General features: G+C 32.5%; 5 protein-coding genes and 2 long non-coding RNA genes across 11 annotated transcripts in view; 5 read left to right on the top strand and 2 right to left on the bottom strand.

Annotated features, from left to right (window-relative positions):
- The first annotated feature begins 54,998 nt into the window (after nucleotides 1–54,998).
- Nucleotides 54,999–63,921, top strand: LOC134699416 (uncharacterized). Its single transcript, XR_010103578.1, has 4 exons — nucleotides 54,999–55,106; nucleotides 58,334–58,500; nucleotides 63,241–63,264; nucleotides 63,828–63,921. It is a non-coding gene; the product is annotated as an uncharacterized LOC134699416 (long non-coding RNA).
- A 4,343-nt stretch (nucleotides 63,922–68,264) lies between these two features.
- Nucleotides 68,265–74,833, bottom strand: LOC134699529 (uncharacterized). Its single transcript, XM_063561125.1, has 8 exons — nucleotides 74,676–74,833; nucleotides 73,864–73,993; nucleotides 72,971–73,102; nucleotides 72,329–72,396; nucleotides 71,250–71,418; nucleotides 70,323–70,520; nucleotides 69,570–69,731; nucleotides 68,265–69,098 (listed from the first exon to the last, which is right to left on the bottom strand). The coding sequence occupies exons 1-8, from the start codon at nucleotides 74,831–74,833 to the stop codon at nucleotides 68,592–68,594; spliced, it is 1,524 nt and encodes a 507-aa protein (XP_063417195.1). The 3' UTR covers nucleotides 68,265–68,591.
- A 94-nt stretch (nucleotides 74,834–74,927) lies between these two features.
- On the top strand, nucleotides 74,928–79,429 carry LOC134699530 (uncharacterized). Its single transcript, XM_063561126.1, has 5 exons — nucleotides 74,928–74,942; nucleotides 75,560–75,619; nucleotides 76,624–77,558; nucleotides 78,253–78,331; nucleotides 79,141–79,429. The coding sequence occupies exons 1-5, from the start codon at nucleotides 74,928–74,930 to the stop codon at nucleotides 79,309–79,311; spliced, it is 1,260 nt and encodes a 419-aa protein (XP_063417196.1). The 3' UTR covers nucleotides 79,312–79,429.
- Nucleotides 79,430–101,629: 22,200 nt separating this feature from the next.
- Nucleotides 101,630–175,580, top strand: LOC134699532 (uncharacterized). Its single transcript, XM_063561127.1, has 16 exons — nucleotides 101,630–101,663; nucleotides 102,435–102,517; nucleotides 103,172–103,276; nucleotides 103,910–104,011; nucleotides 104,801–104,899; nucleotides 105,631–105,732; nucleotides 118,795–118,884; nucleotides 120,667–120,742; nucleotides 140,701–140,958; nucleotides 143,042–143,482; nucleotides 169,417–169,574; nucleotides 169,977–171,203; nucleotides 172,072–172,149; nucleotides 172,791–172,871; nucleotides 173,897–174,377; nucleotides 174,919–175,580. Exons 1-16 carry the CDS (start codon nucleotides 101,630–101,632, stop codon nucleotides 174,948–174,950), a joined length of 3,447 nt encoding a protein of 1,148 aa, XP_063417197.1. The 3' UTR covers nucleotides 174,951–175,580.
- A 23,383-nt stretch (nucleotides 175,581–198,963) lies between these two features.
- On the top strand, nucleotides 198,964–200,230 carry LOC134699461 (uncharacterized). Its single transcript, XR_010103602.1, has 3 exons — nucleotides 198,964–199,225; nucleotides 199,633–199,738; nucleotides 199,996–200,230. It is a non-coding gene; the product is annotated as an uncharacterized LOC134699461 (long non-coding RNA).
- Nucleotides 200,231–211,407: 11,177 nt separating this feature from the next.
- LOC134699471 (RUN domain-containing protein 1-like) lies at nucleotides 211,408–260,597 on the top strand. Of its 5 annotated transcripts, none has more exons than XM_063561063.1 (18): nucleotides 211,408–211,549; nucleotides 220,595–220,698; nucleotides 220,799–220,841; nucleotides 222,331–222,475; nucleotides 223,337–223,432; nucleotides 224,148–224,255; nucleotides 224,715–224,827; nucleotides 230,649–230,691; nucleotides 231,227–231,317; nucleotides 235,139–235,197; nucleotides 235,720–235,800; nucleotides 237,515–237,651; nucleotides 239,304–239,421; nucleotides 241,388–241,480; nucleotides 242,565–242,675; nucleotides 252,650–252,840; nucleotides 255,549–255,643; nucleotides 256,251–258,503. In XM_063561063.1, the coding sequence occupies exons 2-18, from the start codon at nucleotides 220,596–220,598 to the stop codon at nucleotides 256,355–256,357; spliced, it is 1,734 nt and encodes a 577-aa protein (XP_063417133.1). In that variant the 5' UTR covers nucleotides 211,408–211,549; nucleotide 220,595; the 3' UTR covers nucleotides 256,358–258,503. The 5 variants fall into 5 exon arrangements, 4 of the variants coding, with proteins under 4 accessions (XP_063417133.1, XP_063417132.1, XP_063417131.1 ...); XM_063561061.1 differs by having other exon boundaries at nucleotides 211,409–211,553; XR_010103605.1 differs by lacking the exon at nucleotides 220,799–220,841 and adding an exon at nucleotides 258,545–260,597 and having other exon boundaries at nucleotides 211,410–211,553; nucleotides 220,595–220,741; nucleotides 256,251–258,386.
- A 24,941-nt stretch (nucleotides 260,598–285,538) lies between these two features.
- LOC134699436 (uncharacterized) overlaps nucleotides 285,539–288,358 on the bottom strand; it is a 26,043-nt gene continuing 23,223 nt past the window's right edge. The window contains exons 9-10 of the mRNA XM_063561034.1: nucleotides 286,642–286,845; nucleotides 285,539–286,080 (exon numbers count right to left, since the gene is read on the bottom strand). Of these exons, the coding sequence (XP_063417104.1) occupies nucleotides 286,049–286,080; nucleotides 286,642–286,845 (236 nt within the window). The 3' untranslated portion in view covers nucleotides 285,539–286,048. The remainder of the gene's footprint in view (nucleotides 286,081–286,641; nucleotides 286,846–288,358) is intronic.

Below are 288,358 nucleotides of genomic sequence, written 5' to 3' on the forward strand. Positions count from 1 at the left end.
TGAAAATCCTACTTGTCGATCTCGCAACGGAGGCGTGGCTTGTTTTCCTTATTTGGAAAACCGATTCAACAGGAAGCTTGAAATCCACATGTTTTGAACGGACGGATTTTTTTTGTTGCAAGAGGCGAATAATGGCCCATATACCCAAGGATTTCAGCTTACAAGCCGAATTGTACGCCATAACTTGACTATGAGTAAGTATTCTGTCGTCTTTTTGCTGTTTTCTGTAGCCGACTATCTTCATTTTGACAAAAATCTACCCTTGAAGTTGAAATTCTCCCCCTTTTTTCCATCTGTTTTAGAAATTATCCCTGAACCAAGGAATTGCATAGTAAACTATGTATGTAGATATAGGAAGATGTGGTGTGAGTGCCAATGAGACAACTCTCCATCCAAACATGAACTGTCTTAATTGCAAGTCATTTTATGGTCCACAGTGTTTATGTGCAATTTAGGTGAAGTTTTAAAATACCCATGAGCTGTCCAGGAAATTTGTTATGCTATAGTTTCACTTGTTGGTGTAAAAAAAACATAAGCCCCCCCTTAAATCCGCCTCTGTTTGTCCTGTACCCAAGTGTAAATCTTATATATACAATATATACCCTTATTTTATTCTGTATGCTTCTTTGTACATATATACATGTTTTAGTTCTTTAATATGTATATGAATAAAAGGAGATGTAGGGTGTACATTCATTTGACTTTGTACATTTTTTGTGTACATAATCATATATTAAGAGACAGCTACAAAAGTTCTTTATGTTCAACATTTTGTACTACCAGAATAAGGTTTATTGTGTTGCTATACTTGTCAGTCTTTATGAAATAAGTAACATGTGTATAGGCCACACCAATTTTATTCCTTGTTTGACCAACCAACCCGCCCCCAACTATTTGTTTCATAACAGGAAATTTGTTATTTATTTTTTTATCACCCTTACTGCATTTGTACTGCATTTGGAAATGCAATCATGTCCATTTCCCACATCATTTTATGTAAATATTATAAAAAGATATTAACATAAAAATAAAATTGAGAATGGAAATGGGGAATGTGTCAAAGAGACAACAACCCGACCAAAATAAAAAAACACATCAGCAGAAGGTCACCAACAGGTCTTCAATGTAGCGAGAAATTCCCGCACCCGGAGGCGTCCTTCAGCTGGCCCCTAAACAAATATATACTAGTTCAGGGATTATGAACGCCATAAAAAGATATTAACACTTGTTTTCAAATCACTGTCTTACCTGTATTTATTGTTTAAAAACTATAAGCACCCGACCACACTGTATAAATATATTGTGCAATTTTTTTATTAATAATTAAACCTATACATGCTATATATCCCAAGTGAGAGTACTACGATATAAATATATAACAGAAAAAAATGCCTGAACATTTGTTTCCTTCCCCTTACTTACAAAATATGTTCGTTGTCAGAATTGCAAATATATTGTATGCCAGCAGAACAAAACAACCCATACTGATTACTCGCTGCATGTGTATGTACCTGTGAGGATTGATTTGGGGGCTTGTCGTTCAGTAGTTTGTTGATTTGGTTCATAGCCTGTAATTTCTCAGTTTGTATATATATATATTAGATTGTTTGTTTTCTTGTTTGAATTGTGTACACTAGTTATGTTGGGGTCCCTTATGCCCTTATAGCATGCTTTTAAGTCTGGGTAAATTAATAGCCCTAGCCTGTGTAAAAGGCCAATAAATGAATTTGTAATTATCAGGTTGGGAAGAACCCTTCCTCAAGTAAGAGGTTATTTTACTGTTATAGAAAAGAAAAATAGAATAAAGCAAGGGTTTGTATGGTGCTACTATAAAAATCCTTGGAAAAGCTTAGAATGTTTTACTTAAAACAAGGAAAACTACATCATATTTGAAACAACTTTTCTAAAAGAGGCGTCCACACTTTCTGAATAATATAAAAGTAAATGATATTTTTTAGTTAATTAAACATGTTAAGTCCAGAAGTATAACAAAACATATGGACAAGTTTTGACCATTTAATACCAGATAGCTATATAGAGGGAGGGTAGGAGGGGTCCTGATCCCGAAATCCCGGGCTTAAACAAACTCGCAATCCCGAGGTCCTGAATTTAAAATAAATGAAATCCCCAAATTCATAAAAAAGAATTCCCGGATCCTGAAAGGGTCAATCCCAAAATCCCGAGCTTAAAAACACTGATCCCGGAGTCCTGATAAAAGACCTGTCCCCCTCTATATAGTTCTTTCAGAAAATATAAGGCGTATTGTACTAAAAAGTGGGGTTTTTTTTACAAAAAAATATATAATAACTATATATAATATTCTATAACATTGTGGGGTGGTTCCCAACTGGATTATGACTTTGATGGTGATTTGTCTCTTTGGCGCACATATACAACATCTATTATTCAATTATTTTTTGGTGTACAGGGAAAACACGTCATAAATTAAAGAAATGTCAGGGTACAAACTTGTTATAAATCAAGCTTTAATATCATGAATATTGTCAAAATCTAATATTTTATGCTTCACCTAAAACAATTGCAACACTGGGTTGCTACATGTGTATATATGTTGTTTAATGCTTATTTGTTATAGGCTTGGAAATTAGAACATTCACTGTTCTGAAATGTAATTGTATAATAATTTAAAAAAATAAGACGTAAAATAGATTTGTTGTTTCGAACTCTTATATGCATTCTGGCTAATATTTTCAAAAGTGTTCACCAAAAAGTTGTGATTGGCTTCACACGTACGAAATATTTGAATTCCATCCAATGATGTGGCATTATTTTCATTTTGGTGTACGAACAATGAGATTACCATTTACCCATATAGTCCTATATATAGATTCGGGAAAAGGCGAATTACCTACCTGAACCTTTATGTTTCAAATCGGAGACTGGAAACATGCATACATAAATTTAAATTCATTTTGCTTTGACTTAAATTAAATTATCTAATATGAAAAAGAAGATGTGGTATGAATGCAAAAATGACAACTCTCCAGAAGAGAACAAAATGACACACAAATTAACAACTTTAAGTCACGGTAGGGGCCTTGAACAATGAGCAAAGACCATACCGCATAGTCAGCTATAAAATACACCGAAACTACAATGTGAAACAATTCAACATGTTCAAATGAGACAGGCACATATATTTACATACACACATAATGTAGCGGAGTTATTTTTATTTTGCAAAAACTTGTTATTTTGATATATATATAGTTGGTGAGTATTTTACAAAATGTTAGGTGGATATTGTTAAGTTTTTAACACATCTCTTTTCACAGAAGTTTTGCATGTAAGTTTGGATTACAATATAATCATTGATAATTAGTCCTTCATATTTATATATGAAAAATATTTTTATCAGTAATACTGTTATACATGTACTGCATGCTTACTGGATTTTGTTTTGTGTACACAATTGTCAATTGTTACTTTTTGTATTACAGGTTCAAGATGACAATGATGAGAACAAAAATGGAAAGGATACTTGCCTTACATTTACATTGCAATACATGACTGCAGGATATATGAACAGAAAACATGGACAACAATGTGTAATTCACAGCAACATAACTTTTTGAAATTGAGTAAAGATAACTTTCCAACCAGAAGTTCCACAGTGTGATCATGGTGATGTCAAACAGCATGTTAAAAATGATTAAAAACAATATAGTAAGACTCAGCTTGAAGGTGAAAGGAGGACCCAGTTTTTGACACCCACTTTTTCTTGCCTGTTTTTTTCTGGACAGAAAGAAAACCCTCCATTTAAATAGAATGCAGAAAGTGACTGTTAAATTGTAAAATTAACGGAACCTACAGAATGACAGATGGAAACATGTGTAGAGAAAAAACCTCATGTAATCTATAAAGTAATTCAACATCTTGTAGCAGCCTCGTAGAGATCGTTCCACAGCAGTAAAGGATGGTCAAAGGTGACCAGTTCTTATTTCAACATGAACACAGACATGTCAGACAGAGATTAATCTCAACAATTACAATTTGATTAAAAAGAATGTGTGCACATACATTTTATACATGTACTTTGTACAATGTTGTACCTGTATAGTGGAAAAATTACATGTGTAATTTATTACGGACAGAAGACCAACAAAACAGGGCTAAATGTTATAGATAACTGTAAATTTACATTATGTTCATAAGAACAGCAGTATCAACATTTGAACAGTAACATATCCATAAATTTTTGTCAAGCATGTATATCAAAACATTAATTTGATTAAATATTTCTATTCATGCAATGTTCTTACATGACAATTTCATGAGCAATTAGGCCAGTTTGATTTCAGATTTTTATGAAAGTTCTTGGATGTTTCATCATGTTCATCACAACTATTTATAGGTTACTGTACAGCTTTCAACAATGAGTAAAACCCTTTATCATTTGCATTTATACATACAATTACATTTGTACATGAGTTATGCTACCGTGAATACTCAAATTAACAAATAATGACAGACAGCAACTTAAAAAGGACAACATAAGCTTTAGCTCAAGCATGTTGAGAGACTGGCACATAAAATGTGACATAGTAAATATAAAAAGAAGATGTGGTATGATTGCCAATGCGACAATAGTCATGTGATAGTAAACCTGTTTTTGAGAGTTTTTCTGTGAAATTAACATATATCATGTATATCAGATGAAGAAAGGGCATATGATCTACATGTATGGGTACATACAAAATTAACATGGTTTCATTGCTAATGAGACAACTCTCCCTAACATGGGCAAGCAACTAAATGATGTAAAAATAAAAAAAATAAAGGTCAGTGTTAGGCCTACAACTACAAGCAAATTTTATACAACATAGTCAGTTAGCTGAAATGCTCGGCCTTGAAAATTGTACTGCCTTTAACAATTGAGGGTGTTGCAGTACAACATTCAATAAAAAGAAACCAGAAAAAAAATCAACCTTGAGAAATCCTTAGAAAATTATGTAAATAATGACAAATATAACATGCAATGGTGAATACAGGTTCAAAGTTTGAGATGCAGGTTGTTCAATAGAAGGTGGTACCATGTACTTTTAAGTCTAATGTTACGGTAAGTTTCATGTACATTCACCAGCTAAATTTAGGATTTTTATATTCTTGTAATATACATTGTATTTAAAAGAATCTACTATATGGTAAAGGGTGTCGGTCAACATGAATGACATGTAGATATCAATGAATACCAGCAATTGACAAAGTTCAAACTCAGTCATGTATGTAGACAATGCAGAAAAAAGAAAAAAAATATATATATTAATAGCTCAATCAAACTTGATTGGTGTAAAACACACAAAACATGCACAAGGACTCATAAAGAAATATTTAAAGAAGTTAAACATATATAAAGCAACAATCTGGTACATGTACTAAACATGAATCCCAGTAAAAGTTGAACTTGAAGTATGTTCCATTAGACTGTATTTGGGCAGAAAACATACTTTCAGTCGTGGTAAATATACAGATACATTGTACATGTAATCATAAAATATTGCCATTTCCATTATCACAATAAGACACAGATGAGACTTCTATCATTGTCTTTGCTTATTTATTTTTCTTCCGTAAAGTTCCATACCACATATTGCCTATTGTAAACCACTCAAACACTACATGTACAGTACTGAAAATTCAGAAATAATTGAATGTGAATAATGTGGCTAGGTAAATATTGCAATAATAAGAACTTGCATTCTTAAACATTTGTAACTGAAACATGCACATTTATGAGGAATTATTAGAAATCTCAATAAATAAATATTTTTTAGTGAAATTGAGAATGGAATTAGGGGAATATGCATGTCAATACGACAACCCAACCAAAGAGCAAATAACAGCTAAGACATCCATTCTTGAATAATTGCAATAATAAATGATTATATACTGGAAATAGTGTATTAGATGAATGCAAAACTTTCAGTACTAGTATTTACAGTTTTAAAAAAAATTGCTGGGTATCCTGATTTTACATGTTTTATAAACATGATAAACTGATTTTATTTTAAGTTTATCCGCATTTTTTAAAGAGGGGCCGAGTCAACAAGAAACATGTTACAGTGGCGGATCCAGAAATTTTCATAAGTAGGGGCCCACTGACTGACCTAAGAGGGGGCCAGCACCAGTCACGCTTCAGTGATTCCATATATAAGCAACCAAATTTCCCCCCTAGATCCGCCTATGTGTAAGCAATACATGGTCACACAAAAGACTTTAATGCAATTTGTCTTGTATATCAAATAAGGAGATGTAGTATAATTGCAATTGAGACAACTATCCACCAATCGCATGTTTCTAATGAAATAGCTATATAATTAAGTAATTACACTATAGGAAAATACCTCCTTTGACAATGAAAAAAATCATACTGAATAGTGTCACTAATGGACTAAATATGGATTGGACAAAAAAAAATTAATTGAGAAACTTGACAGTCTAATGTATAAAAAACAGATACATGTATGTCAACAGACATGAACCAAATTAAAGCAAGCCACTGTCCCTTTAAAACTGTAAAACACCAACACAAAATATTTGTTTTGGTCACAAAATGAAATGTGATGTTTGATATATGTACACAAAATACATGATGGATGAAATGTAATTGCATGCCAGTACTGACTGGGACATCAATTTTGGAAATGAATATCCTTGTCTAGTAAGTTGGAACCCAGTCCCCTTTACTCTGGGTTGGGACCCCCCTTTCTTTTTTAAATGGCTGGATCCGCCCCTGACATATATATATATAGAACTCAGACAACCAACATATACACCATAAGACTACTTTCTTAAGTTTAAGCGATTAAATTTGCTTAGAAATTGGTAATACAAATTATTTATGAAGGTGGAACTGCACTTTTGTCAGTCTCTTTTTCCAGGAAAATTCGACATTCTACATACAGTTGAAACCTGAAGAAGTGCGTCAAACACGCACAACTTGTTTTACTATCGTCGGTTACTAAAAAGGTCAAATGATTTCAACGGATATTGTCAATAAGATCAATTTATGTTGAGGTTTAATAATGTAAATACTCCAGCATCGTCAACTGTAACAACAGAGTTGCGGTTCTTCGATGATTTTGTTCGAGTCGTCAGTGCGCTTGAATGACATAGACAATTTATCGAAACCATAGAAACGAAATCTAAATTCACAAAAAGCGGGTTGCCAGAGACGATATTTCTCAAAACAGTCAACTGAAATAGAAAGCTATAGTTATAACCTAATAGAAAAGTGCTGCGCGCTTAATGAATATGAACCTGTAATCAAATTAAGAACGAAACTGTGTACAAATTTAACGTTATATGCTGCCGGGCAAACTAAAAATACTATTCTAATTTAATATGTTCACTTTTGGAAAATCGCGCAGCACTTTTAAGCAACGGGAAAGCACAGGGATTCGTTTAAAAAAAAGTTTGTTGATTTTTATTCAGTGTAGTAACCCGCTTTTTGCCAATTTGATTAAGGCATTTTACCCCTGTGGAAGTCACGTGACCTAGGCGATCATGACCAAAATTTCGGTTTACTGAATCCTTACTACATGAATATATAAATTCAACAACTAAGATTTATGAATTGTTGATAAAACAATTTTATTCTTGAAATATCATATTTTGCCCCTTTTTACGTTTAAAAGTGCCTTAACCTACCTGCGAGACTATTTGGTCAATAGAGCCAGATGATCTAAAAAATAAATCAATATATTTTTGGAGAAAAAAATGATAGCATTGCATTTGCATTTTCATAGCACTCAGTATATGTTATAAATAATGTACATGATTTGAAATTTGAGCTTTGAAATATTTCTTACAAACTATTAAACACTAAACTCAAAATTTATAAATATGCACGATAACATTTAACATTTCTACCTACATTGACAATATGCGCAATCAAAACAGACAAAAAGCAACGGACAAAAAGAAAAATTATAGGAAAAAAAGCAAAATAGACAAAAAACAAAAGTGTCGGACAGAAAGCAAAATCATTATGAGGAAATACATTAAAAAGGCGACGAAATTATCTTACACAAGCAATATGTAAAAGTTAAAGCAATATAAGGTCAGTGAGCTTGTTTTGTTGTATTTATATGATTTTTTTGGCCCACTTATTTTACGACATAGATGATTGTTAGAAGAGCCTCATATTAATGTAATCCCGCCGTTTGGCTTATTTTTATACATTTGACGATATTTTTAAGAGGAATTGAAAGATGCAAATAACATTATCATAGGAAAGGTGAAAACAAAGGTTGATAAAAAAGTGTAATATTATATCAGTCTTAGTCTGGACCTTTCGAAGATACAACTATGTACTGAATAAAAGAAAAACCGCACACACACGTTTTACTGGTCTTTCATTCTAAAAACGTTAATACTAAATTTACTTTGCAATAACATTTGGAAGACAGTTTCGAAATACTAGTTCGCTAATTATGTAATATTTGATAATCAGTAAAAATGGTTCGTTACATGTAGCTGAATCCATTTAATTGATTTTGTCAGTGTTCACTGACTTTCCCTTTTGACAATTGACCTGTTTGTTTGTTGTAAAAATGTTATCAACTGACTGATCAATAAATAGGAGGCTTATAATTTTCCTGTTAAGTAACATTTTCAAATAAAACAAGTCAAGATGGTTGTGTATCAACATAATGCAATAGGATTCATATCATACACCAACGACAATTAAAAAGGGGGGCAATAAGGGGGTCCGTTAACATGTTAAGCAACACGACGGGTGCCGCATGTAGAGCAGGATCTGCTTACCCTTCCGGAGCACCTGAATTCACCCCTAGTTTTTGGTGGGATTCGTGTTGTTTATTCTTTAGTTTTCTATGTTGTGTCATGTGTACTATTGTGTTTCTGTTTGTCTTTTTCATTTTTAGCCATGACGTTGTCAGTTTGTTTTAGATTTACGAGTTTGACTGTCCCTTTGGTGTCTTTCGTCCCTCTTTTAACAACATATCGATTGTGCCAAAAACAGTTAACAAAAATGCAAAAATGCTGAAAACAGTTGACAATTTGGGTTGAAAACAGTTAACAGCTTTAATTTGTCTCAGATAACAGTTAAAACACCTTGAAAGGGCCAAAACAGGTGAAAATAAGAAGGTATTGCCCCACTCTTATTAAATAATATTCATAAACCTAGACCAATAAACCTACAATACAAATTCCAAACCTAGAGCCAGAATTATTTACTCTTGCATGAATGAATACACGTCTTTATGGTTTTATTGTTCTAAGTTTAGTTCCAAAGGGTAATTTATTATTAAGGTTTCAAGGTTTACCATTTTACATTGTTTGATACCTAAAACGAAACAACATGTAATGAAATCAACATATTGACTTTGATGTCTGTCTCAATGACGTCAGACAACAAAAAAGATTCCTCCAATTGAATAGGTTTTCTCTCCCAATGACACAACCCAACCTATACAAATCCTGAGATTGTTTATACAGTCTGTCTCAATGACGTCAGCCAGCATATAAAATAGCCCCTCCGGTTTATTATGCTGTATGTATTACTGACACGAGGCAACACATACCACAATTCTCTGATTGATTATACAGTCTGTCTGAATGACGTCAGCCAACATATTAAATAGTCCGCAGGTTTAGTATGCTGTGTGTATTACTGACACAAGAACATATATAAAATAATCCTCCACGTTATTATGCTGTTTGTCTGAAAGACATCAGACAATATGTTATATAATCCCCCGATTGATTCACAAGACTTATCAATTACACCAGACAAAATGTAATATAATCCCCCGATTGCTTTACATGTCTGTCACAATGACAGCATACACTATGCAATATAATCCACCGATTGATTATGCTGTATGTCAAAATGACACCAGACAACGTATGATACAATCCCCTGATTGATTAGTCTGCCCGTTTCAATGACACCAGGTAACATATAATGTATTTCACCATTTGATTATGCGTGTGTCTCAATGACACCAGACAACATATAATAAAAAAAACGATTTATCATTATGTCCGTCTCAATGACACCAGGTAGCATACAATGTATTTCACCAGTTGATTATACTGTCTGTCTCAATGGCACCAGGCAATGTGTTATAGATACATCGATTGATTAGCATTTTTGTCTTCATGAAGTCAGACACCATATAATAGAGCAATGTTTTTGAAAACAACAGAGAGAGGGTATCACTACTGTTGTACATTTTAATAAAACACCGTTATACAGAACCAAGAAAAAGCAAAAAACATACCTGTATTAATACTGTTTAAAGTTAAGAATTAAAATTCATGCAAACAAATGGAGTTAAAATTCATTGAACGCACAAAATTACTGGATTCCACACCCTTGTTTTATGCGCTTTGGAAACAAAGTGTGTTTACACATTTAACATCTTGTATTAACTGTTATTGTATTTTCTTATAAACTCTTAATATTCTAAATACTACCGCTTAATATAAAAATTATTAACCCATTAATTTACTAAATTTTACCCCTTAATATATAAAAAATTATCCCATAATACCCAAAATATTTACTACACTCATATAAACATGCATTAAAAAGTACATGATATAAAGCTAAAATCAGAAAATGTAGACAATTGAACATGTCTACTTAAAACCTACGGATGATGTCAAGTGTAAATTTCTATATTTACAACCTATGTCTTCCTGTTATGATGAGTAAACATTCAACTTATAATGTTATCACGTAGTAAATGTATTGTTTATATTTAAAACCTTGTTTCAAGGTCGAAATAAATGTAAAATGACAGAATATATAACGGTCCGAAATAACTTATGGTTAATTTTACACTGGCCGAGAGTCATCCTCTATATTTCCTTAGTTATTTTTCTTTTAAAGATAATTTAAAAGTTATCGTTCATATCATGCATATTGTACGAGTGGTCGTATTGTTTATTGGCCAAGTTTTACCAAATCAAGTGGTCATTCCATAGATTTATCAATAGTTATCTTATGTTACTGGAGTAGTATTGCTTATATATTTTCCCGAGTGTTATCTGATTTGTTTCCCTAGGGGTTATTTTGTATATTGATCGAGTGTAATTCATTATATTATTCAACTGGTCGTTTTGTAAGATATACCATTGCTTATCTAATCATTACATAAGTGGTCCTTGCGTAGAGAATTGGCCGTCTGTCATTTTTTTTTCTAGATTTGCATTTTGGCAGTTGTCTTATATATTACCTTGTACGTAGTCGTTTTACACATGACAACATGTTACCGTCATTTTGGTAATTGGCCAATGGTTATTTATAATATATCTCAGTGGTTGTATTGTCGATTGGCCGTTTGTGGACGTTTATCATGTTTATAAAGCATGATTGCTCATTTTGTTGATTAGTCAAATGAGAACTTAAACGCGTGGAAATTTAGTTTGATGATTGAGCGTTATCTAATTTGTTACCCGTAAATATGATTGTGTTGTTGATGCAGATTAACCGAGTGCCACCTTACTTAGGGGACGACCATTTGATATTCTGGGGGGGTGGCAGGAGGATTTTGAAAATAAATAACTCAGCCTTGATAATCACAAAAATAAATGGTTTGTTCTGTGGTAGTTTGAAAATAAATAACCTGACTTGCAATGTATTGAAAATAAATAACTTAGCTTCTTGGGCCTTCAGCAGTTCCAAAACCCTTCAATTTTGTTTTCGCTCCGCTCGGCAAAATATGTTTGACACTACTTTTCAAAGAGGCTAGGTAAACTAAATTAACTTTAATACTATATATGTATGCAATACATGTTTATTGCCATGATTGCTTTGGAATATATATAAATGATTCATTTAGTGTAGAAAATTATAAAATACTTAATCTAATTATACTAAAAGTACCAATTGTCTTTTTTTATAGTATACTTATTACTATGTGTGTTTCATATGTCCTGTATCGCTATGTATTATCTTAAAATGTTTGATATTATATTGTCCTCTTGTACACAAGTATGTGTCTGAGGTTATGAATGAAATCTTGAATCTTAAAATTTCTGCAGGGAATTATGATCTTTTCTGATTAAATGGTACACAATGAATTGACTATACATGTATCATTCATAATATTAACAAATATTTAAAAAAAAATTGTATGTTTCCGAATATCATAAATACATTGAAATATAGTTGTGAAAATGAATAATCAGTCCCTTGCTTTAATGAAAATGAAAAATCTTGCTTCAATAGTGCAGGAAATGAATAATCTGTCCTCTCAGTTTACAAAAATAAATAACCGATCAAAAACAAATCCTCCTGCCCCCCCCCCCCCAGAATATCAAATGGTCGTCCCCTTATAACCGAGTCTTACTTAGTTGTTTGGCAAAGTTTTGTTTTTATTTATAAACCATTTTTTTTAGTTTAAACTAGGGTAGACGCAGCTAGGTTATAATGTTTACTGTTATTGAGGGCTTATTGTCCAGTTCAGAAAGAACCAATCAAGTTTGAAAGCGGTCTTTTTATATCCACAGGCATACGTTCCATACACTGTGTTGGTCTATGTTTTCAATAACCGTGACGTATTAAAAAAAGTATTTTGACACAAGAAGTGAACAGATAAACGGCAGGAATATAAAAATCGTCTTTCAATATTATACATTCCCCAGTCAACAGATAACGACTGTTTTAAAATATGAAAAAAAAACCTTAGGTTGAATAATGTGGAAATAAAAAAAAACAATTCTTTGTTTAAATATGTATAAATTATCATTAAAACGTTGTTTTGTGACTATTGCTTTTGTGTAAGTTGGTTTATCAGTGCTTCGAACCAATTGATCAAGTTAACTTATTAGTACAGTGCATTTTTTTTCCATGTTAATGAAGAATTGAGCGGTAACAGTCATAGTTCAATCCACCATTTCCTTTATGTGCCTGTACCACTACATATGCCTGTTATCAGTGGTTCATGTCTGTATATTTGCTTTTTATAATCTACTTTTCTATATAAATGTGGCTGTTAGTTTTTTAGTCTAAATTGTGTCACACTTTCAACTATACAGGATAGGTATTTCTCATTGTTGAAGGCCGTCAGTTGGCATTCAATTTTGTGTGTCTTCTTTCTTTTAAAAACTGTATACCTGTCTCAAAGCCTCGTTTAATTCATTATATACTTATTGCAAATTCACAATAATATGTATCTGTTTTGGAGACCGTTTCAATGTGTTGCATGTTCTTCACAAGTTACTTTGTTAATGATGTTTGTGGAAACGAATAGCGCGTAAGCTGCACGAAATGTTAACACTGGTAGAAAAACAATTGTACATATACCATTTACACGTGCATGTTCACTTGTGTACAATAAAATGCGTCATGCCAATTCTTATGGTATAGGTAAATGCGCCGAGTCCTACCTTACACATATGAATTAGAAGGTAAAAAAAGTACTGCCTACAAATCATAAAAAAAAATGGATGTAACCTTTGAACCTTATCAATGTTTCGGAATGAACTATAGGCTTCAGTGTTGACTTACACAGAATATTATACGTATAGTATTGACCATGAAATTGAAGTTTAAAATCTGATCAATGTCATTTCAAATACCCGTTACTCCTCCTATATACATTACAACACTCACTGGGCATGCGTATCATAATACTTTCATCGAATAAATCAATACTTCTCTCCCCTTTTCAATTGTTTTTGCATACAGCAAAAAAATTCTGCTTGACTGTTGATGGATAGTTGTTTACATAGCAATCATACAGCATCTATTCTGTTTGTATTGGTTATCTTAAGACACATTCATATGTTGTTGTAATGTGAGATGTTTTCAAATTCAAACAGTTAATCAAATTTCTGGTTTCTTGTTTCAAAATCGGTTAGCATCATGTCTATATAATATCGAGAACAGCCATATTTTGAATTTGAAACTTTCGCTGTCGGCACTATAACAGTTAATCTGGATAACAGCAATACGTTATTTTTGTAAATTGTTTCATAATTTTTAATTAATTGTTTTCAATACCTAGGTTATTTTATGTTTTTCAATTATAAATACCTACAATGTTCAAGATGCGTGCACACAAAGAAACAACATTGCCTTTGAAAGATTACTCGTAAGCTTAGGTTATGTTTCTGTCGATACCAGTAAAACCTGATTGTCCTACAAATTACGCTACCTATACACCATTTTCTACAGTAGAAAATTCCTGTAAAAAAAGTGAGGATTATGACAGTTGTTTTCAATTTGCATGTTGTGCTTGAGATTTTGATTTTGATATAAAGTATTTTTCTTTTGGAATATCTGTTGGTGTTCGATGCTTTTATTAATTTGATTTTTTCAAACTTTAATAGAAAAAAAAACTCAGAAATGATCAATGAGTATATCCGAATAATTCATAAGATAATTACTTGTACACCTAGTGAAAGGGCAGGGGTATAGCTTGATGTTCGTTGTGAGCCAAGGCTCAGTGTTGAAGACCGTAACTTGACCTAAAATGGTGGGCTTGTATAGATTGTGGATGGAGAGTTGCTTCATTTGCACTCATACCACATCTTCTTTTGATTTTGATATAAGACATAAAAATAGCCTTTTATACACTTTCCGAATATCAAGTAACTAAAACCCTTCTTACAAAAAAAGGAATCAACCATCATTAGCAAGATCCAAAACATGATTTATTTATAAAAAGTATATGCAATCCTTGCCTTTTTCAATGTTTCTAAACATGATGTGTGTATCATTGAGTGATTACTGTTATAACTTTAGATAAAAATTGAAAAAAACGTTTACAAATTATTAGCTTCTCCCACCTATAATATAGTTACTAAATATTACGTCCAAAATTTAAACAATTGATACTGTGAAGAATATAATGTATACACTTGTAACCTACGGAAACCGTCTTATATTTATACTCTTCATCTTCCTGTTATGATGCGTAATTATTTAACTTATAACTTTGTCACGTAGTACTTTATATATTGTATATACATGTTTTCAAGGTCGAACAAACTGTACAACAATAACGACAATGTTATAGTCTGATTTATCAAGAATATTATCCGAGTTTTGGGGCAATGGTCGTTGTTATTTGCTTAATCATTTATTGTATTCGTCTGTGATTCAAATTCGTAGTGGTTTTTTTTCCCTGATAAGACATTTCAGATTGCTGGTGGCTGATGCTGTCCGTTGAGCGCTTTAATGTGCAATTGAGTTAACTAACTAATTCGCTATTATTTCATAATTATGATAATTACAATCACTAAATTCATTTAAAGAACCACCCCTTCCCCATGATCGTAATTGTGATGCTGTTTGAAAATGTGAAACTTTTAACTGATGTGTGTGAAAAAGACCACTTGACTTCTATTTATAGGTTAAATTTGGAATATTGTTTACTATTGAAATTGCATCTACATTTTTTATTAGAAAGGTCATAATGAAGGCTATTTACACAGATGAACGGGACACATAATAGCCGATTCACTATACATAAAGCATAATATTTCTCTTTTTTTCTTAAACTGGACTATTCGTGGGAAAGCGTTTACAGTTAAACCACAAAGGGGTTGATGTACTCATTTTCTGAACTTGAACGTTATTATATGACACGGACAAATACATAGACTATCACAATTGACTGATAAAGTTATCATATGACATGGACAGATACATAGACTATCACAACTGACTGATTAAAGAAATTTATGAAAACATATTTTTGCTATCTTCGAAACTTAAATTAAGACAAAAGTGGTACCGACCTCTAGACATTCATAATTTTGTATAAATCATGTTTTTAAAAAAAAAAGAAAATGCGCGATATCATTTTCATTTAGTATAATTCAAATGATTTGCATTACAACTTGTTTTAATTATCAATCTTGAAACAATAAACAATTTGATATATAAAAATAAAGATTTGTAGATTCTACAACATTTTAGAAGTAGGTTGAAATGACAGTAAGCTTCAAAAGTAACTTTCAGGGATTTCGTCATGTTATATTTGATTGACATAAGCGTTATGAACTTTTATCAGCAAATTGTAATCTATTTGTCTAAATTTTAACAAAATAATAAATATTTCCTTCTTAACAGGATGTTTTTCTCGTCATTTATGAATTCTCACAAATTGTTACATCTATCCCCAATGAAAATAAGGTTAAGTGTTTTTCTTGGAAGTTTTATTATATACACAACTTATGATACTAAAATAGGACAAGTTGCTAATATGTGATAACGTGTTATGGACTAAGATATTTATAACATGCATTTCAATTACACAATTATGTTCCTTTGAGTATGATTCCAATATTTTTCATTACCGCAATAACTTACTCATGTTACTTTTAATGAATTTTTTGAAACAATAACCAATTGAGACATAACAATGAACAATTGTAAATTCTGTCACCTTTTAGAAATATGCTGAAATGGTAGTAAGCTTTATGATAAACTTGCACTGTTGCTGTCATGCTATTTGATGAAAGTAATCGTTATAAACCTGGGATGAGTAAATTGTAATATAGTTGTCTCAATGTTAACAAAAATTAATAAATTTCATCAGTACAGACGTTTCAACTTCTTCATCACAGGATATTTTTTCTCATCAATATCAAATGTTTGATCAATTGCTTTATCAATCCCCGATGAAAAAAAAAGGTTAAGTGTATTTCTTGGAAGTTTTATTATGACTACAACTTATGAATGCTCATGCAATTATAAGGACAAGTAGCGAGTATCTGATATCGTGTTACCTTAGTCGTATTTTGCACAACTTTTTGGAATTTTGGATCCTCAAAGCTCTTCAATTTTGTACTTGTTTGGCTTTATAAATATATTGATATGAGCAACACTGATGAGTCTTATGTAAACGAAACACGCGTCTGGCGTACTGGTTTATAATCCTGATACCTTTGATAACTAGTTAATGACTAACATATGTGTAACATGGGTTTCAATAACTAAGTTATGATCCTTGCTATGAAGACACATAGTCACGGAATGCTTATTAGTTGTCCTTATTATGAAATCGAAAAACAAAACAACATTTTTCATGACAGATTATTGATGGATTGGAGATATAAAATACTTAAAGAATTTATCCTAAAGTAATAAATATATATGACTGTGAATTGTTGTAGAATGGTTTTGATAGTAAGATTCTTATATCAGTGTGTCAATCTTGTATCTGAGCGACATTTTAATTAAGACATAACTAAAATAGCTATATAAGTGTTCTCTTAACTGAGTTGATGCTCTTACTGCTTAAAACGATTTATCTTGTACCCGAAGCTTGAAATTCCTTCACCGTATCTAATTTAAAATGCAAAACAACGAGATATTTGAAGTTCTCTACAATAATGTTATATTTAGATAATTGTCATATTGTGAAGCTAAACTTCAGAAACGTATATGTATCTGCATCATTTGTTCATCTTATTCCATACATTAAAATCACAATTTCCTTGCATCACGTGGCAAATTGCATTGTTGTAAATTATGACGAAGGACATTGTGACAGTGATCACGGAGATGACATACTTGGAATAAATGTCGTTATAATATTATTTATTTTTTCCTCTATTTTTCCTAGTTTTAATTGTGTCCGATGGTGTTTAGTTACTTACTTAATTGTTCTGTTACAGCTATCAATTTTGTATTATTACCAAGAAAACATTATTTAATATGGCCATCAAACAACTTAAAATTCTTACCCGTCCTCCAATTATGTACCTTATTTTAGAATTGACATCGCCGTTGTGTTATATATTTTATAAGTACTAAACAATGCCAAAGTCAAACAAGTTACAACTTCCATCTATCATTTAAATACATTGTAAATTGGGATTGAAAAAAATAGTACAATAATAAAAAAAAAATACCGAATTTAACGGAAAATGAATAGGTCAGGGTATAAAGACGTTATCTCTGAGTGAAATATGCAAAGAATTGTCACAAAAGGTCATTCTAGATATATACAATGTACGTATAAAATCATTAATTAGGTAAATTACTTATATCGAATCTTGCGCATAAAGGGACAAATATATATAGTCGGGTTCGTGTTGTATCCCTAGTGTTAAGTAGGGTTAGTGTTGTATCCTTAGTGTTAAGTTGGTTTAGTGGTGTATCCCTAGTGTTGGGTAGGGTTCGTGTTGTTTGTGTTTTGTGTTTTGTGAACTGTTTGTCTCTTTGTAATTTTCTTTTTTTTAACCATTGTCAGTTTATTTTCGACGTGTGCGTTCGACTGTCTCTTTGGTATCATTTGCCCTTTTTTAATGTCTGTTTAGTTTTTTAAATCTGTCTCAAATGTTGTCTTTTGAAACTAAAAACAGCATGAAAGTGCTTGCATATCTTGTTTTTTATAGTGTTCAGCTTGGACATCTTTTCTTGGGGGTAACATTGATGCGCTCTTATATATCGGTTTCAGTGTGTCTGGCTCAAAAACCTCCTCCAGCTGTTTACAGTCTTTCACAATTTAGATATATGATGTCACATTGTATGGTTTTGTCTGAATGAATTTTAATTCTTTGTTGACATTTTCCCTCTTTAGTATACATATCTCCGTTGTTGGATCTTTGACGTCTACCTATACTTTGTCATATTGTTTTTTCATATTAATTCATTTATTGTAATAATATTTGTTTTCAGTACCAATATAAGTAACTTTTCATTAATGACATGAATGAGTTAGCAATTTTGTAAAACGAAAAAAATATGTGTTTTTCATCCGTTATAATTTTGTCGAAATGATAGTTAGTTTCATGACTTAGTCTCACGGATGTTGAGATTTTCTGTTCGTCCGTATTTAATATAATGAGAGTTTAGCCTTTTTTTGATAAGTCATTTCTCATCTTTTTTTTGGGGATATGAACAACCTAACAGAGATTTTATTTGTACAGGATGGTTTTCAGTTCACTTTAACTTATTTAAATTATAACACCCATCCCCGATGAGAAATAGGTTGAGCTTTTTTTTTGGAAGTAATTTTGTAAGACAAAATTTTAACATATTTATGAATATCGTCAGTCGAAATAGTTTGCATTGTTAAAATTCATTAATTAATAAATAGAAAGCTAAAAAAACTGATGACGTGTTATTAGCATAGAATTTTGTGTCATACGTTTCAATTACAAATTCCTAATCCGTGGTCTAAAAATGAAGGAATGTTGACAATCTATGGCAATAATTAAGAAAGAAAAGATGCGCAAATTTATCGTGAAAGGTTATCAATATGTCAGAGATACATAGACATTTAGAATTTATCTTAATGATAAATATTTAGAATTATAAATTGTATTAGAATTGTTGTATATGTAAGACAATTATTATCTATAATACCATTTAGTATCGACTTTGCCGAACTACATTTATATCTATCGTTCAGTGTTTTCATGATAATAAGCAACAATTTTAAACATTGCGTTGCTGATCGTTTTTGTTGTTCAAAGTTTCGATCTATCTATAATAGTTTCAAGATTTAAGGTAAAAGTCTTGAAACTATTATAAATAGATCGAAATTTTGCGTTGTTCAAAGTTTTCCTCTATCTAGTATAATAGTTGCAGATTTAAGGTAAAAACAGTAAAAATTTGTAAAAAAAAAATCTTATAAGGAGTCCATCAACCATTGGTACTCTTTTTTTCTTTCTTTTTTGCTAATTTGTTGATCATAAAATTGAGAATGGAAATGGGGAATGTGTCAAAGAGGCAACTACCCGACCAAATAAATAAACAACAGCGGAAGGTCGCCAACAGGTCTTCAATGTAGCGAGAAATTCCCGCACCCGGAGGCGTCCTTCAGCTGGCCCCTAAACAAATATATACTAGTTCAGTGATTATGAACGCCATACTAATTTCCAAATTGTACACAAGAAACTTAAATTAAAATAATACAAGACTAACAAAGGCCAGAGGCTCCTGACTTGGGACAGGCGCAAAAAAGCGGCGGGGTTAAACATGTTTGTGAGATCTCAACGCCCCCCTATACCTCTAACCAATGTAGAAAAGTAAACGCATAACAATACGCACATTAAAATGCATTCCAAGAGAAGTCCGAGTCTGATGTCAGAAGATGTAACGTCTTATTTGCTAAGCATTATCTCTTTTTTGTTTCTATCTATTTTGTATAGTTTCCGTTAAACTCAAATTTATCATCATTTAAGGGCAACCACTCCTTCCAAGAGTCGTCTGTGCTGACTTGTTTGTAAATCTTATTTTAGTTGATCATTTTTGCTCCGTAGAGCTTCTTTCTATATATTATTGTTTAAAGATAAATGTCCAAGAACATAGACAAAATCGTAAATCAAGGACAATGATTTTCATCAGGGGTAGTATGTTAGGCTCCAAAAACACCGGGTGCCTCGGTGGCCGAGTGGTCCAAGTAGATCAACTAGCGTATCACTAGTCTGTCATCACTGAAGTTTTGAGTTCGAACCTCGCACTTGACAGGTGCATTCGCCTTAAATCTTAATAAACTAGCGTATCACTAGTCTGTCATCACTAAAGTTTTGAGTTCGAACCTCGCACTTGACAGGTGCATTTGCCTTAAATCTTCATTAACTAGCGTATCACTAGTCTGTCATCACTAAAGTTTTGAGTTCGAACCTCGCACTTGACAGGTGCATTTGCCTTCAATCTTAATAAACTAGCGTATCATTAGTCTGTCATCACTGAAGTTTTGAGTTCGAACCTCACACTTGACAGGTGCATTTGCCTTCAATCTTAATAAACTAGCGTATCACTAGTCTGTCATCACTGACATTTTGAGTTCGAACCTCGCACTTGACAGGTGCATTCGCCTTACATCTTAATAAACTAGCGTATCACTAGTCTGTCATCACTAAAGTTTTGAGTTCGAACCTCGCACTTGGTAGGTGCATTCGCCTCAAATCTTAATTTTCTTGGATTGTTAGTTTTCCTGCTGAAGGTATGTGGTTCTCTTTGGGCACTCCAGCTGCCTCCGCCATTAAAATCTGACGGCAAAAGATTGTATAAACACCTGTTTTTTGTTGAAGACTTTTCGTTGTCCTCTTTGATCATTTGTCGCTTGGTTGCTGTCTAGGCTGACGTCTACCCTCGTCTCTTTTATTTAATAAGATTTTAATTCATTTATCATTCAGTCAAACAATCAATGACCATTCCATTATGATTACATGCTATAAAATGTGTAAGGAAAATTGTGGAGAACAATGTATTATCAACACATCTGTTCATGGTTGTGTTGACCAGAGATGGAATAACGTGCTAGTGTTTGATGACATATCTTTTTGCGAACTGTTTCATGAGACGGTTCGCTAAAACGAGGTTTGGAGTTTCAACTCCGAAACGTTAAATATAATAATTACATTGTCCTGAATATGCATGTTAGATACATACGAAGGACATATTTCATCCGTCATCATAAATCTTTTCCACACTTTCTAAAGTTGAAAAATCTACCAACCTTAATGGTGCATACTATTCCATTCCTTTATCATCCAATCTAATATTATTGGTCTGGTAATTGCTTTGTTCACTTTCTTTAACTTTAACCAGGTGCTGATTTTGTTTGAGAAGATTCCACCATCATTATTAATATGATGTAGTTAAATAAGAAATTTGCCATTTTCATTAGAAAAATATATTTTTTAAACTGTTTTGACTTTTTTTATCAATTTGATAGTAAAGTTTATCGATTGGGTTTTCTTATCATAGTTGAAAATAAGAAACATTTTTGTAAAAATATAGTCTTATAGTTTTATAAGCCAGCTGATCTAAATCACGTCCACATCATATAAAGTTCAACTATAATTTAAACGAAAACGATACGTGCAGACACTGTTTATTGTTGATAACTATACATCAAGTTTCCTGTCACAAACAATTTCTCAAAATAATTTGCACTGCTCAATTCCCTCTTTTGTTTAAGGTAGGTCAACTAGTTTTGGCGAACATATCTGTCAAGGTAATATATAACCCAAACATGTTCTACCTAAAGCTGGGGTAACACATTTACGATTTGTATTGCCGTCCTTGACAGGACCATTCCTGATTAAAATTTATCAAAAGTCTCACCAAGATCTTATGAATCGTGGATGGAAATTCAAACTTTTATTAAATTGTGTAATGCGGGGTTCACACATTGCCGATCATTACTCCCGCGTGAGATCAGACAGCGATACAGCAGAATATGTCACGACATAGGCACGATTGTAATCCGACTAGACAAAATCGGCTGAGTTTCCCGAATGTAACGGGACGCACATAACTGTCGGGTTGCTTTGCCAAACTATTTAAAGGTCTGTTTAAGCAGACACAACAGAATCCTATTAGAGAACATTCGTCTTTAATGATTAAAGAATATCTTATAGGATTAATTAATCCTTTGGGATTAAAGTGTTTCCAATAAGAGAAACACACATCTAAACAGATTTTTTTCTTCAAGAAAACTTTCATATCGGAGATAACTTATTAAATGTTAACTTATGTTCTATAGGACAAAAAGTAATCAGACGAGAGAAAATGTATCATATCAAATAACAAGTCCATTTCAATAGTGAGCGATTGAAAAGTATTCACTGCATATTCATGTACATATTTACCATGAGGTGACTATATAAATATAAACTTACAGATCTGTCTTCGGCTCGGTCTCACGTTTAAGTGAAATTTCTTCATGTTATTACGAGTTCGACCTTGCATGGAATCTTACGTCATTATCCTTCATATCGTGATTGCAGAAATATGAATGTTGCAACAAGACTGTATTCGTATATTTATTAGTGCATTTCGAAATACATCATGTTTAGACGTTCACCGGTTTTTTTTTAATACGTTTTTGTTCTGTTTTTCTGCTTAATGTATTCAGAATTAGAGATTATTATTAGATCTGGGCTTAAAAAAAACTGAAACGCATTAGCAGCTGTCCCTAAAAAGGTCCACTTCTTATTTTCTTCTTAGATTCACACAGTCATTCATTGAATTGAATGTTTCTTAAAGTAAATGCATTGTGTTGTTAAAGCGTTGTTCGAAGTTCATTTCAAAAATGTGCGCGTGGTCGACTCTTATATAACCCTAAACAATTACTTAAAGAAGCATTCCATACTTATAATTACATTTTTTGCTAGGATCATGGAAACACGATTTCTATCAAGTGTTTTTCTTTTATTTACCTGTGCACTTTTTTGTGGAAGCTCTTGTCATCATGAAATTTACATTTCATTTTGCAATGAAGGTTATTTCAGAGTGACGCGAGATTTCTGTTAGCCAATCAAAACAACGCATTATAATGCAACATGCATGTCATGTATTTATTATTAATTACAAAATCGCCAAGATCTTGTGTGCTGATTGATTGTAGACATTGAGAAATCATACTTCGAATATTTCCAGAAATTTAATTAAGAGGATACATTAAAAATCTTTTATGTACACTACTTTTGTATTCATAAATCACACCGTTGTAATTCTTTTTAAATTTGTTTCTAAGAGTAAACGAATACAGAGAAAAACGGTCCAACCTCTTCAATGTACGTAATACGTCGATAACAAAAGACAACAAATACTCATAATATAATTGTGAGAAAGAAAAGTTACTTCTGTGTTAGCTTCAATAATACCACTGATACAAGTTTATTTTCAAATATGATATCCATTGGATTATTGAAATTGCAGAGTACAAAATGTATATACACGTTACTATTTATCGAAAATATGAAGAAAAAAATCAGTATATGTGTTTGAATATTGGAATTTGAAATGCGATACAATGTTGTACAGTTATGAAGTTTTTGGCGTTTTCCTATATATGATATATACAACCTTCAAAAATAATAAATAGCACTGGTACGTTAGCACCTTTCCAACTGATTTTGACAGTTAGTTCTCTCTCCGGTTCGGTGAGAGTTTGACGCTCGTAAACATGTCCAGCTCCGCCACATTCTGTATGTGCCTGTCCCAAGTCAAGAACTTGCAATTTAGGGATATCTGTTAACCAGGCTGAAGCTATCGAACAATAACTAGCGAACAATAAGCCAGCGAACAGTAAGGTGATATATCGAGAAACCGAAAAACAGAATTAGACAACAACGGCCGTTAAATCAAAAACTATTCAAAAAGGCAGAAAATCCGTCCAAATATAGCAATTTTAACTCAATGGTTTTTACCCCATCTATTGTTAAAACCAGTCACATATCTTTTTATGCTAATATTCATTACCAAAGTAACTCTGCATCTATCAACGGATTATTTGTAGACCATTAATGCACCATCTTTTAGAACGTATGAAAAAGTAGTCCTACCCTGTAAAATATAAGACCTTTGATGACTTAACCCTCTTCGCTCCTTGTGGAACATTGGGCTGCTACAGTCGAATTCCATCTTACTCTATTTTGGGCTATCCTTTTTGCTTCTGTCCAGGTATATCCAATTTCCTCCAGTTCTTTGTGCCTTGATCTTCTCCAGCTGTGAAATGGTCTTCCCGGTCTCCGATCTCCTTGGGGATTCCATTATAATGCCTGTCTATTGATGGTACCTACAGGTTTCATCAAAGTATGCCCAATCCATTGCCCAGTTCTCCTCTTTAGTTGTTTAGTTGCTGGTTCCTGGTTGGTTCTTTCCCATAAGCATTTGTTACTAATGGTTTCTGGCCACCAAAATTTACAAATTTGGCGCAGGCATTTGTTGATGAAAACCTTGATTTGGTGTTGTACACCTGCTGTAAGTCTCCAGGTCTCTGCACCATAAAAAAGGACTGATTTAACATTAGTGTTAAAAATTCGAATTTTGGTGTTTTCTGTAAATACTGTTGATTTCCAAACTGGCTTCAGCATAGCAAATGCTTGTCGAGCTTTACTTATTCTTGTCCTGATGTCTGCATCTGTCCCACCAGTTCTATCCATGATGCTTCCTAAATAAGTAAACTGATCTACTTCTTCAATATCTCCCCCTTCAATTGACACTGTTCCTCCTTTTCTGGTCTTTACTTTCATAATTTTTGTCTTCTTGGTGTTGATTTTTAGCCCAAGTTTTTTTCCTGTTTCATGGAGTTCAGTGGTTTTGTCTCTCTTGTCTTTCAAACAAGGAGATAACAGAGCCAGATCATCTGCAAAATATAGGTCTTCCAGCCTTCGTGCGAAGTTCCACTGTATACCTCTTGGTGTAGTGTCTAGTGCTTGCTTTGTTACCCAGTCTATAGCTATCAATAATAGTGTAGGGGAGAGAAGGCAGCCTTGTTTCACACCAGTATTTACATGGAAAGGATTGGTGAATGATGATTTATGTATCACCTGTACTGTGAAATCCTCATACAATGCCTTGATCATGTTAACAATTTTTGTTGGTATGCCATAATGCCTTAACAGTTGCCACAGCCCTTCTCTGTTGACACTATCGAATGCCCTTTCAAAATCGACAAAGTTGATGTAGAGGGATGATTGCCATTCTACCGATTGTTCAATGATGGTACGTAGTTTTGCTATTTGGTCAGTGCAGCTTCTGTTTGATCTGAAACCTGCTTGTTCGTCTCTCAGTACCTGATCAATTGCATCTTTAATTCTGCTGAGTATAATTCTGCACAGTATCTTACTAGCTACTGATAGAAGTGTTATGCCTCTCCAATTCTCACATAGCCCTAAATCACCTTTCTTTGGCAGCTTCACTAACAACCCCTTTAACCATTCTGTTGGTATCTTTTCTTCCTGCCAGATCTTATTCAGGAGTTTGTACATGTATTCGATTATGTCAATACCTTTGATGCCATTGTTAAATTAAACTAATAAACACATATGCAAAAACGGGAATAGCCTATACCAGAGCTTCTAGAGAAAAATAATGAGGGTTTTCACGAGGTTCGACTATATAGGTCTTGTAGAAGAGAAACAGACGCTTCTTTTGTGCTCGGTATCAAAGGGCGCTATGTTCAGAAATCTGAAACTAGAGCTCAAAATTTAAAAAAATGGCAAAAAAAAGGGGGGTCGGCCTAATCAAGGGCTGTTAGAGAAAAATATAATGAGGGGTTTCACGGGGTATGACTATAAAGGTCATGTAGAGAAGGAACAGGCGCTTCTTTTGCGCAAGGTATCGAAGGGCGCTATGTTTGAAAATCTGAACTAGAGCTCAAAATTTGAAAAAACAAATGGCAAAAAAACAAGTGGGTCGACCTATTCAAGGGCTTCTTGAGAAAAATAATGAGGGATATTAAGGGGTATAACTATATAGGTCTTGTAGAATATAAACAGGCGCTTCTTTTGCGCTAGGTATCGAAAGGCGCTTTGTTCAAAAATCTGAAACTAGAGCTCAAAATTTGAAAAAAAAAATAGCAAAAAAACAGGAGGGTCGGCCTACTCAAGGGCTTCTAGAGAAAAATAATGAGGAGTGTCACGGGGTATGACTATATAGGTCTTGTAGAGGAGAAACATGCGCTTCTTTTGCGCAAGGTATTGAAGGGTGCTATGTTAAAAAATCTGAAACTAGAGCTCAAAATTAAAAAAACATGGCAAAAAAACAGGGGGGGGCGGCCTATTTAAGGGCTTCTAGAGAAAAATAATGAGGAGTGTCACGTGTTATGACTATATATGTCTTGTAGAAGAGAAACAGGCGCTTCTTTTGCGCTAGAATTGAAGGGCGCTATGTTTGAAAATCTGAAACTAGAGCTCAAAATTTGAAAAATTGCAAAAAAAACCGGGGGGTCGGCCTTTTCAAGGGCTTCTAGAGAAAAATAATGAGGGCTGTTACGGGATATACCTGTATAGGTCTTTAAGAGGAGAAACAGGCGCTTCGTTTGCTCAATGTATCGAAGGGCGTTATGTTAAAAAATCTGAAACAAGAGCTCAAAATTTGAAAAAAAAAAATTAAAAAAAATAGGGGGTCGGCCTATTCTAGGGTTTCTAGAGAAAAATAATGAAGTTACTTATTTCTACATAGATGGTGTTTAGTTATAAATTAGAAAAGCTCTCAATTCTACGTTGACAACAACTGGTTAAAAGACTCGTTTAGATCACTACTCAATCTTGTTTGTCAAGTAGTTATTTTATCTTGGAACTTCATGTAAAGCGCTTCATACTGCTTGGAAAAGGCAATAACTAGTATTATTCCACAGCATGTTGATTTTGATAGTGAAATCAACATTTGATTGGTTGAACCTATCACACTTGACGTCGAACAAATCTTCATATTCCCCTCTGAGTATCACATTCCCCTCTGAACATCATATTCCCCTCTGTAGAACGGGACACCGTAGTAGAACGTTAGGCGCGGTTAATGTATAACGTTTTGAAGGTTGTTTTTGGTAGAGTTATTAATGTCATTACCGTGTTTAAATGTATTCCTGCGTTAAAATAAACAGACTTTTCATTTTCTTTAGATCCGTATTGTTTATCAATGGTTATGCAGTGTTTAGTTATGTGTCCAAGTAGATAAGAAAACAGACGTATGTAAATTAATATCTTATATTCAGAAACTAAACACAGCAGATGCAATGAAATAAAACATTCATATTTCCTCTTTTCCAGTCCTTGACTAGTTTCTTTGCTTCACCCAATGTTTTCCCAATTTTCTGAAGATCAGATGTTAAATCTCTGCGCCAGGTGGATTTTGGTCGCCCTCTTTTACGATGGCCCTTAAGATTCCAATCTAGCACCTGTCTTGTTACATTTGTGTTGCTTTTACGTAAAGTGTGTCCAATCCATTTCCATCTTCATGTTGTTAACGTTCTTTCTATTGGTTCTTGTCTTGTCCTTTTTCACAATTTTCTGTTGCTGATTGTGTTTGGCCACTTGATTCCAATGATGTTTTTTATGCACCTGTTCATGAAAACGTGTAATGTTTTTGAAGATGCAGCTGTCAGTCTCCAAGTTTCAGGCCCATACAGAAGAATAGATTATACATTTGAATCGAAGATTCTGATTTTGGTGTTTGTTCTGAGCGCTTTGCTCCTCCAGACTGATTTTAGAATAGCAAAGGCTTGTAGAGCTTTTCTTTTTCTTGATTGGATATCTTCATCTGTCCACCTGATGCACTGATGACACTTCCAAGATATGTAAACTCATGGACATCTTCAAATTCAGAATCTCTAACTTTGGTTTTGTTAAGTTGGTTTGTGTTTACCCTCATAGATGATGTCTTTTTTGCATTTATGTATAGTTCTATTTGTTTTGCAGTTGTTTTAAGGTTGGTTGGGTGCTTTTGTCAGTCTTCATTGCGATGGAAAAGCTGGCAGATATCGTCTGCAAAGTCCAGGTCTTCAAGGCATGACTGTAATGTCCATTTAATACCCAATAGAGCATTGTATGATTTCTGACTCACCCAATCTTTCACTATCAGAAAGTGGAGAGGGGAAAGTAAACATGCTTGTCTGACACCGATTGATACAGGAAATGGATCTGTCAGAGTCCCTGCATGACTCATGATATGTAAAACCGTCATAGAGTTGCTGGATGACTGATATGATTTTTTCTGGTATTCCATAATTTCTAAGGATGTTCCATAGTACTTGATGGTCTATACTATCAAAGGCCTTTTCAAAATCTACAAATGTTAAGTATAGGAATGTCTGCCATTCAATGGTTTTCTCGATTATGATTCTTAATGTGACAATTTGGTCAATACATGATTTCTCTTGTCTGAAGCCGGTCTGTTCGTCTTTTAGTAACTTATCAACTTCTTTCTTTAACCTCTGTAGGATGATGTGACAGAGGACTTTGCTAGGAATGAAAAGCAAAATAATTCCTCTGCAGTTGCTACAGATTGATTTGTTGCCTTTCTTTGGTAGTTTAATTAGGATTCCTTCACGCCAGTCATTAGATATATGTTCGTCATTCCATAGTTTGTTAAGTAGTTGGTGAAGTTTATCAATACAGATGTTATCCATTGCCTTTATAGCTTCAAGGGGTATGTTGTCGATCACTTCTGCTTTTCCATTCTTTAGTTGTTTTATTGCAAATTTATCTCTGTTTTAGTTATATCTCCTGTCTTGATATTCAGGACCTGTCTCCCTTCTTGGGTCTGTTGGAGGGGGTCGGTTTAGCAATTCTTCTAAATGATATTTCCATCGTTTTATTTGCCCTTCACTTTTTGTTATCACATTGCCGTTATTATCTTTAACTGTAGTACTTGAGTTGGATCTTCTGTCGCTTAGTTGTTTCGTTGTGCTGTAGAGAGATTTTATGTCTCCTTTGCTACAAGCAATTTCTGCTTCTTGTGCTAGTTGTTCAACATGGTCTCTTTTATCCTGTTTACAGTTCTTCTTCACTTCTTTGTCTCTCTCTCTATAAAGGTCTTATGTTTGTCTTTTTTGTTGTCTTGTGATGGCATTTAAGACTTTTTCTTTGGCTTTTCTTCTTTCTTCAACCTTAATCCATGTATTATCTTACATCCAGGTTTTGCCTTTATACTGCATGTACCCTAATGTTTCCTCGAATGTTTCTAGAATTACATTTTTTGTCTGCTTCCAGGTGTTGTTAATTCTCCTAAATACCCAGGTCACTTATTGCTGAGAATCTATTTTGAAGAGATAATTGAAATTCTCCTCTTATGTTCGGTATTTTCAGCTTCCCAACGTTAAACTTTCTTCTTTTCATAACTGATTTGTTTGGGGCTAAAACAATTATTTTTTTATATACCCTATAACTAAATGATAGTCTGATGTTGCATCTGCTCCACTTTTGATCCTTACATCTTGCAGTGAAGACCTCCATTTCTGAGAAATAGTTAATATGCGGTCTATTTGATTTTCTGCATTTCCTGCTGGTGACACCTAGGTTACCTTATTGCATTTCTTGTCTTCAAATACAAGATCATGTATGTCTTACTTACCAAATACGACTTTGTGCCGCCCAAGAGCGAGAAGTTGTGACTATCAAGGCTGCTTTTTATACCATATTCAAGTCAAGCATTTTCATAAAACTATGGACGGAAAGGGTTACATAATTCAACAACAAAGAAGTCAAAGAACTATGCCGAAAACACGACGTTGATGTCTACTCTATCGATCCCGCACAAATGGAGGAAACCCGAATTTTTCTAGACCACTGAGACCATACCATGATTGGGAAGATGATCAAATACTGTAAAGCCAAATCTGTGAGCACAGAGTGATTGGTACTTTAGATGATCTCGTTAACTAACGAAAACACCACCAAACAGAGATCAACTTAAGACCTGTTGCCGCAAGTCATAGGAAATATGAAAGAAAATAAGGTGTACTGTAACTTGTATGCAGACATGTCTACTATACAGCAAGGTCAGTTCTGCGTGATTACCAATTCCCAAGATTTCAACAATGAGAATATGCAGGGTTCCCGTATTTCTGAATACCTCGTATCGCAACGATAATCGTATAATCGGGGTGATGTAAATGATATCTTTGAGGAATGGAAAGGTAGTCTCAGTCATTTATTTCTTGGATCAAACAATTAGATATAGAGTCACAGCCTACATTTTCAAACACAAAGGTTCGTGGTTCCATCTCAGTTTCTTGGAGACAATTTCAGGTACCAAATTTTTGGCTCTTCCTTGACACCATTTGCTAGTATTGTCTTCAGGAACGACGATAGCCTGTCGGAAGGAAAAACGGCTGACCAATAGAGCCATATCCCTTGCACGTAAAAGACAACCTGGTAGGTTCCGAAAAAGAGTAGACTAATACCGCTACAAGGCAGCACTCGTACAATAAAAGTAGAGAGGAGCATGATTAATTTAAGTTATAATAACCTGTTTCCAAATCCACTAAAATAGCTATGTTGTAACTAACCTCTCTAGAAGATCTATATTTTTAATGATTCTCCAAGACTGTAAAGGTTATGAGAATGTAAAGGTTACTACTAGTAACCAATGGTTTTAAGCGTTTTTCTCTGATAAAGCAGTAACTAGTATGAATCTATGCTGCATTCTATTGAACAAGAGATGTCGACGGGAATCAATTGGTGTGCTAGTGCGATTGAGAGGAGTCGCAGTGATGGATCCAGCCATTTTAAAAGGAGGGGGTCCTAACCCAAAGTAAGGAGGGGTTCCAACTATATACTCCAATTCAAATATATTGATCGTCCAAGAAAAAGGGGGGTTCCAACCACCAGACCTCCCCCTTGGATCATCCAATGAGTCACTTGCGGGTACACTATTGTCTGTAGGTGAAATAATAATATGTATTTGTGTATTAGAGGGAGTAACATGGCTAGCTTGAAAAACGGTAGTAATGACGGGTCAATCATGATAAGTTGATTGTGAGGATTGAATAAATTTTTTTGACGGATTTTTTTAATTTTAACGAACATATACCATGTATACTGATCTGTTTGTTGAATCTCTTCCACGACCTTTTCACCCGAGCAACCTTCTACAATTTTGTCATTAAGACCTTTCTGAATATCACTTTTCTGTGAAACAGAATCTCAAATACCTGTGACTTCCTCAATTTCCATATCGAAACTGTCCAGTTATGTATCCACAATTCTTCCATAGTCTTGTAAGTGCTCGTTAATTTCCGGAACAAATGGCTTTTAGCTGTCAGTTTTATCAATTTTCCTTTCTTCAGATGGAAATAAAAGACTTCTTGACTATTTGATAATTGTATTAATCAATGAGATGAATAATGCGGATGTGCCTGTCTTGACGTAACTTCGTTTCATGTGACATCCTTTGATTATTTTTCTCTAGAAGCCCTTGAATAGGCCGACCCCTGTTTTTTTTTGCCATTTTTTTCAAATTTTGAGCTCTAGTTTCAGATATTTTAACAAAGCGCCCTTTGATACCTAACGCAAAAGAAGCGCCTGTTCCCCTTCTACAAGACCTATATAGTCATAACCCGTGACAACCCTCATTATTTTTCTCTAGAAGACCTGGAATAAGCAGACACCCCTGTTTTTTGCCATTCTGTTCAAATGTTGAGCTCTAGATCATATATTATTTAACATAGCGCCCTTCGATACCTCACGCAAATGAAGCGCCTGTTTCTCCTCTACAAGAACTATAAAGTCATACCCCGTTACACCCTTCATTATTTTCTCTAGAATCCCTGGAATAGGCCGACCCCCTGTTTTTATGCAATTTTTTTTCAAATATTGAGCTCTAGTTTCAGATTTTTGAACATAGCGCCCTTTGATACCTAGCGCAAAAGAAGCGCCCGTTTCTCCTCAACAAGACCTTTATAGTCATACCGCGTGACACCCCTCATTATTTTTCTCTACAAGTCCTTGAATAGGCCTACCCCCCTGTTTTTTGTCTTTCTTTTTCAAATTTGAGATCTAGTTTCAAATTTTGAACATAGCACCCTTCGATACCTAGCGCAAAAGAAACGTATGTTTCTCCTCTACAAGATCTTTATAGTCATACCCCGTGACACCCCTCAATATTTTTCTCTAGACGCCCTTGAATAGGCCAATCCCCCTGTTTTTTTGCCATTTTGTTTTCAAATTTTGAGCTCTAGTTTCAGATTTTTTAACATAGCACCCTTCGATACCTTGTGCAAAAGAAGCGCCTGTTTCTCCTCTACAACACCTTTATAGTCATACCCCGTGACAACCCTCATTATTTTTCTCTAGAAGCCCTGGAATAGGCCGCCCCCCCCCCCCCCCCCCCGTTTTTTTTGCCATTTTTTTTAAATTTTTGAGCTCTTGTTTCAGATTTATACATAGCGCCCTTCCGTACCTTGCGCAAAAGACGCATCTATTTTTCCTCTACAAAACCTATAGGTATATAGTCATTCCCCGTGACAACCCTCATTATGTTTCTCTACAATCCCTTAAATAGGCCAACCCTCTTGTATTTTTGCCTTTTTTTCAAATTTTGAGCTCTAGTTTCAGATTTTTGAACATAGCGCCTTTCGATACCTAGCGTAAATGAAGCTCCTGTTTCTCCTCTAGAAGACCTGTATAGTCATACCCCGTGACAATTCTCATTACTTTTCTGTAGAAGCTATGGAATAGGCCAACCCAATTTTTGCATACGTGTATATTAGTTTAATTAAACAATGACATCAAAGGTACTATATTTTACAGGGTAGGACTATTTTCTAAATTGAATTTGGTGCATTGGTGGTCTTACATCTACAAAAAATCCTTTGATAGATGCAGAGTTACTATGGTACTGAATATTAGCATAAAAAAAGATGTGACTTGTTTAATCAATGGATGGGATAAAAAGCATTTCAAAATTGAGTTAAATTAATATATTTGGACGGATTTTCTGCATTTCAAATAGTTTTTGATTTAACCGCCGTTGTTGTCTTATTCTGTTTTTTGGTTTCTCGATATATCGCCTTATTGTTCGCTGGCTTATTGTTCGCTAGCTATTGTTCGCTAGCTTCAGCCTGGTTATTTGTTATTTGATGTCTATTGTATTTTTTTTTTGTTCGTTTATTGTTTTATCATAAATCGGACCGTTTGTTTTCCCGCTGGAATTGTTTCACATTTTTTCGTATCTTTAATAACTTACCATACGGTATAGGTTTTGCTCATTGTTAAATGTCGTAAGGTGACTTACGATATCTTACATCTGATTGGTAATTATTTAATCAGCAATCATGTAATTTCATCCTCTTCATTTGAACTGTGATGGATAGTTGTCTCATTGTCAATCATACACGATCTCCTTATTTTTATATGCCACATCTCGAAATTCTTACATATATGGTTAAGTCTATACAAAGAGGGTTTATTATCATATCAATCACTTTAACATGTTCTAGTCGTAGGTATGCGTGTAATATTTGCCACTGAAAATTCATTCATCTTATAACATAAGAAGGAGTGATAAGTTGATTTACTGAAAATAATTATAACAGTTTACTGATTATAAACTAAAACGAACACTGGTATGCAGAATCACTTTACTAATATTTATTACCGTTTGGACCGACCTAGTGTAAATTCATATCATTAACCAAAATGAAAAATCCATTGTAAATGTATGTTTTTAACATTACTAAGAGAATATGACTTAAAATGATCTAACAAATGCTAATTTAAGAAGTTTAATCGTAATGTTAATACACAAATTAACTTGTGGTAAAGGGTACCGGAATCTGTCATCCCAATTTTCGATTCCTGAATTCAAAATAAGACCACATTATCCGACCTCAGATTAACAATAAATATGTAGAGGAGGCCTTTTCTGTTGGTTCTAGTTGGGTCATCTTGCATGCAAACTTCTGCTAGCTGAAAATAATACAAAAACAAACAGATGCAACCTCTAGATCAGCAAAAAAATCTCTTTCTCGTTTTTGGATTCTTGAACGTACTGCAATATTTGATAATTTTATTAATTATGATTCCCTAGAATATCCGGTTAAATTCAAACGAAGACTTTACCAGCGTATGTAATACCACCAGAGATTATTATTCGTTAGAATGATCTACAATATACATGCTGAAGACATATGTGCTAATAAACATTTTTAGTTTCTGAACGATTTTAAGCTTGTCTTAGAGATATCTGTCTATTTGTGAAGACCTGTAGCGGTCTTTTGGTTATGTGTTTCGTTGTATGAAAATTGAAATATACTTTTCATATACTTTTACCATATAGTATCTGTGTCGCTTGGTTACTCTATATTTGTTGACCTATACTTCACATCTACTTTGATTGTATGTTTTTATGTGTCGTAGGGTTGTTGTGTACACGTTGACCTATACTTCACATCTACTTTGATTGTATGTTTTTTGTGTCGTAGGGTTGTTGTTTACACGTTGACGTATACTCAACATCTACTTTAACTATATCTCATGTGTGTCGTTTGGTTACTATACTGTATAAACACTGACGTATAAATGTGCACTCTACATCTACGATTAATATATATTAGTTGTTCCGCTTGGTTACTGTATTCGCCTTAGGATATACCCCCAATCTACTTTTACTACCTGTTTTGTGTGTTGTTGGGTTGCTGTATACACGTTGACGTATACTCCACATCTACTTTTACTAACTGTTTAGTGTGTTGTTGGGTTGCTGTATACACGTTGACGTATACTCCACATCTGCTTTTACCATCTGTGTTGTGTGTTGTTGGGTTGCTGTATACAATTGACGTATACTCCACATCTACTTTTACTATCTGTTGTGTGTGTTGTTGGTTGCTGTATACACGTTGACGTATACGTACTCCACATTTACTTTGCTATCTGTTTTGTGTGTTGTTGGGTTGCTGTATACACGTTGACGTATACTCAACATCTACTTTTACTATATCTCATGTGTGTCGTTTGGTTACTATACTGTATAAACACTGACGTATAAATGTGCACTCTACATCTACTATTAATATATATTAGTTGTTCCGCTTGGTTACTGTATTCGCCTTAGGATATACCCCCAATCTACTTTTACTACCTGTTTTGTGTGTTGTTGGGTTGCTGTATACACGTTGACGTATACTCCACATCTATTTTTACTAACTGTTTAGTGTGTTGTTGGGTTGCTGTATACACGTTGACGTAAACTCCACATCTGCTTTTACTATCTGTTTTGTGTGTTGTTGGTTGCTGTATACATGTTGACGTATACGTACTCCACATCTACTTTGACTATCTGTTTTGTGTGTTTTTGTGTTGCTGTATACATATTGATGTATACGCCACATCTACTTTAACTATCTGTTTTGTGTATTATTGTGTTACTGTATACACTATGACGTATACTCCACATCTACTTTGACGATCTGTTATATGTGTTGCTGGGTTGCTGTATACACGTTGACGTATACTCCACATCTACTTTGACTATCTGTTTTGTGTGTTTTTGTGTTGCTGTATACATATTGATGTATATTCAACATCTACTTTAACTTTATGTTATTCTTGTCATTGGGTTGCTGTATAGACGTTGACGTATGTATACACCGCAACTCCACGTGTACTCTTTCTATATGTTATTTTTGTCGTTGGGTTGCTATATAGAGGTTGACGTAAACTCCACATCTACTCTTTTTATATGTTATTTTTGTCTTTGGGTTGATATATAGAGGTTGACGTAAACTCCAAATCTACTCTTTCTATATGTTATTTTTGTCTTTGGGTTGATATATAGAGGTTGACGTAAACTCCAAATCTACTCTTTCTATATGTTATTTTTGTCTTTGGTGGTTGACGTATTCTATAGGATTTAGTGAAGTTCTAATGGATGTTAAAATATCCTTTATTATACATGTATCTGCAGTTACAGAAGGGTGCAGACCAAGCATTACATAAAGTAAACGCAAGTTAACGCCGCGTGCACATATTTCGTTAGTTAACTTCAAATTTCCCGTTTACTAGTAAACGCCCGTTTACTATAATTACGTTAACGCGGTCGAAATGGAAATTTCTAATGTCTACCCGAGTAAACGGGCGTTTACTTTGTGTCCGTTTAGTCAGTAGTAAACGGGCGTTTACTTCAGAATTTGTTACATTTATTTTTACGTGCACTTAAAAGTAAACGGGATTTTACTACACATTTTAAAAGTGTATTTTTACGTGCACTGAAAGTAAACGCGCGTTTACTTTTCGCGTTAACTGATTGGCTAGATTTAGAAATAAACTTCAAGTTCATTTGTTCATTTATTTTATAAAAACGACCTTTAGTCTTTGTATTTTACGTATATGTGTTTTAAACCAGAACAATTAAAAACACTTTTAATTCGAATACATGTATTAATTTTATTCAATCACACACAATCAGTTCCATTAAGTCTATTATTTTTACTTATTAGCAGATTTTCATGTATTTTCTTTTCAAAAGTTACATGTTCAAATATCGATACGGAAAAAAAGGTTATCCGCGACATCGGAAACATATTTTTATATGATGGGATATAAACATCATGGTTTACGTTGTTTCTTTCCCTATTTTTAAATGTCTCTTCGAATTCCTAACTATAACTCGGTGCATTTAAAACATTAATTTTTGATCGAAATTCCCCTCGTTTGTCTTGGATTAACATGATTAAAGCTTCAGTTTTTACAAATTATCAAACGTGAATTGTACGGGGATATTTATAAAGTGTAACATAAGTATGTACATCATTTGTACCATTCCGTCAATTTAAATGTTCAAATATTGCGATCCTTTGCATGGATTTATAACCTGATAACTGATTTACTACTCAGCTTTATAGAGTGCTAATATGTTGGTTGTTCCCGACAAATAATTTTATAATACGAGTCAGTCGTATGAAAACTACTGAAATTTTTTTCAATTCAATATTTTGAATCAAAAAAGGACATGGTAGAACTCTAAATTGTCATGATTGATGCCAACAATTTTTTTAGTCATAGCTAATCAAAAATTGCTACCTTTCAGTTTTATATAATCCAATCATTAAATTAAAATATAACTCATTTACTATACAGCTATATAGATTTACATATTAAAAAAAAGTGCTAATATGGTCAGTTATGGTTGTTGGGGACAAATAATTTTATTATATGATTCAGTCTGAGGTATGAAAACTACTGAATGTCAATATTTTGAATAAAAAAAATACATTGTGGCACTCTAAATTGATGCGAACCAATTTTTTATTCATACTGTTCCAATATTGCTACCGTTTAATTTATACAATCAATCTTTACATGAAAATACAACTCTTTTACTATGCCACTATATAGATTTACATAATAAAGTGCTCATATGGTCAGTTTTGGTTGATGCGGACAACTAATTTTATAATAAAAACTACTTAAATTGGTTTACGATTCAATAATTTGTATAAAAAAGTACATGCTGGCATTCTAAATTGATGCGAACCATTTTTTTTTAATTAGTATTCAAATATTGCTACCTTTTATATAATACAATCAATCCTTACATGAAAATATAACTCATTTACTATGTAACTTTATAGATTTACATAATAAAATGCTAATACGGTCAGTTTTGGTTGTTGCAAAACAAATAGATTTATAATACGAGTCAGTATGAGGTATGAAAACTACTTAAATTGGTTTACGATTCAATGATTTGTATAAAAAAATACATGCTGGCACTCTTAATTCATGGGAACTAATTTTTTGTAGTCATAATATTCAAATATTGCTACCTTTTATATAATACAATCAATCCTTACATGAAAATATAACTCTTTTACCATATGGCTATATAGACATATATAATAAAGTGCCTATATGGTAAATTTTGGTTGTTGCCGACAAATAATTTTATTATATGAGTCTGTCTGAGGTATGAAAACTACTGAATTTTGTTTACAATTCAATATTTTGAATAAAAAAAGGACATGCTGGAACTCTAAATTGATGAGAACAAAACTTTTAAGTCATAATATTCAAATATTGCTATCTTTTGTATTATACAATCAATTCTTACATGAAAACATAACTCAATAACTATGTGACTATATAGATTTACAAAATAAAATGCTAATATGGTCAATTTTGATTGTTGCGAAACAAATGATTTTATAATGCGAGTCAGTCTGAGGTATGAAAACTACTAAAATTGGTTTATGATTCAATAATTTGTATAAAAAAGTACATGCTGGCACTCTAAATTGATGGGAAACAAATTTTTTTTAGTCATAATATTCAAATTTTACTTCCTTTTATATAATACAATCAATCCTTACATGAAAATATAACTCATTTTCTATGTGACTGTATGGATTTACATAATAAAATGCAAATATGGTCAGTTTTGGTTGTTGCGAAACAAATAATTTTATATTACAAGTCAGTCTGAGGTATGAAAACTACTTAAATTGGTTTATGATTCAATAATTTGTATAAAAAAGTACATGCTGGCACTCTAAATTGATTCAAACCAATTTGTTTTAGTCATAATATTCACATATTGCTAGTTTTTATATAATACAATTAATTGTTACATGAAAATATAACTCATTTACCATATGACTATATAGGCTTTTATAATAAAGTGTGTACCGGTATATGGAAAATTTTGGTTGTTGCGGACAAATATTTTTTTTTAATGAGTCTGTCTGAGGTATAAAAACTACTTAAATTGGTTTATGATTCAATAATTTGTATAAAAAAGTACATGCTGGCACTCTAAATTGATTCAAACCAATTTTTTTTAGTCATAATATTCACATATTGCTAGTTTTTATATAATACAATTAATTGTTACATGAAAATATAACTCATTTATTATGTGACTATATAGATTTACATGTTAAAATGCTAATATGGTCAGTTTTGGTTGTTGTGAAACAAATAGATTTATAATATGAGTCAGTCTGAGGTATGAAAACTACTTAAATTGGTTTACGATTCAATAATTTGTATAAAAAAGTACATGCTGGCACCCTTAATTGATGCGAACCAATTTTTTGTAGTCATAATATTCAAATATTGCTACCTTTTATATAATACAATCAATCCTTACATGAAAATATCAAAATATAACTCATTTGCTATGCCGCTATATAGATTTACATAATATAATGCTTATATGGTCAGTTTTGGTTGTTGCGGACAAATAATTTTATTATATGAGCCAGTCTGAGATATAAAACCTATTGAATTTTGTTTACGATTCAATATTTTGAATACAAAAAGGACATGCTGGCACTCTAAATTGATGCAAACAAAATTTTTTAGTGATAATATTCAAATATGAGTACCTTTCTTATTATACAATAAATCCTTACTTGAAAATATAACTCATTTACTATGCGGTTATATAGATTTACATAATAAAATGCTTAAATGGTCAGTTTTGGTTGTTGCAGACAAATAATTTTATTATATGAGTCAGTCTGAGATATAAAAACTATTGAATTTTGTTTACGATTCAATATTTTGAATACAAAAAGGACATGCTGGCACTCTAAATTGATGCAAACAAAATTTTTTAGTCATAATATTCAAATATTAGTACCTTTCTTATTATACAATAAATACTTACTTGAAAATATAACTCATTTACTATGCAGCTATATTCACTGATATAGATTTACATAATAAAATGCTTATATGGTCAGGTCTTTTGTTGCGGACAAATGATTTTATTATATGAGTCAGTCTGAGATATGAAAACTATTGAATTTTGTTTACGATTCAATATTTTGAATAAAAAAAGGACATGCTGGCACTCTGAATTGATGCGAACAAAATTTTTTAGTCATAATATTCAAATATTGCTACATATTTTATTATACAATCAATCCTTACATGAAAATAAAACTCATTTACTATGAGGCTATATAGATTTACATAATAAAATGCTTTTATGGTCAGTTTTTGTTGTTGTGGACTAATAATTTTATTATATGAGTCAGTCTGAGATATGTAAACTATTGAATTTTGATTACGATTCAATATTTTGAATATAAAAAGGACATGCTGGCACTCTGAATTGATGCGAACAAAATTTTTTAGTCATAATATTCAAATATTGCTACCTATTTTATTATACAATCAATCCTTACATGAAAATAAAACTCATTTACTATGAGGCTATATAGATTTACATAATAAAATGCTTATATGGTCAGTTTTGGTTGTTTCGGACAAATGATTTTATTATATGAGTCAGTCTGAGATATGAAAACTATTGAATTTTGTTTACAATTCAATATTTTGAATACAAAAAGGACATGCTGGCACTCTAAATTGATGCAAACAAATTTTTTTAGTCATTATATCAAATATTAATACCTTTCTTATTATACAATCAATCCTTACATGAAAATGTAACTCATTTACTATGCGGCTATATAGATTTACATAATAAAATGCTTATATGGTCAGTTTTGGTTGTTGCGGACAAATAATTTTATTATATGAGTCAGTCTGAGATATGAAAACTATTGAATTTTGTTTACGATTCAATATTTTGAATACAAAAAGGACATGCTGGCACTCAAAATTGATGCAAACATTTTTTTTATGTCATAATATTCAAATATTGCTTCCTTTTTTATTATACAATCAATCTTTATATCAAAATATAACTCATTTACTATGCAGACTATATAGATTTACATAACAAATTGCTTATATGGTCAGTTTTGGTTGTTGCGAACAAATAAATATGTATAACAAGTTAGTCTGATGTATGAAAACGACTTCATTTTGTTAACTATTCAATATTTTAAATGAAAAGAGGTCATGGCCGTCAGGCTGGTACAAAAATTTCTGTCAATTGAATTATATGGTCAATTATTGCATAAAAATATAACTGAATTACTTCTATATAGAATAAGATAACTTGTCAAAGGGTAAATATTGTCAGTTTTTTGATAATGATATCAAATAATTTTGTTTTACGAGTCAGTCTGTCTAAGATGAGAAAACTGTTTGATTTTGGTGAGGATTTAATTACTTGTATTTGAATAAATCGTACTTAAACTCTTATTTGCGAAGAACAAGAAATTTACTATAATTATTGTTCAATTGAATACAAATGTGTGACATTTTTAAATAACCGTAATCGTCAATGTGTCAAGCGGAAATGACTAGTTGGTCAATTAATTTTGATGTTCCTTATCGTTTCATATTTAAGGTCAGTGTATCCAGGTTACGATGACAATCTGCGTTAACGGGCGTATACTACAAATAGTAAACGCGCGTTTACTTATTACGAAAATAGAAGACGCGCATTTTTCCACGTTAACGCGGAAGTAAACGTGAAAGTAAACGCCCGTTTACTCTTTAAAAAATTAGAAGACGCGCCGTTTTTGCGTTAACGCGGAGGTGAACGCGAAAGTAAACGCCCGTTTACTTTTAATGTCTACTGCAATTTCTGAGTTAACGCACAGTTAACGCGGCGTTTACGTGAATTGCACGCGAGTAAACGCCGCGTTAACTTTTTCGGCCCGTCTACATGTAATGTTTGGTCTGCACCCAACTTCTAATTATACACTCTTTCAACAAATAAAATATCATACACCATAGTCTAATATTATCTGAAAAGTCTTACCAGCTTAGAAAGACACGAACAGAATGACTGGCGAGTAACTGTTGTATTCCTTTAACTTTAGTTTTCCAGAAAATGTGTAATTTACCACTGAGAGGAGTCAATTTCTTAATATTTTAAAAGTGGTATAGAAGACATGTTCTGCTTTAAAAGGTATCCTACTGTTTATCATCATGAAATATAAGGTATAAAAACTAAGATATGCAAGATTTCTCTGTGGCATCAATGTTATTGGCCTGCCTATAAAACAAAATTATTTGCGAGAATATCCCATATTATGGTGGCATGCTCTTCAACTTCGTACTTGTTTGGTTTAATAAATATTTTGATATGAGCGTCACTGATGAGTCTTATGTAGACGAAACGCGCGTCTGGCGTACTAAATTATAATCCTGGTACCTTTGATAACTATATATCTGCCCCCACTTGTCACTTAGTTAAGTCGTCATAATTAGCTAAATAAGTCGACTTGTCAGTTAATGCAGTCTACTTGTCACTTAGTTAAGATAATAAGATGAAACTCAGGGAGACGGATTTATAAATAATTTCCAAACTTGTTTCCGAATCCCATATTTGAACTTTATGTAACATTGTTATAATTATCTTGTAATTTTTCATTAATAAATACTGTTTATCATATATTTAGTAGTAAATACAGTAGTTTTGCATATTTGATAAATAGCCTGCTGTTTAATCCATATCGCGCAACTTTGATGCGCACCCTTTATCGCATACCCTTTATGACACCCCTACCCTTTATCGCATACCCTTTATCACACCCCTACTCTTTTTTTTTTTTTTTTTACGTAAAGTCATTTTTTTATTTTTTTTTTCCTTAAGAAAAATTTTCCTCAAAATAGGTATTTTTTTGAATAACGTCATTGTTTGGTATGTGACGTCACGAACGTCAAGTCTTCATGTTGTATGTGACGTCACAAACGTCAAGTTTTCATATTTTTTAGCACACCAAATGCAACTATAAAAAATAAAAAAACACACAATTAAATACAATAATAAACAAATTATTTTTAAAACAACAGCACGCAAATTGTAAGGTAACCCAGGTGCTTCGGATAAGTAGTTGAGCAGTTCTTTTAAGGTGGTACAATGTATGGGAGTCTAAAATAAAAATGATAGAATTTGTTCATACTTTGCTAAAACGTAGTATCTATTGATATATGTTGAAAAATATAATAAAAATGATAGGTCACTGCGCATTTTCTCAAGCTACATGACGTGACAAAATGACACATTTTGTATGGATGATACAGGGAAAAACACCATTTTGTGATTAGAAACTAAACAAAATGATAGAATTGTTAAATACTTATGGAAAAGATAGCTTTCAGACAATGCTTTGAGAATATCAAAAGAAAAGATAGGGTCACCGTACGTTTTTTCCGGCTAAAATACAAAATAGGAAAATTCCATGTAGAATCTTTCAGAAAATGCACTGTTATAGAGTTATCTCCCCTTGAAATACCATTTTTTTTTTTTTTTAAACAACCAAAAATAATCAACATTTGCAAAAGTTTTAATATTTATAAGTTAAATTCTTATAAATTGGTTCTTTTAAATGAAAATTTACATTATATATGTGCATTCCTGCAACAAATTTTGCTAATTTGATAGAAAATCTGGACCTTTAGTTCTCTGTTTTTTACAATCCAAGATGGAGGAAGACACCCATACCACCTTAAGGCTCTTTTAAACAAGACAAAAGTAGAACTGAAGGTAACCCAGTGCTATGGATCAGAAAACAGTTCATATCATATAATACTCTTCTGTTAAAATATATGATAAAGCGTATAATACATGGCAAAATCCGTATCACATGCCGTATCATCCTCGATCGACTATGGGCTGATATTAATGTCTCGGGATGATACGACATATGATACGGATTTTGCTATGTATTATTCTCTATTTTTAAACTAAACTTTTTTGTAAAAAAATAAAACATCTTTTAGCGTTTTTGCCCATTTCATGACATGTAAAAACAGACTTATATATCTGACAAGTGCACTTAATTAAGTGACAAGTAGAACTAATCTAATAAAGTGACAAGTAGACTAAATTAAGTGACAAGTAGACTTGGCAGATACATAAGTCGACTTGGCAGATACATAAGTCGACTTGTCAAACTACATCAGTCGACTTATCAGATACACAAGTCTACTTGTCACTTAAGGTGGCTCGGCCCTTTAACAATGCGCATATTTTAACGCATGTTTCTTACGACGAGTGCCTTGGAAACGGTCGCTTTCAGGGGTCTTCTAAAAAATAGCGTTGACGACCTTGGAACGCGGGCGTGTATGAAAGCACCCTTGACGATGTAAACAAGTGATGCAAAACGTTCTTCAAAACAGGAAATACGAACGGTCAGAAATTCAGAGTGCTTTCTTCATTTTTCGCATAAAAGACTAAAAGGAGAGAAATATACGTGATTTAAGCGTATTAACATTAAAAAAAAAGAATATATAAATACTGACAGTCACATGTATGACTGCGTCGACGGTGCCGCTTCGCTCCAAAAACGCACTATCACCTTACACGGTCCATTTCGTACCATATTTTGAATTAAATATCGGTTGAATATTAAATGATGTCTTGGAGATTTATTTTTGAAAATGTTTTGCCCATGACGCAATGATAAACTTTGAACAAATAATAGCGATGTAAACACTTGCATGTCATCGTACAGCTTTCCCCGTATAGAGTATGCTTTAAAGGCATCGGGGCAGGTACTTATCAATATATCCGTTTGGCGTTTTATAACAGTTTGTTTTCTGTCATAAATCTCTTTAATATCTTTATTTCCAGTTATTTTATGGGTTTAATTATTCCCGATAATGCGATATATTTTTACACTGCAAAATTTTGTTAATTATAGTTAAATGTTTTTATTTTCCCAAAAACAAATTTGAACATTTTCATTTAAAGATTTGTTTACCTTATCAATAAATGAGCACGAACATCATCTGATAAACTTTCTCGTATCACAATTCCATAATTTCCTGAACACTAGACTAAGTCCTATAATGTAAGACCTCGGGGCCAATGTTTTCTATTTTATGATTTTTGTCTATTACTTAATTTGCTTATTGTTATTTTGATGATTTGCAATATTCTGTTGTATCTATCAATATGTCAATCGAGTTCAAATTAAATAAAAAGAAACATCATGAAGTGAATCAGAGCAAGTGTTATTATTATAAAAGACTAATGGATCCAGCAACTTATTTCACAAAAATGATTATTGGTTTTCCTGCAGAAATAAAAGGACACTTCAATAATTGGCTGTTTTCCGCCTTTTCATGAATATGAAAATTGATTAATCGGGGCGGATTCAGCCATTTTAAAAGGGGGTTCCCAGTCCAGGACAAAAAGGGGGGTGTTCCAACTATATTTTCCCATTCAAAAGCATTGATCGTCCAAAAATGGGGGGGGGGGCACCCCCCGGAACCCTCCCCTGGACCCACCGCTGTCAAAAGTAACCGGGACTGGCCTGGTATTCCGACCTATGATATAATTCCTCAATACTGCATGCTTTGGTTACTATGTCGGGATTTTTCTAGGAACATCCACAGCGTGTCGGGCAGTCACAAACACTACTTAAGACTTTATATATATATATAAATCTATACTACTACTAAGTTCAGGAAAAGTTTGGATGGTAATTTTTAAACTCCGCCCAGTACACAGGAACGCTATATTAGCCGGGCAAATGTTAACTTCTATCTATTTTTGACATGCTTTTTTAAAAGGTAAGATAATAAGGGAAATTCTTGATGATGAAAATAATTAAAGTGGGGTAATGGCATTGCGGCAAAAAAATGTGAATGACAATTTTGTTTCTGAACACGGATTTAATGGTCTTTGATCTTACCGTGGCATAGAAATGTATAACTAATCTATGCGCGATGATAAAAGTAGATGATGTTTTTTTATTTACTTTATTGAAATTCGAATTTGAACTTTGGTGGATAGTTGTTTCATTGCCAATCATACTACATCTGCTTATTTTCAAATCTTATGTTTAACATAGAAATATGACTAATCTGACAGATGATCCCTTGATTATACAGGGTGCTCAAACAGCTGGATGTATACATACGAAGCCTCGTAAGGTCAAAAGGATGAATTTTGCCTATACATGGACCAAGCATAATTGTTCACTCATTCTTACCAGCACAACAACAACACTATGGCAGTCCATATATTTAGCTCATTTTACTTTGCATAACTTACATAATTGATAATTTTCTATATGCTCTCATCCGTTTTATTTTTGAAATATTTGCCAGTGACGATTCTGTATGAACAAATTAAATATTCATTATGTGCAATAAATACAAAAAAGTAATTTCTTGGACTTTTAATTGTTTGACTATGTGGTATATGGTTTTATTGGTAATTGTACGAGGACATAATTGTTATCTTCTAAGTAATCTTCCTATTTTTATACCCAACAAAACGGAGTTGCAAAGGGTATAATGTTTTTGACCCGTCTGTCTGTCCGTCAGTCAGTCTTGTTTCTTGTCATCACAACTCCTCTCAAACAGAATTTCATGAAACATTTTAAGATAATAAGGACGTACTATGTAGATGTGCATGTCAACAGGAAATTAAGATTCATTTATTTTTTCTAGGAGTTATGCCCCTTTGAACTTATTTACTGCAATATAGCACTGTAACAGTTTCTCATCATCTCTCTCTCTCTCAAAACGCACATAAGAATTTTTTAAACCTTTTTAGATAATAAGGGCATACTATGTAGATGTGCATATCGACAGGAAATTATGATACATTTTTTTTCTTATACCATTTGTTTTCTTATTTTATTCCTCCAGTGACAATGTGGGAACTGACTGCCAAAGCGGGACCGGCTACAGTTATTCGCAATGTTATCAACCAATGAGCCTGCACCCTATGTCAGACTCTCTAACAATCATCCCATCAACCAAATATTTTGAAACATATTTAGAATTAAGAAATAGACAAATCCATGAAATTAGGTTAAGTTCAGATAAACCCTGCAAGACAGACATTTTTGTTTTTTATTCATTATTTTGTACACAAATCACCCAATAGTTTTCTCATTTGAATCATTTTAAATTGTTCATTTGTCATTTAAAGGCCTTTAAAACCAACATAGGTTTAATGTATAGTTAATTATGTGTTGTTTGGTCTCTTGTGTCTCATTTACAATCATATCACATCCTCTTATTTGATATTTTAATTTGTTATAATACATTTAATACACCAAATATTCATGATTGATTGATTGTTGGTTGCTTAACATCCACCAAATATACATGAAGATGACCTATTGATTACACAATTTAGCATATGAAAACAGAGGACTTACTGTTGATCAATGAACCATACAAATGATTATGTGGTCCATGATACATTGTAATTGACAGAATTGTAAACTTCATGTATTGCACACAAATAGTTTATCTACTACATGTACCTTTTAGTATTTATTAAATGAGTATATGCCGACCATGTTGACGACTGACAATCATTGGTATACATGTACCATATTACCTCCTGAAAACAGGCGTAAAAAAAGGCCCAACTAAATCAATTTTTTTAAACGTTATTGATTTTATTCATCAAATGTCTCTGAGATCAAATTTATAAAACATGTAGACAGTTATTTGAATAAAATTATGAATACTGTTGATATTCGAATATCTCATTTAGAAAACAATTCTGAAATTAATAATAGGAACCATGATATACCCATTTCTAGAATAAAAAACAAACTCAAGGTACTCGCAGAGCGGTTTGTGTTCGTACCGGCAGACAAGGCAGCAAATAATGTAGTGGTGGTGTGACGCATATACTACACGAAAGTTCTTCTAAACGAAATTATCAATTCCTCTACATTCAGGTCAGTGCGCACCACAGAGAGTCAAATCGTTAACAAGCATACCACTGCCCAGCTTAAAGCATCTTCCGAACATTTGAAAGTCCCTACCATGTACTGGTTACCGAAATTACACAAAAAAACATTTAAATTCCGTTTCATCTCCGCTTCGAGTAAGTGTTCTACTACTAATCTATCAGTGCTTCTAACCACCTCCCTTACTACTATCAAAGAACTGGTTATTAACTTTTGTAATAAAGCTTATGAAAATAATGGTATTAATTATTTTTGGAGTGTTAAAAATTCTTTAGAGGTTTTAGATAAAATACATGCTCTCAATGGTCCTTACAATTCTGGTGACAGTTATGATTTTTCTACTCCGTACACTACACTTCCACACAATCTAATAAAGAAAAATTTTTTGTATTTGATAAAATGGTCTTTTGAAAAATCTCATTGTAATTTTATTTGCTGTAACTCGTTTAAGGCCTTTTTCTGTAACGAAAAAGGAAAGTATGCTAGATACACTTACTGGAAATGTGAGGATATGATTGAAGCTTTAAACTTTCTGCTTGATAACATTTATGTACGTTTCGGCGATAAAGTGTATCGTCAAGTAGTAGGTATTCCTATGGGCACCAACTGTGCCCCTTTAATAGCAGATTTATTTCTATATTGCTATGAATCTCAGTTTATGACCAAACTCAGTAAAGACCCATCATTGTTACATTTGGTTGATACATTCAAAAATACCTACCGTTATCTGGATGATATTTTTTCGTTGAATAATCCAGAGTTCTCTAAATATACTTCAGAAATTTACCCAACGAACTTACTTTAACTAAATCTAACATAAACAGCAGCAGTTGTCCTTTTCTAGATTTAGACATTTCAATTTCAAACGGGAAACTTCACACTCAAATTTACGACAAAAGAGACAATTTTTCATTTCCTATTGTTAATTTTCCTTTTTTAGACGGCGATGTGCCTTTGGCTCCATCATACGGTGTTTATATATCGCAACTCGTTCGGTTTGCCCGTGTGTGTTCTGATGTCATAGATTTTAACGAACGTAATCAATGCATCACTGGTAAATTGTTGTGTCAGGGATTTCGATACCATAAATTACTTAAAACTTTTACTAAATTCTTTCATAGATACAAAGATTTGATTAGTAAATTTGGCTATACATGTAGAAAGCTTATTAAAAATGGTATTTCTCATCCTAAATTTTATGGTAATATTGTACTTAAAGCGAGGAAATCCCTATGTGATCCTTGTAAACTCATCGAACCTTTAAACAAACTTATAAGTAAGGGTTATCGTACCAATATTGTAATTAGATCTCTGAATATAGTTCACATTGGCACTAATATTGATTTTGTCATTAGCAAATTAAAACATAACTAAATTTCATTATCTTTTGAGGCGAGATGTATAGGGGACACAGCCACGTTTACTTTTATTTCTATAGAAGTCGCTCTTCACTATACTACTACCTGTCGATACATTTATTTTTGGCATTGCGCAAGTCATGTCTTCTTTGACTATTAATGACGTTAAAATACTAAATCCCTGTGATGTGTTTTAGTCGATTTTAGTCTCTGATGCATGATTTTTTACTATTAATTGGTTTTGGCTTTTAACTAGCTGTCAGTAACTGCGAGTACTCTCAAATCGTATTTTCTTGTTAATTCGACCTGTTGATACTGTTTATAATGCTTTTTTGTCATTTTTTATTTATATGGATCTTTGCTGTATACCAGCTTTGAGTATTTGTAATATCTTCAATTTTTCACTTATTCTTACAACATTTGTATAAACTTCAAGATTATAAAAAAAACGTTTTTTTTCTAAAGTGAACATTGATTGGTTAAATATTTCTCAGTGTGTTTGAATTTGTTTGTTAGCCTTTTGGTCATGAATGTTTGTCTCTAATATTTAATTAACTGTGCATTTGTATTCAGATATCGCAGATCAAATTTATTCGTTCATTGTGTAATCATACGTTTTTTGATTGAGTTAAGTCTGCCAATTGATATTTTATCGTATGTTTTTATATGTTGTGATGTTATGCTATTGTTTCAGAAAAAGGGAGAAGGTTTGGGCCCATTAAAACGTTTAATCCCGCTGCAAATGTTTGCACCTGTCCTAAGTCAGGAATCTGATGTACAGTAGTTGTCGTTTGTTTATGTAATATATACGTGTTTCTCGTTTCTCGTTTTGTTTATATAGATTAGACCGTTGGTTTTCCCGTTTGAATGGTTTTACACTAGTTATTTTGGGGCCCTTTATAGCTTGTTGTTCGGTGTGAGCCAAGGCTCCGTGTTGAAGGCCGTACTTTAACCTATAATGGTTTAATTTTTGAATTGTTGTTTGGATGGAGAGTTGTTTCATTGGCACTCACACCACATCTTCCTATATCTAATTACAAATGTAATATTGTTAATTCAAATGTTCTAGTATACATGTAAGCATTGTTGCCATTTATACGACATGTACATGTACAATCATTAGCTGATCAGCTCTATATCTTCATAATATTTATTCTCCTTCACTGTTTTTTTTATAAGACTCAATATATATATATATATATGATCTTTATTCATCATTGGGACAGGTAGGTGAAGCAGGTACTTTTGATTGCATTTTTTAAGGATTTTGACAGCACTAAGGCATATACATGTAGTTCCAATTTATAGTTGACCTCTGCTCCTCAATTGGATTGTGGCAACAGCCGCAACACATATTTGCATATACATGTAGAATGTTGTTCTTAAGTTTCAGCACTTTACACATAGTTTCCGGTTGCAAGACTAGATGATACTGGTTTCTCATAAAATTCTGTCAGTACTGTGCCAATAGTTTCCAAGTAAAGTTGAACATTCCAAGATCACTCCTTCCATTTGCATGTACATGTACAAATGTACTTGCAGTCGAAATTAAATATCAGAGTAATTCTGTCAGAAAATCAACAATTATTGACATTCAAAAGCATATAGATGTAGACTTGTTCATAATGGGGAATGTGTCCATAGGACACAGATGAGCAGCCGCTTGCATGTAAAGAATGAAAAGAGTGACACCACCCAAATTTTTACTTAATCTGAGTTGTGTTGTAGTAAGCATTGCATATAAGTATCACAATATTTGGATAAAGCAAACTTGTGTTAAAGAAAGGAACAAAAATTTAGCTATTTTAAAATTTATAAAGGGGCATAACTCTAGAAAAGTAAAAGCAACCCCACCAAAAATTCAAACTTTATGTGTGTTTGTTGGTAACAAGAATAATATATATATGCATTAATTGTGAATTTTATTTAGTTTAATAACATTTGTAGAGGCAAACTGAAGTAAGAGAACAGAAAACAAATTTCGGACGTACATGCAAGTTTGATAAGACTGACAATGCAAGGAAAATCTAACTTAATGCCCCTGCCACTATGGTGTAAAAATAATGAAGAATTTGTTGTGATCAATAACTAGCAAACAAAATATAATTACATGCACAACAAGTGTAAATAGTGATTTTGTTTCTATCTTGCTGTTCAGCTGCCTTAATTTTGAAAATGCAGCTCATGCAGTCCTCATGAATAAATTATGCTGAGGCTTTTTGTACCCTATATCTATATATATATAGGATACCCAAATTTTGTATTTATTAACAATTACTATTCACAAAGCAACAATTATTTTCAACTCAAAATACAGTACCTGGCCAAAAGTAGTTGTCACCTGCATTGTTTTGCTACATGTATATCATGTAAATATTTTATATAAAAACACATTACTTCAAAAAAATATTTTGAGGGCATTTAAAAATGTATGGTTGGATTTAATTTATATCTACGAGAGCTTAAAAGAAGTAGAATGGTCTATATTAATATGTGTTTATTTGATAATAGGTTCGTTTTAAGTGTTTTTGTTTTTTTCTTGAGAATGCATAAACTATTTTTCAATAATTATTTTATTTATATATAGCAAATGCCAAATTTCTTAACAGAAAATAATGAAAATGAGACTAAAAAAGAATAATACCACAATATACAAACATGTGACAATATTGCTTCTATGATCTTCTATTGGTACCAGGTTGCTTAAAATCAATCCAAAATGACCCCAAAATATTTTTTTTTAATGTTGTTTTAAATACAATATATATATGTTTAAAAGATGTACAGATGTATTGCCTCCTACTGTAAGGGTTATCATTTACAAATTAGGCCAATTATGTAATATTCTAAAAAAAAAAAACAAGTCAATCAAACCCCTTGAGAACCTTCATTGATTATTATTTGAGGGGGTGAACAGGGGTAATGAGACAGGGGAATGAGGGATCAGAGAAAAGGGTTATCTTGGAAATACATGTTGTCATTTTTATTTTGTCTTGGAACAAGGAGATGGAAGTATTGAAGTAAGAGGAGAAAGTTTTAGGGTAAAAGGGAAGGGAAATATAGTTGGGACAAGGGAGTAGAAACTGTGCATGCCCTAGGGAAGTTATGGGGTACCCCACATACATATGACCCTAAATCTATGTAACTTGGCTACGAAATTAGATTTACCAAATGATGATTAAAAAGACTAATTCATTGACACTAACAGTAGCGTAAAAATGACAGTTGTGGTGGTTCATAGTAGCTAGATGTCATCCCTCCTCTTCGTCCGTTTGCACACGGATATCTCTCAAAACGGGCCAGACATGTTTACAACTTGCCAGTAAAGGGTGAAAATACTAAGATAAACACATAAATAAGATACCAGCTATAACGATTAAACATGGAACAGAAATTGAGCTCGTACAAGGTCTCAGTCGCAGTGCTTTTCAACAGTCGCGAGTATTTTGAGACAGCCCCCAAGTTTGTATTTTTCGTGATACTGGTAACATTTGGCTGCCTAAAATATCGAAATATATGTTTTCTTATGTAATAACTCTACCTTCATCGTTGTATATTCACCACACTGTCTGTTATGTATGTAAATGGTCGTATTCATCAATGTAGTATGCTGATCGACAATGGCGACCTTGAAATTCCTCTGGTCCGATAATGGCGCCAAATTAGAGGGAAGCAACTCGCGCCAGACAAAATTACCGTATTTCACCTAAATAATCAAAGTTTCGCTTCTTGATAACAAACAGTCATACGATAACCACATTTATATTCAGCCATCGTTTATTAATATAATTTCAAACATTATTTTATTTAAGTAAATAATGGACTGCATTGAAATCAGACCTTATGGGGTAGAGGGGTTAAACAAAAGCTCGTTACTTTTTAAAAAGCCTGGTGACCCCCATTTTAATTTACCTTAAAATGCTCGAAAAGTTCATAGCTTTGACATATCTGTTTTTTTTTAAATCTACCGGGAAAATTTTACGAAAAATCGATTCAATCAATATTTTTTGCCTTAAACTGAAACTAGAAAATGCAAAATTTAGACATAAATCTGAAAATAAAAGGATTTTTAAGTCAAAAACAACAACGGGAAAGGTTTACATTTCAAATTCGAATGTTTTTTCATATAAAAATTATACTGACTTGGTTTTAAAACTCTTTAAATTTGATGTAACCGTTATTGTTGTAAGGGTGGGCACGTTTGGAAAAAGGGTCAAAATCGCACATTTCGCTTCAATTTGAGGGGAAAACGAGCCTGGTGACCCCCTTTTTTCTTTGCATTTTTGGATTCAGCATAAAAAAATCTACAGAATAAGTGAAAATTAAAAAAATCTACCGGGGGTCACTATTGGGGTGAGCCACCTTAAGTAAGTGACATGGAAAGTTTCCTAGTTTTGTGACATTGTTTTTTACTGTTTTTATAGAGACCTTATAATGTACTTGCCCGTGCTGAGACCTGGTCAAGTAACTGTGAAGTTTTTGATATGTTTATCTGTGTCATTATATGTTGGTAAACGGTTGATTGGGGTACCGGTTCATTTCTGTATTCTTTATTTTTTTTTCGCTCGTTATTCTTTATCTTTAACAATAATGGCTATTCTGTAATAGCTTGATAACTGTATTCTGACGGAACATTGTTCTTTTCTGTAATCAGTATATTCTACCCAATTCTTGAAATTTTGCAGTTATTCATTATATTTTAGCACCCCATTATTCTCTATTCTCTTTTTTGCCCATTTTACTCTATTCTTTATTTTTTGCCCATTATTCTGTATACCCCATCCACACCCTCTTATATACCGTCTGTCCAAAGGTTGGGTGAACGTGAGGTCGGACGATCTAGTAAACAGAAAATAACTGAAAATTGTCGGCTGTTAACGAAACTTTTAACAGGAGATACATTCTTAGCAAACAGAGGATTTGACATATCAGAAAGTGTAGACTTTTGTGTGCGGAAGTGAAAATTTCTGCATTTACCAAGGGAACACGTAAATTATTTTGTTCTTGAAATAAAGCCAACAAGGAAATTAAGTGCACGTACATGACTGTTTTCACATACAAGTTGAACTTGTACAAAACAAATATACTATTCTACAAAAAACATTGCCAATTTACTTTCTGAATTTATATGTGTCACTGAGTTGAATCAGTTTTTCTACGACACCCTCCTCCCCCCATTCCAGACACTCACTGAGATGAATCAGTTGTTCTACGACACCCTCCTCCCCATTCCAGACCCTCACTGAGATGAATCAGTTGTTATTCGGCATCCGTCTTTCCCCCATTCCAGACCCTCACTGAGTTAAATCAGTTGTTCTACCACACCTCCTCCCCACCATTCCAGACCCTCACTGAGATGACAAAGAAAATGTTGTATGAGTGCCAATGAGCAATGAGCATACATCTACGGAAGCCGTAAGGGGACACACAAAACATTAGAAAATATTTTTTTTAATTCGAGATCACGATAAAACATTACCGTTTTACCGAGATCTCGATAAAAAAATCTCGAATTAAAAAAAAATATTTTCTAATATTTTGTGTGTCCCCTTACGGCTTCCGTATACATCAAACCAATGAAATTTTGTCAAATAGTTTTAAATAAAAATGTATTTAAAAAAAAAATTGTATATAGCGTGAACAATTATTTATTATTTTTGGCGATCAAACGGGGGGAGCCGGGTCTTACGTCCTTTATCCCCTTTTTTTCCTTGAATCAACCGTTTTAAATGGACCCAATAAGTGGTTCACATTGGGCATAGTTGTCTTTGAAAATATTTGGAATCGTCCTTAAATGGGTCCAATCATTGTTTCAAACTGGTCCGATTTGTCTTTCGATCTAATCCGAGTTTCTTTAAAAGTGGTCCGAGTTTTCTTGGTCCGACTTGTCCCAATCCCGATATTTAGTGTCTCGTTTTGACAAAACTTCCGCGTTGCTGCTATCGACAAACTGCCAATACATTCTTTTAAACCAAGAAGACGTCATTTCGAAGGCTTTTTAAGGGTAAGTTTTAAATATTTCTGTTATATCTGACTCATGTGAAGATTTGACATACTCATTTTAGCTCATTTTAAAAATATTTTTTACATTTTTGACACATCAACAGGTCGACGGACATATTTCCGGGTTTCCATATCTCTTCTTCTTCGCATTAAGACGAAATGTTCTGAACAAGTAAAGAAGAAATGTTAAATTAATCATTAAACTAAGTGATTTTATGTTTTTCAAGGTAAAATTGTTTATGGAAACAAATTTGTAAGTTAAAAAGTGCATTTGAAAAGTGTAAGAGTTTTTAGACACCAGGCGGCGCTGAAGTTTGTCATGTGTTAACAAGTATTGTTTTTTAAAAAGCTTGTATGACCTTCATTTACACTCACTGTCCTCAAATTTAGTATATTACTGGCTTCAATTTTTATTAAAAAACTGCTGCAAAATTGTCCTTTTATACATGTCATTTCATTGGTTGGTTTGCTGTTAGGTTTCTGTCCAATTGATGTTAACCCTATCCTACTTTCCTTATTTTTTACACATATAAACAAATGGATTTCATTTGTTTGTGATGCACAACAGTGCAAAGTAAAAATCATATATTAGCTACATAAAACAAGAAATACTTCAATATTTATTGGGATCATCAGGGCAAGTAAATTTTTTTCCGGACAAGTAAAATTTTAGGTTTCACTTGCCCGGGGACAAGTGCTCACAAACAAATATTTCCACACCCCTGTACAGAGTCGGATTTTAGGGGGGGGGGGCAGGGGACCCGACCCCCCCCCTTTTTGGGAAAACATTTGGTTGCTTACATAGGGAATCACTGAAGCGTGACTAGAGCGGTCCCCACTTATGACAATTTCTGGATCCGCCACTGATTTATAATGCGTATAGAATCAAAAGTGTGCATACAATATAAAATCTTTGTATTTGAAAATTAAAAAAAAGTTAAGAACTGATTATTAACATCAAGTTAGGTTCTTTATCCACAGGTATGAGACAATACACCTTATCGCTAATCCTGAATCTGTCCCGCTCGAACTATGAACGTCATACAACAATCACTTTATCCATTGTGGCGTCAGATATTTTGTATTATGACGTCAAAATTTTACGAGAACCTGTGTGATGCCCAGTAATGGCCTGCAGACAAATAGCGATAGGGTGTATATTAAAGATTTTACATTATTATTTACCACCAAAGGTATACATATAATTTAAACAAGTTATTTCAGAAAATAACAGGTATACTAGAACTGTTATTGGGGGAATTCTTATAGATTTATATCTCCTCCTGTCATGAATTGTGTTGAAATAACCGGTTATTTTACAAAGAAACAATGTATGTATGTCATGTATGTAATAACGCCTTTCAGTCATCACAGTGGGTCTCATTGGGGTCTTAGCGTGACACAGGATTGGCTGATTGTTGGTATTTGGACACATGAAAGTCAAATTATTGTGCCTGAAAACAGGAAACAAAGTTGAGCGGGACACGTAAAATAACTAAAAAAATAGAATCATAATTGTAATAAGCGTGAAATCAAAATTTGTTGTCAAAAGTAGTGATGACTTGTTTGTATGTACGGTTTACAATCATCGACATTCCGTTAATGGTTTTTGCATTTCAAAAACTGTAGTCCTAAATGACTTCAGTACATAAATACCTTCATGACCTTATTATAATAAAAAGAACAACAAGATCCAGTCAAAGAGACCAAAGATCAAGAGGTGCATTGCAGGATTCTTCTGTTGAGAAATCTGATTTTTCATTCTGAAAGTAATAAAGATCGGGTCGGGTGGATCCATAAAACAATTCATTTTGAAAATGTAGCATGATTTAATCTTGGTTTCAGTAAAAAAATATACATGTACTTCCATTTAATTCAATACTTTTATAGGCAAAATACACACTGCCACAATAGCAGATAAAAGGCATATACATGTGCAATACAATATACACAACCAAATATATAATCATATTACAACATTTTCATTGACACATATATTGGCAATATCTTCCAAGTACCCTTCTGTGAAAAACTAATCATTTTTTCTAATTGCTGTACCAGGAAGTATTTAAGAAATTCAAAAACAAAATATATGTTTTGCCAACTTGGCATGGACAATGAGTACATAATTCAGGGGTGGATTCAAGAGGTAAGGCGGTCATTTTTTTCTGGAATTTATTTTTGTTCATTTAGGGGCATTTTTGTCATGTTTTGCCTCCCACGCTTTGGCCAAAAATGTAGCTGTTTTTTTTTATTGACAGCTTTTCTCTGAAAAACGAAAGATTGTCTTATTCATGCAAAAGTTTTAACTCGTATTAAGAGTTCAGGCCCTTGCGAGTGGGAGAGTCGATCAAGGGGAGGGACTGAATTATTCGGGTTATTGGGAAACAAAAATCTTGGGGCCCTATAGTAACACGTCAGCCATGAGAAAATACAAGGATTTGTATAGTGAGACAAATCCTTGAAAATGTAGTATTCTAGTAGTTGTGCCGGTTTACAAATTGAAAAGTTGCTGAATTTTTCGTTTCCGTTCTCTAACTTAATTTAGCCTCAACCAAATTTTGATAGTGATTTTTACCGTTCTTCAGTTATGTCCCTTTATAACTTTATATGATATGCGAGCGGGGGCAACTTCTGTGTCCCATGAACACAGTCCCAATTTATTTGTATATGGAATCATTATAAGGTGTACATGTCCAACTGGCAGCTGTCACCCAAGGTTGACCTCATTTTCATGGTTCAGTCAGTCAATGATATAACTCTATAGAGTTATTACAGAAAATTAACATACATTTGTTATTGTGGACTAAAAAATCAAAGAACTGTGATAACATATGTATGTTACATGTTTCAAAGGAACAATATACATCATTAGTTTTGTTAAAATGTATACAAGTTCTATTGATATTACTATTGTCTTTATGTACATGTATACTCAACTATAGAAAGATATTTAATAGTTCATAGTTTGCCAATCATGCATAGTACACCTATGTTATTACAGAAAAAGTACATGTATGTCTGTAATAACTAAAGGGTGGGGGGGGGGGGGGGCAGATGAAGTGTGCCTCTGGGTGTGGAATTTTCTGGCTGTGTTGACCCATTGTTGGCCTTTTGCTGTTTTCTGCTCTCTGGTTTTGGTTATTGTCTCTTTGACACATTCCTTGTTTCCATTCTCTATTCTGTTTAATCTGTTTACATGTTTTAAATTTTAAATTTTTTTTTCAGATTTTGATTGTTTGGTGGCAGAAGGGGTATGTTATATAAAGTGGCATTAAGGCCTTGCAGACAGACTTAACAATAACATGCTGAAGTTTCAATAACAGTTTGATGAAGGCCCACATGTAATCCCATATTGACGGTTGAAGAACTTGTACCAACAGATTTCACTTTGGGTATTTAATTGTATTGATACTAATTAGTAATGGACTTTATTTTAACACGTTTCTTTAAAAATCATCCTTAACCATTTTTCATTTTTTTTTTTAACAAGTTATGTTGAATTTGAGGATCTTTTAACAGATGTTTTGGAACTCTTACATTGTAATTTGTAATCAAAATTTTGAAGCGTGTATGGAAATTACAAGGAAAATAAAAATATCATACTAACTGTCTCATTAAATATATTATTCAACGTACAATCAGTGCAATAAGGAAAGATATGAGATGAACATTATATACATATATCAATATATGTGTAAAGGTAGAGACAGGGGTGTCCTGCTTTCCATTGTATAAAGCACCCTATATTTTTAGATTTTAATCGTGTACAGTGAATCTTAAAATATATATTTGATAAGGCCCAGATATTTTTACCTTTTAATTGTGTATGGTGTATCTACAAATTTATTTTATAAATCCCCAAATATTTTTAGCTCACCTGGCCCAAAGGGCCAAGTAAGCTTTTCTCATCACTTAGCGTCCGTCGTCTGTCGTCCATCATCGTCGTCCGTTAACTTTTACAAAAATCTTCTCTAAAACTACTGGGCAAAAATTTAACCAAACTTGGCCACAATCATCACTAGGGTATCTAGTTTAAAAAATGTGTCCGATGACCCGGCCTGCCAACCAAAATTGCGGACATGACTAACAATAAAACATAGGGGTAAAATGCAGTTTTTGGCTTATATCTCTGAAACTAAAGCATTAAGAGCAAATCTGAAATGGGGTTAAAATGTACAACAGATTTAAATCTATCTGCCCTGAAATTTTCAGACGAATCAGACAACCCATTGTTAGGTTGCTGCCCCTGAATTGGTAATTTTAAGGAAATTTTGCAAGTTTTGGTTATCTTAAATATTATTATAGATCTGTAGATAGAGATAAACTGTTAACAGAAATTTTATGTTCAGCAAAGTACAATCTACAAAATAAGTCAACATGACCAAAATTTTCAATTGACCCTTCAGGAGTTATTGCCCTTTATAGTCAATTTTTAACAATATTTTTCATAAATTTTTGCAATCTTTTACAAAAATCTTCTTCACTTAATATACTGGGCCAAATAGAATTAAACTCTGTGAGTGAGCTACAATTTTCAATAGGGTATCTTGATTGAAAAATATATCCGATGACCCTGCCATCCAACCAACATGGCTGACATGGCTAAAAATAGAACATAGGGATTTACTATACAAGTCTAAGGGAAAATTGTAAAAAAAACCAATTTCAAATGGTCACAAGCCAGTAGCCTGTAATTCAGTGGTAATGTCTTTAGTTGCTGTACATGTATATATCATATTGGTTTTTCGTTTCTTGATTTGTACAAAAATCTGGCCTTAAGTTGGTCAGAGGATACATTTATCGTCCTTTGATTTTCATTGTCTACAAATATAGTCCCTAGTGTGAACAGTGTATAACTTAAGTAATTTTTTGATACACTTTCCAAATTTCTTTCTTTATAAGTTTATGTTATGCATGAAATATAAAGTATGAGGATGAAATAAGTTAATAACATGTGAAAAAAAGATTTGGGTGATGAATTGTAATGTAAAGTAATGATTTTGTCCAGTTGAAGAAGGTCACGAATTAGTCTGAAGCTGTCAAACTGAATTATAGACCCCTTATAACATAGAATTGTCCATATTTTAAGTTAGAGTTGGTAGACTTTTCTATAATTTTGATATTAATTGTCCCAAAAGTAGTACACTTAACACTTTACAAATCTTTTTGAGATGCAGCAGATGCGATTTTTTTAATTTGAATTTATTGTCTAAAAGAAATGCACTACGAAATAAGTGTGTTCTCAGTCCTTTCTCGTTTGAAGTGCTTTTAAAAGCTTTACATTTGTGCATTTTGGAGCCTTACTTATAGATTGCTGTTTAGTATAGCTTTTGCTCATTCATGTCATTATTGAAAGCTCTCTGGTGAAGAGTTGTCCCATTAGCAATCATACCACATCTTCTTACTTTTAAGGTGTAACACCACTAATTAAGGCCCGGCCAGAAAGCACATACCAGAAAGTAGTACATATTTAACACAAAATAGTTCCTTCGCACCAGTGTAACTTTCAAAATATGTAGAATATTTAGGTATTTTTGGTATCAAATGAAAGCTGCAGGACTGATGATCATTGTAGAACACTTTTGGAATTTTAGTTTTGAGTATTAAAAAACTGCACCAAATTTTAAGAAGAGGGTACATTTTGTCTGTTTGTCAGATCTGAAGTACCTGTTTTGGTACATCTGAAGTTCCGGGAACCAGTTCTTTCTTATATGCCATGCAAGGTATGTTGATTTTTTCAGTACAATACACCATAAAGTGTTGCTTTGATATGCAATGATTGCCACTTTATTTGAACTTAAAATAAAAGAGGTGTGCCTGCTTGAAACGGAGGAATTTAACATAGAAAGCAATGGGACCATGAATTAGTGGTGTACTTCCTATTACAGAGAATCACCAGAAATCCAATTTTTAGAAGTTGTACCTATTCCAATGAAAATAAGTCAAATATGATGTTAGTAATCATGTTTAATCATTTTTTTTTGGTCAACCAACCTGCTTATGGGAAATTTAAGCTCTTAAATTGGCATACTCAAGTATGTTAACCTTTTATGGTCATACAACATGCATACAGTTAGGACTTGACTCCTAGTTCTTATTTTTGCATTTTTTCTGATTGAAATCCATAAAACATGTATTTTATGACTTGTATATGGAACGGAATAGCTCTTGGTCAAAATAATTTTCAGATTTTTCAAGATTTTTTGTTTTTCTTATGGTAGCCTTTTACAATCTAAGCAAATGGTATATACTGATATAAGAATTCTAAAATCTTACTGTGCATGCAATTTTGGACCAGTTTAGCAAGTTATCTAGCTGAGGGATATATAAATTGCTCTTATTAATCTATGTTTTACCACAGAATGTATGATTCATACAAAAAAAAAGCCTTTTTTGAATTTCAAGAAAAAAGGGGGGATAATTTCTCATTATGTCTTAAGTTTGGACTAATATATTTTTATTTAATGAAGAACCTCTGATAAAAATATGACTATTAGTAAGCGCATAGCTTTCCTAATAGAAATTAATAAATAAAACAATGATATTGAGAATAAAAAAAGTATATTGGCCACTGGTAATATACATATGCAGTTTTCTTTGAATAACCCATATGTTACTACCAGTCCAATTTGAGCTTTGAAGTAATAAAATAGTCTTTGGACTAAAGCTTTATATGTTTTTTATTGCTTGAAATAGATCATAGAATGGAAAAAAGTAATGCTCAAGTCAATATAGCAAGTTTGGTTCTGTTATAGGTGTAACACCACTAATTAAGGCCCGGCCAGAAAGCACATACCAGAAAGTAGTACATATTTAACACAAAATAGTTCCTTCGCACCAGTGTAACTTTCAAAATATGTAGAATATTTAGGTATTTTTGGTATCAAATGAAAGCTGCAGGACTGGTGATCATTGTAGAACACTTTTGGACTTTTAGTTTTGAGTATTAAAAAACTGCACCAAATTTTAAAAAGAGGGTACATTTTGTCTGTTTGTCAGATCTGAAGTACCTGTTTTGGTACATCTGAAGTTCCGGGAACCAGTTCTTTCTTATATGCCATGCAAGGTATGTTGATTTTTTCAGTACAAGACACCATAAAGTGTTGCTTTGATATGCAATGATTGCCACTTTATTTGAACTTAAAATAAAAGAGGTGTGCCTGCTTGAAACGGAGGAATTTAACATAGAAAGCAATGGGACCATGAATTAGTGGTGTACTTCCTTAACAGTATTTTTACAAAAACAAGAAAAACACATTTCTGACTGACAAACCCAATTTCGACAAATGGTTGCTACCAGCACTTTTACATTTTCATATGATAGATTAAATGCTATGGTCCTTGTGATTGATTGAAAAATCACTGTTTATGACATTTCTTTGTAATAACTGGCGAAACATTTAACCAAACCTTTTAAAGTCTTAATATTTGTTGTTTCTCATGTCAAAATGGAGTTCAAGTGTGATAGTGCAAATTTTCTTTAATGCTGTTCAGGAGTTATGGCCCTTGATTGTTTCAACAATGACATTAAAATGTAAGCAAAATTTGGGCATCATTTTTACAGCATCTATTTAAAAAAGAGTAATTTTGTTTTAAAGTTTATCTTATTTACTTGTATATATGGTGGTATGTAATAAAAGGACAAGGTTAGAGGATAATCATAATTTGGAGAATATACAGATTTTATCAACTTCAATATTTAAAGGTATTCATGTATTGGGGCAATCTAAATATGACATCATGATTACAACAATAATTAAAATTTTCCTCGTAAAATTACAACTCCTGTATACAAACATGTTTAATCCCTCCTCATTCTTTATGTGCCTGTCCCAAGTCAGGAGCTTGTAGTTCAATGGCTATCACTGGTCTTGTCTGTCATATTTGTCTTTCGTAAATTGGTTTGTTATAAATTAGGCTGTAAGTTTTCTCAAATGAATTGTTTCATATTTTTCATGTTGGGGCCTTTATAGCTGACTATATGGTATGGGTTTTTCTCATTGTTGAAGGCCTTACCGTTGCCTATAATTGCTTACACTTCATTTGAACATAAGTGGATAGTTGTCGCATTGGTAATCCTACCATATCTCCTTATTTTTATAAAAATACAATGATTTCTCTTTCTTTTACAGGATATGATGGCAAGTTGGGATGAGGTAAGTTTTTCTTATTAAAAGTCAGTGGTCATGTGACCTATGTCATGTGACCTATGTTGTTTATTAAATGTACAGAAAGGTACAGGCGACTGGCATGTAGTATTCTTAGGGGGAGAACAGGAGAAATCAAAATGAATACAGTGAATAGAATTTCAATATACTAGTACAAAATTCCAGGACACAAACAAAGAGACATAAGATATCAAAGGACATTCACAACTCTTTAAGTTGAAGAGAAACTGACGACGCCATGGCAAACAATGAAAAACAATCAAAATACAAACAACATTCTTTAAAACATTACATAGAAAATTAAAGACCCTACAATACTAACCTCAACAAAAACTGAGGCTCATCTCAAAACTGATGCATTATACAATTGTCTAAAGATTTTTCTAAAAAAAACTCTGAAATTAAAGACAATTTCATTCTCTCTTCATAGTCATTGCATTTAATATAAGCTATTGAAACTGTAAACATGTAGCTTATTAAATTCAATTATAACATTTATAATACATTTGTATATTTTAGAGGAAATTGTAAAAAATTTGTTTTGCTTACAGAAACTTCTTACAGCTGCAGAGAAGGGGAATATAAAAGAAGTAGAATCATGTGTAAAGAACGGAGCTAACTTGGAATGTAGAACTAAAGATTGGGTAAGTGAAGTAAAATGTATTTATTATATACATGATATATAGTACACACAATACATGCAATATGAATCAGTTAAAAATTGCTCTTTTCAATTTTTCAGTGATTGGTCAGTGATTCAATTTTAATTTCTGGTTATTGAAAATAGTCTTCAAAATATTAAGAAACATGATTACACATCATATAACATTCATTAACCACTCCTGTACTGAACATGACATGTCACTGGTAGACCTATTTGGAAAATCACCGCGATTTTTGGACACGATTCTGTGAATTTGGCCAATCTGCGCAAAACGGAGAATTATTAGAGATTCATCGTAAATTTGCTGGTTCACAGAAAATTATGCAAGTCATGCGGAGATTTTCCGTGTCGCCGGGAATTAGCCAGTTGTCCAGTAAAACTGGTGTGTATTGAGTGACTCATTGATAGAACCAGTGATGCGTGAGCGACGGTTATAAATAGATCGCAATGTTGTACACGCTTGTCAAATATGGCGGTTATCGATAGACGGAAATAATTATCTATTTAAAATCTCTGCAACTATTTAAGTCGTACTGTCATACATATGTTAGTACTGTTCTTCATTTTTATTTTTTTAAGATTTTATAACATGAATTCACTATCATTTAATTAGTTATAATTAAAATGACAAAAGGGTAAGTAGATGCCGATTTAAAAGTATGTTTAATTGTATTGTATATATATGACATTCACTAATTGGTATAGAAAATTAATGTCGTATTACTGAGAAAATAAACAGTTTAGTTATATCCCTTGTTAAATGTTGTTATTAGCAGTAAAGTACAAAGAATAAATTAAATAATTTGTGAGCTAAAAAATATCGAAAATTTATAAAGATAAGTTCCGTATTTAAAGGAAAGTAATATTTATTTTCTGTACTAATTGCAATCAACAATTTATATACTTAAAAGAAACTTATCAGGATATTTGTTTATTTAAATATGCAATTTGTATATTATTAATTACCTTTATAAAAGTATATTCTGTTTTCAACAACAATCGAACAAGTACAACATTGAGCAGTTGAACAAATAAAATCATCCGTTTTTTTTTGTTTTTTTTTACAGGTTTATATGTTTTTACAGGTATGCTTAAAATCGGGGAAAGTGCGATAATTATTTGAATTGCGCGTCAGTATTGTACATTCATTATCATCTATTTCATTCTAAATGAAGAAACAAATCAATATAATACTTCGTACTTCAAAGTCGGACTTATCACACTTTCCTCGTCCCACCTGTTATGTTTTATTTCAGTTTGTTGAAACTATTTGTTTATTTAAGATACAACATTAACAATTATTGCAATAAAAGTTTTATTAACCTTATTGAAATATTGTACTAATAAACATTCCATGCATTTAGGTCTTCCCATAAATCATACCGAGGAGGATGGGCTGTGGAGGATAAATAAGCAGTCACTTCTGATATGATACGGAATACTAAAACGCAATTCAATTCAATTCAATATTTTATTGATGTATGTAATGTTCGGAATATTTAACCAGCATGTGTAGATAGTTAATTAAGATTCCTGTTTTAATGGGGGTGGGGGTGGTGGTCATTACGAGTCATTGTTATCAAACATGTTTTTTTTGTGTGCTCCATTGCAGGTTTTCTCAAGTGTTAGAGCTAATTTCCTAATGCATGTAGACTACATCTTTGATAAGTTTCCTTGCTCTGTTTGTATAAAAGTTTACTCAAGTTTATAAATAAGATTGACATCTTCAAATAATTCAAATAGGCATATTAAACCCTGTATATATTATATATTTTAGTTTGACTGGAAGTTATCACAATTACAATAGTATAATATACTAACAAAGCATGCAAGCTAACTAAAGTCTTGCTCTACATGTATAAAGAAATAAGCAGTAATGAGGATGCAAATAAGAGTAATAGCATTTTAATTTAAAGGGCCAGGACAGGAGTTGAGTAAAAAAAGTACCGAGGGAACACTTAACAATAAATAAATAAATAAATAAATAAAACGGGATGAAGGTTTAGGTTGAAAAAGGGTCAGGATAATATAATGAAAAAAATGCAGAACAGAATAGTCAGTCAGTAAGACATATTGATTTATCGTTGGTTACTGTACGTTCAGTTGCATATATTTCATGCATGTTCAGGACAAAAACAAGTTTGGAACAATTACAATAGCTGCGTGTAGTTTGTTGTTATTTGTGTATTATTGTCATCTTGTTTATTTCCTTTTGTTTCATATTCTGACATCGAATTCAAGACTTCCCTTAAACAAAGTTTTACTGTTGCGCATATGTTTTTTCTACATTGGCTAGAGGTATAGAGGGAGGGTTTAGATCTTAAAAAACATGTTTAACCCGCCGCAATTATGCGCCTGTCCCAAGTCAGGAGCCTCTGGCATTTGTTTAGTCTGTATGATTTTTAATTTTAGTTTCTGTGTATAATTCGGAGTTTAGTATGACGTCCATTAGCACTGAACTAGTATACATATTTGTTTAGGGAACATGTACAGCTGAAGGACACCTCCGAGTGCGAGTTTCGCGCTACATTGATCATGAAGACCCGGTATTTTAACCGTTGGATATTAACTTTTAAAATATATACACCATATATTTTTATATGTATATAGTACTTTTACTTGGAGATAATCCTTGGTGTTCCTTATAAAGGAAGCTTATACGGAGAGACGACTGAGACCCATTGGTGGCCTTCGGCTGTTCTGCTCTATGGTCGAGTCACAGATTTGTACAAATCCTTGGTCGAGTTGTTGTCTCTTGACAAGTTGACACATTCCCCATTTCCCCTCTCAATTTTAATAGATTGGTATTGTAGAGGAACCCGGGATCCTGGAGGGGGAAATTTGGACTAAAACTGGAAAATGAGGATATATTGGTACAGAAATTTAGCCTTGCACATACGAACTCCTCAAAGAGTTATTGCAAGGGTTCTTAACGTGCTATGGCGTGGGACTTTGTCTATTACACGAAGCATCAGATTTAACGTCCCCATTATGACCGGAAGTGGCTGCAAACTTGAATTGATACATCCCGAATAGCCAAACAGACGCCCCACATTGGCATGTTAAAATAGAGGACACAATTTTTCAGACTAGCACCCCCTCTCAAAATTAAATGGTAGCTCTCTTATTGGTTAACTTATAAAAAATACTCTTGTTGCAACGAATGAGGGGGGGGGGGGGGGGGTCAGAGGGGTCCTGATTCAGAAATCCTTGGCTTAAAAACATGAAATCTTGAAGTCCCGAATTTTAAGTAATTTAAATCCGGATACCCCGAAAAAATAAAAAAATAAATGAATTCCAGGATCCCAATTCCGAAAACACAAGCTTAAAAACAACCGATCGCAATGTCCAGAAATAGGTCCTGCCATGAATGGGGGATTTAAACAAAACCTAAATAGAGCAAAGAATAAAATTTGGAGCAATCATTTTAAACTCTGTTTCTCTCTTTCCTTTTGTGTTTCATTTAAGAATGATTGCAAATGCATTCCTGTTAGAATGTTCTTCAATTGGGTCTTAATTTATTTCACCACCAGACATGGTTACCCTTGACATGGTTCTCTGTTCATTTCTAAGAAAAACTCATGTACCCAGGTGGTATTTGAATAGAAAAGATTTTTAAAGACAATAAACAGAGAATCCGGCAAAGAATAATTGTTTGCAAAAAAGGATTATTATATCCTGTGGTTATGATTCACAGTGAAAAGTTGGTATTTTCTTGAAATTCAGCTGAAAAGCCACAAATTAAATAGTATAAAATGGATTAAAGGTGTTTAACCCAATTTAAGGCTTTACCAGGTAGATCACATTTTTGTGTGCATGAAACCAGAGAGCTTAGGAAAAAATAGAAGTCAATCAACCGGTTTTGATTTCAACAGGGCCTGAATTCACAGACAAGGAAATAAGAACTGCTGATATTAACTTACTGTGACTTCCACAATAGGATCAATAAACTAAGATGTATAACTCAAAAACGTGTAAATTTTTACAACATGCTTCATTTATTATTTACATGTATACATATAGCATAATACAAATTCTTATATAATTAATTAGTCCCGCCTTTTTGGACAAATTTTAATAACAAAAAAGTACTATTTTCTAAGCATGAATGGAACCAAAATGACAAAAAATAATATTTTATATTTATATTTTATTTATGTCTAAATTTAATAATAAGTTAAATATCAAAAGATCAAATTGCAAATTTTCGGGCGGTCTACAAAGAAGTTAATTTAACTGTATAAGATATATAACTTTGAAACAATTCAGTTTATATTAAAATATTTACAAATACAGTTCATTTATTACATAATTACACCTTATGTAAGAATTCTGGGTTTAAAAAATACTTTATCCGACTGGACGCTTGTAACGTCATGATCATCAATGCGTTTTTGAACATTAACATTCGGTGTAATTAAAAAGATATAGCATGTTCTTGAGGAATATTTACAAAAAATACCAGTCTTGAGAATGAATTTCCTTCGCCTTACGGCTCACGAAATTAAACAATCTCTCGACTTGTATTTTTTAAAAATACCCCTTCTTAACATGATATATCTGTTAAATATTCACAAAAGAAATGATAAACAAAAACAACATATTAGAATTAATAACTGACGAATGTCAACCCACAAGGCATACATGTCATTTACAAGTCTGGAAGTTTGGGTATCCAAATGACCCCATTTTCCTCAGCATACAACAGTGGGGCTGAAACATCTTTAACAGGTACAACACAATTTGGAAAGTTCATGCTAGCTTTAACAAAATAACACCTAGAACCAATATCATAATCTAGATAACCTAGCCAGCTTATGAAGGCAAGATCTTCACCACTACAACTGAAGAACATTGAAATGGATCCAATACAGTTACTAAACATCACCATAGACCCTCTTTCCTTTTGTGTGTCACTCTCGATGGATGTATCCCGGTAACTACCTTTTGGTGTTTTTGCATGGTGGAAGGTAGTTATGAGTGAGGAAACAGATCTTTCCTTGAAGTAGGCATGTATGCCTACTAATTCCTCTGGAGAGGCATGACGTGTCACTGGATTGTGTCTTCCAGGATATAGACTGCTCTCTATAAACTTTGCTGCCTTCTTCAGTGGTTCCAAAAAACCACTGTGCTCCAACATGGAGAGTAACCATTGTACCTAAAAATTTAAAAAAAATTATGAAACTTGAAGACAGGTAGAACTATAGTATTTCAATGCGAAAATATTTTTAACACTTTCCAAATTTGATATGACACTTTGGTCAAAAAACATTTGTTAAATAGATACGAAAATGATGGACTCTAGCAAAACAAAACCACCGACCTAACACCAAATCAGGTACAAATTTCTAGTTCCTCTTTGACTTAAAAATCATTTTGTACTTTTAGTCCTTTTTGATGAGGTTGCTATATCATTTGAAATTAATTGTTTTTATTCTAAATTTGAATGCCGTTTAGCAAAAATTATAACTCATCACTTATTTAAATGTGTTTTGTTCTACTATGTATCAGTGTATTGCTCTATTACTAGTCCTGTTTTACGATTCTGCTGTACTTCTTTAAACTATATGACGCTGGCTACACACTTCACATTCAATTAAAAAGAAATTGGGTTACAACCCGAACATACCTCAATTTTTTTCACAGCACTGACTTCTGGGTGTTGGTTGTTAGAGATTGCTTCTGTCAACGTATGATTGAACCTCTCATACGGGAACATCCAAAAGTTCTTTGGTGGACCATACATCCTTATATACTGGGGCAAGTGGTGCAAAAGATGGAAGTAGAAAGTCTGAAATATAAATGTAAATGTTTAAATTGCAAGTATTATCATGTAAAAGCAGTTATACACATAATTAATGTCCTTAATTTTAGACTGATAAACAAACATTCATTTTTAATAATTTTTCACTTTTTTTGCTGTTTGGTGTGGGCTAAGCTCCATGTCGAAGGCTGTACCTTGACCCATGATGGTTTACTTTTTGCTTTTTACTTGGAGAGTTGTCTCATTGGCACTCATACCACATCTTCCTTTATCTATTTCCTTGGTATAACATACATAAATATTATTTTTTTTTCAAATTGATGTTTAAAAAGCTTAGAGCACACATTCCTAAGATACATCGACTTAAATCTTGCTAATTATATCTTCCTTTAATGTTTATAAGGTATGCAAAATTGAAAGGATTATATAATAATTTACATATCAATAATTCCAAAAGTGTTGTTTGAGAGAAATATTGACTTTGAATTTAATTCTAATATTGATTGTTTTTGCAAAAAAAACAAATACTTGATAAAACAAGCATAATCTTACAAGGTATTTTTTTTCCTAACAATTGTTACTTAAATGATTTAAATATTTTAAATGAATAAAACAAACCTGGAGAGAAACTGGAAAATCTCTTTCCAGCATGCATAAACCCTGATGCCACCGCTTCTCAAAATCGTCAAATTTGTCCATATCTACAGTGGAACCATATGCCTCTTCCAATAAACATAAAAAGTTTACCAATGCTGCTCTTTGTGGCTCACCAAGCATATCCCTTATACAGAATCTCACCATACCAGTGGTGAATAGCTGTAAAAAAGAAAATTTATCTATATATTGCAACTAAAAGAGAGTTCCAATTAATATTTCCTTGGGTCATAACTCATTCCAAAAATATTGGATAGAACTTATTGCCCATATAAACCTATAATAGGAATTTCAGAAAAGTCTGTCAAGAATTGTGTACATAAGAGTGTTCATATATTTATTATTTCCAAGAGGCATAACTCTTTTAAAAAATATTTATCAGCACTGATTTCCAAATCAACGAATACATTGCTGATATAGACCTATGAACCAGTGTTAAAAAAATTCTGGCAAAATTTGTACACATGAAAGCAACAACAATGCAATTCTCCATATAGTTAATGTTTACAAGGGGCATTACTCTTAAAAAATAATAAATTGCCACTGATTTACAAACTTGACAAAGACTCAATTTCCATTTATTTATATTTATTTAGAATATTCCTTTTCACTGAAAAGAATAATTGGAGCAAAGACACTTGCATTGGCGGATCCAGGGGGGTTCCGGGGTTGGAACCCCCATGTTTTTGGCCGATCAATGTATTTGAATGGGGTCATATGGTTGGACCCCACCCACCCTTTTTGTCCTTGGTTGGGAACTCCCCCTTTATAAAATTTATTTAATTGTAATTTCTCCTTTAAAAATAACTTAATGATATAAACACTAAAAAAAGTTTGCTATAGAATTTTTGATGTTTTGTCCCATTAAATAAATAAGTAAAATGTATTTACCTGTAACCATGTATGGCTCTTTGTTCCTCCAACAATTTTCGTAAAAAGAGTTGTAGGAACAACACCAAAATTTAGGGGCACTCTCAACTGGTTAAGTCTTTGGTCTGCTTGGTGCTTCTCTGTTGGTGTCAACACATAGGGAGCTTGAGGCAGTTGGTTCTTTGGAAATCTTAAAAAATAAAAAAACTTGATATAAAATATTTATTAAAAGGAAGTTTTTTAAACTCTCCAGCAAAAATATTACATGTACTGCAAATTCATAAATTTTTGGGTGCATTTATTACTGCAATATTGGTAGATGGACATGTAGACTAAGGTTTGCAAGTTTGGGAAAATCTGCATACAGACTTTTTTATAATTTTAAGACATCAGAATTTAGCGATACTCGACTAATTACATTATTCGCATTAATGAATAGTTTCCGAATTTACAGTTTACTGCCATAGTTCTATTAATTATCCCATCACATTTTGAAAAACAATTTGTTTTATCATTTTTAATTGTCCTATATGCACAAATGTTGAGTTAAGCATAACCATACCAAAAGAGGTTTAAATGCCCATCCACAATATTAAATAAGTAGTTAAACTTGTCCCCTGTTATTTCATTACACCAAGATCCCCCCTTTCCACCCAAAGTGTGTGGGGTCAAAACTCTGTGTAATGTAAGATGGGTTTTTCTTGTTATCTTTTCCAGTAAGTTTGTTTATATTTAAACTGATTGCACGATGACATAATTTTTTTCTCTCTCAGGCTACTTAAGGTGCTACCTAACACTACAGGGAGATAACTCTGTAAAGTCAGCTAAACGTTTTAATTACATTGTGTTGTAAAGGGAATATTAAGCTTCTCAATGATCAAAGTTGGGGTTAGTCAAACTGCTATATAACCAGTGTAATTTTGCTGTCAAAATGGTTGGTTCAAAATTTTTAAATTTTTTTATATTTTTGTTAAACGGTCAAAGAAAATACATTGTCCAAATTTTATGAAAATTAAATGAGCAAAATTAATTTTAGTGAAAGTGTTGGGTACCACCGTAATTTTAATTTCAAAAGAATTTGAAGCCAAATTTAAACTTACTTAGTCTCAACTACATCTTCAGAAGAGGTTTGCTCTTTTCGTGACCTTTTCTGACCAATGGTCTTCTTCTGAAACACAAATAAAGGAACAATTAAAAACTTTTATACATGTATTATAAATGAACTTAAAAAAGAAACATTTCAGGATTGGAACACTAATGATTTAATCTTACGATATAGTATTTTCTTATCTAATGCTCAAAATATGTAAATTATTCCAAGTATACCGACAATTTACTCGGTTGATGGCAGCTGACTCAGGTTTGCTTTACACATTATTTTTTTATAAATATAACAAGATTATACAGGCATCCTTACACAAAAAAAGCTTTCTATACATTTGAAAATAATCAACCTGTACTGATTGGACAATTTTTCATAATGTTTTAACAAAATTTCGCAAGTCTATAACATGCCTGTGCTCAACTAAAATTGAAAGAGAAAACTTTGTCATTGACAACATCACAAAATGCAACATCAAACCTAGTATTTACAGAAAAAAAAAATCTATGTAAAAAGTTAAGGCTCTGCATTGATGACTTTAATTTACCTATAATTGCTTTCATTTGGTCTTTTGTGGAGAGTTGTCCCATTAGCAATCATACCATATATTCCTATTTTTGTAAAAAAAATTATACATTACCTCCTGTGCATATATTCTGTATACAGCATCTGGACACAACTCGGTACTTCTACCACAAGATCTTTCAGCTGCTCTCACTTTAACGTTGTCCTCATCGCCATTGATAAGCTTGATGATGTGTTCTGCTACTACCTGAAATAAATGTAAATTATTCAAAACCATTCTTAAAAAGTGGATAACTAACTATTGCATACATAGTACCAAAGTTTATACTGATTTAAATTTATATATATGGTACCAGTGCATTGATAAAAATAACACATTCATTTGTATTAGGTTATGTTTTAGATAGTTATTACAATTTGATATTTGCAACTTGTCCCTTGTATCACTGACCTGCTGATGATTTTTTAAAGTTTTTAAAATCTTTTAAGTAAAGAAATGCCTTACTTTACAATTGCGACTATTATTAAAACATACAATCACAAATCACACTACTCCCTTACTTCCAATTCATATAAAACAAAAATAAATGAATTGCCTCAGGCAATCATATGGTTTTGGATACAGACATTTAGGGATGATTTCAAAACCATCTCCATTCAAATATGAAGCCTTGTGAAAACACCACTCATACAGATATTTCATGGCAAGATTCAAACCTGTTCATATTTCTTAGTTTTCACTTTCCATTCTTATTTGCATTACAAACGATAAAAAACAGAATTTAAACAAAAATTAAATAAAAATTTGAAGCCATTTAATGACCCATTGACAGTATACTTTGGTGAAATTGCAACAAATTGGTATATGGACTATTATAAAAGAGCACTATTCTGGTGGCACCAGTGTATAATTCCAACTCCCTTGATTTACATATTATTTGTGTTCAACACAGAAGTGGCACTTAGACTAGATGCTGATTTAAGTTTAAGTTTTTAGTGATTTCTTACCTTAATTGCATGCATTGGCTCTACAGGAGCATTCTTCTGCTGAAGGTCCAATCCAAGTCTGAACCAGTGGTTGCTACCATAACGTCCAGTGTGTTGAGTGATGGCTGTTGACAAAGTCTGTGTCTTTTTCCTGTAACAGTAATTATTTACAGTTTTACTTTTCAATATTTGAATTTTTGAATTTTAAATCATGACAAATATATAACGGTATCAGTATTATTGACAACTACAGAAAAATTACTTGATTTTAGATTTGTCATGATTGTTGCGTCTTCAAAAAGAATGGATAAAAAAATGATCAGTTTATCATTAGAATACAGAAACATAATGCTAGAAGATATATAAAAGTCGTATTCAACCGTTATAATTGTTTTTTAAAAACAATTAAAATTAAAATCATTGCAATGATAATGGTGATAATGGTATTAATGTGTTTTACAGTCAGTAGCAAGTATTACATTTAAAAATATAATTAGGATTATCTTTACATAAACAAGTCTGAATTGAAAACTACATTCATGACCAATAAATAAAACTGGAATTTCTATGTGCATGTAAAGCTTTTTTTTGGTTGAAGGGTCTGAATACAGCACAAACAACAGTTTCTAATTACCGACCAAAAAAGTTAAAAGTATAGTTTATAAAAACACGTTTGATTAACAGGTGAAACAATTGATGTTCTTAAACCCTGCCGACTGACATAAACCATTGCCAAATAAATTGATCACAAGATGAAACATGGATCTTAATTAAGAGCTGTTAATTCTGTTGTATCTGAAATTTTCACAATAAAACATTTCACATGAACTTACCCTTCATTCTGTCCTTCATGTTTTAACAAGTCAAGGTATCTGGCATCACTAATCTCAACATTGGAACTTCGAAGAGTAACAGTTTCTTCTTCTACTAAACCAGATGGAAAAGTTGTATCTTGACGAAGTGCATCATCTGGGTGTAGAAAAATATACATAACAGTTGTACCTATATAGCTACCGGTTTTAAACTGATATAGTTATGATGTAACAATGTAAAAGCCTTATTTACCACCAAGTTTTCAATTGAATATGCCTCAAGGACAAGTGCACTGACCCTTAATTTTACACCTGCATTTTTAGTTTATATACTACTTAATATATAAGCATTGTTTTTTGTTTATTAAAGCCTTTTGTTTTGAAACAGAATGAAGTGGTTGGCTACTTTTCACATTTTGTACAATTGTCAAACCGTAGGCGTAGTATATGCAATTAATTGTACAAAATGTGAAAAAAAAAGTTATATATGTAGGACAAACGGGTGATTCACTATATCAACAGATGCTATTGAACTTTTCAAAAATATGCAAAGAAAACAGAAGATCCAGTAGCCAACCACTTCATTCAGCACAATCAAAAGTTTAAAGTAAAATAGAGTATTTGGAACCGAAATTTACAGATAACTAAAGAAGCCATTTGGATAAAAAAATGAGAACCTGAAGGACTCAACACAATGTAGAAACGTTAATAAAAAAATTTCTATTAAAAAAGAGAAAACTTAGCAAATGTATGTTTAGTATATATATATTATAACCAATGTATCCAAGGGATGTAATTGTTGCTTCAATGTTGTAATTTATTCCAATGAAAAAGTCAGTAAAGTATATAATAAAGAATACACAATATTAAACATGAATTTCTTATATGTTTTGTATATATTATAGAAAGGATGCAGAACAGGATGGAGAGTAGAAGATTTGGTGCCAGTTGAAAGATACGATGAGGTAAGTCAGTGCTCTTTTAAACACAGTGGAAATGTTTATTTGTCTATGAAAGGTCAGGTAAACTACCCTCCTTTAAGAGTAGACAACTTCGACATATAACCAACCTTTCTGTGTGAAGGAAGGTGGGTAGTATACCTTACCTAACAATGACTTCATAGTTCAGCTAGCAAGCAAGCTAATCAAAGATATTCAGTAAACTTTGCCTACACACTTAATGCAATCAGCTGCAAGTGTTCCTGATAAATTTAGATCCAGGAAAGTACTTTATCGACATGAAATGTGTTGTTTGTTCAAATTTATAGCAAAACATAAGTGTGATTTCAAATAAAATGTCAGATGGATCTGTCATTAGAATAGACAATTCTCTGATTGTTACATGATACACACATGCTCAATATCCATGCTTTTTTGTTGATTAATTACTTTAAGGTGACAATTGGTAAACTACAGCTTCAAAACACGAAAATTAGGAAGCTGCCATTTTTGGCACAAGACAGGAAAACATTTGACAATTATAAGATGAAATTTGATAAAAAAAATGATAAAATTGTGCACAGAAGACAACGTTTATGATATACATGCATTGGTTAAAATTAGATAAACATTTATTTTCACCAGTCACTCATTTCATATGACTTCAAGCAGGTTAATATATAGAAAAAATGTAAAAACCAAAAAATTCAAAATGGTGGATATTGTAATATAAAAAAAGGGTATGTTCAGTAGGGAATCCAGAAATTTTCATAAGTGGGCTTTAACTGCCTAAGAGGAGGCCACTCAAGTCATGCTTCATTGATTACCTACATAATCAACCAATGCTTTCCAAGAAAGGCGGAGGAACCCTCTAAATTCGCCTATGTTATTATCATATCTGAATAAGAAAAAATCTTTAAAAAAAGTACTTTTATGTCATTGAACATCCAAGAAATAAAGTTTTTATAAACATTCAATGGTTTTTTTGGAAGAAAGAAGAGACAAATTTTACAAACCATTTTTCTTTTCAGTTTATTAAAGAATCTGCTAAGAATAAGAGAGATTTAGAGAGAGCAAGAAAAAGGCAGCGCAAAGATACACCAGAAGTAGACCCAGAACCAGTAGTACCAGAACCAGTAGTAGCAGAACCACCAGTAGTAGAACCAGAAGTACCAGAACCACCAGTAGTAGAAGCAGAAGTACCAGAACCACCAGTAGTAGAACAAGAACCACCAGTAGTAGAAGCAGAAGTACCAGAACCACCAGTAGTAGAAGCAGAAGTACCAGAACCACCAGTAGTAGAAGCAGAAGTACCAGAACCACCAGTAGTAGAAGCAGAAGTACCAGAACCACCAGTAGTAGAACCAGAAGTACCAGAACCACCAGTAGTAGAAGCAGAAGTACCAGAACCACCAGTAGTAGAACAAGAACCACCAGTAGTAGAAGCAGAAGTACCAGAACCACCAGTAGTAGAAGCAGAAGTACCAGAACCACCAGTAGTAGAACAAGAACCACCAGTAGTAGAAGCAGAAGTACCAGAACCACCAGTAGTAGAAGCAGAAGTACCAGAACCACCAGTAGTAGAAGCAGAAGTACCAGAACCACCAGTAGTAGAAGCAGAAGTACCAGAACCACCAGTAGTAGAACCAGAAGTACCAGAACCACCAGTAGTAGAAGCAGAAGTACCAGAACCACCAGTAGTAGAACAAGAACCACCAGTAGTAGAAGCAGAAGTACCAGAACCACCAGTAGTAGAAGCAGAAGTACCAGAACCACCAGTAGTAGAACCAGAAGTACCAGAACCACCAGTAGTAGAACCAGAAGTACCAGAACCAGAACCAGAATTACCAGAACCACCAGTAGTAGAACCAGAAGTACCAGAACCAGAACCAGAAGTAGTAGAACCAGAACCAGCAGTAGTAGAACCAGAAATAGAAGCCGACCAAGATGTATCAAAAACTATAAGGTATAGTTCTTTTATTTGAGTTTTGCCAATTTCATAACTTTATTAAAAATATCAGACATTTAATAGAAAAGAAATATTAAGTGAGCTTGTTTATAATAAATACTACCCATAAACCAAAACTAGAAAATCTCACATTTTTTTTATATTAAAGTCACAATACTCCAAAATGTAAAATCAGAAATTCAAAATGCATAGAAGGGAACTTCAGTCAGTAGACACTTAAAAAATCGTATAGTCCATCCGGTTAAAAACGGACATAAATATACATTAAATCACCATATAGACAGACTATTTATTGAATTTTGATTGTTATTTATATTGTTACAGTCAAATTATACTAGATACTAAGGACATACAATGCTGACGAATTCAGAGGCAGATTTAGAGGGTTTTTCAGAGGGCCCAGGCCCCCTTTTCTGTAAAATAAATGGTTGATTATATAGGGAATCACTGAAGCATGACTGAAGCAGGTCCATCCGAGGCAGTCACCCCCAACTTATGAAAGTTTCTTGATCCACCACTAGAATTGTTTACAAAGGGAGAATTATAAAAGTAAAAATAATCATCATTTGAGTTTTATTTAATCGCATACAATCTTGTATATTTAACAGACTATAGTCAATGAATTTTCCATTGCTAGATTACGTATTGTATTTGGGAAATTGAATTAAAACTTATTTTTTTGTAATTTCAGATATGAACTGCATGACTATGTTGAAGTTATTCTTCACTCAGAGAAAAAGAATGGAACCAGTAAAAAATTCTATGCAATGGTAAGTTTTATAATTGTAAAAATAAAATCACAAAAATACTGAACTCGGAAGAAAATCAAACCAGATAGTCCCTTATCACATGGCAAAATCAAATGACAAAACGCATAAAAAACGAATGGACAACAACTGTCATATTCATGACTTGGAACATGCATTTGTATGTGTAGAAAATGGTGGAATAAACCTGGTTTTATAGCGCTAAACCTCTCACTTTGTACGACAGTTTCATAAAATTCTGTTATTTTTACAACGATGCATGAACTACACAAACAGTCAAAATATGGGTACAGCAGTCATCATCATGTTACAATCTTAAAAGAAACAATTTAATAGAACACAAAAGAATTTATCAAATTAAAAACACATTCATTGCTTTGCATGCCTGATGTCAGAAAATTTATACATCACATAGGAAGAAATTTTGTTATTTATACAAAAATATTCAATACATACACCAAAAGAGGTATATACTGATATAAGTATGAATCATGTTCCTCACTGAAATATTTGATTTCTCTGGAGAACATTTTACTAGATTAAAGGAGATTAAGTTTTGTGCTAGGTAAGATATCAAAAGTATCGATTTTGAATGCAACACGCACATCTTTAATTCAGAGACACTTGAATCAATATGGAAAAGAGCAATAAGATTTAATATAAAATTATCATGAAAGAAATACCAGGCAGACATTTCAAATACAAATCTTTAACTTGCATAAACAGAAATATTTGATATTGATGATGAAATTGACCGTCATACTTGTATTGAACAAACTGTAAAAATATATCTATTATTCTGTTCTTTAAAGGTTATTGACATACAGCCTTTGGAGGTTAAATTTTTAAAAGACACCAGCTTAAAATGTGTAAAGATATGGCCAAGAATTCAGGACACAAGTGTGATAGACCATTGCAATGTTATCCGTCTTTTGTCAACACCACATCTGGACCAAAGGGAAAGACTTCATTTTAGTGACTAATCATACTTCAAACATGTTTAACTTCACTCATGTTGGACTTTATATCTTGTATAATCTTATACAGGATATTCAACTTGTTATTGTTATTATTGTTATTTTTGTTATTGTTATTGTTATTTTTGTTATTGTTGATCAATAGTTATAGTGATAACTAAAATAAAATACATTCCAAGTACTTTTTGTAGCTAGTTCTTAGTATTGAAAAGGAGCTATATTGCTCATACTTCATACTGGCCGGCAGACAGAGGACAAAAGTCATGTTTCTATTGAATATACTATAATTTAGTCACTTTACCTTATTCCTCCATGTCATTGCCTTAATTTGATTTAATAAAGAACCTAATTATATTGTTTTTGCAACAGGACAATGAATGAACAAAAATTCAAGTCAATATTTGAGATTTGCAATGTGGATTGGATCTAGATAAATCAGATCCTTCATTGTTTACACTTTCGTGAGAAATAGTACCAATTTCATTGATCTATAAAAAAAGAAGATGTGGTATGATTGCAAATAAGACCGCTCTCCACCAGAGACCAAAATGACACAGAAATTAATAATTATAGCTGTAACGAGTATGTTACACATAAACCAACGACAAACACTGAATTACATGTTTCTGACTTGGGACATGCACATCATGGCATAAATAATGTGGCGGGGTTAACATGTCAGCAGGATCCCAACCCTCCCCCTTACCTGGGACAGTGGTATAACAGTTCAACATAAGAAATGAGTATCTTTCGGTCATAACTGTCATGATTTCCATAACTTTTCTTGCAAGAAAGAGGAATCACACATAATGTGTTTGAGTTAAACATATTAGAGGGATCCTAACTCTCCCCGTAACCTGAGACAATGGTATGACAGTACAACATAAGAACCAAAACACTGTTAGTATCACTCATTTTAATAAGGGTAAGAAAGATGGCCATTCATTTCTGTTGTCTGTATTTTTCATATGCTTTTTTAAAAAGGACTTTAGGTTTGCACTGTTTTCTGTCTCTGTATTCGGCATATCAGTCTTCCCACTTTTTTTTTGTGTTTCCAGATAATGATTTGGTATCGTGAAAAGTAACAGATCAATTTTTTCTGGTCTGATGATTTTGAGCAGAGTTATGGTCCTTGAACTTACCAAATTCACTGAATTATACGGTTTTCTACATTTTTTGCATTGTGCTTGAAGATTATGTGTATATAGTTTAATTATGACAAATTACACATGTTTATTTTGGTCTGATTATTTTGTGCTCTTTTAGACTTTGAAAATTCACTCCTATAAATAGTTTTCCACACTGTTTTTGGTTGTCGCTAGAAGATATTCCCATGAAATTTTCTATACAGTTACACTGTCAAAAACCAGTGAGCATTTTGTTCCAGAGTACAAATGTATTAACTTTTAACCGGTAGTGAACTTTGTCCCTGCCATGCAATATTCAAATTGTTTGTAATTTTAACTACGATTAGTCTATTTTTATAAATTCTTAATATTTTAGATACTTTTTTTTCTATTCTTTATTTTGTTGTCCACTTTATTCTGGTTTATAAACATAAAGATATATATCTTTTAGTCCCGTCTATTTTTTTATTCTTAAAAACTGTCCTCTATATTTCCCTTATCTTCATATTTAAGCCCTTTTATTCTCTAATATACATTTTTTGTAATCCCTTCAATTTCTATTCTCTATATTTTCACCTATAATTTGATAGTATTAATATTTTATACCTTTAATCGGCTATTATTTTTCTTATTTAGAACTCAATTAATATGATCATTTTTATATACATTGGTATTTTCAATCTGTTCATTATCTATTCTTTTATTATCCCCTATATTTCTCTTCTTATTTTAGCCTGTATGATTCTATAAAAAAAAAATTGTTCTATGTATTCTCTTTTCTATTATTTAAGCCCTTTCGTTTTATTTATTTTAGACCACTATTTTCTATTTGTTATATTTTTTATTCTTTTTATCCTCTATTCTTTCTTTTTAGTCCCTTTAATTTCTCTTCTTTATATTTTTTCTTCACCAATTATTCTTTATAACCTCAATTCTATACATATTTTCTATTCTTTTTAAAGTCTAAATTAGTAAATATTATTTTAAGTATTTTTTGGTGTTAATGGTTATTTTTTTGGAATATTGTCGAAATAAATACGGATTGTATATTGATCTCACTTACCCTGGTTGGTGTACTCTTTAATGGGATAAACTGTTGTAACCATCTGTAGTCTGTTGGTTGAAAACCCTGAGCAAACATGCGGTTTGCGTGTTCCCAAGTAGTCTTTACTGTGAGTCTTTTACCACCGAACGGAGCACACAAAACACAGAAACATGTTGTAGTTGAAGTATCCATTTGAAATAATAATAAAGGTATGAGAACACTGGTACTAAATGCTCTAATTATATAGTGAGTTTGTTTACCTGATTAGCAATCACTGACATGTGTAATGTCAACAAACTGAACACCTGTAACTTTCAAAAGGGGGGGGGGGCGTTGATTAGTTGATTAGTTAATTGGGGTTAACAACATAACAATACACCATGGCCAGTTACACAACTGCCAAATGTGGTTTCTTGGCAGTTGCAGTGAAAAAATAAATATATTAAAAAATACAGATAAAATAATTTGCAGCATTAAAAATATAAAAAAACCAAAACAAGGTGTATTCAATTGTTTTATATTCAATCCAATTGTATCAGAAGAATAAGAAAGAAATTTTAATTAGAGCATTTTCTTGATGTTTTTAATAATACAATTCGGTTTGATAAATGTAAACATAAACATTGATTGTTTCGATTCATCATTTGAATTAACTTAATAAATTAAAGATAACCTTGAAACCATAAAATTAACGAGACTACGCACAAGTACAAGCGCAAAGAACGATGTAAAAATTAAATTTCATGTTAGTGATTTTTTTAATTACGAGGTCAAAGTGTGAAACACCAACTGAAATAAATGTTAGTACGTTAGTGAAATAAATAAAAAAAATATAAACACAATAGATCGACGAAACTAACTATCTATCGAACGAAAAGAAGGAGAAAAGGAAGTACGTTGATTGTCCTTAAACAATAACTTTTTGCTGTAAAAAAAAACCCCAAAATAAATTAATTAAATTTTAAATGAATGTTTCGATTAGGACAATTTACGTTTCCTGTAAAATAAAATCAATTGTAAGCTTTTGTACCAAACAAATATATGGGAAAATAAGAAAAGAATGTTCTTCAATACGTTTCTCACAAATACATTTTAAGTATAAAGATTTGCGCAACGTTCCACTTCTTCGTATATCACCGTATTCTTCTTAAATTGGTATACCGTTGCGCAAATCATTAAACTAATATAATATTTTCATAATCTTGCAGTATTTTATATTCTGAAGGATTCATTACAAGTTAAACTCGCTTTTTGGTCCTATTGATAGATTTTTATTAAGATCACTCCGCACGCATTAATTTTAAATGCTTGAAATTAAATGCTGCTTACAAAATTTGCACGTTAGAAATTTATAATTAAAAATCAATTTGTTTAAATTTGTTTTAAACTTCTAAACTTCTAAATTGAAAATTTCTGATAGTTCAATCAAATAACTTTCCTTTGATACGGAACTTTTCTTAATTGCCTATATTTTTTAGCTCACAGATTATATAATATATTCTTTGTACTTTACTGCCAATAACAACATTTTACTAGGGATATGACTAAACTGTTTATTTTATTTACTCAGTTTATACGAAATTAGTTTCCTATACCAATTAGTGAATGTCATATACAATACAATTAAACATACTTTCAACAATTGAAGTGAACCAATTAAGAACAAATCGGTATCTACTTACCCTTTCTTCATTTTAATTATAACTAATTAAATGATAGTGAATTCATGTTATAAAATCTTAAAAAAATAAAAATGAAGAACAGTACTAACATATGTATGACAGTACGACTTAAATGGTTGCAGAGATTTTAAATAGATAATTATTTCCGTCTATCGATAACCGCCATATTTGACAAGCGTGTACAACACAGCGATCTATTTATAACCGTCGCTCACGCATCACTGGTTCTATCAATGAGTCACTCAATACACACCAGTTTTACTGGACAACTGGCTAATTCCCGGCGACACGGAAAATCTCCGCATGACTTGCATAATTTTCTGTGAACCAGCAAATTTACGATGAATCTCTAATAATTATCCGTTTTGCGCAGATTGGCCAAATTCACAGAATCGTGTCCAAAAATCGCGGTGATTTTCCAAATAGGTCTACCAGTGTGTGACACCTGATCATACAACATTCATCCACCAGTCCTCTACTGAACATGACATGTGACACCACATCATACAACATTCATTCACCACTCCTGTACTGAACATGACATGTGACACCTGATCTCACAACATTCATTTACCACTCCTGTACTGAACATGACATGCGACACCTGATCATATAACATTCATTAACCACTCTGGTACTGAACACGACATGTGACACCTGATCATACAACATTCATCCACTAGTCCTCTACTGAACATGACATGTGACACCTGATTATACAACATTCATTTACCACTCCTGTACTGAACGTGACATGTGACACCTGATCATACAACATTCATTTACCACTCCTGTACTGAACATGACATGTGATACCTGATCATACAACATTCATTTACTATTATACTGAACATGACATGTGACACCTGATTATACAACATTCATTTACCACTCCTGTACTGAACGTGACATGTGACACCTGATCATACAACATTCATTTACCACTCCTGTACTGAACATGACATGTGACACCTGATCATACAACATTCATTTACCACTTCTGTACTGAACATGACATATGACACCTGATCATATAACATTCATTAACCACTCTGGTACTGAGTACGACATGTGACACCTGATCATACAACATTCATCCACCAGTCCTCTACTGAACATGACATGTGACACCACATCATACAACATTCATTTACCACTCCTGTACTGAACATGACATGTGACACCTGATCATACAACATTCATTCACCACTCTTGTACTGAAGTTGACATGTGACACCTGATTATACAACATTCATTTACTAATCTTATACTGAACATGACATGTGACACCTGATCATACAACATTCATTTAACAGTCCTGTACTGAACATGACATGTGACACCTGATCATACAACATTCATTCACCACTCTTGTACTGAACATGACATGTGACACCTGATCATACAACATTCATTTACCACTCCTGTACTGAACAACATACATTAACCACTCCTATACTAAACTTGAAATGGGTAACCTGGTAACATGTGACATAGCAATAACACTCTTATACCTAACTCCAACATGTGACATAGCAATGACACTATTATACTCAACACCAACATGTGACAAAACCATGACATGCTTATCCTCATCACCAACAGCTGCTTAGCACTGACACTGTTTTACTAAACACCATCATTTGACATATCACTGACACTCTTATACTCAACACCAACATGTGACATATCACTGACACTCTAAACTCAACACCAATATGTGACAAAGCAATGACACTCTTATACTCAACACCAATATGTCACATAGCAATGATACTTATACTCAACACAATCATATACCATACAATTGACACTCTTACACTCAACACCATCATGTCACATAGCAATGACACTCTTATACTGCTCACAAACATGCATGACATGTTATCATACCACTCTTATATTTAACAGAAACATGTGACATAGCAAATTGTAGCAATGACACACTTATACTCAGCTCCAACATGTGACAAAGCAATAACACTCTTATACTCAGCTCCAACATATGACATAGCAATAACACTCTTATACTCAACACCAACATGTGACATAGCAATGACACTCTTATACTGCTCACAAACATGTTACCATACCACTCTTATATTTAACAGAAACATGTGACATAGCAAATTGTAGCAATGACACTCTTATACTCAACACAAATATGTGACATACCAATGAAACTTATACTCAACCCCAATATGTGACATATCACAGACACTCTTATACTCAGCATCAACATGTGACATATCACTGACACTCATACTCAGCATCAACATGTGACATATCACTGACACTCTTATACTCAACACCAACAAGTGACATAGCAATGACACTCTTATACTCAACATCAACAAGTGACATAGCAATGAAACTTATACTCAACCCCAATATGTGACACATCACTGACACTCATACTCAGCATCAACATGTGACATATCACTGACACTCTTATACTCAACACCAACAAGTGACATAGCAATGACACTCTTATATTGCTCACAAACATGTGACATATCACATTTATAGGCAATGCAAACAAAAAGTAAAAACATGGCTTATTGAAGTTCTTCACTTATACTCAACACAAACATACACCATTGCTATATTACCATAATAAGCAACAGCACATATAATTTGAAGCAACTGTTATACACCACTATTTTAAGCTTTGATCAATATTCTGTATTAACACAAAATACTGTTAATCAGACAGGTTAAATGGACAACAAATATTTGATAGAATTATATAAAGTGGGTTCTCCTTTTTCCTGTCTCATTAATCTGAATCGGAAAATATAATTTGTTTTTATTTTTCTTGAAATTATTTTTTTTTTAACTTTGATCATCATTGTTAATCAGACAGATTTAAAAAGAATCAAAAAAATCAGAAACTTGACAGAATTATATAAATCGGAGTCTCATTTTATTCGTAACTTAGAGCTGAATCAGATAACAAAGGTTTTATTTTGTTTCCTGACAAAAATTATTTTGTTAACATCTGATTTTAATGAGAAGTTGATGAGAACAAGTTGTGTTAACATCTTTAGTCAGATAATGTTAATTCTACAGATCTAATGTAAAACATCTTTTAAAAATAACAAATACTTGACAGAATTATATAAAGTGGGGTCTTATTTTTCTTGTCTTTTCGTACTGAATCAGAAAATATAACTCGTTTAAATGTTTCTTGATAAAAGTTTTTTTTTTTAACCTGACAGTTCTGATGGAAGTTCTGACATCTCACAATAAAACATGTTGTTTATTTGTTGTTTATGTAGAATATAAATACAAGTGTGACTGGTCATTTTATTTCGTTTTGACCACTGATTCATGTGATATATATTTAGTTTATATTTATTACACAACATTGTCCAGTTTATGACACAAGTTTTGATGTCTGTTATATGTTGATATTACAGAGAGGAATGACACCATTAATGTTGGCGGCTGAGGGAGGACACCTGGAGGTAGTGACGTACCTCATCAGTCACGGCAGTCAATTAGGGGCCAAAACAAGGGTAATGTTAGATATAATCACCTTACTCTGACCAAATACCACTTTATACAGAATCTACACAAAATCATGTTGTTAATCAGACAGGTTTAATGGACAACAAATATTTGTTAGAATTATATAAAGTGGGGCCTCATTTTATTCGTAACACAGAACTGAATCAGATAGTAAAGGTTTTATTTTGTTTCTTGATGAAAAATTATTTTGTAAAAAATCTGATTTTAATGAGAAGTTGATGAGAACAAGTTGTGTTAACATCTTTAGTCAGATAATGTTAATTCTACAGATCTAATGTAAAACATCTTTTAAAAATAACAAATACTTGACAGAATTATATAAAGTGGGGTCTTATTTTTCTTGTCTCTTCGTACTGAATCAGAAAATATAACTTGTTTTAATGTTCCTTGAAAAAAGTTGTTTTTTTCACTTTGATCATTCTACTGAATCATTGTTAATCAGACAGATTTAATGGACAACAAATATTTGTTAGAATTATATAAAGTGAGGTCTCATTTTAATTGTCTTGTCCAGCTGAGTCCATTGATATAAATATTGTTTACGTTTCTTGAAAAAAGTTTTTTTTTAACCTGACAGTTCTGATGGAAGTTCTGACATCTCACAATAAAACATGTTGTTTATTTGTTGTTTATGTAGAATATAAATACAAGTGTGACTGGTCATTTTATTCAGTTTTGACCACTGATTCAAGTGATATATATTTTGTTTATATTTATTACACAACATTCACTGGTAGACCTATTTGGCAAATGACCGCGATTTTTGGCAAATCTCCGCGGAACGGATAACAAATAGAGGTTTATCGTAAATTTTCCGTTTTATAGAATATTTTGCGGTTCTCCGGAGATTTTCCGTGTCTCAGGGAATTATCCGTTTGTCCGATTAAACTGGTGTGTATTGAGTCAGTGATAGAACCAGTGATGCGTGAGCGACGGTTATTAATAGATCGTTGTATAATCCGTTATCTGTGAGCAGCGGTTATTAATAGATCGTTGTGATTATATACACTGTTTACAGTCAGATAAAAATAACCGTCTTATTACCCTTTTCAGTCGAGAAATAAAAATCGGTGGTTTTGATATTAAAGTTACTTGCAATTTAAATATCGAATTTAGTTCAATAAAGAATAATCTATTTAAATGTGACCAATGAACAGGAAAATGCACGTGGTAACTTTGCAGTACTACAAATATGTTCACCTTACAAAATTCTTCTTTATTGTCATGTTAAGATAAATCAGTTCCTGTAAAAACAGTAAAAACAGGGTCTTAATTACTGCAGATGCCGTAATCCGACATAATGTCATACTGATTTGACACTTGTCTACTGTGAGTAACACCTGCTGTGATATTTTTGCAATACAACATGGACAAGCGGAAGGCCGTAAATCAATCTGTTGATCCGAATTTAACTTTACCTGTGCAGATATTTATTTATGGAGGATATCATAGATACATGTAATAAATTGTATTGTATTCAACAGAGATAATTTAAATACACAATTTAATTTATTAAGACATATTTGCAGGTATACATTGAACATGTTTATTCCAACCAAGAAGGTTTGATATTGAATGTTTTTTTTTGTTTTTTTTTTATCAAACTTCGATCTGATCAGTCTCGTAGATTATAAACGAGTAATACGTATATAGTTACACATTGTTACTCTTCTAACTCTTCTGACGTCTTTTTCTTTGTGCTATTAAAAAAAACTCACAATTTTCCACATCAGATCGACATTTATATATATATGAATACTGGAAATCTTTTTTCCGTCCGACACCACGCTCCCCACAAGAGCCCCAAGATATAATCATACCTGTCAATCACTAGCCGCAAGTTGAACATTTTGGTCAGCCTTCCTCGTGCTTTCAATTATGACATCGTTGAGAATTTTTTTTTTTTAAATTGACATGTGAAAAGAATAAAGTGATGGGAAGTTTATTTTACGACCTATCAGAACTTCTTGTGATTCTAAAAAGATTTTTCTTAGGCCGCATTTCTTTCTAACAAGAATTTTGTAAACGTCGCGTGTGTTACTGTTTTCTAAACGCTACACGAGTAGAAACAAATACATCTTTTGATAAATCGTTAATGACCCTGTTTGAATTTTCAGTAATGCATGCAAATGTTGTTGGTAACCAGACTTTTTTACAAACGTAGAAACAAATACTTCGTTTAATCAGGTTGAAGTTAAAAACAAATGCAGCGTTTGTACTAACAAACGACAAACTGAAGACGTATTTTTAGCGTTTGCATAGTTTGTCAAAGTTTCTGAAAAATTTGCAAACGTATGTTTAAAAGAAATGATCAAAACATGTGCGAGCTTAGCCGTTTGCATCGTTTGTGTTAGAAAGAAATGCATCCTTAATGAGTCTGAATCCTTAACCGTCAAAATAGCATGCTTTACAAAAAGATCAGCCAATTCAAACGTTTTTTTACACAAAGATGCATTACGTGTAAATTAAACATTTATTTAAGTATTTTTTTTTCCATATCTATCTTTTTCGTATCTATCAATTTGGTTACAGAGTTTATGCAAGTAAGTTGTACCGTGTGGTGCGTTTTCAGATTCATTTCTCAACAACTTCCTGTGAACCGAAATATTTCGGCGGGGGTATCAACGGCGGCAAGCTTACAGTTTAACTTGCTTGAATTTTATTTAAGTCAGTTTATTGAAATAAAATTGAAAATGGAAATGGGGAATGTGTCAAAGAGATAGCAACCCGACCATAGAAAAATTGCAGCAGAAGGTCACCAACAGGTCTTCAATGTAGCGAGAAACTCCCGCACCCGAAGGCGTCCTTCAGCTGGCCCCTAAACAAATATATACTAGTTCAGTGATAATGAACGCCATACTAATTTCCAAATTGTACACAAGAGACTAAAATTAAAATAATACAAGACTAACAAAGACCAGAGGCTCCTGACTTGGGACAGGTGCAAAAATGCGGCGGGGTTAAACATGTTTATGAGATCTCAACCCTCCCCCTATACCTCTAGCCAATGTAGAAAAGTAAACGCACAACAATACGCACATTTAAAATTCAGTTCTAAAGAAGTCCGAGTCTGATGTCAGAAGATTTAACCAGATAAAATAAACAAAATGACATTGTTTTTGCAGAAGATTAATTCAGACATTAACGTACTTTGGCTTCCCATTTGTTCCACTGTGTAGGATAACTTATTTACGCATTACATCATTAATAATTACCAATATTAAAATGCTGAAATGCAAGTTGTATACTTATTATTTTACTAATTTTCGTTTTGGTTCCGTTCAAATTTGCTGTTATAGCATGTATAGATTCCTTGAATTTCATAACTTAGACTTTAACTTATCTAGTTTCAGTTGTTAAATACTAGTCAGTAAAGAGCTAAATATTTTGCCTTCCAGCAGAGCCCCAACAATTAAGCATCAGACGTATACGTGATACATTAATCTTATATATATGTAATATCAGCAATGGACTCCTAGACTTTTTCTCCTTTTATAGCCGACTATGCAGTATGGGCTGTGCTCATTGTTGAAGGCCGTACGGTGACCTACATGTATAGTTGTTAATTTCTGTGTCATATGGTCTCTTATCGAGAGTTTTCTCATTGGCAATCAAACCACATCTTTTTTTTAAACGGACTCGTTTAGCATTTGTTATATTCTCAACGGTTGAGAAAAACTCCATGGATGACAAGTCAACTGGGGTTTTGAGTTGAACATTTTGATTGTGTATGTTTATTTGGGTTTGAATAGGATTTATATAGAAGAAGAGAGAATATATATGGACAAAAAGTGCACAACAAAGGGCCAAAAAAGTAAATAAAATAGACACCAAGAAAACAAAGAATATAGAATAATGGGGAAAAATATGAAGACTACAGAGAAATTACTTACAACTATAAGACAATATTCAAGACCCTCGTATGTGTTCAAATACAATCTGTATACACTATAGTATATATCTTGCTATAAAGTTCCGTTCTCAATGTTATTTGCTCGAGCATGACTGTCTGATTCTATTTAATTTTTAAATTGATGTCCAGTGGCAAACATTTCTAGAGTCGTGTCATTCAGGAAGTAAATATAAGAAAAAATGAATCTGTTCATGAGCGGGTTGGTAAAAATAGAGCTCCCTACATGTATATATCTTGTTTAAAAAAATATTTATTTTACTCAGCTATCTTCAAGGCACTATCAAAATAATAAATTGAACACGGGTTTGACAGTCAGTAAACTGTCACACAAGAAATAGATTGAATGTTGCATGTACACTAGTCCAATTTGTAATGTTGTCTTTACGTCCTTCCACATTCTTTTTTTTTCAAAATCCGGGATCCGCTTTCGAATATATTATGGTAGTCTGTCAATGGAGCCAGAGATACATTTAACGACCTTGACTGGCTACACAACCCTTGCACGGTAGATAAATACACCATACACAGATACACTGGCTGGTTAAAGGGACAATAAACCAGAAGTGTAAATTGCCCCAGGTATTTTAAGTATATTGTGTGTAATGTGTCAACAGCCACGTGTTAGTAAATTCAAAGATAATCAAAATGATCTAATTCACGTAGTAATCTACCATGCAGCTACGCATCATCGCAAACAACTAGCTTTGCATTGTAAGATATTTAATTATACCCCCGCTTTGAAAAAAGGGGGGTATACTGTTTAACCTCTGTCTGTCCTTCCGTCAGTCCAACTTGGAATGTCTTATATCATCAATAACTTTAATTATGTTAAAAGTAATTTAAATTCTATTAAACAAAGAATTAATGACCAATGTTTGCAAGTTCAAAATGCAAATATATTTGAATCCAAAAAGTTAGACTTTTTCAAAAGTGTCTACATAATGGGCAGAAGGGTCCGTGTAACACTTATCAATTCAAAGTTTTAAAAAGTTTTGAAATTTTAGATTTTTGGAATTTTGATCAAAGTTTTAAAATATCAAAATTTCAAATTGTGTTAAAGTTTTGAAATTTTGAAATTTTAACCAAATTATTAAAATATCAAAATTCTAAATATCGTTTATAAATTTGATAGTTTAGAAACTTGATCAAACTTTTAAAATACTAAACATAACGTGCAATTTTGATTATTTCACTTTTTGAAAGTTTGATTTTTTAAATGTTTGCTTAAAATATCAAAAATATAAAGGGGCGACAAGAGGGGTACCTGTAAACACTGATGTAAACACGGCTCTGATAAGAACTATTCTTAGTTATAAATAAATAGCATGAAATATATCAAATCATTCATAATAACAAAAAAAATAATGAAAAGAAGAAGTCGTTTTTTTTATGAAACATATTAGACATCACATGGGACAACAGTATCCTGAAATTTTAAGGTTGTGCATCTATAAAAAAAAATATAATTAAACCTATTTAATCCGGAATCAACTACGTTGATTTAAATCTCTTATACATGTATAAGGTTAGTGTTTGAGATAAATAATTCAAAGCTATCTTGTGTTCCCAGTGCCCAACATTTAGAAGTACCAGTGAAAAATGACCAACTCGCATGCAGTTAACCAAATAGCATTATTCGCCTTTTTGACGTTCCTGATGAAGGTAGATCCAGAAAAAGCGCTTCGGTCGCATATACAACTTAAAACGTTTTCCTTCATGTTTATCGATTGCCTGATGAACATATATTGCCTTTTAAGATTTATTTCAGTTCCCAGAAATGATACGGAAGGAATACTTAATATATAGCGTCGCAATGAAAGTTGTGCTATGCGTGTTTCAGCTGGCCCCTAGACAAAAAGTGTACTGGTTCAGTGATTATAGACGTAATATTAAACTCCGAAATATAACAATGAACTAAAATCAAAATCATACAAGACTAAGAAGGACAGAGGCTCCTGGATTGGGACAGGCGCACAAATGCAGCGGGGTTTAATATGTTTCGTGAGATCACAACCCTCCCCCTATACCTCTAGCCAATAAAGAATGAAAAACACACAGTAATACGAACAGTAAAACGCACTTTAATAGGAAATACAAGTCATATGTCAGAATAGGAAACAAAAGAAACTAATCAATATGACAATGATAATAAACTAACAAAGGACTTCTATATATAAGTCTAGCAGTTACTGTCATACGCCAGCTCGATACCTCAATTAAACTACTAGTAGATATGTTTTAACTTCACTTTGGTCAGAAACCTCTTTAATTGTTTCGTTCTTGTTTTTCTTGAATTTCAAATTTCAGTTTCAGCGTTCCGTAGGTGAATTCTTTACTTAAAATTCAGCGTTTTACATTGGACTGGTTTTTCGAGAGCAACATTGGTGTACGGCCAAACATGGAAAAAAAATCTTCATGCAGCTGACAGTGTGGCTTCTCAGCTTTGCACACTCCATTTTGACTGGGTGTACATGTGAACTTTTAGTTTGCTCAAAGTCGATTGTCGTACGATAACTTAAAAATACCCAAATAACAAAATTCAAATACGGGACAACAATATCCTTTAATACAAAAAAATATATTGCTTTTGTTTACTATTATAAAACAGTGGTTGATTTAGAACCTATAATGGAGCTACGTGTGTGATAACCAGTCCAAACGTTGTCTTTAAGAGAGCAACCATTTAAATTTAAAAGTGGGGTGAGGTTGTTTTGTCGAAGCGCTAACTTTTTTTAAAGTTTTTCATCGCTATTAATCAACTTATCTGGTTCATATCTAACATTAAAAGGCATGGAGAATTTTTCTTTTGTCCTCTGCTGGCACAGAATATTATATCATCAAATTGAGGATCATAATAATTTTAATGTACCATTATCGAAGCCCCTAGTGGTAGTATCAAGTAAAAAAATAGTGACTATCTAAATATTGGTCTCCCAGAAGATTACTATTTATCGCTGATATAAACTTTTGAAAACAATTTTCAACTTTCAAAATGCCAACACCTACAACTGGATAGATGGGTGCTTAATGTAGTACAGCGGCAAATATTACATAAACATGAATGAAAGTTGGGTGCTAAATGTAGTACAGCGGTAACTATTACATAAATATAAATGCTCGTGAAAATAATGTTTATGGTATACATTTATATATGATATGAAAGGTTTCAACTTTTACAAAACCAGAGCTATACGTTGGATTTAAAAGTTTACTTTATTTGGCCTTTTCAATTTCATTTGACTTTATTTGCCTTTTTAACTTAATTTGGTTCGAGTGTCAATGATAAGTCTTTTGTAGACGAAACACGCGTCTGGCGCAAAAAGCGGCAAAATTTATAACCTGGTATCAATCTATGATGAGTTGTTGTAGATACCTTGTAACAATATCTTGGCTCCAATTTTGTGATATTGGATCTTAGTACCGTCTTAATTTCAGCGTAAATAAGATTATATTAAAAACCTCCCACGTTGTGGACTAGCACAACCTTAATTAGGACACCATGCATTCAGTATCATGAAGCGCTTTTCTTGACCAACCTTCTTACGGAACGCTTAAAGCTGAATATTTAGGGCAAACAACTTACAAAGAATAGATAAAAACGTTTAAGATGATCGTTCATTCTGTACATGAAATGACATATTCTTTAGCCAACATGATTGCAGAAAGTAAGAAGTCGTAAAGCAAAACAGAAATCAAAATGAAATCAAAAGAAGTAATACATCGTGTATTTGGCTTTTTTATTGCTTAAGAGTTTAGTAGAAAATGTATATATACATGCTCAACATAACCATACTATATGAACTACTGCGAGTTGTTCAGTTTTTACTGTTACTCCTGTTTCTCCAAAAATATGGGTGCTAGAAAAACCAGCAGGTAAAATGGTCAATATCAGAGCCGTACGACTGGTTTTTAAATAAATTATCTTCTTTGAAGAAATATTAATTTTGTCATTATTTGTTCACCGCTTACAACTGTCCGTTTTATTTCATACATAAATTTTTAAGTATCAGTATGTTTTTAATTCATATTGTTTCTTTTCGTTCCGCTTTTATTTCCTTTCGCTTTTTACAGGTATCCCTCTTATTGCCCCTTTTCTATTTTGATATTTTAAGCAAACATTTGAAAAATCAAACTTTCAAAAAGTGAAATAATTAAAATTGCGCGTTAGACTTAGTATTTTAGAAGTTTGATCAAATTTCTAAACTATTAAATTTATAAACGATATTAAGAATTTTGATATTTTAATAATTTGGTTAAAATTTCAAAATTTCAAAACTTTAACACAATTTGAAATTTTGATATTTTAAATCTTTGATCAAAATTCCAAAAATCTAAAATTTCAAAACTTTTTAAAACTTTGAATTGATAAGTGTTACACGGACCCAGAAGACCACCATATGTTGATATATTAAAAAACAGAAGTGACAGAGCTGCAATATGTAAGATCCGTATAAGCGCTCATACACTGATGATTGAAAGAGGGAGACAGCTAAATATTCCCAGAAATGAGAGATACTGCTCTGTATGTAATTCTGGTCAAATTGAAAACGAAAAACATTTTCTTTTACATTGTGAAAAATACTCAACTAAGAGGGACATATTTTACCATAAAGTTTCAAATATAATTGTTGATTCTACAAAATTTCAAAAACATGAAAATAATATAATCTTTTTATTAAATAATAATTCATACACAATCCTAAAATTAACTTCCTCTTTCATCTCAGACAGTTTGAACCTGCGTAAAGCAGAACAAACTCTATAAAATTGCTAATAATCATTGTTCATAATAAATAATATTACATATTAATATTGTCGTTATTTTCAATACTTATTTTGTTTGACCAACTATGTAATTGATATATCTTTTTTTAATCATTTACTGTTGATGATATTGATATCGTTCGATGATATTGTTCGAAATATGCCTATTGATATTCTATGCATTATTACTATTTGTATAACAGTTGTATGGGCCATTGCCAATTATTGTAATTGTGTTTGTGCCAATAAAATATTTGTATTTGTATCAGTCCGTCAGTCTGTCAGTCAGTCAGTCCGTCCGTCCCATGAATATTTTTCGTCACATTTTTGTCAGAAACTACACTACCAGGATTTCTGAAATTTGGTTTCAGGCTTGATATAAGTCAGCTATACCGTGTGACGCGTTTTCAGATTCATCACTCAACAACTTCCTGTTTACCGAACACTTGTTTGATTTTACACATGATAGCCAAGTTGAAAATTTTTCGTCACATTTTTTTCAGGAACTACAATACCAGGATTTCTGAAATTTGGTTTCAGGCTTGATATAAGTCAGCTATACCGTGTGATGCGTTTTCAGATTTATCACTCGAAAACTTCCTGTTTACCGAACACGTGCATATTTTTACACAATTAATATTATCCACTTGCGGCGGGGGTATCATCAGTGAGCAGTAGCTCGCAGTTTCACTTGTTTTATATAAACCAACATCAAATGCAAAAGAAATATTAGAGATGGACATTTCTGATTAACTGGTGAATTAAAAATTCCATAGAAATCTCATTTATCTGGGTTTATTTTTCCAAGTTAGTCAGTATAATAGCTTAGTCGAAGTGTTTGGTCCGAGGTTTTGTCTTAAAATGATTAGCCGTGTAATTTTTTTTCAAAAAACGAACGGCAAATTGTAATTGAAACAAAAATAAAATAAAAAAAATAAAAGTTATTACCGGACCATAGGTGATCATAGGTTGATGACTAATCATTTAATTTGTAAAATGAAATATATTTATGACCATTTAGGCACACATGAATATTCAATTTATTAAACGATCGAGGGATACCAGCTATTTCTCCGCGCGTGGCCCTGATGAAGCTCAGAGCATTTCACACAGACGGGCTAAGAATGTAAAGTAGTGAAAATATATAATTTATTAGCTAGCACACAAGTGGCGGATCCAGAAAATTTCATATGCACTAAATGCATAAGAGGGGGCGGGGCGGCCGCTTCAGTTATTCCCTCTATAATCAACCAATTTTCTTTTCCAGCAAAGGAGGATCTGTGTCCTGCATTCTGTATAAAAATGCTAAAAATCATAGGTATTAAAGTTTTATTCTGCTGGACAAGAGATCACCATCGATTTTAAATTTAGAGTATCAATTCTCTGCGTGTCGCCATGTCTATGAACCACAAAGGACCAAAACCATAGTAGCCTTATGTAGTCGTAATCGCGTGTCGATATCGTGTCAATCGTACGGTTGTTTTGTCCGACTAACTAACTTGATACGGAAAATGGTGTTGTTTTTTTTAAAAGTAACCAAGGTCTGTCGTTTTTAACTGTTTATATGGGAATTGGTAAAAAAGTCATAGTTCAAAGTCATAAATGAGCGTAAATAAGTGTTCCGTGAAAATTGTTTTCGAAAATCTAATTTGTTCATAATTCTTTTATGTAATAAACTTATTTTAATAAATTCGTACCTTCCCTTGTCTGATCACCAGCATGGCTAAAGGTATTACTCCCAAATGTATTGTGAGGTGACACGTTCAGGTATTCAAGCGATTTCCTGTCGGACTTGCAAGTTCATGCATCGCTTCACTTCTAAGGGTATTGATCAGTGTATACGACCGATAACTTGAAACTTTCCATTTTGAACTATCAGGTGTATAGTACATGTAGTATAAATCTCTGTCTTGCGTGTCTGATATACTAGTCATTACTAAACGCATAAGCTTGTTTATAAATTACATTCATTTCTGGTGTAAAGAATATTGTTTATAAAAATCTAAATAATTCCCCCCAAAAAAAAGATTTGATAAAATAAAAATCTGTTTTCACATTTTTTAGGATAAATTTGGGGAAATGAAAGTACTCGTTCTCAAAAGTGAAGGACAGTTTGAAACATACAAGAAATGTTGATTTAACAAAAATATACGCACTAATCGACCATTCTTTTATACGCCTTGATAGAAAGTTAAGGAACTATAGATAGTTGCAATTCAAAATAATATACATTTTTACATTGAACATAAGAAAGAAACATACATTTTGTTTATTTGGGTTAAAAGTTTTGTAAATAAACTAGTCCTCGTATGACAACAGTATGTTATCATGGGATGTCGATGGACGAAGAAGAAGAAGAGAACTTATTTGAATTAAATACAGGTCGATATTAAACTTGCTTTGGGTTCATCGAAGTTATGGACATAGTAAAATCACAGATTTCTATTTCAACAAGATTGTTCTCGAACAAAGGAAGGAGTTCGTCATCACAATTGTTGGCTATAATGTATAATGATGTGAGCATGGTTCTGAAAGTACATTATGCCAAATTTCCTGTTCCGACATGCATGTTATATATGCCACTGGACAAACACTAATTATCCCCAAGGGATGTGAATATTTTGCTGGAAAACTATTGAGTATCAAAGTTTCAAATTAATTTCGGGATTTTTTTTCCTTCTTGGTATTCAATATTCAATAACAGAAAAAAGAATAAACAGTTTGTCCGCTAAATAGGGGTATTCTTGTTATAGTTATATTAAAAAATAGGGATATATGACATTAAATTGGTTCTTTCTTTTTTTTATACATTGTTAAAAAGATGTGTGTTTAAGGTGAACGACACAAGAACCCTGCAATACTAGTACGAGAGTATAGCATGTAAACATTCCTTCTCAATAATATGGTTGTATTGGAAATCTTTTCATACAGATTGACAACTCATGGTCCGATATGCATGTAATATTTGCCACATGACGCCCATAGTTCTTTCTACCATCATCATCTTATTCTTTGATATTGCTGTAAACATCGATGGTTCACACCAAAACAAAATGGGAGTAATGTACCTTCTGATAGCTTGTCCGTGTTATACACTTGTGAAACTTAATATATAGACGAAATTTCGGTATTGAAATGAATCTACATCTCACAAACAGGATTTTTAAATAACGATTTTGAGCAATCGTTGTAGGTTCATGAATATTCATATGGTGCTTTTCTTTAGCGCCTATTGGAAAAAAACGTATCTTTAAATAAAGTTTGCATTATTAAACATATTCCTCAGAAATCAGTTATCATAAAACCATAGAAGTTATGATAAACCTTGATAAAACACAGTTCTGTTATCATAAAACATAAAAGAATGCACTATGTAAACTGGAGTAAAATTATGAGACAATTCTAAGCACTGTACATGTACTATAGTAAAGTTGTAAGTCTGTTCTGTCACAAAACTTGTAAGCGATGGTCCATGCAGTTATATTCATGTCTGGAAATGTCCCTGGCTGTTTATCCAAAAGATATAGTCTGTTTTTTTTTCTGTTTCCCATCGTTTTTTGAGAAATGCATTTAAGAGTGAATCGTTAACTGGGTAAAGACCAGTGGCAAATATCTCTGTGTACGTTCTGTCGATTTGGGAAGATATTTTCTAATTCATTTGAAAATATCTATATGTGTTTGCAATGTTCAATGCTTGGACTTTGAAAAGGCGCAAATAAAGCTAACTAAATATTATTTTGTTAAAAGAGGTAATACAACAAATTTAATTTTTGAAACAATTAAATAATTTTGTAAACATCGCGTGTGAGGGTTTACACGGAGTTAAAAGAAAAGACAACAGGGCAAATCTGATAAAAAAAAAATCCCGAAAATTCGTAGTAACAGGAAATTAAACTTAAGAACCGTAATTGAAACCCCCTCCTCAAACAAATGTACCTCATGACCTGTATTATGCTGAGGTACAATTTTTTTGGTGAAAAAAATATAGAATGCTGAAAGTGTTTCGATGTGCTATTGGAAAATCCTTTGAAAAAAATGGGTAGGGTTCACCTGGCCACGGCTTAGGTAGCACTTCACAGAAAATATAGTTGCAATTGAGCCACATAATGTTGAATGACCTTCCAACCCTGGCCTTCTAATACGTTAGGCCAACTGTTAGTGTCATACATGCAAAACTACAGACCTATATACGGAGTGCTACCATACTCACATGCTACCGATACTAGTATGCTGAAGAAGTAATGAAATTAATAGAACCAGAGCCGGATTTAGTGGGGAATGGCGTTGATGGGAGTTTTTAATAGTCTTGATTTGATTGATTGATATACATGGAAGTTTTACACTGACACAATGACTGGCTATACAACACATAGAAGTTTTTGACGACATTGACTGCCTAAACAGCCCTTTGAGTTTCTCAGTCGGCTATAAAGGGGGAATGACACGGTGTCCGCCCCTTTTGTTGAAAAATAAATATTGATTATGTAGGGAATCACTTGAGAATGATTGGAGCGGGTCATTTCATGACATTATCAGTTAGTCTTCCCTCTCCTTATATATAAAAAAATCTGGATCTGCCACTGAGAACAAGTTTTATAAATTAAAAAAAAGAATGTGTCACTAGTATACACGGATGCCCAATCCGCACTATCATTTTCTATGTTTAACAGACCAGGGACTAGAAAGTCCCTGAGTGGACTGACGGAATGAGGTAATTCTAATTTGGCATTAAATTTAGAAAGATCATATCATTGTGAACATGTGTACTAAGTTTAAAATTGATTGAATATCAACTTCATCAAACACTACCTCGACCAAAAACTTCAACCTGACGCGGGACAGACGGACGAACGAACAAACGAACAGACAGACAAGAAACAATGCTGAGAATGGAACATCCTAAGTATATATTTTTAATCTTTATTGCAAAATTACACCCATAAGGGTCAAGCAATATAAACAAACATTTGTAAATACAATGTAATATAAGGTTATCGTATACACTCCCAGTTCTGAAACACAAACAAAATTAAAAGTCATCTGATTGCAATCTTATAACTGTTAATACTGATGAAGTCGCTTTATCATTGATTTATAAGATACAAGTTGTGACCTTCGAAATTGTTTTATATTATTTTATTTATATATTTTCCTATAGACTTTTAAGGTACCTCCGTTGTCTTTAAAAAAATCCCTTCCATAATATCCAAAACTTCATCGTTGATTTGAAAAAAAAATGATTTTAGATTTTCGATTATCAATTGAAATGAACCTACCATGCCTACTAGAGCCTCAACTTTCAAGCGCACGATAATGTCAATCATTACACATCACTTTAACCCTGAATTGACATTCCACAATCGGTCAGTATATAACATCACCTGTGTTTATAGTTACAGGGTATTTCCCGCCGTTGGAAAATCCCGTGCAGTCGACACAATTGATTTTTAACATTCTCTATCATGAGCGAAGTTAAGTTTTAGATCAAGTTAATTACATATATTTTTAACGTCAATTATTTAATTATTAAAAAAAAACAACGTATCATCATTTCTTTTCTTTTCTTTTTTTTTTTTGCTAGTATAGTAAATAAATCTCAGTCCCGGAATGTAGATACACTTAAAATTAAACCCGGAAGTGCCTTCTTATAAATGGAGAAACTGTCTTTCACATTAAAATTTAAAAGAATATTACCGCTCAGGCATATTTTAAATTTTGTAATAAGATGATTGATTGTTGGTTGTTTAACTTCCAGTGGCAAATATTCCATAAATGTCTTAAGATCGAACTCTCAAAAAATAATCGAAAAACAGTAATGATGACAGAAGAACTTTAATACGTGTGAAATAACCATCCAATCTTTTAAATATAACTTATTTATATTTCAAAAAGTAACAGATTAGTTTACAAGACGTGCATTGACGTACTTTCATATCTTTAAAATGGAACTTCTTTGTCTAAAAGACAACCCACGAGTTGTCGAAATCCAGTTGCATGCATACTGTATACTTACATATGCATATTATGCATCGACGATCGTTGTATTACGTTACATACTGCTATAGTACCAATTGACCCCTGATATCAACTAAGGTTAGAACTTCCTATAGGCCGTTCATTTTATTTTTGTTCCAATAAACCGTTCTTGAATCAATTATAATTTCTGAAGTATTTACGATGAAAGCATTATTCTCAAATCGTCTTACACAATGATTAAATTGTATTTATACCACAATTGAAAAGTAATTTAATAAAACAAATGACAGATGAACTGATTAATTATAAAGATGAATGTATGTCCATATGCTCATATATATACACATTCGGACTAAAATTCGCAACTTGTCATTATCTCATCGTAGCATATTGTTAATGTTGCTAATATATGCCTTCAACCCCAAGAGGTATAAATGTGCATTTCATACTGAAAGATTAATGGATCAGCATATGATCAAGATCGTTTTAAAAATTCCTATTTGCCAATGAAGTTTAAATGATCTTCGGCCTCAGACATACACATGTATTTTTCAATCATAAAAGTAAACCTTTAACCCCGAGAAATATATAATCTGTTTCTCTCTAAATTTACAGAAACATTATGTGATAAATTTTTGAAAATTCCGTATATCTCAATCGATTAATGATAGTTCTGTAAACTTCTACATATATTACAATCTGTACCTCAATACAACCGTCCCTCACACTTAACGGATAATACAACGATCAATTAATGATTGAACGTCGCTCACGCATAACGGATTATACAACCGACCTTTTAATAACCGTCGCTCACGCATCACTGGTTCTATCAATGACTCAATACACACCCGTTTTATCGGACAAACGGATAATTCCCTGAGACACGGAAAATCTCCGGAGAACCGCAAAATATTCTGTAAAACGGAAAATCTACGATGAACCTCTATTTTTTATCCGTTCCGCGGAGATTGGCCAAAAAACACCGAATATTTTACAAAAATCGCGGTGATTTTCCAAATGGGTCTGCCAGTGATTGTCCAGTTTATGACACAAGTTTTGATGTCTGTTATATGTTGATATTACAGTATGGAGGAATGACACCATTAGTGTGGGCGGCTGGGAGAGGACACCTGGAGGTGGTGAGGTACCTCGTCAGTCACGGCAGTCAGTTAGAGTCCACAGACAGGGGGGTAATGATAGATATAATCACCTTACTCTGACCAAACTCCACTTTATACAGAATCTACATAAAATCATGTTGTTAATCAGACAGGTTTAATGGACAACAAATATTTGTTAGAATTATATAAAGTGGGGTCTTATTTTATTTGTAACACAGAACTGAATCAGATAGTAAAGGTTTTATTTTGTTTCTTGAGGAAAAAAATATTTTGTAAATATCTGATTTTAATGAGAAGTTGATGAGAACAAGTTGTGTTAACATCTTTAGTCAGATAATGTTAATTCTACAGATCTAATGTAAAACATCTTTTAAAAATAACAAATACTTGACAGAATTATATAAAGTGGGGCCTCATTTTTCTTGACTCTTTGTACTGAATCAGAAAATATAACTCGTTTTAATGTTTCTTGAAAAAATTTTTTTTTTATAACCTGACAGTTCTGATGGAAGTTCTGACATCTCACAATAAAACATGTTGTTTATTTGTTGTTTATGTAGAATATAAATACAAGTGTGACTGGTCATTTTATTCAGTTTTGACCACTGATTGATGTGATATATATTTTGTTTATATTTATTACACAACATTGTCCAGTTTATGACACAAGTTTTGATGTCTGTTATATGTTGATATTACAGGTTGGAAGGACACCATTAATGAGGGCCGCTGAGGGAGGACACCTGGAGGTAGTGACGTACCTCGTCACTCACGGCAGTCAGTTAGACGCTATAGACACCACCAGGGTAATGATAGATATAATCACCTTACTCTGACAAAACACAACTTTATACAGAATCTACACAAAATCATGTTGTTAATCAGACAGGTTTAATGGACAACACATATTTGTTAGAATTATATAAAGTGGGGTCTCATTTTATTCGTAACACAGAACTGAATCAGATAGTAAAGGTTTTATTTTGTTTCCTGACGAAAAATTATTTTGTAAACATCTGATTTTAATGAGAAGTTAAAGAGAACAAGTTGTGTTAACATCTTTAGTCAGATAATGTTAATTCTACAGATCTAATGTAAAATATCTTTTAAAAATAACAAATACTTGACAGAATTATATAAAGTGGGATCTTATTTTTCTTGTCTTTTCGTACTGAGTCAGAAAATATAACTATTTTTAATGTTTCTTGAAAAAAGTTTTTTTTTTTAACCTGACAGTTCTGATGGAAGTTCTGACATCTCACAATAAAACATGCTGTTTATTTGTTGTTTATGTAGAATATAAATACAAGTGTGACTGGTCATTTTATTCAGTTTTGACCACTGATTCATGTGATATATATATTTTGTTTATATTTATTACACAACATTGTCCAGTTTATGACACAAGTTTTGATGTCTGTTATATGTTGATATTACAGGATGGATGGACACCATTAATGTGGGCGGCAGGGAGAGGACACCTGGAGGTGGTGACGTACCTCGTCTCTCAGGGCAGTCAGTTAGAGGTCACAGACACCTTGGTAATGATAGATATAATCACCTTACTCTGACCAAACACCACTTTATACAGAATCTACACAAAATCATGTTGTTAATCAGACAGGTTTAATGGACAACAAATATTTGTTAGAATTATATAAAGTGAGGTCTCATTTTATTCGTAACACAGAACAGAATCAGATAGTAAAGGTTTTATTTTGTTTTCTGATGAAAAATTATTTTGTTAACATCTGATTTTAATAAGTAGTTGAAGAGAACAAGTTGTGTTAACATCTTTAGTCAGATAATAATAATTCTACAAATCTAATGTAAAACATCTTTTAAAAATAACTAATACTTGACAGAATTATATAAAGTGGGGTCTTATTTTTCTTGTTTCTTCGTACTGAATCAGAAAATATAACTCGTTTTAATGTTTCGTGAAATTTTTTTTTTTTCACTTTGATCATTCTACTGAATCATTGTTAATCAGACAGATTTAATGGACAACAAATATTTGATAGAATTATATAAAGTGGGGTCTCATTTTAATTGTCTTGTCCAGCTGAGTCCATTGATATAAATATTGTTTATGTTCCTTGATAAAAGTTTAATTTTTAACCTGACAGTTCTGATGGAAGTTCTGACATCTCACAATAAAACATGTTGTTTATTTGTTGTTTATGTAGAATATAAATACAAGTGTGACTGGTCATTTTATTCAGTTTTGACCACTGATTCATGTGATATATATTTTGTTTATATTTATTACACAACATTGTCCAGTTTATGACACAAGTTTTGATGTCTGTTATATGTTGATATTACAGATTGGAATGACACCATTAATGAGGGCCGCTATGGGAGGACACCTGGAGGTGGTGAGGTATCTGGTCACTCAGGGCAGTCGGTTAGACGCTACATCCTCGGTAATGATAGATATAATCACCTTACTCTGACAAAACACAACTTTATACAGAATCTACACAAAATCATGTTATTAATCAGACAGGTTTAATGGACAACAAATGTTTGTTAGAATTATATAAAGTGGGATCTCATTTTATTCGTAACACAGAACTGAATCAGATAGTAAAGGTTTTATTTTGTTTCCTGACGAAAAATTATTTTGTTAACATTTGATTTTAATGAGAAGTTGATGAGAACAAGTTGTGTTAACATCTTTAGTCAGATAATGTTAATTCTACAGATCTAATGTAAAACATCTTTTAAAAATAACAAATACTTGACAGAATTATATAAAGTGGGGTCTTATTTTTCTTGTCTCTTCGTACATAATCAGAAAATATAACTCGTTTCAATGTTTCTTGATTTTTTTTTTTTTTTTTCAACTTTGATTGTTCTACTGAATCAAAATAAAATCATGTTGTTAATCAAACATGTTAAATGGACAACAAATACTTGTTAGACTTATATTAAATGGGGTTTGCTATTATTTTTTCCTGTTTTGTAGAACTGAATCAGAAAATATATATTTAGTTTATATATCTTTATCTACCATTTATCAGTTTATACATAAGTATAATTGGATATTTTCTTCTCCGATGTTATATTTCTTACATTTTGATAAATTGTTTGACTCCTCTCTTGATTTATTATCACACACCATTAACATGTTTATATTTTTATATTGTTATAGAATGGATACACAGCTTTACATCATGCTGCTGGGAATGGACATATTGATGTTACAAAATTGTTATTAGATCAAGGATGCAGTCCTTGGGTGAAAACAGAAATGGTAATATTCAGTTTTATATACCTATATGGAGTTATTTTCTTTCAGAACGTCAGGTCATTCTTTTTCAGAATCAACCCGGACGATATCAAGTTTCAATGATATATGTTCCAAGGCATACAATAATTACCTGTGTAAGGTCATTATTTTCCTTGATAAACATACAGTCTATGATTTACTTCACAACTTTATTCGTCTTATAGTTTTTTTATGCCGATTTAGAAATTTGTGTTTTTAAAGATCAATCGATAATAGGTGTAAAAGAAACTTTCATTGTAGTCCTGCAGTTTAATTGTAGAAACAAATAACGTGAAGTTTAGTGGATTTATCGCTACAATAAACATGATAAAGAAACATTTTCATATACATGTGATAGATTTAACATATTCGTGTGTAAGATTTTGAAAATCTAATTGAGTCAAATTGAATAGGTTGATAGTTTTTTGGTTGCTTGCCTAACGTCCAGTGGCAAATAGTTCATGCATGTTCAGAGCGATACACACTGAATAGGAAATCATACTGTGACCTACATGTATTTATATTCGTCTTCGTGTCAGTTCTTAACTTTTTTAAATTTATGTATACCTTTTACTCTATCAAATGAGCAAATAATAAGATAATCTTACATTCTATTGAATAACATTAACGTAACTCACACGAGAGTCGGTTGCGGAGGGTATATAATTATATCCTGTTTATCTTTTATCTTTTTTCCTGGACGGGGGAAGGCATTAGGGGAAAGGGGAGGGGGAGTAAAACAAATTGTTGATTTCCCTTGAAAATAAGAGGGGAATGAAATATGACATTCCGTTTAAAAAACATATCTTCTAAGTTATCAAAAAATAAACAGTTTAATTTGTTGCTGAATAAATTCACAAAAACAAAGTTTTGGAAAAAAACGTACATTTACAGGAAATGTTTGTACCTATTCTTCAAATACACAGATCAGAAGTTTCACCTGGTAATCGATCTTAATCGGTATTGTATTATAAACCAATACAAATTTGTACTATTCCAATCAACATGTAAATGTATTTTACATAAAAGGTTTTTCATAAAGACATTACACACAGGTGTCAATATTTACACACCCACCGATAAGTTGTCATAAATCACGCATGGGGACGCTGATATTAATTAAAGGCCACTTTAAGAAGTCTAATCAAGCTGTGACAATTTCCGCACTAGATAAGAAGTTTCAGTAACAATAAAATTATGTTAGAAAAAAAAATTGTTGACCTGAACTGGGGGGGGGGGGGGGGGGCACGTGCCCCCTGTGCCCCCCCCGGTAAATCCGCCACTGTTAGAAGTTACTATTCTTAAAATTTTTAATAAAGGTTATCTAATTATAGCCATGATTTTGGATGTGAAGGAATTTTATTTTTAGATATTACTATTTAATGTTGCGGATGGAGGCTTTTTAATTTTAGGCATGATCATGATGTCATTTTCTATTTTAAAAAATAATTTATGTTAGCCATGATTATTATGATTATGTATGTGAAGGAAATTTATTTTTAGATATTACTATTTAATGTTGCTCATGGAGGCTTTTTAATTTTAGGCATGATCATGATGTCATTTTCTATTTTAATACTGTTAATACTGATGTATTTAAAAGGGTTTTTGTGGTTGCAAAGTCCTAGCTGTCAATTTATTTTTAGAAGTTTCTTTTAAATGCTGATGAAAGAAATTTATTTTTTGATATTACTATTAATTGTTGCTGATGAAGTTTTTTGTCGAACCTGCAACTGTTGTTGCAGAAAGTTTGACTTAGTGATAGTGATGTGGCGGCGGCTACGGCGGATTTAGCTAACTTCTTAAAAGCTTTATGTTTTAGAAGGTAGAAGACCTGGATGCTTCATACTCTGTATTTATGGTTTCATGGTTCAGTGGTAATAGTTAAGTTTTTGTGTTGTGGACTGTTTTTCTTATACTGTATGCAATAGATCTACTATATTTGGTGTATGGAATAATTGTAAGGTGTACATGTCTAGCTGGCAGGTGTCATCTGACCTTGACTTCATTTTCATGGTTCAGTGGTCAAAGTTAAGTTTTTGAATTTTGGACTTTTTTTTCTAATACTATATGCAATAGGTCAACTATATTAGGTGTATGGAATTATTTTATGATCTATATGTCAGTCGTACAGGTTTTATTTGACCTTGACCTCATTTTCACGGTTCATTGCTCAGTGTTATTTTTTTGTGTTTTGGTCTGTTTATCTTCAACTATAAGCAATAGGTCAACTTTATGTGTTGTATAGAAGAATTGTTGGCTGTACATGTCTGTCTGGCATGGTTATTCAAACCTTGACCTCATTTGCATGGTTCATCTGTCAATGTTTAGTTTTCTTGGTTAATGTGAAGTTTATGTGACAGTTGTATTAAAGCTTAACATTTAGGACTATCAACATTATATCAATGATTAGTAAAGAAGGCGAGACATTTCAGTGTATTCACTCTTGTTAATTGTAGCCATAACTATGATGTCATTTTCTATTTTAATACTTTTATCATGTTTATGATGTACAAATGTATTTAAATGGGCTTTTATAGTTAAAAAAAAAAAGCATTTTTCTAATTTCCAGACAGTAACTTGTGATTAAGTGTATGGATCTTTCTAAAATTGTACTAAAACCTTCCATACTTCAAATCAAAGGCTGCAATTAAGTTTGATGGTTAATGCTAAAAGGGGGATTCAAAAAGTTTGGGGGGAAGTGGGGTTTCCAATTTTTTTTTAAAAGGGTTCATATTTTTTTTTTCAAAATTTTCAAAATTTCAAATCTTTGAAAAGTTTCAAGAAGAAATCTTCAATTGCACAGTATTGTGCATTAGATTTGTAAAATCTTTAACCACATTTATTTTGTGTCAGAAACCTATATTATGTCAAAAATTTGATCACAATCCAAATTCAGATAGTATCAAGCTTGAATATTGTGTCCAAATTTGCCCCAACTGTTGAGGGTTCGACCACTGTGGTCGTATAAGGCTGCGCTCAGCGAGGCATTTTATTCTCATTGTTGAAGGTCGTACGATTGCCTATAATTGCTTACATTTAAATCATATGAACTTTGGTGAATAGTTGTCTGATTGGCAATCATACCACATCTCCTTATTGTTGAGCCTGCGACTTTTGTTGCAAAAAGCTCGATATAGGGATAGTAATCCGGCGGCGGTGTTAGCTAACTTCTTAAAAGCTTTATATTTTAGACGATGGAAGACCTTGATGCTTCATACTTTGTATATATATGCCTTATGTTACCAAGTTTCCGTCTGTGACATGTCCATTGTCCTTGACCTCATTTTCATGGTTCAGTGACTACTTGAAAAAAAATAGAGATTTTTTGTAATGTTAATTTCTCTCTTATTATGAGTAATACAATAACTAAATTTGGTATGTGCGTACCTTGCAAGGTCCTCATGCCCGTCAGACAGTTTTCCTTTGACCTCGACCTCATTTCAGGGATCAGTAAACAAGGTTAAGTTTTAGTGGTCAAGATCATATCTCAGATACTATAAGCAATAGGTCTAGTATATTTGGTGTATAGAAGGATTGTATCATGTCCAACGATATTCCCGTGCTTGCATTTCCTATCATGATTTTCTTGATAGAGGGTTACTGCTCACAAGGAAGCTATTAAACCAAGGGTTCCAAATGGTAAAGTTGAAATCATCCCTTCGTAAATTTTACGGACGCCATCACGAGTTGATTGACCGTTATGGAATAACCGTTTCACAAATGATATCAGATATGTTCCTTACGTTGTAACTACAATCCCCTTCCCTTTCATGAATTTGACCTACTGAGTTAGACTATTTACCGGATTTGTAATCACATAAGCAACACGACGGGTGCCGCATGTGGAGCAGGATCTGCTTACCCTTCCGGAGCACCTGAGATCACCCCTAGTTTTTGGTGGGGTTCGTGTTGTTTATTCTTTAGTTTTCTATGTTGTGTCATGTGTACTATTGTTTTCTGTTTGTCTTTTTCATTTTTAGCCATGGCGTTCTCAGTTGTTTTAGATTTACGAGTTTGACTGTCCCTTCGGTATCTTTTGTCCCTCTTTTGTCTTCTGACCTTGGCCTCATTTTCATAGTTCAGTGGTTATAGTTAAGTTTTTGTGTTTTGGTCCGTTTTATTTATACTTTATGCAATATGTCTACTATATTTGGTGTATGGAATGATTGTAAGGTGTACATGTCCAACTGGCAGGTGTCATCTAACTTTGACCTCATTTTCATGGTTCAGTGGTCTAAGTTAAGTTTTTGAGTTTTGGTCTTTTTTCTAATACTATATGCAGTAAGTCAACTATATTTGGTGTATGGACATATTTTATGATGTACATGTCAATCTCACAGGTTTTATTTGACCTTGACCTCATTTTCACGGTTCATTGCTCAGTGTTAAGTTTATGTGTTTCGGTCTGTTTTTCTAAAATTATAAGCAATAGATCAACTTTATTTGTTGTATGGATGACCTTGACCTCATTTTCACGATTCATTGGTCAATGTTTAGTTTTCGTGGTTAAGTCTGTTTCTTAGTAACTATAAGCAATAGGTCAACTATATTTAGTGTATTGAATGATTGTAAGGTGTTCATGTATTTCTTGTTTGGTTTATATGACCTTGACTTCATTTTCTTGGATCATGTTAAGTTTATGTAATAGTTGTAGTAAAGCTTTCATTTCGGACTATCAACATAATATCAATGGTTAGTAAAGAAGGCGAGACATTTCAGCATGTGCACTCTTGTTTTTATGCTACTATCTGATTCACGCATACCTGCTATTTATGGTTATTATTTTGTATTTAGGGGTGCATCCAGTTGCATCATTTTATCAAAAAGATATTTACCCGACATAACTTAAAGAGAGTCTTTACTTCTTGTATACAAATTATGAAACATCCTTTCCAATTTTTACTAAGAGTAATTAATCTTCAAATTTAGCAAAATATGGTCTTGAATCTTAACTGTATTATAAATATGAAATAAGCCACAATTTGTTTATTAAAATGCTTCTTAGTCAAACACCCAAATAGTAGGTAAAATCAGTCTCCAGATATAGACTCGATCTAAGGCAGCACATTTTAAAGATTCTACATTCTGCTTTTGCATTGTTTGGGCATAAAACACAAGTAAATCTAAAAACACATATAAAAATAAGGAGATGTGGTATGATCTCTCGTCAAGAGACCAAATGACACAGAAATTAACAACTAAGCATTCGTGTTGTCAGATTAAAATATCTTTAACACCCCAGTCCAGAGATACATTATACAGAGTTTACCATATCCGTACTTATTGCGTAATAAGACATGTGTCCAGGTAAACAGGCTAACAACAAGTACTTGGTATTTCAAGTAGAAATACATTCCTAATGAAAAAAATGGACCGATTTGAGATTTGAGTTGGGATAATACTAATTAGTTTGAATTTTAGATTTGGATTCCTCCTGGGTTCCTGCTATTTTTAAGCGGAATCCTCCTAATATTCTCATACGGGAAGTCTGCTACCAATAGTTATGCACACGTTTTAGAATTTCGTTTTTGTACCTTTTTGCATGGACTGGCTCATATATATATGTCTATTTTTTTGCATGAAATTATTTAAAAAATTTTAATTTGCATCGCTCGACTGTATATTGTCACTTTTAGGGAATTACGTCCCCTTCAAAAATCCTGGATCATCCCTGTGTTGTTCTGCTTTTGGGGCATATTATCAAAATTATAGAATATTGTATTAACCTTAACTCAGGACATGGACCGTGGCAACTTTGGATTTTGTTTGATATCGTCGAATTCAGAAATACTAATTGTTTACCTTTTCTTCTGGACCAAATCACTTCTTTACTTTAAAATTTACCCCAATATATTTACAAAGTAATTTCATCCCCTTTCTAGCTTTTTGAGTCTAAAACATGTAGTTAACGTACGGTTTTAATTTTTTCTAAGGGGGAATGGGGGGATGGAATAAGTCTTTATTGTCATATATACATGTAAGTATACATTGAAAATCAACCATATAATTGTGACAAATACAACAGGCTTTTTATCTCGCCTTGACGGAGGCAAAAAGCGAGACATAGGTATGCTGTTTCCGGCGGCGGCGGCGGTGCGAAGGCGGCGTCAACAATGTATTAGTTTGTGATTAGGTCTAGTTCATGGTGAACCACTAGTGGTAGGTCTATGATATTTGGTATACAGTTGTATTAGCATTGGCACATCTCATAAACATATAGATTATTTGGCCCCGCCCCCTCAGTCAAGGTCTATTGACTTTGAAACTTTTCATAGTTTACATGTATTAGTTTGTGATTAAGTCAATTTATGGGGAACCACTAGTGGTAGGTGAATGATATTTGGTATGCAGTTGTGTAAGCATTGGCATATCTCATTTCCATGGAGATTATCTGTCTCCGCCCCCTTAGTCCTGGTCCATAGACTTTGCAAATTTTGCTAAGTTAACGTGTTCAGTTGTATAAGCATTAGCACATCTCATTTCCATGGAGAATATTTGGCCCCGCCCCCTCAGTCATGGTCTATTGACTTTGAAACTTTTGTTTAGTTTACATGTATTTGTTTGTGATTAGATCAGTTTAAGATGAACTGCTAATGTTAAGTCAATGATATTTGGTATGCAAATGTATTGGCATTTGAAAGTATCGTTTCCATGGAGATTATATAGCCCCACCCCTGATCATGGTTCATTGACTTTGAAACTTTTACATATAGTTTACAAGTTAATGTTTGTGTTTAGGTTTGTTTAAAGGGAACGACTTATATTAAGTCAATGGTATTTGGTATGCAATTGTATTAGCATTGGCACATCTCATTCCATGGAGATTGTTTAGCCATGTACCTTCAGTCATGGTTCATCGACTTTGAATATTTGCATAACTTACATGTTAGATTATTGCTATTTTAATTTCAACATTTGCATTATGAAAATTACAAAAAGGCGATACATATCTCTGTGATAACAGTTTATTTATGCTTGTATTTTATTATAATATAGTCATGGACGGACCCAGAACCTTGATGTCTGGGGGTGGGGGGGTCACCACGAAACCAAAATTAAATATATATTTAGAGATGTATGTATGCGAGTGTAATGGTGGTGGGGGAAGAGGTGTCAATTTCTATAGTATCTATGATTTTTTTGCCATTTCACTCTATTCTTTATTCTTCTGCCAATTGGTCTCTATTATATTCGTCCTTAACATGCATGACATATTTGCCACTTGACGTGAAGCAACCAACAATCAATCAATCTATTTTTTTATATTTCATCACCTCTTTATTCTGCTATTTATTTTTTATCCCATTATTTTCTTTTCAGTAAACCCATTCATATCCTCATAAATGGTGGCGCAATCATAGCCTCATACATGTTCATGTACATGGTAATTGAAACAGGAAAAATATACCATCATATATTATTGTATGCTTGGACTAATGGATAAGTGTTTTAGTCCCAGATTATGTTCTCAAATTGTATGTCTTATAAAAATAAAATGGCATTTCATTGATGATTATATATTAGACAATGCCAACCCAATCCACTTTTTGTGGAAAAGGGGGAAGGGGAGGGTTTTTTTTAACATAGCATTTGTTAGTTTCCTTTGAAAATTGGAGGGAAAAGAAAATACGACATTCAGTCTTAAAACAAATCTTGCATGAACAAAATTTTTATTTTTGAATAAAGTCAAAAGAAGACAATTTTGAAAATAAAAAATCACAAGAAATGGTAATGTTAGAATTTTGTTAAGAAGACATATGCCATATATCGATACTAACATTCTTGGCACTAAACAATGTATTTGTAAAGTTCGTATAAAACACGTGCCCCCCTGTGCCCCCGGTAAATCCGCCACTGATATTAGTATTGTTCAACAGTAGAAAGCAATTATGCTTTTCGAAAAAGACAGTTTTGTTGTGTGGGAAGAATCAGAAAAGTGTTATTTTTCTAAATTCTTTTTGTTAATGTGGACTTCGTAGAGAAACTCGGTTTGAATTTTACAATATTGAGTATCCTATTGAAACATGAACGCGGACTTCAATGAGAACACCTTGATTGAAAGTTTGCAAACGTTTCGACCAATGAAATTCATTTGAATATGCAACACGGACTCCAACACCTTGATGAAATATTTTATTTAGATCAGCCAATCAAATAAGTTTTTAGTGATTACCGCTAAAATATAGTTCATTAAAATTACAGCAACTTTGCAGAAATGTTTAATTTCTATTCTTGTTTTAAAATGTTTGTCAACTTTTGGTCTGTATAATTATATCAAATGTCACAAACGTAAAAGTAAGTTATTTAAGTGCATCAAAAAGCGTAAGCCAGGACCGACCGTGTGAGGGCTAAATAGCCAGTCAAGGTCGTTAAACCCACCATCATTATCACAGACTGAAATTTATCTTATATTTTCCATAATCTATGTTCATTTATTGCAAGAATTCTTGTACGTGCAGACAGCACGATAATTCCGTAACACAATGGTAACTACGCTTCAATTTTCGTTTGATATTCACTGCTTTTCCACAATTAACGCACGTTTTGCACCATTGACCGGTATTACAATTTACACAGTTTGAAAAGTTCATTGAGCTGTTACTTTATTTACAACTTTTAGCAAGACTAAACTGTTTACTCAATGAATTCAACAAATGTCAACATTATCTATATCAATTTTTATACGATCGCAAAATTTTGCGGTCATATATTGGTATGATGTTGGCGTCGTCGTCGTTGTCGTCCGAAGACATATTGGTTTTCGCACTCTGACTTTAGTTAAAGTGAATGGATCTCTATGAAATTTCACCATAAGGTTCAATATCACAAAGGAAGGTTGGGATTGATTTTGGGGGTTATGGTACCAACAGTTAAGGAATTAGAGGCTAAAAAGGGGCCAAGCATAAGCATTTTTGTAACTTCCAGACATAACTTGTGTGTTAGTGTATGGATCTCTCTGACATTGTACCACAAGGTTCCATATCACAAAGGAAATGCTGGGATTGATTTTGGGTGTTATTGCCTCCAAATTTTAGGAATTAGGGGCAAAAAAAGGGGCAAAAAACAAGCATTTTTCTAATTTCATGACAATAACATGTGTGTAAGTGTATGGATCTTTCTGAAATTGTACTACAAGGTTCCATATCACAAAAGAAAAGCTGGAATTGAGTTTGGGGGTAATTGCCCAAAATGTTTAGGAAAAAGGGGCCACAAATAAGCATTTTTCTAGTTTCCAGACAATAACTTGTGTTCAAGTGTATGGATCTCTCTGAAATTGTACTGCAAGGTACCACACCACAAAGGGAAGGCTGGGATTGATTTTGGGGCTAATTGCCTCAAAACGTTAGGAATTTGGGGCAAAAAAGGGGCAAAAAAACAAGCATTTTTAGCTCACCTGACCTGAAAGGTCGAGTGAGGTTTTCTCATCACTTGGCGTCCGTCGTCCGTCATCCGGCGTCCGGTGTCCGGCGTCCGTAAACTTTTACAATAATCTTCTCCTCTGAAACTACTGGGCCAAATTTAACTAAACTTGGCCACAATCATCCTTGGGGTATCTAGTTTAAAAAATGTGTCCGATGACCTGGCCATCCAACCAAGATGGCCGCCATGGCTAAAAATAGAACACAGGGGTAAAATGTATATTTTGGCTTATATCTTTGAAACAAAAGCATTCAGAGCAAATCTGACATGGGGGTAAAATTGTTGATCAGGTCAAGATCTATCTGCCCTGAAATTTTTAGACGAATCGGACAACCTGTTGTTGGGTTGCTGCCCCTGAATTGGTTATTTTAAGGAAATTTTGTAGGTTTTTGGTTATTATCTTGAATACTGTTATACATAGAGATAAACTGTAAAAAGCAATAATATTCAGGAAAGTAAGACCTACAAATAAGTCAAATGACCAAAATTGTCAGTCAACCCCTTAAGGAGTTATTGCCCTTTATAGTCAATTTTTAACAACTTTTCGTAATTTTTTGTAACTTGTACAAAAATCTTCTTCTCTGTAACTACTTGGCCAAATTTAACCAAACTTGGCCACAATTATCATTGTGGTATATAGTTTAAACAATCTGTCCGATGACCCTGCTTACCAAACAAAATGGCCGACATGGCTGAAATTAGAACATAGTGGTGAAATGCAGTTTTTGCTTTATATCTTTGAAACTAAGACATTTAGGGCAGATCTTTCAAGATTTAAACATGTTAAATGTCCATCAGAATAAGATCTATCCCCTCACAAATTTTCAGATGAATCCGACAACCTGTTGTTGGGTTGCTGCCCTAAAATTGGTAATTTTAAGGAAATTATGCAGTTTTTGGTAATTATCTTGAATACTATTATAGATAGAGATAAACTGTAAACAGAAATAATGTTCACCAAAGTAAGATCTACAAATAAGTTAACATTATCAAAATTGTTAGAGGACCCCATAAGGAGTTATTGCCCTTTATAGTCAATATTGAACAACTTTTCGTCATGTTTGTAACTTGTACAAAAATCTTCTTTTCTAAAACTATGGGCCAAATTTAATCAAACTTGGCCACAATCATAACTAGGGTATCAAAAAAAAAGTGTCTAATGACCCCGCCTACCACCCAAAATGGCCGACATCAGTAAATACAGTAACAGGTGATTGACACAGGCTCTTGAGAGCCTCTAGTTCTTGTTTCACGACAATAACTTGTGTGTAAGTGCATGGATCTTTATGAAATTGTACTGCAAGGTTCCATATCACAAAGGGAAAGCTGGGTTTGAGTTTGGAGGTAATTGCTCTAAAGGTTAAGGAATTTGGGGCCAAAAAGGGGCCAAAAAACAAGCATTTTTCTAGTATCCAGAAAATAACTTGTGTTCAAGTGTACGGATCGCTCTGAAATTGTACTGCAAGGTACCATACCTCAAAGGGAAGGTTGGGATTGAGTTTGGGGGTGATGAATCATAAGGGGGTTAAAAGAATTTGAGGGGGGATTTATTTTTCAATTTTTTTCTTTAAAATTTTCCATTTTTAATTGGTCATTTCTGATTTATATATTAAAAGCAAATAATAATGATATGGTTTGAATAGGTAAATTTTTTTTTTTAAGTTCTTAGACCCCATTCATTCTGTGTCAAATATTTAATCACAATCCAAATTCAGTGCTGTATCAAGCTTGAATTTTTTGTCCATACTTGCCCCAACTGTTCAGGGTCGGACCTCTGCGGTCGTATAAAGCTGCGCCCAGCGGAGCATTTTATATTATTTAACAAAAAAATCTTTTTAAATACAGACTCTTTTAAATGTCGGTATAATTGTAAATGTTTTTTTTTACCGAAAATATAAGATGCATCGATTTAAATTATATAATAACAATGAATAATTTCTGTTCCGTTTACGATATTTTCAAAATCTAAATAACGAGTACAATATAGGAAAACAGAAAAAGATAATGTAAATATACAGGAATACATTAATTCTACACATATAATAAGAATTGGTGGACGCCCTATAGTGATCAGTCTGTCCGTTCGTCTGTCCGTCTGTCTTTCCGTTCGTCCGTCCGTAACAAATTGTGTCTACTCTATATCTATGAACCGTTATCTTTTTAAAGTTTATACTTGACATGTATATTAACCAACACCAGAGGGTGTGTCATCCAGACTTGGGGTCAATTACATTGGAATGTAATTAATTAAATTACACATTACATTGCAAAAATGATCAATTACATCAATTACACATTACACGGTTTTTGAAATGTAATTAATTAAATTACAATTACTTTACTAAAGTATTTAATTAAATTACACATTACATTTCGTCATGGTATTTTTTAACAATATTATACATGTATAAATAATGCATGTGTAAAATATTCATGTAAGCATAGTTTAAGCGTTACATTTGATAATCATTAGCTATTTTAATGTTTTGTAATTTAGTCTGAATCTCTCTGGTCTGAACACTTTGACATCAATTCTAAATAGCTTTTTGACAGGAGCTAATGCGGCAGATATTGCTTGATCAGAACATGGAAGTTCTATGATCAGAAGATCATCATATTGAAAGGAGGGGGGGATTGGTTCCTATTAACTTGCCAATACATCAAGGGGTATTTTGACATCTCAGAAATGAAGTCATTTAAATTAAACATAATATAAACATATAAATAAAGATATTATACATAAATCATAAATAATTTTTTTTTACATTAAAAATATTAAAAAGTGTGCTTGTCACAATATTGAAAATTGTTTTATTAGTACAAATAATGTACGTATAATGTCTAAATATTAGCAATATTTTGCTAATTAGATAAAAATACATGTAACAGTGGCATTGCCCCTGGACATTTTAATCTGATTAAATGCTGTTTGTTTTTACAGCTGTTAATTTTCATTTCTATAATCCTTTTGTGTATACTAATTTGACAAAATGATTGTTTGCAGTGATTTTAAATTCTACATGTAATTAAAAAAATGCTCAATTACACATTACATTCAATTACATGGAAAATTGTAATGCATTACACTTAATTACCATTACATTTTCAATTACCCCATCCCTGGTGTCATAATGTATGTACAAATTCCTAGGTCAAAGTTCAAGGTCAAAAACTTTAGTTTCAGTTGACAAACCCATGTCCTATGGTAAAGATCGTGTCCACTCTATATCTTGAGAACCGTTATGATTTCAAAGTTTATACTTGACATGTATATTAACCAACACCAGAGGGTGTGTCAAAAGTCAAAATTAAAAACTTTGGTTTCAGTTGACAACTCCATGTCCTATGGTAAAGATACAATTTTTTTACCATACATTATTTCAGCGGGGCCCACAGAGATGGCTCTCATCTCAATGATGTCTAGATTATTCATGCTCTTAAACAGTAAAATCTCAAATATTGTTCATGTATCTTTTTATTATGTCACTTCATATTTGTTGTTGGTTTAGGTTGACTGGATTTATGTCAAGTATTGTATAGGTAAAATTAGTACAACAATTGCCTATTATTTAAAGAAGATGTATATTTGTATGATTGATAAAAGAGTTTTTGATTGTATTTCAGGGTGAGACTCCTTATGATATGGTAACAATGGAAAGCTATGATTCTGAAGAGATAAAAAGGAAGAAGAAAGAAGTGATGGACTTCCTAAAGGTAAATATTATGTCTTAATTAATAAGAGATATTTACAAATATGTTGACAGATTGTTAGAGACACAACAGACTTGGTACATTGAAGTTACAATAAAACGGTTGCCTGTTGTTTTCAATGTCATTGTAGTATTTGTTGTCAGTTAACAATGTACCCGGTAAGTTGACAATTCCAAGCTTGTTCCCTAATATAGATGTTGGCATATGCGAAAGACAAATGTTTGAAATCAGTGTCTCATCTGTTGGATGTCTCTTATTTTTTGTGTCATCAGCTGGCTATCTCCTAGGTATATACATCACATCATCTCCTTTTATGTATACATAATGTGTATCTCTGTGCGGAAAAGTTGATTTACATGTTTATGCAAATATGTAATAATCATATACTAAAACAAAAAGCACATCTTAACAAAATGTTTAGTATGCTGTCAACCTGTGTATAGATTTTTAAGCGTTCAGTATGTAGCGGGTAGACAAAGCCACCTACATAGATAAAACCTCTATGAAATGAGTAAACTCAGTAACGTTAACTCTCCTGCACATATTTTTTAAATTACATACAAAAACAAATAAATCACATCATCATTAAATAGGCAGTGTGCAGTAAATTTTACTCACGTGTGATATGGCTTAGAAGGAAAAACAATTACTGTGGCGATTACACATGTGGTAAAGATGTTAGACCACCAATTCATTCACTCCAATTTAGAATGTAAAGTTATATACTAAAGTAGTCCTTCCCTAAAAAAATATAGTGCTTTTGATGTCATTGTTTACTTAAACTAAACCAACAAATTTGCAGAAATGAAATTTTTTTGTGAAACAGAAATATATTTAAACCATTTTTAGACATAATTTACTTGCCAATGAGTTTGCATTAAAAATTGAGGATTAATGCACTCCATACTATATTTATTTAAGATTTCCAGAAAAACCAGGGGCTATGTTTAGTAGTTACCTTCGGTTATTGGTATTTTACTACAAGACATTAAACATGAATTATAATTGGCAGGTAGAAAGATTATACATGTACGATTCAGTATACTAAGAGTAACACCTGCTTTCTATGAAGTTAAAAATATTATAAAGCTGTAAATGTTGAAAAAATTGTTGGAATAGACAGGCTCTGACAGGGATTTCGAATTAGTGATCTGACACCTTTAAAGAAATAAACATGGTATCACAAAAATCAGAAAACAGCCTAACACCAGAATTTGTCCTTTCTTTTGCAATTAAACAATGGGAGAAATAAAAACAAATATAGTAACACATACTTTAAGAAATTATATATTTTCTCCATTATGATTATGGTTGATAAAACTACTGTTTTTAGCTTGGCAATAGCTGCTTCTGAAAGAAATCAAAATAAATAAATAAACATAAACATAAATTATTTGAAAAAGAAAGAATATTACAAAATTTAAGTAAAATTTTATTTGTTGTCCCTTATTTTAGTTATTTAGATTGATGATCCCAATCGCCGTAACACAACCATGTCTGTGGTCTTTTATTCCCGCTTTCTCCATAAAGACTGGTTGTCAGAATAATTTGTCTGACGTGTGTATTTCTTGATCTTGTGCATTTCCAAACATTATGTGCAAATTATGGGCAAGTTTGAAATTGTTCTTACAATCTTTATTGTCAGTGGCAAAAATAGGACTTTAGGATAGATATAAGATGTGGTATCGATTGGCAATGAGACAACTCTTCACAAGAGACCAAATGACCCAGAAATTAACAATGCAAGGTCACTCTACTAGTTTATTACATGTTTTTCTTTTTTAGACTGCCATGTCAAAGACATCCCCAGAATTGACTCATGACAACCAATCACAGGAAGCTGCAGCACCAGTAGTTGGAGGTAATCATCTAATATTATTTATTCAGATACTGGCTAAAATAATAATTACTTGTTTTTAATTACGGAGACCTTGATGTCTGCTAACAATGGCGGTACTATCATTCCTACTGGTTCACACAAGGCAATTGTCTAGGTTAATTATAATATATACTGGCTAGAATGACATGAATGATGTATTGTTACTTATTTCTAATATATGGAAACCTTGATATCTGCATATAACCTGTATAATGTTAAAAAAAAAAAATAACATTAATAGGAAAAGTAAAGTAGGCTATTGGTGAAGATTGATTGATTACCAGATTAAAGATCATATTAACCTTAACATAAACTTCTCTCATTCTCATCCAATTTAGGGACTGTGGAATATTTATATGAGGGTGCGGCCGGTTCTTTCCTCAACCTGTTGATTACAGATCACAATAACCTTAAATTCATTCTCACCCGATTTATATAACATTCTCAACTTGTTCAGTTGACAACCAAATCCAGCCATCGGCTCAACTGGATTTTACAGAATAAGTAGTTTTTTGGCAAATTAATACATTGACACATAAACGGATAGACACATTGACCAGTTGACCTATTAACAAATGGAAATATTAATCAATTGACACATTGGCAGATCAGCATATCAAAATTGAGGTATCAAATTCAAACATTGACACATAAACATATCGACACAATGACCAGTTGACACATTAACAAACTGACATATTGATACATTGACAATTCTAAAGCTTTTTACACATTGACACATTGAGAGATCTACACAAAAGCATACTCGTACATTGATACATTAATTGCCATGTTGACACACTGACAGATCATATAAAAAACAAAATGTGGTATGATTGCCAATAAAACAACTCTTCATAAGAGACCAAATGAAACAGAAATTAACAACTATAGATCACTGTACAACCTTCAACAATAAGCAAAGCCCATCCCTCATAGTCAGCTATAAAAGGCCCTGAAGTGACAAATGTAATTCAATTCAAACGAGAAAACTAACAGCCTAAATTATGTACAAAAAAAATGAACGAAAAACAAATATGTAACACATCAACAAACGACAACCACTGAATTACAGGATCCTGACTTTGGACAGGCACATACATACAGCATATGGCGGGGTTAAACATGTAAGCAGGGTCCCAAACCTCCCCTAACCTTGGACAGTTGTGTTACGGTACAACATAAAAACAAACTATAAAATTCAGTTGTAAAAGGCAACACATTACCAGATTTATACATCAACACATTGACATATCGACACACTGACAGATCGACACATAAACAGGCTCATACATCAACACAATAACAGATGGATTCATCAACACATAAACATATCGTCAAATTGACATTTCAACACATTAACAGATTCATATATCAACACATTGACATATTTTAACACTGACAGATTAACACATTAATAGACTGAAACATCATATCACTGACAGATCAACACATTAACAGACTTCTACATCATAACGCTGACAGATCAACACATTAACAGACTTCTACATCATCACACTGACAGATCAACACATTAACAGACTTCTACATCATCACACTGACAGATCAACACATTAACAGACTTCTACATCATCACACTGACAGATCAACACATTAACAGACTTCTACATCATCACACTGACAGATCAACACATTAACAGACTTCTACATCATCACACTGACAGATCAACACATTAACAGACTTTTACATCATCACACTGAGAGATCAACACATTAACAGACTTCTACATCATCACACTGACATATCAACACATTAACAGATTTATACATCATCACACTGACAGATCAACACATTAACAGACTTCTACATCATCACACTGACAGATGAACACATAGACAAGTAGACACTCAAACAGATTTAACACATTGTCATATCGAAACACTGACAGTTTATACATAAAACATAGCTGAGAGGGTGATAGAGCAGATTGGTACCCCAAGAAAACATTGTCAACCGCTGCAAAGCCAAGGTTGACAATACTTTTTCGATGGGTACCAATCTATCACCCTCACAGCTATGTGTTATTTCATTTACTATACTGAATGTCCTATCATAATTGTCTTTTACAGACGCATTTTATTCAAAAGTATTTTCCATGATGTCACGTTCATAACAACGTAACGGATATTAGAAAAATCAACAGAACTTCAGCAAGATGTTTTTTGTTGTTTTTTTACAGTTAAATAATAGAATCTAAGCCAAAAAATAGAACTTAAGCATTGTCTTTAATAACTTGATGTACATTCAATTCATTGTCTTTTAAATAATTGATTTTTGATTGGTCTGGACGAGAGGGTGGCATTCAAAACAATTGTCCCCCACTCAGTCATGTGATAAAGTAAATTAACACCCTGGTATTAGCCAATCACAATATGGCATTTTAACGTGAAGTATAATAAATAAACATATAAACTGACTCCCACATTAACACATTAACATATTGATACATTGACAATTCTAAAGCTTTTTACACATTGACACATTGAGAGATCTACACAAAAGCATACTCATACATTGATACATTGCCATGTTGACACACTGACAGATCATATAAAAAACAAGATGTGGTATGATTGCCAATAAAACAACTCTTCATAAGAGACCAAATGAAACAGAAATTAACAACTATAGATCACTGTACAACCTTCAACAATAAGCAAAGCTCATCCCTCATAGTCAGCTATAAAAGGCCCTGAAGTGACAAATGTAATTCAATTCAAACGAGAAAACTAACAGCCTAAATTATGTACAAAAAAAATGAACGAAAAACAAATATGTAACACATCAACAAACGACAACCACTGAATTACAGGATCCTAACATTGGACAGGCACATACATACAGCATATGGCGGGGTTAAACATGTAAGCAGGGTCCCAAACCTCCCCTAACCTAGGACAGTTGTGTTACGGTACAACATAAAAACAAACTATAAAATTCAGTTGTAAAAGGCAACACATTACCAGATTTATACATCAACACATTGACATATCGACACACTGACAGATCGACACATAAACAGGCTCATACATCAACACAATAACAGATGGATTCATCAACACATAAACATATCGTCAAATTGACATTTCAACACATTAACAGATTCATATATCAACACATTGACATATTTTAACACTGACAGATTAACACATTAATAGACTGAAACATCATATCACTGACAGATCAACACATTAACAGACTTCTACATCATAACACTGACAGATCAACACATTAACAGACTTCTACATCATCACACTGACAGATCAACACATTAACAGACTTCTACATCATCACACTGACAGATCAACACATTAACAGACTTCTACATCATCACACTGACAGATCAACACATTAACAGACTTCTACATCATCACACTGACAGATCAACACATTAACAGACTTCTACATCATCACACTGACAGATCAACACATTAACAGACTTCTACATCATCACACTGACAGATCAACACATTAACAGACTTTTACATCATCACACTGAGAGATCAACACATTAACAGACTTCTACATCATCACACTGACATATCAACACATTAACAGATTTATACATCATCACACTGACAGATCAACACATTAACAGACTTCTACATCATCACACTGACAGATGAACACATAGACAAGTAGACACTCAAACAGATTTAACACATTGTCATATCGAAACACTGACAGTTTATACATAAAACATAGCTGAGAGGGTGATAGAGCAGATTGGTACCCCAAGAAAACATTGTCAACCGCTGCAAAGCCAAGGTTGACAATACTTTTTCGATGGGTACCAATCTATCACCCTCACAGCTATGTGTTATTTCATTTACTATACTGAATGTCCTATCATAATTGTCTTTTACAGACGCATTTTATTCAAAAGTATTTTCCATGATGTCACGTTCATAACAACGTAACGGATATTAGAAAAATCAACAGAACTTCAGCAAGATGTTTTTTGTTGTTTTTTGACAGTTAAATAATAGAATCTAAGCCAAAAAATAGAACTTAAGCATTGTCTTTAATAACTTGATGTAAATTCAATTCATTGTCTTTTAAATAATTGATTTTTGATTGGTCTGGACGAGAGGGTGGCATTCAAAACAATTGTCCCCCACTCAGTCATGTGATAAAGTAAATTAACACCCTGGTATTAGCCAATCACAATATGGCATTTTAACGTGAAGTATAATAAATAAACATATAAACTGACTCCCACATTAACACATTAACATATTGATACATTGACAATTCTAAAGCTTTTTACACATTGACACATTGAGAGATCTACACAAAAGCATACTCATACATTGATACATTGCCATGTTGACACACTGACAGATCATATAAAAAACAAGATGTGGTATGATTGCCAATAAAACAACTCTTCATAAGAGACCAAATGAAACAGAAATTAACAACTATAGATCACTGTAGAACCTTCAACAATAAGCAAAGCCCATCCCTCATAGTCAGCTATAAAAGGCCCTGAAGTGACAAATGTAATTCAATTCAAACGAGAAAACTAACAGCCTAAATTATGTACAAAAAAAAATGAACGAAAAACAAATATGTAACACATCAACAAACGACAACCACTGAATTACAGGATCCTGACTTTGGACAGGCACATACATACAGCATATGGCGGGGTTAAACATGTAAGCAGGGTCCCAAACCTCCCCTAACCTTGGACAGTTGTGTTACGGTACAACATAAAAACAAACTATAAAATTCAGTTGTAAAAGGCAACACATTACCAGATTTATACATCAACACATTGACATATCGACACACTGACAGATCGACACATAAACAGGCTCATACATCAACACAATAACAGATGGATTCATCAACACATAAACATATTGTCAAATTGACATTTCAACACATTAACAGATTCATATATCAACACGTTGACATATTTTAACACTGACAGATTAACACATTAATAGACTGAAACATCATCACACTGACAGATCAACACATTAACAGACTTATACATCATCACACTGACAGATCAACACATTAACAGACTTCTACATCATCACACTGACAGATCAACACATTAACAGACTTCTACATCATTTCACTGACAGATCAACACATTAACAGACTTCTACATCATTTCACTGACAGATCAACACATTAACAGACTTATACATCATCACACTGACAGATCAACACATTAACAGACTTATACATCATCACACTGACAGATCAACACATTAACAGACTTCTACATCATCACACTGACAGATCAACACATTAACAGACTTCTACATCATCACACTGACAGATCAACACATTAACAGACTGAAACATCATCACACTGACAGATCAACACATTAACAGACTTATACATCATCACACTGACAGATCAACACATTAACAGACTTATACATCATTACACTGACAGATCAACACATTAACAGACTTCTACATCATTTCACTGACAGATCAACACATTAACAGACTTCTACATCATTTCACTGACAGATCAACACATTAACAGACTTATACATCATCACACTGACAGATCAACACATTAACAGACTTATACATCATCACACTGACAGATCAACACATTAACAGACTTCTACATCATCACACTGACAGATCAACACATTAACAGACTTCTACATCATCACACTGACAGATCAACACATTAACAGACTGAAACATCATCACACTGACAGATCAACACATTAACAGACTTATACATCATCACACTGACAGATCAACACATTAACAGACTTATACATCATTACACTGACAGATCAACACATTAACAGACTTCTACATCATCACACTGACTGATCAACACATTAACAGACTTCTACATCATCACACTGACAGATCAACACATTAACAGACTTCTACATCATCACACTGACAGATCAACACATTAACAGACTTCTACATCATCACACTGACAGATCAACACATTAACAGACTTCTACATCATCACACTGACAGATCAACACATTAACAGACTTCTACATCATCACACTGACAGATCAACACATTAACAGACTTCTACATCATCACACTGACAGATGAACACATAGACAAGTAGACACTCAAACAGATTTAACACATTGTCATATCCAAACACTGACAGTTTATACATAAAACATAGCTGAGAGGGTGATAGAGAAGATTGGTACCCCAAGAAAACATTGTCAACCGCTGCAAAGCCAAGGTTGACAATACTTTTTCGATGGGTACCAATCTATCACCCTCACAGCTATGTGTTATTTCATTTACTATACTGAATGTCCTATCATAATTGTCTTTTACAGACGCATTTTATTCAAAAGTATTTTCCATGATGTCACGTTCATAACAACGTAACGGATATTAGAAAAATCAACAGAACTTCAGCAAGATGTTTTTTTTTTTTTTTTGACAGTTAAATAATAGAATCTAAGCCAAAAAATAGAACTTAAGCATTGTCTTTAATAACTTGATGTAAATTCAATTCATTGTCTAAATAATTGATTTTTGATTGGTCTGGACGAGAGGGTGGCATTCAAAACAATTGTCCCCCACTCAGTCATGTGATAAAGTAAATTAACACCCTGGTATTAGCCAATCACAATATGGCATTTTAACGTGAAGTATAATAAATAAACATATTAACCGACTCCTACATTAACACATTAACATATTGACACACTGACATGTCAACACATTAACAGACTCAAACAGATGCATTCATTAACACAGACATATCGACAAACTGACATTTCAACACATTAACAGATACATATATCAACACATTGCCATATTGACACACTTACAAATTAGCACATTGACAGACTCAAACAGCAACACATTGACGTATCAACTCATAAACAGATCAACACATTAACATACTCAAACATGAACAAGTTGACATTTCAACATATCAACACTCTGACAGATTAAAACATTAACATACTAATTTATTGTTTTGATGACAGAGAGATCGCTGGCAGCAAGCTTCTAATTATGGCTATAAGCCCACTGTGGCTTGATAGGAAATATGTCATAAGGCATTCCTGTATATCACACATCTCCTTTATCATAAGAATAAGACCACAGTGACTTTATAAGAAATATGTCACAAGGCATTGCTTTATCATGTTTATATCACACATCTCCTGTATCATAAGAATAAAACCAGTGTGACTTAATAGGAAATATGCCAAAAGGTCTTGCTGTATATCACACATCTCTTGTATCATAAGAATAAGACCATGGTGACTATATAGGTAATATGTCACAAGGCATTGCTGTATAGCACACATCTCCTGTATCATAAGAATAAGACCACGGTGTCTTTATAGGAAATATGTCACGAGGCATTGCTGTATAACACACATCTCCTGTATCATAAGAATAAGACCACGGTGTCTTAATAGGAAATATGTCACGAGGCATTGCTGTATAACACACATCTCCTGTATCATAAGAATAAGACCACGGTGTCTTTATAGGAAATATGTCACGAGGCATTGCTGTATAACACACATCTCCTGTATTATAAGAATAAGACCACGGTGTCTTTATAGGAAATATGTCACGAGGCATTGCTGTATAACACACATCTCCGGTATCATAAGAATAAGACCACGGTGTCTATTCTTATGATACAGGAGATATGTGTTATACAGCAATGCCTCGTGACATATTTCCTATAAAGACACCGTGGTCTTATTCTTATGATACAGGAGATGTGTGTTATACAGCATTGCCTTGTGACATATTACCTATAATGTTTATGTATTATAAGAATAAGACCACGGTGTCTTTATAGGAAATATGTCACGAGGCATTGCTGTATAACACATATCTCCTGTATCATAAGAATAAGACCACGGTGTCTTTATAGGAAATATGTCACAAGTCATTGCTGTATATCACACGTCTCCTGTATCATAAAAATAAGACCACTGTGACTTTATAGGAAATATGTCACAAGGCATTACTGTATATCACACATCTCCTTTATCATAATAATAAGACCATTTTGACTTTATAGGAAATATGTCACAAGGCATTGCTGTATATCAAATGTATATCACACATCTCCTTTATCAGAAGAATAAGACCACAGTGACTTTATAGGAAATATGTCACAAGGCATTGCTGTATATCACACATCTCTTTTATCATAATAATAAGACCATTTTGACTTTATAGGAAATATGTCACAAGGCATTGCTGTATATCACACATCTCCTTTATCAGAAGAATAAGACCACAGTGACTTTAAAGGAAATATGTCACAAGGCATTGCTGTATATCACACATTTCCTGTATCATAAGAATAAGACCACTATGACTTTATAGGAAATATGTCACAAGTCATTGCTGTAAAACACACATCTCCTGTATCATAAGAATAAGACCACAGTGACTTTATAGGAAATATGACACATGTTTTTTGAGATCTCAACCCTCCCCTATAAATCTACCCAATGTAGAAAAAACAAACGCACAATAATACGCACAATAAAACTCAGTTTAAGAGAAGTCCGAGTCCGATGTTAGAAGATGTAACAAAAGAAAATAAACAAAATGGCAATAATACAAAAATAACAAAAGACTACTAGCAGTTACTGACATGCCAGCTCCAGACCTCAATTAAACTTAGTGAAAGATTATGTCTTCATCATTTGAATATCAAGCACATTCCCTCCCGTTAGGGGTTTAGTATTATACCATCATAAAATATATGAGAAGAACATAACCCGTGTCATGCCAACAACTGGTTTTATAATAAATGTGTTTAATTCTGATGCAAAGACCCTATAAGTGAATCAATATTAAGCTTCCCGTTATTGATATAGATATCAAGATCGAGGAAAGGGCAGTGGTCATTGTTATTTTTAGCTTTATTCAAAGTAAGTTCAACAGGATAAATTTCTTTAGTATACATACTGAAGTCGGCATTATTGACATGATTGAGGGCCAATATATCATCCAAATATCTAAAAGTATTGTTAAATTTTTGCATCAGATGGGTATTTGCTCATTTTAGTCATAAATTGTAACTCATAACAGTACAAAAACAGGTCCGCAACAAGTGGTGCACCGTAAGTCCCCATTGGAATTCCAATAACTTGACGATATACAGAATCTCCAAAGCAAACAAATGGACCCATTGGTGGGCATAGTCAAAATATGTCCACCAAATTCCAATGCTCACTGTGAGCACGTCGAAATGTCCACCACAACTGTAGTGTATGCTGTGTCAAATGTGTAATCACAATTTGAATTAAGAGCCCTACCAAAATTGAATGATGTTTATATACTTGCCCCAATTTCAGAGTTAGACCTATGCAGTCCTGTGGAGCATTTATTTAATTTGGAAAACATCAAACATTACCAATTCAGTTAGCATTATTTCCCAGTTGAATGATATTTTAACCGATAGTGTTCTATGCATTGACATTCAGTTTTCTCAGAATGCTTGTTTTCTTTTTTATTTATTTGTCCTACGTAGTCGAGATGTGTTATGATACATCCTTGTACGTCTTTCTGTTCACTTTTATGCCTCTCTGTCTGTTTAGAGAATGACAATGCATTACTTAAATGCAACAAAACATTTATGCAATATTCAAATTGATTGAACAAATCTTCACTTTGGTTTTCAAAATTGTGTGTGCCTGTATTTCATGTATTTGCATAGTTACTGTACGTCAGATGAATGTCAGTTTTTTATTCTCATATCGTGCTTTTACTTTTAAGTACTCTTGGTTTGATTAAGGACGTATGCTACTCAGTTTCAAAATAACACGCTTTTCATAACACAAGTATAAATTATACATTGTAGGTATATTGATCCAATGTCCACCCGTTTATAGTATGTATCACATTTCCGACCTTGCATTGATTACGTGCTACGAGTACAATGTTTCGATTTTTTTCGGAATTATATTCCAGGTAACTCTCTCAGAGGTCGTCCGTTTTGTTTTTATCCTCAATGTTTATTTGTTTATTATTTTGTATATTTTATTTATTCATGTTATTATTGTACCTTTTATTTATCATGTTTATTATTGTTCGTTTTATCATGGTATGGATCACTGGTTTTGGTTATTAGATTAAGTTTAAGATACGTTTCAATATGCATTTGTCATTGTCAGCGCACCTTCCTTTGGTTTTAGTGTAACTGTCAAATTAATTTCTATTGGGAGACATTGATTTATTTCAAGTGTTCTTAACGATTTCCCCAATGTTCCTGTTTCTTTTGAATGCTATTGAAGGTTTTTTTTTATCGAATAGATTTTTGAACTGTGTGTTGTCTTGAATTAAATGCCAATGTTTTCTTATAATGGTTTTTAAATTTTCCGCATTAGCGTGGTATTGTGTTATGAAATATATATTCTTCTACAATTACTACACCCATAGACTACCCAACTCTAAGCACATAATACTAATAAAAAACCAAAACTAAAGTTCAAATTGAATACCCACACGACAGTGCCATGTGCTGATTTTAATTGCACATTATGATACATAATATCATGTCGACAAAATATAGTCAAGTAATACATAATTACTACTGAAATCAAAACATTTCATATAACATCAAATAAATTCACATAAGCAAGATAAAAAATTTCAACTGAGAAACACTTCTATTCGAGTCGGCCCTGTCGTGCTGAATGGCTATATCTCATGAAGCGCGGGAAAACAACTAACGGTCTATGGGAGACAACTAGAAGAAATTAATTTCAATCTAATTCAGTTCCTTCAAACGGTTGAAATTACATTTCTTCTACAATTACTACACCCATAGACTACCCAACTCTAAGCACATAATACTAATAAAAAACCAAAACTAAAGTTCAAATTGAATACCCACACGACAGTGCCATGTGCTGAAACTACAAAGAACGGGAAATAATTTTTTTATCTTGCTTATAGAACTTAATTCACTTTGAAAATAAAAAGTCAATACCAGGTTATAAACCTAAATTTTCAGAAACAATTAATCTGTCTTTTAAAGAATCTTTAATATAACCATCCTTGGCCGTCTCTGAACGCCATCTGCCATGTCTTTTGAACAATCGATCGGAAATACCTAAATTAGCGCAAGTTGTAGCTCCGCCAGAACGTAAACTGTGCAATCCATATTTCTTAATATCTGACACAAATGGTTGAAAAGCTTCAATAAATAATTCTCTCATACGTGTGTAAGACAATGATTTATTTTCCTTTCGAAGCACATATCTATCCTTGAATTTTGTTAGATTTCTAAAAATAAATTCTTCTGATTCCGGCGAAATATCAGCCCACAACAAATATAACTTTAAATTCTTAACTGGACACATATCGGAATCCATACAGGCTATTACTACAGAATTGCCATCACGATATATATCAGTTTTACTTTTCGGAATAAATATAGATATATAACCTAATTCAAAAATGATATCACATCTCCGTATATTTAATAGCTCGGACACTCTCAAAAAACCTGAATAAGCGAGTAAACACGCACATATAATACGCTGTGACATAACATTATATTCCTTAAATGACGAACTATACATTTTAGATAGAAGCTCAGGAGTAACTGGTTCCTTTTTCTCAATTCGAGTAGCTAATCGTCGTTTTGCACCTTCTAGAACATTTTTCACAACTAGATTAACAGTAGGAGACGTTTGACCACTCATATGATGTGCCCATTGTATACTATAAAATGCTGAAATAACCGGACTAGCAGTACGACTGTTCTGAACTAATGAAGATAAATAAAGTGCAACGTGCAAAGATTTTGCCGGTAAAATATCACAACGACTTATGCCGTTATGAACAGCCCACTTTTTCCAACGGATAAATCCTGCATGATAAGTTTTAACGGTACTGTCAGCTTTAGATTCGCAAAGTAAATCCATAAGAACATCAACATTGGTATGCAGAGCTGGTGGCAAAAAATTAATCTCAGATTCAAAGGCCTGCAAAAATACATGTATAAACAATAATTAAACAATAACAGAATCTTAAATGTAAGAAACTATCAACAGAAAAAGACTTGTTAGTAGATCTCACAAGACTATGTACAATAGTCTTAATGCTGACATAAGCATTTGTATTTATTAGTATATTAGTTCTCAACAAGGCTATTTAAAGCCTTAATGCCAAAATCTGAAACCAATTCAGATATGCATTGTAACGTTAGTACACAATCAAGGCACTACTACAGCCTTTCACATATCATCTGTAAAAACCAGATAAGCATACACAGCTTCATAAACAAAAAAGGTTTACAACCTACATACATATCAGTATTTTATTCTGAAATCTAGCCTCAAAGCTAACATCTTAAATGTAAGATCAGTATTACCAAAAATGGCCTTCTTGCTTTTACCAGGAATATAAAACTCCTTACCGCTTGGTAATTCTACATATCCAATAACTTGATCTGTGAAATCGCACCCATTTGGACATAACATAGGCCAATAACTTGCGGATGGCCAGCAAGGAACAATCAATGTTCCTACAGCGTTGCATTGTCTCATGTAATTAATTACACGTGGTATAAGAAATACAGGTGGTACAAAAAGACCGTCAACCCCATACCAATCTACTGTAAACGCATCAATACCAGAAGAATTTTCATTCCAAAATCTTGAATAAAATACTAGTAACTTGAAATTGTGATCAGAAGCAAACCAATCTACTTCATGCGGGCCCCATAAAGATTCTATCAATTGAAAAATGTAATATGATATTCCCCAATCGTCATGATCAACGATACGACTTAGAAAATCAGCTTTCTCGTTTAGTGTTCTAGGTATCCAAACTATATCAATGTTGACATTGTACTTCAAACATGCGCTAAATATGTCCAACGCTAAATTCTGTAAAATAGTTTTTGTACTTCCTTTGCTAACAATGCTCACAACATTTTGGTTATCTGTGAACCATTTAACCCTTTTTCCGGATATAATGTTAATTAAGGACAGCAAAACTTTCTTTACCGCTGAAAGTTCCTTCCAAGTAGAACTATTACTACGTTCTGATTCAACCCACATGCCATGTGCAATGTTTTGTGGTGCTTCTACAATATAACCACCAAAACCTGTATCACTAGCGTCACTGTAGATAATACTATGACATGATTCATCAACACTGAAATGTTTTACATTAACTTCACTTATATACAGTTTCCAGAATTGTAACTGTTCAATACTAGATTCTGAAAGTTTAATATAAGAATACCAAGACGCAGATGTGTTCACGTCTATAGTTAAATGTTTAGTCATTAAATAAACTAAATTTCCAATAACTAAGTATGTAGATATAATCTGACCTACAACAGATGCAACTTTTTTCACAAAAACGCTTTTACGCCCAGTCAAACAAGATATAATGTCATCAATAGAATGCATCATCTTATTTATTCTGTTATCTGGTATTTTGTAAAAACCATTTTCTGTATCAATAAATGTACCTAACCAAACCAAACGTTTAGTAGGTTCCCACAATGACTTTTCAGCCTTGGGTACAAAGCCACTTCTAACTAAATCTAGCTTAACTTGCTCTGACACAATCTTACACATTTCTTGATCTTGTTCTATACCCAAACCATCATCAAGATACATTATAACTTGCTTACCTTCAGATCGCCATTTCTTTACAAGTGGCCTAGTCAGTTTAGTAAAAATAAAACAAGCTGTACTCAAACCAAATGGTAAAACAAGAAATTTGAAAAATGTAGGAGAGCCATTTATGATCCATGAAAAACCTAAATACTCTGTGTGTGGTTCAAAAATGTCAATATGGTGATAAGCTGAGTGAACATCGTACTTAAACATGGAATAATTTTATTTAATATGCTGTTGAGCAGTCCTCATGTCCTCAAATTTAACGCTCTGTTTCCATAAATGTTTATTTACCGCCCTCAAATCAAGAATCAATCTTTTCTTTAAATTAGACTGAACCGCTACAGTAAGAGGATTAACAACAAAAGGTCGTTGGTCACACTGAACTATTAACCCTCTATGTAATAAATCTTGAATAGCTGTATGTACAAAATCGGAATTTTTCAAAGCTGATAAATTGTTGAATAACTACGTAGACGGAGGAGTAGAATAAAATGGTATTTTATAGCCATCTCTTATAGTGTCAATTATATAGTCATATGCACCAATATCTATCCAAAATTGTATATTTTCCTTTAGCCTACCCTTAACAATAATATCAGTACCATCTTGCTCATACTCGTAATAATCATGTGTAAAATTTTGAGTATACTCATTATCTAAAGAACTAATGTCAAAATTATACTCATCTTTTACAAAGCTAGTTTCTGTTGTGTGATGCTGTTGTCTTGTTGTTTTGGAAGGGGCAGTTAACTCTCCAATGTTTGTACGACCCACAGTTGAAGCAAGGTCCCCGTTGAGATTTTCCAGCGTACTGGTCCTGGGCATACGGGAAACCTCCATACCAAGACGGCTGGCCCCCTCGAAAGGGCTGTTGAGAGGAGAAGCTAGAGCTAGCGGTGGCAGGAATCTGCTGCTGTTTAGCTGCTGGTTTGCTCTTAGCCTTTTTCTTCCTAATGGCCCTGTTTTCAGCCCTTATAATCTTGGACTCATCTTCAGAATCGCTAGCAATAGGGTTTGCTTCGTACTGGCGAGCTGTATCCCACCCTCCATCAGAAGTATCCGCGATCTTTATTAGCTTATTTCTATGTTTAAGCCTATTTGTACAGGATGCAACAATGTCTCTAGCATAATCAGCTTTGCCATTGTCAATAGCCCAAATAGCTTGGGTTAAATCTTCAAGGTTTTCTGTATTATGACTGAACTGAATTTTGTTACCTTCAGAACGCCATTTGTACTGGGAATCAGACTTCAGCTTCTTAACTTGAGACTTCATGCTCTGGTTTGTGCCATGAATTTCGTCGCGCAAACTATTTATCTTCTCACTTATCTTTGTGTCAACAAGAACTTCAATATCCTGCTTTTGACGATTAACTGCGTCTAAAACTGTCCGCAAAGATATTTCTTCTTGAGGTGTATCGGAACCCATATTTAGTACAACTGAGAAACACGTCTATTCGAGTCGGCCCTGTCGTGCTGAATATTAAACTGTGTTTCAAGTGTTCTTAACGATTTCCCCAATGTTCCTGTTTCTTTTGAATGCTATTGAAGGGTTTTTTTATCGAAGAGATTTTTGAACTGTGTGTTGTCTTGAATTAAATGCCAATGTTTTCTTATAATGGTTTTTAAATTTTCCGCATTAGCGTGGTATTGTGTTATGAAATATATATTATAGTTATCTGTGTTTTTGTTTATGCTTGTTTCTTTGTTTGTTAATTTATTTAATCTTTCTGTATGGGAAATATTTCTTAATATTTTATTTACAAAAGCGATTTTGTAACGTCTTGTATAAATTTTTCTGTAAATATGTCTATTCTTTCATTAAAATTGTCAATTTCATTAGTAAATTGCATTAGGATGTTGTTTGTGTTTGCTATTTCGAAAAGAAGTTTAACTTTTTCCGTAGTAACTTGAAATAAAATATATCCATCACCTTGCATACGGTTATGAAATAGTATTTTGTTTTTGTGTGGAAAGATATTTAGAATTTTATTTATTTGTTGGTATCATGGCTATATCTGAGATTTGAGGACTTGCTACATGTCCTTGGCTAGCTCCTATAATTTGCCTGTAACATTTTTTGTTGAAGGTAAATTCATTATTAAGGAGAATTAAGTTTGTTATTTGTAGTAAATAGTCATATGTTATATTCTAGGTTTTCATATATCCCTGTGACACTGTTTAAAGCGTCAATAATTTCGCTAAATTTTAGATTTGTGTATAGGGATGTGATATCATAAACCACCAGTAAAGTATCGGTTTCTATCTTTGATTTTTCGAGTAGACGTATGAAGCTACCTGTATCAGATATGTACGTAGTTTATGTTTTAACTATTGGTAATAGGAAGAAATCCAAATACTGCCCGATTCTTTCTAATGGACCGTTGCATTGTGAAATGATTGGCCTTGCTGGTACTTGTTTTTTAATTTCAGTTTGTTGTTTATAAATATCTTTCAGTATTTCGTTATTCAGTTTATGGATTTTATGCAGAAAGTAGGCAAAGGGTGTTGTTATATATTGGTTTTTCGTATTTGATGGAGTTAAATGTTATTTCGTCTAAGTAATTGTCTATGTTCATGTTGTACACAATCTCATTAATTTTATTCATGGTATTTTTTATGTTGATTTCTGATATTTTAATATAGTGTATTCCGTCGTTTAATTGACGTTTACCCTAATCGGCGTATTCGTTTTTATTTTGAACTACTGTTATGTCATGTATGTTGTTTTTATCTGCTTAATGCATAGTAAGTGTTTCAATGTGTCGTAAAGTACGTAGACAATGCGTTTTTTCTTTCGTCATGTTTTTGGTTTTATTTGGTTTATAATTTGAAAGTGTAATTTTTGTGTGGAATATGTACTTTTCTATAGGATTGTCGCCTATAATAGGAACACTAAATTTAAACTTTTCTTTAAATGAATGATTTGTTTTCGGAATAGTTTTGTATTTCTGAAAGAAATGCTTTAATCTTAGTTTTCTTTCGAATTTTTTGAAATCTTTGAGGATATTTGTCCTAGAGATTTTGTCCGTAGGTACAAAATTTAAGCCTTTTCCCAACGTCATAATTTCTGTATTTGTTAATTTTCTATTTGAGAGGTTCAAAACAAATTGTTTAGCAGTTTTTAGGTTGTTATTTTGTTTGGCAATATTTAATTGCTGTTTTTTTGCAATCCGGTGTCCTGCACCACTGACCGCCATAAAATAACACAATAGTGTCACGGAGCTCTTCTAAGGCACTGGCTTTAAAAATTCAGGTTCATACATACATATTTCATGTATTTATTATGTACAAGTTCACATATATGCACTCTCATTACATTACATTGTTAATGTAAAGACAAGTCCATTCTCTATCACTAACTATCTTCAATTCTGTCGAATCTCAACATTCACTAAGGTTTTTTATTGCCAAGGCACTGGCTACTTTCATGACTTTCTCACACATTAAATCGTCATTTATCTCCAGATCACACAAGTATAAGGACAGAATATAAACAAACAGAGACATATATTATACGGCTTCTAATTAGAAACGATTACAGTTAAAACACAGCTGCATCATACAATAAATTCAACGGCCAATCAGACAGTCTCCTAAAGTTCATGAAAACAATAAATCTACAAATACTCAACACGCTTGAGCATAGAAAATTAATGTGGGCAATTTAATACTGATCTTAGATAAGAAATAAATTTGCAAGTTTCACCCTATGACAATAGTGTTGAAATTGGCGTTAAACGCCAATCAACCAATGAATTAATCACCGAATATTTAAGATTGATATTATCACTAGTTATAAAGCAAAATCTCTTTAACACATGTCGATGATGCTTCGTTAGTGTATTTTTGGCGTAATACCACCAATTCATAGTACATCACATCCGGTTGCATACGGATTTTACAGTTGTAGATAATTTATACTACATGTCATTGCATTAAAAGAATTCTGGGTCATACACATATATCTTGGGTGTTTCAAAGCACCATTGTTTTTATTTGGTGTTTCTATAAATATTTTAGAAACTTGAAGTAACACAATTGGTTACTAAAGCTTGTACATGTTGTACACGGGTAAAAAAGAGGTGAACATTTTATTGGTTAATTTCCAGTGATGGTTATTGTCTTATATGCAATGAAATGTTATTTGAAATTTCGTCTATAGTACTGGAGAGGATGAAACTTTACACATGCCAAATATTTCTGTTTCATGTTTATTTGAAACAAAGATAAATTTTGCATATTTGTTTTTTAAAAGTGCAAATTTAACAAAGACTAATTGGGTAAAATAAAAAGTGGTATTTCACCTTAACATGCTTAAGATTATAAATTGTGAAGAAAATTTGGGAATGCAGTTTTTATAAGACCACAAACATTGAAATTTTGTTGGTCGTATATTGGTATCACGTTGGCGTCGTCGTCTGCGTCGTCGTCTGCGTCGTCGTCGTTGTTGTCGTCGTCGTCGTTGTCGTCTTGGTCGTCCGAATACTTTTAGTTTTCGCACTCTAACTTTAGTAAAAGTGAAAAGAAATCTATGAAATTTAAACACATGGTTTATGACCACAAAAGGAAGGTTGGGATTGACTTTGGGAGTTTTGGTCCCAACATTTTAGGAATTAGGGGCCAAAAAGGCCCAAATAAGCATTTTCCTGGTTTTTGCACTATAACTTTAGTTAAAGTAATTAGAAATCTATGACATTTTGACCCAAGGTTACTGACCACAAAAGGAAGGTTGGTATTGATTTTGGAAGTTGAGGTCCGAACAGTTTAGGAAAAAGGGGCCAAAAAGGGGCCCAAATAAGCATTTTTCTTGGTTTTCGCACCATAACTTTGATATAAGTATATAGAAATCTATGAAATTTTAACACATGTTTATGACCATAAAAGGAAGGTTGGGATTGATTTTGGGAGTTTAGGAATAAGGGGCCCAAAGGGTCCAAAATTAAACTTTGTTTGATTTTATCAAAAAATGAATAATTGGGGTTCTTTGATATGCCGAATCTAACTGTGTATGTAGATTCTTAATTTTTGGTCCCGTTTTCAAATTGGTCTACATTAAGGTCCAAAGGGTCCAAAATTAAACTTAGTTTGATTTTAACAAAAATTGAATGCTTGGGCTTCTTTGATATGTTAAATCTAAACATGTACTTAGATTTTTGATAATAGGCCCAGTTTTCAAGTTGTTCCAAATCAGAATCCAAAATTATTATATTAAGTATTGTGCAATAGCAAGAAATTTTCAATTGCACAGTACTCAGCAATAGCAAAAAATTTTCAATTGCACAGTATTGTGCAATAGCAAGAAATTCTCAATTGCACAGTATTGCGCAATAGTAAAAAATCTTCAATTGCACAGTATTGTGCAATAGCAAGTATTTTCAATTGCACAGTATTGCGCAATAGCAAGAAATATATAATTGCACAATATTGTGCAATAGCAACAAATTTCAATTGGAGTTATCTTTCTTTGTCCAGAATAGTAGTTGAATCAACTTAAATCATTGTATTATACAATATACAATGTATTATACAATATACAATGTATTATACAATATACAATGTATATTCACTTTTACCACCAACTGATAAATTAAAACAATCTTTACCATTCAGTGATAACAAGCACTTTTTTTACATTTTAATATTTTATGATGTATTTATTGTTGCAAACTCCATTAGAAATTTGAATTGAGATTGGTTTTGGAATAAAGAAGAGGGGGATGTCAAAAAAATGGGGGGGGGGGGGCGATTTTTCTTATTTCAGATTTCATAAATAAAAAGAAAATTTCTTCAAACATTTTTTTGAGAGGATTAATATTCAACAGCATAGTTAGTGCATTGCTCAAAGGCAAAACAAAAATTTTAAGTTCATTAGACCATATTCATTCTGTGTCAGAAACCTATGCTGTGTCAACTTTTAATCACAATCCAAATTTAGAGCTGCCAACTTGAATATTGTGTCCATACTTGCCCCAACCGTTCAGGGTTCAACCTCTGCAGTCGTATAAAGCTGCGCCCTGCGGAGCATCTGGTTTATATATTGTTATGAATTGCTTGAATTTTTCAATGTGAAATAAAAAACAGTTTTAAAATTTTGGCATTTAAGAGGCACATACAGATACAAAAAATGATCACCTGTTTCAAACATCACTTAACTATTGATTTAACCATCTTAATTTGAAAACATCTAAATATTTTATATTTGCAAACAATGACAGATATGCTTACTATAACACTTAAATCATAATACAATTGGGAAAGATAATGTTCTTTTTCACCAAAAAAACTTCATATCTTTGACTTTGTAGATGAAGTTCCAACTGAAATAAAATCAATGACAGACAAAAGATCTGTTGAATTGTACCTTAAATTACTTGAGTCAGGATCTGAGAAAAAGAGAGACATACGTTTAGTAATTGTTGGGAAAAAGGGTGCTGGAAAGACTTCATTGATTAAAAGATTGTTTGGTGAAGATAATACAGATGTTACCAGTACAAATGGAATAGAAATCCGCACAATAAAATGCAAGGCAATGTCGGATGATGGCGTGTGGAATAAATTAGATGGTATGATGTGTATGCTTAACATATTTTGTTTCCTGTTCATAGGAAAATGTTTATAACAAATCTTTTTATACGACCCCAAAAAAATTTTGAGATTGTATAATTTGTATGATGTCGTCGTCTTTTTTAAAAGTGAATAGATCTTCATGATTTTTTTTCAAAAGGAAGGTTGCGATTGATTTTGGGAATGATGGCCCCAACTGATTAGGAATTAGGGCACAAAAGGGGTCCTTAACAAGCATTTTTCTAGTTTCATGATAATAACTTATGAATTATTTCAATTGCTCTGAAATCATACTGCAATGTTTAAGACCACAAGTAGAAGGTTTGGATCCATTTTAGGGGAAATGGGGCCAATGTTAAGGAATTAATGGCAAAAAAAGGCGTCAAAACAAGCATTTTTCTAGTTTTAAGACAATAACTTATGTGAAATTGTATGGATCTCTCTAAAATTGTACCACAATGTACCAGTTAACAAAGGGAAGGCTGAAATTAAGTTTTGGATTAATTGCCCAAAACATGTTGGAATTAGGGGCCAAAAAAGGTCCAAAAAGAAGCATGTTTCTAGTTCCCAAACAATCATGACAATAACTTGTGTTTATGTGTATGGACTCTCTGAAATTGTACTACAAGGTTCAATCCTGCAATGAAAAGCATGGGATTGAATTTAAGGGTTATTGCTCCAAGGGGGGTTTTAAAAAGTGGGTGGGGATTTTTTGTTTACCATCTTTTGGAAGGCTTTCTTTTTTTCAATTTTTTTCAAATTTGGAACTTTTGAAAAGTTTCAAGAAGAAAGGTTCAATTGCAATAGATTTGATATATATTTGACCACATTAAATTTGTGACAAAAACCTATATTATGTCAAAAATTGATCACAATCCAAATTCAGACAGAATAAAGCTTGAATATTGTGACCAAATTTGCCCTAACTGTTCAGGGTTCTACCACTGGGATCGTATAAAGCTGCGCCCTGCACCTGATTTTAGTTTAAATCACTTATTTTTCAGCAATATTATTTGGAAGTCTCACAGGTAAAGATCCAATTAAGGGCTACATTTCAATGAATATGATGAATCCAGGTCAATAATTTTCTTAAATAGTTAATCAGATGAAGAGACATTTATGGTAGGAATGCATATCTCGTACAGTAAAATTCTACCATTAATGTTGTTAGCTTTTACACAGTATTAGAAAGTGAGAACACAAGAAACATGTGCCTTTGTTACAATTATTATACAGACAATAGGTCCACCTCATTTTGATCCATATGCATGAAACGCACAATGTTCATGATATGTACGTCTAAAAAATAAAAACGTGAGAAATCATCATATATTCAATTAAAACCAATTTGTACTAAATAAATAAATGCAATACATGATGGAAAAATTACATACATACTTCCCATACACTCGGCATCCTCAAATATCCAGTATTTCAGTTAAAAAAAACATTTTTGATATCTACATTTATCTCTGTATATATATGAATTTAAAAAAAATCCTATATATTATTGTCAATATTTTGCTAAATAAAGTTTCAAACTACTATTGATGATAATATTTAATTGATATTTCACAAAATTGATAAGATGCCTCTGTTAAGAATGATAATATTGCATTAAAAATTTAAACTTGAATCATAATGAGACGGTGTGGTTTTTATATAATTTTAAAGGCAAACAAAGAGTTGTAATTGTTTACAACGTCGTCTTTTGGTGTATAGCCTGGCAATCATATCACTTTTTTCATATCAATATCTTCATATGTGAGACTAGGATAAGCTACTTAATCCACGTCAACTGTATTAACTTGGAACTCCCAGAATCTATATATGAGGTTTATGCATCAAGTTTTGTGGGTTTTCATTGAACCCATAAAACTGCTAATTCAATATTCCAACCAACCAAAGAAAACCCCATTTTTACATTTTGATAACTCTCCATGTGTATACTTTAGAATTAATGATTGGATTAAAATTGAAGGACAAAGTTTAATGTTGTATTTTTATTGCTGATTTTATAATATGATCTTACTCATCATTTATCTACATTTCTTCGGTATGATTGTAATTTTCTAATGATAGGAACCAATGAAGAAGCTGAAATTCACGCACGACTATTGAAACAATACAAAGGAACAATTGAAAAGTCAGTAGAAGACGAAACACATGAAGCTGTGACGAACAACACCCTCATAGAATCAAAGGTATCAGAGACAGTATCTGAAATACCTCCAGTATACAGTGAATCTACAGTTAAACCTCAAGTATCCACTGAATCTACAATTAAACCTCCAGTAACCAATCAGCAGCCAAATCAATCAATAGAAGAAGCTAAAAAGGATATTGAAACCATGCTTAAATCTAATGTTGATTTACATGACAAAGAAGAGTATGCCACATTGTTGTTGTGGGATTTTGCTGGAGATGAAGAATTTTACCACACACATCAAACATTTTTGTCACCAGATGCAATTTATCTTGTTGTTACAAAGCTCAGTGAAGCCGACGACAAAAAAGCAAAAGGTAACATTTTATTTTTACTAAGCTTAAGATGCAAGTTGTTGTCAAGAACTATATATACCCATTATTCCTTCAAGTACCATGAGTACAGAGAAAAATATGTGAGGCAATTATTCAATAAATAAATTAATTGTACCATTGCAATTCCAGATACGCATTTCTTCAACAACGAATGTCTCTTCAGTGATAGTTGATGCCAAAATTTTGAAATCCAAAACCTAATACAAACGGATTTTGTTTTTTTCTGAAATTGTTTAACATTTCATAACTGTTACTTTAATTATTCATCCATTTTTTTTTTTATTTTGTAGTTGCATTGTATCATAGATCAAATTTATTCGTCCAGTGTATGTTCACTTGTGTTAATATTTCTTTTGATTGAGTTACTTCATTCTATTGATATTTTATAGTGTGTTTTTCTATGTTGTGATGATACACTATTGTTTCAAATCAGACCAGAGTGAAGTTTTGGTACAATTAGAACGTGTAAAACCGCTGCGCTTGTTTGCACTTGTCCTTTTTCAGGTATTTGATGTTCAGTAGTTGTCGTTTGTTCATGTGGTTCATAAGTCTTTCTTGTTTCTCGTTTTTTACATAGATTAGAAAGTTGGTTTGACACTTGTTATATTTGGGGCCCTTTATCAGCTTGCTGTGCCCTGTAAGCCAAGGCTCCGTGTTGAAGACCGTACTTTGATCTATAATGGTTTCCTTTTATCAAATGTGACTTGGATGGAGAGTTGTCTCATTAGCAGTCAAACCATGTTTATGCCCCGTCTACGATAGTAGTAGGGGCATTATATTTTCTGGTCTGTGCGTCCGTTCGTCTGTCCGTCTGTCTGTTCGTCTGTCCGTCTGTCCCATGTCAGGTTAAAGTTTTTGGTCGAGGTAGTTTTTGATTAAGTTGAAGTCCAATCAACTTCAAACTTAGTAAACATGTTCCCTATGATATGATCTTTCTAATTTAATTGCCAAATTAGACTTTTGACCCCAATTTCACGGTCCACTGAACATAGAAAATGATAGTGCAAGTTTCAGGTTAAAGTTTTTGGTCAAGGTAGTTTTTGATGAAGTTGAAGTCCAATCAACTTCAAACTTAGCACACATGTTCCCTATGATATGATCTTTCTAATTTAATTGCCAAATGAGACTTTTGACCCCAATTTCACGGTCCACTGAACATAGAAAATGATAGTGCAAGTTTCAGGTTAAAGTTTTTGGTCAAGGTAGTTTTTGATGAAGTTGAAGTCCAATCAACTTCAAACTTAGTACACATTTTCCCTATGATATGATCTTTCTAATTTAATTGCCAAATGAGACTTTTGACCCCAATTTCACGGTCCACTGAACATAGAAAATGATAGTGCAAGTTTCAGGTTAAAGTTTTTGGTCAAGGTAGTTTTTGATGAAGTTGAAGTCCAATCAACTTCAAACTTAGCACACATGTTCCCTATGATATGATCTTTCTAACTTAATTGCCAAATTAGACTTTTGACCCCAATTTCACGGTCCACTGAACATAGAAAATGATAGTGCAAGTTTCAGGTTAAAGTTTTTGGTCAAGGTAGTTTTTGATGGTCCACTGAACATAGAAAATGATTATGCGAGAGGGGCATCCGTGTACTATGGACACATTCTTGTTTATATCTAAAATCTGAATAAAGCTTTTGTTAAAAGGACAAACTTATCAGTGAAACATCTGTCATATGTGTATGCTATTGGTCAGCGGTTCTATATCTTCCATAAGGTAGAAAAACTAGAAAATCTAAATTTTCTACACAAATAACTTATGGTTTTAAGTTTTTGTCTTATTGACTACACTCATGACAACATACCTCTTTTATCGGGCTAAGCTGAATTAGGTTTAGTGTTTATTGTCCCCAATGCAACGCTTTCCGTCCGTCCATCTGGTCATGTTAGTGCGCTAACATGTACAATTCTTGCCAGATTTTTTGAAAATTATATTAGCAATGTTTTGGACAAGTTCGAATATCAGTGCCAATCAATTATTTTTTTGCCCCATTTATGGGCATTATGTTTTCTGGTGAGTGCGTCCGTCTGTTCTTTCGTCTGTTCGTCCGTCTGTCCTGTTTTAGGTTAAAGTTTTGGTTAGAGTTTTTGGTCGAGGTAGTTTTTAATGAAGTTGAAGACGGATCAACTTGAAACTTCGTAAACAGTTTCTCTATGATATGATCTTTTTAATTTCAATGCCAAATTTAATTTTTTTTATCCCATTTTCAAGGTCAATTGAACATAGAAAATAACAGTGCAGATGAGGCATCCGTGTACTTGGAACACATTCTTGTTAAAAGAGTTATGCCGGTGACAACATTAATTTTATGGAAAATTGCATCGTTAGCGCTCTCATTTGTACAATTATTGCCAGCTTTTTATGAAATTTATTTAAGTTTATATCAGCAATGTTTTGAAGAAGTTCAAAAATCAGTGCAGATCAATTATTTTAAAAGAGTTTTTCCCCTTGGAAATATAAATCATATAGAAAATTGCCAAGTGACCACTTTAATGTGTACAATTTTTGCCAGATTAATATGAAATTTATATTATAGGTTTATATATCAATGTCTTTGACGAACTTGTAAGTCGTTGTCAATTAATTTTTTTTTTAAAGTAATGCCCTTGAAAATATTGATTATATGGAAAATTGCATAGTTAACGCTCTCATATGTATAATTCTTGCCTGATGTTTATGGTTTATATCATGAATGTATCAGATCAATTTGAAAATCAGTGATGAACATTTTTTTTAAAAAGAGATATGCCTCTTAGAAATAGAATCATATTCAAAACAGTGTGGTCCTGGCCATTGATTGACGACCTAAATTATCCCATTGACTGGGACAGATTAGGTGAACGTTTGTCGGTAACAATCACTGCTCACTATATACTTGTTAAAGACACTGAATCTGTGGGGTCACCAAAGGTTCTCAACACCTAAATAAAGCAATTCGAAAAACTAATCCGGAATAATACGATGTGTTGATTTATATCAATAATATAAATCAAAACATAAAGGTTTTTCCTGAAAAAAAAATCGAATTATTTTATTCTTAAAGGCGTTAAGAACCTTTGGTGACCCCACAGTTTAAATTCTATAATAAGTAAGAAGTGAGCAATGGTCGTTACCGACAAACGTTCACCTAATCTGTCCCAGTCAATGGGATAATTTAGGTCGTCAATCAATGGCCAGGACCACACTGTTTTGAATATGATTCTATATGTTTTATGGGAAATTCTACTGTAAGCGCTCTTGTATGCATAATTCTTTGAAATATTTATTGTAATGAAAATCGCATCGCAATTGCTCTGAAGCCTTAGTTTCTCTAAGATATCTATAAAATGTTAAAGATAACAAAATACGAGTGATTTATTTAAGTAATTGCCCTTGTACCGTAGATAGACAATATATGTGAAATTGAAACTCTTTTCTTTTATTTATTGTGTATCGACCCAAAGAATACAACAAATAAAGTTATTTTGAAATAAAAGGGTTTGAGATCTTTTTTTTTAATTTTGCCATTTTTAAAGACGTTACATGATAACGTCCAGATTGTCAAATACAGCTATCTTTTCGGCAATCGCCAAAGGCAGTCAGCAGGGTTTAAGAGCATTTGCTGTTCGACCAGCTAGTCGAATGTGGTTTGTTAAAATAAACTTTTTCACCTTTTTGGTCTTTTGGAAAATGTTGTTTGTGCTGTATTTAGACCCCTCTACTAAGAAATTTGTTTTGCATGAAAATTGCGGTTTTTATCCAACGCAATCATAGGTTTCAACATTGTTTTCAATTTAAACTTGATTATATTTTTTTGTTTGGAGTTGTATTACTTATATTTGCCTTTGGTTTTAAATGATCCGTTCATCCTATTTCAAATCTTCAAAATTAAAGAGTCTATCCTTAATTGAGGTAAATTATTTGGCCTCCAATATACCGTTTCGATTCCTAACATCACTGAAGAGACATTAATTATCGAAATCTGGATATGGTGTACACACAATTTCTGCACCTGGTGTTTGCCGTTTACCATCTTTTCTGCAAGTTTATTGTTTTCCGTTTGGTAATAAATTATTATAAAGATCCATTTGTTACATCTTGTGATCCGTTTATTTGGCAATTGCCAATGGTAGTCAGCAGGGTTTAAACACATTTGTTGTTGGACATATGTTAGTCAATGAGTTTTGTAAAAATATACGTTTTCACCTTTTTTAGTCTTTTGGAAAATGTTGTTTATTCTGTATTTGAACCCCTCTACCAATAAACTTGTTTTGCATGCATACGTATAGAAATTGCGGTTTTTATCCAACGCAATCATTGATTTGAACGTTGTTTCAATTTAGACTTGTTTTTATATATGTATATATATATATGAAACTAAGAGGTAGACAAATAAACTAGTTATGGTCATCGTAAGAAATACGCATGGCATAAGGTAAGTTAAAAAATGAAAATTTTATTTAATAAAATATCGAACTTAAGAAAGTTCGTATGATATATGCCTCGAGTTCATTTTCGACTGAAGAATTTTAGCAAGATGCCACTTTATAGTCGGTACTCAGTTTTTAAAAGCTTAATTGCCAAATTAAACAAAACTTACCTAAGTTGTAGTTTGATGTTAATTTGGTAAGGTCCAATCTACTAGAATCACATGAGTGAACAGATGATCACATGATGCAAATCAGACTTCAGAGTGGAGAAAGTCAGGAACTGAAACTTCCATAATGAGGGTGGGCGCAAATCACAACTGGGGTTGGCATGTGATTCTGGTAACACTGCACTGAACACACTGAAAGGAGGGAATATATAAGCATAAAATGTATTCCAAGTTAAAGAGAATGCATTAACAGCCAAAACATTCACATCCGAGCCAGAGGATACATATTGTTCTAATCTATTGTTATGCTTTGATGCAAATAAATCAATGTCACATGGACCAAGTTTATTCATTATACATTCAAAACTACTATCAATAATCATCTATTCCATATCTGAATTAACGCATCTGCTTTTAAATTTAACTTCCCTTGGATATGAAAAACACTTAGCCAAATTTGTCTATGTATACACCACAACCATATCTCTTTAGCTAAATTATTTAACTCCTCTTTTCTGACTCCCATTTTATTCAAATACTTAATACTTAATACATGTATTATCAAGAAATAATTGTACATATTCAGGGTTTCCCCTGGGTCAATTATTTTTTTCGCCACCTCTTTCGCCAAAACAATATATTTTTCGCCACTTTATTATTTTTTTCGCCAAGTAACACAAATATTTTTTTTCCTTCAAATTTTCCTTTTTTTCCAGCCCCCCCCCCCTTCCTCCCTACATAGGAAGTGTATTTTTTTACAGCAAAACGAAGCTCGTGTAAGGTGTAGTCATTACATTGAAGGGTTACTCTCATGCCAACCTTTTGAATAGATTTATTCATAACGACAGTTTTCTTTTATAGACCATCGTAAATAAGTAAAACAATATGCTTGAAACACGTGTGTAACTGAAACGACTTTGAAGTTCCCATTCAAATCAATGACCTATATATATGTAAGTTAAATGATAAAGTTTTAAATCAGAGACCTTTCTTGCTTATGAACATTTTTCGTCATAACAACAATTTGTTTTGCACTATCATTAAAAGAAGGAGAGGAAGTGTAAACATTTTGCTTCAAACACGTGCGTCGCAAAGTGGTTAATAATAAATCCCTTTTCGTGACATGTGACAGAAGCCATTTAACAATATCATTTTGTCATATCATACAATCAACACCTTTATTAATTAGTCCTTTGATGTCGATAGCTATGAATGCAATCAGCTGATTATTGATTTTCTGTCAAAATCTTAACGAGTTCAAGGTGAATTCCGAGTATTGTCTGATCGGTAAAGTCAGAAAAACCCGAAAAAAGTAAATAAACAAAATGGCTGAAAATAAATCGTAATATATTTCTTTCGCCAAATTCTTTCGCCAATGACGAATTTTAATCGCCACAATTATAATTTTTTCGCAAATTGCCAGCGGAAACCCTGTACATATTCATTACGAGTTCTGCCACAAAAAGGCTTTTAATGCAAGAAAAGCTGCTTTCAGTTTCAATTTTTTTTTTATGTTTATTATGTTCACTCAAACTCCAAACACCTGATAATGTAAGATTATTTGTTACAACAAGTGCTCCATATCCTAACATACTGCTGTCAGATTCAAATTTTCTATTTGGTGGTTTAAAAACAATCTTATAACTCTCATGAAGTTTTCAATCCAGCAGTTTAAACATTGTTTACTCTCATTTGATAATATAATCCTAGCATCAAAATTTCCATTATTCAATTTTAATTCAACATCTAAAGTTTTTATAAAAATCTGGTTCACTAGCAACCAACTTTCCAATTAACTTTGCAAATGTACGTATAGTAACAAAACACTTCCTTAACAAAGTTTTGCATAATTCCACAATATTTGCAACTTTCTTTGGTGCTAGTTTCACTACCATGCTCACAGAGTCTATAATGAATCCTAAAATTTCAATGTTTTGAGCAGGCACAACAACTGATTGATAAAGGAAATCTCTCATGTCAGTCACATTATTGGGTGATAAACAACTGGATTAATTTTCACATGAGCATGATGGTATACAATATATACAAGTTTGTCGGGGAAATGTGGATTGCAGATAAAGAGGTTGGATATCAAACTTGAAAAAACACCTGAGGTGAATTCCACACGGAAATGTATTTTCTCTTCAACAATATCCTAATTATCTTTATTTTCATTTAAACTGGGCTAATACATTTTCTGGCATATACAATAAAAATAAACATACGATAAAATTGAGAATGGAAACAGGGAATGTGTGGAAAGAGACAACAAAACAACCAAAGAGCAGACAACAGCCAAATGATTGGTGTCAATCCAAGTGGGGAGGCGACGAACAGCAAACAATGGAACCAATTTTAAAATTTGGATAATATCAACTATATCACAAGACCACAAGATACTCTTTTCATATATTTACATACTAAATCTATTCTATGGAATTTATTTCTGCACACAAACGAATTCAGAAAATTAACTATATTGTTAAATTCATATTTTAATTCAAAATTTAATCGATTGATTGTTGATTGCATAACGTCCAGTGGCAAAATTTCATGCATATTTAGGACGAAATATCATTTAAAAAAAAATATGGGAGGGTTGGGATACCGCTAACATGTTTAACCCCGCCACCGATTATTTATGGATGTGCCTGTCCCAAGTCAAGAGCCTGTAATTTAGTGGTTGTCGTTTGTTTATGTGTTACATATTTGTTTTTCGTTCATTTTTTTTATACAAATAAGACCGTGAGTTTTCTCATTTGAATTGTTGTACATTGTCATATTGGGACATTTTATAGCTGACTAACCAGTATGGGCTTTGCTCGTTGTTGAAGGCCGTACAGTGATCTACAGTTGTAAATGCTTGTATCATTTTGGTCTCTTGTGGACAGTTGTCTCATTGGCAATCATACCACATGTTCTTTTTTATATATTGAGTAATACTTATGACACGTTTAAATGTATTGTATCATTTGGTAAAATATGGAAACTCAACTTTGCTTATTTAGATAGAATGAAAACGTAAAAAAAATAAAGTTTCAGCTGAAACGATTTAATGCAAGAAAACGATTGTGAACTGTTTAAGACAGAGTGGACTCCATAGTAGCCGAGAGCTTTATATCTTGTTCCTTTGCAAGACTTGTCATTCATATTCTGCAGTTTAGGACAATATTATTTCTACGGTAACAGTCAACAAGTCTACTTTATACCGGCAGACACGCAATAGTATTTTCAAATTTCTTTAATTTAATACCAAGATAAATAAAAACCACCTATATTAATTTGATACCCAATGTTTCCTTGAATATAAACATATTTTCATTCGGTCAATAAAATATGAAATCAGTAATATACATGCTGATTTGTAATACCCGGAAAAGTCAAGGTATAACACTCAGTACTTATATAGGCTATCCCGATGATACAGAATGCATCATATATGTCAAAGAAATTCGTAAAGCATGACCATTTGAATGTTGGAAAAAAGTCACGGAAAAAAAATCACAGGATAAAAGGTCTCAGGAAAAAAGTCACAGGAAAAAAAGTTACAATATATATGTTTTGTATGAAATAGTCATATGGCTGCACATATATATGAATATAATGAGAAACATTCCCAATAAATTTTAGTACATAGTGACTTTTCACGAGCATTCCAATATACTTTTGACAAATAATTTAACTTAAACATTTTGTGACTTTCTTTTCTGTTTACCGACTATTCATGATTTAAGTGGGGTCCTTTCATGTGCTACAGTATTTACAAGCAGTATTTTTAATACACATAATCGCTATTTATTCCACTCCGGATAAGTTCTAAAATTACACAACTTTTTCATCCAGTTGAAGCTATCTTGGACCCTGTTTAAACAATTCACCATGCATAATACTTTTTAATGAGACCTGTTTAAACTACCGTAAATACTTCAAACAAAATATTTCTTTATTTCAATTTTAATTTCGAAAAAAGTGGATCATACTTTCTTAAAGTTTCTTGATGATCTCTGTCTAAAGTTTTTCCTCCCTCAGCTCACTGCTGACGACCTCCATTTTCGAGCCGCGTGACCTTAACAGGAAGTTGCATAAATGACTGTTTTTCCAGGAATGGACTAAATAGCGATAAGGTGTATTGTGTTATAAGTAATAAAAACACAATCATTTTGATAGCCAATATATAGGGGGCACAATGAAATGATTTTTTTTAGAGATGTATATATAGTTTGAATGTGTTGGGTTTTTTTTTGGAGGGGGATTGGGAGAGGGAGGGGTGTCAGAGCGTCGTTTCTATATTCCTATATCTATATATTTTGCTTTTATTTACTTTACTATTTAACTTTAATGTCAATTGATCATTATTTTAAACGTCCTAAACATGCATCAAATTAACATTTGCCACTAGACGTTAAACATTTTTTCTTGGACCTGGGGAATAAAACAGGTTGTTGATTTCCCTTGAAAGTAAGAGGGGAAAGACATTTTATTTAAAAACCAAATCTTGTATGGTGTTAAAAAATGAATAGTTTAATTTGTTGCTGAATAATTTTACAAAACGACAGTTTTGAAGGAAAACAAACATACATTCACAAGAAATGTTATTGCAGTCTCTAAAAACACCGCAAAGGACCTCCTTTGTGCACAAAGGAGCACAAAAGACCGCAAAGGAGTTTGATAGGTGCACAAAGGACCTGAAATTGTTTATAGAACGGGGGAAAAGTGATTTTTCACAAAAAACGATATTGATTTTTATTAAACATGTTAAAGGGAAACTCCGCAAAAAAAACAAAAATTGATATCATGTCCATTCTGTATAAAAATGCTCATATTCATAGATATTAAAGTTGTATTCTGCTAGAAAAGAGATCACCATCGATTTTAAATTTAGAGTATCAATAATTCCCTGTGTGCCGCCATTTTGACCCTCTTTGCCGTTTGAAGCCACGATATGTCTATGAATCACAAAAGACCAAAACGACCGAAACCTAATGTAGTCATAATTGCGAATATCTTGTCAATCGTACGGTTGTATTATCTGACTTACTTATTTGATACGGATTTTTTTTTTAAGTAACCAAGGTTTGTATGTCGTTTTCAACTATTTATATGGGAATTTCGTTAAAAAGTCATAGTTCAAAGTCATAAATGATCATAAATAAGTGTTCTGTGAAAATTGTTTTCGAAAAGATTAAGTTACTAACTAATGGATTTTGAAACAATACGATACTACCAAAGGCTATCCACAGCCTCTACAGAAAGGCAGATCACGGCTTAATATGTAGTACAAGCAAAGTTTTCTGCGTAATTAATTTACAAATACATGTATATGTATTTGATCTGTATTGTTTATATGACCATGATCACGGAAGTCTTAATTTTATATATTAGTTTGCAAAATTGTGATCAAAATTCGTTTTTTAAAACAAATAAATAATTTTGTAGTAGTTGAAATTTAATTGCATAAATATGTTCCGAATGTCAATGGTGGTAGTTTAACCTGGTGACGGAGAAAGCTTTTTTAGATTTTAATAGTAGTTTTAGTGGAAACGAAGTGAAAATCCTATTGGTGGTGGTGCTACATCGTCTTCTTCTATTTGGTGACCTGTCAAACAAACTGTGCATAGTGCTACTTAAATATAAACAATCGAATTAGTTCACTGCCCTATCTACATATAAAGGAAAATGGCCGACTTTTAGATCTGGTTTTAACTTTTACGAAACTCATATTTTAAATCACAAGTTCCGTCAAACTTTTACTACGTTTTATCAAGAACCGTTTTAGTGTTTTAAAGAGTATAACATTTTTAGCTGCATTTTATCTTAATTTATTCTTAGCCGTATCAAAGGAAAATATATCAGACAAAACATACTTTTAAATATTGACAATATAGTTTTAACGTGATAAAATATATTACATCTACCAGAGAAGCAGGAAGTGCATAGTATTTAAAAACTGAACAAACAACAACAAACAGTGCATGAGATAGAGATAGTGAAAGACAATTGATCCACATATAATATCCTCTATAACACATATAGCACCTTATATTCATCAGGGCATTGGCAAATTGTTAACACCATACATATATTATATATATAAAGCCTGCTTACGCTTACTCACTGAAATAGAATCAACCTAGTATTAGTTCAATATAGTCATAGTAGCTTATGCATTAGGACCCCTCTGCTAATTTCATCACTCATCATTAAAATTCACAAAGGTATCTTAAAGAACTAGTGAAGCATAGTAGTCAATACATCACAGTGTGAACACCTCAAAATATCTGAAAAACTGAACAATTAGAATAAAATACACCAACTTATTATAGTGTATAATCAGTGACATTGAACTGTAAAGAATATTAAAATAACAAGATGGATACAAACATGCAGATAGATCGAACACGACGTAGTCTACGAATTGCAGACAGAAATGAGCCGAATACAACTCAGACTCGCATTGAAACAAAACGATACGAACTGAACCTGAGAAGGGCAATTATAAAACAGCTAGACCTATGTAACATTACGTCTAATATAATGCACATAAATAAACTGGGAAATCATATTTATACCATGAATACAAGTACATACAAACTATATTCAGCCAAAATTATAAAGTACTTTGAAGAGCTACAAAATGAGCCAAATCACCAATATAGAGCTACAGTAACAAACAGGACTGATAAAAAAGGGGTTACCATGTAACATAAGATCCAAATCCACACTAAAACTGCAACCCAAAGAAAAGGTACACTCAGATACTGTATTATGCTTTACCACACAACAGCAAAATTCATGGTAAATGGGCAACACCCTCATCTGTTCTTGGAAGACCATAACAGAATAACTCAAGAAATACAGAATGATCCAACATACCGATCACTTGCAAATAGAACAAAACAACAGCTTGAAGCAGAACTCAGCAACATAACAGAAAATATGCAATCAAGAAATGAAACAAATAATGGTACAACTGATACTGATGAACAAAGACAGCAATGTCAGCCAATTTTAAACCAAAACCTGAATCAGTCAAACAACCCAGGGTGGATACAAGATAACCTGCTAAATAGCTCAATAGAATTAGAACAAACCATTGATCGCCTGGATAACATTTTAACCTTCGCAAAAGAGACATACAATCAAGATGTACCAACAATACAACAAATCGGCACAAAAGATGATGAAGTATGGACTTGCCCAATCTGCACTATGGAGGCAAACAGGAACACCATTGAATGCATATCATGCCTTAATTGGATTCATTTTGCATGTGAGAAACTTAAAGAAAATGAAATAAAGCAATTTACAGAGAATGACCAACTGGAATTTATTTGCAGCAGCTGCAAACAACTGAATGATAACATGATAGATGAATTTATCCTGCCAAGATCTGAGGAATGTACAGATTTGGAAGAACATACAAGAGACATGGACACAAATGTAACACCTAGGGAATGTCATGAACTAAACTCAACGAATGAAGACTCAGATGCAAATCCAACTAGTAAATCAAACAATGAGAGACCCATCAGCCCAACGACAAAGGAACAGCATAAGGAATGTAACCGAAGAACACAACACAGAAGCTCAGAGTCAAACATAGATGAAAATACTGAAATAGACGAAGATGTTACAATTCTTAAAGCTGTTGCAAATCTACAAACAACAGCAAAACAAAAAACAGCCAATATCTTTGACAAAAGTCCGCAACTGGAGAGTACAGAGTCTAAAATAGATGAAAACAGGGTAATAAATGAAGATGAAACAACTCTTAAAGTGGTTGCTAATAAACAAACAGTAATGAAAAAGAAGGTGAAGACAACAATTAACATACAAGATACTACGCAAATCAACATTCTAGATGGAACCAACACAACTGGAATTCAAGAAGAAAACAGAGCGAATAGTAGTTTTAATCAATGAAATCCAGCTGTGGATAACCAAGCTATCTCTCAACAAACACAGAAACCAAAGAAGCAGAAAAAACCCTTCAAGCTCAATGACACAGAACAGCAATTAGCAGCATGTCGAGCTGAAATAGCTAGATTAGAAGATCTGAACAACGAAAAGGATAAAACCCTTGCAACAATGCGAATACGACTTATGGCTGCAGACGATATACCACAACAGAAATCCAATCAACAGAGCCCCGAGTTAAACAACTTGATCTTGCAAAACCAACTCAAGATTGAACGAGTACTTCTCGCAGTGGAACACCTAAGACTTGACTTTAGAAACATGGAAGAGAAACAAAACAAAATATTTGTTGATCCCACAGACATAAAAAGCTGTTACGAATGCCAAAAAAATGCTAGAAACTCTAACACCCACATAGAAAATCAAATCAACGTTTTAAAAACAGCCTTAGACAGACCGGACCAGGATCTAGCACAAAACAAACGAGATGAAGATGTATGTAAAATTAATGACACTCATAACGAGGAACCAGAGACACAACCTGAAGTAATCATAAGAACCAAAGTAGGGGTAAAAACAAGAAAGAGAAATACTCCAAATAAGGAAATTAAGTCGAAGGAGAAACAAAAACCCTCACAGCCAACCATCAACAAAATCCAGCCAATGTGTAATGTATCTGGGAACAACACATCAGAAACAGTATACAACGAGGATATAGATCAAATTAAAAACCAACAAGACCCCTATGAACATATGATGGCTGCATCCATACAGAAAAAGGCCACACATCAACAAGCAAACAATGAGCAAAATAGCCAACAGCAAATAGACTCAAAAGCAAACAAGGAAGCAGAAGGTAGAATAACTCCGGTCTCTTTTTTAGGACATGGCCGAGCCAAAACCACCTTGGGGATACTGGCAGACCTACTGACAGGAACACCACTGATAATGAACCATTAGAACCGAGTAATAAAGATCCAGCAGAGGTACAATTATGTATACCAACACCAAACGAAAAAGAAATAATAGAAATTGGCAGTTTGAATACACAGAATGTAAGAGGAAATGCTATATACATACAGAACACACTGAAAAGGGTGAAGATCCTCTTTATTCAAGAACACTGGCTATTTAAATTCGAAAAGGAGGAATTTAAAACACTTTTCCCAAATCACGACACATATGCAAGATTTTCAGACGAAGAAGACGAAATATCTCATGCATCAAGAATAAGAGGTTTCGGCGGTGTTGCTATCCTATGGGACACCAGCATAAGCACATTCATAAAGCGCCTACCAGATGGTAACCAAAGAATAGTAGCGATTCAAATCGAAGCCAAACCTAAGCCAATTTGCCTAATAAATGTATACCTACCAAGCAGTGGAAAAGATCAAGCCAAAACAAAATACATGGAGGTACTAGATAGTCTACGAGAAATGATCATAAAATATAGAGACACCCACCTTCTGATAATCGGTGGTGATATGAACGGCTCTCTCTTTCGGAAACATGAAAACGATCACGACAAAGCACTAAAATCCTTCATGGCTGAACAGGATCAGACCATTCCAAAGCAATATCCAGAAACAGCAACTTTCTTTCACCACGACGGCAAGGCCTCCGCAACAATTGATTACTTCATTACACCAAGAAATCAAACAGCAGAGGCAATTGGAGATATACAAAATATGGGACTACAACCTCTTAACACATCTGACCACAGCCTAATCATGGGTAAAATCAAAGTAGAGAAGCTGGCAAATACACCCAAAACCATACCCAGCCAAATAACATTCAAAAAGCCAAAATGGTAAAAATGTAACAAGCAAGTATGCAACCAAACAATTGAAGAGCTGCTTGAAACGAACAAGGCACCTGTACATTGTAAATTTGACATCGCACTTGATGTAATGCACTTGACAAATGTTCTACATGAAGCAGGAACTGCATCTATTCCAAAATACAATGCTCAAAAACATAATGTCACAAGAACAAAAGGAAGAGGGGCATGTAACCACGAAATAGAGGAAGTTTCAAAGGCGGCAAAAATTGCATACCACAAGTGGAAAACAACTGGTTCACAAAGAAACCCCAACAACCAACTATATCAAGATATGAAAAGCAAGAAAAAGAAATTTAGACAACTCCAGCGACAAGCACAATCCAGAATTAGAGAAACCAAATACATTGTACAATAACATTATGGAATCTCAAGAATTCAACCAAAGACTTTTTTACAAACTCATCAAAGAACAAAGAACAAAAAGACATGGAGAAACAGACGTAATCATTGTAGATGACGAAATACTAGATGATGATGACAAAATTCTAAATGGCTGGAAAAAAACACTTTGAAACTTTGGCAACACCCATGGACAACGGTGAATATGACAAAGATGTACAACATTTCATAAATATTGATTGCCTACTCATTGAGGAACTTATCAAAGGCCAAACATCCAAACAACTTATCCTAAAAGTAAATGAAAATGTGATCAGAAAAGCTGTATGTAAGCTCCAGACCACCTTGGCTTAACTGCAGAACATCTTAAGTTTGGGGGTGAAACTGCAATCACATTTATAACATCTATCATCCTGAACATTATCACATACTGCTATATCCCAGAAAACCTACAGACAGGCTTGTTAACTCCAGTATTAAAGAAGGACAAAGACTCTAAACTGCCTGGTAACTACAGAGGTATTGCAGTTACTCCAGTACTGAGTAAGATACTTGAAACTGTTCTCCAAGATGACACAAATGATGAACTCAAAGCCACACAAAGTAGATTACAGCGGGGGTTTACAGAAGAGACATCACCCGTTAATGCTGGACTTGTAGTAACAGAAGGGATTAATGAAGCTTGTGACCAAAACATCTCTGTTGGAGTGGTAACCCTGGACGCAGAAAAGGCATTCGATAAACTCGACCACCAAATACTCCTCAGAAAAGTATTCCACTCTGGAATTAAGGATACAAGATGGCTACTCATTAAGCTGCTACAAACAGAAGCTAATACTAAGGTCAAATGGAAAGGCAACCTGAGCAAAATATTCCAGTCCAGACAAGGCATTAGACAGGGAGCAAAACTTTCACCGTCCCTGTACAAAAGATACAACAACCAACTACTACAAACATTACAATTACATGATGCTGGTGCAAAAATTGGAACAACATTTATTGGGGCACCCACAGTAGCCGATGACATTGCTCTGATTTCTTTCAATCCTATAGACCTACAATGTGCACTAAATATAGTGAACGACTCAACCAAAATAGACAAAGTCACAATAAACTCCTCCAAAAGTGATGCAGTGATCTTTAACACCAAAAGAGGAAAAGAGCCACAGGAATGGAAAATTGGAAACGAAACAATAACAGAAGTCCAGGAAACAACTCATATTGGGATAGTGAGAAATGTCAACAAGAAAAATGATAAATATGATAAAAATGAAAGCAGAATAGAAAAAGGGCGACGTACAATGTATGCCTTACTAGGAGCTGGTTTACACGGGAAAAATGGTATCAATCCTGTAGTAACGAATAAAATATTTACAACATTCAGCAGGCCTAGAATAACATATGGACTTGAAGTAGTAAAATTACAGCAGAAAGAACTTAACGCTTTGGAAATCTACGAGCGAAAACTACTGAAACAGATCCAAGGGCTCCCTGACAGATGCGCTAACGTTTCAGTCTATGCTTTACTAGGGACAACTCCAATTACAGTCCATATAGAGCGAAACTCCTTGACCACCTTTTTCAACATTGCTTCACATCCAGAGTTTATAGAACATGATATTGCCAGACGTCAGTTAGCAATGAAGGATGAAACAAGTAATAGCTGGTTTACACATATAAGGATCATCCTACAGAAATATAGCCTTCCAACAGCATTCTAAATTATGAACAATCCACCAAGTAAAACCCTATGGAAGAAGCAAATCGACTCAGCAATCAACAACTACTGGGAAGAGTACTGGAGAGATGAGATTGAACAGAAAAAATCATTAAAATATCTAAACCTACAAGAACTGGCTACCAAACATCCACACAACATATGGAAAACAACTCAGAACAACATCAGGGACATCTCAAAAGCCACAATCATAGCTCGACTTCTAACATGTACCTATACTCTCCAAGCTGATCGAAAAAGATTCAATCAACATGCAGTGTCTGAAACATGCCTTCTCTGTAAAACACACACTGAGGACAGATGCCATTTTATCCTTAAATGCAAAGTTCTAGAGTCACCACGTTCAAAGCATTTAGCTCTACTAAAGCAGCTCTTGGCTAGAAAAATCAGCACCGACACAGCAGAAGAAATATTTAACGACGAAGAGCTTCTCATGCACTGTATTCTGGACTGCTCAATGTTAACCAGAATGGGATATACAGAAATACAAAGTGACATTATCAGAGACATTGAAGAAATCAGCAGAAATTTGATTTATGAATTGCACAATCTTAGGGCAGTGAACCTTAATAAAGTATAATAACAATCTATGAACTTAATATTGTGTGAGACAATAGTTTAGACAACTTTTTAATGATATATTTGAATTTTTTTTCCGAAAACCACCACCAATCTTTTCGATTGGTAACCATATACCTGTTTGCGACAGGGTGCTCCGAAGTCAACGGAGGAATATACCAGCACAACAACAACAACAACAAATATGGGTAATTTCGGATCGTGTAGATATACATGTAATGGGGAATGATGTATGGTGTAAGGTGTAATGTGTATGGTGCAAAGGTGTAACGTGTATGGTGTAATGGTACAAGGTGTATGGTGTAATAGTGTATGGTGTATGGTGTATGGTGTTAGTGGGAAGTTTACACCATCCAAGGACTGTATAACCACTAAAGAAAGTTTGGAATTGATTTATGGCTCTGGTTTTAACTTTTTAGGAATACGAGGCCTAAATGGGTCCAGATAAACATTTTTGTAGTTTCCCGTCCTTGAGTTTATACATCTGTCTGAAATTATACCACAATTTTCCATGCCACGAAAGGAAGGTTATGATTTGCTTAGAAAGTAGGGTGGAGGGGATGTGTTTGGGCTCAAAACGTTTAGGAATAAGAGGCAAGAAGAGGGGGAAACAAGGGTTTCTTGGTTAAAGTCCAATTAGACAATATGAAACCAGTGTAAGGAAGGTAATCCAAATATTTTGAGGTAATCCAAATATATTGAGGTAATCCAAACATGTTTGATTACCTCTCTAACACTGCTTTCAAATTATGTGTAAAGAAAAAATTTTCTCATACCAGATTTCAGAAATTAAAAAGAAAATTTCTTCAGATATTTTTTTTTGGCAAAAAATGAGGTCAATATGCAACAGCATAGTGCATTGCACAAAATCAAAAAAATAAAAGGGGGGTATTTTAAATTTTTGTTGGGGGATGGGTCAATTCGCAATGTTCAGCGAAGTGCAAAACCAAAAAACAATAAGTATATATTCAAATTTTATAATCAGTTTTAAGTTTTTCGACTACAGTTATTCTGTGTCAGAAACCTATTATGTGTCAAACATTTAATTAAATTCCAAATTCAGATCTGTATCAAGCGTGAATAGTGTGTCCAATTTTGTCCGATTGTTTAAAGGGTTGGACCTCTGCGGTCGTATTCAGCTGCGTTCGTCGAAGCAATTTACCAAACACTTAAAGTATATACATGTAACGTTTGGAATATGATGAAAAGGATAATCAAAATAAGTTTAAATTGCACTGGTGTGGAATAAATTTGTATTAAATTGATCATACTTCTGAATTTCCTTATTTCAATCAGTTTTAAATATTGTGTACTGCCTTAATGATAACATGACTTTCATAACTGTTTACATTTGTTTGCTAGGCACTATCAATTATGACTATTCGGTAATTTCCGCAAAAAAAAACCCCGAAGTTTACGGAATCATCTCATCATGCATCAAACATCATCATCACCAATCATCACCTTCATCAACAACAAACGTATGATGTTGTGAGCACTTCATATAATGCTGTGTGCACTTCATATAATGTCGTGAACTTCATATAATGTTGTGATCACTGCATATAATGTTTGGACCAATGCGTATAATGTTGCGAGCACTTCATATAATGTTGTGAATACTTCATATAATATTGTGAGCACTTCATATAATTTTGTGAGCACTGCATATAATGTTGTGAGCACAGTATATAGTGTTGTGAGCACTGCATATAATGCTGATTATTAATATAAGGCAGTCATGGCGTTCCATATGTTAAAGTATTGCTATTTTAATTTCAACATTTGCATTATTAAAATAACAAATAAGTGAGACATAACTCTGTGATTATATTTTATTTTTATAAATTTATGATATGACATTGAGGTTCTTGAGTTATAGAACTTTATTTGTTCAAAAAGCGACGGGCATATCATTTGCTCACTGAGCAGCTCTTTATTAATATATATAATGCATTGTAAAAGTTAGATATCACCAGACGTAGGGTTAAATTCTCATTAAAGAAAACTACAGCAATTCACTGTATTAATCTTTCTTTTCTGCAAGCAGTCTATAGTATGTGCCAATTGTGTCACAATGATATTCATAAAGTTGTGGTTAAGTCAATGATAACAAAGCAATAATCTCCATTTGCCTTTTCTGTTATCATTGATGGTTCTGCCAAATGCTTATTTATTTATTTTGGAATGATCAACAACCCAGGTTAACATTATCCAACGCAGTTTATTTTAATTGATTAATTCACAATCAAATTTGTTAATATTTCAACATTAACTAAATATTAAATGTATTCTGATATGAGTTCTTGTTTGTCAAAGGTCAAGGTCACAACAGTTATTTTTAGACAGAAATTAAGCTAAATTCTGGTTTTCGGATGTTATCTTTTGAATCAAGGCTACCTGTTACTAAACTCTATGATGAATTTTGGATGAATACATTTAAAGTCAAGATGGTCAAAGTCCACAGCAGATTGATAGTCTAAAGTTTTGACAAAATTTATCTTTCCAGATGGTATCTGTTGAATATTATGTATAACTTTAACCAAACTTGGTTTAATATGGCAGATGTGATTGGAAAACAGTTAATTTTTTTTCGGGTCAGTAAGTTAAAGGTCAAGGGCATAGCAACTATTTATAGACTGATTTGTTTGGAAAAGTTTTGTTACTTTTTGAATTGTATGCCAAACAAAAGTGAAAGATACTGAAGATAAAAAAAAACGATCAAAAAGTAAACAACAGTATTCAAAATACAACATTATTAAGAAAACTCAAGAAAAAACAGTATCTGATGTGTATCTCAAACATAAAACAGTTAGAGCAAATCTGATAAAAAGTCGAAGTCTTCCTTCTCTGAAAAATTCCAGGAAAATGGACAATCTGTTTCGAAGTCATTGCTCCTGAAATGTTCATTTTTAGCAATTATTTTTTGTATTGTCTGTTTAATATCTTGAAATAAAAAAGAAAATGTCATAAATAAAGTAATGGAAAAGTTTTGTTCTTAATGACGATTTGACCTAATCTTGCATTTGTTTTGTGTATTGTTTGTTAAATTGTTTTCTAACCTTTAAAACACAGGGAGGAATTAAGTTAAGGCAGCAAGATAATATCAACAAACAGATCAACTTGATGGAAATCGTCACATTACTCCTTGTTGGAATAATAACTGTGAATTTATTTTTAGATATTTTCCTAAAAACTCTAATAGTTTAGAAAAATTAGAAAATGATCAGCTGGATGAGATTGTGACATTAAGGTAGAGCACCAGTATATATTTTTTTTATGAAGATTTTACTATGCTCTTTTCAAAAATTTAATAAAAAGAATGGGTCACCGTGCTATTTTTCAAGCTATGAGGCGTTGAAAATTGCCAAAATTTGGTTAGTTTGTTCATGAAAAAACACATAAGTGTGTATTAAAAAAAATCTATGAGATAGAATTTTGAAATAAATTGTGAGAAGGAAGGTTTCATAATATGTTTTAAGAAAATAAAAAGAAAACATGGTGTCACCGAACTTGTTTTCTTGCTATCAGTAAAAGTAAAAAGAAAACTATTAGCCCAGTATGAATTTTGTAGTAAAAGAGTCATCTCCCCTTAAATGGCTCATTTGAAAAAAATGATTTTAAAACCAAAAAAAATTATATTTGTTAAAATATTTTGTATGATACGATTAATAAGCAAGTTTTCTTTAAAAAGAAAAAAGAGTCTAACCATTGAATTGCAAATCTGTCTCCAAATTTGCAGATTTAGGCAAATAACTAGACCGAAATTTTACTGTGATTGTACAATCCAAGATGGCGGTATACCATGAATCTACCTTAACAACTTATGAATGCAACTCTGTGAGATCAACATGAAAGTGAAAAAGTGTGAAATTCAGCAGACTTCTTGTTGGATTTATTGCCCTTAGATTATAGTTTTATTTTACAAATGTGTATCATTATGCAGATTATTTCTAAACCTCCTATAGATTATTTAAAACTGTAAACGGTAAAATAAGATCATTGATACCAGTTGTACAATATAATTATTTCATTGATTGATTGAAATATTGATTTATTGGTGTTTAACACCACTTTCAGCACTCTGTCTGTTTTGTTGTTGTTGGTTTTTACCTGCATCGCCAAAGATGGAAGCAGATCTAGTAATGGCTCGACCCCGTCTGTTCGTAAGAAATCTATCACATAGTTGTCTTAGCTTCTGTAAAAAGGAGTGATTTGATATTTTGTCTGCAGCTTGGTAGTGTTAAGTTGTAGCGAGTAAGCATTTTTTGTCGAGCCTGCAACTTCTGTTGCAGAGAGCACGACACATGGATAGTGATCCGGCGGCGGCGATGGCGTTAACTAACTACTTAAAAACTTTATATTTTAGAAGTTGGAATAATTCGATGCTCATACTTTGTATATAATTAGATGCCGTATGTTATGAAGTTTCCGTCTGTCATATGTCCCTTGTCCAGTTGGCCTCCTATTCAGGGTTCAGTGACTTCTTGAAATTTCTCTCTTATTATGTATATTAGTATAACAATATGTAGTACATTCATGTTAGAAATTATTATAAGGCATGTATCTCCCTCATGCAAAGTTTAATTCCTCTCACGGATTTGGCTATACTTTTTGGACCTTTGGATTATAGCTCTTCATCTTTTATATAAGCTTTGAATTACACATATTTTGGCCACAAGCATCATTGAAGAGACATGCATTGTCGAAATGCGCATGTGGTGCAGGAAAATTGGTACCGTTAATGTTATTACTATCATTGGGTCGATGCCTCTGCTTGTGAACTGTTAGTCCCCGAGAGTATCACCAGCCCTATAGCCAGTACTTCGGCACTGGAATGAAAATACGGATTTTTTTGTGTTATTAAAATTTGCTGCTACAAAATGTTAAAAATTATTATAAATTAAGGAACGTATCTCCTTCATGCAAAGCTTTAATTTTTTTCACAGCTTTGGCTATACTTTTTGGACCTGGTGGATTATAGCTCTACATCTTTTATATATGCTTTGGATTTTAATAGTTTCGCCATGAGCATCACTGAAGAGACATGTATTGTCGTAATGCGCATCTGGTGCAGGAAAATTGGTACCGTTAATGTCATTGCAAGGTCCTCATGCCCGTCAGACAACATTCATCTGACCTCGGCCTCATTTCATGGACCAGTGAAGAAGATTAAGTTTCCCTGGTCTAGTCCATATAGGTGTAATACCACCATTGATTTTTCCCTATTAGTCTTTGTTAAATTGGCACTTTTAAAAGAATTGTACAGTATTTACCTTTATTTCAACCAAAGAAATACTTTGCATGGATAAAGTTTAATCCTTTCCAGTGAAAATTTCACACTACATTTCATTGCATATAAGAAAGTAATCATCGCCGGAAGTAAACAACCCAATTTTTACACTGTTATTTACTGGTTACCTGCTTTGGTAACTATGTAACCTTAACGTTCCAAAATATTTTATAAGACCATCAAATAAAAAAAGAATATGCTTTTGGACTTCCAACATACATATTTACGACTCAGAAAAATTTAAGTGCATTGAAATGCAGGGTTAATTTTCTACAACTGTCAAATTCAAGGGAATATTTTTTAGGCCTACTTTCGTATGCAACCGGATGTGACATACCATGATTTGGTGGTATTACATCTAAAGAACACCTAAATGTCAAATATACTTAATGTAATTTTTTCCCCTCCAATTGCAAGTTATTTCAAGCATAACTGTCAAGTTTTGTCGCAGCAAGACCTATAGTTTCAGAGAAAATCACTATAATGTAAGGCCATATCCTACGGCAATTTCAGTCTAATTTCTTCGAAAAATCCTAATTTCAGTGTATCATTCTAAAATGCAGTGTTGACTAATATCTGATCATAAACTCATGATGTATGCATTCAAACAATTAAATAGAATACAAAAGACAACTTTAAGATGATAAACAATTTTATTGCCCCTTTTAGAGTTCATTTGAAGGTCTGTTTTAGTCTGTATTGGTCCATTTTTCCTCCATCCTTCCTTTTTCATCAAAACTTGATATCTTTTGTCTAAAAAATAAAACAAATGTGATTATGTTCCCACAAAAATGAAATAAATGTAATGTTAAATCAATAATTAAGGTGTTTTAGCTGAAAGAACTGTCTCTATAATTGTTAACTGTCTACACGGAAGTTTCGATAAGCCCTTATGTGTAACTTGAGTTTTTGGTCTGTTCCCCTAGTGTGACAAATAACGGTTCCCGTTCAGTCAATCATTTGGTGTTACTGGTATCAGAGTCCTTTTATTTACTCACAACAGTATATTTCTAAGAGATTTACACAAAAAGTCCACTTTCTTGTATTTTACATTAGAAAATGGGGAGAAAGAGTAATAAAAAAATACCTCAAAATGTTTTTACAAAGGGTTATGTCCCCTGGAATGCTGGTACAAAAAATATATTGGTAAGAATTATAAAGTTTAAGTATGTGACACTGGATTCTGATGTGTATAAATCCAGGGCAAATAAGTGTTTAGATGATATATTGTCTGTGCAAAATTTAGTCGGCACAATGGCAAATTGTAAACTTGCGGCCAAAACAACAAAAAAACATGACAATAGTTGATACTTACTTTAATGCTGAAGTGTCATCTGCAGACCAATTCACATATAAGATTTTTCAACAGAATACTCTTCAGAACATGGTTAACACTGAAATAAAAAATTCACATGTTGTATAAACAAAACTGTAAGGGTAATTTACAATTTAACTCAGTAAACTAAATACAGCTTTGTCTGTCCACCCATTTGACTTAGAAAGCACCCGTAAACCCCCATTTCAAGGCAAGTTTACCTCTAACGTGCTTTCAGTGTCTAAATCCATTCCGAAAAGTCCATGTTTACAATGTTTTAACTGGTTTATTAATAACTTTTATAAATGAAAGTACAATAAGGTCAATAGTGCACATGTAGATTCCCTAAATAGGTGTAATACCACCATTGATTTGTCCCTATTAGTCTTTGTTAAATTGGCACTTTTAAAAAAAATTGTACAGTATTTACCTTTATTTCAACTAAAGAAATACTTTGCATGTATAAAGTTGAATCCTTTCCAGTGATACAGTGAAAATTTCACACTACATTTCATTGCATATAAGAAAGTAATCATCGCCGGAAGTAAACAACCCAATTTTTACACTGTTATTTACTGGTTACCTGCTTTGGTAACTATGTAACCTTAACGTTCCAAAATATTTTATAAGACCATGCATCAAATAAAAAAAGAATGATGCTTTCAGACTCCAAACATACATATTTACGACTCAGAAAAATTTAAGTGCATTGAAATGCAGGGTTAATTTTCTACAACTGTCAAATTCAAGGGAATATTTTTTTAGGCCTACTTTCGTATGCAACCGGATGTGACGTACCATGATTTGGTGGTATTACACCTATATCAGATACTTTAAGCAATAAGTCTTTTGTAATTGGTGTATAGAATGAGTGTAAGGTGTATATGTCCAACTGGCAGGTTACATCTGACCTTGACCTCATTTTCATGGTTCAGTGGTAATGTTTTTTTTGTTTGGTCTTTTTTTTATAATACTATATGCAATATGTCAACTGTATTTGTTGTATGGAAATATTTTACAACTCAACATACTGAAGCTGCACACCAAATATAAATTATCATTCCCTTAAAAAAAGCCAAGAAAACTTTGACAAATTTCATTGTACAATGAGTGTTGTAAAATGATAAACTGTTAGCAAACAGGAAGTGGATACACAACAGATATAACAAGAGTGAACACGCTGAAATGTCTCGCATGTTCATTGATTTTATGTTGATAGTCTTAAATATCTGAATATATAGTTTTACTACAGGTATCACATTAACTCAACATAATTAAAGAACATGAAGCAAAAGTCGGATAAACTAAACCATAATACATATGCACCTTACAATCATTGGATACACAAAATATAGTTTATTTGTTGCTTATAGTTTCTTAGAAACAAACTTGAAAATTAGGTCAAGGTCAAATAAAACCTTTAACCAACAAATGCCATAGATATTGCTTATTAGGTCTTCTCAGAGTAAGGTATTAAACCTCCAATTCATGACTTATTTATGATTTGAATAATTTTGAGTGCTGAAAACCATTGAACTGGAATTTTTATGTGTGTGTGAATTTAAGGGCTTACTGAGAATTTCATCAATTTTGATAAATTAAGAAATAATTAAGGTTCCAAATCCATCAGTCTAAGTAGACTTTAGATGAAATTTTCTATTTAGTATATATGTTTTTTGGTTATACAACTCTGAACGTGTTTAGTTAGGTCTGATACATTTGGCTTCCGAAATCTTTGAATTTGAGCATTCCTTATGAAGGTTAATCATTTTTATCTAGAAAAGCGCCTCATACGCACAAAATTAGTAAGACAAACTCAAACAAAATTAAGACATTTTCAGACAAATAGAGACAGTATACATAACTTGTTTCCCATGATAGAACAATGCACTTTTTTTTTCTTTTTTTTTTTTTAGAACAATGCACTTAAATTACATCTGAAACAATTACATCTGAAATAATTTCCTTGGCAATGATGTTGATGATAAAGTAAAATAGAAACAGTAAATACGAAGGTCAATAATCAATTAATAGTAGAAAATGATTGACACAGTCCACAGCCGAACATTAAATGTTATTTTTAAGCCAGACAACTTGTAACAACTATTTTTTTTGTGAATTCGTTCCTCCTTTGCTGGTATCTGCTATAATTTGAAAATGTTGAAAAGTGACCTTTAGCTGTTTATCTTCTGGTATGTTGATCTTTGATGAATTGCTGTCTCATTATCCATCATACCTTATTAATGACATTAATCTTGAATGAATGTTCATAAGAATTCTTTATATATGTAATACACATTTCTTTGTAGATTTATTCCAATTATGGATGGATTCAATACACTGTTACAGTAGATTGGAAGAGGACAGAAATAAATCTGATGTCAACAAGAGAACATCAGATGATCTTGATCCACCGATAGTTATTGTTGGCACTTGGAAAGATGCCTTGATCTGTGATGTAGAAGAGGTATTGGAAATTACAAATGTTGTCAGAATCTGATGTTTGTATAAAAAAGAAGATGTGGTATGTTTGCCAATGAGACAACTCTCCAAAAGATACCAAATGACACAGAAATTAACAACTATAGATCACTGTACGGCATTCAACAATGAGAAAAGCCCATACAGCAAAGTGTTTATTTGTACAGATACCTGTTTTACTGTTTCACCAGACCAACACATATGACATATATTGACAATATATAAATGCAAGCTTTATCACATGTAAGGTTTAAAGTGTTTATAGGAAAAGCAATCCGTTTTATTAGTTTACAAAAGATCTTTCAACAATTTCTGAAATATGATATAGTACAATAAACCCATCATGGAAGTACGTTGATAAGTGTATTATTTTTTTATTTTTTTTTAGATTGACGATGCATGCAGAGAAAATATTTTAAAGTATACAGATAATATATCAGACGATGAACTAGGACATATCAGGCACGAATACTTCATTTCCAATACAGAAGATGATTCCAGTGTATTCCAGCAAATACGAGAAAACATCCTAAATTTAGCAAGAACAATGAGAACATGGAATAAAGATTATCCTTTAAAATTTATTCAGCTTGAAAAACGACTTCAAGAAAAGAAGAAGGTGTTACCTATTATTTCCTTTCAAGAAATTCAGAATATTGCTATTGATACATCTCAGCCACTTAATGATAAAGAACTAAAATTGTTCCTGGAATTTCACCATGAGATCAGAGCCTTAGTTTATTTCAATGATCTTCCTTCTTATATTATTTTAGACACACAGTGGTTGTCTGATGTTTTTAGATGTATTGTCACAGCCAAAAAATTTAGTGCTATTAGCATAAGAAATAAAAACAAATGGAAAGAGTTGTATAGCAGAGGCAAATTGCATAGCGAGGTTTTAGACGACATATTTAGAAAAAGTGAAGGCATTTTTTCCAAACACAAGGATCATATCATGAATGTAATGGAGAAATTTGATATCATTATACGTCCTAACACATCCGAAACTCAAAGAGATGCTGGTGATATCAAACCTCTCTATTATCTACCCTGTATGATTAAATCAGAACCCGAGTGTGATATATACGAAATGTTTAATGTGACGGAAAACGTATGTACTAAGTCTACCTGGTTATGTTATCAGTTTAGGTTTCTACCACCCCATTTAATGAATCATTTAATTGCGTCACTGTGCAGGAAATATAACGTTGCAGAAGTTGTCACTAAGGAACAGAAAAGACAAATTACTCTTTTCAGAAGCTCAGCTGTCTTTGAGTTACAGAAAACGACAAAAATGAGAAAATTACTTATTATGAAAGGTCCAAATGTTATTCAAATTCAGATTTGGCAGTTTGGGAAGAAAGTTGAAAGAGGTTTGTTCAAATACATTGCAGACTTTGTGACACAGGAAATAATCAAGTTAATAAGTACAAGATTCAAGATGTCCAATGTAAGATTTGAGTTGAAGTGGGAATGTGGCCAAACAAAACCAGAGTGTGTGACAGGATCATTTGATTTAAGTGAAGATCAGGAAAACAAATATTATTGTGAGACATGTACTGCTATACACACATTCACTGGTGAATGGTCAGATCTACAACATAAAACATCTGATGTAAGTTAAAGATTTATTCATATTTCACATGTTATATGTATTCTATATAGAAAATGTGTAATCATATTGTATACTTAGTACCATGTTTCAGTCCTTCCATCTACCTATATCCTATTGAAGTTTTCCTTGCTTTTCTCCTGGGTACTAAAGTTTTAGCTATGGAGTGATAAAATTATTATTTGCACTTTAACAGGTCAGTGTGTTACTGTTTGTTAGTGAGGAAATAGTTCATGGGGCTTGAATTTATACTAATTTTACCACGGGTTGGCTCTTTATGCCGAATATTTTACAGCGAGAGTGAAATATCAGCATAACGGGCAAACCCGTGGTAAAATCAGTATAAATGCAAGCCCCCATGGATTATTTCTATTCTTATAGGGCGAATATGGCAATTCTTTTGGATGGAGGCGTTCTAGGTGAAGGAAAAAAATTGCCATTCCCATAAATAACGCACAATTAAGACGTTAAAGAACAGAGCAAATGGAACTAGTGGCATGCTTTAACTATTACAATAACGTATTTGGATAGGTTTGAATGATTTTAATTGATATCTTAATTACTTGCATGTCACAAAAATAAACATATGACGTGGGAGTACAATCGGAACCGCCCGAACAATATATTCATATTTTACCACGGGTGTGTACTCAAAGCGTATAATGGACGTCATGTTAGATTTCGATATATATGGGTTAAGCAAATTCTATTTTGGGTTAAAGCTTTGCTCTCACCACATAAAATTTATGATTATTTTCATTAATAATTAATAGATTTAAGTAGAGTGATGTTTTAATTAAATATAAAGTAGTAGTGGTCAACCGATAGTGGTTATTAAGTTTTGTTTAAAAATTATTTTTTATTGTCACAGAGTTCTGAAAATGTTCCCAGATCTAATCTTTATATCGAAAGCTCAAGCCAAACCCAAACTACAGTTGAATCCACCAAGGTAACAAGCTATTATTTTATTGTATAGCATATTTGTATAACTAGTAGTAAGTATTACATAAAGTGCAATGTCAAATAAGATAAATTTATAAGTATTACTTGTTTTACTTAAAACAAATTCTTGAGAAAATATCATGCATTCGTCAAATTGAGCAATTGTCTTTGGATTGACACTTTATGCTTTGTAATAGTTTATTCCATCGAAATGCAAACTTTTGAGACAAGTCATGTTATAAAGTCATGATACTCTTAACTGAGCATTTTTAGCATTTTAGCATTTTAGCATTACTGACCGAGTAGGCTATTTCTATGATTATGGCCGTTTACCTTCGTCCCTGAATGTAAAAAAACAAACATTTCCTTGAGTTGTATGAAACTTATAGGAAGACTAATTTCCAGTTTTATGAGGTAACTCATCTCTGAAGAGAAATCTAACTTGTTTTACTAATATGCATACATAGCCAAAGAATTTAGACATACTTGCATGCTTGGATATGTCGATTATTCAACCTATCTATCAAAATAGAATAAAAGAATATGATAGGTGCCACCTACATTGACAAATTGTCTGCGTAAACTTTTCATGAATATTACCAACTATTTTCTATTTAAAATGAATGACATTCTTTTTTTTGTTTTGAGGTACGTGTCCGTGTCCAAGCTGGTGAGAGGGTGTTTTCGAATGTCAATGAAAGGGCAACAGGAACAGCCATTTCGGCACGGGTATGTAGCATCACATTGTATTTTCGTGCTATATTCATTTCCTAAAAATCGAAATGATAAAACAGGAGAAGTTCAGTTTTCCATTCCATATTATAATAAATTAAAGATTGAACAATGACAAGATATATATAGAAGAAGAAAAAAATTGTTAAAAAAAATAAATTTAAGTGTTCTTTTATCGATGGTTAAAGTTGAACAAATGTTGACTTCCACAAAAATGAATGTGAATTAATTTAAGAATGTAAATTCAAACGCTTGAAACAGAATTGTTGACAGAAATATTTCTATTTCTTTTTCTTACATGTCTATAAAACCAGGTTCTATCCACCATTTTCTACATTTGAAAATGCCTGTACCAAGTCAGGAATATGACAGTTGTTGTCCATTCGTTTTTGATGATTTTTGTCATTTGATTTTGTCATTTGAATAGGGACTTTACTATTGAGTTTTCCTTGGAGTTCAGTATTTTTGTGATTTTAATTTTTTTTTTATCAACATAAATCCTTTTTATCATTAAATAATGGCATTTTCGGTTCAACACTTGCCTTTGTGGAACTTTCCCCTTTGATAGTCATCATACTGATGTTAGTTAAGTTGAAGCAATCATATTATCGTGAATGTTTTATATTGTTAGACCAGGTGCTAAAAAATATCAACAGATGCATGTGTTTAATTATAATGGTTTTCCTATGAAAGAAAAAAACATAAATTTGACACTGTTTCCTTAATATCATTGATACCAAAACAAACTATTTCTGAAATATTATCGGCAAGATTTTGACAATAATTATTTTGAAACATTATTCACAGATTTCTCCAATTGAACAAAAGTTAGTTTCGGCTTTGGTGCCAGCTCCTTAGTTTTACTTATTTATATAGACTGTTTATGTTTTTGTTTTCTTGCAAACACTTCTGTGAGTACTTGACTAAGTTAACTGTCAATAGATTCAACAAAAACTTATGTGAAGTCTTATTGTAGATTATTTTGTTCGTGTTTTACATCACAACTCTTATTTTCTTTCCAGTTCACAGAAGAGGAAATTAATTTTACAAAGATGGGAATGATAGCATTGAATATTTTTGCGGATGTTTTATATGATTTATTAAAACCAGATAAACCACATCTACGTCAAAGGTGTGATTGTGATATAACATACTTATACAGTGAACACAGGAAACTTAATAAACATGTTCCAAGTAATTCAAACCACCGACCATGTCCTCCTGGGCCATGGGGAGGATGTTGGCAAGATTTTAAGAATACGGACATAGCTATTGGAGATGATATTGAGCGCATAAGACTTACAAGAAACGAATTACAACATTCTAAGAAATTTAAACTTGACGAAATACGTTTCAATGAATTAAGTAATATATCAAGTGAGCTTTTAAAAAGATTTGATCGCCATAACACACCAACAAGGCTGTATACAGATCATCTGAAGGACATTCTGGCTAAAACTATTTCTGGAGAGGAAGTGAAATCAATTGAAAATGAAATATCAGGTACATATACTTTTAACCGGTTTTTTTTTGTAATGCTTAGCCTTTTTCGTTTTTCCTGTAATGTTTAATATTTATTAATATAATCTGGGCTATTTTCGTGATTTCCTAGAAATGATAATGACCATTATTAGACTTGTTTGTAAAAGGATAAGGGTAAATGAAGGCTTGTTTGTATTAAAATATAAGTGTATGCAGACTTAACAATTTATTAAAGTTGAGATTTGCTAAGACCCTGCGATATATTTTATGCGTTCCGTGACCTGATATGAGTAGTCATTCTAGCTTCGCCTACTGATTTTGCCATTGATAAATATTTGAAGTATAATTTGAAACAGTTATAACAAGGGTAACTCAGGAATAGAAATATTGTCATGTTTAGTCTTCTTTAAACCGGCAGTAAAAATGGAGCACCTATTAAATGATATACCAATTGCACTTTGGTAAATTGTTCTCGTCCTAATCAGTAAATGTGCATTATACAAATGCCACTGGACATTAAATAACAACAATCGTTCAATTAGTATATATAATTTTATTTTAGGGATGACGATTGAAGTTGAAATTGAGCACTAAATCAATGTTTAACCACAATAGACATGCTAGAGAAACATATCATAAGAAGCCCACAGTCTACCAAAGTAACAGATTTGAAGTCGATCATCTATAATAGAAACATAAATCTGTCAAATTCAGGTTGAAACTATCTATTCATAAAACTATAGACAACAAGATGAAGAATGTGAACCAAGTTGAAAATATTGGACTAAGGTTAAAGATTTAACCAATATGTGACTGTATAATTACTGGTTTTTCCAGAAATATTCACATGCAGCAAATACTGTAATATTAATATTGCTAATAACATACTACTCATATAATCGCTATTTACATACTTTAATAATATGTGTGAGACTTTATAAACTTGTATCTATAAGTATCTTTACAGTGAAATCAAGAAAACTTGTATAGTGCCGTGAGAAACATAAGACAAAACAGGAAAGCATGTTCTCTTTGTTTTTCATGAGAAAGATATAAGAAATATTTGTCCATAAGGGCATCAGATGTTGATGCTATATATATATTCACAGCTTTATTATCTAGGCACCCCTTTATGGCTGGAATATTGTTTTGTTATGTGTTTATCCCAGATTTGTTTTACATATATCCACCGTCTTATTTCATTCATAATAAAAGTAAAATTTATAGGTAGTTGTTTGATAGTCTTAATTATTCAATGTATTGCTTGAAATATTTGGCAGTTTTTTTTGTTTTTTTTTTGTTTTACCAAAATGAAAACAAGCAATAAACCATGAAGAGACAAATCTATTGCAATATGTGCGTGTTGACCTTTTGAAAGAGTGTAAGTTTATGATAACACATATGATATCACACAGATACTTTTAATCGGTTGGACCTCTTTTTACATAAACATGGATATAGTGAACTGTGTAAGTTTTTCAAATGATGTTCGTTGTTGTTTGCAGAAGAAAAACCAATCAACTTTTTCAGACATTGTCCAAATATTGAAATAAATAAAGGCAACAGTAGTATACCGCTGTTCGAAAGTCATAAATCAATTGAAAAAAAAATAAAATCCGGGGTTACAAACTTTAACTGAAGGAAACACATCAAATATAACAGGAGAACTACAACACAACAGAAACACAACACTAAAATATAACAGGAGAACTACAACACAACAGAAACACAACACTAAAATATAACACACGCTGAAACGACCTATGTTATAACAATTGCCAAAGTATGCAATCAGAATTAACCAGTATAAGACAAAGTCTGGTCATCATGTGCTTGGAATCAATTGAAAATAACAATTATCAGACAATATCTGATTATTATGTTCTAGAGATCAATCGGAAAGCCCTATTACCAGACAATGCTTGGTTATCATGTTTCCAGGATCAATCGGAAATCACAATTATCAGACAACTTATTGTTAGCTTCAGCTTGACTTTTTGTCCTGCAGATCAATCGTCAATCTCATGTATCAATTAATACCTGGTGATCGTGTTCTCGAGATTAATCGGAAATCATCTTTATCATGTTTATCCTTTAAGCATCTGCCCTTGGAAACTCCTGCATATGAACACCAATATTATTTGTTCAGATGCATCAGCCACAAGAAAGGACTTGACTCAAAAACTATATATGATGCTGCTTCTGGTGCGGGGTCAATAAACACAAAACATAATGGTTTACGTGACTGTAAATCTTATTCACTCAATTCATATTTCATGTTGTTGTTTTTTTAAATTCTATTCTTGTGTATTGTCTATTGCAATTGTTTGATATAAAAATTTATATACTGACTGAGCCTATGATGGGTCCCCTATTTGAAATACAATTAATCTATCTAAATGTATTTATCTATCCATGATGTTTTTTAATGCTTTTTTCTCTATTCTTGCTTAACTCATCTGGCTGTTGGTATCTATGATGAGCTTTTTTTTTTATATTTGACAGGAAATTGATCACAAACTGAAACTTACTGAATTTTTGTTTTAATAATAGTCTGAAAAACTAACTTCAACGTTAAGTTGGATGCCAAATGAATATCTCGGCGGGAAATACATCTTGACAAAAAAGTTAAGTTGCACATATCTATAAATATATCAAATCCTTGATACAGTTGAGCGGTATTATTTTTTTCTTAATCCGTCTAGTCCAGTCACGAGATGTTGAACTCGCTATATTTTTTGCCCTCTGAAAATGACATTTTTAGCTCACCTGGCATAGCCATGTGAGCTTATGCCATTACTTTGCGTCCGTCGTCGTTGTAAACTATTTCAAGAATTTTCTCCTCTGAAACTACTAGGCCAAATACTTCCAAACTTTAACTGAATGTTCCCTAGGGTATCTAGTTTATAAATTGTATCCGAAGTTTTGATCTATCAACAAACATGGTCGCCATTGCTAAAAATAGAACATAAGGGTCAAATGCAGTTTTTGGCTTATATCTCAAAAACGAAAGCATTTAGAGCAAATCTGACATGGTGTAAAAATGTTCATTAGGTCAAGATCTATCAGCCCTGAAATTTTCAGATGAATCAAACAACCCATTATTGGGTTGCTGCCACTTAATTGGTAATTTTAAGGAAATTTTGCAGTTTTTGGTCATTGTCTTGAATATTATTATAGATAAAGATAAACTGTAAACAGCAAAAATGATCAGCAAAGTAAGATCTACAAATAAGTTAATATGACCAAAATTGTCAATTGACCCCTTAAGGGGTTATTGTCCTTTAATGACAATTTTTCACAATTTGTTCATCATATTTTCTTACTTTAAAAAATCTTCTTCTCTAAAACTACTCAACCAAATTCAACCAAACTTCAACTGAATGATCAGTAGGGTGTTTAAAATATATTTTGTGTTTTATTTTCTATTTCGTCAAAAACATGGACGTCATGGCTAAAAATAGAACACAGGTTAAAATGCAGTTTTTATACGACCGCAAATTTTGAAAAAAATTTCGTCGTATATTGCTATCACGTTGGCGTCGTCGTCGTCGTCCGAATACTTTTAGTTTTCGCACTCTAACTTTAGTAAAAGTGAATATAAATCTATAAAATTTTATCACAAGGTTTATGACCACAAAAGGAAGGTTGGTATTGATTTTGGGAGTTTTGGTCCCAACATTTTAGGAATTAGGGGCCAAAAAGGGCCCAAATAAGCATTTTCTTGGTTTTCGCACTATAACTTTAGTTTAAGTTAATAGAAATCTATGAAATTTTGACACAAGGTTTATGACCACAAAAGAAAGGTTGGGATGGATTTTGGGAGTTTTGGTTTCAACAGTGTAGGAATTAGGGGCCACAAAAGGGCCCAAATAAGCATTATTCTTGGTTTTCGCACAATAACTTTAGTTTAAGTATATAGAAAATAATGAAATTTAAACACAATGTTTATGACCACAAAAGGAAGGTTGGTATTGATTTTGGGAGTTTAGGTCACAACAGTATAGGAATTAGGGGCCAAAAAGGGACCCAAATAAGCATTTTTCTTGGTTTTCGCACCATAACTTTAGTTTAAGTTAATAGAAATCAATGAAATTTAAACACAAGGTTTATGACCATAAAAGGAAGGTTGGTAATGATTTTTGGAGTTTTGGTCCCAACAGTTTAGAAAAAAGGGGCCCAAAGGGTCCAAAATTAAACTTTGTTTGATTTCATCAAAACTGAATAATTGGGGTTCTTTGATATGCCGAATCTAACTGTGTATGTAGATTTTTAACTTTTGTCCCTTTTTCAAATTGGTCTACATTAAGGTCCAAAGGGTCCAAAATTAAACTTCGTTTGATTTTGACAAAAAAATAATCGTTTGGGTTCTTTGATATGCTGAATCTAAAAATGTACTTAGATTCTTGATTATCGGCCCAGTTTTCAAGTTGGTCCAAATCGGGGTCCAAAATTAAACTTTGTTTGATTTCATCAAAAATTGAATAAATGGGGTTCTTTGATATGCCAAATCTAACTGTGTATGTAGATTCCTCATTTTTGGTCTTGTTTTCAAATTGGTCTACATTAAAGTCCAAAGGGTCCAAAATTAAACTAAGTTTGATTTTAACAAAAAATGAAATCTTGGGGTTCTTTGATATGCTGAATCCAAACATGTACTTAGATTTTTGATTATGGGCCCAGTTTTCAAGTTGGTCCAAATCAGGATCTAAAATTATTATATTAAGTTTTGTGCAATAGCAAGTCTTTTCAATTGCACAGTATTGCGCAATGGCAAGAAATATCTTATTGCAAAATATTGTGAAATAGCAATTTTGTTTTAATTAGAGTTATCTTTCTTTGTCCAGAATAGTAAGCTAGAAATATCTAATTGTAAGAATTTTTTTTATTTGGAGTTATCTTTCTTTGTCCAGAATCAACTTAAATCTTTGTTATATATACAATATACAATGTATATTCACTTTTTACTACCAACTGATAAATTAAAATAATCTTTACCATTCAGTGATAACAAGCAGTTTTTTTACATCTTAATATTTTATGATGTATTTAAATGAGTAGTTATTGTTGCAAACTCCATTAGAAATTTTAATTGAGATTAGTTTTGGAATAAGGGAAAGGGGGATGTGATTAAAAAAATTGGGTTCAATTATCTCATTTGAAATTTCATAAATAAAAAGAAAATTTCTTCAAACATTTTTTTGAGAGGATTAATATTCAACAGCATAGTAAATTGCTCTAAGAGAAAACAAAAAAATTAAGTTCATTAGAACACATTCATTCTGTGTCAGAAACCTATGCTGTGTCAACTATTTAATCACAATCCAAATTAAGAGCTGAATCCAGCTTGAATGTTGTGTCCATACTTGCCCCAACCGTTCAGGGTTCAACATCTGCGGTCGTATAAAGCTTCGCCCTGCGGAGCATCTGGTTGGCTTATATCTCAAAAACTCCAGCATTTAAAGCAAATAAGACAAGAAGTCAAAGTATTTATTAGGTCAAGATCTACCTGTCCTGAAAATTTTCAGCCGAATCGGGTAACTGGTTTTGCAGGTATAATGCCCCTGAATTGATGATTTTAAAGAAATTTTGCAGTTTTTGGTTATTATCTTGAATATTATTATAGATTCAGATAAACTGTTAATAGCAAAAATGTTAAGCAAAGTAAGATCTACAAATAAGTCAATTTGACCAAAATTGTCAATTGACCCCTTAAGGAGTTATTGCCCTTTAAAGACTTTTTCACAATTTGTTCATCATGTTGACTTACTTTAAAAAATCTTCTCCTTTGTATCAATTTCAGCCAAACTTAGGCTAAATGAGTTTCAGAGTATCTAGTATAAATTTTATATTTTATTTCCTTGTATGTCAAGAAACATAGCTCCTATGGCTAAAATAGAACATAGGAGAAAATGATTATTTTTTTTTTTTGCTTTTGAAGAAAATAGGACGATTCAAAGAACATTTAAATAAATTGAAAAGCCAAAATAATCATTGATGAGAGATTTAACCAAAAAAAAATCAGGTGAGCGATTTAGGCTCTTGAGAGCCTCTTGTTATGTTTGAAAAGGGACGAGAAGATGTTAACATTTTAACACCAAAGACCAGAGAGTCACGTTTCATTATTGACACAAAGATTTTATCAATGACACCAAACAATGTCGAGTAATGATATTCGATTGACGGAGTTGATCGCCAGTAAAGTTACAAACCAATGGTACCACTTATTAAAAAAATTTGGTCCGATTGGATGAGAAGACCAAGACATTGTATCGATATCCCATCAACATGACGATATAACAACAACTATCATTGCATTCTTATTCATACTGATGTGTTTTTGCCTGTAAAACCATGAAAGAACTGTATCATGTGTATTGACAATAAAGAACTTTAATGTTAAAACAATATGCATCCAGTTTGCGGTGAAAATATAAAACTTAAATGTATTGTCCAACCAAAACTCTTTTGATCTTATATTTATTATTATATATTTTTAACCCAAATTTTCCTTTTTGTAATTTGTACTTTTAGCAAGTCAGATACATATATCACGATAGTATATTTGACGTTCAATTTAGTATTATATATGCCTTTTAAGCTCACCTGGCCCACAGGGTCAAGTGAGCTTTCTCATCACTTGGAGTCCGGCGTCCGTCATCGTCGTCGTCCGTCGTCGTTTACTTTTACAAAAATATTCTCCTCTGAAACTACTGGGCCAAATTGAAACAAACTTGGCCACAATCATCATTGGGGTATTTAGTTTAAAAAATGTGTCCGGTGACCCGGCCAACGAACCAAGATGGCCACCCTGGTTAAAAATAGAACATAGGGGTAAAATACAGTTTTTGGCTTATATCTCAAAAACCAAAGCATTTACAGCAAATATGACAAGGGATAAATTTGTTTATCAGGTCAAGATCTATCCGCCCTGAAATTAATTGATGTATCACACAACCCATTAATAGGTTGCTGCCCCTGATTTGGTAATTTTAAGGAAATTTCGCCGTTTTTGGTTTTTATCTTGAATATTGTTATAGTTAGAGATAAACTGTAAACAGCAATAATGTACAGCAAAGTAAGACCTAAAAATAATTCTACATGACCAAAATAGTCAATTGAGCAAAGTGTACTTACTCTAGAGACATATAAATCTAACGGAGCAAGGTAAACTTACACGAACAACAAACAAAACTGACAGAGCAAAGTGTACTCACACGAGCAACAAACACATTGCTCCGTTAGATTTGTTGGTCGATCGTAGAAGTACACTTTGCTCAGTAAGTTTTGCTGGTCGCTCGTGTAAGTATACTTTGATAAGACATATTCATGTGTCATCCGTGTAGGTATACTTAACTTCGTAAGATTTGTGGTCGCGTGTGTAAGTTTGGTTTTATACATCTATGATTAAATCAAGTGTGTGTTATAAAGAGTCCTTGTTTCGCGATGTTTACAAGTAATTCACTTTCCTGTCTATTTAAGATTGTAACAACGAATGATAAATATAAAAAAGAAGATGTGGTATGATTGCCAATTAGACAACTATCCACAAAAGACCGAAATGACAGACATAAACAATTATAGGTCACCGTACGGCCTTCAACAATGAGCAAAACCCATACCGCATAGTCAGCTATAAAAGGCCCCGATAAAACAATGTAAAACCCGTTGTTGTATTTCATTTACATATGTTTACAAGTAATTCACTCTCCTGTCTATTTAAGATGGTAACAACGAATGACAAACCCATTGTTGTATTTAAGACGGTGACAACGAATGACAAACCCGTTGTTGTATTTAAGATGGTAACAACGAATGATAAACCCGTAGTTGTATTTAAGATGGTAACAACGAATGATAAACCCGTTGTTGTATTTAAAATGGTAACAACGAAAGATAAACCCGTTGTTGTATTTAAGATGGTAACAACGAATGATAAACCCGTTGTTGTATTTAAGATGGTAACAACGAATGATAAACCCGTTGTTGTATTTAAGATGGTTACAACGAATGACAAACTCGTTGATGTATTTAAGATGATAACAACCAATGACAAAGCCGTTGTTGTATTTAAGATGGTAACAACCAATGATAAAGCCGTTGTTGTATTTAAGATGGTAACAACGAATGACAAACCCGTTGTTGTATTTAAGATGGTAACAACGAATGATAAACCCGTTGTTGTATTTAAGATGGTAACAACCAATGATAAAGCCGTTGTTGTATTTAAGATGGTAACAACGAATAATAAACCCGTTGTTGTATTTAAGATGGTAACAACGAATGATAAACCCGTTGTTGTATTTACGATGGTAACAACGAATGATAAAACCGTTGCTGTATTTAAGATGGTAACAACACATGACAAACCCGTTGTTGTATTTAAGGTGGTAACAACCAATGATAAAACCGTTGTTGTATTTAAGGTGGTAACAACAAATGACAAACCCGTTGTTGTATTTAAGATGGTAACAACCCGTTGTTGTATTTAAGATGGTAACAACGAATGACAAACCTGTTGTTGTATTTAAGATGGTAACAACGAATGATAAACCCGTTGTTGTATTTAAGATGGTAACAACGAATGACAAACCCGTTGTTGTATTTAAGATGGTAACAACGAAAGATAAACCCGTTGTTTTTAAGATGGTAACAACCAATAATAAACCCGTTGTTGTATTTAAGATGGTAACAACCAATGATGAAGCCGTTGTTGTATTTAAGATGGTAACAACGAATGATAAACCCGTTGTTGTATTTAAGATGGTAACAACGAATGATAAACCCGTTGTTGTATTTACGATGGTAACAACGAATGATAAAACCGTTGCTGTATTTAAGATGGTAACAACAAATGACAAACCCGTTGTTGTATTTAAGGTGGTAACAACCAATGATAAAACCGTTGTTGTATTTAAGATGGTAACAACGAATGACAAACCCGTTGTTGTATTTAAGATGGTAACAACGAATGACAAACTCGTTGATGTATTTAAGATGATAACAACCAATGACAAAGCCGTTGTTGTATTTAAGATGGTAACAACCAATGATAAAGCCGTTGTTGTATTTAAGATGGTAACAACGAATGACAAACCCGTTGTTGTATTTAAGATGGTAACAACGAATAATAAACCCGTTGTTGTATTTAAGATGGTAACAACCAATGATAAAGCCGTTGTTGTATTTAAGATGGTAACAACGAATGATAAACCCGTTGTTGTATTTAAGATGGTAACAACGAATGATAAACCCGTTGTTGTATTTACGATGGTAACAACGAATGATAAAACCGTTGCTGTATTTAAGATGGTAACAACAAATGACAAACCCGTTGTTGTATTTAAGGTGGTAACAACCAATGATAAAACCGTTGTTGTATTTAAGATGGTAACAACGAATGACAAACCCGTTGTTGTATTTAAGATGGTAACAACCCGTTGTTGTATTTAAGATGGTAACAACGAATGACAAACCTGTTGTTGTATTTAAGATGGTAACAACGAATGATAAACCCGTTGTTGTATTTAAGATGGTAACAACGAATGACAAACCCGTTGTTGTATTTAAGATGGTAACAACGAAAGATAAACCCGTTGTTTTTAAGATGGTAACAACCAATAATAAACCCGTTGTTGTATTTAAGATGTTAAGATGGTAACAACCAATAATAAACCCGTTGTTGTATTTAAGATGGTAACAACCAATGATAAAGCCGTTGTTGTATTTAAGATGGTAACAACGAATGATAAACCCGTTGTTGTATTTAAGATGGTAACAACGAATGATAAAACCGTTGCTGTATTTAAGATGGTAACAACGAATGATAAAGCCGTTGTTGTATTTAAGATGGTAACAACCAATGATAAATCCGTTGTTGTATTTAAGATGGTAACAACAAATGACAAACCCGTTGTTGTATTTAAGGTGGTAACAACCAATAATAAAACCGTTGTTGTATTTAAGATGGTAACAACGAATGACAAACCCGTTGTTGTATTTAAGATGGTAACAACCCGTTGTTGTATTTAAGATGGTAACAACCCGTTGTTGTATTTAAGATGGTAACAACGAATGACAAACCTGTTGTTGTATTTAGGATGGTAACAACGAAAGATAAACCCGTTGTTTTTAAGATGGTAACAACCAATAATAAACCCGTTGTTGTATTTAAGATGGTAACAACGAAAGATAAACCCGTTGTTTTTAAGATGGTAACAACCAATAATAAACCCATTGTTGTATTTAAGATGGTAACAACGGATGACAAACCCGTTGTTGTATTTAAGATGGTAACAACCAATAATAAACCCGTTGTTGTATTTAAGATGGTAACAACGAATGGTAAACCCGTTGTGGTATTTAAGATGGTAACAACCAATAATAAACCCGTTGTTGTATTTAAGATGGTAACAACCAATGATAAATCCGTTGTTGTATTTAAGATGGTAACAACCAATAATAAACCCGTTGTTGTATTTAAGATGGTAACAACGAAAGATAAACCCGTTGTTGTATTTAAGATGGTAACAACGAAAGATAAACCCGTTGTTGTATTTAAGATGGTAACAACCAATGATAACCCCGTTGTTTTATTATTTAAAATAAAATTTATATGATAGCAACATGAATGTTACCACTGCGTGACAAATATTCAAAGCTGATTTATATGATAGGAGCATGAATGTTACCAATGCGTGACAAGTATTCAAAGCTGATTTATATGATTGGAACATGAATGTTACCACTGCATGACAAATATTCAAAGCTGGTATATATGATAGGAGCATTAATGTTACCACTGCGTGACAAATATTCAAAGCTGATTTATATGATAGGAGCATTAATGTTACCACTGCGTGACAAATATTCAAAGCTTATTTATATGATAGGAACATGAATGTCACCACTTCGTGACAAATATTGAAAGCTTATTTATATGATAAGAGCATGAATGCTACCACTGCGTGACAAAATTTCAAAGCTGATTTATATGATAGGAGCATGAATGTTACCGCTGCGTGACAAATATGTAAAGCTTATTTCTACGATAGGAGCATGAATGGTACCACTGCGTGATAAATATTCAAAGCTTATTTATAGTTCAATTTATTTGTAAATTTGTTTTTAGCACGAAGGTTTAAATTTGGCGCGCTCCTGCTTTGTCTTGCAGACCCCAAATACCCAGCCTCGTTTCAGTTTGGACCATGCTTTCTCAGTAACTTGCTCATGGCTGCACGCTTTCTTTTTTGCTAGCTTTCTCAAAACGCAATGGCCGAGGGACACGATGCTGAAAAGTAAAGAGACATTATCGAGAGTTTGAGAGGCGGTAAACAGAAGAAATTGGATTCAAAAGAATCTGATGATGACTTCCAAGAATCATTCGAGGAACTTGACCAGGAGAACGGTGGAACGGCGAATCCGAAATTGGACACTGCACATGTTAATTCTGAAATGGAAATAAGTGAACTCGAAAAACAATTGAAAGAACTCCAAGTTGAGAGTAAGAAGGCTCATTTACGCAAGCAAATCGAGAAGGAGAAAGAAAGTTTGCGAACAATACACAGGTCTGCTTTGACACTCCCCTAGGGACTGCAACCATCATCCTTACAACAGCCTTCTGCAACAGGTGAGCCTATAAACTTTTCGCAACCTAACAAGGAACAAAGTGCACTTCAAATCTTATTTTTCATATGGTCAGAACCGGTTGAACAATTCCAAACTTTTATTCTCGGAGGCGAGGTCGAGTTCCGTGTCGGTAAAAAGAAAACCCTAGATAAGGTAACGATCGAAGAATGGGGGTACGCCAACATCAGAATTATGCAGGAATTGCTTAAGCAAAAGCGTCTTAGTAACATTCAGGGTTATCTTAACTATACGGCTGACATTTATCGTTTAGCGGCCAGGAATGTTTGGTATGCCGTGTTATTATATGATAAAGAGTGTCGCCAAAAACAGGCCGATGAATTATTCGAATGGGAAATGTATCGCCAGGATTTCCAGTTGGTGTCTAAACGTGACAACCCTACAATTCGAGCATTTTCTGAAGCGTCGGTTGGAGCATCTAAAGGTAGGGGAAGGAATTCTAGACCAGGGATAGACGAGCGCCGCAAAGGTCCGTTTTTGGGGAAGACGGCGTCAAGCCGTCAATCCCAAATAGGGTTGACCAGAGTGACATTCCCTCACACCATTCATTTTGTTTTTATAGTGTGGAAAACCCCCCAACAAATCTCACTGAGAATGATGAGATGGGGAGACACAAATGAATAAATTGACTTTAAAAACCTTTTTACACATTTCCCTTCTGTTTCTCTCGAAATTATCGTATATTGAGCTCTCCTTTACACTATTTACGTTTCTTTTACAATCCGGAAAATCAGTAAGACGAGATATTCTAAATTTATCCAAACTACATTATATTTTATAGTGACGTCATTGTTGGAATGCCACACTACGCATAAGCAGGGATATCCTTCACTGGTTTTTTAAATCATTCTCACAGATTGTGCACTTATTAAAAAATAGTATTTGTTAAATTTAAACATAATGATGGTTGCTGTAGATGATTCAAACATCAACATGCAATACTTTAATTTGCAGGTCAACAACTTTCAAAGTAACCAAAAGTCCGAGGGCTACATGAGATTGGGGAGAGAAACGATCTTTTCCATTTTTTTTCTGTAAAACTCTGTTTTGAGAATCTTCCTCCAATTCAGTAGCACCTCAATTTATGAGCTAATTATTTACTAAAATAAACACTTAAAATGTGACATTTAGTATATGATAAGTAGTCTTCCATTGAAACTAAATTTTGTGTACAACATAATCATTGTAATAGTAACAAAAAAAATTACAAATGTTGCATTATGTAGTTTAAACCTATTTATTCATGGAATTTTACAAATATTACAAAATGTAGATTTTGGAATTAAGCTTCACACAGTTTACATCAATCGTATTGTTATTTTTATTAGTACCTGTATCCCTGTGATGAGAGATGTAACTGGGAACTTTATCAATGGAAATTTAAAACTGAATAGATTTTTCAGTCCTAACTTTGTTAAGAAAAAAATTAAAAATCTTAAGAGTACTGTCACAAAAAGTGGAAAATGGACCTAGCCTGCAGTTCAGTCGTACACTATTAAGATTTCAAAATTTTTTGTAGTTGTTGTTAAATGACAGAATTCAACTAGTTGAATTTTAGATAATTAACTATCAACTTTAATTGAATGTTTAGATTTAGAAGATGCAGGCAGATCTCTCCCATTGGTCTAAATTGAATCCTAAACTAAAGAAACGAAATTACATTAAACAACAATTGATTCCAATAGTGTCAACCTTCCACATGTTCTAGCTGTTCTTTTTTTTTCATTCTTTATATGAAGACTATCAAAAGATACCCCCCCTACCCCCCCCCCCCCCCCCCCAAATGAAATAGAAACAAGAGCCGTCTTTCCCCTCAGAGCTATTCAGCTCTTTGATTACTAGTACCAGATGGGAGAGAAATTTGTCGAAATTTTAATTCCAATTCTTGTTTTCGATCGGATTGCAGAATGATGCATAGCTGTGCGATTTGCTTCTCTAATGCGTATTCGGCGCTTAACGGTCATTCTCAACCTACAAATAAGCCAAAAAACTGGGAACTGCCTCAAAATCGGGAATAGTCGTGAATAGAAAGGCGACCTCTACGATTAATTGTTTGCATTTTGAGGCTTGGGGTCGTCTTTTGCCTATAGACATAGAAGACCGTGAATATATTTTAGATGGAGTAAAAAATGGATTTCATTTGTGTATAAAATTTGGTCCGCATTATTCGGTTAATAGAGAAAACTATTCGTCCGCTTTCAGATACAGGTCAAAAGTTGAAAATCAAATTAAGAAAGAGATAGAATTAGAAAATTATATCGTAACAAAATCTACTCCGACAATTGTGAGCTCATTAGGGGCCGTGCCGAAGCCAAATGGAGATATTCGTTTGATACACGACACGAGCCAACAGATTGGAATTTCCTTAAATTCGTATACTAGTGATACTAATTGTGCTTATATGGATATGCGTCACGCTTTAACGCTCATCAAACCTAAAAGTTCGCTTGCAAAAGTCGATTTAAAAAGTGCTTATAGATCCGTGTGTTGCAATGTTTCAGATCACAATTTAACAGGTTTAAAGTGGACGTTCTTAGGTACGGAGCCCCGCTAGGTACATGCAAAGAAAAACAAATATATTGTGCGCACAAAATAATATATTGTGCGCACAACTTAAATATATTGTACGCACAACTTAGATATATTGTGCGCACAAAATTCGGAAAACAGTTTACACTTGACCATGACCTCATTTTACGTGTAAAGTGTTCGTGGTTTAGACAAAATCTCAGATACCAAATTAAATAGTTCTTCTATATTTGGTTGTATTGAACGATTTTAATGGCTAAATGTTCACTTCACAGGTGTCATCTGACTTTAACATACTCCATTGTTGAAGTTAAGTGGTTCGGCAAAGTAAAATGTTTGTGTTTTGGTGTATTTCTCGGATACTATAAGCATTTAGTTAGATATATATTTGGGGTATGGAATGTTTGTATTGTGAAATTGTCTATCTTGCAACTATATTAATCTGACCTTGATTTTATGTTCATGGTTCATTGGTCCATGTTATTTGATTCTTGTTTGGTATTTTTTTTCAGATACTATAAGGAATAAATTAACAATATTTTTTTATGGAATGATTGTTATGTACATTGTATATATATTTGGCTGGTCGGTATCATCTGACCTTGACTTTGTTTTCATGGTTTATTGGTTAAATAAGGCCGTTAGTTTTCTCCTTTGAATTGTTTTACATTGTCTTATCGGGGCCTTTTATAGCTGATTATATGCGGTTTGGGCTTTGCTCATTGTTGAAGGCCGTACGGTGACCTATAATTGTTAATGTTTGTGTCATTTTGGTCTTTTGTGGATAGGGGATAGCTGTCTCATTGGCAATCATACTACATCTTCTTTTTTATATAATGTTAAATATTTCAGAATTGGTCTGTTTTTCAGATACGATGATAAAGGTATAGTTAAACTTTATTTTATGTACAAAATAATTATAAGACGATTATAAATCATATAAGGTGTGTTTCTCAGATACATTTGGTTCTTCAATACAGCAAGAAAAATGCCGCACCCAAATGCGTGCTTCAGCTGACCTATAAACAAAAATATGGACTAGTTCAGTGATAATGGACGTCATACTAAACTTAACAGTTGTTTCTCGTTTCTCGTTTTTTATATAGATTAGACCGTTGGTTTTCACGTTTGAAAGGTTTTACACTAGTAATTTTGGGGACCCTTTATAGCTTTCTGTTCGTTGTGAGCCTAAGCTATGTGTTGAAGACCGTACCTTGACATATGATGGTTTACTTTTATAAATTGTGACTTATATAGATGGAGAGTTGTCTCATTTGCACTCATACCACCTCTTCCTTTATCTATCCAAAGTATATACAAGAAACTTAAATTAAAAATCCTACAAGACCAACAAAGGCCAGAGGCTCATGACCTTGGGCAGGCACAAAAATGCGGCGGAGTTAAACATGTTTTGTGAGATCTCAACCCTCCTTTTATACCTCTAGCCAATGCAGATTAAAAAAAAACCACACACACATCAATACTGACAGTAAAGAAGCCCGTGTCCGTTGTCAGAATAGGTAACAAATGAAACTTAACAAAATTTTAATGATATATTAAAAAACAAGGACTACTAGCAGTTACTGATATGCCAGCTCCACACCTAAATTAAACTGATTGAAAGATTATGTTTTAATCATATGAATATCAAGCACAATCCTTCCCGTTAGGGGTTTAGTATCATACCATCATAAAAATATATGAGAAGAATAATAACTCGTATTTGTATGAGCTTTGGTGTATATGTATATACTGTAGTTGTCTCTTTCGATCGATCGCGATCAATCGGGCCACAAGGTTTTGAATAAATGATACCCCAAAACGGACCATATTTAGAAAAAAATAATCATTATTGTTTCGATTGTTTTCAAAATATTTCACTGAGGAATTTCATTGACTATTCCTAAATTGTTTCGTAACATTTCAATTTCATAATGAGTACGAACAACATACTGTAAAAGATTATAATGAAATCGATCAAAAATAGATAATATAAGTGACCTCTTGTACTTTTCTATTAAATAGAATGACACTATAACTTGACCTGAAACATTTGTATACAACACTTAAAATTTTAAATCATAATAAGCATACTGTTCTATGTCGGGAGCTTGTTATTCAGTGATTTTCGTTTATTGGTGTGGTTCATATCTGTTTATCGTTTTGTTATAGTTATTTCGGGCCGTATAGTTTGCTGTTTGGTGTGAGCCAAAGCTCTGTGATAAGGACCGTAATATAACCAATGATTGTTAACTTAAAGTTTTTTAATAAATTATGACTTGGGTGGAGAGCTGTCTCATTGGCACTCATATTGATTCTTCTGCATGTACCCAGTTTTATCTTTATTTGATCACAACTTCATGGTGAATTTCTTAGACTGATCACACCGTCATATTTCAATAACGAACAGTACATCTTGGGTGAGAACCGTACTTAATTATGATCAAACATAGTCATCTTTAATAAAATTAAAAAAAACCCAACAAAACAACGTGTACGTGTATTCAGTTTTCAGTGGATTTGACTTACTCTACGCTTTTACAATGATACCTTTTAAGAAACCAAATTCTTCATTGAAGTTGGTGACACTAAAACTTCATCATGAACTTTAACCAAAACATTTACAATAAACAGAGACGGACGGATGAACGGACGTAAAGACTTTTAAATATAACGACCATCTCTATCGTCAATCAACATAAACAAAATCTTGAGAATATTAGACATAAAGTATAATTCATCAGTGTAAAGGGTACTTTTCTTATATTTGTTACAAGAAAACAGGTAAAACTATAGTATCAAAGTCTACATAAGTTCGATAGTTTCCTCGCTCTTTTGCCAAGTCTGTTTCAAACCGTTCCAATAAACTCTGATATAAAGTGGAGGCTTCCAATGCATTTGTTGGTAAACCAAGTGTCAGACGAAATAAACGTAACTTCTTTAGTATTCCTGTCAGGAGTTGATACAAATGCAGTGATGAATATTTCCATGTATTCTAGCCCCATTTCAAAAGAAACTTTATGCATTTCTCCATTCTGTCACTTTAAAAAGGAGACATTGAAGACCCGTACCATGTGTACGATATATTTAATTTGTGCGCACAATATATTTATTTTGTGCGCACAATATATTTAAGGTGTGCGCACAACATATTTAAGTTGTGCGCACAACATATTTATGTTGTGCGCACAATATATTATTTTGTGCGCTCAATATATTATTGTGTGCGCACAATATATTTTTTTGTGCGCACAATATATTTTTTTTTCTTTGCATGTCCCTAGCGGGGCTCCGTAATAGTCTAGCCAAAACACTAGACAAACTATTTTTATTGGGATCTAGAATAGTTTTAAGTTTAAAGTTTGAGTAAAGCTGGTTAAACTTAGGATAATGGGTTTTAATTGCATTTATAAGGGAATGTCTTATATTTACTGTTAATTTGGCAATGAAGGAAAAAGTGTTCCTCGTCATAATATTATATTTATAAAAGAGTTCACGTAGAAACCTTTCTAGATATGTCCTATTTTCGGTGCAAAATATAGTTAGCATGCATTTTGTGTCCGGGGATACATGGACACGTATGTATGTAACTATATAAACAGATAAACAATCAATGTCTATTATAGTGGTTACAGAAGCCCAGTGTTATATAAAACGTGTGATTTAGACGGACACAGCTGGACACAAGGTTACTACAGAAGCCCAAGTGTTATATAAAACTTGTGATTTAGGCGGACAAAGCTGGACACACGGTTACTTCTATATAAAACATAAAAAAAACTACTGACTACAGGCAGGCGGACCCAACGCAATTTCTATATAAAACTTTAAAAATCTGCTGGCTACAGGTGGACACAGCTGGACACCGTGCTATTTCAATATAAAACTTCTAGAAATGAGGGTATACAGTCGGACACAAGTGGACACAACGTATTTCTCTATAAAACTTTATGAAATAAGGGGATACAAGCGGACACAGCTGGACACAGTACTATTTCTATATAAAACTTATAAAATCTGCTGACTACAGGTGGACACAGTGCTATTTCAATATAAAACTTCTAGAAATGAGGGGACACAGGCGGACACAAGTGGACACAACGCAATGTTAATATAAAACTTATAAAATTTGCTGGCTACAGGTGGACACAGCTGGACACAGTACTTTTTCAAAATAAAACTTCTAGAAATGAGGGGACACAGGCGGACACAAGTGGACACAACGCAATTTCTATATAAAATATGCTGGCTACAGGTGGACACAGCTGGACACAGTACTATTCCTATATAAAACTTCTTGATACGGGGGGTTACAGGCGGACACAAGTGGACACAACGTAATTTCTATATAAAACTTATAAAATCTGCTGGCTACAGGTGGACACAACTGGACACAGTGCTATTTCAATATAAAACTTCTAGAAATGAGGGGACACAGGCGGACACAAGTGGACACAACGCAATTTCTATATAAAACTTCTAGAAATGAGGGGACACAGGCGGACACAAGTGGACACAACGCAATTTCTATATAAAACTTATAAAATTTGCTGGCTACAGGTGGACACAGCTGGACACAGTACTTTTTCAAAATAAAACTTCTAGAAATGAGGGGATACAGGCGGACACAAGTGGACACAACGCAATTTCTATATAAAACTTATAAAATATGCTGGCTACAGGTGGACACAGCTGGACACAGTACTATTCCTATATAAAACTTCTTGATATGGGGGCTTACAGGCGGACACAAGTGGACACAACGTAATTTCTATATAAAACTTATAAAATCTGCTGGCTACAGGTGGACACAACTGGACACAGTGATATTTCAATATAAAACTTCTAGAAATGAGGGGACACAGGCGGACACAAGTGGACACAACGCAATTTCTATATAAAACTTATAAAATTTGCTGGCTACAGGTGGACACAGCTGGACACAGTACTTTTTCAATATAAAACTTCTAGAAATGAGGGGATACAGGCGGACACAAGTGGACACAACGCAATTTCTATATAAAACTTATAAAATATGCTGGCTACAGGTGGACACAGCTGGACACAGTACTATTCCTATATAAAACTTCTAGATATGGGAGGTTACAGGCGGAGACAAGTGGACACAATGTAATTTCTATAAAAAACTTATAAAATCTGCTGGCTACAGGTGGACACAACTGGACACAGTGATATTTCAATATAAAACTTCTAGAAATGAGGGGACACAGGCGGACACAAGTGGACACAACGCAATTTCTATATAAAACTTATAAAATTTGCTGGCTACAGGTGGACACAGCTGGACACAGTACTTTTTCAATATAAAACTTCTAGAAATGAGGGGATACAGGCGGACACAAGTGGACACAACGCAATTTCTATATAAAACTTATAAAATATGCTGGCTACAGGTGGACACAGCTGGACACAGTACTATTCCTATATAAAACTTCTAGATATGGGGGGTTACAGGCGGAGACAAGTGGACACAACGTAATTTCTATAAAAAACTTATAAAATCTGCTGGCTACAGGTGGACACAACTGGACACAGTGATATTTCAATATAAAACTTCTAGAAATGAGGGGACACAGGCGGACACAAGTGGACACAACGCAATTTCTATATAAAACTTAAAAAATTTGCTGGCTACAGGTGGACACAGCTGGACACAGTACTTTTTCAATATAAAACTTCTAGAAATGAGGGGATACAGGCGGACACAAGTGGACACAACGCAATTTCTATATAAAACTTATAAAATATGCTGGCTACAGGTGGACACAGCTGAACACAGTACTATTCCTATATAAAACTTCTAGAAATGAGGGGACACAGGCGGACACAAGTGGACACAACGCAATTTCTATATAAAACTTATAAAATTTGCTGGCTACAGGTGGACACAGCTGGACACAGAACTTTTTCAAAATAAAACTTCTAGAAATGAGGGGATACAGGCGGACACAAGTGGACACAACGCAATTTCTATATAAAACTTATAAAATATGCTGGCTACAGGTGGACATAGCTGGACACAGTACTATTCCTATATAAAACTTCTTGATATGGGGGGTTACAGGCGGACACAAGTGGACACAACGTTATTTCTATATAAAACTTATAAAATCTGCTGGCTACAGGTGGACACAACTGGACACAGTGATATTTCAATATAAAACTTCTAGAAATGAGGGGACACAGGCGGACACAAGTGGACACAACGCAATTTCTACATAAAACGTCTAGAAATGAGGGGACACAGGCGGACACAAGTGGACACAACGCAATTTCTATATAAAACTTCTAGAAATGAGGGGACACAGGCGGACACAAGTGGACACAATGCAATTTCTATATAAAACTTATAAAATTTGCTGGCTACAGGTGGACACAGCTGGACACAGTACTTTTTCATTATAAACTTCTAGAAATGAGGGGATACAGGCGGACACAAGTGGACACAACGCAATTTCTATATAAGACTTATAAAATCTGCTGGCTACAGGTGGACACAGCTGGATACAGGACTATTCCTATATAAAACTTCTAGAAATGAGGGGATACAGGCGGACACAAGTGGACACAACGCAATTTCTATATAAAACTTATAAAATTTGCTGGCTACAGGTGGACACAGCTGGACACATTACTTTTTCAATATAAACTTCTAGAAATGAGGGGATACAGGCGGACACAAGTGGACACAACGCAATTTCTATATAAGACTTATAAAATCTGCTGGCTACAGGTGGACACAGCTGGATACAGGACTATTTCTTTATAAAACTTCTAGAAATGAGGGGACACAGGCGGACACAACTGGACACAACGCAATTTCTATATAAAACTTATAAAATTTGCTGGCTGCAGGTGGACACAGCTGGACACAGTACTTTTTCAATATAAAACTTCTAGAAATGAGGGGTTACAGGCGGACACAAGTGGACACAACGTTATTTCTATATAAAACTTATAAAATCTGCTGGCTACAGGTGGACACAGCTGGGCACAGTGCTATTTCAATATAAAATTCTAGAAATGAGGGGACACAGGCGGACACAAGTGGACACAACGTATTTCTATATAAAACTTTTTGAAATAAGGGGATAAAAGCGGACACAGCTGGACACAGCTGGACACAGTACTATTCCTATATAAAACTTCTTGATCAATGCATTTGAATGGGAGCATATAGTTGGACCCCCCCCCCTTTTTTTACTCTGGGTTGGGACCCCCCCCCCCCTTTTTTTTTTAAATGGCTGGATCCGCCCCTGTGTTATCCAGTGTGTAGCAAAATATAGTCGATCTCTTAGACAGTGTTATTAGATGTGTCAATACATGATTTGTCACTGCTTTTATAAATTGTGTATATACATATATCATCTTTTGTGTATTTACCTTATACTTTGATCTAATACGAATAATTTGTGTGTAATTATGTTGTAACGTTTGCTGATATTCATTAATTGTATGTTCATTGAATCTCATGTATGAGGAATTAAAGATATGAATGAATGAATATTAGGTCAATGTCAGAAAAATATAAGCTTTTTGTATGAGGCTGATAAACTGGCTCTGCCGAGCCCTTTCCCAGTTTTGCGCCGAGTACAAACAAAGTTTATATTTTTATGACATTGACCTAATATTGTTTTATACTGCAACTTAAATTAATAAATTGATAGTTTTTTTAAATGGTAACACAAATGTCAAACTTGTTTTCATCCCTTAATTGAGGGGTCCTTATCCCGAAATCCCGGACTTAAAAACACGACATCCCGAGGTCCCGAATTTATAAAAAAAATTTAAATCCCTACTTTCCGAAATTCAAAAAAGAATTCCCGGATCCCGAAAGGGTCAATCCCGAAATACCGAGCTTAAATACACCCGATTCCAGACAAAAGAACATATTCTTATTCAGTTTATGCTCTTTAGCTTTGGCAATTATAAATCATTAAGCATTTATATGAAACCGGTACCGTACATGCTGGTGTATTTCAGATACATGTTTTGTTGTAATTATTTTTGTATTTTATCGCTTAAGAAGGAGATGCGAGTTGTATCTAACAGCAACAATTATCTTTAAGTTCAGTCAAAGTTAAAAATTCAGTATATGGCTTGACCACATGCTATTTTGAATTTTGAAGATGAAAATCCTTCAATTTAGTGTTAAACAAACAACTCATTGTCATTAATATTAGTTTAGTATTTACAACCGTTATTGGTGGGGACTGGTGATATATTAAATAGTGGTTTCTTGTGGCACATTTCACTATGTGTAGACCTTTCACTTCCTCCTTTGTTAGGAAAGGCATGACAATGAAATACAACTTGGTCTCATTAATAAATAAAAAGAAACAATAAGCTTTCCCTGTTTGTTAAAACGGCAAATGAATTTCCACTTGTATTTTTTTTCCAGCTGATTAGTTAAGCCTTTTTCAACTGATTTTTATAGTTCGTTCTTATGTTGTACTGTTATACCACTGTCCCAGGTTAGGGGAGGGTTGGAATCCCGCTAACATGTTTAACCCCGCCACATTATTTATGTATGTGCCTGTCCCAAGTCAGGAGCCTGTAATTCAGTGGTTGTCATTTGTTTATGTGCTACATATTTGTTTTTTGATCATTTTTTTACTTAAATAAGGCCGTTAGTTTTCTCGTTTGAATTGATTTACATTGTCTTATCGGGGCATTTTATAGCTGACTATGCGGTATTGGCTTTGCTCATTGTTGAAGGCCGTACGGTGATATATAGTTGTTAATGTTTGTGTCATTTTGGTCTTTTGTGGATAGTTGTCTCATTGGCAATCATACCACATCTTCTTTTTATTATTACCACTTAAGATAATTGAATATATTCAGGTATATCAAGATTTTTTTCTATGCATACAAAAACTGCAGTTGAATTTTCCTCGTGACTTTTTTCCGTTTACCATCAGGACACACCAGCACAATGACAGGACCAACCAGTACAGAATCAGGACATTTCTAAATTGAGAAAATGCACAATTTTAATATAGATTGTGCAGGTTTTTCACCAAACATTTTTATCGTGTGGTTTTGGGTAAAGAAAGCGGTCTCCAGGGGCATTTTTATTTTATTTTTTGTGTTCAACATTTTCAAAAAGTGAGCACTTTTGTGTTACTTTAACTGAAACAGGTTACAAGGTCACATTTTTAAATTGGTGGCCCATAAACCCATAAGAAACAAACTTAAAAAAAATCTCTACTGTTCCTTCCATTTCTTATGCGAGAAAACGTAAAAAATCATCAGTATCGTCTTTTTTTTTACATATTCACCAGAACCAGTCAGGACCTATGATCACCAGTACAGAAAGATTTCTTGCAGGACAACCTTACCCACCGTGATGAAGATATTTTTCGTATCGTACTGCACGCACGGAGTGTGTTACGAAAATGATTACAAAAACTTTAATTTTGATAATTAGGTAAATCAGTACCCACATACGATGAATGACAGAAACTGAATGGAAAACGCAGATAAATTCATTTTTCAAAAGGAGTACATGTAGGTCCGGTGAGGACCGATTTGGACTCAAATTTCAGGTTCATCTGACGAAAGATTTCGACCACTTTTTAAACACTTTAACGTGTCTATTTTATTTAAACCGATTAGTTTATGTGAAAGATTTAAAGATGGTTTAAGAAATTATTGCCAGAGGCACCTGAGGTGACACTTCCAGGTATTCCAGCGATTTCCTGTCGGGCTTCAATTCTTATAATATATATTATTACACGTAATGCAGGTTTACCTTACGCACCGCCTGCTGAGCAGTGTACGCGCGGACGGTAATTTAAAAAAAATATCGTTTATAATATACATCATGTGTACATTGGTATACTATATTTAATTACTAAACTCATACGCGTAGTCAATTTTATACACTACCAATTGTTTATGAAATATATTTTTCGTGCAAAGAATGATATTTAATTCCAACCAAAGATTTGAGGAATAAGCAATTTATTGAGATATATTTTTCCATCGGTAAAATTTGAAAAATGTAACTGTGTACACTGCAAATCTACCTGACGCCTGACGCGTCCGGACGCGTTCAAAATTTGTACACCGACTGTTCAATATTTTAACGTCATATGTTCATGCTTAGAGACGTGTTCAAAGTTTAAACGTTTGTGTTAAAAATATTAACATGTGTGTTCAGACACATTGTGCACCGGTGTTCAAATTCTGATTTGAAAAAGAGGATAGATGTTTGTCCGGTTTTCTATCCTTCTAATGGGCAAATATACAAAGAATGAATGTTCATGCAGGATGATGATCTTGTGAATTTTTGACAAATAATTTTGTAATTGTGAAATATTAAACTTCCAAGCTGGCATATATATGTATAGTTTATGAACTTATTTTATTATTATTACTAGTTTTACTTATAAGTGACATAATCAATGAGGCCTGTTATGATAATATCGTAATAAAAATATGTCGATGTTTATCTTATTTCATGATCCGTTCAGTTTATTAACATTACATGTTCAATCGGTGTTCAAATCGCTCGAAATTTTGAACACCTCGCGTTAAAAAAAATATACCAGGGTACCAAATACCGGAAACAGATATCGGCTGGTGATTTAGGCGGTTAAACGAAGAAAGGATACACACAAGGAAGAGAACTGGAGAAGGGACTTCTATCTCACATGAACACGAAAGAAGTGAGTAACAAGTTAGGATAATCTCCATAGGTAGTTCGATGGCTTCCTTGTTATTTTCTCATGTCAGATATATATTTGTCAAATATTCATAACTGTTATATCCAAATTTTCAATATTCAACATAAAAGACGAATTAAAGAACAGTATTTCAATATTAAGCTTTGTTCTGGTGATTTTCTAAACTGATGAATAACCAGTCTGTGATCGTCTGTCTGTTTATATACAGAATAGATTGACACGTATATCAGCTTAACACTAAGTGTTAAGAACTCTAACATCAAGCGTTTAAAAATGAAACACAAAGGCATTAAAAACTGAACACCACATATTCAATTGATGAACACTATAGTGTTAACATATGGAACTCCATTTTTTACTTAGAAAATGTATTATTTTTTTATTTGCAGGAATCGTTAGATTGGAATGTTTGAATTAGAAACCAGTAGCCAATAAGCCCACGAAGGTCATTTCTGCATGCTATAAAGTGTTGGAAAAAGGAAAGATGTCATAAAGGTATGACAATATATGTATATTAATAGCTTATGTAGGTGTATCATTTCTATATCTGTATACCGTGGGTCAAGAAATCGACTTATGTAATTTATAATGTCAAATAAAATTGAGAATGGAAACTTGTAATTCGCTGCCATGTACAGAATATCAATTTGTACTCTATATAGTATATATCGAAATTAAAGCACAACAACTATTGCATAATTTGATGCTTTATGAAAAACTCTCTTCTATTAATTTTAACTTTTATTTTGCAGGATATATAGGCTCATAGACATTACTTGTTGTGGAGGATTTTGACATTGGAAGTTGATGATAACACATAAAATGCCACCCAGTTGATAGCTTTAAGTGAAGATGCACTGAAAAGTTGAGTGTACATTGTGTGTGATCGTACAAGAACTGTTGGAATTTGCAAACTTTTAAACTTTCATTGTGACAAATATCTATATCATAAACTATCTACTTATCACATTGACATGCCTTTTTGGTTGGGATACCCATAATGTTGCAACTATATCTTGTCATGTAGAAGAAAATAATTATTTGTGATATATTTAAGTCGGTTTAAAAACATTATGTCTGCGCTCATTGCCTATGTAAAATTTAAAATTGTTTATAATCCAGGTACTTTTGATAACTATTGTATGCACATTGAACGACAAATTTATGTGACGTATATAATTTTTCTGACGTCAGACACTCAAATCAATCCATGTGTTCGTAGATAGTAGATGTTGTTGTGTCCTGTTAAATTGTTATACGATGATGACTGATGTTCCCATATTTTGACTATTTTATTGATTGTGACTGTTTATTTAACGCATCATGTAAATGTAACGGAGTTTGATGAGACTGTTATTAAAGTGAGAGGGTTAGCGCTATAGAACCAGGTTTAATCCACCATTTTCTACATTTGAAAATGCCTGTACCAAGTCAGGAATATGACAGTTCTTGTCCATTCGTTTTAGATGCGTTTTGTTTTTTGATTTTTGCCATGTGATTATGGACTTTCCAAATTGATTTTCCTCTGAGTTCAGTATTTTTGTGATTTTACTTTTTATGTATGTGATTTCATTGACTATTACTTGTGATATCATAAGGTATTCTTGTGCACTTTTCTTACATATATGCTTATTTGATTATATAAAGAATTACTTGTTAAAATATGTTTTATTGTTGTATTTTGCCTGATTCAATATAGTTTTATAACAGTTAAATTAAGTTTAGTACTTATGGAAAATTATGTACGCTTAACAATAGAACATGTTCCACATTTGAACACCTATGTCAACTGTTCTGAATGTTAACGTCTAGTGTTCTGAATCTTAACATTTTGGGTTTTGAACATGTTCGGTGTGTTCAAAAAGTGTTACATGGCTGTTGAACGCGTCGACGTATTAAGATTTTGAACATTCGGACACGTTAAATCGTTGAACACTAATGTTAAGGTCTTTAACATCAAGTGTTCAAAAATGAAACACAAAGGCATTAAAAACTGAACACCACACATTCAATTAATGAACACTAGTGTAAACATTTGGAACACCATCACACGTTCAAAAAGTGTTACAAAAAAGCGTTCAAGCAGTGTTCTATTGATTAACACTTAGATTTACAGTGTACTACTTGTCAATAATAATGGATATTTCAAAACATTTAAATATTGATTCACAAAAATGAACGCACTTGTCGATCGTTGGTATGGAAAGATAGAAAGATTCGGAACTAAAGATAGTCACATTTAAAGTATTTATTTTGCACAAAAAAAAAGACAAAAACTGCCAGAACAGATCTGATTTAAGGGACTGTGTAATATTTATCTGAGGGTGGGGCCGGTGTACAGCAAATATTTATTAAAAAAAAACTTTATGCCCCGCCATAATCTTCCCGATTGTCCCACTTTTTGAAATTACAGGTTAAAGGTAATGAAACTTTGTGGGACAATCGGGAATATGTTTGTGGGACAATTGGGAAGTTTAAATGTGGGACAATTGGGAACTGTTTTTATAATGATTAATTTGTTTTTATAGCGTGTTGCAGTTAATCAAAGGTTACTAATCAATGTAACTTATAAAATATGAACAAAATAAGAACAAATAATAATATTTACATATTTTATTTTGCTCATAGTAGGTACAATTGAAGTATCATATAATATTAAATGAAGTCTTTTAAAAAAAAATTTTTTTTTAGTCAGTACTGCGAGTACTCTCAGATCTGTACTTAGTGTCTTTATTGTGGTGATATCCCAAGCCAGGAGCCTGTCAGTCAGTGGTTGTCGTTTGTTGCCGTGTAACATATTTGTTTTTCGTTCATTATTTTGTACATGAATTATGCCATTAGTTTTCTCGTTTTACATTAGTCGTTTTGGGGCCTTTTGAAGCTATGTGGTATGGGATTTGCTCATTGCTGAAGGCCGTATGGTGACCTATAGTTGTTAATTGCTGTGTCATTTGGTCTCTTTGGGAGAGTTGTCTCATTGACAATCATACCAGATCTTCTTATTTCTTATGGAAGTTTACCTCTTCTTTATAATTGGTGAAGAGTCCTGTTGACTGCAAAAACAATGGGAAAATTGGAAAAACAACCTTTAATAGTGATTCTTGGAAAGGCTGATCTGGAAAAATTCTAGACAACAGCAAATTTAGAGAAAGTAGATGGGGGTACAAGAAATGATTTTACCAGAAACATGTGCATCCCATATACAAAAAAAATCTTTCAAAATTTCTCAAATATGTATTTTTTCAATGAATTATAACAAAGAGGTTGAAATAATTAGATTTGTGTTCTAAAAAAGAGAAAATTCCAAAATTGACAAATTGACAGAATGGTCAATTTGACACAAAACAGCAATAAAATTTTATAAAACTTTCTTAAATTAACACCTACTTCTAGTGTTTTTTTAAAAGTTAGATCTATTCAGATTGGTCCACTCTATCTTTATTGAAAGTATGAAAAAAAGTAAAGTTTAATTGTGAAACTGTGATTTTTTTTCATGATAATAGCCCAAAAATGGATAACATTTGATGAAAACTGAGAAAATTTTCAGAATTGGGTTCTTTCAAATGGCTGTAGCAAAAATAAGTGCACCACCATCTCATTTTCGTCACCAATTATTTTTCTAGAGTCATATATAAACCCCAAAATCAGGTTCAGAAAAAAAGTTTAATTCAAGACCTTAAAAGATCTTTTTCATCAATCAGAAATATTATATTTTTTTAATCAAAAGTGTATCAATCTAATGATTTAAAATAAAAAACATTTTTTTTTATACTTTTATAAAATTAATGTTAAATGTGCAATAATTAATTCTTGTTTATTTAGCAAAACAAACAACAGCTACCTTGTTTATCTAAGAACATTTTACTACATAAAAAAATGTGGGACAATCAGAACTTTTCATGTGGGACAATCAGAACTCTAAAATTTTAAAAAGTGGGACAATCGGGAATAAACCGCCAAAGTTTATTTAAAAAAAAGTTCCTGCCCCGCTTCAATTTATTACAAAAAAAGTCCTTGCCCCGCTTGAAAAAAATAAAACACACATATGGAAACATGATATTTTTTAACTCAAATGCACAACATTCAATAACACATGTATATCAGAGTTAATATATCATCTCAAATGCATATATTTCAAAATTATAAAGATTTTATAACACATTTTAATTGTGTTTTGAAAATAATATTTTATACTGCCACTAGAATGTTTCTATACGTTTTTTTTTATATTCATTGACATACATGATATACTTTCCTTGGAATTATGAAATTCAACTTTAATAAGGGTTTACCCAACATTTTTACTAATTTTTATAAACTTTTGAAGAAGTATTTATTTTGAGATATTGACAAAACTATATAAATTTTAAAAAATTGTGAAATAGCCTAATCAAGTATAAAATTGAAGAGCTTGAGGACCAAAAATACCAAAAATGTATCCCAAATGAGGCTGAGGAATTATCTATGCCTGAGGAAAAAAATCCTTAATTTTTCAATGAATTCAAAATTTGCAAACTGTAAATTTATAAATTTAACTATGTCATTCATATATTGTGTACATTTATTTGTAAGTAATTTTATATTTTCTTTAAAATTAAAAGTGCCAAACATTTATTTTTCATATTTTAGTTTCAAATTTTTCTTGCTTTGCTTTGCTATTAAAGAACAACTGTACATTTTCTGAAGCTAATTCCAAACTATCAGTCAAATAGCTATGTGTTCAATCCTCTAGTGGTATTTACACAACCCAAATTTAAGTTGTAATTCTTTTAATGTTTAAGAATTTAATTTTGTTATTTTATTAAAGTTTAAGCATTTATTTTCCATATGTTATGTTATGTTTAATTTACAAACCATTGTTAATAGTTTTCCAGATATTTTATTTATACAGATAATAATAATGTACTATATTAAAAGCAATTTGATATAGTGCCAAACATTTATTTTTCTTATTTTACAGTGTTTTAGTTTCAACATTCTTTTTTTTTCTCATTTTAATACATTTGAGTTTAATGTTTTGATTCTCCTTTACTTTTATAAACAAAAATGTGAGTACAATATACATGTACATGTGTACAAATAGGTTGTATATACATTGTACATGAACATTTTATACATTTATATGTTGGTCAGTATTTCATTTTTTTAAATGATAATTAAAAGCATAAACACACAAAAATATATTGAAGCACAAGTGCACGTTGATCGTATCTGTAACATGAAGGCGTATGGTAACTATACTACCTTACTTAGTTCAACAGTAGATAACAACCCTTTCTTTGTGCATTATACACTCAGGAACATACAACTTCAAGATTATATAAAACCGGTTTTTTTCTAAAGTGAACATTGATTGGTTAAATATTTCTCAGTGTGTTTGAATTTATTTGATAGCCTTTTGGTCATGACTGTTTGTCTCTAATATTTAATTAACTGTGCATTTGTATTCAGATATCGCAGATCAAATTTATTCGTTCTTTGTGTAATCATACGTTTTTTGATTGAGTTAAGTCTGCTAATTGATATTTTATCGTATGTTTTTATATGTTGTGATGTTATGCTATTGTTTCAGAAAAAGGGAGAAGGTTTGGGCCCATTAAAACGTTTAATCCCGCTGCAAATGTTTGCACCTGTCCTAAGTCAGGAATCTGATGTACACTAGTTGTCGTTTGTTTATGTAATATATACGTGTTTCTCGTTTCTCGTTTTGTTTATATAGATTAGACCGTTGGTTTTCCCGTTTGAATGGTTTTACACTAGTAATTTTGGGGCCCTTTATAGCTTGTTGTTCGGTGTGAGCCAAGGCTCCGTGTTGAAGACCGTACTTTAACCTATAATGGTTTAATTTTTAAATTGTTATTTGGATGGAGAGTTGTCTCATTGGCACTCACACCACATCTTCCTATATCTATCTTACTTTTTGGCATGGATTGGTATTAAATGTTACTTTTTCAACTGTAGTCCTTAACCAAAAGCGTTTTCTTCTCCATCTGACAGGCTTAATTTTGGATCAAGTGATCATCGAAGTACGGATGCTAGTATTATAATTCGGCTAGTCTGGATGACTTTGTGCGATACCCGCGTTCCGTATTCATTACTAGTATACGGTTTAAACATACATGTATAATTTAAATTTCAGATCCTTCAGTTTGCATATAAATATGATATTTAAATTTCGTATGGCTTTATAGTACAACCCGCGAAACATTTTATTTGATGTCACCAATGGTAAACATGTAAAATAAAACAATAACTTACCATATACCAATATAAACTTTTGTTGTATGTTTAATATACAAACAGAAATCGACCCTAAAAAAGTAACAATACAAGCTTATAGTATTTTGAAGCTTTTTTGAAGCATTCAAATATAATGAAACGAACGATAATTTTTACGAATACAAAGAAAAAGCAAGTCTGCCCAAAAATGATTGATATTCAGTCAAAGAAACATGTATAGTGTGTTCATTGTAAACGTAAACCAGAATGCGTATAGATGTCTCTACGTATAACAGTCACAAATCACTTCTACGATTATAAATCAGCGATTTACCATTCATGCAATAATATTTTGTCGAAGGTGATCGAGATGTCCTTACAGTGGCGGATCCAGGGGGAGGGTTCTGGGGGTTGGAACCCCTTTTTTGAAAGATCAATGCATTTGAGTGGGGACATATAGTTGGAACCCCACTTTGTCCTGGGTTGGGACCCCCCCCCCCCCCCCCCCCCCACCCCTTTTTTCAAATGGCTGGATCCGCCACTGCCTTATTAGGTAATTCAAATTCTCGGACACTTAATTTTTTTCCAGAACACGTTTTAGTTAATATCTGAGCCATATAATACATGTATTATACTATATGGGACTATAATACTTTAGTATAATAGTCCCTGGTTATATTTTTTAAACACTTTACACCGTATATCGGCACTGCCGATAATCTTTCAAAAAGCAAATTTAAGTTTCAACCTTTAAAACGTATATGTCACATAATTTGACCACATAACAAGAAATTATACAATAAACATTGGTCACGCACGACAGATTCCGATGTGCCGTTACAATAGCCAGTTTACGCGCATCAGCGCACACAGTTTTGTCGAATAGGCCAGTTGCATGATTGGAGGAAAGTTACCGAAAACCACGCCTACCTTTAAACTAATACCCAATCAAATGCCTTTACAGAGATTTTGTTGCGTATTCAATATTTGAAAAAGGTTAGACTCTTAATTCAAACTTAGAAGTATAGAAGTATAGAATATGCCCGTAATGCAATTTTTCAATAAATTTAAAATATTATTTCACGTACCTAGTGAGGAAAAAATACAAATTAAAAAAAATTGCAAATTACAAATATTTCGAAATCCTTGATTATGCCAGAGACATAATGTATTATATGTCTCTGATTATGCTAATAACCGAATAGAAACTAAGTGGATATCATATATGAAAAAATGTTTTTGATAATTACGGTGTGATCTGCGGTATGAGTATGTTCAATATTATAGAGTCATTATAATGCACAGTTAGAGATTAATGGGTGTCAATATTTATCAAACGGAAACCCAAAGACCAAATTCAACAAGAATGCTTATCTGTTATTACATAATTGCATAAAACTTAATGTTGTTGTATTTTCAAAAAGAATTAATAATTTGAAAACTACTTTTCATAATGACATATTTACCTTACTAAATTCATTTATATAATATGCAAAATGAATATAGATGTGGTAGTCAGTCGCCACTTGCCGATTGAATCTGGAAGGTGGCAGGATTTAAAGAGAGAAAACATAATCTGCCGTCTCTGTGACACAAACAACATTGGTGAGGAGTACCATTACAAATATGAATTGTAGAACATTTTAACTATAAAAAGAATTTTTTTTACGGAACTACTGTTAGTCAAACCCTAATATTTTTAAAGTTGATCAACATCAAATAATTCCTTTAAACTATAAATTACACGAAGAAAGCCTACGAGTAAAGTACAAGTGAATATATCATAAAGATTATATTTAATCCTGATTCGTCCTTGGAAATGGAAAACTCTGGATTCTCTTTGATATTTACCTGAGAGATCATAAAAGAAAAATCTAACAAGACTTTCAAAAGTTTGTGAAAAATGAATAGAAATAAAAGATTTTTGTGTAGACGAGTAACAACATTGCATTAGCATGGTAAGAAATTTGACCAAATCAATGAACTAAATTTAAAAAAAATAAGTGCACATCTTTCTAGTGGCGAAAACCACACATATCGAGTTACGTCGACGAAAGAGAATAAGTACATTAATAATAATTATGATGTCAATTTCATGAAATTATAGGGTTTTAATTAGAAAATAATCTTAAACATGATTCGTGATTCCCCATGTATATATAGATTAAAACAGACTTATGATTTTTATTCTTAAATTAAATTCTGAAATACAAAAGCATGGCTCTGATACTTGACAGTTCAGCAAACACTATTACACGAAATACACGATGCTATTGACCGAACACAAATGTGAGAGATTCAAATTGTAAAATCAGCCGCTGGACGGTAGAATTTCTATCAATCATTCAACGATATTAAAAGACTTTTGAGTGTAAAAGTATGATATAAATACTTTTAATGTGTTGAAATAATTTATCAAATGGAATGCTTGTTAAACTGTTCCAGTCATTTTTACTATAGTGACTGTTACACAGCTCTTTTACAAATTCTGAAGAAGAAAAAAAGAAAAAAGAAAAAATAATGTTCCCATGGGAAAAATATATCTTCCCATGGGAAGAAAAAATGTCCCATGAGAAGAAACTATCTACCAATGTTCCCATGGGATATTAAAGTTCCGATGGGAACTTTAAAATTCCCATGAGAACTTTTACTTTTCCCATTGGAACTTTTCCTTTCCCATGGGAACTTTAACTTTTCCCATGTGAAATGTAGCTTTAATCAGCTGTGGTGACAATAGTGACAATGGTGACATGTTGGGACATATGGGGAAATTTAACATTTTTGATTATCTATCACTTGGGCAAAAATTATTTTTGATATCTTGTAAACCGACAAAGTCAGATTTGCCAATCCTGGAATAGCAAATTTGTCCCGCACAGGGTTTAATAAATAAACATAGGCATGCAAGGGCGGTTACGTACTTTATTATACAAATAACGCATACCGTTGCCAACTTTTCAAAATGCCCATGGGGGTTTTGCGTGCAAGATGGCTGTCATAGTCCTAAAAAACCTTTAAGGGGGTATTCAAATACATTTTAATTTTCATACTCTTATAAGCCTAAAGTCATTGTAAAATTAATTGTGTTGTCTAAAATGTGCACACAATTGCTCTTTCAAAATTTGAATTTGAGAGCCTCCATGGGGGAAATCCCCCACAAATAGTGACAGTTGGCAGGTATGTTATATTTCCCAATCTCGTTGTTGTGTATACTGAAAAGTGCTATAATTCTATACGCATGGAATTCATGCTACTATTTTCTTTTGTTTACTCTGTATGTGCGTGTTTGCACAAATAACTTTGAATTCAATTGTAACCTTTAGTATAAAAACAGTATAAAGGAAGGAATTCGAAGAGATGAGTAACTTCGGGAATGCAAATGCAAAAACCAATTTTCTGTGTATACTATATAAGTATAATACTATTAGTCCGAAGTATACTGATTTGTATCACTACAATATAAAAGTTATTACGGTGCGGTTGAATTTCCTGTCATTTATTCATCATCCAGACACGAACTTGTTTCAGAAAAAATATATCTCGGCCAGTGTACATTAACCTCAGTTTCAGGTATAGAGATGTGCTCTTTTTCTGTGACATGTGCTTTTGACCATCCACAAGAACTAACTGGCTATTTTTCTTGTTCTTGTATTTCTAAAGTTTTTTTTATAAATAATTTGGAACCAAATCGAAGGCCTGACTAACGAGTTCTGTCCCCTATTTGTTTTAAGTTTGTAATAGATTCAGATTAAGTATGCTAATAAGATATGTGCGCATAAAAAGTGCACACAAATCTCAGTGTGTAATTTTAAATTCTCAATGTGTGTTTTCAGTTTATCTATTCTCAGTGTGTCTTTTTGAAATGTCAGTGTGTAATTTTCAATTCTCAGTGTGTAATTTTCAATTCTCAGTGTGTAATTTTCAATTCTCAGTGTTAGTTTTTCATTTTTGTAATCTCAGTGCGTCTTTATGAAATCTCAGTGTGTATTTTTTTAATTCTCAGTTTGTGCTTTGAAGTTTTTAAATCTCAGTGTGCTTTGTTGTAATTCTCAGTGTGTAAATTTTTCGAAAAATGGTTTAAACATAGTTTTGACGAGAACGGCTTGCCATAATTTTGTTGTGCTTGCTCACAGTTACTTGAGAAAATTGTAAGGATTCCATGGCGCCAAATAAGAATAGTCTGGGATCCCGGCCTATTCTGAGTTCGCATTGCAATGACAATTGGAGACAGGAACCTAGGCTACAGATGAAAAGCGAGTTCTGCCCCTAGTTATTTAAGCTTGTAATAGATTCAGATTAAATATACTAATTAGATATGGGCGCATAAAATGTGCGCACAAATCTCATTGTGTAATTTTCAATTCTCAATGTGTGTTTTTCAGTTTATTTCATCTCAGTGTGTCTTTTTGAAATCTTAGTGTGTAATTTTCAATTCTCAATGTGTAATTTTCAATTCTCAGTGTGTGTTTTTAGTTTTTTTGTAATCTCAGAAAGACAGTTCGTCTTTATGAAATCTCATTATGTAATATTTAATTCTCAGTGTGTGTTTTTAGGTTTTTTAATCTCATTGTTTTTTTTTTAATTCTCAGTATGTAAATTTAAAAAAAAAATGGTTTAAACATAGTTTTGACGAGAACGGCTTGCCATTCTTTTACAGCACATTTCGCGTTATCATACAAAGACTGAATCGCAGACAGGAACTTTCCATTTATGCCCGTTCCTTGCAACTTCGTTTCTCTCTGAATCCGTTCTGTTAATCACACAGTACTTTGCGAGCCATGAATTAAAACGAGTATTGAGAACATGGCAATATATTTTACTAGGGACAGATATTAATGTAATTACCCGGTAATTTAAAGGAATCGTTCTATCTTCAGATCAGGTTTTAAAACTGGATTGATTATGCTTTTAGTCCATTTATCTGGTACCTTTCCCAGTTCGAAACAATCGTTACAGATTATATACAAAAATTCAATGGCTTCTGTGTTTTTTATTAACTACTGCAGGCATCTCATCAAATCCTGAAGCTTTTCGTAGTCAAAGTTCGCGCATTCGACTGCACCATAGTGATCTCACCGTGTGGTGAGTTCATTCATCGTTGAAACGTCACGTTGGTTATAATCGATGTCACTATTATTTCTGAGGAGCCCAAAATTTCTAGAATTAAACTTTTTTTTCTAAACCTGATTTTTTGGGTTAATATGACTGTAAAAAAAATATTGGTGAAGAAAAAACGCTTCTTTTTTTGCTACGGCCTCTGAAAGTACCCAATTTTTAAGATTTTTCCATTTTTAATCAGTTTTTACCCATTTTTGGGCAATTATCGTGAAAAAAAATCACAGATGTGTCTGGTGCCTAAACAATGCAAAAAGAGATTTGCAGTATAATTTATTTATTTAAGAAAATTGAATCTGATTGAATTTTCAATTGTGTCATTTGTCATGTGGTCATTTATATTAAATCAAGCATCTATGTTAAACTGAATTACTGTATTCAGTATTTGTAATTTATCGTTGTGTCCATGTGTCCGGACACAAAATGCATGTCAACTATATTTTGCACCGAAACCTTGCCACTAATGGAAAGGTATGCATATGATCATAAAATTGAGAATGGAAATGGGGAATGTGTTATATACTAACGAAAATAATCACATGTTCATCGCAATATTCACTTCAGTAAACAAATATCTTTTTTCATTATTCTACATGTTCTATTTCCGTTCAAACTGGAGGATTTTTTCAGATATAAATATAAACAATAAATGTTTTTAAAAAACAATATAGAGTATGACGATAGTTTCTGTGTGTATTTATTTATGTATGATTTGGTAAATGTTTACTTATGTTTATCATGTTGTACCCGATATAAGATCATTCATGTTTATCTCAGGTTTTTTTAATTGATTATATCGATCGCACTGTAGTTTGCCACCTACGCAACAACTTGCATTGTGACGTCATAGCATTATTGATCGTAAATAAAACGATGCTAGCTCTGCTTCTGTGATTACCCGGATAAACAGACTTTTGGCACCTGTCGATTCCCATATGGACAATTTTATTGCATAGAAAAACATGACAAAAAGTAGGTAAAATCTTCTTACACCAGATTTACAGAGGGGTTATACGTATGATTCGATGACACTGTTATAAACACACACAACGACAGTGTAGCGTCAGCAACTTGTTAAAAAAGGGGGGACAATATTCAGTAAACATGATCCAGTCTGAATTTCCTGACCAAAGAAATGTATACAGCATAGTCATGGCAATCTGTTACAATTATAACTTCATATTGAACAAAATGGGAATGTTTACAAACGTTATAATTAAAATAATTTATCTGTACACATGATGATATAATTTATATACATGTTGTTTACATGATATATCCCAAGTTACGCCATATTTTTTGCTAAACTTGCAAGTTCTGTGTGTGTCTGTCCCATACAAGACAGTGTAGCCTGTAATTCAGTAGTCGTTTGTTGCTGTATATCATATTTGATTTCCTTTCTGTTTCATTTATATTCTATCTACATCAACATCCAATGCTATTCCAATACTACCTTTTTGCGATTCCCGGCTAACCTGAGGCTAACCTGAGAATCTGTCCCGCTTGAACTATTGACGTCATACAACAATCACTTTTCCATCATTCCATTGTGGCATCAGATATATTGTATTATGACGTCAAAATTTTACAGAAACCTGTGTGATATCCAGTAATTGGGGACAAATAGCAATATTAAAGGTGTATTGTCCGGCACCAGACTAGCTCAAATAATTATGATGTCTTGCAAGGCTTTTTTTCTGTGATGCCTTCCAAGGGTACATGTCAAACATCCAAATAATCATGATGATTATGACGTCTTGCAAGGCTATTTTAAAAAAAATTGTGACGCCTTCCTAGGCTACAATGTACGTCAGCAAATTGTGAAACGTCCAATTATAATTACAAAGAAAAAAAGATAAAACAGCCTTACAAGACTTGTCTGTACATAAAATGTGCTCTCCTCGTTAGTCTTTATTGGGATCATCAATTTTCCATATACACAGTATCTGTGACTTGCTAGCTTACTCAGTACTGCATTGTACTGCCTGTGCCATTCTAAATAAAATTAGTTCTCGGTAACTGCTTCTTATTGTTTATATGTCGCACATGGGACATATAAACAAAGAGGAGCAATTGTGGAGAACTAATTTTAAATAGATTGTGCCTGTGGAGGCTGTACTGACTTTGTTCAGAAATATTTTATGAAAATCAAACATAGCCATGATAGCGTTTTTGTTGATTATTTATTTGATAAAAGAATACACATGATACAAACAGAGTTACTTTTTTTTTAATGATATATATTTAACTTTGAGTTATAAACATTGTTAAGCTGAAAGCTCTTCTTGATCAGTAAATGTACATTGTATTATATAACATATATGTATATTACAAATGTATTAAAAAAAAATCATGGAAAGGGGCAAAATTAAAAGAAAACATCAATTGTCAAAGTACATGAAACTTATCACTATTAAAACCCATTCATGCATTGAAAATATCTTAAACATGAAATTTATTTATAGTCCCATTTAAGTTTTAAATGTCCAATACAGGTAGGCTTGTTTTCTGACCTAAACGTGTTGTCGTTTATAGAATATTTTGTCAATAAAAGGGGCGATAGTATCATTAACATTAGATGTACATGTATGACGTTGACAAGGTAAATTTGTAAAAAGCCGGTAAATATTGGATAGTTTAAGTAAATTGACTTTTTTCATGACTGTCAATGACTGTGACATTAGGAGGGAACAGTAATGTGCTTTTCAGGTAAATTTGCATCTGCTTTAATGGTTTTACACATATATATAGATTTCAAATTAAATTAAATGTTGAACTGAAAAATTTTGGACAGTAAATTATTATTTTATTTTAAGGAGTCAGTTGACAATTTTGATCTTGACATGCATTCATTTACTTGTACAATGTACAATGATACATTCACACCATTGTATACATCATGATATGTTCAATGATACATGTACACCAATGTATACCTCATAACATGTACAATGATACATGTACACCAATGTATACCTCATAACATGTACAATGATACATGTACACCAATGTATACCTCATAACATGTACAATGATACATGTACACCAATGTATACCTCATAACATGTACAATGATACAGGTACACCAATGTATACCTCATAACATGTACAATGATACAGGTACACCAATGTATACCTCATAACATGTACAATGATACAGGTACACCAATGTATACCTCATAACATGTACAATGATACATGTACACCAATGTATACCTCATAACATGTACATTGTACAATGCTGAACTGACTTCAAATGAAGCTACTACTAACATGTCTAACAATGAACACTGCCCTTTCCTAGACTCCTGGATCTTAATACATGTAATACTTATAATTATATCTTAAACGGGAAGCTTAATACCAAAATTTATGATAAAAAGGATACTTTTAATTTCATATTGTTAATTATCCATTTTTAGATTGTGACATTCCCTTGTCACCATCTTATGGTGTTTATATAAATATCCCTACTTGTTAGAATTGCTTGTGAAGGCATATGTAACAATGAATTTGATTTAAATGAAAGACATCTTTTTATTTCTGAAATTTTTTTACACGAGGGTTTACGATATCACAAATTAGTAAAATCATTTACTAAAGTTTTATCATAGCTACAAGGACATCATTCGTAAATATAAATCAACATGCATACATCTTATTCCTTCAGGTATTTCACATCCAATCTTTTATGGTAATTTTCTATACATAGCACAACAATGTTTTCATTCACCTCAAAAGCTAACAAAACCTTTTGACAGACTTATTCAGAAGGGATATAATAACGATACTGTTGTCATGTCAGGAGAGATGGCATATTTTTGAATTAATATTGATTCATCCATAGGGTCTTTTCATCAGAACATGCAGAAATAAACACATTTATTCTAAAACCAGTTGTTGGCATGATACAGGTTATGTTCTCATATATATTTTATGATGGTATGATACTAAACCCCTAACAGGAGGAATTGTGCTTTCATATGAAGAAAACATACTCTTTCAATCAGTTTAATTGATGTCTGGAGCTGGCATGTCTCTTTGTCAGTAACTGCTAGTAGTCCTTTGTTAATTTATGTATCATTGTTAATTTCATTTTGCTACCTATTTTGACACTGGACTCTGACTTCTTTTAAACTGAGTTTTACTGTGGGAATTGCTCACAGCTGTTTGTTTGTTTATTCTTTATTGGCTAGAGGTAAAGGGGGAGGGTTGAGAGCTCACAAAACATGTTTAACATTGCCACATTTTTGAGCCTGTCCCAAGTCTGAATGATTTTTAATTTTAGTTCAGTTATATGTATTGTTTTGGAGATTAGTGTGACATCCATTTTCACTGAACTAGTACAGATTTGTGTTTAGGGGCCAGCTAAGTCCCCCCCCCCCCCCCCCCCCCCTGACACAGAATTTGCTTCTAAAAAGATTTTCTTTATTCTTGTTATTCTTGTTGTTCTTGTTACTTTCATTTTAACTTATTTATGGATAAAAGAACTTGAAGAAGCGTCAATGTTCATTTCTTTTTACATTCAAGTAAAGATAAATTAGCATTCAACAACATGCCTAAACACTATTTAAAAACATATTTATTTCTTATGTGATGTATATATATATATGTAAATAATAATTTACGCTTCATTGAAGTTTATTGATGTTAATATGATAATTTTAATAGAAAGAAGTTTATCTAAGATAAGCAATCATTTCAAACATTGTGCATGTTGTGTCAAAAGGAAATACATTAATATTACCGTGAGAATTTTGTTTTGTTTTCTTAGAGTTAAGTCATTGCCATAGACTATTTAACTTATATTTATCTATGGAGGCTTCAATGAATCAGAATAATTTAAATTACCATATATAAAAAAGAAGATGTGGTATAATTGCCAATGAGACAACCATCCACAAGAGACCAAATGACACAGAAATAAACAACTATAGGTCACTGAACGGCCTTCAACAATGAGCAAAGCCCATACCGCATAGCATTTTTATAATGTGCTATATTAAGCTAACTTTATCCAATAACTGAATAGGTTAATTTTTAAAAACTCAAAGTTATAAATCTCTCAAGCCTAAAAAATGCAAGTAAGGGTGGAGAAAGGTATTTGTAGCAAAACCTATTTCTCGTTTCTATGCTTATCAGTATCAATGTTATTTTTCTTAATATACATGTATAGATATATATGCCCCTAGTGGGCCCTTAATTATTGAAAAGAAGATGTGGTTTAATTACCAATAAGACACCTTTCCACAAGAGATAAAAATGACACAGATATTAACAACTAGAGCTCACTGTATGGCCTTCAACAATGAGTCAAGCCCATACCGCATTGTCAGAAGTTATAAGTTATGTCACTGGTGGCAGTGATATTAATTGTTGGCTTTTTTCAAAACTACCTCTACCCTTTTTTATTGGGAAAATATGCATCATTTTTATCAAATTGGGAAATTTATAATAAACCATGAATTTGACTGAAACTTCAAATTGAAGACCATCATTCAAGAGGTTAACCCTCATTTGAAATAAAAAAAAAAACTATTGTCAGTGACAGTCATGACAGTGATGATACCTAAATAGACCCTCAAATCTGTACAAATAGTCATTTTAGGCATGAAAAATGTTTAAATGAGTGTTTTTCAGTTTGTATACATGCACAAATTTCTACTGTTTGGGAAAAAAGTTGTCTTATTGGGAATAATTTTAAGCCATTTTTTTTCCAAATTGGGATTTTTCTCCAGGGGAAAAAAACCTTTATTCTCCAGTAATTTAAGGCAAACAATATCACTGCTGGTGTACCCTTAGTTGATTATAAGTTATTAACATATATATATGTTCTTCTGTCATTTGTCTGTACTTCTTCTTCATCGTTTCTAGTATTAAAAGTGGAAGTTTTAAAATTATTCTATTTAACCTTATTACATACTTGTAGTCTCCACTCTGCAATAATAGAGTAGTAAATTTTTGAAACTTTTTTTTAAACATGTTAGGAAAATGTCGAAATAGTTGGATTTTTTTTGATGCAGACTGTTTTGTTAATTGAATTGTTTAGAGATGAAAAAATGGTGTATAAATAATAAATATAGATATAAGAAGATGTGGTATGAATAGGTGGCAATTGTTAATTTAAAGGTAACACATCAACTGTAGTTTATATATATATACCATGTATTGGACCACACTTAAAAATATTTTTGTTTGCCCAAACCCTACCCAAAGGTTGAGACAGTGGGTAGGTAAGTAGGCATTTTCTTTTTCTTTTTTCAAAAAAAAGAAATTGAAGTATCAGATGATTATTAGTCTTCATGCCTATTTGATTAAAAAAAACTTTTTCAAATCAGGACAATAAAAGAATTTGAGTAGGCAGCTTTTTTCTGGGTAGGTAGCGTTTGGGCAAACAAACCTATTATTTATTATGGCCTTGTTGGTGACCTTCTACTGTTGTGTTTTCTATGGTTGGGTTGTTGTCTCTTTGCACATTCCCCATTTCTATTCTCAATTTTATTTATACTAAATGTATTACACATTGACTTTTATATTTCATGTATTTAATGTCAAATGTTTTATCGTCTTCATCTTAAGGTATTTTTACGTAGGTACGTAGCATTTTACCTTCATTTGGACCTGGTTGATTCAAGTTTTTACATCATACACATCTAAACATAAGAATCAGATAAAATTTCAAGGGGGTCTCATTGGGGGGTTCAGATCCCAGATCCTGCTTATTATTTTGTCAGATTCCCGTATCCCGCTTACACTATGTACGTAAGCAATTCTCATTATTTTGTCATTTCCCAGGTGGTGCAATAATTAGACTTTCACGTGTCAAGCTTACAAAAAATTGGCTATCCCGTGTCACGCTTAGACCCCAATGAGACCCACTTTCAATACATACACAGCTACTTTAATTTTGCATAGGTACAATTTCTGTACTAAAAATGCAGTACTGAAAATTTACTTTTAATATTTAGTACTATTTCTTTACTTTATAAAATTATTGTAATATTTAGGTAATTGTATTTTACAGTACTTGAATTGTACTAAATATTTTGGTACAGAAATAATACACTATTCCATGTTTGAAAATCATAATTTTAAGAGATTTGAAATAGAAAAACTTTCAAAATGCTGAAAATGTAATGGTAGTAACCAAAAATCTGTAGTACCTTAATTTCAAGTACAAATTAAGTACTGTAAAATACAGGTACCTAAATATTACAATAATTTTAAAGTAACAAAGTTGTACTGAATATATTAAAAGTAAATTTCCAGTACTACAGATTTTTAGTACAGAAATAGTACCTATGCAAAAGTAGCTGTGTATATAATATACATCATGTACAATTTAATTCCTTTGCATTTTTTGATCATTTGATATTAGTGGTTATTCAACCAAACTTTGACAAACTTGGATTATTTTGTTTGAACAAAACAGCTACGAGGCAACGACATTTGATATACGTCACTTACTTATCTAGAAGTGCACCTGTTAGGAAGTATATATCGAAATTGACAATTTGACAAGTTGAAACTTCATGAAATATATAAACAGCTTTATCATGTTTATTGAAATTAATTTAAAAGCAAATTGACAAACGTGCTTTGAAATGCATTTTGTTGACTAATTTGTTAGACTTGAAAATGCTTATATATATTTGATTATAACCATTTATAGTTTTATAAAATATGAACAAAAATAACTGATTTTAAGTGGTAAACTAGTACATGTAGATAGATAAACTCATCATCGATAACAGGAATAAAATTTAATATTTACGCCAGTCACACGTTTCGTCCACAAAAGACTCATCTGACAGTGACGCTCGAATCAAAAATGTTATTAAAGGCCAAATAAAGTACGAAGTTAAAGAGCATTGAGGGTAAAAAATCCTAGTAGTAGATGCATTAAAGTTGTTGTTGAAATGAACTACTAAGGGGACATACCGGTAGTTATTTTTACTGGTATAGATATTCATGATATTGGAGACTGTGAAATATTTGACATTAGATGATAATTTTTACATATTGTTGCATTACCTTCAGGCTTGCAGTTTCTATTCACATATTTACTGTAAAGTCAGGAATTATTGTGTGCATTTATTATTGCGATTATTTCATTTGGGATAAAAATGCGTTTTTAATTTTTGCGATATTGAGAAAAATCCTGTCTAATCCATGCAATTTTTAATAACCAAGTCACATTTTTCACAATAATAAAAACTCGCAATAATTTCTGAATTTACAGTAACAGACACAAACTATTGTAACTCGCATTAAGGGCATACGATACAGTTACAGGGGAGGTTATGACGTTGTTAACGTAAATTGTTATTTTCGCGACGTCAATTAAACTATGACTTATCAAGGAAAGATGCAGTTTTTGACTGATTTTTATCATTCAAACTGATTTATCTTGAAAATGAGTTCATGGGCCCCTCTTTTTTAAAACGGCAATTTGTTTCATTTTGCAACGAGATTATATAACTGTAAATAGTGATTTTTTTTTTAATTTTGATAAACATGGAGCAAAAAAACAACGTTTTTTCCTCAATTCATGAACATTTGATAAATATGAGTTATTTCTGAATAAAAATTGCATAATTTTTTTCGGGTACTTATAAAATACAGCAACTATTGATTATTTAATAAACGCAATTTGATCTTTTAAAACAAAAAAGTTATGTCTTTCTTTCCAAAAAGAAAATACAGTCAGAAATCTGAATTTTGAGCAAATATATACAAAAATGTTATCTCATTTTACTCAAAAAGTATCGCATGAAGGTATATTTTATTTTTTTATTACATTTTTGATTTAATCAGGTAAAAAATAGCCTATATATATATGCAAATTTTCATCAACTTGTAAATACAGGATCAAAACTATTGTATGCCCTTAAACATTGTTAAATAACTTTGAGGGTCATTACACAATGTATTTTGTGATTGGTCCAAACATCACTTTGTTATACATAACTAAATATTGTGTAATAATTCCTAAAACAGATGCAGAACAGAACAATGTCAGATTCTTGTCAGAAAAATGTGGATCTTTATTTTCAATTGTGTATCTTCATATTACATTTACATGTATACCCACACAAAGTTTGATTATTGAGTTTGATGAATGTATAAAAGAGAGAATGACGATTGTGGTATGCAATAAAGGTTTTTGATCAATAATGTCTGTGTGGGTGGAATCAAAGTCTTGAAAAGACAGTTCTTTGACATTTCTATTAGTTTAATTAATAAAAAATTGATGTTACCACTATATATTGCTAGTGAGGTGGGTGGACACAAGAGGATTGAAAAAATACATCAAATTTACTTACCAGTATTTAAGAATTTTTGGATAGTCTATTTCTGGTTTCAAGTAAACATAAAAGTTATATGCATGAAAAATACCTTAAGGGGTGTTAAACACTGACAATCATACATACCAGTGTTAAACACTGACAATCATACATTATACATACCAGTGTTAAACACTGACAATCATACATACCAGTGTTAAACACTGACAATCATACATTATACATACCAGTGTTAAACACTGACAATCATACATACCAGTGTTAAACACTGACAATCATATACATACCAATAATATAACAAATTGGTGTTGGTCTGTCGTCGGTCTCATAGTCATAAACTACTTCAAGAATTGTTTCCCTTGAAACTACAGGGCCAAATACCTTCAAACTTCAAATAAATGTCCCCTAGGGAAGCTGGTTTATAAATTATATCAGAATTTTTCTTGGTTTTACAAAAGTTTTTTGGTTATTATCCTTAATGTTAAGATAGATAAAGAGAAAGTCAAAATGACAAAAAATCATGAAAATGTTCAGCAAAGGAAGATCTGCATACAGGTGTAATGCCTGAAACTGAAATTAAAGGTGAGCGATATCAGGCTCTTATGAGCCTCTTGTTTCATTTTATATTTGTTTGCACTAATTTAATATTTAAGACAAATCTCTATATATAGCTTGTTATAAATGATGATTAAATCAATTCATGTTTCAGGATGATGGAAGAAACACAAGTCAGTGTTAACGATGAAAGTTATGACTACGACAGCTTTGATGAAAACAGTGACGAAAGACCTACAGAACGTTGGGCTCCCTTGGGTGCTGCTGCTGTCAGTCCCGCTCCATCTCAGACAGAAACTAGGTATGTACTATAAGAGTTATTTCCCCTACAGAACGTTGGGCTCCCTTATATAATTAGGTGCTGCTGCTGTCAGTCCTGCTCCATCTCAGACAGAAACTAGGTTTGTATTGTAAGAGTTATTTCCCCTACAGAACGTTGGGCTCCCTTGGGTGCTGCTGCTGTCAGTCCTGCTCCATCTCAGACAGAAACTAGTTATGTATTGTAAGAGTTATTTCCCCTTCAGAACGTTGGGCTCCCTGAGGGGCTGCTGCTGTCAGTCCCGCTCTATCTCAGACAGAAACTAGGTATGTATTGTAAGAGTTATTTCCCCTTCAGAACGTTGGGCTCCCTTAGGTGCTGCTGCCGTCAGTCCAGCTCCATCTCAGACTGAAACTAGGTATGTATTGTAAGAGTTATTTCCCCTACAGAATGTTGGGCTCCCTTAGGTTCTGCTGCCGTCAGTCCCGCTCCATCTCAGACAGAAACTAGGTATGTATTGTAAGAGTTATTTCCCCTGCAGAACGTTGGGCTCCCTTAGGTGCTGCTGCCGTCAGTCCCGCTCCATCTCAGGCAGAAACTAGGTATGTATTGTAAGAGTTATTTCCCCTTCAGAACGTTGGGCTCCCTTAGGTGCTGCTGCCTTCAGTCCAGCTCCATCTCAGACAGAAACTAGGTTTGTATTGTAAGAGTTATTTCCCCTTCAGAATGTTTGGCTCCACTAGGTGCTGCAACTGTAAGTCCCTCTCCATTTCAAACAGAAACTAGATATTTATTGAAAGATTAATGTCACTCATTTTTGTCGAGCCTTCGACTTTAGTCGAAAAAGCGAGACTAAGCGATCCTACTTTCCGTCGTCCGCGATGTCCACAAATATTCTCTCTGTGGTAAAGGTTTTTGAAATTTTAATAACTTTCTTAAACTACACTGTCACTGGATTTCTACCAAACTTGGACAGAAGCTTGTTTATGATCATAAGATGGTATCCAGAAGTAAATTTTGTAAAAATAAAATTCCATTTTTTCCGTATTTTACTTATAAATGGACTTAGTTTTTTCTGCAGGGAAACATAACATTCACTCTGTGGTTAAAGTTTTTAGAATTTTAATAACTTTCTTAAACTATCCTTGGTTTGTACCAAACTTGGACAGAAGCTTGTTTATGATCATAAGATAGTATCAGAAGTAAATTTTGTAATAATAACTCCATTTTTTCTGTATTTTACTTTTAAATGGACTTAGATTTTCTTCCAGTTAACATTACATACAGTCTGCAGCTAAAGTTTTCAAATTTGAAAACATTTATTAGATTCATTAACTATCCTAGATTTTTACCAAACTTGGACAGAAGCTTCTTACAATCAAAAGATAGTAATTAAGAGGAATACTTTTATTGATTATTTTCCATATTTTTGTTGAGCCTGCGATTTACAGCAAAAGTAGGCGAGACACTGGGTTCCGCGGAACCCTTACAAATTTTTTTCTGAAAAATTGTAAATCAAATGTAAATATATTGCCAACATGAAATTCTTTAATTGAAAAACAAATTATTTTTAAGATGATTGCAATTATCTCAATTAAAAAAATAAGAATATATCATTATAAATTTTTCAGCCATCATGCACAGAACGATCAGTTACGACAGTTAGAAGAAGAGCAAGAACAGCTAAATTCATCACTACTAGCCCTGACCACACATTTTGCCCATGTCCAATTTAGATTAAAACAGATTGTTAGTGCACCTCCAGATGATAAAGAGGTAAAAACAGAAAGATTCCTCCACTGCAACTTGTGTGTTACGATATTTCTCAACTCTAAGACAGTTCAATTTTTATTTTGAAAGCATTAGATTTGCAGAGTTTTTTTTTTAATAATAAAAGGGGAGAGTAAAGAAATATTGGATACACTGGTTATAGTGGAGGGATCTGTTTCTCTAATGATTGTTTTCCTTCCTTTTCAAAGATTTGCAGAAAGTTGTGTTCTTTATATGACATCATCAGACAGGGTCGCTATAGGAAATTTAGAAGAAACCAAAATTTGACTTCATGATTATATTTCAACCAAAACTTGGCCATTATACATCTTATACTTGGTGGTATATAGTGATTATTTGATTTCTAGACCAAAAATATCATGATGATTTGGGTATCTACGACTGTACTTTTGATCATTTGTTAATCTTGTTTAAAAGGATAATAAGTGATTATATTGGCAAAAAATTGTGATTATGTGATAACTTAGAAACCTCCATGTGGGGCCTTCTTAGTGAGGACCCTGTGAACACCAACAGATAACTGTAAAAGTAACAACAAAAAGTAACAACAAAAAGCAACAACAAAAAAGCAAAACCAATACGCCAGTTCAGGGAAATGGTATTTAGCTGTATCTGTCATGTGACTTCCATCACCATGTGACTGAAATTTAGGCATTGTCACTTCTCACATGATGAGCGAACGGAACGGGTGAACATTTTTATCTGCAGAAATTTTGGGAATTTAAAATAAAAAAGTGGAACCAATACTGTGTAAAGAACATGTTTACAAGTAATCTATAAAAGGGCCCTAACCACATCAGTCATGCACATATTGACCATTCATTGAATGCTATATTTCTCCTGCAGACATTATTACAAGAATTGGAAGAGTTTGCCTTTAGAGGTATTCCTGATGCCAGATTATGTTTAGACAAAAAGTTAGAGGAGGTTCAAGAGGAAATGGTAAGTCCACATTAAAAATAATTTAATTTTGGATGTAACACATCTTCTGATTGGCTGACGTTGTTTTGTTTATCAGGTCATAGACAAAAAGTTAGAAGAGGTTCAGGAGGAAATGGTAAGTCCACATTTAAAATGGTTTTGAACACAATTTAAAACCAAAGTGGAAATTTGAAAAAAATGAAACCTGAGAAAAAATAACAATTTTAAGGGGTTGGCTTCCCTTTTTTGTTGTTGGGTCTATTTTGGACAGAACTTCTAAAAACAAATTAAACCTGCAGGAAAATAATTAATACTGGGTATAGGAGCACTTATCATAAACACCAACCACTCATTATATAGAATAGAATTGAGAATGAAAATGGGAAATGTGTCAAAGAGATAAACCCAACCAAAGATCAGAAATCAGCCAAAGGCCACCTTAAAAGGGTCTTAAGTTACAGTGTTCCTATTGAAGGTTGGTTCTTCTCTCTGGGCATTGCGGCTTCCTCCACCCATAAAAACTAGATACCACGAAATATCCTCAAAGTAAAAAAACAATCAATCAATCAAAACAGCAAGAAAATCAAGCACCTGAATGCAGTGTTTGTTTTACTTATAATTCTTACAAAATTCTAAAAATACCTCCCACAATTTATTTATTTGAGTTTCTCCCATCCTACACTCCCAATTATTATATTGTGAACAACCTTTAACCTTTTTCTACCTTGAATTACAGAGTGATCAGGAACATGAACAGAAACTAATAGAGCAGAGAGAGAAACAGAGGGAGTTAATAGAACAGCTGAAAAAACAACTGGAAGAATTAGAAACTTATGCTTATGAGGTTTGTAGAAGTTTTTTACTACACCCCCTCCCCAAAAATGTAGGTAATATATAAAAAAAGAAGATGTGGTATGATTACCAATGAGACAACTATCCACAAAAGACCAAAATGACACAGACATTAACAACTATCAGTCACCGTACACATTAACACATTTTTTTTTAGCTTAACACAAGTCCTACAGCAAAATAAACTAACAAAATACCCGTCAATAGTTAACAAAACATGATATAAAAAAATAAAGAGTGAGAACCAAGAACTCCATCAAAAACCAGGGGTGAATTCTGGTGTTCAGATCCTGCTCCATGTGGCATCCATCAATCTGACAAATGATGCTGTTAAAAATCTGGATGTTTCCTGGGAATGATAATGTTTAATAAAATTATTTTCATGTTAATATTTATATATATTTGTACATATAATGGTCTACAGTAAATTTCTTATACATATTTTCTATAGACTGGCGATGCTGATGTGGTTCCTACGTCCAAAGTGATGGAGAAACAAAAAGTTGTCATCGATGAACTGAAACATAAACTGGATCTTAATCTGGAGGGCTTTGACAGTCTCAGGTAAATAGGGGGGTGGTTGGTATAAACTGGATCTTAATCTGGAGGGCTTTGACAGTCTCAGGTAAATAGGGGGGTGTTATAAACTGGATCTTAATCTGGAAGGCTTTGACAGTCTCAGGTAAATAGGGGGGTGTTATAAACTGGATCTTAATCTGGAGGGATTTGACAGTCTCAGGTAAATAGGGGGGTGTTATAAACTGGATCTTAATCTGGAGAGATTTGACAGTCTCAGGTAAATAGGGGGGTGTTATAAACTGGATCTTAATCTGGAGAGATTTGACAGTCTCAGGTAAATAGGGGGTGTTATAAACTGGATCTTAATCTGGAGAGATTTGACAGTCTCAGGTAAATAGGGGGGTGTTATAAACTGGATCTTAATCTGGAGAGATTTGACAGTCTCAGGTAGCAATAAACAGTTAGGAAAATATACTAAAATTTGCCCTTATGAATTTTACCATTCCCTTTTCATTGCTTTCTTGCAATATCAAGCTTACTGTTTGTGTCATATATGGGCATATGTATGTAATCAGAATCCTCCATAGATTTTATTTCCAGTATATAAAATTGCAAAATATAATTTCTTTTTGGTGTATCCATGGCAACAATCTGCATTTATTTGTTATAAAATATTGCAAAAAGGGGGGGAAAGATGTCACATATTTCCCCAAAATTTGGCTAAAAGTCGAATTTCAATCGCTTGAAGTAATACCTTTTCTGAAACTGTGTACATATATCATTCAGCAAATCCAATGAAAATCATATGTCTTTCGTCTCATTTTTTTGTAAAATTGCGTCAAAAACTTCGTGTAGAAAAAGAGTGTTTGTAAACAGTACATTAATTTCTGGACCGATGGCCGGTCCAGCTATGAAAATACGGACTGAAAAACAGAAAACAGCCCATAAAACAAGTCAAACATAATCTTGATGCTCTTATAAACCACCTTTGAAGGCTAAATTAGCACTCATCTGTCTAAAAATGAATTTTATTACACAATAACTTTCCTATTTGAAAAATCCACAGGGGCCATAATGCGAAACTAAACTCCTAACTGTGTATTGCTACCTTAATAGTAAATATTTTTTTCAAATTCTCCCTTTTAACTTATTTTCTGAGTTCTGCTAGCTAAAACAAGTAAAATGGCCTTTTATTTTTGAAAATTGATTACGTAATGAATATTTTATGAAGGTTAGCAGTTGACACTGAAACGCAACAAAAACTGATTTTAAGAAAGGTGCCAAGTCAAAGTGTGAAATCTTGTCTCTACCTCAATTTTTAGCCAAATCTTAAAAACTGTACCTCTTTTGTCATTTTTTAATGTTGAATATCATAATAAGATCTCTGATGATGCAACATTGTACAAAATTTAGCAATTTTAAGCATAAAAATGTTAATCTGTATGCTTATTGCATACCACAGACTTGATTAAAAAACTTGGTGATAGGGTATCAATTTCTTACATCTGATTTAACTATACATTTAATATATGCCAAAATGTAACATGAAATCTTGATAAAAATAATAATGTGACATATTCGCAAGAAAAAAACCAACGCGTTCAATACTTGGGCTACTACATGCAGCCCAGTCCATCAGAAGCAAGCGTTAAGCCGAAAGAGTACAAATATAAGCCTAGTGTCAAAATGTCTAATTTTGGTTGCTAAGGACTGTAAACAATAAAATTGACACATATTGTCATTGTTAAACACTTAATTTACTCAGAAGTTGATTTTGAATCTGAATATCAATAGATTTGTGGCATGAAAAGTCTTAAGTTATACCCTTCTGAGCTTGGTAAGCATGCCATAAGGTAGCAATAAACAGTTAGGAAAATATACTAAAATTTGCCCTTATGAATTTTACCATTCCCTTTTCATTGCTTTCTTGCAATATCAAGCTTACTGTTTGTGTCATATATGGGCATATGTATGTAATCAGAATCCTCCATAGATTTTATTTCCAGTATATAAAATTGCAAAATATAATTTCTTTTTGGTGTATCCATGGCAACAATCTGCATTTATTTGTTATAAAATATTGCAAAAAGGGGGGGAAAGATGTCACATATTTCCCCAAAATTTGGCTAAAAGTCGAATTTCAATCGCTTGAAGTAATACCTTTTCTGAAACTGTGTACATATATCATTCAGCAAATCCAATGAAAATCATATGTCTTTCGTCTCATTTTTTTGTAAAATTGCGTCAAAAACTTCGTGTAGAAAAAGAGTGTTTGTAAACAGTACATTAATTTCTGGACCGATGGCCGGTCCAGCTATGAAAATACGGACTGAAAAACAGAAAACAGCCCATAAAACAAGTCAAACATAATCTTGATGCTCTTATAAACCACCTTTGAAGGCTAAATTAGCACTCATCTGTCTAAAAATGAATTTTATTACACAATAACTTTCCTATTTGAAAAATCCACAGGGGCCATAATGCGAAACTAAACTCCTAACTGTGTATTGCTACCTCAGGTAAATAGGGGGGTGTTATCAACTGGATCTTAATCTGGAGGGATTTGACAGTCTCAGGTAAATAGGGGGTGTTATAAACTGGATCTTAATCTGGAGAGATTTGACAGTCTCAGGTAAATAGGGGGGTGTTATAAACTGGATCTTAATCTGGAGGGATTTGACAGTCTCAGGTAAATAGGGGGGTGTTATAAACTGGATCTTAATCTGGAGGGATTTGACAGTCTCAGGTAAATAGGGGGGTGTTATAAACTGGATCTTAATCTGGAGGGATTTGACAGTCTCAGGTAAATAGGGGGTGTTATAAACTGGATCTTAATCTGGAGAGATTTGAGTCTCAGGTAAATAGGGGGGTGTTATAAACTGGATCTTAATCTGGAGGGATTTGACAGTCTCAGGTAAATAGGGGGGTGTTATAAACTGGATCTTAATCTGGAGGGATTTGACAGTCTCCGGTAAATAGGGGGGTGTTATAAACTGGATCTTAATCTGGAGGGATTTGGCAGTCTCAGGTAAATAGGGGGGTATTATAAACTGGATCTTAATCTGGAGGGATTTGACAGTCTCAGGTAAATAGGGGGGTGTTATAAACTGGATCTTAATCTGGAGGGATTTGACAGTCTCAGGTAAATAGGGGGTGTTATAAACTGGATCTTAATCTGGAGAGATTTGACAGTCTCAGGTAAATAGGGGGGTGTTATAAACTGGATCTTAATCTGGAGGGATTTGACAGTCTCAGGTAAATAGGGGGGTGTTATAAACTGGATCTTAATCTGGAGGGATTTGACAGTCTCAGGTAAATAGGGGGGTGTTATAAACTGGATCTTAATCTGGAGGGATTTGACAGTCTCAGGTAAATAGGGGGTGTTATAAACTGGATCTTAATCTGGAGGGATTTGACAGTCTCAGGTAAATAGGGGGGTGTTATAAACTGGATCTTAATCTGGAGGGATTTGACAGTCTCAGGTAAATAGGGGGGTGTTATAAACTGGATCTTAATCTGGAGGGATTTGACAGTCTCATGTAAATAGGGGGTGTTATAAACTGGATCTTAATCTGGAGAGATTTGACAGTCTCAGGTAAATAGGGGGGTGTTATAAACTGGATCTTAATCTGGAGGGATTTGACAGTCTCAGGTAAATAGGGGGTGTTATAAACTGGATCTTAATCTGGAGGGATTTGACAGTCTCAGGTAAATAGGGGGGTGTTATAAACTGGATCTTAATCTGGAGGGATTTGACAGTCTCAGGTAAATAGGGGGGTGTTATAAACTGGATCTTAATCTGGAGAGATTTGACAGTCTCAGGTAAATAGGGGGGTGTTATAAACTGGATCTTAATCTGGAGGGATTTGACAGTCTCAGGTAAATAGGGGGTGTTATAAACTGGATCTTAATCTGGAGGGATTTGACAGTCTCAGGTAAATAGGGGGGTGTTATAAACTGGATCTTAATCTGGAGGGATTTGACAGTCTCAGGTAAATAGGGGGTGTTATAAACTGGATCTTAATCTGGAGGGATTTGACAGTCTCAGGTAAATAGGGGGGTGGTATAAACTGGATCTTAATCTGGAGGGATTTGACAGTCTCAGGTAAATAGGGGGATGTTATAAACTGATGTACAATGTAAATCAGTATCGCCTGCCTTGTGTCTGTGTGTTCAAAGTGACTGTTATCAATCTACATTAATCACTACATGCACTTGCTTGAACTTGACCAACCTGTGTTTAACCAGTTTGTTTAGCTTGTGCTTGACTATCCTTTGTTTGACTAGCCTGTGGTTGACTAGCTTGTGCTTGACTAATCTGTGCTTGACCATCTTATAGTTGAATATCATGTGCTTGACCAATCTGTAGTTAGCCTTTACTTGACTAGCTTGTGCTTGACTTGTCTGTGCTCAACTAGTTTGTGCTGGGCGACCTTGTGCTTGTCTAGCCTGTGCTTGACTAGCTTGTGCTTGTCTAGCCTGTGCTTGACTAGCTTGTGCTGGGCCATCTTGTGCTTGTCTAGCCTGTGCTTGACTAGCTTGTGCTTGTCTAGCCTGTGCTTGACTAGCTTGTGCTGGGCCACCTTGTGCTTGTCTAGCATGTGCTTGACAAGCTTGTGCTTGTCTAGCCTGTGCTTGACTAGCTTGTGCTGGGCCATCTTGTGCTTGTCTAGCCTGTGCTTGACTAGCTTGTGCTGGGCCATCTTGTGCTTGACTAGCCTGTGCTTGACTAGCTTGTATTCCACAAGTTTGTGTATGACTCAAATCCTATTTGACCAGGTTGGTGATTTTATTAGTATCACGGTTCTCCACTTTCCTCAACAAATTAAAAAAGTTGTATTGCCAAGTCTGATGAAAGTGGTGTTAAATACCAACAGAAAACCATGTATCATTTTCACAACTATAAAGAGCATGTAAAGGTTATTTTTTTTTTTTAAATTTCATCATCTAACACTTTTGTAATCTTGGTCATATGTATAAATTAACTTTTGGCATCAGTAAAAGAATGACTAAAACAGACAACATATCCAAACAACAGCATACCACAACTTACCTGATACTTATATAAAATTCCACACAAAACCAACTTAAAAATTCCAAACAACAACACATCACAACATGTAAAAAATGAAATTAAATAAAATCAATCACAAACTTAAAAAAAGTCCATTACAAATTGAATAAAATTATTAACCTTCAATACTATTTAATATTTCTAAGAATTCTTTTGTCAGTTGAAAACTCAAAAAAAATGCAATAACTTTATTCTTTGGCGTTTTCTAGAAAAGTTTAAAAAATGAAATTATAATGAGGAAAAATATGATACTGTAAATTCAGAAATTATCAGAAAGTTTTATTTATATAAGGAATGACTGTAATATTTTTTCTGTCTATGAAGAAATAACATAAAAAATGTGGTACACACTGAATAATGCGTGTAGCTGGTTATTTAACAGTGTGCACCACATTTTTTGTATTATTTCAAATAGACAGAAAAAATATTACAGTCATTTCTTATAATTTAATTCTAAATTCCATTTTAAACCGTAGAAAACAATGAAAATCGTTGATGACGTCACGGTCACATGACTAAGTTATGTCGATGGACTCATAACAAAATAACGTCAGCCAATCAGAAGAGGCGTTATATTCAAAATTTAATTATATAAATTATACAAACTGAGTATTGTAATAATAAGAATTTGTATTCCTATTCAAATAAATATTCATGAAGAAAATTCAATAATTAGTTAGTCATGTCAAAATTGCAAAAATAAATTGTTAATGATGTCTGAATTTACAGTAATAATTATCAGCAATTTATTAGTTATGACTATTTAATGTTATCAATGTCTATATTTTTCAGCACAGATCAGTTAAAACAGATTGTTGATCATGCTGTTGGAGAGGTAATTATCTTGTGCCTTCATTTTTTATATGCCCTTCTAAGTGGCCTGGGCATATATTGTTACTTATATATATATATGTGTATCATTCTTTTGTTCAGATATTCTGATAAGAAACATTTGTCCTGACATATTTTCATTATTTTGTATTTTTGGCAGGAATACAGTTGTTGGACTGATGATTATAAGATGATTTTCTGTACATTAGGGCAACAACAACAAAAGAAAAAACTTATTTCTGGTCTCAGCTTGGAATCTAACTCTAAATACATTGCCTTTTCAGATAATAATTTGTCATTTGAGTACACTAAAAATCCCTTTAAAGCTGGATTGGTCAAAGTCAAATGGGCAGTTGACAATTTTATGGGTTTTTGTCTGGTCGTTGATGATCAATATCGCTAAAATTGAAATTGCACTTAGTCCAAAATGACAAAATTGTAATAATAAATGCATGCAATAATTTCTGAATTCACAATACATGAAAACCAGTAAACTTTATATACATGTAGTAATTTTATGACTTTTTTTTCTTTTCCAGATAGTTAACCCAGGCAAGGTTAAAGAAAAGCTGATTCAGCAGCTATCAACACAGATAACTGATTTAGAAAGATTTATACAGTTTTTACAAGGTGATGGACTGGGTCAAAACTTCTTTTGCTTGTGGCACTGGTTTATTTTTTTGTTCGGTACTTTAAATGTGGACAAGATTTTGAATATATTGCTAAATTTCTGAATAGCAAAAAAATATTTGCTATGAAGTAATGGGGAACAACAGACAGAACTTAAGTTTTTCTGACTGCTAAATTTTTAATCTGATAATTTTCTAAATTGTATAAAATAACCTTGTTTTTGGTCCCTATTAATTGGATACAAAAAACTCTTTCATTGCAACCCAAAGATTTTATTTTTCATCATATAATTAATTTGATTAATCAAAAAAAATATTTGGGGAATGTTATGAAATTTTGACCTGGTGATGCTTTTAATTCTCTAGTTGAGGGATTCACCTTCCCGACTTAGAAATAACATAGTTGCTATTTTTCTGAATTATTTTATCATATTTTCCCTTCTTTTATCACACTAACAATTAATGACCCATGTAAGCAGCCATGTATTTAATATTAATTTGCTTAAAATTAGAATTACTGGATCTGGAATTTTTAAGGAGAAATAACTCTGATGATTTTCGGAAAGGTTACTTGTTTTTTGTTAGGGATCATAGATTTGTTATTACAAGTAAGCTCTGAGCAAACTTGGAGCATACTTGGAGCATACTTGGAGCATGCTTGGAGCTTTATAAGTAGGCTCTCTTCAGCAGTTCATATCACAATAGTTATCATGATCTATTAATATGTCTGTTAGATCTTTGGCATTTCCATACAAAGGAAAGTACTACTGAGAAGAGCCTACTTAAAAAGCTCTGAGCATTCTAGGGTTATTGCCCTTTAATGACAAGTCATTCCCATTAGAATTTTTTTAAACAGAAACTATAGTAAACAGAGAAAAACTGCGACTAGCAGACATATAAGGAAAATAAGATCTAAAAATAGATTAAGACTCAACATGAGAATACGTCTGAAATAGCTTTGAATTTTGGGTATCTGGATGATTCGTTCCAACTCCGATTCGTCCCAACAAATTCGTCCCAAGTTGCTTGGACAATTCGTTCCAACTTTTTCCAAAACTTGTCAGTTCGTTCCAACTTATTCAAGAACAGTATTAAACAATAATAACCATTTGCATAGCCTTATTTTTTCAATTTATAATGCTGTACTTATATATATAATGTAAATAAATACTTAGCTTTAAAAGAAATCTATGATTTATTAATTGGGAAGAAAGGTATGTTGGGTATAATATATTGGTAATAATTAATTATTAAGTATTTCATGACAATTTAATATTTTAAAAATGAACAAAGTACTAACTAGTGTTATTTTCAAAGATATTCGTTATCATTATAATTGATTACTGTATTCTTAATTTTAACCGAAAATCAACAAAGGTTATAAATATTTTTGTTTAATTAAAAGCTGCTTTTTGTTTGTTTAATATGGTGAAATAACAGTTACTTGCAACAATTGGCACGGTAGCAAATCGGCAAGTCTGTAGAAAAACCCGTACCCATTTATTGCAAAAGATTCAGATTATCCCGAAATATGATAAAAGGAAAAAACAAAGATAACCCAAAAAAACTATGTCTAAATAAACAAATATATATAAATCTGCGTTTTTCAACATAAATATTTGTTAAAATCGAACCATAAAAGCCTTCAAAGATATAGCTGAAAAACGATCTTTTAATATGAAAATATCAAATATGATACATAAAAATTGACAAGAAATTGATGATTTTTGCCGTGAACTATAGGTTGATTTACACAAAAACAGTGATATACGGACATAAACAGTGAAAGAAAGTTGGAACAAATTGTTTAGACTGATTGAAAAACGATCTATTATATGAAATATACATAAAAAAATGACAAGGAATTGACAATTTTTGCCATGAACAGTAGGTTGATTCACAGGGGCTTAAAATAAATCAGTTGGTACGAATTGACAATTGACTTGGTACGAATTGTCCAAATCTGGAACGAACTGGTTTGGAACGAATCCGACTTGGAATGAATCGGACTTTGAACGAATTGACTAGCATTCAAATTTTGTCATTGCCAACTGTCCATAGTAAGATTTGATCTATATGGTCCCTTAGAGTTCACATACCATTAATGTTCTTTCATAGCGATGCAGCACATGCAAAACTTTTTTTATGCCCCACCTACGAAAGTAGAGGGGCATTATGTTTTCTGGTCTGTGTGTCTGTCCATTCATTCGTTAGTCTGTTTGTGCGTCTGTCCATTCATTTGTTAGTCTGTTTGTGCGTCTGTCCATTCATTTGTTAGTCTGTTTGTCCGTCTGTGCATCCATTCATCCGTCTGTCCCGCTTCAAGTTGAAAGTTTTTGGTCAAGGTAGTGCCAAATTATATTTTTTACCCAATTTCACAGCCCATTGAACATGGAAAATGATAGTGCGAGTGGGGCATCTGTGTACTTTGGACACATTCTTGTCAGTACAAATTCTAAAATGATGGACAGGTGAACATGTCAAAATCTGCATGTTCACAATAGACAAGTGGAAATTGCTTAATCCATGAGAGTTGTTGTTTACCTTCAAGTGGAACACATTATGACAATTATAATTTCAGATACCTTAATATGAAATATCTCTGTTTTTATTTAGTTTTATATTCTTTTATAACATTATTAATGCTTCATCCAAAACCTGCTTTTATCATATACATATATATACTAAGTGCTATCTTTGTCACCTTGAAGTTTAGCAATACATGTACTAATAAAATAAATATATAATAATAGATACTGTGGATTCATTAATATTCGTTGGATACCAATTTTCATGGATTTTGCCACAAATTCAAATGTTCAACGAATAACACAATTTCTAATGAAATGTATGCAGACTTATTCTAAGCCATGAAATTAAATATCAACGAAAATGCAAGTTCTCCTCAATCCATGAAAAATTGGTACACATGAAAATAAATTAATCCACAGTAGATCTAACAAGAAACATCAAATATAGGATATTTTTCAACCATAAGCTGTTTCTGAATGGATTGCATGGGGATAGAAAGGTACTTCTATTCAATTTTGAGGAGTTACAATTATTTTAATCAAATTTATTAAATTGATTTGATACATATGCATGTGCTAGGAGCTGTCTGAAAATTGCAATGAGGTGAGAGGTTTTGTTTTGCACCTTGTTGAAGACCTCATTGTGACTTTGAGATGAAGAACAGCAATAAAAGAGTTGTTTTACTTTGTGTTTTGACTTTGTGTGTTCTTTGCTCGGCATGTACTGATTTTGTGTTATGGATGGAAACCCCATAACCTTTGTTTTATATTAACAAATACGACAGTTGTCAAAAGGACCCAACTTATCTTTGATCTTAGAATGAACAAAATTGTGAGAGAAAAAAATCAATATCCTTGTAGCTTATACTACTTGGTAATGTATTCATGAGCTGTAGAGTTGGTATGAGTAATGAGGGGGATAGGAGAGGTTCTGATACCGAAATCCCAGGCTTAAAAACACAAAATCCTGAGGTCCCGAATTACAATAAAGTAAATCCTGACATCCCGATATCCGAAAAAAAGAATTTCCGGATCCCAAATGGGTCAACTCCGAAATCCAGAGCTTAAAAACACCCAATCCTGGAGTCCCGATAAATCTCCTATCCCCCTCAGTAATGGTATGCTCATTATCAGGGTTGGGAATTCACAACCTTGAGTGTTGAATAATTAATGATATAATAGATGAACTACTTAGACCACTCGTCAATATATATTATATGATCATTTCTAAAACAGTATTTTTTGTCATTAGTGTATTTCATTTTTGAAGAGCATAAAATGTCTTTTTCAGGGGAGGCAACAAGTCCTGGACCTTTAGGAAAGGAGAGATGCACATGTACAGTTCATAAGGTTTGTCAGATTTAAATGTGTCAATATTTTATGCATCAGTGAGTTATTAATTTGAACGGAGTAATGCCCTTTGGAAAATAAACATTATATGAAAACATGCATTGCTAGCTCTCTCATGTGTATAATGCTTGCCTGATTTTTATGAAATATATATCATAGATTTACATCAGCAATGTCTCAGAAAGTTTAAAATTAAGTTCCAATTAGAGTTATGTCCCTTGAAAACATTAATTATAGTGGAAATTGCATTGCATTTGCTCTCAAACCTTCATTTCTTCAAGATATTTATGATATAAAAAGATTGTTTTAAAGTTATTGCACTGGGACTTCTATTAAATTACAGATGTGTAACTGTAGAGTATTTTTTTTAAGGAAAAATAAAAAAAAAATTGGCAAAAAATAATTTATAGCTTAAAAAAAAAGGCCAGAAGTGTCATGCTATTTTAAGGAATTTGAAAATAGAGGAAGGGATGGTTGTTATAAACCATTTATAAATTGTATAAACCTTTTATTTTCTTTTAGTTTCCTTCTGGTGATTGTTCAGATACCTCTTCAAAAGATTGTAAAGTGCGAGACAGAAATACCAACAAGCACAATAAAAAGGTAAATATACAATTAATCAGGAGACAGTATAGATTCGTAGAGGGCCATAGCTGGATTAAACACAACTTTTCATAATTTTTGGTGTTTAACACTATTGTAATTCATCGTTTTGAATATTATGTATCTTGACACAATTTTTTTTTTTTTTTTTAAATAGATACTTGTTTTTTCCAAATATTTCCTGCTTACAATTTCCTCAGTTGCACAGGACACAACTTTAAATAATTCTTTCCTTGTACAGTTGATACTCAATGTTAATTTTTTCATAATATGCATTTCTCTGATTCTTAGCCTATTTATTCTCTTCATGACCTGTTGATTATGTTTGTTAATAAACATGTGGTCTGTTTGATTTGACTTCAACATTTTCTTGCTTTCCCCTGCACATTCTGCTGCGACCAAATTATGTACATTACAATATTTCTTCACTCTAGTGTTAAACTTTAAATATTTTTAAAAACACTTGGCAAGCCTTAGTTTAATTTTGAAAATTTGGCAGTCTCCAGAAGAGAAACAGTGTTTAAGGCTTGATATAGTGGTAGAATCTATAATTATACATATGGCAGATTTTACAATAAGAAGGAATTATTGTTTTTTTGTATCCATCAAAAAAGCAATTGCTGAAACTGTGAAACAGACTGTGTAATGGAGTAATGCATTATGTTATTGAATAAAATGTGTCTTTCTGAGTAAATAAAAATAAAAATTACTCTGTGCTTGTGTTTTTTGTTAGAATTAGAGGGTTTTCAATTTCAAAATATTGGACATGGAATAGACATCATGACCTACTTTACTGACATCCAGCTTATTTGGAGTGGAATTTTGAAGTATTATTTATAAGTTGAGCCTTATCACATGGACTTATATTTTAATAAAAAGTCTTCTTTTGTGTTTTAATCATAACTTTAAGGCAGATTTTTATTGGTAAAGGCTAAAAAAGGTAATTTAATAATATTGTTGCTAACGTCACGTCTTTTCCGTCCATTGTGGTATGTCACGATCGCAATTTTCTTGTTGGTTCTCAGACAGGCAATTGTAGTTATTTTTATCCCGGGTTTTATAAATAATTGAAAATAGCAATCATATTAAATTTGGATGACGTAAGGGGGTCAAAGGACTTGAGGAATCAATATCATTGGCTGTTTTATTTTTTGCGAACGTTACTACTTGAGGTTTCCGTCCAAATCAGTGTCACGTGAGCAACATATATTTAGATCTGTAACTCTCCTGTATAGGAGTTACGATATCGCCCTTTGCAGAATTAGATTCGGAGTCAGTTCCTTCACATGATGGGGTAGCAAAGAAGGTTAGTTGTATGTAATATCGTTACAAGAGGACCTTAAATGTATTCCGTCCATCAAAAAGACGTTCGCAACAAAACGTAATGTCATGATAGTAGATGTTGCTAATGTTACTATTACGAATTGGTTTCATGTGTATTCATTTGATATAAAGTACACCTGCAAATGACATTCTGTATATTTAGAAATTCTAAACCAGACTGTACAATTTTATTACTTCAGGCATATATTAAACATCACTGTGTGCATACATTTGAACTTTTAAAGATGTTGTTGCTCATGTTACATGTCCAAATGTCGCTAACGTTACTTATTTTTGTCTCCGTCACGTTAGCAACATGAAAGTAGGAGACAGAACACAATACTGTAAAATCTGCCATATGCAACTCTTTAAATGTATCTGATTTCTTCAGAATGTGAAAGAAACAAGAGCATTTATAAAGAAAAGTATCGAGTTACTACAGATGTTCCTCATTAGTCAGTTTGGATGTGGTGGGAGGGACTTCCAGAGAAACTTACTGAAGAAAACAACAAAAGGCAATCATTGGGGGTAGGTATTTAGTCAATTTGGATGTGGTGGGAAGGACTTCCAGAGAAACTTACTGAAGAAAACAACAAAAGGCAATCATTGGGGGTAGGTATTTAGTCAGTTTGGATGTGGTGGGAGGGACTTCCAGAGAAACTTACTGAAGAAAACAACAAAAGGCAATCATTGGGGGTAGGTATTTAGTCAGTTTGGATGTGGTGGGAAGGACTTCCAGAGAAACTTACTGAAGAAAACAACAAAAGGCAATCATTGGGGGTAGGTATTTAGTCAATTTGGATGTGGTGGGAGGGACTTCCAGAGAAACTTACTAAAGAAAACAACAAAAGGCAATCATTGGGGGTAGGTATTTAGTCAGTTTGGATGCGGTGGGAGGGACTTCCAGAGAAACGTACTGAAGAAAACAACAAAAGGCAATCATTGGGGGTAGGTATTTAGTCAGTTTGGATGTGGTGGGAGGGACTTCCAGAGAAACTTACTGAAGAAAACAACAAAAGGCAATCATTGGGGGTAGGTATTTAGTCAGTTTGGATGTGGTGGGAGGGACTTCCAGAGAAACTTACTGAAGAAAACAACAAAAGGCAATCATTGGGGGTAGGTATTTAGTCAGTTTGGATGTGGTGGGAGGGACTTCCAGAGAAACTTACTGAAGAAAACAACAAAAGGCAATCATTGAGGGTAGGTATTTAGTCAGTTTGGATGTGGTGGGAGAGACTTCCAGAGAAACTTACTGAAGAAAACAACAAAAGGCAATCATTGGGGGTAGGTATTTAGTCAGTTTGGATGTGGTGGGAGGGACTTCCAGAGAAACTTACTGAAGAAAACAACAAAAGGCAATCATTGGGGGTAGGTATTTAGTCAGTTTGGATGTGGTGGGAGGGACTTCCAGAGAAACTTACTGAAGAAAACAACAAAAGGCAATCATTGGGGGTAGGTATTTAGTCAGTTTGGATGTGGTGGGAGGGACTTCCAGAGAAACTTACTGAAGAAAACAACAAAAGGCAATCATTGAGGGTAGGTATTTAGTCAGTTTGGATGTGGTGGGAGAGACTTCCAGAGAAACTTACTGAAGAAAACAACAAAAGGCAATCATTGGGGGTAGGTATTTAGTCAGTTTGGATGTGGTGGGAGGGACTTCCAGAGAAACTTACTGAAGAAAACAACAAAAGGCAATCATTGGGGGTAGGTATTACAGGAAGTAAACACAAAAATCCACTCGAAATACACTCAAATCCTCTCAAAGGATCTATAATATGTAGATATATATAAATGTCTATTTTACTGATAGGGCTAGTAATAGATGAAAAAAAAACAATTTGTAGATTATGATTTAAAACTCCTTGTGTAAGAGCCAACATTGATAAGGAAAAAAAATGTTACAAGAACAGTTTACACGCTGAGTGGCAGCCCAGGCAGCACTGGCTAGTGAAATTGCTCTTGGGCCTGTAAAAGTCATATCTACAGGCCAACAGAATCTAACTAAAAGTTTTCAAAATCGAGCTCCGGGCCTATAGATTTAATAGTTCATCGTGAAGACTGCAAGAAAATGTATGAGTAAATTTCTAACCAAGTCAATACGTCTTTATTAAACATTATGAAAAAAATATAAGGAATAGAGAAATATCCACTTGATTTTAGCTTGATGTTTATATTTGTAGTGACTTACGAGCCCGTTTGGAGGTAGCTATAAACAAAGTATTAGAGGCAGCAGTAGAGGAGGAAAAAAGTCAGGAAAAAGATGCCAGGTTCAGTGAATATGGCAGTGATTCAGAGGAGGTAAGAACAAACTGACCTCTAATTATAAATTCAGGGGTGTGGAAATGCTATGCCCGACTCGCCCGACTCGTACATTTGAACAACCGGACAAGTAATTATTTTTGTCTTGGTTGCCCGTGGACAAGTAAAAAAATATACAAGACAAAGTTCAAATCCAACAAAAACATAAAATTAATTTCAAAACGTATAAAGATGTTTAATATATGTAAAAGAAACCAATGTTCAGCAAAGTAAAAACATCAATGTTCATGACGATAAATTACATTAAACCGGAAATAGTTCGCTTACCAAAATAAATTAAAAAAAAGTATGCGAACCCGAGTCGCGTAACATTGCCATTGGCTTTGTCCATTGACCCGGGATCGTCGATTAGGTTTTATCCATCCTTTACCGGAAGTGCCATTTCTTTAAATTTTGTATCGAGATTCAGATTGATAAATACTTAATAAAAAGCTGGGCAAGCAAGACAAAAAGAGTCATGAGTCGAGTAGAAAACCTTAAATGTAAATGGAGGACACAGAGAATTTAAAAAAAAAAAACGGAAGCGAAAATTTCAGACATCGTGAATATCAAATTGCCCCTGGTTATCTATGGAAATTCGGAAAATAAATTAAGTTTTTGTCTTATTTATAGATGAAAGATCAACATTATTTGTTGTCAAAGTGGTAAAAAGAAGACCGAAGGGACGCTTTAATTGTCCATCAAGACTATAATAAATAATCAAGACAATAATAAATAATCAAGAAAAAACAAGTGTGTCAGTTGAGAGAAACACCACAAAATCAATAGTTTATCTATTATTTAGTTTATATTTCTTCAATCACTGTCCTCAAATTTAGTATATTACTGGCTTCAATTTTTATTCAAAAACTGCTGCAAAATTGTCCTTTTATACATGTCATTTCATTGGTTGGTTTGCTGTTAGTTTTCTGTCCAATTGATGTTAACCCTATCCTACTTTCCTTATTTTTTACACATATAAACAAATGGATTTCATTTGTTTGTGATGCACAACAGTGCTAAGTAAAAATCATATATTAGCTACATAAAACAAGAAATACTTCAATATTTATTGGGATCATCAGGGCAAGTAAATTTTTTTCTGGACAAGTAAAATTTTAGGTTTCACTTGCCCGGGGACAAGTGCTCACAACAAATATTTCCACACCCCTGAAATTATTGTTGGTCATCTTAACTAGATTCATTTTCTCGCTCGACTGGGTACAGCAAGAGTGATAAGAGCATTTGACCAATGATAACTTGTTATTTGGCTATTTTACCAATTGCCGACGTTAATATCATTGGCAACTAGCATGTGCACCCATAGTTTCTAGCGATGATATTTCATATCACTCTACTGTGCTGAGTATCAAGTTATAAGTCAGTAATATCAAATGAAAATTTGGTAAAATAGGGATATTGTACGTTATTTGAACTCTGTGGATAGTCTTATTGGCAATCATACAATTATACTGCATTTTCTTTTTTATACCACCTCAAAATTTTTGCATACATATACATTGTATTAGTTTGGCCTTAACAATTTTTGGAAATAATGAATTAAAATGTTACGCAAAGTTTAAATAAAAAATGCCTTCCCGACCCCCATACATTTATATCTTAAATAGCCTTTTTGTTTGCACCTGTCCTAAGTCAGGAATCTGATGTACAGTAGTTGTCGTTTGTTTATGTAATATATACGTGTTTCTCGTTTCTCGTTTTGTTTATATAGATTAGACCGTTGGTTTTCCCGTTTGAATGGTTTTACACTAGTAATTTTGGGGCCCTTTATAGCTTGTTGTTCGGTGTGAGCCAAGGCTCCGTGTTGAAGGCCGTACTTTAACCTATAATGGTTTACTTTTTAAATTGTTATTTGGATGGAGAGTTGTCTCATTGGCACTCACACCACATCTTCCTATATCTATTTACATAAGTTAGCTTATTTTTCTTTTTTTTTATTGTACAGAGTCAAGAACAAAGCAGTGCTTTGCTTACACAGACTGTGAGAAGAGATCTGTCAATGGCCATTAGAGATTTGATAGAACATGGACTCATGGAGGTATGTCACATGCTATTCTTAATAAAGGGTCTAGGGGCCTCGGTAGCTATAGTTAGTAGTGTAATCACTAGCAAGTCAACATTGATATTGTGAGTTTCTAAACCCAGCTCATATGGGTGCACTTGACTCCAATCTTAATTGACTCGGATTATCAGTTTTCCTATTGAAGGTCATGGTTTTCTCAGGGCACTCCGGCTTCCACCACAAAATAGCCCTGATTAAAAGTGGCGTTAAACACAGAAAATTAAAAATCAAAAAAGTAATAAAGGGTAAAATTTTGAAATTAAGAATAAAAACAAAGGAAATGTGTCAAGAAAGAGCAGAATACAACCCAAGGCCACCAATAGGTTTTCAACACAGTTAACAATCCTGAACCCGAAGGTGGGCTTCAGCTGGATCCTAATCAATATGTTCCACATATATTAGTCACACTAAACTCTGAAACATATAAATGAACCAAAATTTAAATAAACATGCATGACTAACAAAGGGACGTGTTATCTTTCGTGTGAATTAGCATGTTAACAATTTCTCCTTAGTGTGCTGATTGGGGGTTCATACTTGCATAACATTTAAATGTTCGAGTCCTGAATATACCTTTAAATTTTAGGGACTTTGCACATAGAAAATAATGTGAATATAAATTGTTGTGAAATTATCAAACTTTGATCTTTCTTTATTCAAATATGACATCAAGGTTATTTAAGAACAAAACATTTTTTTTGGTAAATCTGGTGTTTTATTTAAAGCTGAAGAGAAAATCAACTATTTTATTTATATTTTTTCATATTTAATCTATCAATTATCGTTATATTTATTTCTTCATTTATTTTTTTATCAAGTTATTGTTTATTTTATTTTATTTGTGTTTTATGCTTATTTATGTTATATTTATAATTGTCTCTCAAAATTAGATTAATTGCCATAGGGTTAAAATAAATTTAAACGCCCAAAAAGCAGTAGGCCTGGGCTAACTCTGTGATACCCTTATTTGTAGCCAAGGTTGTTCAACACCCCCTAGCAGAAGTTGGTTTAGTATGAGTATTAGCCTGATGTTTATCAACTGATTTCAATTGTTTTGTAGATAGGACAGAGTACAAGCGTAGTACCGTGGGGATGTTTTCCATCGAGGTCAGGGCAGGTAACCAGACAGATGCATGCTTGGGATTTGTTGATCAAGTTTTATGAAATGAAGGTTAGTGGGTTTTTTTCTTATTACATAAGGAGTTTCAACCTGAGTTGTACAGTTTTATAAAGAATTTGAATTGATAGAATTAGTGTCAAGTGATTGTGGGCAAGTTTTTTTTTTTTACCTTAGTTAGATTTGACACTTTTATTATTCTTTTAAGTTTTTAGCTCACCTGAGTGAGCTTATGCCATCACTTGGCGTCCGTCGTCTGTCGTCGTAAACTATTTCAAGAATCTTCTCCTTTGAAACTACTGGGCCAAATACTTTCAAACTTTAACTGAATGTTCCTTAGGGTATCTAATTTATAAATTGTATCCGAAGTTTTGATCTATCAACAAACATGGTTGCCATTGCTAAAAATAGAACATAGGGGTCAAATGCAGTTTTAGGCTTATAACTCAAAAACCAAAGCATTTAGAGCAAATCTGACATGGGGTAACATTGTTTATCAGGTCAAGATCTATCTGCCCTGAAATTTTCAGATGAATCAGACAACCCGTTGTTGGGTTGCTGCCCCTGAATAGGTAATTTTAAGGAAATTTTGCTGTTTTTGGTTATTATCTTGAATATTATTATAGATAGAGATAAACTGTAATCAGGAATAATGTTCAGCAAAGTAAGATTTACAAATAAGTCAACATTACGGAAATGGTCAGTTGACCCCTTCAGGAGTTATTGCCCTTTATAGTCAATTTTTAACCATTTTTCGTAAATCTTAGTAATCTTTTACAAAATTCTTCTCCTCTGAAACTACTGGGCAAAATACTTTCAAAATTTAACTGAATGTTCCTTAGGGTATCTAGTTTGTAAATTGTATCCGAAGTTATGATCTATCAACAAACATGGTCGCCATTGCTAAAAATAGAACATAGGGATCAAATGCAGTTTTTGGCTTATAACTCAAAAACCAAAGCATTTAGAGCAAATCTGACCTGGGGCTATATTATTTATCAGGTCAAGATCTATCTGCCCTGAAATTTTCAGATGAATCAGACAACCTGTTGTTGGGTTGCTGCCCCTGAATTGATAATTTTAAGGAAATTTTGCTGTTTTTAGTTATAATCTTGAATATTATTATAGATAGAGATAAACTGTAAACAGCAATAATGTTCAGCAAAGTAAGATTTACAAATAAGTCAAATGACGGAAATGGTCAGTTGACCCCTTTAGGAATTATTGCCCTTTATAGTCAATTTTTAACCATTTTTCGTAGATCTTAAAAAACTTTTACAAAATTCTTCTCCTCTGAAACTACTGGGCCAAATACTTCCAAACTTTAACTGAATGTTCCTTAGGGTATCTAGTTTGTAAATTGTATCCGAAGTTATGATCTATCAACAAACATGGTCGCCATTGCTAAAAATAGAACATAGGGGTCAAATGCAGTTTTTGGCTTATGGAAGTACACCACTAATTCATGGTCCCATTGCTTTCTATGTTAAATTCCTCCGTTTCAAGCAGGCACACCTCTTTTATTTTAAGTTCAAATAAAGTGGCAATCATTGCATTTCAAAGCAACACTTTATGGTGTCTTGTACTGAAAAAATCAACATACCTTGCATGGCATATAAGAAGAACTGGTTCCCGGAACTTCAGATGTACCAAAACAGGTACTTCAGATCTGACAAACAGACCAAATGTACCCTCTTTTTAAAATTTGGTGCAGTTTTTTTAATATTCAAAACTAAAGGTCCAAAAGTGTTCTACAATGATCACCAGTCCTTCAGCTTTCATTTGATACCAAAAATACCTAAATATTCTACATATTTTGAAAGTTACACTCATGCGTAGGAACTATTTTGTGTTAAATATGTACTACTTTCTGGTATGTGCTTTCTGGCCGGGCCTGAATTAGTGGTGTTACACCTATAACAGAACCAAACTTGCTCTATTGACTTGAGCATTCCTTTTTTTCATTCTATGATCTATTTCAAGCAATAAAAAACATATAAAGCTTTAGTCCAAAGACTATTTTATTACTTCAAAGCTCAAATTGGACTGGTAGTAACATATGGGTTATTCAAAGAAAACTGCATATGTATATTACCAGTGGCCAATATACTTTTTTTATTCTCAATATCATTGTTTTATTTATTAATTTCTATAAGTAAAGCTATGCGCTTACTAATAGTCATATTTTTATCAGAGGTTCTTCATTAAATAAAAATATATTAGTCCAAACTTAAGACATAAATGAGAAATTATCCCCCCTTTTTTCTTGAAATTCAAAAAAGGCTTTTTTTTGTATGAACCATGAATTCTGTGGTAAAACATAGATAAAAAAGAGCAATTTATATATCCCTCAGCTATATAACTTGCTAAACTGGTTCAAAATTGCATGTACAGTGAGATTTTAGAATTCTTATATGAGTATATACCATTTGCCTAGATTGTAAAAGGCTACCATAAGAAAAACAAAAAATCTTGAAAAATCAGAAAATTATTTTGACCAAGAGATGTTCTGTTCCATATACAAGTCATAAAATACATGTTTTATGGATTTCAATCAGAAAAAATGCAAAAATAAGAACTTGGAGTCAAGTCCTAACTGCATGCATGTTGTATGACCATAAAAGGCTAACATATTTGAGTAAACCAATTTAAGAGCTTAAATTTCCCATAAGCAGGTTGGTTGACCAAAAAAAGATGATAAATCATGATTACTAACGTCATATTTGACTTATTTTCATTGGAATAGGTACAACTTCTAAAAATTGGATTTCTGGTGATTCTCTGTAATAGGAAGTACACCACTAATTCATGGTCCCATTGCTTTCTATGTTAAATTCCTCCGTTTCAAGCAGGCACACCTCTTTTATTTTAAGTTCAAATAAAGTGGCAATCATTGCATTTCAAAGCAACACTTTATGGTGTCTTGTACTGAAAAAATCAACATACCTTGCATGGCATATAAGAAAGAACTGGTTCCCGGAACTTCAGATGTACCAAAACAGGTACTTCAGATCTGACAAACAAACCAAATGTACCCTCTTTTTAAAATTTGGTGTAGTTTTTTTAATATTCAAAACTAAAGGTCCAAAAGTGTTCTACAATGATCACCAGTCCTTCAGCTTTCATTTGATACCAAAAATACCTAAATATTCTACATATTTTGAAAGTTACACTCATGCGTAGGAACTATTTTGTGTTAAATATGTACTACTTTCTAGTATGTGCTTTCTGGCCGGGCCTGATTTAGTGGTGTTACACCTTATAACTCAAAAACCAAAGCATTTAGAGCAAATCTGACCTGGGGTTATATTGTTTATCAGGTCAAGATCTACAATGTATCTGCCCTGAAATTTTCAGATGAATCAGAAAACCTGTTGTTGGGTTGCTGCCCCTGAATTGATAATTTTAAGGAAATCTTGCTGTTTTTGTTTATTATCTTGAATATAATTATAGATAGAAATAAACTGTAAACAGCAATGATGTTCAGCAAAGTAAGATCTTCAATTAAGTCAATTTGACCAAAATTGTCAATTGACCCCTTAAGGAGTAATTGCCCTTTAAGGACTTTTTTCGCAATTTGTTCATCATGTTGACTTACTTTAAAAAATCTTCTCCTTTGAAACTGCTGTATCAATTTCAGCCAAACTTAGGCTAAATGAGTTTCAGAGTATTTAGTATAAATTTTATATTTTATTTCCTTGTATGTCAAGAAACATAGCTACTATGGCTAAAATAGAACATAGGAGAAAATGATTATTTTTTTTGGCTTTTGAAGAAAATAGGACGATCCAAAAAACATTTAAATAAATTGAAAAGCCAAAATAATCATTGATGAGAGATTTAACCAAAAGAATTAAGGTGAGCGATTCAGGCTCTTGAGAGCCTCTTGTTTAAATTAAGTTCATATGATGAATGCTATGTAGATATAATGTGTGAAAGTTTTTGGTCAAGGTAGCTTTTGATGAAGTGAAGTCCAATTAACTTGACACTCAGTACACATGTTCCCTGTAATATGATCTTTCTTATTTTAATGTTAAATTTGAGTTTTGATCCCAATTTTAAAGTCAACTAAAAAAAATGATAGTGCCAGTGGGGTTTCCCTGTACTATGAACACCTTCTTATTTTTCTAATTTTCGTATATGTATTACCTTAACCTTTTTATACGACCGCAAATTTTGAAAAAATTTTCGTCGTATATTGCTATCACGTTGGCGTCGTCGTCGTCGTCGTCGTCGTCGTCCGAATACTTTTAGTTTTCGCACTCTAACTTTAGTAAAAGTGAATAGAAATCTATGAAATTTTAACACAAGGTTTATGACCATAAAAGGAAGGCTGGTATTGATTTTGGGAGTTTTTGTCCCAACATTTTAGGAATTAAGGGCCAAAAAGGGCCCAAATAAACATTTTCTTGGTTTTCGCACTATAACTTTAGTTTAAGTTAATAGAAATCTATGAAATTTTGACACAAGGTTTATGACCACAAAAGAAAGGTTGGGATTGATTTTGGGAGTTTTGGTTTCAACAGTTTAGGAATTAGGGGCCAAAAAAGGGCCCAAATAAGCATTATTCTTGGTTTTCGCACAATAACTTTAGTTAAAGTAAATAGAAATCAATGAAATTTAAACACAATGTTTATGACCACAAAAGGAAGGTTGGTATTGATTTTGGGAGTTTCGGTCCCAACAGTTTAGGAATTAGGGGCCAAAAAGGGACCCAAATAAGCATTTTTCTTGGTTTTCGCACCATAGCGTTAGTATAAGTAAATAGAAATCTATGAAATTTAAACACAAGGTTTATGACTATTAAAGGAAGGTTGGTATTGATTTTGGGAGTTTTGGTCCCAACAGTTAAGGAAAAAGGGGCCCAAAGGGTCCAAAATTAAATTTTGTTTGATTTTCACAAAATTGAATAATTGGGGTTCTTTAATATGCCGAATCTAACTGTGTATGTAGATTCTTATTTTTTGGTCCCGTTTTCAAATTGGTCTACATTAAGGTCCAAAGGGTCCAAAATTAAACTTAGTTTGATTTTAACAAAAATTGAAACCTTTGGGTTCTTTGATATGCTGAATCTAAAAATGTACTTAGATTTTTGATTATTGGCCCAGTTTTCAAGTTGGCCCAAATCGAGGTCCAAAATTAAACATTGTTTGATTTCATCAAAAATTGAATAATTGGGGTTCTTTGATATGCCAAATCTAACTGTGTATGTAGATTCTTAATTTTTGGTCCAGTTTTAAAATTGGTCTAAATTAAAGTGCAAAGGGTCCAAAATTAAACTAAGTTTGATTTTAACAAAAATTAAATTATTAGGCCTCTTTGATATTCTGAATCTAAACATGTACTTAGATTTTTGATTATGGGCCCAGTTTTCAAGTTGGTCCAAATCAGGATCTAAAATTATTATATTAAGTATTGTGCAATGGCAAGAAATATCTAATTTCACAATATTGTGAAATAGCAAATTTTTTTTTAATTAAGAGTTATCTTTCTTTGTCCAGTATAGTAAGCAAGAAATATCTGCAAGAATTTTTTTTAATTGGAGTTATCTTTCTTTGTCCAGAATCAACTTAAATCTTTGTTATATACAATATGCAATGTATATTCACTTTTTACTACCAACTGATAAATTTAAATAATCTTTACCATTCAGTGATAACAAGCAGTTTTTTTACATCTTAATATTTTATGATGTATTTAAATGAGTAGTAATTGTTGCAAACTCCATTAGAATATTTTAATTGAAATTAGTTTTGGAATAAGGGAAAGGGGGATGTGATTAAAAAATTGGGTTCAATTTTTCTCATTTGAAATTTCATAAATAAAAAGAAAATTTCTTCAAACATTTTTTTGAGAGGATTAATATTCAACAGCATAGTGAATTGCTCTAAGAGAAAACAAAAATTTTAAGTTCATTTGAATACATTCATTCTGTGTCAGAAACCTATGCTGTGTCAACTATTTAATCACAATCCAAATTTAGAGCGGAATCCAGCTTGAATGTTGTGTCCATACTTGCCCCAACCGTTCAGGGTTCAACCTCTGCGGTCGTATAAAGCTACGCCCTGCGGAGCATCTGGTTCCTTATAAATACATAAATAAATCAATACAATTATACATGATTACATGATTGCTGAATGCTGATATATGACATATAAATACCAAATAATTACAAAGGCTCTTTCATTGACGATCAGCCAGCCAGGAACAACCAACTAAAACGAGTTAACTCAGTTCAAACTACATTAAATACCAAATATGTAGTGAAAAAAAGTTGGAAACCTGCGTCCAAACCCTATGCTCGAAAGACCGTCTCCAGACTTGGACAGTATATAAAAAAAAAAAATAAAGATGAATTACAATTATTTGTAACAAAAAACCACTAACCATGAGCAGAAACATGAATTAAACTAAAATGTTACATATCTGAAATATGTAAAAATAAACTTGACACTTGACTGTTGGGTAGAAAGTGAAGGCTTTCAAAATAATTTCCCGCACATGAAAATTTTCACATGACTCAATTAGAAAATTCATACGCATCTTTAATACAAATGTTTCCCGCTATTCGTTGAAAAGCGGGAAAATGTAATTATAAAAGGGAAGTCGGAAGTTTTACATTTTAGTGACATTATTTTCTTGTGAAAGTAGTTTACTGTATATCCCAATAAATTTCCCTTTGAATATGTATTATGTTTGTTTACTGTTACATGTAAAATAAATTTAGGGTAGGTAGAATTTTTTCTAAATTTTTTATATCTTTTTTTTACATTGGGTTATGGGAGCATCATTGTGACTAACAGTGTTTAATAAAAAATAGTCAAAAACCTTAAGAAATGGTAGGGGTACAGTGAACACAAATACTTTTTTGTTTGGCCTTGTACCTAGATTATAACATAGATAATAGATACAAGAAGATGTGGTATGAGTGCCAATGAGACAATTCTCCATCCAAGTCACAATTTATTGAATTAAACCGTTATAGGTCAAAGTATAGTCTTCAACACAGAGCCCTGGCTCACACCAAACAGCAAGCTATAAAGGGCCCCATCAATTACTAGTGTAAAACCATTAAAACAGGAAAATTTATGATCTTATCTATATTAAAAAGGAGAAGCACATCAACAAATGACAACTACTGAATATCCAATTCCTGACTTAGGACAGGTGCAAACAAATGCAGCAGGTTTAAATGTTTTAGATAAGTTCCAACCTTCACCCTTATCTACATGTTTATTGTTAATTGCAGCAGGTTTAAACAATTTAGATTAGTACCAATCTTCACCCTTATCTACATGTTTATTATTATTTGCAGCAGGTTTAAACGTTTTTAGATAAGTACCAACCTTCACCCTTGTCTACATGTTTATTATTATTTGCAGCAGGTTTAAACGTTTTAGATGAGTACCAACCTTCACCCTTGTCCTCATGTTTATTGTTATTTGCAGCAGGTTTAAACGTTTTAGATAAGTACCAACCTTCACCCTTATCTACATGTTTATTATTATTTGCAGCAGGTTTAAAAGTTTTAGATGAGTACCAACCTTCACCCTTATCTACATATTTTTAGCTCACCTGGCCCGAAGGGCCAAGTGAGCTTTTCTCATCACTTGGCGTCCGGCGTCCGTCGTCGTCGTCGTCGTCCGTCGTCGTCCGTCGTCGTCCGTCGTCGTTAACTTTTACAAAAATCTTCTCCTCTGAAACTACTGGGCCAAATTGAACCAAACTTGGCCACAATCATCATTGGGGTATCTAGTTTAAAAAATGTGTGGCGTGACCCGGTCAACCAACCAAGATGGCCGCCACGGCTAAAAATAGAACATAGGGGTAAACTGCAGTTTTTGGCTAATAACTCAAAAACCAAAGCATTTAGAGGAAATCTGACATGGGGTAAAAATGTTTATCAGGTCAAGATCTATCTGCCCTGAAATTTTCAGATGAATCGGTCAACCCGTTGTTGGGTTGCTGCCCCTGAATTGGTAATTTTGTGGAAATTATGCAGTTTTTGGTTGTTATCTTGAATATTATTATAGATAGAGATAAACTGTAAACAGCAATAATGTTTAGTAAAGTAGGATTTACAAATAAGTCAACATGACCGAAATGGTCAGTTGACCCGTTTAGGAGTTATTGCCCTTTATAGTCAATTTTTAACCATTTTTCGTAAATCTTAGTTATCTTTTACAAAAATCTTCTCCTCTGAAACTACTGGGCCAAATTGAACCAAACTTGGCCACAATCATCATTGGGGTATCTAGTTTAAAAAATGTGTGGCGTGACCCGGTCAACCAACCAAGATGGCCACCACGGCTAAAAATAGAACATAGGGGTAAACTGCAGTTTTTGGCTTATAACTCAAAAACCAAAGCATTTAGAGGAAATCTGACATGGGGTAAAAATGTTTATCAGGTCAAGATCTATCTGCCCTGAAATTTTCAGATGAATCGGTCAACCCGTTGTTGGGTTGCTGCCCCTGAATTGGTAATTTTGTGGAAATTTTGCAGTTTTTGGTTGTTATCTTGAATATTATTATAGATAGAGATAAACTGTAAACAGCAATAATGTTTAGTAAAGTAGGATTTACAAATAAGTCAACATGACCGAAATGGTCAGTTGACCCGTTTAGGAGTTATTGCCCTTTATAGTCAATTTTTAACCATTTTTCGTAAATCTTAGTTATCTTTTACAAAAATCTTCTCCTCTGAAACTACTGGGCCAAATTGAACCAAACTTGGCCACAATCATCATTGGGGTATATAGTTTAAAAAATGTGTGGCGTGACCCAGTCATCCAACCAAGATGGCCGCCACGGCAAAAAATAGAACATAGGGGTAAACTGCAGTTTTTGGCTTATAACTCAAAAACCAAAGCATTTAGAGGAAATCTGACATGGGGTAAAAATGTTTATCAGGTCAAGATCTATCTGCCCTGAAATTTTCAGATGAATCGGTCAACCCGTTGTTGGGTTGCTGCCCCTGAATTGGTAATTTTGTGGAAATTTTGCAGTTTTTGGTTATTATCTTGAATATTATTATAGATAGAGATAAACTGTAAACAGCAATAATGTTTAGTAAAGTAGGATTTACAAATAAGTCAACATGACCGAAATGGTCAGTTGACCTGTTTAGGAGTTATTGCCCTTTATAGTCAATTTTTAACCATTTTTCGTAAATCTTAGTTATCTTTTACAAAAATCTTCTCCTCTGAAACTACTGGGCCAAATTAATCCAGACTTGGCAATCATCATCTTTGGGGTATCTTGTTTTAAAAATGTGTCCGGTGACCCGACTATCAAATCAAGATGGCCGCCACAGCTAAAAATAGAACATAGGGGTAAAATGCAGTTTTTGGCTTATAACTCAAAAACCAAAGCATTTAGAGCAAATCCAACACGGGGTTAAATTATTAATCAGATCAAGATCTATCTGCCCTATAATTTTCAGATGAATCGGTCAACCCATTGTTGGGTTGCTGCCCCTGAATCGGTAATTTTAAGGAAATTTTGCTGTTTTTGGTTATTATCTTAAATTTTATTATAGATAGAGATAAACTGTAAACAGCAATTATGTTCAGCAAAGTAAGATTTACAAATAAGTCAACACGACGGAAATTGTCAATTGACCCCCTAGGGAGTTATTGTCCTTTATAGTCAATTTTTAACAATTTTCATAAAATTTGTAAATTTTTATTAACATTTTCCACTGAAACTACTGGGCCAAGTTCATTATAGATAGAGATAAATGTAAGCAGCAAGACTAGTAAAGTAAGATTTACAAACACATCACCATCACCAAAACACAATTTTGTCATGAATCCATCTGCTTCCTTTGTTTAATATTCACATAGACCAAGGTGAGCGACACAGGCTCTTTGGAGCCTCTAGTTTATTATTTGCAGCAGGTTTAAAAGTTTTAGATAAGTACCAACCTTCACCCTTATCTACATGTTTATTATTATTTGCAGCAGGTTTAAAAGTTTTAGATGAGTACCAACCTTCACCCTAACCTACATGTTTATTATTATTTCAGCATGGTAAAGAATACAATGAATCGCCTGCTAGAATGTTGTCTCAATCCTTCCATTTGGACATCGTGGGAGGGAAAGCCATTACTGCCAAACAGACATTACTTGGTGCAATAGATACAGTCATCTCATCTCATACTCCACTCAAACGAACAGAAGATTCTCATTTTAAAGCTATAATCTCACTTGCATTAAAGTAAGTCACTCAAACGAACAGAAGCTACCCATTTTAAAACTATTATTTCACTTGCATTAAAGTAAGTCACTCAAATGCACAGAAGCTACCCATTTTAAAACTATTATCTCACTTGCATTAAAGTAATTCACTCAAACGAACAGAAGCTACCCATTTTAAAACTATTATTTCACTTGCATTAAAGTAAGTCACTCAAATGCACAGAAGCTACCCATTTTAAAACTATTATTTCACTTGCATTACAGTAAGTCACTCAAACGCACAGAAGCTACCCATTTTAAAACTATTATCTCACTTGCATTAAAGTAAGTCACTCAAACGCACAGAAGATTCTCATTTTAAAGCTATTTTCTCTTATGGTTGGGGCCTGTTATCTATTTCTCGCCTGAATAGATAATTCTCGTATCACACTGTCCGGAGTGTGATACGAAAAAGTGTTACGAAAAATGCGTTAATTTGATTGGCCAAGGAAACCTCCTGAAACGATATTGCGGCATTTTCATTGGCTATTCTTTAGGTCATTGTTGACAGTTATAGGTCACAATGATGTACATTTCCTCCATTGCAACGGAGATAAGCGATTTCTTCAATAATATAGAAAATACGCACACTTTTCACCTTATTATATATTCTAATTCAAATATTATTACATTCTGAAGCGTACAAAATGTTTAAAAAAGTCTTATGTTGAAGATTGACGACGAACAGGACATATGACGTCACAATGCAGTTATGTTCAAGCGACTGGGTCGACGTTTCGCGGATTTTTTTTATTAAGCACAAAAAGCATGTTTACCATAAGAGAAATAGGTTTCACAACTCGGGAGAATTAGATATCGTTTGATATCAACTCTCTTTATTTAATTTAAATAGTAATAACAAACTCGCCACAGGCTCGTTTATTATTATATTGAAATTAAATAACTCGAGTTGATATCAAGCGATATCTAATTCTCACTCGTTATGAAACCTATAAATCTCACTTGCATTGAAGTAAGTCACTCAAACGCACAGAAGATTCTCATTTTAAAACTATTATCTCACTTGTATTAAAGTAAGTCACTCAAACGAACAGAAGATTCTCATTTTAAAGCTATAATCTCACTTGCATTGATGTAAGTCACTCAAACGAACAGAAGATTCCCATTTTAAAACTATTATCTCACTTGTATTAAAGTAAGTCACTCAAACGCAGAGAAGACTAATTTTAACGCTTTCAGCTCTTTTAAAGCTTGTATTTAAAAAAAAAGTCACATACACAACTTAAAGATTCTCATTTTAAAGCTGTTATCTCATTTGCATTGAAGTAAGTCACTCAAACGCACAAAAGATTCTAATTTTAAAGCTCTTATCTCATTTGCATTTAATTAGGTCATACAAACATACAGTAGATTCTCATTTGAAAGCTTTTGTCTCACTTGCAGTAAAGATAGTAACAAAAACACACAGGAGATTCTCATTATAAAGCTTTTGTCTCTTGTTATTAAAATAGTACATTAAAATCTTGGAAAGATTCTAATTTTAAATAGATATAGGAAGATGTGGTGTGAGTGCCAATGAGACAACTCTCCATCCAAATAACAATTTTAAAAGTAAACCATTATAGGTTAAAGTATGGCCTTCAACACGGAGCCTTGGCTCACACCGAATAAGAAGCTATAAAGGGCCCCAAAATTACTAGTGTAAAACCATTCAAACGGGAAAACCAATTAAGAAATAATTCATGGAAGCCATAGATTTGTTGGAAATTTACACATGGCCTGGGCCGTGATATTCGAATTTTATCCTGAGCGTTAGCGAGGGATAAAATTAACGAATATCACGGCCCAGGCCATGTGTAAATTTACAACAAATCTATGGCTTCCATGAATTATTTCGATTCTAATAGGACAAATAAGTTCATTCAAATACTGAAGTGAGGATGGGTATGTCGTGTGTGTAGCTGTTCTTTTTTACTCCTGGTTAGATAGAGCTCAAATAATCACATAAATCTTTAGCTTGCATTTATTATTTCGTTAATTACCGCTAGAAAAAAATATGGTTAATTCTCAAACCCAATATTTGCGACTTTTCATTTACATGTTTTCTTGTAAGCTACCATCAAAAACAAAATTGACATGTCGTGGACTCGCTGAAATCAGTAATATGCGAATAATGCAATAGAATAGAAAATAAAACAACATCTACCTCAGAATTCCATTTTAATACAATAGTATACGAACTTCTATGGTTTAAAAAAAAATTATATTATTTTTATACTGCAACTTAAATTAGTAAATTGATAGCTTTTAAAATTGTAACCTAAATATCAAGATAATTTTCATCCCTTAATGAACCCCTGATTTCATAAAGAAAGCGTTCCATGATGAAATTGACATTGCACAAAAGAAAGCTGTGTTACTATATTTAGGAAATAAACACAACTAGTTGAAGTACATTATTTCTTTTTATTATGCATCCGAAGAAGAATAAAAATTCTTTTGTCTTTTGTTTTATTTCAATTTTTAATACAATAAAATCGGCAATGCGTTTGCAAATAAGTTCAAATGCATGTGGATTTACGTGGGAGGTATATTGTAACATCCATTATTTTGAATATTTCTGAGTCTGCGCTAAGTATAGATATATCGAGAATTTTCACACGGTGTTGTTTACAAAGCGATAGAAGCACGTCATATTAGAATTGTCAATATTGTTCTATATTACAGTGAAAGGAAACTTCCAACATGGTTAAAGTTATTATTCCGTACACAGAGTTTAATAGACAATTATTACCAAGACTGGAGCTACGTTGCCAGAACAGGTTTGTACATACGGGTGCCTGACTTAATTATCTCTTTAACTCCATTTCTAAAAAAGATAAAAGTGATTGTAAAATTAACAAAAAATTAAGGTATATCGTATTTGAGAATTGATTAACTTCTCATTATTTTATGTCACTTTGTTTAAGAAACAATCTGCACAATCTAACCAATTGAATCTTTGATACAGCTTTTAATTTAGCCATGTCTATTTTTATGCCCCAGTATTTGATGAATTTGAGTGTCCAATCTACTTGAAACTTAATACACATGTTCCCTATTATTTGATATGATCTTTCTAATTTGAATGAGCTTTGACCCCAATTTCACGGTCCACTGAACAAAGAAAATGATAGTGCGAGCCGGGCATCCGTGTATTATGGACACATTCTTGTTTATTATAGGATTACCCCATGGTATCTTCTCTCTATTAATACAAATATAGAAAAGATATGAAGATGAGGTATGAGAGCCAATGAGACAACTATCCATCCAAGTCACAACGTGTAAAAAGTAAACACTTGTAGGTCTTCATCATGGACCCTTTAATAGCTCACACCAAATAGCAAGCTATAATAGGCATTGATAAGATATTTTCTTTATTTTTAGGATTTGATGATGCTATCAAGGCTCTTGACAGCTTAAACAAAATCAACTTCAGACTCCCTGTAGATTTGGCCGTCAGACCGTTCAGTAACATCAAAGATGCGTTCTAATCACAAACATTATATGTAGACTCATATTATGTCGGTAGTACATAAGGATGTTCGCTACTCTGTTTTGAAAAAACGAGCTTTTTAAAAGACAGTAATAAATGGACATAATATAAATAATGGAACTAAAAATTGAAGAAAAAAATGTTGAGTCTGAGTCCTTTTTAGCCATTGAAAATATGGAGGGAAATTATTCTCTATATTGTTCATACATTTAACATTGGGACAATTTTTCTTTCAAAACTACAGAAAAAAGAACAAGGAATTTATATGATTTTCAAATATGGCTTTTTTAATGATTTGTTATAAAATTCTGTAAAGAAAACTAATGGTAAGCTGGCAATATGTTTAGTGGCATAACATGGGGAAAAAACAGAGAATTCCGAATATCTGGCAAAAATTCCAAAAACAAGAGTAGAGAACATCCTTAAATATTTGCAAAGCCAATAGAAATATGTGTTGATGGTCATGTGACCAAATCAGGTTTTGAACCATGACTAAAAATGAAAGGATAGACTAATCAATGTATTCAATTTACAAATGTAATTGGAAACATAATTTTTATTTTTAGGTCAGAGGGTAGGTTTTTAAGGCATATGCAATACAAATTTGATAAGGAATGGTTGTGTCTGATGATAATCTCTATGATAAGGTTAGATCTTCAAGTATTATTGAAAAATGAAAATTGTTTCAATTTTTTCTTTTTCTGATAATAAAATTATAAAAAGACTAAAACAGGTTACCAACAAATCCTTAAATGGCATTACATGGATAAAACCAGAGGTATCCGAATATCTGACAAAAAGTCACAAGCATGATCTGTTAATATCCTTAAGCCAAAATGTATTTTGTTATTTTCATCTAAATAGTTGTATGCTTTTAAAATATCCACGATCCCATTTTTGGTATAAATCTTGTTCATGTTCCTCAAGGGAGACAATAACTGATTTCGTCTGCCTTTCTTCAGACTATTTTTGTCATGTTATTGTTCAGTCTTTAAAACATACTACTTAAATTTGTCATGTACATTCCATATTTCATATTAATATGTTTTTCTGCAAATTCCAATATTTTGGCATTTTAATGTAATTTCCGATATTTTTGCATGAAATGATAAATGGGAAATTTTGTAACTGTTTTAATTTTAAATTAGCTAATTTCCTTTGTATGATGAAATTGCAAAATCAAGATCACTATTCTGTATATTATTTCTGTTATCAGATTCTACCCAGAAATCATGAAATTTAAACTTCTCAAAATTAGAAGCAAAGAAATTAAAATCATGTGGAACATAAGAGGCACTTTTTCTAGATCCTCTTACCCAGAACATAAAATTTTCTATTTAATACTAAGAGTTTTAACAAAATTATAAGGAAAATTCAACCCACAATTAATAAATTTCAATGCCTCCCATTTCTCCAACAAGGATCAATTTTTGAATAGCCCAAGGCAACTTTTTGGGGCTCGATTATATATCTCTAAATGAAGAAATGGCAATTTTTATTGTCACTTTAAACAAAAAGATTGATAAATTTATACCCCCATTAGTATTACAATTTAAAGTTCATTCCCAAAATTTCATTTGTCATATCGTTACATAATCCCATTTTTTTTTAAATTGTCTGAGATGTATATATAATGAAAATTCATTCCAGTGGACTTTTTTCATTCAAGTGGATTTCTTTCATTCCAGTTCTTAAATTCCAAGAGAGTCCATTTGAAAAATAATTCTGAACACAAGAAATCCATACTTTTACATTTGTATATATATATGTAATTTTACAAATCACAGGTTGTTGGGGAAGCATAAAAAAGTTGTGATATATTTAATATGATTTTGTATAAATTATCATCTTTTGTTGTTATGTATATATTATACATACTCCATTTTTGTTATGTATTATTATATATGTGATTTTGTTTTGTTATGTTTTAAATATTGAAATCCATTTATTATTTTTCTTGATATTATGAAACTGGTTTTTTTAAGTGCAATTGAATTATACTGTTATTTTCTTTGATTGAGCTATAGGTGTCATACCCGCAGCCAGGTTGGGTGAGAGTGGTTTCTTAGGAACCTCCCATTGAAAAAATAAGCACTGTTTGAATTGGGACTGTTAAAGTTGAATTTGTAAGTCCAAATCCCCCCCCCCCCCCCCCCCTACAAAATTCCTGGCTACGGTTTTAAAGTGTACCTTGGCTATGCAATTGAAGGGAATAACTAGCCAGGCAATATTTATTTACATAAGTTTATTTATATATCTATCTATTTTCTTGTTTATTTTATTCTTTGAATCCAATAATGTGAAATCCAGGTAATTTTTTGTTATGTTGTCCATTTATTTATTAAATGGTCTAATGATTTATTCTCTTACACTGCCATGTATTCGTATATACATGTAGATAGAACTTCTGATTTTTACTAAAATATTTGTCGACATAACTGTAAATTCAGAATTTATTGCAATGTCTTGTCCGGAACATACATGAAATATTTGCTACTGAACATTAAAAAACCCAACAATCAATCAGTTATTGCAATGACTTTATTATTGCGAAAAATTCGACAGTGTTGTTATTGCAATAATTTAAATTCGCCTTTTAAAAAAAATATATGATTTAAACAAGATTTTTCACAATAAAGAAAAAAATAAAAATGACAAAATCAGAAAAAAAAAGCCAACAATAATTTCTGAATTTACGGTACTTTCAGTTTGGTTATAATCATTAAGATGTGTCTAGAAAATATGGTGTGGGACCTAAGACCCTAATGGGACTTTATATGGATTTCTGTAGTGATCTTGGTTGACCACAGATACAATTTCATTATAAAAACATGTTGAGAAAATTTCCAGTCTTTAATAATTTTCATATAAATATTCTAAGCTTATACTTATAACTTAATTTAAACAATTTTAAATCTTACATAATCTCCCTTTAGCAAGGGTTTCCAACCTAGATTTTGAAATGTATGAATGATAAATTGTTTTTTTAAAGCCAAGTTAATGGTTATTTTACAGTTTCAAGTTCACAAATATTACTTCTTTTGCCATTAAAAATTGGCACATATATAAAAAATTTTATCTGAATTTGTTGCACATAGTGTTAATGATGTCTTTTAGCAATTCCTTCTTACTATTATGTAATAACATGAAATGTTCGGGAAAGTGCATAAATTTTTTGAGTCGTCTATGTATCATAATCATGTTTACTGTGGATTCATTTATTTTTGTGGGTACCAATTTTCGTGGATTGATGAAAACTTGCATTTTCGTGGATATTTGAATTTTTGGAATCCCAAAAGTCTGCATATAACCATACAGCAAATTTGTAATTCGTTGCACATTAAAATTTGTGGCTTCCTCCTACCCACGAAAATTGGTATCCAACAAATAATAATGAATCCACAGTATATTGTTTATTGTAAAAGTTCTTTTGTTTTATTGGTATGTTATCAATACCAGTAATAAGTGAACATTTATTTACATAATTCATTCAATAGGAGGTTGTGAAATCTTACTTGTATTGTTTTATTGACAATACCTCAATACTGTGGATTCATTTATTTTCCTTGGTAACAATTTGCATGGATTTAATGAAAATTGTTTTTTCATGGAAACTTAATTAGTTGTCTTGCCAAAGTCTATAAGAAATTTGATGTTCACCTATATCTATGAAATCTTAAAAATTGGTAATCCACAGTATTATTGTTTATTTTAAATTTTATTTTAAAATTATTTGTTGAACTTTTAAAAAGAAAAGCATAATCTCTAATCAGCCTTAAGAAGGTGGTACCCAACACTTTCATTAAAATTAATTTGGCTCGTTTCATTTTCATAAAAATTTTACAAAGTATTTACTTTGACTCTTTAGTGGAATATATAAATTTCAAAAATTTTTGAACAAACCATTTTATCAGAAATATTACACTGGTTATATGGCAATCTGACAAACACCAATTTTGATCATTTAGAAGCTTAATATCCCCTTTACAACACAACGTAATTAAAACGTTTAGCTGATTTTACAGAGTTATCTCCCTGTAGTGTTAGGTACCACCTTAAGACCAAAAAAACTAAAAGTGGTTAACTTTTTAAAGAAGACCACGAAACTAAGTATCCCACAAGTATTTTCTGATGAATCCACAGTGGATAAGACTTTAGTTGAATCTCCTGTTTACAAGTATTGTTGATGTTGCATTTATGTCATGAGTACGGTATCCAATAAATTATTTCAGCATGAAGTGTATTATTTGTTGATTGTGAGGTTAAGGGACTGTCTCAAGATGTGATTTTCTTGTACACATCCAATATTTTAAAGTCTATGACTGAAAAATTTAATCTTTTTTAGCTCACCGGCCAAGTGAGCTTTACTCATCACTAGGCGTCCATCGTCTTCCATCGTCGTTAACATTTTACATTTTGAACTTCTTCTTGAGAACCACTGAATGAAATGAAACTAAACATAGCATGAATGTTCCTTATGAGGTGCTGACCAAGTGTTGTTACTTTGTAGCCAATCCATCATTCAAGATGGCCGCTAGCGGGGGACATAGTTAAACATAGGACCCTATGGAAAATGCATAAAAATGACTTCTTTTAGAGAACCACTGAATTGAATGAAACCAAACATACCATGAATATTCCTTTCCTTTATGAGGTGCTGGCCAAGTGATGGTACTTTGTTGCCAAATTTGATCTTTTTTATATGATTTCAAAAACCCAAATAGAGTCAGGTGAGCGTTACAGGCTCTTGGGAGCCTCTAGTTTAGTATACCTGATAGAAAGGTCCAAGTGAGCTTTTCTCATCACTCAGGTTCGTTGTTTGTCATTGGTTAATTTTTACGAAAATTTTCTCCTGAAATTACATGGCCAAATTTAAACACTTAGCCATTATCATCATTGAGCTTGCTTATAAAAAGAGAAAATGTGAAAGGGCAGAAACTTCCATTGTCCATTTTCCTCAAAACTGCCAGTTACTTTATTTCAAGAGTAATTGCATTCAAGTGATAAATAAACTCATCATAGATACCAGGATTAAATTTTGTAACTAAGCCAGTCGTGCATTTAGTCCACAATGACTCGTCAGTGACGTTCAAATAAAAAAAAAAAAGAAAGGCCAAATAAAGTACGAGGATGATTTATTTATTTTTTTAATGATTCATTTTCATGTTTTCTTGATATCTTGAAAACTAAAATAGAGATAACTTTGGTAGCAAAACCCAGAATGTGAAGTACAGGGGTGCCGCACTTGCACTATCATTTTCCATGTTCAATGGACCATAAAATGAGGGTGATAAATCTAATTTGGCATTAAAATTAAAAGATCATACCATAAGGAATGTGTGTACTAAGTTGCAAGTTGATTGGACTTCAACTTCATCATACAGGAGTGCACACGTGAAATGTCTCACCTTCTTTACTAATCATTGATATTATGTTGATAGTCCTAAATAAAAAGCTTTATTACAACTGTCACATAAACTTAACATTAACCAAGATAACATTAACTAATGAACCATGAAAATGAGGTCAAGGTCAGATGAACCATGCCAGGCAAACATGTACAGCTTACAATTCTTTCATACTACAAATATAGTTGACATATTGTTTATAGTTTAAAAAAAACAGAGCAAAAACACAAACTGAAGACTGAGCAGTGGACTGTGAAAATGAGGTCAAGGTCAAATAAAACCTGTGCGACTGACATAGATCATAAAATATTTTCATACACCAAATATAGTTGGCATATAGTATTAGATAAAAAGACCAAAACTCAAAAACTTTGACCACTGAACCATGAAAATGAGGTCAAGGTCAGATGACATCTGCCTGCTAGAAATGAACACCTTACAATCATTCCATACAACAAAGATAGTAGACTTATTGCATAAAGTATGAGACAAGACCTATGTGCCCTGAAATTTTCAGATGAATCGGACAAACCGTTGTTGGGTTGCTGCCCCTGAATTTGAAATTTTAAGGAATTTTTGCTGTTTTTGGTTATTATCTTGAATATTATTATAGATAGAGATAAACTGTGAACAGCAATAATGTTCAGCAAAGTAAGATTTACAAATAAGTCAACATGACCGAAATTGTCATTTGACCCCTGTAGGAGTTATTGCCCTTTATAGTCAATTTTTAACCATTTTTCGTAAATCTTAGTAATCTTTTACAAAAATCTTCTCCTCTGAAAGAACTGGGCCAAGTTAATTATAGAGATAATTGTAAGCAGCTAGAATGTTCAGTAAATTAAGATGTACAAACACATTACCATCACCAAAACACAATTTTGTCATGAATCCATCTGCGTCCTTTGTTTAATATTCACATAGACCAAGGTGAGCGACACAGGCTCTTTAGAGCCTCTAGTTTACAAATCATTGATATTATGTTGATAGTCCTAAGTATGAAGCTTTATTAAAGACTGTCACATAAACTTAGCATTAACCAAGATAACTAAACAAAAACCAATGAACCATGAAAATGAGGTCAAGGTCAGATGAACCATGCCAGGCAGACATGTGCAGCTAACAATGCTTCCATACAACAAATATAGTTGACCTATTACTTATAGGTTAAGAAAAATACACCAAAACACAAAAACTTAACACTGAGCAATGAATCATGAAAATGAGGTTGAGGTCAAACAAAACCTGTGCGACTGACATATAAATCATAAAATATTTCCATACACCAAATATAGTTGACCTATGGCATATAGTATTAGATAAAAAGACCAAAACTCAAAAACTTAACTTTGACCACTGAACCATGAAAATGAGGTCAAGGTCAGATGACATCTGGCTGCTAGACATGTACACCTTACAATCATTCCATACAACAAATATAGAAGATCTATTGCATTAAGTATGAGAAAAACAGACCAAAACACAAAAATCTAACTATAACCTCTGAACCATGAAAATGAGGTCAAGGTCAGATGACATCTGCCAGTTGGACATGTAGTACACCTTACAGTCCTTCCATACACTGAATATACTAGACATATTGCTTATAGTATCTGAGATATGGACTTGACCACCAAAACTTAACCTTGTTCACTGATCCATGAAATGAGGTTGAGGTCAAGTGAAAACTGTCTGAGGGGCATGAGGACCTTGCAAGGTACGCACATACCGAATATAGTTATCCAATTACTTATAATAAGAAAGAATTTAACATTACAAAAAATATTAACTTTTTTTCCAAGTAGTCACTGAACCATGAAAATGAGGTCAAGGACACTGGACATGGGACTGACGGAAAATTCTTAACATGAGGCATCTATAAACAAAGTATGAAGCATCCAGGTCTTCCACCTTCTAAAATATAAAGCTTTTAAGAAGTTAGCCAACACTGCCAACGCCGCCTTATTACTATCCCTATGTCGAGCTTTCTGCAACAAAAGTTGCAGGCTCAACATAAACTACCTTGATCAAAAACTTTAACCTGAAGCGGGACAAAGGGACAAACATATGAACAAACGGATACACAGACCAGAAAAAGTATGACCCTCTACTATCGTAGGTGGTGCATAAAAACAAGTCAAAATGCCCAAATCATCAGTCAACTTCTTTAGAAAGTTCTTGCTCTGTAATGACTATTTTTTACCAATTATTTTTGTATTGTGCAAAAACCAGAAGATAGAAAACTGTAAACACGGTTGATAGATGATAGCTTAACACTACATCAGCACAAAATATAGTCTGTCAACTCCTCAAACAAGATCTAGTATTACCTTTGAAAGACATTTTCATGTTTTTGCAGAAACTATTGAAATTCAGAAGGAAATGGGGAATGTGTCAAAGCAACAACAACCAGACCATAAAGCAGACAACAGCCGAAGGCCACCAATGGGTCTTCAATGTAAGGAGAAACTCCTGCACCCTTAAGCATCCTTCAGCTGGCCCCTTAAAAAAATATGTATACTAGTACAGTGATAATGGACGTCATACTAAACTCTGAATTATACACAAGAAACTATAATTTAAAATAATACAAGACTAACAAGGGCCAGAGGCTCCTGACTTAGGACAGAGGCTCCTGACTTGGGACAGGCTCAAAGCTAGTTTACATTGTTACACTACCAATCATATTGTTATTGTACCCTATGTAACAGATTTGTATCAGCTATAATGTTTCTGACCTATCACCCTGGTTCTTTTAGTTGCAACATCTTTGAAACTACATATCAGAATTACATAAAACTTTGGGGAAAATAAGGACAGACTACATGTATGTGACACAATATCACACACCTATACCCCCCTCCAAAAAAAAAAAATTGACCCCCAAAAAATTACCCTCATTTCAAGTAAAAGAGCCCTAAATTTTCATAAAAAAAAAGCAAAAAAACACCCAAAAAACACCAAATTTTCTTACTCCCAAAAAATTTTTTTTATTACTTTGGAAAAAAACGTTATTAAAAACACCCAAAAAACAACAAAAAAATTCCAAAAAAAAAATAAATAAAAAAACCGGGAGAACAGGCGAAGAAAAAATTCTGTGGGATTTAAGAGAAAAAATAATTTCCCCAGTGCGCCCCAACCTTGATTTTTAATTAATTTTATCAATATAGTCTAGTAATAAAACGGATCAATACGACTACAACTGCAATTGCTTTTTACATTTGTGAAGTGTTATAAACTAAATCGATCATTGGAAATATTTACATGGTTGTCAAGAGTATGTTTACATGTTGCCTAGATGACGTTGTCATCACATGTAAACATATAGCAGACTGGTGCGGTCTTTCGTTTCAAATTAACAGTGGTGAGAATGTGCTTTTTAGTGTGTTGTGGTTTTTCATGTCGGACAGTATTTCTTCCTCTCAAGAAGAAGAATTGTTAGGTAGTTCTACTGCACTAGAATTAGAACAGGAAATTAGTGAATCACAAGCAGTGCATCAAAACCTGTTGGATTATTCAGAGCAGGCTGATAGTTTAATTCTTTCTAAAGATATGGATCGGCAAAGTGAATGGAGTAGAGATCAACTTTCCATTCTTGATGAAAATTTGTCTTACTATACAACCTGTGCTGATATTGTAAATAGAATACACACAGGAGGACCCGCGGAAAGTAAAAAACTACCTAAGTTTCCTCCTCTTCCAAAAAGAAAGCTGTTATCTTTGTATGGAGAGCAAGCAAAAAAACGAAAGATGATGACACCGGAAGACCTTCACCAGTACTTAAAAACAAAAGAGATAGATGTAACCAAAACTGTAAGAAAAGAAGTCTTTTTCTTTTCTGCAAGTGACATAACGACCCCAAACATCGCCGTTGTAAAGCTGCAAGAAGGATATAGACAAATTCAAAGACAAGAGGCTACTAGCATGTGTTTCAATCTGCAGTATGGTCACCTTTTAGATGTCACCTTTGAACTCTATGCGAAAGAAAAGGAAAGTGGACTGCAACAGCAAAAATGGGATGATTGGTTGAAACAGAATATCGGAATCTCATCTTCATATTCCCGTAAACTGAGAGAGATATCACGTTTGCTGAGACCATACATGCCAAGGTTTTCTACTGTTGGACTACCTTTCATTGAAGTCTATTCCATGAGAAAAGAATTGAAAGCAATGTTTTCATATAGTGAGGAGATTAGGCAGTATTGGAGCACTCAAAATCAACCAATAATACATGTTGAAACACAATCTTCTCAGTGACCTTTCAACCCCGCGCTCCAGCTAGAGCGCGAAAGAACAACATTGATAAGAGATTATTAATATATTTTATTAATTTCTTCGCCTTTTAAATCAATTATTTTATAAGTAAAAGGAATTGTATTTAAAACTTTTTCAAGCCGAACAAAAGGTGATTCATGATGTATGAACTATTGATGAATCCGTGTTGACTAGAAACCTAATTAACAACCAACAATTAACTGATAATGGATTTTGTATTTCTACATACCTGAGTGACTGTTATATGTACATGAATGATAATGTGTAATTTTGCAAATACTTTTACAAATGAGTGTTATAATAAAGATTTAAAACATAGTCATCATTAATTCTTGTTTATAGAAAGCACCTGTTATTTCTTCGCCTTTTAAATCAATTATTTTATAAGTAAAAGGAATTGTATTTAAAACTTTTTCAATTACAAATATTTCTTTAGTCCAACGAGTAGTATAACCCTTTTCAAATTTACCCTTCTTTTTTGTTATTCTTACTCTATCTCCGACTTTGAATTTAGGTTTTTTAATTTTCTCTTCTTTTTCTGGATATAAATTTTTATACACTGTTAATTCATTTTTTAATTTACTTGCTTCAACAGGTGTCATTTTAATTGAAGAATGAACTGTATTATTATAATTTTTAACTAATTTATCTAATATATCATAATATTTAAAAGTTTCATTAGCAGTAAAGTATTTATACATATGTTGTTTCATTGTTCCTATCCATCGTTCCACTACACTGGATTTTTCTTCATTCTCAGTTGAATATAACTTTATGTTATTATCTTTTAACAATTCTTTTACTTGTCGATTATAAAATTCGGATCCTTTATCTGACCAAATATATATTGGTTTTCTTTCTTTAAATAATGTTTTAAATGCTTCACTCACTGCTACTCCTGTTTTATTTTTCAAAGGGCTTAACCAACCATATTTACTAAAAACATCTATAACTGCTAATAAATATTTATAGTGTTTATTTTGTTTGGAATATGGTTGCATATCTATTAAATCAACTGCCCATGTTTGATCTATTGAATTAACATAAACACGTCTTTTAGGAAAAGATTTTATAACTCTATGATGTAATTCATCTGCTAATTTATTTGTTAGATTTGTTTTAGACATTTTTAAGTAACTAAAATGTTTTCTTAAAAAATGGAGGCAAAAAAGGATAAAATTTTATCCAAGCGAGGAGATTCATATAAACTTGTTTTGACAAAAGAATATAAACATAAAGCAAGTATTTATGTATTTAATTATAAAATTAGTCTAAAGGATGAAAAACAAGAAACATTTACAAATGCTTTTGATCACATGGTAGACTATTCCATAAAAGATTACCCTAATGGAAGAATTAAAATAGTACCTATTCATGAAATCATAATTACTAAACATAAAAGCTGGCCTATAAGAACATATAATACAGTTAAAAAGTTATTCATGGATCAAATGGAAAGATTATTAAATAGTGCTGAAGAATTAAATTTAGAAGAAGTTATTTTTGAAGTTACTGTTATCCCTAATAGAAAAGGAAAAGGTAGGGGTTTAAAAATATTAGATGTCACAAATAAAAGAAGTATTATCAAAATAAAAAATGATGATACAATATGTTTATCAAGGGCAATTGTAACTTCTTTAGCTTCAAATAAGTTATTAAAAGATTTTACAGATTCTCAATTAAAACATATCAATGAAAGTAGACCATTACAAAAAAGATTAGCTGAAGATTTGCATGAACAATCAGGAGTAGAAATAAAAGAAGAAGGAAATGATTTGGAAGATTTAAAAGCTTTTGAAAATTATCTTAATATTAGGATAATTGTTTTTACATCAAATAGTACAGAATATATTGTATATGATGGTAATGAAGAATATAATGAACAAATATATTTATATTATCATGATGAACACTTTGACACTATAACAAATATAACAGGATTTTTAGCTAAACGTAGGTTTTGTAAAGTATGTTTAATTGGTTATACTGAACAACATACATGCAAAGATAATACAGTAACAACTATCAGAAAACAACATATTTGTGATAAATGTAACAAAACATATACAGGTAAAAATCACAAATGTGGTGAAAAAATATGTTTAATATGTTATGAAAAATACACGGAAAGTAATGAAGAACACTTATGTTATATGAAACCATCAGTACCAAAACAAGTAAAAAATAATAAATATATATATTTTGATTTTGAAGCAAATCAAGAAACAGGAATACATATAATGAATTTTTGTATAGCTTACGATTTAGAAAATATTTATTGTTTTAAAAATAACTATGTAAAAGTATTTAAATGTGATTTCAATATTGATAATTTAAACTTGTTAGAATTAGACATAGATGATTGTTTTAGTGATGTAGAAAAAATTAAATATGAAACAAATTCTGTAATAGACAACTTTTGTAAATATTTCATAAGAGATAAATTTAAAGACTACACTTTTATTTCACATTATGGAAAAGGTTATGATATGCAACCGATTTTAGGATACATTGTAAAAAATAAAATTGAACATAACATAATTTCTTCTGGACTAAAATTAACAGCTATATTTATTAAAGGAATAAATTTAAGATTCATAGATTCTATAAATTTTACATTATGTGGATTAGCTGCTTTCCCAAAAACATTTGGATTTGTGGGTAACAAAGGTTATTTTCCACATTATTTTAATACAACAGAGAATCAAAAATATAAGGGAATTTATCCTGATAAAGAATATTTTGGTTATAATACTATGACATTTAAAAATAAAGAATTATTTGATGAATGGTATAATAAAGTTAAAGAAAAAGAATTTAAATTCTATAAAGAAATATTTTATTATTGTCTATTGGATGTTTTAATTCTTGCCAAAGGTTGTACCTTATATAGAAAATTATTTTTAAATATAACCAATAATTGTATCGATCCATTTCAATATATTACAATTGCTCAATGTTGTACAAAAATATTTAAAACATTAATGTTGACAAATGAAACAATTGGAATTCACAAAAAGATGACAATTAAAGAAGTACATTCACAAAAAGATGACAATTAAAGAAGTACATTCACAAAAATCAATACAATGGTTAGAGTATATTTCTTTAGAATATAATATAATGATTCAACATGCTAAAAGGGGAGGTGAAAAGAAATTATTCATTAATAATAAATGTTATAAAGTCGATGGTTATTATTATGATAGAGAAAATAAAATGCGTAATGTTTATGAATTTTTTGGATGTTATTGGCATGGATGTACAAAATGTTATAGTCCTGAAGAAATATGTAAAAAAGATAGAAATAAAAAAACTATGAAAGAGTTATATGACCAAACTAAAGAAAGACTTAAAACTATTGAAGATTATCTAAAACCAAATGTAAAAATTCATACAATATGGGAATGTGAGTTTGATCAACAAAAATATCCTGAAGTTGATCCACATTTAAAACCTATTGATAAAAGAGATGCATTTTATGGAGGAAGAACAGAAACTATTCAATTATACAATAATCTTTCTGATTTAAAAGGTAGATATGTAGATTTTTGTTCTCTGTATCCATCAGTAAATAAATATTGTAAATATCCTATAGGACATCCTATTACATCTACAGAAATATCTGTAGATGATTATATAAAAAATAATTATTTCGGAATAATGAAATGTAAAATATTACCACCTAAAGGATTGTATCACCCTGTTTTACCTTATAAACAATTAACTAGTGATAATACACATAAATTACTTTTTGGATTATGTAGAACATGTATGAATAAAATATCTTTTAAATGTAAACACATAGATGATCCTACTTTAAATAAACATGATAAAATACATGAAATAAAAAGATGTAAAGAATGTAAAAATATTAAAAATGAAAAATGTATACATTCTGATGAGGAAAGAGTTATAGTAGGTACATGGTCTACAATAGAAATAGATAAAGCAATAGAAAAAGGTTATGAATTACAAAAAATATATGAACTAGAACATTTTGAAAAAACATCTACAGATATATTTAAACTTTATGTAGATACGTTTATGAAATATAAACAAGAAGCTTCAGGATGTAAATGTGATCCTAAATATTGTAAAAATGATTGTAAAAACGATAAAGAATGTAAAACAAAAATACAATACATTATAGATAATACTGCTTATGATCTAGATATTGACAAAGTTAAGTACAATTCAGGATTAAGATTTATAGCTAAAATATGTTTAAATAATTTATGGGGACATTTTGGTATGAGAGATAATTTTACACAAAAAGAATATTGTTTTACTTTAGAACATATAACTAAAATAGTATTTAATGAAAGATATAAAGATATAAGTACTATGATATTAGATGAAGATATTGTTTTAACAGAATATAAAAATAAAGAAGAATACTCTAAACCTAATCCAAGTGTAAATGTTTATATAGCTTTGTTTACAACAGCACATGCTAGATTAAAATTATACGAACTATTGGATATTCTTCAAGAAAGAGTTTTATACATGGATACAGATTCTTGTATTTATAATGATGATGGTTCTGAAGCTTGTAAAAAGATAGAAAGTATGATGGGAAATAAATTAGGAGATTTAACAGATGAAATTGTTTCAAAACATAACGCTAATCATATAAAACAATTTATATCTGCTGGTCCAAAAGATTATTCTATGAAACTAGATACAGAAAAACTAGTTAGCTGTTGTAAAGGTTTTAGATTAAATGCTGAAGTAGAAAAAAAGATTACATTAGATAAAAAAATAAAAATAGTTACTGATGAAAATGAAAAATATGAAACTGTTCAATATAATAATATAAAAGTAGGAAAAGATCATCAACTTAAAACAGTTAAACAAGTTAAAGCTTATGATTATATGTTTGATAAAAGAATGGTATATTGTGAAAATGAAAATTTAATTAGAAGTTTTCCTTATGGATATTAAAAAATATATAATTTAAATTTTTATTTTAAAAAATAAAAGACTAAAAAATGATTGAAGCTTATACTGAGAAAGATGATCCTGACGCTAAAGTTATATTAGGAAGAATAATGTTATCAGATTATCAGATATGTTGTTTAAGAGATGATGGAGAATGTCCTTTGACTCCAAAACAAATGGAAGTAATGGAAAAGTTTGATGGTAAAAAGTTATCTAAGTTTCCTCCTGGTTGGGATGCTTTTATTAGACCAGATAAAGTTTATGAATATGTTTTTGAAAAACCATGTCCTGAAATTTAATTTTTTATTTTATTTTATTATTTCTCTATACCCCTAAAAACAGAAAAAGTACAGGAATAGTACATACTTTTTTCTGCAATTTTGCTGTTTGTACCAGGAAAAGTACAGAAATTAGGGACTCTAATTTTTATCAATTTTTTCTTATTTTTCCAATTTTTCATACAAACGTAAATTGTATTTATTTTTTATTTTAATTTCCAAACAATAAAACCAGTTAATACCATACCACCAACAACAAATGTAATCTCTCTATTTTTCTGGTATTCTGATGGAGTATAAAAATCACTTAATGTAGGTTTAGGTGATAATGAAGTTAATTTTTTATTCGTGACACGATAGTATAGTTTCATTGCTTGGTCAACATCATCAAAAGTCTGAACCGCATGATGTTCCTTTTGTAATTGTTCATTTATAAAATCTAATCTTTGTATTCTTTTTTTATTCCATTCTGATTGTGCTTTTTCTAATTTTTCTATAGCTTTATCATGTCTTATTTTCTCTTCATTTGCATTACTACCCATATGTGAAAATAAATAATTACTCCCTGAAAATGCAAAAGCATTTGTTATTGCCCCACCAAGCATCATTGTTAAAGCACTTGCCATTTTATAAAAACAAAAATTACTTCATAATATCAGCAGGTATAATACCTTGCTTAATCAACATATCTTTTGTTGCTATCGCAAGTAATATATCAATGGATAACATTAAAACATCATTCATATTAAAATCCACTTTTGGTGCTGGCCTCCTTAATACCTTTTTACCTATTTCTGCATATCCAACTGTTAACAATGTTTCCACTCCAGCATGATATAACATATTTGCTATTTGTTTTCCGTCTTTTTGAGTTGTCATTTTAATGTACTAAATTTAATTAAATTCAAAAGGATCAATTTCTTTCTTTTGTTTTTCTGGTTTTGTTATTTCTTTAATCATTCTTTCTGGTTTCTTACTTTGGTTGTAAAAAATCAATCCCAATCCAACAATACTTATAGAAAAAAGTACAAATTTATAATCAACTAGGGAACTGGAGTGTTTCTTGACTGAAGGGATATGTTCGTTTGATTCATAATCTGTTTCTGTATCAGAATCTTTTGTTATTTGTTTGATTTTTGAATTTTCTTTTTTTAATTTTTCCACTTCTTTTTTTCTCAATTCTGCATTTCTTATTCTTACTTCTGCACCTTTCTTACCAGCAGCTACTCTTTTTGGGTCTTTTGGTTTGGGTTTTTTAAATACTTCTTTTTTTTCTTCTTTGTTTTCTTTTTGTTCAGGATTTTCATTCATCATTTTTTATGTCATTATTTTCATCTTTTTTTCGGAAATCGAGCGAAGCGAGTGGTTCAATATGTCTTGCTGTTGTTAATATTGCAGTAAAAGGAGCAAGATACATTCCATATCTATAGTACAGTTCACAACATGTATTAGTTAAAGCATTATTGATAAAAGGATCTTCCTCTAAGTCTTGTATTAAAATTGGTGGATTAACAACTTTGAAAAACTTTGATACACCCATGACATATAAATTTATAAAAGAGTTTCCTAATGTCTTGGTCATACTAGCTCCCAATCTTGCTTCATATTTACAGTATAGTTTGTTTATTTGTTCTGTTGTCATTTTATCAATATCTGACAGTTGTAATTCTTTACCCAGATATTGTTTACTACTCCCACCAGCAACAACAGCTGATAATCTTTCGCGTTTTTTTTCTTGAAGGGAACCGTTCACTTCGCTCGCTTCATTATCAATATTTATGTTTTCCACAATTTGCTCGCTTAATAATTCTTCAGCATTCATTTTATACGTTTCAAAAAACGGATATAATTTATTTTTAACTTTAAAAAAATTAAATACAACATATCCAACCAATGATAAGACTGCAGTGTTTGTTGCAATTGTTAGTATTTCCAACAGCATTGCTTTTTTTTATTGCTTATTTTGGTTAAATTACTTAAGCATTACTTAAGCATTACTTAAGCATTACTTAAGCATTACTTGAGAATTGCTAAAAAAATCAATTAAGTAACCAATAATCAGTAGGTTGATCTGTCTTTAATATTAATTTACGATGTTTCTTTTTTTTAAGTTCTTCCTTTATTCTTTGTCTTTCTTCCAAAGTAGGAATAACATCATTTTCTCTTAGACAATTATCAAAACTATCTCTATCTTTTGTGTAGAACATGCATAACCATTTTGTTTGTTCTCTTAAATCTTTTAAAACAGAGTTGTATCTCTGTGAAATGACCCACACTGATTGTTCCGCATGTCTTCCTGAAAATGCAAGCTCGGACAGGATATCTTTTTTCTTTGTTAGTTCTTTTGTTGCACTGCAGTCATCAATGATATATAATGTTGGATGACCAGCATATTTTTTAAAGAACATTCTTAGTAGTTCTTGTAGCTTCTCTTCTTCATAAAGGGAACCGTTCGCTTCTCTCACTTCAACAATAGGATTAACAATTATTAGATTTTTTGTTTTTGGTTTTCTAACATCACCAATCCATTCACGATTTTTGTATGCTTTGTTCCATTGGATGGTTGGACAAAGTATGACTATATATTTGAAAACTCCACTATATTCTCCTTCTAATAAATCAAGAACAAACTCTGTTTTTCCACATCCTGTTTGTCCACATATAATAGCACAATGGGGATATTTTGGTAATTCATAAAGGGAATCGGAGTGTATCTCGCTCCGCTCGTTTGTTTCCATTTTTTAAGGGGAACCGCTAGTAATTAACTTCTTTAAATCTTCCATCTTCAAAATTAATTTGTGCATCTTGTATAACAAACAGATAAACATTTATTAATTTATTTGCTCCTGCTGTTTTAGTTATTTGGATAGTAATACCTTCAGAAGCATTTTCAATTCTTCTACCTGAACCGTGTAATGAGTTGTCATCTGTTGAACGTAAATCTAACCATAATGCATAATTAGTTGTAAGATATTTTTCTAATGTTGTATAGGATAAATTTAAATCCTTTAAAACTTCTTCTGTTGTTTTATTTCTTTTTGAATTTAAAGCAAAGAATTTATTTATTTCATCCCATTGTTGATATGCTTTCATTCCTTGACTGTATAGTTGATTTGGAACACCTTCTATTGTCATTTCTACTTTTGTTATGTTAGGATTATAATAAGTTTCGGTACTTGTTCTTTCAGGATCTTCGAACAACATTAGAATTCCTTTCATACTTCTAGCTGGAACATTTAAATTTATATTCCACAATGTATCAGATTTGTTTTTGGTTATTTTTCTATGTCTTAGTATTCTATCGTACAAAATAACCATCTTACCATTAACTTGTTGTCTTATCTGTCTTGCTAATTCTGCATCAGTAACCATATCAAATTCTAAACAAATGTTTTTGATTGTATAACTTGCAGATGTATCTGTTGATTTAATAACATTGCTATAATTATTAAATGTAAGTTCATATTCAAGTCTATCACCAAGACCTGCTTGATAAAAAGGCATATGAGTTTCTAATAGTTCAAAATCAAGTGGGATACAAAATCTTGCACCATATGCAGTTGCAATTGCTTCATCACCTATGTCTGATGCTTTATCATCCGCACCAACTCTGTGTTTTAACATGTTTGTTTCACCAATTCCTTGGTATGCCATATTTAAACGTTCAGATGTAGATTTCCATAAATCAACATAACAATGATAAATATCACTATCATCAATTGACATAATTTCATTTCCACTTATACGAATTGTTGTTTTTTTAACTATTGTTCTTCCTATGTTTTGATATATAGTTGCATTGTCGTCTGTAGATGTGAGTTCTATTTCAAATGCCAATCTGGTTGTTCCAGGAACAATAACATCATTATTGCTTAGATTGGGGAATCTCACTAATAGCTGTTGATTGTGATCAATAGTTGAAGGATTATTTGTTATTGATACACTTTGACGAATACCTTTCACACCACGGGGTTCTCTTATTTTTCTGTAAGGATTTAATTTGTTTCCGTATGCCGACATTTTTAAGGATTAAATTTGTTATAAAAATAATTCAATTACCACTGATACTAGAGTATTGATACATGTAGAATTATCACTCTCACTAACAAACCCTATAATATCTCCAGCCTTAACTTCAAAAGGTATATTAAAGTTATGATAACTGTGTGTGTCACCATTACTTAAACTTATTCCGTAACTATATGTCTTATAATTATTAACAGTTATCATAACATCTATAATATCTGTGCTTGTTCTTAAACTTACTAAACTAATACCCAATATTTGTCCTGGAAAGTTCATTACATAATAACCACCACCAACACCAAAATTAAACTTTTTATTTCCATGTATTGGACCATCAACTCCAGCATATATACTTATTATTTTTCTGTCTGGTTTATTTTTAATATTACCAACTATATTTTCAACATTTAAAACTCTGATGCTTAGGGCAGCGACACTCCGATGTAAATTTTTATCCTTAGTATCCATTGTTTGAAGCTCACTCTTCATATTTAATATTTCTTTTTCTACGTTTTTTTTTTTGACACCAAGTATGCTCATTTTATTAAATAAATTATATAACTTCTAAAACACAATTAATTGGTAAATGATTAATTATCTTGTTATTATTTTCATCTCTTATTTCTAATTTCAATTCTGTTATAACATCATTTACTAAACACTTATATTCCGGATGCTCAAATCTCGCTGTTATAACTTCACCAAACTCTTTATTTTCAACTGGAATAACAGCTAATAATTTACTTGGCTTACCATCAAGATAATTATGAGAAGTGCTAACTTGTTCCAAATGAATATATAATGATTTATGGATAGCAAAATCCACAAATTTGTTTCCATAATGTAATTCATTAGGTTCGAATTTACGTTTATTATTAAACCCTAACATATTTCCCAAACCCTTACTTATCCTTAACTCAGTAGTAGTGTTTAATGAAGCGATACCATTTGCTTCATTTACGGATAATACAATATTTTCTTTTTGAAATTCATCCACTATTTGTTGAAAACTATAATAACCATTCATAATCCTTTGCTGTTCCTCTCCGGTTTTTGTTATAAACCCATGATAAACATTATACCAACCTATGCTGTATCTTATAAATTTCAAACCAATACGTTTATTTCCATTTCTGTTATTTATGTATTGTTCTAAGTTTATTGTATTATCAATATTTGAAATAGTATGAAACATTTTTAATATAAAAAAATGATAACAAAAGAATTTAAATATAATCCTAATGTTTCATATAATCCAGGTATTAAATATTCTGAAAAAGATCATCCATTAAAAACAAATCTTGTAAATCAAACGATATTTGTAAATCAAAAAGAGAACTTTAAAACAGCTTTTCCTGATTTATTTCAAAACTATCAAAACCCATCAATACACACTAACGAACCATGGAATGCCTGGATTCATTCTTCATTTGATTGGTGGCAATGTCAGTTAAATTTTGCAGTTTGGTGTGCAAGTACAGGATGTGGTGTTTCTTATAATGATCATATACAAAATACTTCAAATCTTACAAAGTCTTTTTATATGTTTCATTTATATTATTGTATTGCCAGAATTTTAAAAGAACTTAAATCACCTTTACCAACAGATTCTTCTTTCTGTTATTACAAGAACCCATATGACAAAGCTGCATATCAGAAATTATGTGATGAATTTAATATTTCTCCAAATACAAATTGGAGACAAAAACTAGAATCATCATGTCAAGGATTAGGAAGTTTTGAGCAATATTATAAACCAAGTGGTGAATATAGACAAAATCATAAAAAGGATGGTCCATTCTTTAATATTCATGATACAATTTATCATGAAAAAGATATAAGTATGGCTTGGACAACATTTATTTTAGATAACTCTAATGGGTTTACACAAGCAGGTATTGAACGTATTAATGAAAGTATTAAAATTTATGTATGGGCTTTGTTAGGTGCACAATCTCAAACAAAAACAGAAATTTTAAAAATAGGAACAGGATTTGATGCACAAAAACAATTCTTAGCAAATATCCAAGATGTTATAAATAGTCCTATCGATTTACCCACCCAGATATCGAATTATGAAAATGTTTTAAAATATGCAAGAAGTAAAGTTGATTATGCTTATGGACTTGGTTTATATATGTCTCCCAGTGATATGGTTTTACAAATTGGAAGTATTGTTGGTTATAATAATAAAATTATAATTGCAACAGAAAATCAAACACTTGGGTTAAATGATGATTTAAATAATAAAAATTTTGATCATGTTGATTTTAAACCAAAAGAACCTGTAAAACCACAAGAACCTATAAAACCTGAAAAGCCTAAAGAACCAAAAATAGATCCAATAAAAAAAATTGAACATGAAGATCATGAAGATAATAAACAAGCAATAATATTTGTAAGTATTGTAATAGGATTTACAGCACTTTATTTTTTCAAATAATCTCTAGCAGCAGTAAACAATAAACTAACAACTAAAATAAGCAATACCCATAAGTTGTTTGCAAACCAATTTACTACGTCTTTTGTTGCAGACAATAACCAAGAAACAATAGAACCTATAATACCTGGTAATGCAGCTGCTAATTTTCCTGCAAGAAAAGATAATAATTTTCCAAGATTTTTTAATTGTTTTTTATCCAGTCTTGTACACCACCACCTTTTGATGGAGGAGAAGGAGAAGGAGAACCAGTAAATGCCTCAACAATAACACCAATAATCATTCCAAAAGCAGTTAAAACACTAACTATTGTTATTCCTTGTTCTCTGAATAATGTTCTTATTCTTTCACCTAATGTTTTGTCTTCGTTTAACATTTTATGTATTGTTTGTTTAAATCTGTTTACTTGACTACGTAGTTTTTCTTTATTAATATTAATTACTTCTAGTCTTGCACTTCTCTCAGATTCCAACTCTCTTATTCGACTACTTATTCTATTTATTTGAAATTCATCATTGTCTTCTTTAGCTTGTTCTAATTTGGCGTTTTCTTTTGCTAAGTCTTTATTTGTTTCATTCAGTTTTGCTAATTCATTTGCAATCTCTTCTTTTACTGATGTCATTGCACTGATTATACCATCCATCTCTCTTTTTGTCATATCTGTTTGTGTTTCTTCATTTATGAAAGATGTCCCTTGTTCAATAAATGAAGTTTCTATTTCTTTCACATGTGTTTCTTCATTACTTGCTATTTCTAATAATTCTTGTCCTTCTTGTTGTGTAGATATTTCTTGTAATGGAATTTCTATATTATCGAGTTCAGTTAACATTCTCTGAAACCCTGCTCTACCTTCTATTATTCTATCATATATTTTATAATCATCTACACCTAAAACATCCCTGACAAAATTAACACCGTATTCTCTTTGAAGAGTGCTAAATTTATAAAACTTTAAAACTCCTTTTTGGTAATATGTTAATGCAATATCATTACCTTTTTCATCTTTTACATATAAGATTTGTCTTCCCTTATGATCTTCCCCAACAAAAAAGTCCTCTTCATTACGTATAGTTTCACCATTTTTTTTATAAAATTGTTTAATCATTTTTTTTGTAGTTTCTTTTTTACGAATTTTAACATCATTTTCTGATAAATCTCTTGATTTTTCAAATTCCTTATTTATATTATTTTGAAACTCTTCATCATCTTGAAAAGACGTTTCTTCTTCTTCATAATCATCATCATAATCATTATTTTTAAACTCAGGATTATCAAACTCATAACCTCCTTCAGCCATTTTATTCATCTAAAATATTAGATAATAAACAATAAAAAGAACCTGTTAAAAACAACTTAAGATAAAAATAATTAAATTTTTTATTTAACATTATTTTTACATGTTTTACTAATTTTTCTTTTGTTTCTTCATCCATTTATTTAATTAAAAATTGATTCATAGTTTGGTGGATTTCCGTTATCAACTAAAATTATTTTATTAAAGAAAATCAAAGATTTTCCATTTTTTTTTTTTAATTCGTTTTTTACTCTATTTTCTGTTTCCTCAATTAGTTTTTTTCTTTCATTATCATTCATTACAGTTTGTGTTTGTTTTGTTCGTATATTTTCTTTCATTTTGTTGTATTTTTCTAATTCATCTAAAATAAGTTTAAATTCATCTGCACTTATCTGTCCGTCAGTTAAAGATTTTGATATTAAATCTTTTATGCTGTTTAACTTGCATTCTGCCATTGTTTTAATTTCATAATGTTTTTTTGATTTTGTTGTCAACTTTCTTCTAATTAATTTAACTAGACCTCCTAAACTTCCACATACAACAGCTGCAATTTGTATGGGAAGTAAGATAGGAAAAGCTATTCCTATACCAGCTAAAACAACAGATGTCGAAATTAAACTTGTATCAACACCATCAGTAACATTAACTCCGCGTTTATATTTTTTGTATAGTGATTTACGTTTATCTCTCTCATTTATTAATGTTTTTTCTATTTCTGTTATTTTTTGTAGTCTATAATTTTGTCCATCTTCTATAGGTAATTCTGGATATAAATCAGGAGCTGTAGGTTGTTTCATTTTTTAAAGTAAAAATTGATTTTTTTTTTCTCTTAAATCCAACAGAATTTTTTCTTCGCCTGTTCTCCCGGTTTTTTTATTTATTTTTTTTTTGGAATTTTTTTGTTGTTTTTTGGGTGTTTTTAATAACGTTTTTTTCCAAAGTAATAAAAAAAAATTTTTGGGAGTAAGAAAATTTGGTGTTTTTTGGGTGTTTTTTTGCTTTTTTTTTATGAAAATTTAGGGTTCTTTTACTTGAAATGAGGGTAATTTTTTGGGGGTCAATTTTTTTTTTTTTGGAGGGGGGTATAGGTGTGTGATATTGTGTTATGTGCATATCAACAGATGATTTGAGTTAATGCTTTTTTCAGGAGTTATGCACCTTTTAACTTCGAATTTTGGCAACTAGAAATGTCTATGTAACGTACTTATACCCAGTCAAGTCCACTTGTTTTTTGTTAAATATTTTTCTATTTGTATCAATCTGATGAGTAAAGCCTTTTTCAACTGATTTTTATTGTTCTTTCTTATAAGGTACTGTTACACCACTGTCCAAGGTTAGAGGAAAGGTTGGGATCCTGCTAACATGTTTAACCCCGCAATCTTCTGTATGTATGTGCCTGTCCCAAATCAGAAGCCTGTAATTCATTGGTTGTCGTTTGTTGCTGTGTTACATATTTGTTTTTCTGGGTTCTTTTTTTAAATTCATTAGGCAATTAGTTTTCTTGTTTGAACTGTTTAACATTTGGATGTCGTAGCCTTTGATAGATGACTTATGTAGTATGGACTTTGCTCATTATTGAAGGCTGTAGGGTGACCAGTATAGCTGTTTATTTCTGTGTCATTAATTGGTCTCTTGTTGGGAGTTATCTCTTGGCAATTATACCACATCTTCTTGTTGAGAGTTGTCTCTTGGCAATCATACCACATCTTCTTGTTGCGAGTTGTCTCTTGGCAATCATACCACATCTTCTTTTTTACAATATTTATAACAATATTATATACCACTCAAATCTGAAACTTGAAATAAAACAGACATCAACCAATTTTAGTAACAATTATACTCTGATCAATTTCAGTCAATTTTAACAATATAAATAAACTATCAAAATGATTCACTAACAACAATATACAATATAAAATATCATTCAAAATTTTCCATTTTAAAAAAATCACATTTTTTCAACACTATTTTAAAAATATATAAGAGCTTTGGTGGATTTACTTAATTCTCATTTAAATATTGTGGATTATATTATTATTCATTGAATGTCAATTTTAATGGATTTCCTTGGGAAAGATGAACAACGAATTTAAGGGTTCAGCGTGTACATGCAAACTTTGGCAAACCACAAAAATAAAAAATTTCCACAATCCACAAAAATTGATACCCATGAAAATAAAAGAATCCACATTATGCATGGTGGGAGAAAGGACACAAAATACCCTGCCCATTATGGAATGACTTTGCCATTTCTACTCTTACATAATAAGAATTGTACAAACAAAACCTCATGTCATTATTATGAGGGGGGATAGGAGGGGGTCCTGATCCAGATAGGGTCAATCCCAAAATCCTGAGCTTTAAAACACCCGATCCTCGAGTCCCAATAAAGGTCCTGTCCCCCCTCTCTCATTTACATATCAAAATGTTTGAGCATTTAAACAATTCAACATCTTTACTGCAAATTTAGAAATGATTGTGTTTTAGCCCATTCTTGTCTACTTCACATTGATTTAATTTCATGATTGTCAACTATATTTGATGTATGATAGTATAAATAGGAACGAGAACATATCAAACATAAGAACATATCAATTCAGTGAATAATAAGCATGATAAATAATTTAGAAGATTTAAAAAAATTCAGAAAAAGTGTATTTCCTAAACCGCTTTGGTTTTACTTATAGACGAAAGACAATAGGATAAATTAAGGCACTTTAAATTGACTTCAGTGAAAGCAAGATAATAGATTCATCAAGTTTGAGAAAACACATAAAAAATAATGCTTTCAGTTAGTAACTTGTGCCAATTTTGCTTCACAGAAGGAGCTGTACACATGTTCCTGTGGAGGTAGTTAAAATTTATTTGATTGATTGATTGATTGATTGATTGTTTATTGCTCAATGCCCAGTGGCAAATATTTCATGCATGTTCAGGACGACGAATTGATTTAAAAAATACCTATATGGTTTGAATATTGGGTCTTTAAAACCTAAATGAGTATAAAACTCATAGGGCCGTACCATATGAGTATACCCATATGGTCATGGTCCAATTAATTAGTATAAAACTCATAGGGCCGTACCATATGAGTATACCCATATGGTCATGGTCCAATAAATGAGTATAAAACTCATAGGGCCGTACCATATGAGTATACCCATATGGTCATGGTCCAATTAATGAGTATAAAACTCATAGGGCCGTACCATATGAGTATACCCATATGGTCATGGTCCAATTAATGAGTATAAAACTCATAGGGCCGTACCATATGAGTATACCCATATGGTCATGGTCCAATTAATGAGTATAAAACTCATAGGGCCGTACCATATGAGTATACCCATATGGTCATGGTCCAATTAATGAGTATAAAACTCATAGGGCCGTACCATATGAGTATACCCATATGGTCATGGTCCAAATAATAGTAAGGTCAGAAACATATCCATAGGATATAATGTTGTTTCATGTTCAGTCAAGCACAACATCTACGACAAATACTTGTTTGGCATGTCTTACAGACAAAAAAAGTTCACACCTCAATGATTGATTGATTGTTGGTTGCTTTACGCCACATTAGCACAAAAAGGCTATATCGCGTCGAGCACACCTGAATGAAACAACAATGATACACGACATATGAACTGACGAAGAGAATCACAAACCTGACAGAAACAAAAAAAACCCTTCTAATAAAGCAAGGCAGGACGTAAAATATTGTATCAAAAATTATGAATTTTATAGAATAATAAACAAGAATGTGTCCCAAGTACACGGATGCCCCATCTACACTATCATTTTCTATGTTTAGTGGACCGTGAAAATGGGATAAAACTCTAATTTGGCATTAACATTAGAGAGATCATATCATAGGGAACATGTTTACTAAGTTTCAAGTTGATTGGACTTTTAACTTCATCAAAAACTTAATTAACTCGATCAAAAACTTAAACCTGAAGTGGGACAAATGGACGCACAGACCAGAAAACATAATGCCCATAAATGGGGCGTAAAAACACAAAATACTTTATAAAAAAATACCAAGGCACATCATTATTGATTGTCATTAATAAAACATGATTTAAAACATTATAGCCTGGGTTATCTACCTTTGAAATACTTAAACGATAATACATATATATAAACATTGCACTATCAGCATAAAAAAATATTATATATTAGGGACGACATTAAAAGTTCGATGTAGGATATAAAAACTTAAATCAAATAGTTTGGGGGTGGTGGGGTGGGTGGGTGGTGTTAAAATTCGGCAAGTTTTGTATATCTATAATCGATTTTTACATATATCTCTATTGGTAAATCAATTTTTCCCAAATTAAGTTTAAAGAGGGGTGCAGAATTTTGCCCAAATTAAGTTTTTTATTCTACATTGAACTTTTGATGTCGTCCCTTAAATTGAAGTATCAATTTTTCTCTTTAATGAAATTAAGACACTTTGAACAATATAAAAATATAGTGGAAATATTTATCAAACAAGAAGTAAAAATACTACATCTCTAATAGAAATACAATAAATAATGTTGACACAGAATAGAAAAAAAAAGGAAAAATTTACGAAATAATGAACCACAAAAATAAAGAATAGAGAAAAGTACAATTTCAAGTGAAATTTACAGATGAATTCAAATTTGAAACCTTAAAAAAAAAAAGCATTCTTGAAATTAATAAAAGTGTAAATCCAGAATCCTGACGTATTGTAAAAGGTTCTTCAAACCCTCTATTAAAGATGCATGACATAATTTATATTTTTAAAACAAGTTTTTGGGTTATGAAATAAGACAATATGAGACACACTGTATAATTGCTATAAACAATCTAAAATTGCCACTAATATAAAATATAAGTATTTCATTGATAATACATACCGATAATAAAAAAATAAATAAATCATAAATTAATAAAATAACTGACTGTACATAGTTCCTGATAAAATATAACAAAATTTCAACAAACATTATCATTAACAATACTATTTAAACCTAAAATATTAAATAAAAAATTGTGAAATCACATATTTGCACTGGAAGGTACATTTGATTGAGGCAGGTAAAGCTGTTTATTTGGCAACACACATTTAACTATATAACCTTGCCACTTGAGCAAAACATTGATAGTAAGAGTTGTCTACCTTAGGAACAAAATGTTTGAAGGTTGCAAACAAGCATCCAAACATACTGTCCACACTAATCTGTGTCCACATTTGTTTAAGGTAGTAAAACATTGATTTTGTTCACATACATGCAGAAACATTATTGTTAGATTATTAAAGTTGTTTATTTTTTGGATGTCTATATATTACTATTTGATTTTTCTTAAAATAAGTCATATATGAGGTTTGAATTGTTTGCAATTTTATCTTGGCAGGTCATTTTTATAGATGACTACATTATATGAGATTAGGCCAATTGTTAAAGGCTAAATGATGATATATCTATTGTGGATAGTCGTCTTGGTATATGTATAAAGGCAGTTATTCCTAACGAAAACTTTAGGTATTAAATCAAATTGAGAATAGAAATGGGGGATGTGTCAAAGAGACAACAACCTGACCGTAGAAAAAACAACATCAGAAACCTTTTTACAAAATTTACCTTTAATAACGAACAACAATATGTTTTCATTTTATACAAACTACACATATGCCGATACAGTATTTTAATATAAAATCTGAAACACCTTTTGTTTCTTAAATAAAAAAAACTTAACCAGTTTTTAGAAAAGAAAAATTTTTACTTATTAAATTGCTCCTTTCTGTTATAACATTCACGACAAGTGAACCACTTCCGAAAAAGCTTCCAAGAAACTCACTCTGAAAAACCCAATAATCTGATTTAAAATTACAAACAAAATACAAATGATCTCCCTTGTAGGAAAGTTAACTGGTTTAAATAATACAGAGCAACCAGTAGAAGTAATACAATAAACAGTGAGTTAATTTTTAAAAGTTTCCAGGTTTATAAACCAGTTTGATTACAAGTATTTTAGGAGATAAAATAGACCTTTAATAATTTTGAAACTCATCTTAACAAAGTAATATCTCTTAACTAAACAGGGATTGAAAACACTAAGCATTTAGCCTTGACTCTTGATTGAGTATTACTGTAATAAAGTAGTTCTACTTATTAAAAAGGAAAAAAAACTCCAAATTGTAGTTTTGGGGTAAAATTCAGTGGCAGATCCAGAAATTTTCATAAGTGGGGGCCCACTGGCTGCCTAAGAGGGGGCCTGATCTCGTCATGCTTCAGTTATTCCCTATATAAGCAACCAAATGTTTTTATCAAAAGGGGAGGGCCAGCCAACCCCCCCCCCCCCCCCCCTAAATCCTCCTCTGAAATTAATGATTCTAGATATCAGTTTTTGAAAGAGACTATAGACTACATGTGCAAAGTTTTCTCTCAAAAGTTTTCATCATCTTTTTGAGAAAACAACTGATTTCAAAACAAAATAAGGCAAATCTAGCCACATATTTCACTTTTAATGATCTGGTTTATTGAGTTTGTAAAATTAGTTAATGCCATGGAAACCAATGCAGCCATATAGGTCCTGAGTTCTAACGTCTGCTAATCATTAATAAATATTTAAACAATATTGTTAGCAAAAAATATTGTAAGAAACAACTAATTTTTATACTTTTGAGCAATAAGTTATGGAAAAAGATTTTGATTGTCGATATGCATTTATATGTTGATAACTTTCTTCATTGAATTATCTCCCTTTTTGCAAAAAAGTTATCACAAAACTCACTAAAAAACAAGGCACTATAAAGTTTAAACAAGAACCAAATGTGTGTTTAGGGTTAATACTACCTATAAAATAGGTAAGTTACTAAGGTCAGTAATTCTGTATTTTTAGCAGCTGCTATTACATCATACTGTCATAGTAGATAAAACAATACCATTTATAAAAGAACTTAAAAGTCTTCATTGTTTTTTGTCAAAATCTTTGGTAAAAATTCTGTAGTGCTGATCCATCTTATATCTCATCTTGTTCTAATACATCATGTTGGGGTCACTTCAATTTCAGTTACAACTAAAACAGAAACAATTTACAAATAACTAACACATAGCTGAGAGGATAATAGAGCAGATTGTTACCACGAGAAGAAAATTATCAACTGAGAGTTGGCCAAGGTAACGCTTCGCTAGATTAACTTTACGGTGATCTATAGTTGTTAATGTCTGTGTCATTTTTGTGGATAGTTGTCTCATTGGCAATCATACCACATCTTCTTTTTTATATTTAATCAGGATTTCTCAAAGGCGAATATTTAAAAGCCAATGATGTGTAAGAACTGAGACAGTTGAAGGGATATATGACAATAAAGGACCTACAGAAAACCTATAAACTGTATATTTGTTTATTTCCATAGTATCACTTAAAGAAATTTCTGAATTGAAAGAAAACATCAACTTCTGCAACAATTCGCTTTTTCAGATTCAAAAGGATCATGCCTATCTTATTTTACATAGAGCAAAATGAAAATAGCTTACATCATTGGTTGAATTTCTATCAAATATCAAGTTTCAAACCAATCACAAGGTTTTGGTGTACACTTGAGGAAATATTACCCAGAATGCACTAGATTCTTACCTTCTACAGGTGGACTATCCAAGCTGAAGTTAAAGATGGCCTCCTGCTGTAACTGGGTAATTGTTTTTAATACAGACATGTACTGGAACAGAGACAATGCCATTCTGCTACTGTGGGGCCTCTTGTTGAACATACTGGCAAAAATATCCAGAAAGTGAGAGTTCAGGAGTTCTACTTTGTCTTTTTCTTCCAAATTTTCAACATCTATATATAAACAATAAAAAATTGTAACCTGTATTCCTTCTTATCTTACATAATTTTCATGTTATATACAAGTGATCTGATGAAAACAAGAAGTATTTATGTTTGCACTTATTTCAGGTGTTAATAGTCCAGTCAATCTAGCATAAATTTTACCCCAACCCGAAAGTAATTGCAACAGAAGATTTTTAAGTTTTAATCTTTAGCATTATACCCCAAATATACACAGAAAAAAGTCCCATGAAATCTAACTTGAGGAAGACTAAAAAAAATCACCATTTAAAATTCCTATGGAGATTTGCATTGACAAGGGAGATAACTCTTGCAAACTAGAGGCTCTCAAGAGCCTGTGTCGCTCACCTGTTACTGTATTTACTGATGTCGGTCATCTTGGTTGGTAGGTGGGGTCATTAGACACTTTTTTTAAATAGAAACCATAGTGATGATTGTGGCCACGTTTAGTTTAATATGGCCCATAGTTTTAGAAAAGAAGATTTTTGTACAAGTTACAAAAATGACGAAAATTTGTTCAAAATTGACTATAAAGGGCAATAACTCCTTAAGGGGTACTCTTACGATTTTTATCATGTTGACTTATTTGTAGATCCTACTTTGCTGAACAAAATTGCTGTTTACAGTTTAACTCTATCTATAATAGTATTCAAGATAATCACCAAAAACTGCAAAATTTCCTTAAAATTACCAATTTTAGGGCAGCAACCCAATAACGAGTTGTCAGATTCATCTGAAAATTTGCGAGGGGATAGATCTTATTCTGATGGACATTTAAATCTTGAAAGATTTGCCCTAAATGTCTTAGTTTTAAAGATATAAATCAAAAACTGCATTTTACCACTATGTTCTAATTTTAGCCATGTCTGCCATTTTGTTTTGTAGGCGGTGTCATCGGACATATTTTTCAAACTATATACCACAATGATAATTATCGCCAAGTTTGGTTTAATTTGGCCATGTAGTTTCAGAGAAGAAGATTTTTGTACAAGTTACAAAAACTGACGAAAATTTGTTAAAAATTGACTATAAAGGGCAATAACTCCTTAAGGGGTTGACTGACAATTTTGGTCATGTTGACTTATTTGTAGGTTTTACTTTGCCGAACATTATTGCTGTTTACAGTTTATCTCTATCTATAATAGTATTCAAGATAATAACCAAAAACTGCAAAATTTTCTTAAAATAACCAATTCAGGGGCAGCAACCTAACAACGGGTTGTCAAATTAATCTGAAAATTCTATGGCAGATAGATCTTGACCTGATTAACAATTTTACCCCATGTCAGATTTGCTCTAAATGTTTTGGTCTCAAAGATATAAGCCAAAATATACATTTTACCCCTGTGTTCTATTTTTAGCCATGGCGGCCATCTTGGTTGGATGGCCAGGTCACCGGACACATTTTTCAAACTAGATACCCCAAGGATGATTGTGGCCAAGTTTGGTAACATTTGGCCCAGTAGTTTCAGAGGAGAAGATTTTTGTAAAAGTTTACGGACGA

This window comes from Mytilus trossulus, unplaced genomic scaffold, assembly GCF_036588685.1.
Source record: "Mytilus trossulus isolate FHL-02 unplaced genomic scaffold, PNRI_Mtr1.1.1.hap1 h1tg000070l__unscaffolded, whole genome shotgun sequence".
Lineage (NCBI taxonomy): Eukaryota > Metazoa > Mollusca > Bivalvia > Mytilida > Mytilidae > Mytilus > Mytilus trossulus.

What these genes read in the sequence shown, in the direction of transcription:
- LOC134699529 (XM_063561125.1), bottom strand. Translation starts at nt 74,833, where the DNA reads ATGTATATTTTTCTACACCCAGATGATGCACTTCGTCAAGATACAACT. An exon ending in AGCCAATGCATGCAATTAAG is followed by an intron (nt 73,103 to 73,863) that starts GTAAGAAATCAC and finishes CATTTATTTCAG; the next exon opens with GTAGTAGCAGAACACATCAT. An exon ending in GAAGATGTAGTTGAGACTAA is followed by an intron (nt 71,419 to 72,328) that starts GTAAGTTTAAAT and finishes TTATTTTTTAAG; the next exon opens with ATTTCCAAAGAACCAACTGC.
- LOC134699530 (XM_063561126.1), top strand. An exon ending in CAGTTGAAAGATACGATGAG is followed by an intron (nt 75,620 to 76,623) that starts GTAAGTCAGTGC and finishes TTTTCTTTTCAG; the next exon opens with TTTATTAAAGAATCTGCTAA. An exon ending in GATGTATCAAAAACTATAAG is followed by an intron (nt 77,559 to 78,252) that starts GTATAGTTCTTT and finishes TTGTAATTTCAG; the next exon opens with ATATGAACTGCATGACTATG.
- LOC134699532 (XM_063561127.1), top strand. Translation starts at nt 101,630, where the DNA reads ATGACAGATGAACTGATTAATTATAAAGATGAAT. An exon ending in GGTTAGACGCTACATCCTCG is followed by an intron (nt 104,900 to 105,630) that starts GTAATGATAGAT and finishes ATATTGTTATAG; the next exon opens with AATGGATACACAGCTTTACA. An exon ending in CTTGGGTGAAAACAGAAATG is followed by an intron (nt 105,733 to 118,794) that starts GTAATATTCAGT and finishes ATTGTATTTCAG; the next exon opens with GGTGAGACTCCTTATGATAT.
- LOC134699471 (XM_063561061.1), top strand. An exon ending in ATTTATACAGTTTTTACAAG is followed by an intron (nt 231,318 to 235,138) that starts GTGATGGACTGG and finishes TGTCTTTTTCAG; the next exon opens with GGGAGGCAACAAGTCCTGGA. An exon ending in ATAATCTCACTTGCATTAAA is followed by an intron (nt 252,841 to 255,548) that starts GTAAGTCACTCA and finishes TCTATATTACAG; the next exon opens with TGAAAGGAAACTTCCAACAT.